The 256,893-nt window shown below is 42.3% G+C and overlaps 3 protein-coding genes across 12 annotated transcripts; all 3 read right to left on the minus strand.

Moving 5' to 3' along the window:
• Nucleotides 1-9,225: 9,225 nt before the first annotated feature.
• On the minus strand, nucleotides 9,226-147,541 carry RAPGEF6 (Rap guanine nucleotide exchange factor 6). Of its 6 annotated transcripts, none has more exons than XM_082324318.1 (32): nucleotides 147,512-147,541; nucleotides 145,852-145,980; nucleotides 119,323-119,393; nucleotides 118,660-118,716; nucleotides 117,266-117,349; nucleotides 102,786-102,855; nucleotides 97,329-97,472; nucleotides 64,188-64,319; nucleotides 57,106-57,289; nucleotides 56,153-56,289; nucleotides 55,023-55,181; nucleotides 54,317-54,469; nucleotides 53,628-53,792; nucleotides 52,610-52,717; nucleotides 52,067-52,270; nucleotides 51,234-51,342; nucleotides 46,240-46,483; nucleotides 45,754-45,911; nucleotides 44,648-44,662; nucleotides 41,963-42,203; nucleotides 40,427-40,810; nucleotides 38,123-38,334; nucleotides 37,104-37,227; nucleotides 34,700-34,723; nucleotides 31,793-32,013; nucleotides 29,178-29,369; nucleotides 27,496-27,630; nucleotides 25,974-26,087; nucleotides 21,347-21,572; nucleotides 18,780-19,291; nucleotides 15,101-15,412; nucleotides 9,226-13,438 (listed from the first exon to the last, which is right to left on the minus strand). In XM_082324318.1, the coding sequence occupies exons 2-32, from the start codon at nucleotides 145,918-145,920 to the stop codon at nucleotides 13,413-13,415; spliced, it is 4,986 nt and encodes a 1,661-aa protein (XP_082180444.1). In that variant the 5' UTR covers nucleotides 145,921-145,980; nucleotides 147,512-147,541; the 3' UTR covers nucleotides 9,226-13,412. The 6 variants fall into 6 exon arrangements, with proteins under 6 accessions (XP_082180444.1, XP_082180443.1, XP_082180448.1 ...); XM_082324317.1 differs by lacking the exon at nucleotides 147,512-147,541 and adding an exon at nucleotides 146,379-146,781; XM_082324322.1 differs by lacking the exons at nucleotides 15,101-15,412; nucleotides 147,512-147,541 and adding an exon at nucleotides 146,379-146,781.
• Nucleotides 147,542-163,318: 15,777 nt separating this feature from the next.
• Nucleotides 163,319-235,333, minus strand: FNIP1 (folliculin interacting protein 1). Of its 5 annotated transcripts, none has more exons than XM_082324507.1 (18): nucleotides 235,148-235,333; nucleotides 204,181-204,307; nucleotides 195,151-195,294; nucleotides 190,741-190,841; nucleotides 190,413-190,487; nucleotides 189,778-189,869; nucleotides 187,048-187,131; nucleotides 186,009-186,080; nucleotides 185,129-185,264; nucleotides 184,376-184,577; nucleotides 183,483-183,568; nucleotides 176,856-177,002; nucleotides 174,706-174,875; nucleotides 170,722-172,147; nucleotides 170,195-170,363; nucleotides 168,111-168,308; nucleotides 167,607-167,722; nucleotides 163,319-166,608 (listed from the first exon to the last, which is right to left on the minus strand). In XM_082324507.1, exons 1-18 carry the CDS (start codon nucleotides 235,234-235,236, stop codon nucleotides 166,530-166,532), a joined length of 3,513 nt encoding a protein of 1,170 aa, XP_082180633.1. In that variant the 5' UTR covers nucleotides 235,237-235,333; the 3' UTR covers nucleotides 163,319-166,529. The 5 variants fall into 5 exon arrangements, 2 of the variants coding, with proteins under 2 accessions (XP_082180633.1, XP_082180634.1); XR_014229506.1 differs by having other exon boundaries at nucleotides 166,520-166,608; nucleotides 167,268-167,722; XM_082324508.1 differs by lacking the exon at nucleotides 187,048-187,131.
• Nucleotides 235,334-236,220: 887 nt separating this feature from the next.
• On the minus strand, nucleotides 236,221-251,454 carry MEIKIN (meiotic kinetochore factor; the record flags this gene model as incomplete). The annotated part of the gene is made up of 14 exons (XM_082324340.1): nucleotides 236,221-239,663; nucleotides 241,167-241,290; nucleotides 241,578-241,733; nucleotides 243,393-243,473; nucleotides 243,839-244,018; nucleotides 244,350-244,444; nucleotides 245,219-245,280; nucleotides 246,602-246,641; nucleotides 246,882-247,001; nucleotides 247,436-247,579; nucleotides 248,268-248,328; nucleotides 249,326-249,404; nucleotides 249,632-249,719; nucleotides 251,271-251,454. The coding sequence occupies 14 exons, from the start codon at nucleotides 251,452-251,454 to the stop codon at nucleotides 239,617-239,619; spliced, it is 1,461 nt and encodes a 486-aa protein (XP_082180466.1). The 3' UTR covers nucleotides 236,221-239,616.
• Nucleotides 251,455-256,893: the final 5,439 nt, after the last annotated feature.

Consider the following 256,893-nt stretch of genomic DNA (forward strand, 5'->3'; position numbering starts at 1 on the left):
TTTTATGCAGGCTTTTATTACGTTGTTTCTTGAGGCATCAGGGTCAGTTTGGTTTTTTGGTGGAGTGCTTTCTTTTTCCTTTTACACAGATAAGCTCTTACGGGGAGTTTCCTCTGACCTTGGAGACATTACAACTAGCTTAGCAATCATCTTGGATTTTATTCAAGCTTTAAAAGTGAGCAGGAGTGTTTGCACAGACATCACTGTGATATAGAGCCGGCTTCTGAAATGTTTGTCCTATAAAGACTCTAATGACATTGTGCCGGTTTTACTACCGCTACAACGCTAAACCCTATCACAACTGACATCAGACTTCTATATCTGTAATGACAGTCATCTGCCAGCTCTACCCAACGCCTGATTATCTTGCTTAACCTTCACTTCCCAGCAATTAGAAAAAGCAATATTAAAATTCCTCCCCAGGCATTTGCTTCCCAAAGACAATAATTTGAAGCTTCAAAACTGCTGGTAGCTTTTAAAAGAACAGCAAGAGGAAACCCAAGCTGCATCAATCATTTAACCATTTCAGGTATTGCACTGTTTATTTGTTCTTTGGCTAGAACATGTCCAAGATTTTTTTTTTTTTTAAATACCTTTTAGAAGAGGCAACATTTAAAAAACAGTGACACTGAATTAAATGCATGATCTGGAATAGAATTGTAAACAACTCCCCTGTAAGCTCTACACAAACTTTGTGCCACGGGATCTTTTTGCTCGACTCATTGCTCATTTGAATTTCATGAACATGAATGTAAGAGGTGTGTCTTCTGGGGGATGAAAAAACCCCAGATAGAGATCAAATATTGTTCTGATGCAAGGCAAATATCATCAGCCTAAGTGGAAAAGGAGCTTACTGTGGATTCTGTCCATAAGGTAAGCAAATTCCCTGCAGCTCACAGAAGATATTGCAATGTAAAAGGATTGCCTTCTCTATCCAGGGCTTATTTCTTGAGGAATAGAAAAGAAACTTAACAGCTGCTGAGGTCCTCCACCACTTTCAAATCTCACATTTACAGCTCTTGCCCGTATGACCACTGACAACTAGCAGCAGGGAAGGAACAGTAATGTCATTTTAGCCCAGCATCAGTTCATTATAGCTCTCTGCCTCTTCAGTTCAGGAAGCCTCTTCGCAGGCAGCAGATGATGCTGCACACAAACCTCATTGCTGAGCTGCCACAGCAATCAGGCTCTTGTGTTATGCTCTGGTTGCCTTTTAAAAAAATCCCACTTACAAATAGAAATTTTAAGAATAGGATAACATATCTAAGTGGCTTTAGGAACCTCAATTCCCATCTTCAGACGTGACTTAGTCTTTCAGACCAGAAGTGCTGAAGTGCCTTAGGATGCAGATGAACAACGATAGGGATGCAGAAACCACTGTCCTCCCGCCGAAATCTAACATAGGCAGCTACCAAGACCAAGTACATTTCGGAAATCCACTGCATGTCCCAAAAGACCTGACAGGCATTTACCTTGATTTAACTCTGTGGCCTTTGGGAGCCTACATTGACTCAAACACCATGGAGAAACTCAAGTTACTTGTTGCCTTGGGAAATTCCTCCAACACCTGAGCCTTAATCATCGGGCCTCCCAGGAGGCTGGCCAGTTTTGACACCAAAGCAATGTCAATTTAGTATTACTGCTCCCAACTCCAAAATCCCCATCAAACCATAGCACGGCACAAAAAACAGGAAGGGCTTTCTCCTTTTGCTGTGCTGTTTAATGTCTTATCACCCTCCCTGGCTAACGTCTGAAATTGAGACAACAAAATCAAATGGGGCGGGGGGGAGGAACACAACCCAAAACCCCAAAGTGTGTCAAGACAGATTTTACTTTGTCATCGAAACACTTGATTTTTGTGAGATGCAGAAACAGGATTTAAGGATAGTGCTCCATGATGTCAAACTGCGCTGATTCTCCTTGACAACTTAGCTAAGCACATTATGGTCTCACCAGAAACTGGTGCAATTCAGCTGCCCCTCCCTGCCCCTTCCAAAGCAGAGCTAAATGAGGAAAACGTTGACATATTTGCATCTTACTTGCTGTTGCTTAACCTGAAATGTATCTATCTGGAGCAAAGCTACTCACAAAGCATCCAGGAGAGGTTGCTTTTCTTCAAGAAGATGCAAATTGATGGGGGAAAAAAAAAAAAAAAAGAAGAAGAAGAATAATCCTAATTTTGTTAGAAATAGCTTTGCAACCTTCCTCCTGCTGTTTGAGGAAGGACTGCAGATGGGCATGGTGACCGGGTATGGCATCGTGGTGGAAATTGGTCCCATCTCCCATGTGCATTCCCGAGTGGCTGTAAGCCCAAGAGTTCAGCATTTCCTCTTCACTTGTCAAAGAGGCCACGTACACATATGGCCTCATTCTCCCACAGTACTTAATATTCACACTTACAGTACTGACACGGTGATAGAGCTCAGCAATTCAGGCTCCGGTGTTTCTTCGATCCTTTGCAATAAGCAGAACAACTATGTCAGGCTTAATGCTGTTTCCAAATGCTCGAGCTGCCTGTCATGGAATTATTGATCTGAAGAATTCAAGCTGGCCACACATCATTTGCCCATTGAAAAATCTGACATGCTACTGATACTCGCCGCATGCAGTCCTGGCTGCCAGAGGCATCAGTGGTGACGGAGCAGACGCTCCTGCCCGGTACCCGGCTGCCTTGCAACACGGAGCCAACCCAAAACCAGAGTCAGCAGCAGCACCATGGGTAGACCTGGGTTAACGTGCACCGCGGGGCTTCATCCCACAGTCACTCTTCTTGCTTGACAAGACCTGATGAAACATTTAACAATGCCTGCAAGTCATTCACTTTTGCATTACTCGTCCACACACCCCATGTAAATACCTGGTATCAAACACCGGCACACAGACCACAGCGCTGAACAACTTGAACTGCCACGTTACCCATCTGTGGAAAAATAATTCAGGCTAAAAAACTAAACCAGAGCATTTCTCAGTCCTCCCAGCCTTTGCTGCGGCTGGTCAGCAGCGAACCTTCTGCACCAGCACTGCTGTCCGTCATGGAACTGCGCCGTGCCAGGCCGCGGGTTGGGCTCCTTTATTCCCATGCAATAATAAATATTGCAGATAAAACATGCCTCACAGCTCCCAGTTTTGAAGGCCAAGGCTGTGCTGCATGTTTAATTCCCCATGAGGGCCTGGCTGACACCTTCCAGGGTGACATTCATGAGTTCAAACAACTGAGGGCACCTGACAGCAAGTGCCAGCACCGCCGTCCCCGTCCCCGCTGCCGCGGCTCCCGCCGGCACAGGTCGTCTCCCTCTGCCGCAGGTGACATTTCCATGTGGCAGGAAAGGGCACGGGTAATGGAAGCAGCAGTTACTGAATTTTTTGGTGCATGCTTTCCCTAGGCTTGAGGAGGAGAGCTTTATTTATGCCATATTTAGTCTTTTAATTGGCTAATTTCTAATTGACCAGGTTTCTGTACTTTTGAAAAATGTACCGTCACCAAAGGCCAGCTTTTTAGTTTTAAACCGTATAATTGGCTGACAATTATGTTATTTTTAATATGTGCTTCAGTCACTAAGGGCTCTTCAAAGTAGCAAAGGTTTCACAGCAAAGCCAGTCGATGAAGCGACTCCCCCTCGGTCCCTCTGCAGGGAGACCTGCGCTGGAGCAGCCTCCTCCAGAGAAAGGGCAGCAGAAATCCAAGAACTTTCTTAGCTTCTGCTGCTGCTATTATTTTTAAACATATTGCTTTGCTGATGATAGGTACTATAACACCAGTGGATTTCTCCCACCCATTACTGGCCAGTAGCATCATTTAATTAAGCTGGGGCAGAGGCACACTTCCCCTGCGATGGACACCACCGACGGAGACGGGGTAAAATAACGTCTTCTCTCCACACACTGCTCCTGCCTGTCCTTGGTTATGTGTTTGTTCTTCCTGATGTCAAATGTACTGTTGGAAAAAACATACGGCCTTGTTTGGAAGTCACTTCTCCAATTACATTTAATTACTACTGCTGTAAAATCAAGGGTGACTTCTATTAAATTTAACTACTTCCTTCTGCAGATGGAAAGGCGGATGGCCGAGGTGTGTCTCCCAGGCACCATGGCAACTTGGTGAGAGACACTGAGTCACGGCACCGGCACGGTGCCTCTTGTCGAGCCGAGCTCAGAGGCAGGGCGCAATGCCGCAGCCCCGCAGGGCGAGGGAAAGGACCACGCTCCAGGTGAAAAGCCCTTGCAGAGAGCATGAAAGCGTGCCCGGGTGCTGCTGCCAGCACAAAGCTGCAGAAGCAAGAAGAGTTTTCAGTGTCCCACCATGCAACAGCTGAGAAATAGCACAGACAACCTGCACAGCACCCACAGGGGGCCAGGGGCATCTAGTCACGGGGTGCTGCTGCTCCCCAAAACCTCCCTTGCTTGCAGGAGCAGCCCAGAGAGCCAGCGCTGGGATGGGTGCCCGCATGGCACCTCCTGGGCTTGGCTCGGGGTGAAGGCACCAGGTCCTGCTGAGACCTCCCCGCACCACCCCTCTGGTCCTCCAAGCAGGGAGCCCAGCACAAGACCTTCCTCTCCATCAGCTTTACTACTAATACAGAAAATAAAATGAGAAAAAGCAAAAGAGGCATCACATTGCAGCCACGAGCCAGCGCTGTGTGTTCCCAAACATATGACACACCAAGGCAGAGATAAGGTATGCTCGTAATCCTGAGCAAGCAGGTCATGAAGGTCTCCATCAACCTCTGATATCCCAGAAGAGCTCTTCCCAGGTTTGCAGCAGGCTTCCCCGATGCTCGTCAGCCATAATTCCCAGAGGACGGGTAAAACACCGGCACCTTCTCAGGAGGGTCAGCGCTGCCGGCCGCCCTCTCCCTCGGGGAGCCAGGAGTTTTGTCGTGTATCAGCATCCTGCTAAACAACGCAGAGGACTTCTGCTGCTCCAAATGCACTTACCCTCCCCAAGACTATTGCACTGTGGCATTGTTCAACACAAGTCGTGTTTACTAATAAATGAGTTTGAATTTATAATAAACTTGATGGTGCCTAACTGATAGGTCTAAAAAAAAGCCAATTATCTGACACTCTGCTATGATCCTAAAACAGATGTTTGAGTATATAAAATTATGTTGTGAGGTTTGAAATTGCAGATACACTTACAACCTCCATCTTTATTGCTGCTCATAAGTGTTAAATGCAACTACATCTACATTTGCAATTCAGTTATTACCATTTTTCTTCATCTCTCCCAAGCCAAGATTGACTTGCAGCATTGTCACACTGGTAATTACTCTCCTCCTCTGATGAATACAGGGGAATGAACAGAAATGTTTGTGGAGCCCATTTAACATTCATCTCATACAAACAACTTGGTTCTTCCTGCATTTCCAGGAGCGTTGGCTCACCCAGAAAAACAAAAGTCTTTGGGGCAATACCCCAGGGAAAGACATTATGCTTTTAGGCTGCCAGAGAAACAGAAAGCCAGCACCAGGAGCCAGCAGCCCAGCAACAATGAGAACAGGGGGAAGGCTGGATAAATGTGGGTCTTCATTTCCCTCCCACTTTTTTTTTTTTAAGAATACTTTTTATAGTTTGCATTTTCAAGGTTTTCTTCATAGCAACAAGAGCTGCTTTACATACCCCAAAAAAATTGCATCGGTTCATGTCATCACATGCCTCCAGGACCTGGATCTTTAAGAAAGCTAAAAATACTGCAAATTCTGGGACAAACCACAAGAGCTCATACCTCAGCCTTAAAGCACACAGTGAAAATATGTCAGGCTCTAAGTGCTCCTCCTGAATCGAGATCAGACAAGCAGAAACGCTTTTTCTCCAGCTCCGAAAGTACAGGAATTTGACACAGAAGAGTGGTGCAGAGGAGGGTTTTAGCACTCCTTGTACTCAAACATGGTCTCTCTGGCACATTTTACCCTCTTAATAAGTGACGAATAGCTGAAAGTGCCTGCCCGACCCTGCCTGCAGAGCCCCGCTGGCGTGCCACGACCCTCCCGGGCAGCGGGGACAGCTCGGGCTGCTGGCCCCGCCGCCGCCAGCGGGTCTCCTCGCTTCTCCTTGCTTCTCCCTTTAAGCAAAAAGAAAGCCGTTTTCTAGCAGGCAACATCTGCTAAATGAGCAGTCTTTTGTGCTACAAGAGGGGATTAATCTCTCTTTTCATATTTACTTTGGAGGGACAATTCTCAACTCTTCTTCGAGCACGTAATACATGGCATTACTGCAGTCTAACAAGCAGTTACTAATTCTTTCCAATAAAATCTGATTGATACTTGCTTTCCAGCAGAAAATTAGAAAATATGTTGGTTGAATGCTCCCAGTGAATGAAACTCAAGCTTAGGTCGGCAGCTATTTGACGCCCTGCCTGCTATTTCAGGTGACCTGGAGACCTCGAGCACACGGACTATGAAGCTCTGTTAATGCAAGCAGCTACTCGCCACTCCGACAACTGCAGCTCTAATCCAAAGGCTTGGAAATGGAAAGGTGAGGATGGGGAGAGCTGCAGTATGCTGGGCGTTGGCTTCCCACCCTGCGGCAGGGGAGGGAGACTTGCCCAGAGGCTCGGAGCGAAGGTCGGGGCTGAAGACCCTGGACTGCGGGTCCCGTGAGCCACTCCGGGCGGCCGGGGTCCGATGCCCGTTTCGGACGAGCAGTCGCTCACAACTGCCTCTGCGGCTGGGCCCGGGCTTCCACCGTGCCGAGCCCAGCACACACCCCAGTGATTTTTGGACTGAAGCCTGTTGCAGCAAGGGGTTCGCCACACTCTGCCCACAGCCCAGGTTTTGTAAATCCTCGCTCCCGAGGCTCAGGGATGAAAGCAGGACAGCGTCAGATCTGGGCAAGGCTGAAACTGCATCAGGGGCGAGGGTGCCTGCTTCCACCTGTTTAAAGTAATTTTAGATAAACAGCAACAAATTGGGCTGTGCCAAATAGCTTTTAAAGCCATTAAAAGGTAAAAAAAAAAAAAAAAGAAAAAAGAAAAGCCCGGAATCAAAATAACTCCTTAAGCGGGAATGCTCGCTAATGAAACTGCTTCTTCTCAATTTGATTGTACACAACAAATTAAATTGCTCACTGCAGTCTGGCCATAACGATACTACGCTTTCCAATAAAACCTGAGTGCTACCCGCTGCCTTCACAGATTGTCCTACCAGTTTGCTGATGTTTCTGCTGCACAGACCTGCAGGAGGAAAAGCTTTACAGCCTCCCACCCTGCCCGGCATGCCCAGCACCGGAGACGGATGGAGATGAGGGGAGAAAAGGCCATGGCTCCTACAAGGTGGATAAATACTGTGGATGAAAGTGGGTCGTCCAGACAAGCGAGGAGGAAATCTGGAACACGCATGGGACAGCCTTGGAAAGTTCTAAGTGCGAAGGGACCTCCCTCGCCGCCTGCTTCACCAGCCACGGCGTCGGGAGCCACGTTGTCCCCGCAGCCACCCCCGGGGCCCCGGGCAGCCCACGGCCGGAGAGCCGGGGCAAAGCCGAAGTGTCCCCGCTGTCACCCCCGAGGGCGACGGGCGCTGGCCGAGCATCGCAGGGACCAACCTGCACCTGCACCGGCCCGGCCTCTGCCAAGGGGATTTCGCAAAGGCGCTGGTAAAAGCACAGGCAATGCTGTCCTCTTGTGGCAGCTCTTCTTTCTTTTCCTTTTTTTAAGAATGGTAACTTTCAGAAGTTTTTAAAAAAAAATTTGAAAACCTAACAACCTCCCAGAACCTGCCTGAAATCAGAGATCCCCGAGACCAAAACTGCAAAGCCCCACCGGGGGAAATAAGACCGTGAACGAGGTGGAGCTCAAATCTCACCGGGTCTGGCAGCGCGCGTGCAGCCGCGTTCCCAGGTGCGAGGCAGGGAAAGCGGCTGCACAGGGGGAGAAGAAAATGGCATTTGGACTGGGGAAGCAACCAAGAAGCTTCAGGCTTTGCTTGCCAGCCTGTACCCCTTAACAGAAGTGCCCCGCTCCGAAAAAAAAAAAAATGTATTTATCCATAAGGTTCCCATGTAGCTTACCTTTTCGATGATCAGTAAATAAATACAGGGAAAATGAAGTTACACGCTGGCCCTGCCGGCGGGGGCAGGGGGGTCCCAGTGCAGCTCCTGCTCCCCTCGCCCGTCCCACCCCAGCACCACGCCGGGGGCTGCCAGGGGCCACGGGCCAGTCTGCAAAAATGGGGGGGGGGAAGAGTATTTTCAGCTCTGTGGTTCCACCCTCGCTCCCTGCATATCTTTATTGGTATTTTACAGGGTGCAGTACGCAGCCCCACGGCATTTCTGCATCAGGCTTCATCTCACTCCGATTTTTCCGGGTTCCAGGCAGAGGCAGCCGCGCCAGGCCAGGGCCGCAGGACCCGGGAGAAAGGGGGGGGAAGATGCGAGTCCCCGTTCCTGCGAGCAGAGCCTCCCTGCAGGTCCACGTGGCCCTTGGTGTCCCCAAGATGACTCCCCATGTCACATCCCAGTGAGGGCTCCAGCCCAGCACTGGGAAGGATGGAGCCACAGACAGGCAGGAGGGGACGGCAGCTGGGAACGGGGGACTTGGCGGGGAGGGACGGTAAGGGGCTGCCTGCAGAGCACCGACACAGGCGGGGAGACTGCGGGAGGAAGATGGACAGGCTGCGCTGGGAGTGTGGGACGGGCAGGGAGGATGGTGAGGGACCACAGAGGAGAGGCATGAAGCACTGAGCAACGGGTGAGAGCAGCGGGTGCACAGGCTCCGAACGCTGCAGTGGTGGCTCCTTCCTTGCTCCCCTTCTGGTGCCCAGAAGCCATTTCCCTGACCTGGGCAGGCTGCCGTGACCAGCGGGCGCTCTGTCCCCTGCTCCCCCGCTGGGCCAGGCTGCAGTCCCGGTGTCCCCAGCATCCCAGCTGCTACACAGCGAAGGGGACCAACACCAAACTCGCTGGACCCCAGGCAGCACCTGCTCCAAACCCAGCTTTGGACATGGCTGGGGGCTCTGATGCTACCGGGGGCTCACTCATCCCCACACATGTGCATGAGATGCTCTTCCAGCTGCTCCCCCCACTGTGCAAGCTGAGATGGGGGGAGACAAAGCCAAAACCTGAGGGGCCATTGCTCACTGCGAGGACAAACATCACTCGGCGGCTGCTCCTCGCCAAGCCTGGGGTGACCAAGGGTCCCGCCAGGCTCTCCCCGGCTCCACACCAACTCGGCTCCCGTCCTCTGCCGGCTGCCAGAAAAGATCTGCTGAAAACAATTAATGTATGTAGATAGTTTATTGATTCCGACATATTAATAGACTGCATATTAAACAGTACTTTTAAACATTCTCTTAACCAAAAATATAACAAATATTTACAATCAATCACTCAGTAAAAATACAAAAAGCATACAGAGGCACTGTCTTTCTAAAAGACATAAGTGTAAGAGGTATCAAAAAATAGGAGACGAACATTGCTTATTACAGAATACTTTATAATCACTGACTTGTGCAGTTACAATTGCTATTGGAATACCATTACATCTGTGCAGTTTTGCCAATATGCTCACATATTTAGAATTTAATTAATACCAAGCTAAACTGCATTCCAGGTATATCAAAAATAAAGATAAAACAATAAAAAGCACAACATAAGCAAAAGCTGGGTTGGGAATTCAAGGTAGATTACCCTCTATACAAGCGTTCTAAAATATAATGTGTAAAGCTTTTCTAAAGAGAGCGTATCCCTTTTTTCTCCTGTTTTTGCGAAGGCAGTGGTAAGTCCATCCTTTAAAAAAAATTCTAATTCTAATGTTTTATAAAAACTTAAATGACAGGTTTGTATTTCCACTGTTGCCTGCGATGAAATGACTTGGGAGATGATGAAAAAGAGGTTTTGCAACACCACTGATGCCACGCAGGCTCCTTCTGCAAGTTGCATCGCTGACAGGTTCAGCCCTTGGGGAATGGGGACACCCTCTGCCTCCGGCGGGTGCAGGCAGGGTGCAGGCAGGGTGCAGGCAGCCCTCGGTGCACTGTGCACCCCATCCCAAGCAATGGGTTCTGACCATCTCCCAGTGAAGGAGTTTGACAGAGGTGAGTGAGGCTTATGCGAGTAAATGCAAAGCAAACGAGCCAGGAAAGCGACACGTTGCCTATCGTTAGCAAACATCCAGCCATTCCTGCGCGTGCACGTTGCAGAAATGTGTGCTGCAAATACCTGCAGACATTGCCTTTCCATTACTTTGTATATCTGGGAGATGAAACCAGTACTCACATGCTCAGTGATCTCACTTTCCCCTTTCTGCAGCTGGAGAGGCCAATTAAAGTTTACAAAACCGCACTGCTTTTTCAGGAATTACTTGGAAGTTTAAGATTTATAAAGCATAATGAAATACTGTATGGTTAAATCACAAATAGCTGAAACAGATCTTTCACCCGCAAGTCAAGAGCAAACAAACAGCAGAAAGCGAGCAACCTGGGGTACGGCAGTGGAAGAACGTGACATGAGGCATTTTTGACTGTTCACTGAAATCAGGCCACGAGTCAGAGGAACCCAGTGGAGGCACCAAGTCAGGAATCTGTGATCCAGAAGACATCACTTCAATAAAGCAGTGTACAACAGGTACTAACCACCATCTTACTTCGGTCTGAATTACTGAAAAAAGGGATAATGTCTCTTCAAATCCATACCCGACACACTACATTTGGCTATCGGCCCCGATCAATGTGATCGGTTGATTTAAAAACAAATAAACAAACAAAAATCCCAGCAAGGACCAGCAGAGGCAAGCCACACTGTGCGAGGCAGGAGAAGCAGAAGTAGTAGCTCATTTGTCCGTAGTTTATGCATGATTTATTTACACCAGCTGTATTGGATATTAGGAAAATATGATTGGCAGACTTTCACTCACTTTAAAAGCTTTTCAGTGTCCTGAAAAGCCCTGCAGAACAGACGGATGCTGTTGATGTGCAAACACCACGTTTCAATGGGCGATTTATTCAACTGCTCTTTCTGGCTGCCAGAGGAGCCCCCAACCCTGCTCCCCGGAGGAGCTTCACTGTATCCCCAAAGACAGCACTCAGGTTCTCAGGGCAAAAGGAAGTCACTTCAGTAACAACCCCTCGTCCCTTATGCTTTTGTTCATCAGGCCAAAATAAACTACAGCTCAACACCCGAGGCCACGGGAACTGTATGATTTAATTTACCTGGCACAACACAGATGATTTTCTGATGAAACACAACGCCTGTTGCACACTTCACGTAGAAGTTAACAAGCAGCTACTGTTGATGGTGGGATTGCTAGGACTTGGATTTACATCCCACAAAAATATCAATTTAACACTTATCAACATTACATGTGCTGAAAATAATCGCTCTGCCCTGCATTGCTTTGACACTTAACATTAATCTGTATTCATTAAGGCCTGTGCAGGTTCATTATATTCATTAAGGCCTCAAAAAAGCAAAATGCATTTATGATGATACACCTCGACTGATTTTTTAGTATTTTTTTTTTTTCAACCATTTGCTCCTCAGATACTTGTGCCAAAAATTCATACAGCCAACCAATTAGTTATGAATTAGGCATCCCTTCCTCAGCACCGTTGTTCATATGTCTTCCGAATTCCAGTCAATATGGGTAAGTTCCAGCCACGCGGTAATATTGAACCTGGCACCGCTACGAACGCAGACACAGGCTGGGTCATACACATTCACCCGGTAGCATCAGTCCCAAGCTGCTATGGGAAAAGCACATCAAAGGCTTTGGGTTGTTTTTGGTACTTGTGTCACTTTCAGAAAATGTTGCATTCACCTTGCACCCCCTGCACACATACAGAAAAAAAAAACAACAACCTTAAAGCTCTTCACAACTATGGATATAGAAATGATTTTTGAGGCACTGTAAAAATGACAAACATCATCTTTCTAGCTCAGGCTGTAAACATCACAACAAAGATTTACAATTAAATGTTTAAATACATATTCACACATTCATGTCCAATTTTAACACTAGAATGGGGCGTCATGTGCTAGAAGAAAGAAAGAAAGAAACTGCAGGTATTTCCAGTTTTACCCCTCTGCGCTCTGGCTGGCTAAGCAAAATCAAACAAGCAATTTATTTGACCATAGTCAAACTAGAGGATCATGTGTTAATACTCACTGGCTGTAAGTCAAAACTGTCATTGACATGAACACTACCAGGATTTTTATCTAGGATTTAAAACAAAATGTTTTGAGATCATCTGTATTTTCCAGATGAACACAACAGGGTTTTTTTTATCCCATCATAAAACGCATTACACCGTCACATAAGCATTATGTCTAATATTCAGTTTCACATTTTACTGTGAAATGGAGGTGATTTATAATTTTTTTTTTCTTTTTAAAGATAACCTTTGCACCTAAATCCTGTGCAACTCTGGTAAAAGGCCAGAACGCGTGGGATGATCTTAAAACCCACAACACACGGTTTAGTTTTGGTTTCTAGCAACGCGCTTTGCATGCTGAACTCTGCAGCACAAAACCTGGTTAAAGCTCTTTTGGGAAAGCTTCAAACTCCCCTAACAGCTCCCTGTGAGCGACGGCTTCCACATTTCAGACGATTACTTAATAGGGGAGGAGAGCACCAACTACTGCCTTAGTTGGCTGGCAGCTAAAAAATTTCCAAAAACACTTCAAGGGTGGAGGGTTTTTACTGTGTCCGTGTAGGAGGGGAGCAGCAGACGGCAGGGCTGCCTGCCCGACGCACACCACTCTGCAGGGCTTTGTGCTCCATTTATATTTAATCTAAAACCACTAAAATCTATGTATTTCTGCACCTGATAATGTCCCGTTTCTAGTTTTCTGTGTTTATTTTGAAAGCACAACAGTTTAGGTGTAGCTAATTTACTATCACATTGACTAAACGTTTATATTAGCCAACCAGAGCACTCCCAACACAAATAAAAGAAATTCCCATTAAAAAAACCATTTAATTTAATAAATTATTTTCAGATACTTCAGCAGCGTCCTTTGCTTTTGCTGACATTTTGATATAATTTTTTTTGAAGTTCATAAAATAACACTCTTAGACTTATAATGGTCATGTAGAAAATAACACCGATGGAAAACTACCAAAGGATTATATGGTGTCATACAGAAGAATGCTTCCAAGTTTCAAGTGGTGGTGACAACTGGTCCTCCCAAATGCATGAAGCCTGGTCCATCTCCGGATACCAATGTCGGTATCCAGGTAGTCAGTACACTCCTTGAAAACGGTTTTCTATTTCACAGGCAGAAATAGCTTTCTTAGGCGTTGGTAGACTGAAGGAAGGTAGAGAGACGTGATCCAACCCGTTCCGTCTCGTTCATGACAGAGGCAAACACAACGTTTGAGGTTAGTAGCAGCAAGTTGTTAGCGTTCGCTAACAGAATCATGTGGTCCTTTTCCCCACATCCCTTGTGTTGTGAAGTCGTTTACATAAATAGCCCGATGGTTAGACTGCTGATACTTGTTCATCTTCTGCAAAACAAAACAAAACAAAAAAAAGAGGAAATTATTCCATCAGTCCCCTGCCTTGGACACAGAGGGTACAGAACAGTACCCAGCTATTCGATTACAGTGGTTCTGTGAAGACTTCACTACTTCATCGTGATGTTTTCACTGTCTTAATGATTGACCACGACACATTCAGTATCACCATTTAACAAATCCTCAAGTAGTCTGAGGTATTATATCATACAATAAAGATGTATTGCAAAACAGATAATCCCAGATCCTCCAAAAATTATTAGCATGCAGCTCCCAGCATCCCAAAAGCTACTGATTTGGGAAAAAAGCCAGTAAATTACTTTCCAACATGCAGTGAGCATTGTATCCCAAATAAAATTAACCAGGCACTTTAAAAATAGTAAAACAGGTGTATCTAAAAGTGTATGGTTAAATTTAGTTTAGGCAAAATTCAGATTAAAATGTTTGAAGCAATTACTTCCTTATTTTTACATCAAAAACATTTAATATCATGACTGAATTAATGCTGGGCAACTTCACGTTTTACCATAAGTTTGAATTGCAGTACTAATATATATGTTAAATACTGTTTATATATTTTAAAAGGCCAAGATAGGATCATTTTGCATCAGAAATTGTTTTAATCTAAATCCACGCTCATTTTAAGCCAGACTGATTTGAAGGAAATGACCACAACATTCCAATAAAAAAAAAAAAAAATATGAGTTCACTAGCAAAGGGTACAGAGAGATCACATCAGTGCATAGGTATTGAAAGCAAATCAGCAGATAAACAATTAAGTAGAAATTCCCCTAACTGGAAGTTAGTTTTGACACAATATAAGAGCAGTCTTTTTCAGAAAAATCTCTTGCATTTTGGTCACCTGAAACATGCCATGCTCGGCAGCATTGGCTGTTGCTTCAAACAAGATCATGAAGAATTTAACTGGAAGAGACACTGTCAGGCCAAGTTGGGCTGAGAAGTCAAGTTTTATTAAATGCACTTTTCAGAAGAACAGAAATTCACTATTACTTTGTTCAACATTTTTAAACCCAATCTCCAGAAATCTCTGTTGAGGAATAAGGCAGCTTAAGGCTAGCACATGAGAAGACAAATGTGAAACAAGTTAAGAGTTGTACAACACCCCACCAAATCCAAATTCAAAATACTCGGTTTAGGTCATCATCCTGATGCCGTCCTAAAACAGCGGGACATCAGTTAATCAACCCAGAGAGGCTGGAGTTTCTCTGCATGTAATTTATAGCCTGACAGTGCCCCTGAAAGTCATCATCAGCACTCAGAAGGGACAGATTTTAAAGAAAAAAAAATAGTATCTACATGCTCTTCAGTGTCTCAGTTGTGCTTTGGGAGACTTCATAGATATATTTATATATATATTTATTTATATATAAATTTAGAGTCTGTTTGGTGTCAACATGCTTTTTCTAAAGGGAAAGCATTCTTTTTTTTTTTTTTAAAGTGTATATACATGCATACATATATGCATGTGTATACAGCCATACAAACATATTTGTATATTTAGAGATTAATCAAGTTTTAATCTCCAAGAATGACCAAGAGAAAGCCCAGAACATCGTTGTGAAGTAAACACTGCACAGACCAGATTCACACAGCAGTTCACTTAACATCTACCGAGTCAGGTGTTGCACATACCATCCTCTTCACTATCTGCGTCAGTCATATCTGCTAGTTTGGGGTTGGACGGCTGCCGACTATGCCACTGTGGCATCTTCGATGAAATACAGGCCACCGGTTCACTACCGAGAGAAGCTGATGAAAGTCTAGAGAGGTCACTGTGCAGCATCTTTGACCTCTGCACTGCCACACTATAGTCTGGAGGTTTTAGGTGTGGGTGGTGGGGCGATCCTTCCTTTATGTCCGCTAAAGAAATCCCCATATATCCCGGAGGGGTGGGCGGTGGCTCCCTATACCTATCGTCCTTCTTAGGTGAGGTGACACAGTACACTGGCACAAGAAATAAGCAATGGAAATGTTAAAGAAGAAAACAAAGGAAACAAAACGTTAAAAAATCATGAAATGTTACAATGGCAAAACAGAAACTGATAACAAAATGCAAACGCAGAAACACTGGTTATAACGACAGCAGCAGATATTTATGCTTTCATTTATGTTTTCTACTTATTTTAAGAAGTCAGAGTAGCAACAGAACCTGTGAACTCATTAGGCAAGATGCCAATCGAGCGGAAACAGGGCTATAACCTTCTCTACATTCAGCTTGGAATTGCATCCCTCATACTCCCCACTCCTGCGGCACCGCTCCACCGCAGGATGCTAAGGAGCTCTAGGGTACGGACGGAGAGCCAGCATGGCAATGCTGCCGGCCGAGTCTGCTCCCACTCTCTGTTACAGGCTAGGAAATTGAAACAAAAGAAATTAAGGCAACTAGCCTGAAGTTACTTTGCACAGCGTCCTAGAGACTGATAGCAAGAACTGTTGGTTGACTGCAACATCATCCACTTCATCACCCATCAGTGGCTTAACAGAAATTCATTATAATAAAATATCACTGTATTAATTCATGTGTAATAAGACATTAAACCATCCAATACGCTATGCTATAGGAAGAAAAAAACCCCTAGTATCACATGAAACTGCTCCTATGAGGCAAACTGTATATAAAGCCTGCATTCATTATTTTGCACTTTCTAATAGCGAACAATGGCTTATCATGTCCATAGTTTCCTTCCCCGTTCATCAGCAGTCCAGGTCACACAGGCTCTCAAACCAAAGCTTAACTTTTTTAAGTTCCCTCCCCTCCCACCCACCCCCAGGTCTGGGGCTCATGTGCATGTTAAATTGGGCTTTTTCCATGTACATGTTGCAACAGGAGAGTTTCAAAGCTAGGGTAATATTTAAAATCAATTAGTTAAGTGAATTTGCATTTTACTTGTGGATAGATTTTAAACAGTGCATGTTCATTACAGTTTCATTTATTTCAGCAACTGTAATATTTTCTTATCTTACAAGAGTGTGAAAGGGTGAAAATAAAGGAGTATTTCTTATTGTGTTGGGGACTTGAGAGAATCTGGGTGTTGGTGACTTCTGAGAATCTGGGTGTTGGTATCAGGAACGAGAGCTGGTTCATACCTGATGGCCTTGGTTCATGCTCGATCTTATAGGAAAAAAAAGAAAACTAAATTCACATAGTCTGGGTTTTATCAGATACACGTGGGTACAGGCAAAGATTTATACTGCTGATTTATAGGAATAATTTTAATTTAACTAGCATTTAACTGGGCCCCTATGAGAAAGCAGGGGAAACGAAGGAGGCTTTCTTCTCCCTGAAGGGATAGGGAAGGGCTGGGTCCTCCAAGCAAACCTCCCACCTTCGGTCGTCTTTGGTTTTGCAGAAGGACTGATGAGGGTGAGTATATTCTCCTTTAAAGGAGAAAGCTTCAGGCTTCCTAGAGCTCATATCTAGCCTACTGTAATAATGGAAGTAGGAACAATGTGCCCTTTTGTAAAGTTCCAATTCATAATATTTTACAAATTCTATCAAAATAAAGCATTCTAAGAGTCCACAGCATTAAGTGTCCATAATTTCTGTCACCCACCCAGTCTCAGGAGGTTACAAAACCCTTTCACAAGGAACCCTCCTTCCTAAGCGGCTGATTACTCAAATATTCACTTTGTAAAGAAAATAGGGTGAAATTCCACACACTGGTTAAGGCAAACATAACTAAAAGGCAGCAATATAAATTTTGATGTCTACTATAGGCAGAAGTAATGGAAAAGCTTTTCCCTTTGGAAGTACGGCAATGGCACATCACCATCCCACATCATCTCTGCTGGTAAAGCAAAGGTTGCAGCTGATAGAGATGTGCGTGAAGTTATGAAGCCATCGCATTTATGGATTCTGCCAAGACCACATTCTGCCATTAGTATGTGGGCAGTGCCTTTCCGGCTCCATTTTAAAGGTATTGGGCAAGAAAGCTTGTGCCAATCCTTTTGGAGAACTATTCAACACCAGCAATCATTAAGCAAACGAACTGAAGATTCTTGTTTTGTTTACAATGTCCTGAATTCACAGAGTCATTACAGACTCTGGCAACAAGCTGTTTGTAGAGAATAAGCAAATGGTGAAATAAAGTGAAAATATCTTTGGCATATTGTATGATGGTGAAGAGCTAACAGATTAGCATTTGCAAAACAGAAGTTATATCCACCTATATCAGATCTTTGCTTAAGTAGACATATGCATGCTTTACTGAAGCACGTTGCTGAATGTTTCCTACCAGCGTGCTATGACTGCACAAAGGAGGCAAGCTATATGGTGCAGTATGTAAAAAGAATGATAAAGAAAGGGAAGAGCTGCGAGCAAAGACAGCGTGCACTGAATAGCTAACAAGCCATCTCCTAAAACAGCTCAGAGGCTCATGAGCATTTTGAAAGGCTACAAAGGCAGAGCACATGCACAGGAGCGAGCTGTGAGCAAGTTTTCTGCAAGGCTCCACCATGCTGCCTTTCTTCTACAAAGCCAAGGAGGAGGAACGCAATCCAAGACCTCCATCCTAGATGTGATGTTTATTCAGGCAATTACCTTTGATAACATAAACGCCTCTAGCAATCTAGTCAGTAATTAAATTGCATTTCAGCTGCACCTTTGACTTACAGTCTAGAAAGCTTTGCACTCCATGTTTTATCTTGTTCCTAACCCAGTTCCTTCAGTTTTGGCTGCTAAACCCACTAGGACAGGGAAAGAACATCTTGCTTGGTAGAACTATGCATCTTTGAAAAGACATTTTATAAGCTTTTCTCCTTTCATTCATAGCCAAACTGCAGTTGTATAACCAAATAAATGGCAGTTTAGCACAGCAAAGTTAGGAAAGGAATCTGCTTTGCCCTTGAGCTTCCAGAGACCAAAGCCCTGTGGATGAAAGGCACCCCAGCTCCAGAGAGGAGCTCTTCCCTCTTGGGTTCATGGAAAGTCTGTATTATATGGACTTCAAGAAGCCATGCTCACTGCTCCTTGCCAGAGGAACGTCTACAGTGATGAGTGTTTCCAAAATAGTCCATAAAAATAAAAGGTCATACTACTGAGAGGAACTGCTTGACATTTTCATGAAGACAGTTCTCCTGCAGACCCACACAGGGATTGGGAAGCATGCTGGTTTATTATTTCAATTTTCCTAATGCAAAAGAAGGTGGCCTGAAAACACACTGTCTGTGTAGTGTTCTGATTAAAACCAAATGTACAGCTGAATTTAACATGCCATCCAGCCCCCAGACCTGCTGATGTCACTTCTTAACAACTTGGTATCAAAATGAAAAACAGATGTAGAACCTTCCATAAGCTGTTGGCTTGGCTTACCTATCAGGCCTTTTTCTGTACTCGAAGTAACAGTTTTGTAAGTTGTATCAGCGCCTGGTTTAGAGTCCAAAACCTCAGTCTGCTCTGCTGTAGAGTTCTCCAGCCCCCTCCGCTTAATTGTCCCATAGTTTGTTTCATAGGTGTCCGACAGTGAGCTGGAGGAGGCCCAGCTTTGCCGAGACTGATCAAGCTCCACACTGGCTTTTGACTGCCTGTTGGTTTTGGAAAAGGCTTCAGAATACAAATAAGCCTCCTCAGAGTAACAGTTTGTGGGATCGACTTCAGCTATAGGTCCGTCCAGCTGGGTGTGACGGTAAGAATTGAGGAGATCCCAGCTCTTCTGGTTTGGGATATTCTGGAAATTGTCATGAGAACTACTTGAGCATGAAGTCCAGCTTCCCCGGCCGCTATCTGCTGCCTCTACCGTGATATGTTCATGGGAGATCTCCTCGTTGCTCATGGAGGACGTGAAAGCCATCCCTCTGATGAGAGCAGGCCTAGTGATTGACCAGCTACATTCAAAAACAACAGAAAGCAAGGAAAAAAAAAAAAAACACACACACTCATAAGCTTTTAAAATAAGAGTGACATACTCTGAGACAATTATCTGGTTTTAAAGGCAACTAAATCTCTGGGTTTAAAACAGGTACACAGCAAGGTCAAGGCACACGGAAGCACCAACAAGAGACACCGTTATTCCCAACTCATTACTGCACACAGCAGCTGGGCAGTTATTCCCAAGGGAATAACAAGTCTGCAACAGGCATTTACAGGCTTGACCCCAGATCCTTAAAAATTTGGTCCACAGAAGCTTTCCTCTGTCAACCACAGCAAGACAGTGCCTGACAGAAAGCAGAGGAGTAATTGCCTCTTAGTTTCAGGCTACTACCACCTTTTTCTTTGCATTTATAAACTAAAACCAAAATAAATATTTAGAATAAAAACCAACCCCTTCAGTGGCAGCAACATAAAGCTGTTTAGACAGAGCAGAGTTAGTTGTCTTTCAAGAACATTTGGAAATATTGGGCATAAGCAACATTTGTGAAAACGATCTGGAGTGACAGATTCTGAAACCCAAGCACAAAATTTCTTGTTTAAAGAAACGGCTGCTGAAAGCTCTAATCGCTGTCAATACATAAGTAAGGGCAAATTAATACATAATTAAGGGCAAAAAAATAAAGCCAGGTTTGCATGAATTTAGAATACATGAAGTTAAAATTGCTAGACATTATTCAAGTCTCTTAACTATTCCTGGTTATGTTAACAAATGCATGGACAGCACAACATTAAAATTTAACACTATCCCTCGGCAGTTTACTGACACATTGTGAAATTCAGGAACATTTCTTAGATATGTGCAAACAACTTTTTTCTTACTTGCTTTTTCTAAGTTCTAGCATAAAACCTCCTTTCTTCCCTCCAAAACCCACTGAAACTAAGGCATAAAGGAACAACCATAAATCATGAACAATCTTTGAATTTGCAAAGAGAATAGTGAGTTTAGACAGCAGCAGTGTCGTCGTTGCAATTCACTGTACGTCAGCCACCACGGAAGGTGGCTTTTCATAGCCAGTACCAAAGGTAACCCACAGTAACCTGGTCCGACGGGGCATTTCGCTCAGTACACTGAGACTGTTCTGACTAAACATGTTCTCAGCATGCATTATGCTGTTTCGAAAAGGGAATTACTTTGGTTTATGAAGCACACCTTTAAATTCCCATTTTAGTACAATGAAATAAACCAAATCACTAATTTCTTAAGAGCTGCACCACTTTAGCAAAGCATACACTAAAAAGCTTTTTTTTTTACAGGGGAGAGAACACCACAGAATTAAAATCAATTATACAGAAACAACACATATCTCTTTACAGAGTTCAATCATTAAAAAAATTGTATTGCTTTAGAGATGAGCTGTAAAGATTACAAATGCAAGGAGCATCTCTCATTGACTTGAATCCACAACATCTGAGGACAGGAGATGCTACCCCAAGAAGATTCCCACATACTAAATCTTATGGATCAAGGCTTAACATCTAGTAAGACAAAACCAAAAACTTCCAGTTCAAAGCGCCATCTCAGGACAAGTTCTCATTGTGCTAAAATAACAAGACCTTTTGTGTGGAAACTCTCAGGAAGACAGTGGCAGAAAGCTTCCAGTCTGCCTAAGCAACAAATGATAATAATAAAATAAAATCCTTAAAAATCACATTAGAGTATGTTAAGTGACTGGCACTTCTGACTCGGAGAGAACTGGTAATATCCTGTCTTGTTCTGCTGTCTCTCACTACTGCACTGCATTTGTTAAGTATCATCCTAGCTTTTAACATATTTGTAGTCTGCTGCAAGAGATGTCCATCTGAACCCCACTGATGGGAACAAGCTGTTGTCTACTCAAGTAGTATTTCCCTTGGGAAAACAGGCTCTTCCCATACAGAGCAGCCCATGCTCCAGCTTCTAGCAACAGCTTAATAACCACAGTAGAGTTCATAACAGTGTCCCGACCAAAGCTTCGTTACCCCTTCTGACACCAGGACACCAAGCCCAACCAAAACCAGTTGCATCTTACCCTGGGCATGGCTGGCCATAATCAGCCAGCGGCTGAGGATGCTCTTTTCTCTCTGCCCCCCCCGAATCCACCACAATGAGAGACTGGGACAAACTCCTCTCGTCCTGCAGCGCTGCCGACATCGAGTCCACTGAGCAGTTGCTCACGATGCTGGACCGGGATGAAATCTCACTGTGACTGGAGTCCGAGAAGTTATCAGACTTAGTGGAAGGTATGAGGGCATAGCCTAAAGGAGAGGAGAAGAGAATATCTTGGTCAAAGAGCAATTCGAGTTTATTAGTATGACAATGAAGTATTGACACACACATTTCAGCAAGGATATTTAGAAGAAAAAACAATCAAAGCCTGTTTGCATACAATCAGTCCACTGGCATATTTAGGGTACTAAAGCTTTTAGCATCTATCAGCATCTAGCACTGTAATTTATTAATGCAAGTCTGGTACCAATAACCTACCTGCAACTCCACTACTCTCCAGACCAGAAGGTTAAACTTACATAAACAGGATCCACAGTTGCAGCATGAATAGTAGGTGGATAGATCAGGTCTTTCTGATTCTGCAAGCGCTGAGTCCTCTAGTATAAATGCAGTGCATTTCCCACTATCCCTCTGCCCTACTATCATGTGAGACTCAAAAAAGATTTTGGCAGTGGATGAGGAGATGCTGACTAAGGTAAAAGCCAGCTATTAGCACTCAGGGATTAGCCATATGGTCCAATTCAGTTGTATTATCTGTTCCAAAAGTAACAGAGAAGGAAGCAAAAGCAGGAAATACAACTTTGGCAGGAGCTGGACCAGACATCAGCGTTGCTCCTGCAGAAGGGAAACAGCTGAAAACTTCACCAGATTCAGAGCAAAATATATAATGCATTTTCTCTGCTTGGCTTACCCCTACCCTCAAATAACTCCTTTTGAACACAAATAATGTATATAGCCCCATATATCCACCACCTCCTCTTCCTAGTACCTGGAGTGCACATAAGAGAGACTACTATGGACTTCCATGTGCTCTGGCTACATATATCCTGTAGACACTTCTGCTGGCATAGCTGAAGTCATTCCAGATGGGACCCTTGTCCCCAGACTGCATCAGAAAAAGCCCTTAGTATGGACAACTTGCCTAAATCATTTATTTTGATGACCTTAGAGAATCAGGGAAAGAATTGAAGTGAACTGAACTCAGCAAAGTGCATCTGGTCTGGTCTGAGGGAAACCACACTCTGAGGTCCTTCAGGTTTAGTGACTGGTCTCCCTCCACCCAGGGCAACCTAAAAGTTGAACCATGTATCTAAGAGCATTGTCTGAACGCTTCTTGAACACCGACAGGCTTGGGGCCATGACCACTTCCCGGGGGAGCTTGTTCCAGTGCTTGCCCCTCAGTGAAGAACTTTTTCCCTAATATCCAATCTAATAATAATATCTACCACCGCACACCAGAGAAGAGATCAGCACCTCCTGAGGAAGCTGTAGACAGTAATGTCTACATCCTTCAGTCTCCTCTGCTCTAAGCTGAACAGACCAAGTGACCTCAGCCGCTCCTCACAAGTCATGCCCTCTAGTCCTTTCATTTTTGTTGCCCTCCTTTGGACAAATTCCAATAGTTTTATATCCTTCTATTGTGGAGCCTAAAACTGCATACAGCACTCGAGGTGAGGCCACACCAGTGCTGAATATAGCGTGACAATCTCTTCTTTCAACCACTTTGCTACACTGTGCTTAATGCACCCCAGGATACGGGTGGCCCTTCTAACTGTCAGTCAGGGCACGTCGTTGACCCATACTGAGCTTCCCATCCACCAAAACCCCCAGATCCCTTTCCACAGGGCTGCACTCCAGCCTCTTGCCCCTCGGGTCTATACGTATGTCCAGAATTACACTGTCCCAGGTGCAGAATCTGGCATTTGTTCTTGTTATATTTCATAGAGTTGGTGACTGCTCAGCACTCTCATCTATCAAGATCTCTCTGTAAGGCTTCTCTCTACCCTGGAAGGAATCAACGACTCCTCCTAACTTAGCATTGTCGGTGAGCTTATGTGCACTCAACTCCCTGTGTCCAGGTTATCAGTAAAAACAGTGAAGAGCACTGGCCCTAAAACTGAGTCCTGAGGTGCACCAACAGTGACTGGCCATCAGCCAGATGGTACCCCATTTACTACAGCTCCTTGGGACAGACCCTTCAAGCCAATTGTTCACCCGTAGTATTTTGTACGTGCTGGTCATTTTGTCCAGAAGGATACCGTGAGAGACAGTATCAAAAGCTTTGCTAAAATCCCAAATACCCACATCTGCTGCCTGCCCTTTGCCTTTGAGGTGGGTAATTAAAAGGATATTAAGCTAGTAAAAGGCATGACCCAGGCTGGCCTTGACTCATGACCGCATTGTCTTTCAAGCATTTTTCAGTAACCCCCAGAATAATCATCTTCATCATTTTACCTGGCACTGAAGTGAGACCAACAGGCTCATAATTACCAGGGTCTTCTTTCTTGCCTTCCTTGAAAACTGGAATAACATTTGCTAGCTTCCAGTTGACTGGGACCTTCTCCAGAGTCCCAAGATGATTGATAAATAACTGAGGGAGGTCTCACAATAACATCAACTGACTCCTTCAGTACCCTGGGATGAATCCCATCAGGCCCCATAGACTTCTGTGCCTTCAGTTGCAGCAGCAAATTTAGGATGTTCAGATTTCAAGCTCTCTGGAGCATTCATCTCTTTAAATAAGTCCATGCACCATCTTACGGGCAGACCAAAGTTCATTGTGTTGTGCTGTCAGGCAACAAAATCAGGAGGTGTCTGTTAAATTGGTTTGTTTTGGTTTGGTTTTTAAATAAAAAAAAACCCAAAACATTTTGCCTGGAATAACACTCTGGCCCACAGCTGTGGCTTGCTCCCCTGTATCTGAGGGCAAAAAGTCTTGGATTAATGACTGTGGTGTTGGGGTTTTTTTGTTTGTTTGTTTTGTTTTGTTTAATGTAAATATTTTTTCCCTTTCAGTTCCCAGTGGGTTTCTCTATAGAAAATCCACTGCATGTCAGGAAATACACCCCTGCCTTCACTAGGAGAAAACAGTCTATGATATGCCTTACATGATGTGCATAAAACTACACAATTAGAAGCTTTATTTGAAAATACTGGATCATCAACTGCTTCATGTATAGGTAAACAAGCATCTGTAAATTAACCAGAACATGGTCTTTCTTTACAGGAGACCCTATTAATACACTGCTGACACGGTCCTCAGATAAGCATTTTTTTCCAAATTCCTGCCCATCACTCGATTTCTCACTTCATTTATACCTACATGTACCTTTGAGCTGGGCTGCCATATATTTACATCAATTAAGTGAAAATGTGAAATGACCAGGCAGTGTAAAAGCCATGTGAGACACACAACTTAATACAGAAGAATGATTAAGTCCGTAAAAAATACAGAGGTCATATAATATGGCATCTGGAGCCACTGGTATACATGTCACTGAGCATACAGCTCATCATTTGAGAGATTTCCCAGCTTAAGCTTGATTGTTGCTGTAAGATTTTTAGAGCAAATATGAGCATTAAATATCAAGACTATCAAACTAAAGACCTGAACCTTATGAATATATAAAAAAAAGTATTTAAGACCAGCATTTTTAAGTTTAAATTTCGGTTTCGTTTCCTTTGACAGTAATTAATACCTCATATTCTTTACTTTGTCTAATGGACTCCTTAAAATTAGCACAACTGTACTGCAGTAAGAAATGTTCTCACAGTGTGCCTTAATTTTAAGACAGTCTTCTTCAAGAACTTCAAAGACCTGGAGAACAGAAGGACTCCTCTTCATTAAAGAGATTAACACTATCTGAAAGCTGAGTCATTAAATAACAGCACATGTATATAAACAGACTAAATGCAAGTCTTCACTGGGCTGAAAAGGTTAGCAGAAGATGTGACCAATGCAAATATACACCAACGCTGGAAGTAAGCAGCCGATTTACATCATATGAGAGACTATCTGGCGTCTAATTAAGACAATGTTGCAGAACTTACTGTTTCATTGGCATCTGCGAAACACTAAGTAACAGAACTGCCACTGTACCTGTTCCTTGATTTTTCTAAACTTCACATTATTGTCTTCACTGCACCGTAAAGGTGATTAGCTATAAATAACTGACACAAATATCTGGAAGGGAAGCACATTAAACAGCTTAAACAATGAATGCTGCTAAAGTAACTTAGATAAAATCAGTATATCTGACACAAAGTGGACATCATAGTCTTTCTTCTAAAAGTACATCATATAGTCTTCCTTCTCCTTCTAGACTTCATGCATAGGCAGTAAGATGTCCACAGATCACTGTTGCTATAGATACTTGCTGTACTCAGAGAATCACTGTCTTTCTCCTTTTGGTTTTCGCTCCCTTCTGAGGCTTCAACGTGCTCTGCTTCCCTTTTTGCAGTAAAAGCTGTTCTTTCCCTGGAGAAGCTTCTTTCCCTAAGTCTTCTAAACCGGGGTCCCTTCGTTTTCCTGTGCTCATGCTCAGCTTCTGCCTTTTCACTCTCATCCTCTCTTTCTGCCTTTTCACTTATGTCAGAACTGTCTCTTGCTTTGCAAATCATCCAAATTTTCTTTTGTAAATAAGCCCCACCTATTCCGTAGCTGCGCTGTCCACTGTTCTTGTTGCTGGTTTCACTGGCGAGTGATGAAGAAGAGCCAGAGAGATTCAGCTGACTGCAGTTATCCGACCTTTGGATGTTACCAACTACAATAAAGTACACACAGGCAGATCTTGATAAATAACAGCAAAAATAATGTCCCGATTTTAAAACATTTTTTTCTTCAATCCTATTTGCATACCACTTTGGTATAGCTCAAAAGAAAATGAAATCTACCATAAAGTGGAATGTGTTCATGCCTCAAATTATGTCTTTCAGCTGTCTGTGAAGCACCTAATTTTAGTTCAACGAGCTGTTAGCACGACACATACAACAGGGGTATGGATCACCTCAATCAAATTAGATCAGTGCTAAATATATGCTGAAAGCAAGTTGAATTAATGAAATAACCCCAAAGAAACAAAAGACTACTTTCAAAGAACCAGATGGAAGTTAACAAAAATAACATGTTTATAAGTGATGCTCAAAAATCTCAGTGGAGCTAGGTTTGGCAACCTAAGTAATTAAGTTTCTTAAACATATGCTGTGTTTAAGTAAAGTAAGTGGCATTCTCCTAAAGAAAACAGTATCTTGTGAAGGCAGAAGTGGACGGACCAGCATGATCTCCCACTGAAAAGGGTGAGAAGATGCAGTAAGTCACCATGCCATGCCATGCTACTCCACTGGCTTTGGGCTGTCAGTGAGTCAAAAGCAGCACAGAAGGGAGGGAGAAATGCCTTACACTGTTTGACACTGACCACACTGGCTGACTACAAAGTGGTGTTAAGAGATTTCAAACGAATTCCCATCCAAGGCTGACTAATGATGAAGTGATGCAGGTCTTTTAAGACGAAGACATCAAAAATAAAGGGGTTCTCGGGGCATCATGATAGACAGGGACGTATACAAAGCCCTGTGCACAAGAACAAAAAATATGAATAGTGACTCAAGGATTCAGATGGATGCAATACTTTTGCAGCTATCAAAACCATCTGTTTGATGGTTTTGATAGCTGCAAACTATGACAGCATTTTATCTCCAGCTTTATCTAATCACCTGATATTCCAGCTACCTTAGGCAAAAACATAGGATGTCTCAACAGCCACGGTTTCTGTGCAACACTGCTGTCTTCAAGAAATCCCCAGGTTTGCGAATCCCATTTGTATAACCGGCCACCCTAAATCTGAACTGATACACTGGCGGGTGTCAGTACTTAAGATCTATTGGGAATTCTGTCAGAAGCACTTAAGCAGTTTTTAAGAAAACAGTCGTTCCCCTTTTTAAACAGTAGATGACTTTGAAAGCGAAAACATATAAATACATTGAAAAACTATGTCTCTTCATAGAAAGACATGATTCTATTCTTGACGTGAATATTCTAAACTACTACTTCTCTTACATGTCATTACCAACAAATATTCCTGCCACTGCCCACCCTCGTTTTAGTACAAGACAGGCACAAGTTCCCGAGACGGACGCTGACGTGCGCTGTGAACATTCATGCAGCACACATACCTTTGCGTGGAGAGCCCTGAGGAGAAGCAGGTGGGCTGGAGTGCAAAGAAGATGCCATGGACATAGTGTCATCTGTTTGTTTCTTACTACTTACTTCCTCAGACAAGCTTAATGACTTCTGTGGGGAGCCTGTACCTATGAAAACAACAGAATCATTTACTGCATATTATTCTTCCTTCAAGTTAGTGATATCTCTTTAAACTACAAATAAGCACCGTGTTGAACAACCACTGGAGTATTCAGGAAAGAGAGGAGCAGATGCTCAGATGAATTCTGCATGCGGAGGCAGTTTCCATTTCAAATTCCGATCACATCAGCAGTGGCCACTGCTACTGCTGGCTGCTCATCTGAAGTATGTTGAAACACGCAGGTCATAACCGGAACCATTGCAACAGATATACTAGTCATGGGTTTGGCAAAGGACTAAAAACTGTAAACATATAAAGCTTGGAGGAAATCCTTGCCCACCCTGTTGGGACAGTGTTAAAACCAATCTGTGTCATAGCCAACAAGTCAGTTCAAGATCTTCTGAATCAAGGAGTTCTCAAATCAGCACTCATGGGCACTATACACAACTTAGCAAGTGTAGCAAAACCAGTGGACCACTGTACTTTGCAAACTGATAATTTGGTATTTCTTGTTCACTGTTAGACCACCTTGTAGAGGACATATTTAGTGTCCTGAGGAGTTCATTTAAGTTCTCAGTAGTTTGTTAGGTCAACACTGAACACTTAACACACGGGAATGAAGAAATACCTCTCAGCAAAGCTTCTGGAACATATCAAGTTGCACAGGCTTTTAAGAGGAGACTTGAAATAAGTACTAACTGCAAACACTGTTTTATATGCTCCAAGATACTGTTTTCTGAAACTATTTTAATGGATATTGATGCTCAACGTATCATAGAATCATTTCATATCATTTACTAACTGCAACTAACTTTATTTAATAACCCACAATTGTAGCTTTCAAATTATACAAGTTATGCAAATAGGTCATAAGTATTTTAATACATAATACTACTTTGCAACTAGCAAATTTAGAAACAAAATTCATGCTCGCTAGGAGCAACTAATAACATATGTTGCTCCATTTGACAATAATCTTATTCTAATGGTATTTGAGAGGTTAAAATATTAAATGTCTGATCTGTTTCAATGATTTCACCTAAATATAGTATACTTCATTTTGCCATGAAAAGAAACAAGCAATGTTGTTCTACTCTGTTTGTGCGAGATCCCTTTAGAATGCAGAAATACGCAGTAAAAGACTTAACACTGTTTATCTGACCTGTTTAAGAGAGAGAGAGAGATTAAGATCACTTTAGTTCAAAGGTGTTCTTTAGTTCAAGGAAAAAAAAGATGTCTATATACTTTTCAGGTATATAGAAAATAAGCACTGTCACAGAAAGCACTAAGTTACAAGTAATGAAACTAAAGCAAGAGTGTATTTGGAGCCAGCACCTTATGATTAGCTGTTTTAAGAAAAGTTATTAAAAATTGTGCAAATGACTAAGTAAAGGGCATGTGCTCTTAAAACACAGTAATACGCTTCAGCTATTTTCAAGTGAATGAAGTAAATGAAGCATAACAGTATCTCAAATAATCCACCCAGCTACAAACAGCTCCTCCCTCTTACTTAATTTATAAAACTCTCCAGACAGGTGAACTGAAGATACTCACTGAATGTGACATGATCCTTTGTCAGTCCCTTTTTCCTGCTGGGATATAAATTCACAGTTGGAACCTGAAGAACTTGACTCATCCTGTTTTGTTGATGCTGATGGGCTTTAGTGGTTTGGCCAATTGATCTCATGGGTACTGGAGACATTTCTGAGGATTTCGCTCCTCTTCTCTCACTTAAATTCTTTGTCACTGTTATGGAAAAATTGCATATAAATATCCTCCACTTTGAATTGCAGGATTATTACACTCATTCTGAGTACAACCATCCAGACAAAGCAACCACGGTATGAAGCAGATAAAACATATTTGAAACCATTTCTATTCCAAACACACCTATGTCGTTACACTGAAGAAGCTGTTACGTGAAATGGCATTAAAAAATCTAAACTCTTTCAAGTGTCATAGAGGTACTTTATCAAAAGACAAAAAACGTGATTTATTTCCACCACAATTAAAGTCCGTATTTTAGATGTTTGTACAGAAGGTGCAAAAGCATAACGGCACCTCCTTCAAAATTATGTAATGCCAAAGGGAGAAGGAACGGTTATTTTGCAATTGGCATCAAACCTTTCACTAGGTGGCACAATTGATTTGCAACACAGGACGCCGAGTCAGTTTCTGCTTTAATCACACAGCAATTAATCAGCGTTGAGGTTAAGGCCATCTGACTTTTCCTTAAATTCCCTCGGAAAAGCCTGGATTGCAGCATTACTGCTGCTCATTCCTTCTGCAAGCAAGGCCAGGAGAATCTTACTACCGAGATAAGAGACTGGGGAGCTGTACCCCCTGCTTTTCTGGATATGTGCAAAAAAACCTATCTGCACAAAAACAATCTGCAAAACCATGTACCAGGCTCCCTGATTCAAAGCTACTTGGTCAAAATTTAAACGTGGGTAAATGCACCAAGTGCGGAGGGTCTCCCTCGGGAGCGGTTCAGTGCTCCCACTCTGCGTGGGGGCTGGCGGTTCCCTCGTGCTCCGCATCGTTCCCCCATCCTTTCTGCTAGCTCTGCAAACTATAATATCAACCAGATCAATTACCTGTGCTTTTTTGTTTTGTTTTTCCCCAGTTTTTAAAAATAGGTACTTTAATAATACGCCACTCTACTATATATTTATTTGTATATCCACTTAACCTTCATTTTCCCTTTTTGAAGTTTAATAACAAAAGGACTTGATTTGCCTAACTACATGGAGTACAACAGTCAGTATATATTCCCTATTTTTATTTCCAAATATCTATGGCTAGCACTGTGCAAACAAGATTTTAAATGATTTATTTAAAACAACTGAAAAACAACCTCCTAACATTTATGTTTGTCTCCTGGGCATAGTATGGCCACCTGTTATGTTTGCACATAGATCATCTATCAAGAGTTCATACTGACATGCTTTAATTTATTGTTTCAGTGGGGGCAGAGGAGTAAAGCATAAAACCCACAATGGTGTCACCTCTAAGTAGAAACATTCTGTGCTATTACACATCTGGCTGAACACAGCACAAGCAGAACACCTCTACTGCCAATGTACGATGACGTGCATATTTCTATTCAGAGCTACCTGTGATTTCTGGCCACCTCAGGCACAAGGCCAGTGTGAATACACAGAATTTAACATTTTTAAAAAGGGAGTCAAGTATGGCCATTTCCAGGATTCCTACATCAGTGCTACTTAAAAGGAAATGTTAAAAAAATTTGCATAGGAAGACACCTTACAAAGTAACAAAGATTTGCACTCTTAATACTGGATAACAGAAAGGGCTTAAAATTTTATCTTCAAGATGCCATCTCCTAGTCATGCTTTTAACTTAGCTCATCAGAGACAAAACTGTATTTGAGGACAAAAAAAAAAAAAAGTCTTAAAATGCTGCATTTGGGAAACAGACAAGCATGAAACATTATTTTGATTAGCAAGGTTGCTACTCTTCCATTTTGAGACAAACTTACCTTTCAAGCAAGTGAAAATTTCTAAGGATCAAAATAAAATGCAATTACCATTTCTCATTTTTAAATAAGAATTTACTGAACTGTGCAAGACAGCAGGTCAGATAACAGTTTAGCAGCAGCAGTTTAGTTAGGCACTTGCACAGGAGTTCAAATTATGAAAACTGTCCTGCTGTAGCCCTCAATTTTTGACTGTCAAGCCACGTCAATCCCATCAGTCAATATTGACCTAACTTCTCCTTCTCAACAATCTTCGTTTAGTCTAAGCTGTAATCCATTGCAGTTTCTATATTGATTTTGTCTCTTTTCATTTTCTTGCTGTTCATATGGTAAACGTTACTTTTATCCTTCCTAATTCTGTACAAGGACAGCAGGGCAAGAATAGAGCTAATGTGCTATTGAATTTCCTTCCAGGCTGATGAAAAGACACACAGTTTAAGAACTATAGGTCAAAACAGAAAACATCACTGAAGTTGTCTGAGCTCAACCAAGATCAGAAGATAAATGCTGGCTTGCTGAAACTGTTAGTACATAAATTGACAAACAAGCACTTAAGAGTATTTTTTCTTGAAGGGAGAAGAGAAAGATCTTAAATGAGTATTTCTAGGGAAGGAACAAGATCTTTATAAATTTTATAGATCATGCCACTGTTCTAGATCACTGTACTTACGAGTGCTATACGCAGGCTCACACTGAAGTGACAATATTTGGATCTTTTCTTCATCTGTCTCCACATTCAGGTTGGACAAGTACTGCTTCACCTTCCTCGCCATCTGCGCATCCTCATACAGCTTCTTGGCATTCAGAAGCGAGCTGCGTCGGGCACGTTTTTTGTGAGCGCCTCCCTGTACATCCAGCATGTTCGAGTTTGTGCTGCCCTGGCTCAGAGATCTATAAAAGAAAAGAGTAAAGCAGTAAATTTTTAGTTCTCATCAGCAACGAGGAGCTACAGTAGCACACGCCAAAGCAGATTAATACCAATAATCTTCAGTTAGGGCTATTGCATGCTGATGCAAATGAGTTAAAAAGATGAACAGCATTAAAACAACACTTGTCTTAAAATATTCTGGTAAATTGATAGCAGCAATTTGAGTCTAGAAAAGGATTGCACATGAAAGTGTAGAACTAGCAAGAATGAGGCGCAATGCTGCGTAAAGTACCCCTTTAGCTCTGCTAATGAATTGCAGTCTTGTTCTGCAAAACCCACGCTATTTCAGCTGCGGATTGTAAGAGCGGACAAACTCGATAACTTTGTTCGTTTAAGGCATCTGGTACCCGCTGTTTGCATCAGGCTTACAACAGAAACCTCTTGCAATTCAGCTGAGTACAGAAGTGAGTGACTAGTGTAATCCTCTTAGAAAACTGAGCTTCTGACTATGTTTAAATAAGGGGAAAAATTACATTAAATATGCAAAGTACATTATAGTACGCATTTAACTTCTTTCTCCAATAAAGTAAAAACATTCACTGAAGAGCAGCTCATTAAAACAAAGGTTGGGAAGGGAATGATAACATACATATGCCCAGACTTGGACAGACTTGCACCTATGAAAGACAACGTTCTTCAATGCTCCTAATTTTGAGCCGCCAATTCTATGAGCAACTGAAGCAAAAAGAAATAATCCCCAAACGGTTCATGTATATCAGTTACTCTCCCTGACAGTCACTCCTATTCACACTGAATCAGTGACCAAACAACTGACCTTGGTATAGTTCAAATATCCACATCACCTCTGTTTCAACTGTCAAAAGTCCTATGGCCACACCAGTCCCAATCCATTTTTTAATAAATGGAGATCACAGTACATGTTACACATAAATTCTAATGGAAAGTGGCAATAAAGTTGTTGAAAGTCAGTTGTTGGGTATTTTTTTAAACATTCGGAGGAATACCTTTATTTTAAAAAGCTAAATTATTTGTAAAGATGTTTATCAAGATCTTGGGTGCGTTTACAGAATCACAAGTGGCAGAATAAACAATCTCCAGCACAGAAGAGCCCTAACAGCTAAAAGAGTCAGCATGAAACATATTGTTTGAGGAAGTCTAAGGAATTGAGCACACTGAGCTTAAAAAATAAGAAACAGTAGGGAACAGCTGACCACAATATTTTCAAACATATTAAATAAATCAATTTAAGAGAAAATATAAGCTTAAAAACTGGCTGAAATTTATAGCTTAATTAAATAAAATAGTAATGCTATTATAGGCAAAGAGCAGCAAAAGGCACGACGGACTGTTCACACCTATTCAAACCAAGGGGGCACTCCTATCTCCTACGAATAAGAACAAAGCTAATATCTACTATATAATGATACAGGAAACTACTCCATGTGTATTTTTAATGATATAAGTATTTTATTTCTTATGTACACACTGTTTTTCTTTTAAGTCTGGACTTGACTTTTTAAGGCAATTTAATTCAATTTCCTTTAAAAATTATTTTTCCTAATTCACTTGTGTTCACAGTAATCCCAAGGGTTAGAAATTATGGTGGCTCCAGTTGGCTCCTAGGTATTTTTCCCCGTGAGCTGCAGTGTGAGCGGTTGATTGCTGGCCACCTAACGCTGCCAGCCGAGCTCTCCTGCACCAAGGGCATCCACATGTTGCTGATTTCGCATCATGGCCTGGTACCCAAACCTGCTCTCCCCAGTTTGTCTAGCACAAGTCCTGGCACTGTCCCCATCACTGCTGGTGGGGGTAAATCCATTCTCTGCACAGAAATTCCTGGATACTCTTAGCTGACAAATCGCGTTGCCACACCAGGCTTCCTCTGCGACTTGCAAAGCGATTGTAGGGAGGGCAAAGCACCGTGAGCATTTCTGGCCCCATCCTCTATGCAAAATGTCGACATACTAACGTATCGCTGGCTTTAAACCAGATGCCCGCAGTATGAAAAGAAGTAGGTTTTCAAAGTGCAAAGGCACATAGGCTCAGGTACACAGATAACAGTTTATGGGCAAAAATACACATAAGAACACAAAATACGGCTACAATGTCATCTTAAAATCACTGCCATGTGTCAGTCGGGAATTTCATTAGCCAATCTTAGTAGTCTCATTTCATTATCCAGTCCTTGCATAATCAAGACTCCCAGTGAAACCAATGAAGATTTTGGTATATGAAATTTGAGATACATTTTAAACATATACTAAAAATAAATACTTTGAAGCTTGAATTCAAACTTCAGGGGGAAAACGAGTATATCATTATCACAATTCAAAGTGTCCTTATAGTTTAAAATGCAGAATGGCTTAAACTTTTCTGTTACATGTTAAAAAGCAAGTTATTTGTTTCCCAAAATAGTTTGCCTTCCAATATAACTGCACAGCAGGGGTTTTTTTATGCATAAAGCCAAAATTCAAACAACTTATCTAGTACACAAAAGCAACTCAGAATTTTTATAGCTGCAGTATAATGTTGACTGTAACCCCTTATTCCTGTTTTCCAAAAAATACGTATTGCAGGGTTAATAAAATGCATGCTGTATTTGAGATGCATGCACTAACGAGGAGGATGCAGTATGTTAAGAGTTGCATAATCCTTATTTATCTTAGTTGCATTCATCTCTACACTTACCCCAAACTTCTCCACCTCTTCTTCCTGTAAGCAAGAGCCATATACATTGAAGCATGTATTTGAACAGAAAAGCACAGGAAAAAAATAAAACAGTTGAGAGTCAGGAAGAAAGATGTAGACAGGAAAGAACAGAAAAGAAAAAATTTCTATACAGCAAAATTCTTCTCAAACAATAACACGATGTTTTAATGGAATGCAAGGGCAGGACTCAAATACTTTAATATGGAAGAACATCTATCAGTTTTTTGTTTATTTTTAAGTTTAACCTATGAATTTAAAAACCAAACTCACATTAAATTTTCTTGTTAAGTATTTCCCATATGTCAAATTCAATTTTGATGGAGGGAGTGAAAACTGTTTAACTTGTTCATATTACAGAAAGTGTGGTTAAATTAATTTATTCTTTGCATTAGGACTGCCGTAAGCTTATGAGAAATCATCATCAGTATTCAAGTTTATGATGTTATTTTCTCTTGATTGCTTGCTGGAAAACAAGCTAGTTGCCAAATACATGCTGCAAAACTAGGTGCTAGTAATGAACTTGCTAGCAAGTCTCATGTTACTGCTAACAAACATCTTTTCTTGTTCATTTTTAATCTTCAAAAGCATTTATTGGTGCTTCATAACACAAACTGATAGATCAAACACCAGAGGCAATGAAAATGAATATAAATGATATGAAAACATGGAATTATTTTCTTTTAATCTTTGGCACTATTTCTAATATTAGATGCCTCAGCATTTTATGTCAGTGTGCATAATTTAAATTATGGTCATTAAAATGTGTTCTGTAATTCTGAATAGTGTACTAAAGGTAACTATTTACTATTAAATTCATTTAATGATTAGACTTCATTAGGTCTTAGAAAGCGCACAGGACATCAGGGAAATTTATTTATAGACTGACTTCATCTGTGAATGCCAACATTTCTGAAAAGCAATCATAGCTTATCGGTAAGTAGCTCTCTAACTTTATGTTAAAAAGGAAATTTTGCTAATACAAATCCGATAGTATGAAGGTGAATCTTCACTTTGAAACGAATCCATCTTTCAACAACATTAACAAGGGATCTGTTATTTTTGTCTCAAACCTCAACTGGACCAATTTTAAACAAAATACTTATGTTTCCTGATAGTCAGCCATGAAAACAAAAACCAGACAAGATTCATGATCGTCTGTGAATCTTGACCACTGGAAGACCCCAGGGAACCAAATCTCTATGCTCTTATATACACTACGTATCCTTGCATACGCTATTTCCTTCCAGTGCACAGATGTAACTGAATTCATAAATCGAAGACAATTACAACTGCACAGGTGACCTCTCAACTGGAATTTAGTTAGGGCTTGTACAAAGCACACTTCACCCAAGGAACTGTCCATTAAGCTTCCTCTGTGCTCTGCTCACTCCGCGGTGTTCAGAGAGCTCTCCGCTGCTGGCCAGACACTGCTTGGGGATACACACGTAATAGATGACTCAAAAGACTACCCTGTCATTTTTTGAAGTAGAAACCATGCAGTGATTCAGCACAGGTCATCATCTTGTCACCAACTCCCCACCTGAACTGCATCCTGAGGGGTTTTTGTCTGGCCCATTAGTTCGAGAGGCAAACTAACAGCGCAAGGAAAGGACAACAAAACCTTTCTCAGCAGGGATCTACAGGCATCAGGACCCTTCACGGACACAATGGAGTCGCTGATGCTTTTACTTCAGGCCAGTGGGAAGCAAACAGATGCAGGAAATTATTTAGTTCCACTAAATATAATCTGGAGCTAATCAGCACCAGATTAGAAGTCGTGGTGCTTTTATTCTGCAGTTTGTTAACACAGAGCCTGATGGTATTATGCAACAGGGAAAAAACAAACAAACAAAAAAACCACACAAAGAAAAAATAAAACAAGAAAACACCCTCCACCTGTTTACAGCCTGAACATGTCAAATATTATGTAGGTGGAGCAAGCTGTGTTTAGAACAAATAAAAAAAATATTTTGTTTTTAATAAGCTATCAGTGGAGTTTTATTTTGAAGCAACATTTCAGATTTATACATGGGTGATTTAGGTGCTTTTTATATATATATATATATATGATTTCCTCCCTAATATTGTACCTCTCCCAAAACTCTACTGATACTAACATGTTATTTAGCAAAAATATGAATCATTAAAATTAGAACCTATTCTTCCTTGCTTTTTGAAGACAACAAATTGGTTTAGTAGTCATTAAAAGCAGGTCTTGGAAGCACCAATTGCATTGCCATAACTTGATAAAGATTACGGTTCTGATGGTAAATGTCAATGGTAAGTCACACAATGAAATATTAACACACTGATGCACACACAAATCCAGATCCCTACCCACGCTGAGACACCTTCAATCCTACTGTCTTTCTAAATTGCACACCTTTGTCTGAACATTACAGCCGGATCCATGTTTGCTGAGGTCATTCTGACAACTTGGCGAATTTCTTTGGCAATCATTCTGAGTTTCTCAAAATTTACCAGGCCATCCACTTTAGAATCATTTCCTGTATAATTGAAACACACACACAGATATGAAAAAAAAAGAGAGTAAGAAACACTGTTTTAGTGGGCAATGTGTTTCTAAGTCCCCCACGTTACCCTTCCTCCCTCCCTCCCTGCCCCTCCATGAACAAAACTGCTTTAATCAAAATAGCAAGAAAACAGGAAACTGGTAAAACACAAATGACAATCAGGCCCACTCAGACTACCTAGCATTGCTCTTGTTAATCTGTTTCTGAAGTAACAAGTATTAGTAGGAGGAAAAAGGAGTAAGCGAACTATGCCCAAATTCATTGGCATAGACGTTAAAATAATATAAATATAGAAAGGACATCAACAGTGTTCACATTCTGAAATTAGTTCAAATAGTTCTGAAACATCACAACCAAGAATTGGGCGTATTTGGAAATGCTTAACACCTTAACCAATTGTGAACAGAACTTTGTGTAAAAGGAACAAAATGGAAACGTTTAAACAAAAACCCTTGAAAATGCTGAAAGCAAGAGTAGGAGGTGTTATATCATCGTAGCTGTCTGAAAGCCACAACATGGAACAAAAACCTAGAAATATCGCAGCAACACGTTTTTGTAAGAGAAATGTATTTGAAGTAGTGTAACTACCAGTTAGCACGCTCACCTACTCTTCCATCATCAGGTTTAACCTGATGAAGATTAAGCATTGCTTTTAAAATATTAAAAATAAGCATTTAATTTTTGGCTAGGATCAGTCTCTTCCATTATGCATTCAGAGTTCCATTTTATTTTACTCCTACAAAGGACACATCAAAAGCATCCTACTGGCAGCAGCTTCTTTTAAACATTTGTTGAATCACGGAGCACTGAAGAAAGGGCTAAAGAATATTCAATGCTTAGTTTATTATTTCTTTATGTTTGACATTACCTTCATGCAGAAATGTGATATCCTTCTTGACAACAGGAAAAAGTGGAATAATTGGAGGCTGCATGCTCTGGCTGCTAAGGATGTTGCGGTATTTTGCCATGTTTCGAGATGGATCAAAAAGATCTTGAAGGTCTCTGAGGTGCTTTTCATACTTGCTCGGTAACTTTTCCCAAGTGCCTCTGAGACGTGCTACTGGTGCTAGATTTAACCCGCTGTAAGGCAGACACATTTTGTTATTAGCTGTTAGAGGAATCATTACCTTTCATAAGGAAGTGAAGGGTTGTTTTTTTGTTTTAAGAATTAAAAATAGCTTTCACAAGGTTAACTATAAAGCTGGGTGAACGCCAGGCTGCAAGTTCACCACAATAAACCTCTGCTGTTCACTCTTGTGACCATGTGAAAAAGAGAACTGTAAAAAGCCTGACTGCTTCCTATTCACAAGGTACAAATTTCAAGTTAGCCTGCCAAAACAAGCTCTCTGTAACACAGTACTGATGCCCATTTAATTTAAGAACCGCTTCTCTCCTGTAAAAATGTATACCACAATAAGGACAGAAAGGGTGAAAAATTAATGAGGTGAATACACGGCTACAGTAGCAAGTGAAAACAGTGCACAGCTTATCCCAAGCAAAAGTAGCAAGACTTAAGAGGAGTACGTTTGGAGCATTTGTAAATGAGCACCGACAGACTGAGAATTAGAAGCAGCAGACATGCTAAAACTTGCTATTGTGTCCTCATTCTCATTAAGTAAAAATATATCCAGAATTATCTGGATGCAATTAAAAAAAAAAATAAAAAATAAAATATATCCATCCTCCCTATCATAATTTGTCACCAACTTTGCTCAAGAAATTTTGCAATGACTGCAAAGTCCTTGTAGCTGCAGAACTGGAAAGTGATATTCTCCAGCATTCATTAATAAATCCAGAACCATACAATTACTGAATTTGCTATTCTAAGAAGATTTTCTCTCATTTTGAAAGCTTCAAAAATTTATTTTGTAAAATAAATAAAAATTTATTTTGTATTTGTTTTCATACAGATTTCTCTCCATGCTATTGTCAAACCACAAAGCCTTCTCTCATGTGAAAAATCAAACATATGCCACCACACATTCTTCTTTTACATGCTGCATTAGGATGGTTATCTTCCTATTTCATGAAACATATGGCATCGTATTGATATGCAAGGCAAGGCAAGGCAAGAAAAAGAACCTCTGTGGCATATGCTAACAAAAACATATTTCTCTGGAAATAAGGATAAAACAAAAGCTAATTTATTTGCTTTTTTTTTTTTTTTGACCAAAGACCACTTCAGTCATGGCCTGATTAGACTTAACTGACAAGCAGAAGAGTAATTTCTCCACCTACAATAAACCATGAGAAATTAGGGAGCAGAATACAGAAATTAGATTCAATACCCACTCGCGCATTCACCATGTAATGAGTAGCCACAGCCTCAATGGTTGCCCAGTACCCTTTAAGGAAATTCATGAATTCTTTAATGTATGACTAAACAGCAGCCAATACCATTTGATAAACTGTCTAGACATGGAACAAAATATTTAAAAATGGTATTTTCAAAGAGAGTGCTGGTGCTGGGACACAGCATGAATCCAGATCTTTGCCTGATGAATCACAGTGCCTTTTTTTTTCCCCCCTTTTTTTAAAAAAAAAAAAAAAAAAAAAGTAAAACCTGGGCATAAGACAATTGCAAATTAAGAAAATGCTGAACTCATGCTGTTAAAGTAGCATCAGAAGAGAAAGTCTACATGTGCAAATGAAGAGGAAAAAAAAGAGAAGCAAGCAGATGACAGGAAAGAATGAAAAGGAAAATTAAACTAAAACAAGACTGATTTGAGGAAGTCCTTACAATGAAAGGAAGAAATAAAGTAATCTCATCATCGCAGACATGACTCAGTGCACACTGAGAAAGTAACAATGACTGAAAAAAGAAGGGAAATTGGGTGCCAGAATCACAGAAAATGACAGCAATGTTCAGGCAGGTTTCTCAAGTTCATCAATCAAACAGTGCTTTTGTCCAAACCTTCTCTTTCCCTGCTAGGTAACAGTCACATCAACCACTGCAATAAGACTGAACTTCGAAGCTGAGGAAGGAAAAGACTGCAGCGACAATACATCTCTTTGTACAGCCTGGCTTTTGAAAAGCTTGGTAATTCCCTTAAAACCACCCGGCACCATCAGCAATCTGTTCAGGATATACCTATTTCTTTTTGTTCCGTTTAGATTAACAGAATTGCCTTTGACAGCACAAATCAGATCTGACAAATAGGAAGTGTTTTACCTTATAACTGCGAACATGGAATTGAAGTTCTTGCATTCTCGACAGTGAAGGGCAATTTTAATGAAATGCTTAATAATCTTCATTCTTTTGAGTTGGTTGGACTCTGCTAAAATTTCCATGGCAACCCAGAACGTCTCTTGATTTATGACATCCTCAAACTGCTTCAGGTGAGCATTTCCTGTTTTGGAGTCCAGCTTATAAAGGTCATCGATATATTCTGTAGGCTCAATATTGCGAAATAGCTCAAAGTCTCTCATGGAAAGCTGAGTGGCGACCTCAATGGTGCTCAGCTGTAGAAGGGAAATTTGGCTTTCTCTCAGTAGCTCTTGAGCATCCTCATCTGAGCATAAGGTCTCTGTCTCCATATTGTTTTTTAGATAATACCTGAAGAATAATTGAGTTACAATAAAACATTAGAGATGCTCTTCAGAGGGTTTGTGAACACAAAGACATTGAACTACACCAATCAACGTGGACATTACTGACACCGCAGAGGTGTTTACGTGACAGTATTTCTGCGTTACTGTTGACAAGTGTAAGAGGCACTAACTGCCAGTGTAAGAGGCAAAGACAGAGGCAAGAATGGACAGCATAACCTTGTACTTTAGTGAGTATAAAATACCATCATTACTGAAGTAAAAAAACATTTCAAAAGCTGTTTTAATCTACCTCTTTGCTAATATTTTCTATACTGTGCTCCGTAATATGCTGTAGCTTTCACCTTCAGAAAAAGGTCAGTTACTTTTCCATTTGTAAACTCAGCAGTGAAGTAACGTTTTAAATACACATTAGTCCTGAGAAATCTCTTGTTAATGTATTTCTCCATTTCTTACCCAAATTTAGTGTTGTTTCTTACATAAATTTAGTGTGGCATATTAATATTTACATGAAGCACATAGTATTCAGGAAATGAAAATGTATCTGGAAAATTCATTTCCATGGTCCCAAGCAGATCACTTTCAGATACACAAAAGTTAACTCCTCATACATTCCCTCTGTTGCCTAGCAAAGAAGACTGAAGAATTTTTTACTTAATAAACTTTCTCCTGGTATGGATCAGGTCATCAGACAAAACTGAAGCACTTAACATTTCAGAAACATTCGTAACAGTTTACATAAAAAAAAATGGAAGAATTTATCTCAGGTTAGTATCAGTTCATTGCAACATGACATCACTGAGAAAGAAATTAATCGTATGTTTTAATCCTGAAGTACATGTGGAAAAGCGTCAGACAAATATAACTTTTTTCTTTTTAAGTGTAAGCCACTATATACGTTATCCTGATCTGCTAAATTTAGTTGTCATCAAGCAAGCTTGCTGCAGATTTGTGCAGGGGTTTTTTGGGTGCAGAAGAGGAAGGCGAAACAAGGAAGAAAAGAGGAGAGAAGTGTAAGTTACTGACATTTACTTGCTTGTTCTTCTAATAGAAACCTGTCTATTTTAATTAAAACATCCTTCCCCAATGTTTCTTTCAGATGTTTCAATCCTAAAAGGCAAATAAATCCAAACCAAAATCGCAATAAGGGCCCATTTACCGTCCATTGAGTTGAATCCTGTCAGCCAATTTTGAGAACTGATCTGGGAGTCTCCGTTGTTTGATGACTCCCTCGGGGCTGACAGACACTTCGCAGAGGGAGTATGTCTCCGGGGCTCCCGTCAAGTTGAATTCGTGGACGGCGTGACTCACAACCTCTTTTGCTGTAGTGTCTTTGCTGATGATGATGTAACAACTCTGCTGATCTGCTTTGAAAACCCTTATTACTTGATCCGGAATATCTAAAATAACAGAATAGCACCTTTAATGTATGAAGTTACTTATCCCTTGAAAAGACACAAGGTCAATTTACTGTCTCATTTGATAGCCAGAAAACAAAAAGCAGCTAGCAAGAAAAAAAGCCATGCTGGACTTGATAAATATTCATTAAAATATTCAGTTGTTTCCTTCAACTTTGAGAGGAAAAAAGAGGACTCTTCTCCTTTCTGCATTTCCACAACTCAATTACTTTATCATCGCATGACCACAATCAAAGTACAAGACATCTAGATATATTACTAAGCAGTACACTGGCCTTCTCAGCATGTCTCGAAAACTTCAGCAGCATCATTCCTCCTTTGGCTCTTTTATACAAACGTTGCAAGAGCCAGAATCAACATGCGTGCAAGGGTACCCTGCCTGGGGACAGGAAGGCATCGAGCACGCATGGATGGGCTGCAGGCAGGAGGACGTGAAGTGGAAAGGAGATTTGGTTGCTCCCATAACTAGCTGCAAACTTTTACGCTCCCTCTCACCCTGAAGGAACTAAGCTGCTGCCAGCAGTTAATTCTTTGGCTAGCGTACTTATTCATAGCACATTTTATGTATTATAAATGCATTAGAGAACAGCTTTATCTGAAGCAGCCTACAGCAGGAAATAAATATCTAAAGAAACATACGTTTAATCTACAGCTTGATGACTGGAAATAATGCGCTCCATTACTTATTACAGAAGGCTTGGTTTTCAAAATAAAACTGATTGGGGAAAAAAAAAAAAATGTCGAGAGTCAGAGCGCACACTAATTTAAAATTCAGGGAAGCACGGTTTTTCCCCTCCCTAAACCATGAAGACTAAGACTTCCCAAGTTTTCTGCAGACCTGGGAAGGTGGGAGGCTCTTGCTTAGCCCTCAGCCACATCTTCAGAGCCTGCAGCTATTCAAAAACCACGTTGGAGGCAGATGTGCCATTAACTCCGGCATCAGAGATTCACAGTGAGAGAAGTGAAGGGGTGTTATTACAGCAACAGCCCCCAAAACAGCCCTTCACTTCTCACCCTGTTATTTGACCAGCCTTTAATAACTTCAGCAATAAGTGCCAAATCTGTGGATTGAGGTATGCGACCTGCCACCGAGGAGAGCCCCCAGCTTGCCGGGCAGGGCAGCCAGTGCCACGGGGAGGTAATGACCAGGTGTCCCTCTGCCCGAGGGGAATCGGCACTTCTGCCAGGTGAATCATCCTGCCCGGCTGTCCATCGAGGTCCTCCCAGCAGCAGCTCTCTGAGCACTGAGTTTTACCCCATCACCTATACGTTAATTTTTCTCTGTCAAAATCCACTGCTTAAGGAAGAAATGAAGATCTCTCTTAATGGGGCAGTGACCTTGGGGTTATTTTTTCTTACATCAGGACTTAATGGTGTTATGGGGGCAAGTAGCAGGAATTTCAGGGAAAAAAGTAAGCAGGTAATTCATGATCCAGCATCAAAAGTTTCTGCCCATTGGAAAAAAAGAAAGCCTCAACATCAGCTGTAAATAAACTGGAAGATGGGAAGAAATAGGGTGTTAAAAAAAAAATTCTACTAACAATTTCATTGTTATGACTATCACATTACCAGAATACCACCATTAATAGTTGGGGACTAGTTGAATTTGAAAAGCTCCATGCATACATGAATGGGGGCAATAGAAGCAAAAAAATAAATATTATATAGTTATTTCAGAGTGGAAGTGGTGAAAATAACACATTGAATAATTTGGGAAATGCCTACACTCATAAAAATCATAATAAATGAACAGAAGAGGCTAACATCTACATCTTAGTATCAACATACCTAAAACCCAGAATACACTCAAGGTATAAAACCAAAAATTGAGAAGTAATTCAGGGTGGAGGGGGAAAGAAAAACTTAGTGTAACTTGTGACAGGTGAGGGAAACTTATATTACAAGCATATGTCTGTCTTCATGGTCTTTGCTTTTAAGCAAGTAAATATTAATAAAAATTATTTTCTTATGCATTATTCAGCTTGTGTTGACAATACAAAACACATTTCAAGTTTGCATGCACATAGTTTTTGCATGCACGTAATTTGAGTTATACAGAGTCCAACAGGAGAACAAACTAAATCTCAAACTACGTTATCATCTAAAACTTCAGTTTCTATAAAAGGGATGTAAGCAACTTCATTCCTTTAAAGCAAGGTCACAGAGAAGCAAAGCAACCTGCCAAGGATCATTCAGCGTGTTGGTGGCAGAAATGGGAACACAACGCAGGTCTCAGCTTCAGTACAACACTGTGCCTGAAGGAGAACCTATGGATTTGTTTTATTTTAGGGAAGTTTACAGGACACAGGACTATCTAATGCCCTAACAGTAATAACTATGTCAATGCAACATATGAAAGTGTTAAGTTTAACAGGCAAGCCATGCAATATTAAGGTCTACAGGATGCTATACATCAGGATACTTACAGTAAAACCCAACAGCTGCGGGCAGGAAAAAAAGAAAAAAACTGTGTCAAGACCAAATCAAGATTTAGATGTTTACAAAACTTATCAAGTGTATGTAGTACACTGTCAGAAATATTTTGGTTTTCTCTGCCATTAAAAAATGACAGCATATTTGTTATAGTAAACTTAAAGTAAAGGTAAGAAGGCCTAGTTATCAACATTTTGTATTACACAATAACTTGTATAGTATTAAGTGAAGATTCTTAGAGAACATGTGTGTAGCTCTCATGCAGACAGCAAGAACCTGGATTTGCAGCAAAAAGGGAACTTATTTGCTATGGATATTTATGCACTTGATAGGATATATCTGTGTACGTCCCTTTTAAAGGGGAAATCTGCAAGTTTACATAAACATAAGTAAGTCATAGCCACAAGGCACTTTACAGAATATGTAATTATGCACAGAACCTACACTTGAAATAGTAAAACAAGATTCTGACTTGACGTGTTTACAGGCAGCTGCATATAACAACAAATGCCTCCCGCAGCCACCCCATAAACTGTATTCCTACAGTAATAGCAATGAAAGCATAGACTACACATCTCAAAACATTTTTCAGTTTTTCAGACATACAGTTGAATACACGTAATGTTTGTAAAACATTAAACATTAATATCGCTATGTTGGTACCACAGCAGTCCTATTCTATCCACAATACTGCTTGAAATATATATTCAAAGATGGTGGATGGACAAGTCAAATCACCAGGAGTACAGGTATTGGCACATGAGGTGACAAAAAAAAAAAGATGACAAAAGAGAAATATGCAGACAAGGACAATCTGCTTCCGCCAGAGCTCTGGGAAACTCCTGTAAATCAAAGACTCTCAGAGGTGGCAAAATACATTTCTTTGTCAAAACAAGCCAAGTGTCACATTACAAAAAAAGCAGGCGAAAGGCACAGGCAGTTTGGATTTTCAGCAAATCTCCAGTTTGGACCTGTTAGGGCCACAAGATAAACAGGTAACTGCACTCGGGATGTTTGATGCTGGTAAAAGACATAATTTTCCCCCTGAACCAGCTGCCTTGTAATCATCCTGTAAATCAAGCTAATGCTGCTCTTTTACCTGAAGGATTAGAGAAATCCAGAATGCTAGTTGTAGGCTGCAACAGGTCAGGGCTACTGGATGAGAGCGTTCCTGGAATAGGCATGATGGCCAAGCTGTGTCTGCACTGCCGAGTCCCAACAATGCTGTCGTCCTGCGACTGGCTCACACTACCATCACTGCAAAACAATTTTGTTTCAGTTATGTGCATTAAGCTCCTCACATTCATCTTGGGATGAATGAAACTACGAAAAATAATGGCACTCAGATGTTTTAATTACACAGCGTAGACAGGCTTTCAAAACAAGGACAGAGGAAAAGCATACTTAAAAGTGTTCGCTGGGAGAGAAAAGATATTTTGGTCTTGTTCTGCATTTATGGATCAGATTTGCTGCATTTTTTTAAAAGCATAAGCAACATAGACGTAATGACTGAAGATATTAAGCAACTAAAACATCACAACTTAGTAAGAAACAATTACTTTTTGACCAGAAGAGTCTGACAAACCTGAACAGCTTTGGAGGCAAGATGCTGAATCGGGTCTTGTCCAAAATTTTCCTGATTCTATTTCTCCCACCAGATACAGTGTTTGCTTTCATTTTCTTGTTTCCTTTTTCACGGGGAAACATCTGTTCCACATCTCCAGGCATATCTGGGATAGAATAACGGTTGTTTTTCTTTTCTGCAATTTTTGGAATATGTGGAATTCCATTCTTCTCTTGTCCTATCCTGCAGAGCAGCTCCTTAAACACTGTAAGAGAAGACACAATCATTGTCATTTACCTTTGCACACTAAAAGTTCACAGTGAATTCTTCTTCCCCTCAAACCTTTTGCTTTCCACATCCCTGCAGAAAAAGTGAACCAAAGAGTTACAAAACAGGCAATACATTGTGTTTTAATTTTGATTTTAAGAGTGTGTGTCTTTTCCCATTAAAGTTTTGCTTTTCATTACCTTGGCAGAAACAGTAACCCCTAAATGTTCAATAAAAACGATCAAACATTCTGCATAGCAGAGTTCTCCTAACTACTTTTGAAATTAGCACATATCACAGCAAATTTAATAGACCTCGTCTACTGTTACCGGATAGATAAGAGGAAAACATTGCGTTCATGGCAATCAGCTATATGTATTTATTGACTTTTTTGTCTGCATCTTTTAGGTAATGGAGTGCAGATGCTTCCTCAAGAATAACTGCAAGACAGACTGCCTTTGTTTGCTTTTAGTAATACTACTGAACAGAAGCTGCATCAAATTTCCTATTGCTTTTATCAAACAAATCCAGTCTATTACCAACACTGACATTCCTGAAGATATAATTCCATGGAAAAGATAGTGCTTATGTTCTTTGTGTTTCTTCCCACATATAAAAGGTGAAAACAAATTGTTTGAATTGGTTTATCAATACAAACTATTTTTTAAAGATCTTTTAAAAATCTTTTTAAATATTTTTAAATCACTCAAGTCAGAAATTCAGTATTTTTTGTCAAAAACATGGTGATAGTAGGAGAATGCAGAACTGTACACAGTGAATTTCTCAGATTGTCCCTATGAGCAAGACAACCAGGACTTTCTGTGTAAGAAGTCCCAAACAAATTGCATATTTCTATTAGGTAACAAAATTTAAGGCTACAAGCCTTCACAGTATAGATTCAAATGCAAGAATTGCTCATTGTCAGCACCAGACGCTTAGCACTCAATTAAAAAGACGGGATAATAAGTATCACTGTTGAAAAAATGCTTCAAGATATGAATTCATTAAAATGTATCAGGGACATCACCCTGAAATTATATCGGCTAGGAGGAAGGGAAGGGGTTAGAATCCACTGGTAAATGTACGTTGCTTACATTTATAACACAAATGAACAATCTATCACTGCCTCAGTTATGCTTTACTTTATGTCATTTCACATTAGTCTGAACCACCAGTTACCATAGTTGTTTTATGCTTTTTTGGAATTAGAGAACCATAGAATCTTTTAGGTTGGAAAAGACCTTTAAGATCATCAAGTCCAACCATTAACCTATCACTGCCAAGTCCACCACTAAACCATGTCCCGAAGCACCACATCTACACGTCTTTTAAATACCTCCAGGGATGGAGACTCAACCACTGCCCTGGGCAGCCTGTGCCAGTGCCTGACTGCCCTTTCGGTGAAGAAGTTTTTCCTAATATCCAACTTAAACCTCCCCTGGCACAGCTTGAGGCTGTTTCCTCTTGTCCTATTGCTTGTTACTTGGGAGAAGAGACCGACCCCCACCTCGCTACAGCCTCCTTTCAGGCAGTTGTACAGAGTGATGAGGGCTCTCCTCTTCTCCAGACTAAACAACCCCAGCTCCCCCAGCTGCTCCTCATAAGACTTGTGCTCCAGACCCTTCACCAGCCTCACTGCCCTTCTCTGGCCACGCTCCAGCACCTCCATGTCCTTCTTGTAGTGAGGGGCCCAAAACCGAACACAGCACTCGAGGTGCGGCCTCACCAGTGCCAAATACAGGGGGATGATCACTGCTCTAATCCTGCTGGCCACACTATTCCTGATAGAAGCCAGGATGTCATTGCCCCTCTTGGCCACCTGAGCACTCTGCTGGCTCATGTTCAGGCAGCTGCCAACCAACACCCCCAGGTCCTTTTCCACCAGGCAGCTCTCCAGCCACTCCTCCCCCAGCCTGTAGCGTTGCATGGGGTTGTTGTGACCCAAGTGCAGGACCCGGCACTGAGCCTTGTTGAACCTCGTACAGTTGGCCTTGGCCCAATGATCCAGCCTGTCCGGATCCCTCTGCAGAGCCTTCCTATCCTCCAGCAGATCAACACTCCCACCCAGTTTTGTGTCATCTGCAAACTTACTGAGGGTGCACTCAATCCCCTCATCCAGGTCACTGATAAAGATATTAAACAGAACTGGCCCCAGTACTGAGCCCTGGGGAACACCACTTGCGACCAGCCGCCAACTGGATTTAACTCCATTCACCACAACTCTTTGGGCCTGGCCATCCAGCCAATTTTTTACCCAGTGAAGAATACGCCCGTCCAAGCCATGAGCAACCAGTTTCTCCAGGAGAACGCTGTGGGAAATGGTGTCAAAGGCTTTACTGAAGTCCAGGTAGACAAGATCCACAGCCTTTCCCTCATCCACTAAGTGGGTCACCTTGTCATAGAAGGAGATCAGGTTAGTCAAGCAGGACCTGCCTTTCATAAACCCATACTGACTGGGCCTGATCACCTGGTTGTCCCATACATGCCGAATGATGGCACTCAAGATGATCTGCTCTATGACCTTCCCCGGCACCGATGTCAGCCTGACAGGACTGTAGTTCCCCAGATCCTCCTTCTGGCCCTTCTTGTTGATGGACATCACATTTGCTAACCTTCAGTCAACCGGGACCTCCCCGGTGAGCCAGGACTGCTGATAAATGATGGAAAGTGGCTTGGTGAGCACTTCTGCCAGCTCCCTCAGTCCCCTCGGATGGATCCCATCCAGCCCCATAGACCTGAGTGTGCCTAAGTGGTGTAGCAGGTTGCTGACCATTTCCCCTTAGATTATGAGTGCTTCATTCTGCTCCCCATCCCTGTCTTCCAGCTCAGGGGGCTGGGTACCCTGAGAACAACTGGTCTGACTGTTAAAGACTGAGGCAAAGAAGGTATTAAGTACCTCAGCCTTTTCCTCATCCTTTGTCACTATGTTTCCCCTGCATCCAATAAAGGAGGGAGATTCTCCTTAGCCCTCCTTTTGTTGCTAATGTATTTACAGAAACATTTTTTGTTGTCTTTTACAGCAGTAGACAGATAAGTTCTAGTTGAGCTTCATCCCTTCTAATTTTCTCCCTGCATAACCTCACAACATCCTTGTAGCCCTCCTGAGTGGCCTGCCCCTTCTTCCAACGCTCATAAACTCTCCTTTTTTTTTCCTGAGTTCCAGCCAAAGCTCTCTGTTCAGCCAGGCCAGTCCTCTTCCCTGCTGGCTTGTCTTTTGGCACATGGGGATGGCCTGCTCCTGCGCCTTTAAGATCTCCTTCTTGAAGAACATCCACCCTTTCTGGGCTCCTTTGCCCTTCAGGACTGCCTCCCAAGGGACTCTGTCAACCAGGCTCCTAAACAGGCCAAAGTCTGCCTTCCAGAAGTCCAAGGTAGCAGTTCGGCTGACCCCCCTCCTTACTTCTCCAAGAATCAAAAACTCTATCATGTTGTGATTGCTGTGCCCAAGACAGCTTCCAGCCGTCACATCACCCACCAGTCCTTCTCTGTTTGCAAACAGCATGACCAGTGGGCGCCTTCCCTAGTCAGCTCGCTCACCAGCTGTGTCAGCAAGTTCTCTTCCACACACTCCAGGAACCTCCTAGACTGTTTCCTCTCTGCTGTGTTGTATTTCCAGCAGGCATCTGGTAAGTTGTAGTCCCCCAGGAGAACAAGGGCTAACGATTGTGAGACTTCTCCCAGCTGCTTACAGAATACTTCATCTGCCTCTTCATCCTGGTTGGGTGGGCTGTAACAGACTCCCACCAGGATATCTGCCTTGTTGGCCTTCCCCCTGATTGTCACACATAAACACTCAACCCTGTTGTCACCATCATTAAGCTCTGGACAGTGAAAACACTCCCTAACGTAGAGGGCTACCCCACTGCCTCTCCTTCCTTGCCTGTCCCTTCTGAAGAGTTTACCGCCATCCATTGCGGCACTCCAGTTGTGCGAGTCATCCCACCATGTTTCCACGAGAGCAACTATATCATAGTTTTCCTATTATGCTAATAGGAAACTGCTAGGATCTTGAAATTTTTTATCTACACAGTGATAAACAGAAAATAATAATTGAAAAGAAAATCAATAGTGAACAGGGGCAGCTAACTGGAGGAGGAAAATAAAAAAAGGAAACCATCAGGTCTCAGATACAACTACAGAGGAAGGAGCTATCTTGTGCACAGTCTCGTTCTTTCTGTAGCTATGATTATTCTGTTGCCTGAACGGGATTATGGAAAAAGAACAGATGGTTTGACTGAGATTTTAAAGAGGTATTTATGTGTTTATATTCACATTGACAATTAAAAGCCAACATTTATATGTCATACTGCTTTTTATATCCCCTTTTCAATTTTGGATATAAAGGCAATTTATCCTATCATTCTTATAGCCATTATAAAAAGTTTTACGAAAGCCCAGTTTTACATTTTTGCTGTTTCTTGGCAAAAATATTTTGGCCCAGATCCCTTGGCGCTGTTTCAGCCATATCGCATGAAGGGACACTAAAGCCGCTTAAACAGTCATTTGAGGATTTCTCAGGAGTAAAGAGCTGGCTATGCTGGCTTTGTGCCACTCAACGTGCAGCCCTTGGCAGGCAAGAACTTATCTGAGCAAACGGAGGCACAATGAGGGGACTTCTGCACAACTTTTCACTCCTAGAGCAAGTCAGAAAAAAAGAAAGGTGGAAATCTCATTGCATTTCTAACACCAGAAAGACTGGAGTTTTTCTTCACATACACAAAAATACATCATATATAAAGTCTACTCACCAAAAATGTTTGTTTTTACAGTTATGGAGAGATGAGTGTTGTTCCTTAAGATTTCCAGAGCTTTTACAAAGGTTATGTTCTCAAAATTCTGTCCATTTACTTCCATTATCTTTAAGAAGAAATAAAAAATGAACTATTAGGAGAACAACTGTTTACAACAGAGTTACAAATACAAAGGTGATAATACAGGCATGCGAACTTTCCAGAAATTATCATATCATCTTTACAGCAGTTGTAGAATGAAAACATTCCTCGTAAAATAACTATTTTCATCGTGTCAGTGAAGTTATATCCTGCAAACAAGCCAGGACCTCCATTTCCCCCTGACATATGCTTTAACCAAATTTATTTTCTGTGATAACATGACATTCTTGCAATTAGGAACTGCACCCGAATCAAAAATGGTGGATCATGAACCTCAGAACTGCTATTACAACAGAGGCCAGATCTTCACCTGGTGTGAACTGTCATTGTTCCACCAGCCTCAGTAAACTGGGATGATTTACACCAGGTGGGAATCAATCCAACAAAACAATCTGATAGCTTCAACTTAACCACATCTCCGATCAGAAAGTTTCCTAAATAACCACAATTCTGTTTCTTTTCCCATTCTGGAAATATTTACATATTTTAAATATTTTGAAAACTATTTAATAGAAACCCATTTAACACATGGAAACTGAACCTAAACTGTGGCATTTACAAGAGAATACTAACCAGTTGTCTGCTTTTAGTAAACAGCATATTCTTTTTGTTGGGAACACTACAGTTGGTTGAACCAGAATTTTTTTTAATAAGAGATGGATATTTTAAATTAACTTTATGCTTTTTACCTGATCACCACGCTTGAGTCCAGCTTCTGCTGCTTTACTGCCCATTTCCACAGTCTCTACAAAAATACCAAAACCCTTGTCGCTTCCTCCAAGGAGGCTGAAAAACAGTGGCGAATCTCTAGAAGGTTTTTGCAGGGTAATTTGTCTCCATTTTGCTTTGGCAGCACAGGCAATATTCAGCAATCTGAGATGTCCTTTCATTTTCTGTAACACAGAAGACACAAAATGAAGAAATGGAAAAACAGTTGTGAAAAAAACCCCAAGTGCCAGAAAAAGGACTTACGATGCCATGTATCCAAGTCTTACTAAATAAAGCTTGTCCTCTTTTGCAGTAATGCAAAAACATATAAATGAGTGCCATATGTACTATTTTATATGGGCTTTATGTCTAAATGTATATTTAAGAACAAATATGTCCATGTTAAAAGCCATTTATTGACTGTTAAGACATGTAGACTACAATGTGTTAGTCACTGGTAACACACTGGAAAATGACAGCATATAACATTAGAAAGTATGACAGTTATTCTTTTTTGTTCCTACCGTATCTTCCAAGTTCTTTTCAAATTCTTCCAGAAATCGAGTCATAGCAGGATCTCCTTCAAAGTCATTAAAATGATTGTTCACCCACAGTAAGACCACTCTGGTAACCTGTGAAAAAAATAAAATCAGTCTGAAATCTATTTTATCCATCCATGTTATAAAAAAAGGTTAATCTATAGCAGTTTCTCTTCTAAAAATAAACAATTTCCTTTTTTATTTGCTGAGACATTTTCTTTTACTTTCCTTTTCTTAAAAAAACAGAAGTTGCCAGAATGAACAGCATGGAAAAAGGTAAGAAGAGAAGCAGTAACCACAGCAAAAGACCCCAGACAATTTCCTACGCAAAAAAAATTCAGCATTTTGATAGTCTGTTGGGTTTCCTTCAGCTCAAAGCTAGAACACATAAAACCGCTGGCTAAGAATTTTACTGCCATAATTTTCAACAAATTGGACATGGATACAAGTTCCAGACTATGAACATTTTTCATGTGTATGTGCATACAGTTACATAGAGCTGAACTTCGTTCTATTTATGGAAGCATTTTTATCAACTGCACCTGTTTTGAGCAGAGCTTATTTTAAGTACAGAGTTTGTAATAAGCTGCTCATACAAAATGTGCTCAATACACTGAAAAGCCCTACAGTAGAAAATTGTGGAAGACAAGCACAATGCTGTTGTGAAAAGAAAGATGGTATGTCCAAGAGATCACGAACACAATTTCCCTACATCTCCGGTGAAAAGGGATTTCAGAGACTGGCATTTACATCTTCAAATTAAACAGAAAACAGTATTTATCATTCTGCAGAAGAGAAGCAGCGCCATACCTAATTTAGGACAGTATGCTATACACATACAACACACTGGAGAATCCTTTCTTGATACCAGTGAAAAATACTTAGCTTTAAAATAGTTCATAAAAAATATCTGGAACATAATCCTAGTTTATCAGCAATACAAAAAGGAATCAATTTGGAGACATTTTCACCATCAATACTAGCCTCTTAGACTCAAACCAACCTTATCCCTGAGGCTGTCCACTGTGAACCATTCCAAGAGTTTATTTCCAACTTCCAGGGGGCTTGTTAGAAACGTTCTGTACGTTAAAAGGAAATCTTCGATGTAGGTTGGATCCACAATAGAATGCTCTTCTATTAAGTGCATGATGAGTCGCTCGGGTGTTGCCTTAAAAATTAAATGCAAAAAATAACTGATATCTCTCGTCACTACCTCTCTCTAGAGAGTATCTTAACATAAAACCATGTGAACAGTACACTCCCTTTTCAAGTTTCAGTTATGGCAAACTCAGGGTAAAACACACTAACGTGTTTAAATCAAATCTTCATGCTTCTCTCAGCCCAAATGCTTTGCATAGGTAATACTTGGCTAACACAATTAGTAACTTCCTTGAATTTTATTTTTAGTAAACAGTTTAAGTTCCTCTTCCAGATTACAAAAAACAGGTCAATACATAAAGGTGCACAAAGGATGCTCCCAATACAAAACTCAGTATATGTGCTGAAGAGGCCTAACTTTATTAAAAGGTAGATGGAAGTAAATTTGTAAAATAATATAAATTCCTTCCAATCATTTTTTTGAGCCGAGACAGACAAAACTGAGTATGTGTTCTAGAATCAAACCAAAATTGTATTTATTTACTAATAAATAAAGATTTGATAGATTAATGGAAAGCATAGAAAGAAATTCACCTTGATAACTATGTGTCCTTTTCTGGTTCCACTGCGATCTAGCTCCCTGTGCTCCTTTACCATAACAATTTCTCCTTCTTCCTCCACTTTATGAGTGTTTTTTTCCACATGGTTCAGAATCCTCCAGTAGTCTTGCTGGGCTATACACACAAACTGCCCCCAAACAACACAGGTTTGTTAATAAATATCCAAAACATGACTGTATTCCCATATCTCTGCACTGCTTCAACACAATCACGATAGCATAGCATTTGATACCAACCCCACTCTGTTCTGCCCAGCTACATGAGAGAGAAAGTTAGAAATAGAAGACAAATGGAACTGGTCACCTTCTTACATCTCCAAAAGGTTGTCTGAATGCGCTAAACATAGAGGACAAAGCCTATAAGAAGTGGAAATGGGTATTTCCTATTTATCTGTTCTTGCTGCACGTCAATCACATACACAGCATGACTGGGGGGGACTAAGCTTACATTGCAGCACAAAGCAGACGTTCCTGTTTCTCACACAACAGCAGCATGAAATAAATCCCAGCTACTAAAGAGTGTACAACTAACTCAACATCAGCAGAGCCCTTCACTCAGAAAATACCAACCTCCTTTTTTCTGCTCCTGCAATAAAGATCATGCCTTAAGATGAAAGCAGTCTGTTTTCTTTTATTAGATAATTAAAAATACAAATTAGTTGTACCGGATTGTAATCTTACCTGACAATCATCTACTTTGGTTCTGACCACCCCATTCATGTACTGTTTGTCCAGAGAGGGAGTAATCCCAAAACTATTTCCCATACAGAGACTCTCACTCTTCCCATCGGGGTAGCTGATTTCCACCGTGCCATTTAAAATAACATACCAAGAATCAAGCTAGAGGAAGTAAAAAACAAATTTAAAAAGTGAAGCTAATTCAACAACTTCTTTAAGCTGTTCCAATGCTCTTATCTCAAAGGCTTAGTCTTGCGTCTCCAGTTTGTTGTCACAACAGTTTTGCAACATTTAATTCACCAAAAATGTGCACTGTAAGGCAAGCAATAAAGATGACTGAAACAAGAATGCTTTTCAGCATTCTTCATTCATTTCAGAACTAGTTCAGTAGGGATGAATGCTGATGAATAGATTGCTTTTTTAATCGGTGGGCTAATTGCTACGATATATTTATACTGTTTAGTGAGAATGAACACTCTTCCCCTGGGTACTCATTTGGTTACTACCAGAGATGAGAATCTACCTAGTCTTCCTGGAAGGGTGACCTCCTATGGCCATTCCAGATGTCTTCATCCAAGGACAGAGAGAGATTTCAAAATAGTGATGCAGAGCACCTATGTTGGGAGCCTGACCACTAATTTGAACATCTGTCTCCTCCCACTGAATATGTATGGGAACTGCTCTTAATTTAGACATTTATGTTATAATGCCTACATTGTTGGGCAAGGATACCTCTCCATGTTAGTATTTAAAAAAAAAAAAGAAATTATAAGACGAGAATTATTTTACCAATGGAAATGATGCATTCTTCTATGCCACAAAATCTTTGAAATAAACTCCTCCAGATGTTAGCACTTACCTGATAACAACATACTGGATGTTGGTTTATGTCTATACTTGGCCACACTGAAGTCTTGAACAAGATAGTAACACCCAGGCAGAGTCTCCCACCAAAGGGATGGGCTAAGGTTTGGGGATTTTGGACATGGGTCACGGTGAAAGAAGAATTCTCTAACTTTCAGGTGCGGGAGAGGTGCGGAGATGGGAAACGGATTTTCCAGCCCTTCGCCTCCAGATGCCCTTGCTAACTTACTGCCTATAGCACTCAAATTGTGTTGCAAGCAGTAACTTACTTCTTGGCCGTCTTCAAGTATGATGGCTCCTGCTTGCTCTACTACTTCAAATATCATCACTGAGCAAAGTTCTCTTCTCACAGACATAGTCATGTTTGCAAAGGCAGGGAGTTGATGCATAAATTCCAATAATTGCTCTGTTAGACAAAGGAAACATAGGTATGATGACTGCAAGGCCCAGGGGTTCCTTAGATACCTTATCCTCCACAATTCATGGAAAAATTGCTCAGTGGTGTTACAATCCCCATTAGTGCCTGTGGCTAAATGAGCCCAGTATGCATTTTGTCATCAACAAACAGAACTCGGCTCTACAGTCTGATCATGTTCTGATTGACTCTTACGGCAGCAATCTGGCTAGAGTGTAAAAGCACTTCAGCTTCAAACATTTAGAAAAATTAAAAATACCCTTACAGTACAGTAATTATAAGCTTGATAGGAGCATGAAATGACTTTCCAGTGTTTAGAGAAGTAATCTGAAGTATATAGCATAACACAAATTTTACTATTAAACTAATGACAATTTCTAGTTAAACACTGCAGTAAATTATTTTACTCTTTAAATGTTTTCCAGTTACAATTACGTAAGTCTACACCGCAGTAATAGTATATTCTCATTGACATTTAATAACTAATTCAACAGTTTCAGGCAGCCAAAATTACCTTGCTTCCTATCCCTCCCTTATGTCAACATATACAGTGACTGTAATACTTAACACTTTAAGCATCTCAAAGACTGTTTTTTAAAATACTTAGTTTCTCAGAACAAATACTCTCTCAGATAGTAAGAGGAGAAATCATTCAATTAACTAGAGCAAAGTGATCTCTGGAAGGCACCATTTCATAATTATGAGGATATACATTTAACATTAACTCATTAAACAGTTTTCAGATATGCGTCTCTTACAGATGTTACATGATATAGTTTTACATAGACATTTTTTTTTTCTCCTCACCAATATCATCATCAGTTTTATCTGCAGGCTCTTTCTCAAGGCACTCTCGTACAACGTCTCGCCCTAGAAGTGGATCTGAAGTTCTGTCAATATCTTCATCCTCCTCCTCTTCTTCATCTTCAGAGTCTACAGGTGCTTCTGGAAGACCTGTTAAATCAACGTCTCCCATCTCACTCTCTGTAGCCTACAAAGAAAACATCCATCAGACAAAGAGTTCAATGTCTTCAGTTTAATGATTTATGGTCTTATCTTAGGTAGCTAATACAACAAAAGAAATTCCATGGCCAACAAGTCAAACTAGAAATTGTAATAGCTCCCTTTCTGAACACTGAAAAAAACACATTATGCTGAAATCTACAGTTACAGGATGGTACAAATATATACCACTGGCATAAAGCAACACCATGCTACAGGAATTATGATCACAAGTTCTGAAAACAAAATTAACATACCGGGACATTTGTTCTCTGTCTTTACTTATAGCCCTCTCCACCCCCAATGAACTACAGGCAGTATAAACCCATCAATACCAACCACATGACACAGGAAAAAACAAAGCAGATTGAGTGGCTAAAATGAAAGAGATTTGATCTAATTTTTAATTTTAGTATTACAACAAGGATTTTAATCCTGGCACAGAGCAAGTATGTCGGGGGGGGGGGGGGGGGGGAGGGCGGGGAGGATAAGGATGACTATTCTTTCTTCTACTGGCTGATTCTCTTTTTATAGCATTTACTCCTTCTTGTGAACTCAGGTAAACAACATGTTTTTTCACAAGTCGAGAGTCTGTATTATTAATGAAATAATATAATTCAATAACACCATTGGTTACCCAATGCCTGTAGACACATTTCTACTGGCATCAATAGATGGCAATATAGACATCACACTGAGCAGACACATGAAGCAACGGTGAAAGAGAATGCAATGCTAGCAACAGAAAGCAGAATCACATAGGAATCATTTGCAATAATTTCTTATGTAAAGTTTAAATGATGTAATTGCATGAAAATAAATTTCCAAACAGATGGAAGGCAAAAAAAAAATGTCATTTCAAATTTTCAATTTCCACAGAGTAGTTGCTCAATTACTTTTTTTTTTTTAGCTTAAGCCAGCATGCAAATCATTTTTCTGTTCAAATTCAAAAATTTGAACAAGATGTATCACTGAAAGGTATAAGGCAACTATATACAGACTTGCAGAAAACTGAGTTTATTTTTTTAAAATGAACACATTTACAATATTCACTTTCACTTTAAAAGAAATCCTTGGTATTTTACAAAAACACTGGTCACAAAGTAATGCATCAAATACTCTGCACGTTCACAAAACATCCAAAATAAAGGATGGGGTCCTGTCCAACCTGGCTTTGAACACTTCCAGTGATGCGGCAGTCACAACTTCTCTGGGCAACCTGTTCCAGTGCCTCAGCACCCTCATCATAAAAAATTTCCTCCTTATATCCAAGCTAAATCTACCCTTTTTCAGTTTAAAACCATTGCCCCTTGTCCTGTTACTACAGGCCCTTGTAAAAAAGTCTTTCTTATAAGCCCCCTTAAAGTACTGAAAGGCTGCAGTAAAGTCTCCCCAGAGTCTTATTCCCTTTCCTCCAGTCACTGGGGACTTCACCTGACTGCCATGACTTTTCAAGAAAGATGGAGAGTGCCTTAGTAACTACATCAGCCAACTCCCTCAGGAGCCTGGGATACATCTCCTTGGGTTCCATGGCCTTGTGTATGTTCAGGTTCCTCAGGCGGTCTCAAACCTGATCTTCTCTTACCATGGGAAGGACTTCGTTCCCCCAGTCCCCACATCGAGGTTCAGGGACTTGAGAGATGCAGGAAGAGTGACTACCAGTGAAAACTGAGGAAAAAAAAAAAATTGTTGAATCTCTCAGCCTTCTCCATCTCACTAGTTCTCCTGTCTTATTTATGGGCGGGCAGGAAGTACCTTTTCTTTAATCTTCTTCTTCTGACCAATGTACCTTTAGAAGCCCTTCTTGTTATTCTTCACATCCTTTGCCAAATCCAGCTCCAATTGTGCCTTACATTGCCTGATCCCAACCCCACACGTCCAGGCAGTGTCCCTATATTCCTCGCAGGGTACGTGTCCCTGGTTCCACTGTGTGCATTTCCTTCTTGCACTTTTGTTTGATCCTTACTCAGCCATGCCGGTCTCCTGCCTTCCTTGCTTCATAAAAAACAACACCCATTTTAAGTGATTTAATCACAGCAGACTGCACTGCCTCCATCTTCCTACACGCTCCATGTTGATCGGCTAATGCAAGCCCCAGCACTTTGACAGAGGAGCAGCATTTCCTTCCTTCACTAGACAGAAAAATACTGGGTTTTAGATATAACCTTGGACCTTTGAGCTTGTCCTCATTTTAATAATTAGCCAGCAAACCTAATAAATAAGGCTTAAATGATTTAACATAAATATTTCTTTCAGAGGAGGGTAACAATATATATAGGGTTAAATCTGTTTTACATTACATCACTTTACTGGCTTATGTAGCTCACATTAACAGTTTTGGAATTAAGCCCAAGTGCAAATTGTGCTTGGAGAGTCTCAGCAGCACATGAGCAGTACAGCGTTTTATTCAAGGACTTTTCTAGCATTTCTTCATCTTAATAGCCACAATGTATATCAACTTTCCCAGGCAGAGTGTAAAACAGACTACAGTACTAATTCCCACTTTGATAACCTCAAGCTAAGATAACAAAACTGAGGCTATAGGCTCTACAGAAAAGTGATTTTTTAAAATTTGCATTGTATATCCTACACAGGACAATAAACAAAACTTCTCTTTTCTTGATAAGTAAGTTATAATTTGATCAATCTACGAAATAAGATATGGTCCTCAAGCTGTGTTTCAAAGATTATGTGCAGATGGCTGACAAAACGTTGGCAGGTCAGGCAGTGCTGGAAGGAACAGGAAGGATTTTGCTCATAAAGCTGTCTGCACAAGTAGCTGCTCTTCCCAAACATGATGCCCCAGCTGTTTCCATTATCAAATATCAAAAACATTTATGAACTACTAATTTACAAAATGAAACCAGAAGCTGCAATACTCAAATCTTACACAAATATGGATTTTTCAGGATTGGGTCTATAGGGCAAGAATATCTATTGAGAAGGCAGCAGGAACAGACTCAAATGGTGTGTGTCACGTAGATCATCCAGAAAGTTAACACCAGTTTACTGTCAAGATATTTGCTTGCTATTTTAAAATCATACTATTATTACTCTATATATAGCACTGCAAATTTTGCGAATTAACACATCTCAGCTACGTTTGCCAAACGTTGATTATGGAGACGTCCTGTACACTGGCCTACGCTTTGGAAGCCAAAGACCTAAGAACCAGCCCTTGCAAAGTTTTGGTGGTAATGATATGTAGTTCACTACAATGTGTATCAGAAGCATACACTGACAGAAAAAAAGTATTAAATATGCCTCATGTAAACGATTTCCTGTGTGGGAATAACTCCATATGATAATGTATTTTAGTACTCATGACTCCTGATGTAACCTGCTATTAAGAGCGAGGGGGTTTTTTCCCCCTCCTCTCAGGTCAATTCTGTCAGGGGAAAAATGTCCAAGTCTTTTTTTCAGAATTGGTAGAAAACCCCTCAGTAAGGCCCACTCCCTGATGCATATTTTATAGATAATCCATTTTAATATTAAAACCTTAAACACAAGTGGGATTATTGCTGGGCAATAACGTTGCTGCCCACAAATAATAAATACTGCCAGAGTGATAACTGAAAGATTTTTAAAATGGAAAAAGAGAGAAAGAAAACTTTAAGCATACCACTGATAGAACTAAAGAGATAAGAGAAAATAGACACAAATTTTCTGGTCGTTAAGAGAACAGCATTGCAAGCTATTGATACAGGCAACTAATTCCTTATAGCACAGGTGAGGCCCTACCCACCTACATCCAGAGGTATGATCTGGATTACCTATGTTACCACGGCTGGCCGCCTTAAAGCCTGTCCTGTGAAAGGGCAAAGAAAGATGTTTTCACTCTGTAATACCTGTTGAATTAATTTTCCCTGAGGATACCTATTACAGGTCAAAGCAGCTGTTTGCAGAAGTTATAATCCCTCATTTCAACTTCTGTATGCATAACCACACAGCTTCCCCTACATCTGTCTAAACACCATAACTCTGAAACTAAGCATGCTGTCAGAAATGGGTTGAATGAAAAAATAAAAAATAATAATAATAAAAACCCCCCCACACTTCAAGCAAATTAAAGAAGTTGCTTTAAAAATGGCAGGGAATAACTTCTTTTTTTTCTCCATTTTAGAAACAAAGTCTACAGTCCAACAGAACAACAGCTGCTTTGCAGTATTCCAAGCAAGTTGGACTTTGCAACACATAAAGACTGAAAGCTCCAACAGGGAGCAGTAACAGTACAGGAGAAAAGTATCTTCGTACATTTATTTTCATAAGCTTCTGCAATTAACTGAGGGTTTAATACAATATGCTCAGGGCAGTGCTTACAGGCAGGACTCCTTTTCTGCTGATCTCACCTTAAGCTTTGTGTTCATCGTTTCCTGTGTAACATCCTGGCCTGAGAAGCAGCTGGAACAAGTGAAACCTCATTTCAACACCATCCATGAATATAGTGTACACAGATGAACGGAAACCCTTTCCAAACCTTAATAAAAACTGTTTCATTCTTTGGTTCTACTATTCTAATCGTATCTTCCTATTCTGGAATTACATTTGCACTACTTACTGTAAAAATTAATGTTAAGATACCATTAATTCAAAAGGTCATTTCAAGCCTACATTAATCAAAATTATTCAAAAATGCTCTTCCTCTGCTGACATTAATGATACTCCTAGAGAGTTTGGCATGTAATAGCTATGAAGCTGACTGCAAACGCAAAGCATCAAATACTTTATGAAAAGCTGTATTTTAATGTACCAAAAATGCTTTCAGCTCCTGAGCCAATACATTATACTCAAAATGTAGGTTTATTGCGTATCAAAATGATTCTCTGCCTTCATAATATCATGGGGGAATACTGGAGGAAACACTTTTTCTCTCTGATTTCAAAATCTCTCTATATTGATGCATCACCGCAATATAATGCTATGTTAAATACTGTGCCATGACATTATTACACAGTATCTATCCATGCACTTATAGCTGGGTGACAAACAGTAAGAGACTTCTCCAAAACTGTTATAGCTGCTGTGATAAAGACCATAACATACCCACCATCTTTTGACAGGTTACTATTCGCACATTATGCATACAAGAACAAGACACGAAAAGTTCACTAAAAAAATTAGAAGGGAAAAAGAACCAGTGGGTTGTTGGGGGGTTTTTTCCCCCCTCATGACATCCCTGTTGCACATCTTCTCTTCACCCACAGTTTATCAAATGCTTAATTCTCCAATGCTATCTTTCAGGATTAATGACACCGTAGCTATGATCGTATATTGCTGTATTATTATCTTTGAAGATCTCACGTAAGTCTAACAGTGGTAACCTGCCTCAGACATCACCCTGGCTGGCCAGAAATTCTCAGCAAAATTTACAGATGTCCATGTTCTCTGCAGGATGCAAAAACAGATGGGCTAATGTCACTGAACAGAAGATTCCTACCTGAAAGGTCCTCACTCCTCAAAATTAATAGAAAATCTGCAGTGATTTTCACATTAATAAATTCATAATTCCTTAGGGTACAAAAATATATTTCACCTCTGTTTGTTTGATGCAGTGCACATAAATATGCCTCTCCATTATTTCTTTTATTTATACAATTCCTACTTGTTTAGCAGTTATGCTCTTTTGGCATTTTCTGAAGAGTGGACAAAAGACATTTCAAATGCAATTAACCACACATGACAGAGTATTCACTCATTACTAGAATGATATTTTCATAATCAATAATATATTTTAAGTGCTTTTCACTCAGAGCAACCTCTCCAAACTACTCAGGTAGACAGGCAGGCAGACGATGGTCAGGAAAACTGTCCATCAGCATCCTAATATATGAGACGTTAAGGTACAATACATAGACTAGTTCTGGTGACTCTGACTACTTCAATCAATTCTGGTGACTCAGAAAACATAATTGAAAAAAAAAAAATAACCAACAAAAACAAACCACCAAGATAAATAACAACAACTTCCAGCGCACTCTCTCAGAAATCAGAGAATCCATAGAGCATTTTGAAAAGACTCTCAGGGATGCAAGCTACTCCTGACCTAGCTGGCAGCAAGCACATCTAAAGAAGTAGTAAGGTAATAGATTAAATAAGACAAAAATGCATAGAGACACTTAACGCTCTAAAAGGATTTTTGTTTTTAATGCCTTAGAGTTACCTAGCCATACTTTGCTGTAAATAGATATATCGCTAATCTGTTTCCAGTATAGAAACAGTAACCGGACAGTACCCAAGGAAAGGGAGCAGGTGTCTAAAACCACGTTACACCTACATTGTGCTCAACGGTTGCTATATACTCAGTACTGTAGTCAGATTTCAACCTGAAAGTGGAAAAGCTGTGAAATTACTGATCAAGACAAATGCAAGATGCGCACCCTCATCAACCAGAACAAAAAATCCCATGAAACTAGCTCTGCAATTTGACACAAGACAGGTAACTTAGTAAGTATATTATCTGTAAACAACTGAAAGCTATCTCTGGATTTCAGACAACTCTTTTTCTCAGCAAGCAACACTAGAATTTTCACACTTGATTAGTGCAGAGTGCATTTATTACCATGCTTTTGTTTGCAGAACAGAACATCTGTTATTAACAATAAATACAAATAATCAAGGAAGGTATTTGAAACACAAGAATGATTTCATTAAATTTGTTCCATTGCAGAAAGAAGGAAAATGATCCTATAAATCATCAAATGTGACTTGCCACAACACACTTGTAGGTATATAAAGATGTGAAAAGCAACAAAAAGAGCTTTACAAGAAGTTTGTTTCACTTCTGTGTGGCTGTGGAGGTGGTGAGTCTTGGATAAAGGGCCACTCGTTTTGTTTATGGAACATTTAACATCAAGGAAGGAAAAAAGAAGAAACAAACACAATTTTACCTGATAAATATCAGATAGGCTGCTGCTCCCAGAATCACTGGCAATGCTACATCCCGACTGGCTTGAAGGGACGTGAGTCACCTGAGGATGAGGATTGTCGGTAAGATGCATCTTGGTAAGATCAGCTGGAAGCTGTAAATAAAATGGATTTGGGGAAAGACAGAAAAAAGAAAGGAAAACAAGATGTATAAGTCTGATTTAAGAACACAAGTTATTCATGAAACTTTTGTTACACATTTGAATATCCACCTGCAACTGACGTACATTTTGAGAAAAAGCTAATTTGGACTAAGCTTGCCCAATCACATTCAGATTTTATACGGCTGATAGAAAACGATGCACCTTTCTATAAAAGAAAGGTCTAGCCTCTTTATAGCTAACTGATACACACCAAGAGGATTAAGAGCACATAAGATGACAAATAGATGATGCTGGCCAAAGAGCCCAGTGTCTTAAACATTAGCTTACGCTGCAATCCAATATGAAGCAGGAGTCCTGTTCATAAATTCAATTCATGTCTTAGTTCAAGAATAACCTTTAGAAAACATCAATACAGACCAACAAGTAATGTAATCTAAACAACGGGTTTGGTCCATAAAATGCTTTGAATTTTCTTTAAGAAAATGAGTACACAGAAAGAATATTACACGTTCTTGGTACCTGTATGTACAATAGTACTTTATACATCGATCTGGAAACAAACACAGGTATATAGATATATAAATTTTAGTGCATGACTGAAAGACCACAAACATGTTCTTTCTATTGAAAAAAGTAAGTCAGTAGTAGGCTTTTGAAGAATCAAAGCCACATAGAATACTATAAAATAACCAGTCCTTTAATTCAGCTGCGCATTTATTTTCCATCACATATATTTCTAATATTTTTTAAATTTACACTCAACTATATGGAAAGAGCATTGTATTACAGAATCAGGTTCTATGATAAAATGATAAAGTGTATATACTTTTACCATTTATAAATGATAAAATTATATACTATTCCTTTAAAAAAATGTTCTGATACAGAAAAAAAAAACCGAAACTACTCTGACAGCATCAAATATCATGATCAAAATGAAACAGTTTCTTCTGTAAAAAAACCCAAAATTCCAGAGTTCTATCAGCCACTAGATATTCAGTCCTACGAATTAAAAGACAGTATTGTACAAATGTTATTGATCCAATATCAACTTTACAAATACTGACTAAACTTATGGGAAATGGAAACCAGATCTTCATTTGGAATCACATTTTTATGTCCATTTTTGAAGGACACACAAGAGAAGCACTTTACCAAATACTTGTTCACATATTTTCTGAAACAGTAAGCGGCACTGTAGGTCTCTCCAAACCTTCCCCACCCCCAGAAAACAGAAAGTTGAGAGCCTCTCTGAAACACGTAACATAATTTTGATTATCAAAATTGTTATGAGGAATATGGGGGATGTTGTGTCATCTGTAATTCCCAATCACATTCTCACTGGCAATCACTCCTCAAACCCGACCATCCTATGGGCTCTAAAAACCAGCACAGATCCTTACTTGCAAAATAACTCTGGGAAATGAAAGACTACAAAACTATTTTTCAGTATCCTAATATTTGCATTATTCTACTTTTGTTTATATTTTACTTACAAAAAGAAAGTATAAAATATCCAACCTGTAAATTAATATCTATGTTCACATGTATTTGGAAAAGGAGAAAGTTTGCTAAACTCTCACTAATTCCCATAAAAAAAACCTCCAAGCATTAGGTATAAAATAGTGAACTGGATCCAAATACAAAGGAAACACAACACTTTGAAGCCTATGTTTAGCCACCAAAAAGTTTTACAGGCTGAAAAATCTATTTTCAGGATTTGAGAATGGCAAAAAGGTCAAACCACTCAGCTGACAAAATTCAATCCAGCGGCCAAAAGGTACGCTCGCTATCTGTCAGCACATGCGGTAAGAGCTGACGTACACCGAGATGTGACCTCTTAAGCATCGACAACAACAAAGTATGAAAGTGAAGCAGGGAAGTTGAGATTTAATTCTGGTCTGGAGCACTAGCTGGTTACTTTTAAAATCCAAATGAATACTTCTACACTACGCTTTTTTGTGCCATGTACAGAAAAGCACTATCTATCCTCTAACGGACACGAGGCAGAAAGTGTTACATTAGCTTCCTTAAAGCCTGCGGCAATTTGGACATTAGTTAAGCCACCGATACTTCAACGATGTTGACCACGGTGCTGATGGAGGTTGTTTTCTGGCTTTCCCCATCTGCTGCCTCCGCTACAGCGTTCAGCGGCAGCGAGCAGCAGCCGGGGTGGCCGGAGCAGCGTGTGCCGCAGGGTGACACTGCTCCTCTGCTCCCTGGAGTTTCACACGTCAGCCGGCTCCTCTGCAAACACACCGCAGTGCTATCGTCCACGGAAAAAGATAAAGGCACATACGAGCAAGGTCAGTGCATCGTTTGCCAGGGAGGATGACATCCAGCAGCAACCTAGTACTTGCAGGCAAATTACTAGGCAGGGCTGCGGGCAGTCACTGATACCCTGGAGGTCAGTGTAACTGAAAAATCCAGGAGTTTTAGTTAATTACGGAACAAATCAACTCACACAGATTCATTACCCCTAGCTTAACAAGACCACAGATTTGCTGCAAACTCCTCAGCCTGTCCCCATCTTTATAACCTCCCTATTCCAACAACCAGCTCCGAGTTCAGCTTCAATCAGATTTCTTTCCATCCATGAGCAAGTCCCACGCTGACTGTGATAATACAGACACAAGGAAATCTAATTTAAGCTCCCTGCTATCCAGATTCATAATGATTTTCAAACTTTCAAAATGGCTCCAGGAAAAAAATGAGCAGGACCAAGCGGCAGAACCGATTCTGCAGGATTGCCCAGGAGAACAAGGCAGATGCCTGCTCTCAACCAAAACAGGTGCTATTGAAGCCCATTCTGGCTCAAAGACAGCGACACACACACAGATACACACTGCCACATACAGTTTTTCTTCCCTAATTTAGTCTAAATTTTGAGATTCTTGTGATGAAGGCCGTTCTGTATACCCAGGTTGAGAAGTACTGCTGGAACAAGACACGGTTCTCAAAATAAAGAAGTTGTGTATGTACTCTGCATCCCACTTTCACAAATACTCATTGAAGACCAACTTAAAACACCACTAGCCTTCCCGAAGGAGTATTTCTCATCAACTCATTAATCACTTACAACTTACAACTGATCTTCATTCCCCCTGCCAAGCACTCCCATTCACTTCCATCACCTATACAGCACATGGGCATGTACGATGCTCCTCCTGGACTCCGCAATATGTTCTTGTAAAAGACATTTAATGTAGGTTAGATGCAAGGAAACACTACAATATCTCTTTAAATTTGAGAGAGAGATAAGGTTTATTTGAGACAAGTGACCTTTAAAGTGCTGCTTGCCACTCTACTCCATCTCCCAAAATAAATCACAGCTTCTGTCTTTGGTATGTCATTTTTATTACCCAAACTGATTGTTCTTTCTTTCAGAGCTCACTAAGCAGCAATACACGGATAGGGTGTTTCTGTAACAACATGACAGCGGACACGGGAAGGACTTGCTGGATGTCGTCGTGAAGTTGCTGAAAGTGCTATAACATTGCCTTAACTATCGGTGAATAACGTTCCTTTATTATTTGACTATGATTTTTTTGTGAGAGAAACTTTGAAACTTGTTACAAACACATCAATATCTTGAAAAATTATGTGTTAGGGAAAGAAATTCAAAATATCAACGTTCACCTATGTCCACGTTAGAGGCTTTCAGGCACAAACATATATACCTGCATTACCTTCTGAGTAGTTGCGTGCCCCAGCAGCCACATATAGGAAAACCCTGAAGATCTGTGAAATTCCAAGAAACACTCAGTACAGAAATAGACCACTTACTTGCCACTTTAAACCATAACAATTACATTTTTTCACAAGAAGGGATAATCTGGAATTCAAATACAAGTGCGTCCGACACGCTGGCACAGCCAGTCCCTACATCGGTGCCAGCACATCCTTGTGACTGACCTTTCCCAACAAAGAGATATTTAGCACAACCCCCCCCCCGCTGAAACGCCATACTGCGGCTCAGAGCTGTATGTGAAAGGAAGTTAAGAAAATAGAAGTTATGGTCTGCACAGCCACCTACAGCTCTGCCCTCCCACAGAGTCAGGAAAATACAGTCGGTGATTACACCAAAAAAACCTGAACCAACAAGGGAATTTTTAAAGAGATATTGCAAATTGCAATAGGAAAAAAGGGGAAAAAAAAAAAAAAATTAAGTCCTTCAGATGATTGTCCTAATGGTAGTCTGCCTTGCCACACAAACCCAGAAGCGACAGCAGCCTGGACTGCTTTTTGTTAAACATATGTGAGACTTCTGAAGGTGGTACACAGGGTCCACCCCGTCCCGCTTGCTGGGACGCAGCGAAGGCCAGCTCACGAGGTGGCAACGCTGGGGAGAAGGCAGGGGAGGGCAGAGGACGAGAGCGTAAAAGCCAGTTCTGACTAACAGTTAATAAAAATGACATACACAAAATACTAAACTCTACCCACAGCAACCTTGACAACACCCACGAGGTGAAGACTCCACAAGGCCCACCAGGAGCTTGGCTTTTGCTACTGAATTCACGGGTGCAGCCATGCAGCACTGAAGCAAGGGGCAGCACCACTCCTGCTGCTAAACCAGAGAAACCCCCAGAACACAACTAAACCAGAGAAACCCCCAAAACCTCTACAAGCCCTAAACATGTTCTTTCTCCCATTACACAATACAATGCAGAAACTCCCACATTAGAAAAAAAACGAAACAAAACACAAAGAGCAGTATACATAAGTGCTTTTTGTCCTATCCAGACAGAAAGAACGCTCAAGTCTTGCACATGTTGTAGAAGACACATTTCATCGAGAGACTGATTTATAGGTTTGAACGGAGAGGCAGAGCCAGAGCGGCAGAGCTGGGAGCAGCACTGCTGCTCTGAGCGGCTGGACGAAGCAGAGGCACATAAAAATGCAGTAACGGGATGCTGTAAAAGCAACGAAGCGTGGGAGAGAAGAGTCTCTGCTCTTATTTGTCCTTGGGCATCCTTGGAAAAAAGGATGGTCCTTGGGCAGGGTGTGGACAAACCAGTGGATGTCAGGGGTAATGGATGAAACCCAGAGAAGTTGTGTGGGGGAGACAAAGAATCAGAATGGGGAAGGAGGAACCAGAAGGGGACACAGACCCTACAGCATCCACCACTGCCCAAAGGCGTCCTCGGGGAAACTGTTCAATGGTGCTCCGCATCACACCAGGGGACACGTATGGGGCCATGCAGACCCTTGATCTGAACCAGTGTAGGCTTTCTTTGGTTAGCTAAAATTATCAGCTAACAATGGCCAAAGATCACAGAACCACTGAAGACTTGGTGAGAAGCAAGTAATACAGCAAAAAAAGCTGTAAATGTCAGTCATAAGCAATTCATACCCTAACAGCCAGTGAATTTTTCAAATAAAGAAAAACAATACAGCTAGTATTCCAAAAATTATTGATTTCCTAATTAACCATTCCAAACACGCAATGCATCTCAATAAATTATTTTATTTATTGCAAACAGTTTGAATGAGAAAAGAATGAAGGAACAGCATGCAGTAAGCTGACAGCAGTAACTCAGGATTACACCTGAAAGCTGAAGGTTTGGTGGGCTGGACCACTACCCGGAGCCCAACTCTATCTTTCCATTTTTCAACAAGGTATACTTGCAAAGAGCATTTGATGTGATTATTTTTTTTAAAAACAGGCAATCAGGACAACTTGGTCTAATACAGAATTACCAACTTTCTAAAACTAGTTTGATAACAAGGGCAGAGATATTCGGAGCAATGACATGATGATTTCTCCTAGAGACTGCTGAGGTTTCTGGCAGTTCCCTAGCAAGAACTATATGAAATTTAAGAAAGACAACGCAAGGTCCTGCACCTGGGATGGCATAACCAAACCAGGCTGGGGTCCGTGTGACTGAGGAGCAGCCTTGCCAAAAGGGACCTGGGCGTCCTGGTGGACAATAAACTGACTCTGAGTCAGTGTGCTGCTGCAGCAATGAAGGCAAATCACATCTTGGGCTGCAGCCACAGGGGCATTACTTGTGGAGAGAGAGAGACAGAGAGGATCATCCCATTCTACTCAGCGCTTACCAGGCTACACCTGGAGTACTGTGTCCAGTTCTGGTCCCTACAAATCAAAAACGAGGTAGACAGAGTGAAGAGGGTCCAAAGGAGGGCCACGAAGATGGTCAAAAGGCTGCAGAACCTCCCCCTTGAAGAAAGACTGAAGGAGTTAGGTCTCTTCTCCCTGGAGATGAAAAGGTTCAGGAGGACCTCATCACAGTATTCCAGTACTTAAAGGGCAGCTACAAAGAAGATGGAGGCTCTTTCTTCACAAGGAGCCACATGGAGAAGACAAAGGGCAATGGGTACAAGCTTCACCAGGAGAGGTTTCATCTCGATATAAGAATTTTTGTTACTGTGAGAACAATCAATCACTGGAACAACCTCCCCAGGGACAAATAGAGTCCCCATTACTGGAAGTTTCAAGATGTGATTGGACAGGGTGCTAGATAATCTCATCTAAGCTCCCCTTCCAAAAAGGATCACGTTGGTGCCAACGCTGACAACGAACACTGCTGCACAGTTACCAAAACCTCATGGGTTATTCAGCATTTTCTGCATCTGATGAGCATCGGAAGTGAACCAACCAGCTGACCTCCAGCTCATTTCCTCTTGGATAACAGGAGGGTGACATTCTTCAGTTATATTACTTCACTACACTTTCATCACCAAAACCACTCGAAATTTACAATGGGGCAGTACTTTCCCTCCATAGCCACAAAACACTTTGCAACAATTATGACTACACTGAACTTTTACACATAATTTTAAAGCTATCCAGTGCAGTGGACTGAACTGCATTTCATTCCATCTCATTTGAAAGTATCTAATTTTCAAGACATCCAGTTTGAGATGTCCGATAACCAAAGACGCAGGCAAGACAATAAAAACTGCCATGCTACTGGGACACGTCTGAAATGAGATTTCCCGATTAACACTCAATTTTCTAAATTAATTTAGCTTTGCAGTGGTATTTCTATCTATACCTATGGCAACACATGCTATACAAGAAGTGATTTGCCAACTTTCTCCAAGTCTTATGTCTGTAATTGAAATTAATTGGAGTAAAAATGCTGATACATGGTATATTTCACACACTAACAGACCATTTCTACAGTCTCAAGTAGAGTACGTCTGCAATGACATTTACTTCCTACGTAAACACCATTTACTGTCAGCAGTGAAGTCACACAGAATACTTGCCAATTAAATTAAAAGCTAATTTTGGTATAACAGATTTTTAGGATTGCACATGCCCTGTAAAACAGAGCAAATTACGTGATCTTTGACGAGATGACCACCAATCAACTCTTTTGAGAAGCACATTAAAAAATGATTGTTAGCCTGAGGACAACTTTCCTTTATGTGCTCCCCAGGAAGGTTTTGCTAAAAATTAAGGCTATAGAAAAGTCATTGCAGAGTTTAGATAGAGAGAAAGGCAAGCACTGAAGTCGTAAGTGAAGTTATGTCGTAGGAGGACTAAACTGAGTCTTTCATCTTTCTATTCCCCATTCTCTCCAGGGAAAGGAATCGGAAGAACCTCTTTCAGCACAGGGACCATGCTCTTCATGCTGTATTTCCTATGTGACTTACGTTTGGATTTGCTGGCATCTTTCCCCTATGGAAAAGCAACATCTGTGCCTCTGTGCCACAAGTTTTGAAAATAAATATCAGTGCTTCCTGGTACGGTTTGGATATCCAAAAAACACACCCTGAAAAGGCGCAGGCAACACGAATTTGCAAAATAGTCTTGACAGGTGGACACAAGACCTATGAATTATCTTTTTCTACCTGTCAAAGAAGCTTCACCACCGTGTTTCAACCTGCGGTAAATGGCATGTTTATTAAATACATTCAGAAACATCCTGCAATGAGGGCGCAGACCAAAGGACTCATCATCGGAAACCAAATTACTAAAGGAAGCACAGTCTGTATAATTCTCCCGGTGTACAGTGTCCATTACAAATTCAAATTAATGGAAAGAAAATGGGCAATAAGGAAGCAAAAGTTTTGCCTCATTCTTTATTTGATACTCCTTGATAGCAAAGTTTTTCCATCAGTTTTCCTAGGTCCCCGTATGAATGTTTACAACCAATCGATCTAGTCTGGACACAGTAGAAGCATCAGCCTCCAAGGGAACAGTCTGTCCTTTTATAGGCTGTGTAAGCAAACTTTCTGTCCTTGGTTTTACAGATTGTCAGTAACCTTATACCTTATTTGCTTTTCTGAAGTTCCCTGAAATGTTGCCAGCAAGAGTAATATTCCGAAACAACACGGGGTTTATTTCCATGAAACACCTGAGGACAGGCACGGCACAGCCCCGCAGTGTCGGTGCACACATACGTCTGCTGTGTCACCGTAAAAACCACCATGCACTGATAACACCAACCCAACCATCTCACCGCTAAAACCAGCTCTCAAACTCCAAGCCTAACAATCCCAATTTTAAGGCACATATATTTATTATTTTGTTTATGCCTTGAGGTTTTCCATTAAGAGGTTTTCACTGTTTTAAGCTGGCACCCATTAACACACCCTTGGAGCGTTAAGTGTGACTACACTTGGTAACCTCTGAGCTTTAGGGAACACTCCCACACAGCCTCCATCACACCCCAGTGGTTTAAGGGTAGCAATTTTCCTTTCTCAGCTGATACAGAAAGCTTAGACTGTTACGAACAGCCAATTAAAAAAATAAAAAAAAAAACAAACCACCAAACCAAAACCAAACATGTTTGCCTTCAGTTTTAAGAAATGAAATAAAAAAAAAAAAATACCAATCTAAAAAGACTGGTTGATCAAACAGCTGAATGGGACCACAGTCCGGTGAACCCTCTGCCAGCTGCCACCTCTCCTTTTCGGTCACTACATCCTTCCATTCCCTTCATATGCCTTTTTCTCTTTGATGCTCTTGATTCAAAATCCTTCATACAGTTAATATTAGAATGAAATAGTTCTGCCCAAATTTCTTCCTTTTAATTCCCATTTGCACTTCCAGTCTTTGGATCTCCCCATTTTTTGGCATCCCTGCTGGGAGCTTTCTTCTTTACTTTGCAATCCTGCATATGCCTTTGATACCTTCATGATTGCCTATAAACCAAACCCCTACCACAGCAGAGGAAAGCTTTGTCTGAGGAGCCAGAGGGCGGGATGGGTTTCCTACATGGCTCATTCAAGAACACCTTAACTCCAGAGGCTGGCAAGCGCTCCAATGCATTACACCATTAGCAGTCCCGGCCTTCTGGTGCACGTCCCAGGCAGCACGCCCGACCTGCGCGGGAAAGCGTCTGCTCCACTTCCAGGCACCTTTCCTTCCTCTGGCATTACAGTTGTTGCAATCCATATCCGATTATTTTAAATACCCTACTCAAAAACTCTACAATGTTAAAAAGGCTCTATGTAGAAAAAAAAATCCCTCCAAATTGCCATTTAACTTTCCTTGATCTGTATGAACTGTCAAGAAGCAGCTGACCAAGTCTGCTCGGCACAACAGCACTGCTTTGGATTTCTGTTTAGCACCAATACTTCAGTAGTTTCTCTGCCAGAGCCCTTGCTAGCTTAATAGTCAGTGCTCCTTCACTTTGCCTCCAACGCGAGCAAACTCTGCATTCTAGCATCTTATTTGCCAGTTGTTTTGATGGTCTCACTATGCACCCGCGGTTCCATCATCATTTTGTTCATTTTCACAAGACAACTAATTTCTTTAATTAGTTCTCTTTTTTCTTTCTACAACCTACTGAAACAAGAGCAGCAATGCCTACTCCCGCTGACATGCAGTCAGGCTCTCACCAAGCAAACCTTTCTGTATCCCACTTTTTGCTCTCATCCATCCCATTCATTCCACCTTGGGGGGGGCGGGGAAAAACCTCTGACTTTTTTCCTTGGCATCAGTAAATTATTTTAATCACCTCATATATCCTGACAGTAAAATAATGAGAAACCACCAAAACCAACTGGAGTTCTCTGAAGTTATTTTGCAGAATTTTCATTAGCCTTTTTCCCAAGGATTTATATAAATTAACTCTGGTTTATGTTCACCTTTTACATATGAGCTACAATTCTGCTCCAGTTTGAAAATGCTTAAAATACACTTAGAGCTGTGTTAATGGGAGAGGAGAAAGTTGCTCCTCTGAGATACACAAAGAGGCCACTTAGGTATCCACAGAGAGGGTAAGATGAGCCCAGCCGAATTACCTATGCTGACATCAGTCCTCAACCAACTTAATGCAAACAAAAACATTTCTTCCTTAAAAGACCACCAGTGGCACAAAAGAAGATTTCTTCAGATTTTTAAAAGCAGCAATGATGTCTTTTTGTTGTTGTTGTTTTTAAAGCCAACTGATGGATCTAATATTTTCCCAAGGGATTTAGATAAAATCCTGTAACATCCAATAACATCATGCAAAGAAAAATGGTGCCTATCCAACCATATAAACTTCAGACCATTTTCCTTTTTAAAAACACACAAAAGATGGGCTTGCTGACAATATTTATTTCAAAACTTGTTTCAATTCATCAGCTACAGTACATACTTATTCCAGTTATTATTAGTACTAGACATGAGTCTCAAAGAAATAAGGTCTAAGTTGATACCATTCACAACAGCCCTGCAGTGCCCTGAAAACTATCCTTGTAGCATTCCTAAAATAACCCCAGGCTTACCAAAAAAAAAAAAAAAAAAAAAAAAAACCCAACAAAACCAAACCCCAACCAACCAACAAAAAAACATCTAAAAGAATTAAAAATCCCTAGAGGCTGTTCTGTGCCTCTGGCAGCCAAGAGCTTCTTGGTCTTCATGGCTCCTACAGTGTGTAGAAAATAAAATCCTCTGAAGTATTACGTTTCCTTAGTTACAACAAGGTGACACGAGGACAGAATTTCAAACTAAATTCTGGTGTTGCCTTAAACCACACATGTAATACAATTTTAATTTGGTTTTCATATGTCTAAATTATAGATTACTGCTATGCCTTAACTCATGATAATGCTAAGCATCTGACACGCAAATATCTCTGCTTTGGAAAAGAAGTGCGGACTTCAGCTGTGAAAATTCACCTGTGAAAAAATGTACTGGTATTGATCAGAGCTCCATAATACTGGGAATATCCAACACAAACATAAGTTGCCTTTTTTGTTTGTTTGTTTTTTGGTTTTTGTTTGTTTGTTTGTTTTGTTTTTTACCGCCATCAATTAATACAGATCAACTCTTCTCTGGTCTATTCACAGTGTAACATTCTTAAAATGTCAAGAATTGTGTTTTGTTATTATGAAAATGTAACAGGAATGTTCAAAAAGACTTATTTTCAGTGCCAGAGTTCAAATTTTACTGTTTGTTCTCGCCTCTGAAAACCAATACATTACAAGACTAAAAAGAGCCTTGTCTAAATAATTACAGTAGAAAACAAACTGTGACAGCAGCTAGTGATGCTATGAGTTCTGTAAGGAGCTGAAGTTTCACAAGTCATTAAAACTCCAGCAGCCACGCAGGCGATAGCAGCCTGACGTTTCGGGAGCTCTCATCCTGAGACAATACTGCAGGGCACATGGAATTCCAAATCTACATCAGGTTTCATCTCAGCTGAATAATTTATAAACTCTTATACACACTGATTGGTAAAATACCATGGTGATGATGGTCCCTCTTCACACATCCTCAGGCTGCTACAACCTCACTTCACCGTAATGACATGCAAGTGACAGTCGGCTCCGGGGACGCACCTCGCAGGCCTACGAGGGCACACGGAGCGCAGCGTGAGCACGCCGATGCTGCGAGCAACGCTCAGCAACACATTACCTCTCAGCTAAGAGCTGTGTAATGAGGCCCTGAGATCCTGTATATGGAAAAAAAAAAATACAAAGGAGCACCAATCTTCCATCTATGTTTTCTTTCTGTATTCATAAAGAAATGCATTCGTGGAAGTGAGAGGAGCAAAACAGGGTGGTCCTGAACGAGGCTGTAGCTGTAAGCAGAATTGTAACAAAGGAGGTTTAAAACAAACAAAGTCTAGGAGGAAATAAATGAGCAGATAGGTGTTTATTTGCATATTACGAGCCAATTTCCGATAAAAACAATACTCCAGGAAAAGGCTTTTTCTGTTGAAAAGTAGTACGATGTGTACTTCCATTTAATCTCAACGTACTACATACTGGTGTATCCAAGCTTTCTAGAGTAAATGGCCACACAGCTCACACTAAACCATCTTTATCTTAATAAACTATCAAACAAAAAGTACATTTTAAAGTTTTACAGAAAGTATCCTGCAAGTTGTAATAACAAAACACAGCTAAACTTTTAACTAAGTGTAAGGAAAATTGTCATTCATCAGTCCAAGCACTCACTCTCCAAGCTCTCAGGGATCAGAGCATTCAGTAACCAAGAGGCTGTCCTCCTACAAATTAAGACTGAGAAACAAGGCAATCCTTCTGTTGCAGGGGATGGAGAGGAAAAAGATCAGAAAATATGGAATAGGAGAGACCAGAAATACTCTTGAGGAGCTGGCTGAAACTCCAGAAACTCAAAAGAGAGCTAAACCATACAAACCAAAGTTCGTAGGAGGGAAGAGAACCATCAGGAACCAGAAGAGAGGAGCTCGCAGGGCAATCACCCGCTGCCTGTGCCTGCACGCAAACTCGCACCCTCAGGTGAGGAGCACCCGCAGGTCCCGCTCTGAGTGACGACGGGGTGCTCCGCACCGCAGAAAGTTGGGCTGGAAGTTACAGGCATGGACAGAGGAAGATTGGAGGGAGAGGCAAGGCCAAGAGGGAGAGAAAGACGCTGTCAAAATTGACTGAAAAAAGAAAGCAAAGGATCGGTTACTCTATTTGCACTGAAAGCGTTTAAAATTCATACTACCAGGGCTATGTTCCGTATAAGTGCATTAACAAAGACAAGGATGACATCGAATCAAATCAAGGACACACTATCCAAGGTCTGTTTTTCTTCTGAGGAGCTGAAAATAATCTTTAATTGCATGAAGGTTTCAACTCAAGATCCTGGAGATCAAACTGATGCCCCTTGGAATCAGAAGATGGTGTTACACTGATTTTAGTTACAGATAACCAAAACTTGCATCATGTCCCTGTGAGACAACAGCAGAAATAGGAATGGGACTGAAAAATGACTCCAAGTCTTCTGTTCTAACACAAACACAAACTTTTACACAGCAAATGTATCTTGTTACTATGCTTAGCATTATTACATTTTACCTAAATGGCAGAAAGAGAAGAACACAGAAGCCTAGAGAAAATAAATTACTGTCTACTGTTGTAAGACAAGTTTAACATCCACCTGGGATCTTAAATGAAACTGTTTTCCTTCAGGAACAAACATTTTAGAAGCTTAGATGTTAATTCAAAACCCCTTATTTTCTATAAAAAGCACATTATCTCAAAAAGCATCCCTTTTTAAATATCCTCTATAGATACATTATCCAATCACTCCATATTTTCCCCATCAGACCCTCCTGCTACACAAATGGGGTAACTGCATATGCATTCTAGGCTTGGGAAATTGTTAGGATGCGAATAAAATTTCTATTACAGGAGAACCATATACATCTAAATCATTAAGTTTAGAGCTCTCTTTCTTAGTGACTTCATAATGCATCTATGTTTAAGAGTCTAATACCACAAAGTGCATTACAGACAATTTAACAGACACTGAGAAAGTTATGATCAAAATTACAAAGACGATGAGAATCTTGCTGAGATAAGTTTCAAATATTTAATTTTTTGCTTTAAAATATTGCATTAGTATCAGAGGAATTTAGATTAGCTTAAGTTGAATGCCTCTTGTCCTCACAAATACAATGTCAGCAGAAGCAGATCTCCACAAGACCGGTACAAAGTCCTCTACCCTCCTTCATCTTCCTCCAGAGTGGCAGTGGTTTGACAGCTGGGACTGCTTTGATCACTGTTTTCCACACTCCTCGCTGCTTATCATATTCACCATGTTTGCTTAAGGATGCCTGCATCTATTTATCTCGTCTTCTGCAGCGTATCATTCCAGAAAGCGTACGGTCCCCAGAGCAGACACCATTGCTTACGATGTGCTTCCGATGCAGGATTCTGCCCCTGTACTGGTACCTCCAGACACAACTGATAGAGGAACAACCATCATCTCCCTGCAAAGGAGATGGTGACCTCTTGGGCACATTTCCAAATATCAGCATAGTCTTGAGACATACTGTTGACCTCTACAAGAGCCTGCATGGAAAGGCTGAAAGGCTCCTACAGCTCATCTTAATGGGCACTGCAGAAAGTCACAACACTCGGAGTTCTCTCTCCCAGTTTACCCTCCTCTTAAGCAGCTCTTTATGCAGGAAAATAGACTGCATTGATTACTTTACAGATGTCTACTCCATCCCTTTTACTTTCAGAAGCCAAAAGCAAGAGAGTTTCTGGGAGATGAGGGGTGCGTGCGACGCTAACCAGTGTGTGCAATGCAAACCGGCGCGACACCCCTTATACTCGGAGAACCATCTTCCAGGAGGTGACGGACCTCCTAAAGCTGGCTTCTCCTGCGGGTCACTCCCCGGCCACACAAATTAACCTCCTTAGGTTAAGGCTAACCTTCAGAAGTATTCTCCTTTACATACCTTCACAAAAGCTTACCTTTCTCATTAGTCATATGAAATATGACTTCATTTTTCTCTGATTAAATAGATGTATCATTACACTGTCACATTCAGAACAGCTATAATTACAACTGAGTCAACAGCCCGTTTTCAGACTATTGTCCTATACCAGTTTAAAAGCAACTAACTTAAAAAATTCTGGGACAGATATCTACATAAGTCTAACAAATTTTGAATTTAATCACCAAGAAAGCAAATGAAAAATCAGGTGTTCACTGCTCTATGGCAAGAAATGGTTCTAGTTTCAAAACAGTATCATAAAATATTTGATGTTTTCAAGTTAAAAGTTACAAACTTGCATATTTAAAATTCTGACATCAGTTATTTTGCTATAATATGTATTATTATAAAACACCTGTCATAGAAACAGATTTGTGGTACAAAGCTCAGATAAAAACAAAATGGAAAGAACTCAGATATAATTCAGATAATCAGTGTGTGTCATCAGTTTAGAAGCTCATGGGGGTTTGCAGGAGCTTTGGGGGGTTTTGCAGAGAGGGGCTACAGGTGCTTTTTGTTTTTGTAGTTTTAAAGATAAAAACTTTTAGCTATAGATTAGAATGCAAACCCAGCTAATAGGTTTGCATCAGCCATTTAAAAAAAAAAAAAAAAAGGGAAAGAAAAAACAAACCTCCCCCTCCCCAACATTTTACACTATTTCATTTATGAATAGTAAATGAGTGAATAAATGGCTTGACTGGTATGGCAGCAATCCGCTGGGGATCATCAACAGAGTTGACATAGGGGGCCAAAAGCCTTTACAATTTTTTTTTTTTTTTTTTTTTTTTAAACACACCTCTCCCCCCCTCCTTATTTGAGCACAGGGTTTCTTTTTTGTGGTTTCTCACTTTGGCCCAAACTCTACAGAAAGAGCAATCTCAGCTGAAGTACCAACGTGACTAAGCATTCCCATTTTTTAAGCAATATTACACTTTCAGACCTCCTTAATGAGGGTGGTACAGGTAAGCCAAGCTTAAGTAAACTGATCCTTTCATATTTAATGTCTACAGAGTACAAAGGGAAGAAAGCAAAAGAGTCGACATGTATACTCGAGACACGGATGACGATACAAACAGGCCAACATTTGCCAGCAGGAACTCTACGGTGAGGAGCCGCAATTACCTGGTTGAGCACACGGAGCCCATCACCTTTCAAGTACCTGCAGCTCCGCTTCACCTGATGACAGGGTGGACTCAGCGCACACGAAACAGCCAAAATTCGGCCACGCGTACGCCCACGTATTCACACATTGATTTTGGCAACTGCATATGGAAACCCTGAAGCCCAGCATTTTCACCCCCATACACTTTTACATTGTATCAGACACAAAAACCAAACGGGAAAAACCATCCTGCACAGGGACTCCGCACACCCAGCTGTGTTTCTCCCTTGTGCCTCTCCATGCCGTCATGTCACTCAGACTCTAAACTTCTTGGAACCAAAGTCAAGAGCAAATTTCTTGCTCCAAAGTCAGTGCCCTATCTCATGATGTCAAGAGCACACGGGTTTTGCCCACTGCCTTCAAACCCTGCCGGCTTTCACATGCAAGAAAGTTGCACAATCTTTATTCTAGCCTGTATGAGCTGCAATATAAATACAAAATTGTAATAAATATTAATGAATATCTGCCTGGCCTCAGGTTTACAAGGCAATTCCCATATCTTGGGTGACTACTTCTTGGCAATAGCGTTAATAAAATAACAGCAACTCAGCTAATTTTCTGACCAAGCATACCACATAGTAAGAGTCTGACAAATAAGTGTATTTTTTAATTTCTTTAAAGGCTTTTATCTCAATAGGTGGGTTTGCTCGAATGTTCTAGATTTCATTACCTCCTTTAAAAGAAACACCCTTCCCTCCCCAGTTTCACAAAATACTGCATCTTCAGACACACAAAATAATTTGTGTCCTTTAAAGCCGATTATATTTACATAGTTCAGCTAAATAATTAACCAATTCCACAATGCTGCACAAAGGAAACCAGCAGCACAGCTTCATACAGCTTGAAAATTAGAACATCAGTGGGCTTGTATACCAATATTTTCAAGTTAGGAATATATGCAAGCAGTCATAAAAATGCTACACTTCAATAATACTTGCTTCATATATTAGTAGGCTAAAAAGCAAGCTTTACACGTTTCATAAGCAAATGGCATTTTTATACTTCCTGTTAATTTGTAAGCTATTCGTATATAAAACAAATCCCAAGATTTCAAGGTCCCCCCTTCCCATTTATAAATGATTCCGCAAGAACAGTCCAGGCACAGCCAGGAGTCCAGCATCTCATCCAAGCAGCACTCAGGCTCTGAGAAGTGAACATTCACACAGCACCACGGCTGTCAATACATGTCAGAGAAACGCAGCACAGACAAAATCTTACTTACTTTGGAGGCCCATGGTTGCAGGCAGTTGGCATAACATCGAACAAGAAAAGCCATTTCTTAGGCTGGGGAAAAAAGTTTCCTTTCTCAAATAAAAGCCACAGAACTAAAATACGGAGTAAAATTCCTTCTGGATTCTCTTTAAAAATCATAAACCAAAGCAGCAAATGTACATGTATGCAACTTCTCAGGCTTGAATTTCACACTGAATTCGATTACAGCTTCCACTGTATCTGAGTAGTTTTCAGTATTGCAGTGAGTTAGCAGCAGCAGCAGCAATTCCTATAAAAACGTTCCAGTTTTAACAAGCACATAAATTCAAATCAAAATGTTTCCTAGCTTTTCAAATACAAATATCCATACGTTCCCCCAGGCAAGAGGTATGTACCCAAAAAGTGCTGCTAAAATTGAATTAATTCTGAAATGGATTAGAACTGCAGGTTAAAGCAACAATACATCAAAAGGCGAGATACGAATTGTTCAAATTCCTTTTTTTCTCTTCACTAAAATGCATTTACAAGTGGCTTATCTTCGGGTCCACTTTTCGGAAACTTCACATTCATATTGTAGATGAAATTTTGCAAAGGTTCTTCAGCATCTTAGGCGATTCAGGAATCCCACACCCTGGATATTAAAGTTTCTTCTTTATACTCTTGTCCATCATAACTGCAAAAATTGAATTAGTGTCCGGATTGTAGCTCCAGGATATATGCTCAAACAGGTTTGCACTGTGGAATGCATTAAAAGCCTCTGCAATACAAACCCTTTTCTCTTTTGCCCCCCCTCCTTCTTTTTTAATGCAGTTTACAACTCTGCAGTGTTGCTCAGTATTCTAATGCATCAGTCAGATACCACGGTTAATCCACGCCTAGCTTTTCCAATTAAAACATTTCTGTAATGCACAACAAAACAGTACGTCCATGGCTACAGCAAGACTGACTGCTGGAGTCCTAATTCCTACTATCTTTGCTTGCTTCTCAGCAGCTCCCTCAGGAGAAGCTCCCATCGATTGGATGCTCCGCAGCAAGATGAAATATCTAATAAGGAGGAAAGAGAGTGGGAGGGGAACTGAGCTAAAAGGATGACATCACCTGTATAGAAAGCCTTTAGAAACTGCATTAGATCAATTGGCTACTGTATCTGCAGATGCAGCCAACAGAGCATCTTTATTGACCTAATATAAACACACGTATCGCTACAACAACTGCTCAGCAAAACACCCCTGCTCCATATTATATCTTATATCATTTTATGATCTATTAATGCATATACTGTAACTCTAAACATTTTTCTTTTTCTAAATAATTTTTTAAAAAATGAATCTCATGTGTCTATTAACACTTTCAACAGCATTTAGGTGCATTATTTCTCATCTTTGCATCCAAATTTAGAAATAAGCAAAATAAATATCTGCAGATATTCACATGCATGCACACACAGATACACCCATAATCAGTTCACAATAAAATAATTTCTGCTTTTATGTATGTATGTCACACAAGAGCCTCATCATTTTTATCTCATCCTATACACTCATTAGGAGATTTCTGTCTAGAATGAGAAGTAAATTTCTTATTGAAAGGTGATGTTTGTAATTCTCATAATTTTAATGGTTGTGAAATCATGTTAAAAGTTTTAGTGGGTGGGGTTTTTTCCCCTCAATCAAGACCAATTCTGTTTATAACCAAAATTGCCTTAATTCTGCAGTAGTTAATTTAGTTTTTATAATTTCTTTTTGCAACTAAAAACTGAAATATTTGCAAGCAGCTTAGTATCTTGGATGGCAGCCCAGCTTGCTGGAGAGCTGCTCTGAGGAAGCACCTACGAGATCCCACACCTTTGAGCTGGGACTGCCGCGATGCTTTCAATTCCTAGAAGGCAAATGACTTCTGCTACCGTGGAAGAAGGGAGGAAAGCACAGAAGAGAAAGGAAGGGGGACAGAGGGTGCTGGCTCTGCTAAAGCCATTATTTAGCACTCCGGATCACTTACTTCATCTGCAAGAAGGGGCACTCACTGTTTCCGTTTTCCTCGCTTTGGAAAGAATTTTCTTCGCCATGTATCTCATCATTCCCAGTTTGCATCAGACTCGAGGTTCATTCTCCAAAACAAAACTAGCCCGTGATAGCCATACCTCCCGTAGAGAAGAGGAGCTGCCAAGAGTGGCCTGGTGGCAGTGAGGGCCAAAAATCCCCCCTTGTTTTTGTTTGTTTGCTTGTTCTTCAATACCACATCGGGCAGTTTGAGGCAATCCACAGAAAGCTCTTTTTCATCTACTGTGCCAAGGAGCACATGGAGGAAGATTCTTACATTTTGGAAGCCAAGTCACACGGATGGGACACCCCACCCCATCTCAAACCAATAGCTCCTTTCAGCAGTCATCCAGAAGTCAAATTCTTCCCGGCATATAACCCAAGTTACGACAGCAGCTGCACCTTAACTAAGAAAAACCCTATGCCTAGCACCTTCCAAAACTGTCTCAAAAAAACGAAAATTGCCATTGATACCTGAATTTACTTAACCTCTATCAAACAATGAAAATAAGAATAGATGCAGCCAGGCTTCATAAATATTACTGGGTTTAATACGCATTTAAACATAAAGGAAAAACTGAACTTCATTCCTGCACTTGCAAAATTTGCAAACCCAAAGTCTATTTGATTTTGAAAAGCTGAAAGAATTTTAGATAATTACTTCAGATTTTTCAAATGCATTACACCAGCTATATAAATAGCTGTTTCTTTTATTGTTCTTTCAATACTGAACAATAGGCTAGATATGTCAGCTTCACCTTACATATAACTGTATTGAGTCTTTTCTAACAATTCACAAAATTGTATTCAGAAGGATCTTAAATATCAAATATAATGCCACATGATAAGTCTTCAGCAGCAATGAACATCCAAATACTTTTACGCGGTGTTACCTGTATTATAGTTATCACCATCACAATTGATACCAAGGAGAACAGAAAACCCACCCAGCTAAAGGAAACCTCTCCCTGCCTGCACGCACACCGATAGCGCACAAACTCCATCCCTCGGCTAACGGGGCAGATAGTCATCTCCCAGCCGCATTTTAAACCCGCTGCATTGTGCATGAAATCCAATCCACTAAAGATTTTGGCGCGGATGCCATATTTTACAACTACTGTAAACACGAGCTCAATAATGGGAACAAAATTCTATTTCCTTCTAGTTTTGCCTTTAAGTGAAGATGACATCATCCCTCTGCCCGTCCCGCCAATGAGCGCGGCGGCGGTGGTCCCGGGGGGCTGCAGCCAGCTCTGCGCAGCCCTGCCCGCCCGCGCAGCCCCGAGCGGGGGGAAAACCTGACCTAGTTCCACACCCCAGCTTTTGGGGCATCCCCCCACTCATTTCTGTTTGGTTTTTTTGGTTTAGGTTTTTTCCCGGTTTTGTTTTTTTTTTTTTTTTCCCCAGTCTTTTTTTATTTTTAACACATACATTTCTGCAGCCCCAGCTCCCTGCAGCACAACGCTGTAAGTTTTTCTAAATTGTCTGTTTAGCCACAAATCTCAAAACTAAAGCAACTCAGAGGTGAAAAAAACATCTGATACAAAGGCTGCTCCGTAGTGATCACAATCAAAATACTTGTGAAGAACTGCAGCATTGGGCAGAATCACAAACAGTAAATCGCCGGTCTCCTTTTAAGCCAGATTCCAAGTTTTCGGAGAATCTTAAGGAAAAAACCCTCCAGTCTACAATCTCTGAATTAAAGGTGGTCTTTGTTTCTTAACACTGATTTCTTTCCATGCTTGAAATATCACTCTATGTTTCTATGCATCATATTCCCTTTATCCTCCCACAATACTATCTGAATCCTCTCGACTATTAAATAAATCTGCATGTTCTAATTGTCTAAGACGACAAAGTCACTGAAAAATGGGATGTTTTTAAAAGGATAGTAAGGCCTTTCATAATTTAAATGCACATTTGGTTAAGCAGGATTAGAGTCTTCTCTTATTTAAGGACACCACAAATGGAAGTTCTGCAAAAGCAGAGAGCACTTGCAGCTGACAGCAGAAGGTCCCCGTCAAGCAGCACTACTTTTTCCTGATCAATCAGAGGAAGAAAAGCCCATTGTGCAGCGCCAGCGGGGAGGACGAGGGCTGATCAAAAAGCCATCATGGCACTGGCTGAAAAGGCAGAAGCTGCTGGCATGCCAGCGAGACGAGGGGCCTGGGTCTGAGGGCCGGGCTTGTGGACTTCTGTCCTTTTGTCCTCAGAGCCAGGCGACCGCTGGCAGGCTGTCTGTCCCCTGCCACGTCCCCCCGCAGCAGTGCTCAGCTATGAGCAGGTACCTTAACTTGCTCCCCCCCTTTTGAGTACAGTACCTAAGGTAGCATCCTGACTCCGAGCCCATGCTGGGGGCTGGGGAAGGAGACCAGCTGCTTGGAAAGCAATCTGTCATTTCACACACTTGGGCAAAGATGTTTCAGGCTAAAATAATTCATCTTAATACAGTTTTGCAAGTGGGAATTGCCAAACACAGCAGCATTATGCAGAAATATTTTAGCATTAAGGGCACCTGCACCAAGGGGTTATTTCAATATATTTGAGTACTTTAAATCTTTTTGGAAAGGCAGGGGATGGGGAGCGTGGGGTGCAGTATGCAGAGCCAGCTGCAGCGCGAGCTGGATGCAGCCCTGCTACGCTGGCACAGCTTGCTCGATTCAGTGTCACTGGCATGCTTCTCCAATTTCTCCCCGCCATTTAACTTAAGCATCTTAAATGAATCATTGTACTTTCGTGGCAAGGTTAGACCCTCATTAGGGCTTCTCAGGAATTCCTGTTTAAAGAAAAAAAAAAAAACAAACCAACACACACACACACAAAAAAAACCCCAAAACACAACTCTCCACCCTGTTCCAGACCCTTTTAGGAAGCAGAGGCAGGGAAAGCAGCAGCCAGTGTGAGCCCTGTTCCCCTTCAGGGTGACATTACATGGTGCAACCGCATCCTTACGTCCATCGCTTTCCACAGTAGCACTTACTAACAGGCTGTAGAAAAATCCTACCAAAAGATCTGTAGGACTCATAAGTAGTATGAAAACATGATCCATCCTAAGGGAAGGAGGGAGGGAGAGCGGGAGGGAGCGGGAGAGGGAGGGCAGAGACTGTCATCATCCCTGAAGTGATGTAAGCTTCTAAATATAGCACCAGCAATACAGAAGGAACAATAAAAAGGCACCATGGATTCAATTTCTCCATTGCTTTCGCACTACCCCAACCATCTTTTTTCAGCTGTTGTGTTAAGCACGGAAAGGTCATCTCCTATTTGCAGTGATTCAGATTTACAGGGTTTATAATACTTTCTTAAATATGTTTATAAATTACAGCTCTCTCCTGCAGATCTCTGTCTGTTGGTGCACACGCTCTCTGCAGAGTCGGGCAGCAGCATGATCAGCATCGCAAACAGGGACAACGCCAGCACGGGGGGAAGGGGGAAGCCCCCTCTGATACAGACTCAAACAAAAAGTTCATTTCTACGGTTTGAACTGAGATGATTCATATCGTCCTCCTCCCTTCCTTCCTGACATCTCATTTCGGCAAGGGGTGGGGAAGTTTGGGAAGGTACGCAACCCAAAAATCCCTTGTGATGAGGAGGAGTGGATACCAGCCCCAGAAGGGTCAGTTTGTGGGACTGAATGCACCCAGAGATACTAAGAGGATGAAATCTCTAATATCCCACAGCGAAATTTCCCAAACACATTTAGAATTTTACTCATTAAAATGTTACCTTGATCTAGTCACAAAACTGAAATCCCAGCCCAAACCTAACATGGACCTGGCTGTGATTTCCTCAGGTGCCACCTACCTGGGAAGCCAGTCAGAGTTTCACATTTGGAAATTGCGAAGCCCACCAAGGTATATATTCATTTTCATCCCCAAAAAGTTGATATGAAAGCCAACACATAATACCACTTTTTCTTCCCTCATTTATAAAAACTGTATCTCAAGTTAAAATGAGCAGATTAAAACTATTTAGAACGTAAGGTACCAGTACACCTCTCTCAAGAAAAAGGCCTCTGATTAAATGACCTTGAGAAGAATAAATTAACTCCATAGATGAGGTCAAAAATCATTAAAATGCCACTTCCAATATTTCTTCTGTCATTTTTCTTGAGGATTAACACCAACCTGGAAGCCTGAAAGCAGGAAGAGGGGAGGGATCTGACTCCTTCTACCCAATTTCAGAATTTCTCTCTAAGCAAGGGTGATTTTGAACAGTCAACTTTCAATTACTAGTGGCCGGGGCACCCAGCTTGGACAGTATATGTGACACGAGTACCATCTCAGGCATAACATCTCACGAACATTTTTTTCCCCAGAACAGATCCGTGTCTGGAGGCACCACGCTGCTTTTCTATGTGCAGAGTCTACACCGACAGACTTGCCTGGGCTCAGGCGTAACTCCATGCACAGGCATCCCGGCTGTCCCTGGGCCCAGGCTGGGACCAGCCAGGCGTAGCGTCGCCTGAGCTCGGTAACAGCGTGAACAGGGGAGAAAGGGGTGGGTAAGGCACTGGCAGAAGTGCTCCCGAGGGGTTCACTAGGAGTGACCACAGCACAACGCACAGATCCCCAATCTGCCATACTGGGGAAGTGCAGCACAGACCCTAGAGCTGCTCTGCAGGGCTTCCCTCATCAGATGAAGCATTGCAGCGTAGTGATTTCCAAACTTTCTCATTTTCTGGTATGATCCAGCCCTTATTGCTTTTAAAAATGGAAAGCCAAGTATGCTCTTGGAAATTTCTCCCCAGCATCATTTGGGGTCCTTCCCTCCACTGAAAGCAAAACAGCAGCAAAAGCCCAGTTATTGTCACCCAATCTGAGAAACTGATCTTAACAGATAAAGCAACGGATGGGCCAGATGCCATACCTACACTCCAAGTTTACAAACCACAACTGTTAACCAAACTTTAAAGGTAACAAAATCAAAATCATGAAGACAATACAAGCATCTAGTTTATTGCGGCTACATTACCTCAAACTAAAACTTAATCATGTAAGAACAAAAAACTTTAATACCCAGCAACAGAAAGCAACTCTGACTTGCAAGAGCAAAGTATCAACAAGGAATTAAGCTACAATGATGGTCCCATTTAGCCAGAGACTTCATTTAATCAACTATTTCAAGTATTTCATCTGTCGAATACGTCCCCATTAAGAAAGTTTCCACATATCAAATGTAAAATTACAAATGCTGTTAAATGTCATTAGATAGCAATCAGTTCTATGCCAAAACCAAAGATATTCTTCCAGCTATTCTCTCATACAGACAGTGGTTTTCATGCCAAGTTTTTCAAGGAAAACAGGGCATCCAAATGCTTCCATTATGCGCTGACATTTTCTGATGGTGATTTTAACTGAAAATTGCTCAGGATATTCTCAGTCCCTAACGCGGTCCATAAGGCTTCCAACAAACATGACTGAGTTGATGCGAATTTCCACATTCTAAATTAGAAAACCATTTTAACTTGAATACAAAGTTGAAGACAACGCCACCACAGTCCTTTAAAGAAGTCCTTCAGTGTTACATGACATTCAACCCAACGACTCAAACTTACGACTCTTTACACTAAAATACAAAGCGACCTTTCACAGGACCACTTCTCTCTAAGGCACGATAGACCTAAACCTAAGCGAAAGGTTGAGTTGGCTACAAATGAGAATACAACCAGGCTGCCACACTTCAGTACAGCATATTGAACAGAAAGAGCCCAGATGGAAGACAGGAAATAAAAAACAGATCCACGCACGCTACCATCTCCCTGCATGCAGGCGCCCAGCTTGCTGGCTACCTCCCCTGTCGGTTTTCTACGAGAAGCCAGCCAATATGTTATTTCAAAAGACTGAAACAATAATGTTAAAAAGAAGGATCTGACAAAGAACTGCAACTCACACACAAAAGGTTTTTAAGTCCCCACAAAGACTGAAATGCCTTTCTCAGGTGCAGAGCACTGCTTTTTACCATTCACCACCTGAGTGACATGATACAATTACGAGCAGTGGGCACAACCCTTACACATCATTCTCAATCTAGTTTGCATAAGAGGCTGCTTATAAAGAATTAATGACTTTGGAACTGCCACCCAACCCCTTAGGGTCCATCAAAACAGAGATTAAATCTCTGAACATGCTACATAAAACATCTTCTCAGGCATTTTCCAAGGAACTGAGTTAATTTCTACCATGGTGTAAATTTGTCTACACTTTGAAAGGAAGAGGAAGAAACAGATAACTGATTATTGCATGGAGAGCACATTAATAATGACCCGAGTTTTTACTTCTTGTGCATGTTAATTTGCAAAAACTCTAGAGTTTTCAAAAGGTTCTTGTGCCACAAGCTGCCACGGAGCAAGAACAGGCACAACAGTATATCCCTCCCATGGCACTGCCACCACCAGCTGAGGTCAAGGTTTGAGCAACTCTGGTTCAATCCCAGTTAATGGAGTGGGGAAGCTTCCCTGTAAAGGACAGACTGTGCTCAGGATCCATTTCCATACAGTTCCAGGCTTCCTGGTGAAAGTGCTCCGTTGTAAAAACACTGATGTGTTTGGACTGCAAATAGGAAATAAGTGTAAAAATATCCACAAGTTTTTCTTGAATTATCACACAGACAAGTGCAGTTCTGCTGTCTGCTGCGCTGCTGAGCAAGGGGAGGGCAACACAGAAACCTGCTGCAGGGATGATATGGGGTCATGGGGCTGATCATCACCCCAGCTTTCACCAGCACCTGGGGAGGAAGCAGCTGTACAATTAAGTGCTCATCTTACTCGAGACAGAGAAAGGTTTAAAAAAAGTCTTTGAGGCAAGAGAAGAATAGAAGAGCAGAAAACTATGGTGTAAGCACTAAGGGGGGGGCAGAAAGGAGAGAAAACTTTTTTAAAGCAGTTGGCAGAATATGTATCTTTCCATGTGGCAAAAATTAGCTGCTTCTTCAGGTGTATAAAAGGTGAAGCCCTGAAGAAAGATGAGTAAGTCGGCCCTGTTAGCAGCCTCACAGTGTAGCTCCCCCAACAGCAACTCGGTATCTTGTTCCAGGACAGAAGCTGGCAGAGCGGGAAGATGTCTGTCTGTCCTGCAGGAGAATTATGCTGCATCCCAACACAGGGCCACCGCTCACCACCACAGGCTCCCCCACAGGCAACGAGAAGGGCTGTATGCTACTGTCAGCAGCCAGATTTGAGTAAATACAGGTGCTCGCTTAAAATAAATCCTCCCTAGTTTCAGTCTGATGTAGTTTCATTTGTGCATCACTCTTAAATGCTGTTAAACAGCTGCATGTCACCTCCGAACTGAGGCGATTTCTGTAATTCACGGTTTATCTGTAAGCTGCTTGTCCAACCTGTAAAATCTTCAGGGAAACTCCTGAATATAAGTTTTGAATAACTACGATCACTTTCATTATGGATAAACTGGGGTTTATATGTTGCATATGTTATTTTTAAAAATAAAGTTTTAATCTGAATAACATAGATTTTAACCAAAGGGCAGTATTTTCAGTAAGAATTTTCTTATTTTGTGCACAGCCAATCCAAGTTATTACTCTTTGGAAAATGCAGATGGTTATTAATTGGTCTGGGAAGCACCAGTAGTCTATGGAAATTCCTAGGAAGATTTTTAATGCACAGCACTCTTCGAGGATTGGTGTTTTGTTAATGACCATCAGAATCAGCGACAGACTTTCAAGGAGTCCTTGACAGCAATACTGCTGACAAAACAAGCAGACAAAAATCAATACAGAAAATAAAATACGAGCAAACACGCATTTGGCAATTTTCCCCTTGCTTACAAAAGCAAAGGGACGTGCCCCAGGGCAGCTGTCTCGGCAGACCAGGGCGAGCTCTGGGTGCCGAGCACGGGTTCCCATGCCGGACGCCAGCGGGACCCTGCCGGAGGTTGCTCCCAGCTCTGCCGGTGAAGCGGCGTTTAGCCAGGGAAGCCAACATCTGACATGTTTAGTTAATAGAGCTGCTTAACTGCTACGTCATTCACAGCCTCTTCCCCAACTCTCAAAGACCAGTCTGACAGTAATTTTTGTTTCCAGAAAGCCAGGGGCTTCAGCCACATGTATTCCGGTCTCTCCTCCGCCTGTCGGTGCCGGGTGCTGCGGTCGCACCTACGCACCACAGCCAGCTCCATTTAGGTGCAGGCCACAACAAACCTGAAGGCGTCTGCTCAGGAAGTGAATGCACTGCAGGCACAGCTTCTTTCTGATCACAGAAGCAAGAAAAACTTAAAATGGCAGGAGTTCAACAGAGCTGCAAACAAGTGACTGCACACGTGTGCTTTTACAGAGGTCCTGTCCTGCTCAGGTAGCCGGGCTAACGCAGGTTCCTGCGTGCGCTGCTGCTCTTGAGCACGTACGACCTGCGAGTTGGGATCCAGCCTAGGCTATGCAAAATTTAAGATGGAGATTAGAAAAGAGAAAATCCTCATGTTGTACAAACAGCATCAGGAAGAAGGAACTCGCATTATCTTTTTGCATCGCACGACACCTCCAAAGAGCTATCAAGAACATGAATTGCTGTACCCACTGAGTACACAGCAAGACTCATGAATTTCAGCAAGACCCACATTTTCTTCTGATTTGTTAGTTAATAAAGCTAAAATTCTGTCAAGCATTTTTTAAAAGTGTCAAAAAGAGGAAGCGTGGACATAAACACATTAAAAAGCAACGAGCTGCAAAGAGAATCATCCTCCAGCTCAAGAACAAGTGATTTTAGCCACTTGCAGATCAGCCACAGCCTCGTTAAAATTAACTGATATTCCAAATAAACAGATGCCAGCCAATGCTGCATCCAAGTTTAACAAAAGGCAGCTGGAGGCATGCTGTAAATTGGTCTTAGTTCTTTTAGATCAATAGAAGGTACCATTTCAGCAAATTTACCTGGCAGTTAAAAATAGATTATAAAAGACCTATAGTGTTTTATAGCATTTAAAAGCAAAAGGATTAGTGAAGGTAAAGAACGTAATGGGTTTGATCCAGTATATTGAAATGTGACTTAACTTCCTAAATTGTGAGATACCCTATGCTAACTCCAGCCTCTGACAGGATTACATTAAGTAATGATCAAAGAACAAGAAACTTGCCACTCAAGCAGTCTTCAGTGACAGACTTCTCTGAAGATAAATGCTTCTACAAGGCTCCAGGAAAATTTTTACATGATGCAAGTATTAAGATACTGTCCATAAAACTTAATATTATAATAAATCTTTTAAACCTCATCATCCTCTTAGAAGAGTTTAAAAAAAAAAAAAGCAAATTTGCATCTCTGAGAAAGGGGATTACTACTAAAAGTTTGGTACTGATTTCTTTATTCTGTTCTAGAATGAACAAACAACTGAAAAAATTCAAAATGTTGTCACAACTCCATGGAAATATGCATTACATCATACATGCACTACTTTTAGAAATGCAAATATTCTTCATTTCAAAAAAATCAGAGAGAACTGTCAAAAACGTACATAGGTAATTAAATTAGTAAAAAATCTTATTCAAAGGAAAAAAGATTTGAGCTTACAGGTTTGATGGTCATGTAGAAATTTGTATCAAATTGTTAAGCCCTGTTTGGTTTTGATCACTGCACGAAATATAAGTGCAAAGCTCACTATCTAAGGTTTTATTTTTTAATTGTGAAGATAAATACTTGAATGATTTATTTTCCAATTGCTTGATCCAAGATCAAAACAGCAATTTAACTTTTAGAAAGCACCAGACCTCCCATTAAACATTTTTACCTACATCTGTTTAGTGTAGTTTTGTAAGCACCTGCTGTATGGTCACAAAAGTTTGGGACATAGTTGAACAAAGATCACAACAATTACTTTTTTCTTTTGTAATTAAAAAAAAATAGTTGCATTACTTATTGGGCCAAGAACTAGACTAAGAGCTAGAAATGACTAAGTGTTTATCTCAGCTGTGATAATGCCCTGCTGCACGACCCTGGTTCCTGTCTGGATTCTTATCTACACTAGAAACAGCAATACGCACAGAGTGCGTATCTCCAAAAAGATATGCAATCATACTAACAAATAAGATTTGAAGCAAGAGCAGGCATAATTAATACCAATGGCACATTTCTTTCTAATCCACTGAGTTTGAGCAAGAGCTTTCTCCACGCGACTCCAGCCTCCCTTTCCCCCCCAGTCAGGATGCCACTCCAGGGCTGCCATGCCTGGTGCAGAGACTTAAGTGACAAAAATGAAAAAGGCAACAGGGGCCAGAAATTCCCAGGGATACAGAGATCCCATGTAATTATGGGGATGCTCAGACCTGCCCCAGGTAGACAGCCAGCCAAACGTGCTCGGGCTGCCACCGTGGCCTTTGCCCATGGCAGAGCCACCTCCTCCATCACTTCGTGGGCAGCAGTGCTATTTTGCGTCCGGGGAAAAAAAAAAAAATAAAACAAAACAAACGATATTTGAGAAATGTTTTGCCAACTACACACTTATCCTCAGGATCTCGCTGGCTAACTATGCTGTAGAAGGGAAAAGCCCAGTGCCAGCAGAACCTTGACGTGGCTGCTGGGCACCCCTGCAAGTGGAAGCCAGACCTCAGTCTGTTCACCTACCTAATGAGAGCAAGTCCAACATACTTTCTTGCATATATATCACGAGAACAAATTCACATCATTATGCATTTTGAAGGTATAAACAGAAACATAAACCTGTTCAGTTTGAGTGAGAAGAAAGAACACTGTCAGCATATGTTCACTGTATTTTACTGGAAGAAGGGAAAAAAAACAAAACACCCCAACTTTAAATACTTATTGTGCAAGAGACCAGTGCTTTTGTGAAACAATATTGCTCTGTGAACTACAAAAACGTAGTAAAGGAGTCTAAATGGTAACTCCTTCACTAAAGAAACCAACCAGACAATCCACTTTTAACATTAGTTCATTCAAAGGGCAATGGATGGGAGGGAGGGGGAGATATCCACAATAATTTGAATGTCAACTATCCTGAAGATATACAGTTAAATTAAGTACTAGGGCTCTTTTACATAAGAGGCATAAGAGAAAGGAAGAGCTTCAAAGATGGTAACAATCATTTAAAATATTACTTAAAGTATCTGCACACAAATCTTTATTTCATGGCCAATCGCAGGGATTTCTACTGAATGAGTTCTAGCAATAACAAGCAGGGAGCTCCATGTGAGAAGTTCATGCAAGCTCATGTCACAACCTAATGGGTAATGTTTTCTAAAAACAAAGATTAACCTTAATCATAAATAGTAATCATAGTATATTTAATGTGCAGAGATTTACATTTTAAGGAGTTAATGGAGATTGCATAGATAATTCCCCTTAAAAGCAAACACAAGAAATCTTCTATTTAATCATGAAAGGAAAAATTCTGAGCTGGGATAAAGCAACACCCAATTTCAATACCTATAGGATCTAAGTTTTCTTTAGAAAGCAGAAAACTACCTGTGTCCGAGAGATGAGGCTTTTAAAAAACTTAATGTCATGCTGAGTACTCTAACATCATTCCACTGGAGCCTGACTGAAGTCCTTGCAGACCGGCTGGAAAGCACCCAGCCCTCCCTGGGCAAGCAGGGCTCACAAAAGGTCCATCAGGCTACATTCAGCATCTGTCAAAGAGCATTTAGCAACAGGCTGGAGAGTGAAATACAACACTGCGTTTATTCATTAGCATTATGCCAGAGAGGAAATCTGCCGGCAAGTTTGTAAACACTTTTCCCACTTTGGCAGAAAACATTATTGCAAGTTCTTGTCAAATAAAAGTTTCATTCAAAAACCCGCCTCCTTATCCTGCCCATTCTCAGATGGGCTGACATGAAGGGTTACATTATAAAGCCTGTTTTTCAAGACCATTGGGAACCAACGCCATGTATGAGCAGATTCACATAGGTAAGAGTTAAACCTAGTCACAGAACAAGTCATACCTCAGAAAAATTCATTATTTTACCAGACTATAATGGAACATGGAAAAATATAGGCACCCAATATTCATTTACTTGTCAAACAGGCAGCTGGTTATCATGTTTTGATTTCTTAGTCATCTGTTGAGTTACTAATTACTTTTTGCTACACCAAGTACTGTGAGTATGACACTTCCCAATTAGGAGCTTACAGTCTACAAAGCAAGGATTGGTATTTCAATTCAGACTGCTGAAAACCAGGACTCTCTTTATATATTCCTAATTAACTGACATAAAAGCAGACTTAGGAATGTGCTGTTGATTTATGAAGTTTATACCATTTCCCATCCAATGCTGATCAAAATATACATTCATAAATCTGAGGTTTGTGTAACCAGGTTTGCAACAAGAAACTACATGTGCAGAGACACGCATGCGCTCCATGTGGTTGGGAACACAAAGAAATACATCAACATGAAGAAAAATCCTAATGAGGACATCATTTGTTGACTAATCACAATCCTGCAAATGTACCGCACTGACTCCTTGAATCAATAACTAACAATCTCTGAAATTGTTCAAGAAGCCACATAACTTGGTCCTTCTTAGACCAAAGGTGCTGAGTCCCTTATCATGTGCCCCTCCAGGCAAGCTGCACAGGTGGCATCAGCGTCAGTTGTTCCTGGGATTCTCTTCCTCTTATCACTGAAGTCTGAAAATTATTTTCCATGTGCTTATTCATTGTCATAAGCACCAGAGACAGATTTTGTCATACACAGACTGGTATTTAATTCCTAATAAAGCCTTATGCACAACTGCCCAGAGCATGAGGATCCAACATCTCATTTCGTCAATAACTAATTCAGATAACTTACTAATCGTAAAATCCAACACGTGACAGTTCTTGAAATGAGGTGGCAGAGGACGTTAAACTTCAAGAAGCATATTCTCTTCCTGTCACAGCAACGAGAGCTTCTCTGCTTACCAGACAAATGCCAAAGTAACCTCTACTCACAGACATGCTAATGCTGTCGAGAGTCTAAAATCACCACCTGCGATCCAACAGCTACCAACATGCAAAAAAACCAGCAGTTTATTCTGGAACAGAGGAAATCTTTTAAGTTTTTATCTAACTGCACACATCAGATAGTGTGAAGTGTATCAACTAAGAGAGACTTTGTACCTTTTGGGGAGATGAAAAAGGAAGATGAGAAAAAAGGGGGAGAAATTGTATTTTTTTTTTTTTTTCCTCTTCTGTGCACGAAGACTACTCAAAGTTCATGTACTTCAACGTTAGTACTGTTTCTTAATATTTGGTTTTCAAAGCAAATCAAAGTATCCAGAACAATTATTTTCAATGAAATAATTTGTCTAGATCACATATACATTCTGCTACCAAGCAGGAAGTTCATATGTGAAAAATAATGGTAAAGAGAAACCTTCATAAAAGCATTGTGGCCTTGAAACCACAGCTGTACGTGCCTTCACAAAGTGCAGATTATATAGTCTGTGATGTTATTTAAGACTAGCAAATGAGTTGCCATTACTCTTTTTGATGCTTGAATTACCACTACGCTATTTTTAAGCAAGTAAACACGACCAAGCACAACGATAGTGTTAATACTGCATTGAACTGCATTCATGATTGACTCAATTCCAAACCATAGTTCAAATTCATTAAGGAAAAACAAAAACCACCAATTCCTACATCTTGCCAAAAGAACTCCAGGTAAAACCAACAAAACCCAAGAATGACCATTCCTCCATCCAGCAAACATGTTCAGATTTATTTATAGTGCTCAACTGAAAAACGCCTAAACCAAAAAACATCTTTTCTTTCTAAATAGTGCTTGAATTTTCACTTCCACCTATCGTGTTCAAATCCAAAGCACTCTACTGCTCCCCACCAAGAAAAAAGTGTTCTCAAAAATGACAAACACAGACTATTTCATCTCACCAGCTTTTCTCAATAAAACAAAACGCCAGCCGCTGCACAGACAGCGTGATGCCAAGGAGACCCGATGACAGAGAACAGACTCACCGACAGGTAACTGCTAGAATCCACGTTGTCAGTGATGGTCTGACGCTCGCCCCTCTGGTTGATCTTCCTAAACCTCCGACGGGACTGCCTGAGCGGGATTTCTCTTTGCAAGATGTTTTCCTCATTGTCTTTGGAGTTCTCCACCTGAAACACATGTTCAGGCTCCTGGTTAAACATCCAGTTCTTCCATAGCACCGAGAGCCGGTGGAGCCGTATGAAGCTCATGAGGAAGGAACAAACATAAGTTCAGAGCAGTTAAACTTGTCTCGAGAAAACGACTGCAGACGTTTCGGAGAACCACTGCTGCATGTCTCAGAACTACGTTATTACAATGAGCCGGAGGCCACGGTTTCCTTCCGGGAAGCAGGGTTTTTTTAAATAAAAAAAAAAAAAGTAAAAAAGGCACACATATCCTCTAAACAATGTCACTCACCAGCAGAAACCCTTTGGCACCCACACGTATCATACAATAAGAGTTACAGACACTGCTCCTTTCAAGTGTATCTTCAACACAGAAGTTACCATTTCTTTGAGTATTTACAGTCTGGTAAAGTCACTGAACTATATCCTATTTTTATTACTGTAATTTTTAAAAACATAATTCATTTCTAGTACCAGTCACAGCTAAACAACTTTAAATATTCCAGCTTTTTTATAAATTGCTACTTCACCTATGTCATACTGACTTCTAATCGCTTCCAGCAGATTATGAAGAAATAACTGGAACTTGATTCATGTCTTGATATTAAATATTATTTGCAACTAAACATTAAAATTAGGTAAATTTATCTTGTTAGTAAAAGCCAACATGAAACCTTTTTATCTCAGCAACGATTACTTTTTTTCTATAAAAAGCAGTCCCATCCTTTCCCATTTCCTTTTGATGTTTTGGAAAAATATCTCCTAGCAGGAAGCAGAACAGACATGCATGCAAATAGGCTGCAGCCAGCAAGAAGCTCCTCTACAATACATTTACTGTATAGGAGGTTCTACTGTCCTCAATTCCCACCCCACCACCCCCCCCAAATTTCACTTGAAAATCCTAAACATAAGACTTCAGTACTGGAATAGGAGAACCACCTCTGTGTGGTCTTATGCAGCTCTCACTTCACATACTTGGGTAAATTATCTCAAAATTAAAATTCAAATTATAAAGGAATGAAAACCAGAAACACTTAACAGACATGAACAAGAAAGTAACCAAAACATCTGAACCATCACAAAAGCAAGATCACATCTACTTTCCACATCACTTTTTCCAAACAGCTACGTCTATCTGAGGTCAGAGGAAGGTGCAAGCAGCTGGGCATGCCTTGTGGGTTATTTTTAATTCCATAGAGAAAAAGATACATTGACAAGATAGGGTAAAGATACAATAGTCAAAAAGGAAGAGAGAACCTCACACCACAGTGTTATCAAAAAAGAAAGCAGAAGAGCAGAGTTCCCCTAGCAAGGGACAACCACACTTTTCACTAGAATTTTACTACCTGTCTGCAAAGGCACAGGACAACGAGCAAAGATATCTAGTAGCAGCATTGCTGTACGCACGATGTTATAAGGATGTAAAAAAAATACAAGGCATGCAGGCAGACAACAAGATAAAGCAACAACAACAAAAAAAAAATCCTTTTAAACAGGGCATTTAGTATCATCAAAAAAAGTACTAAGACACTGGATACAGAAGCCCTTCCTCACCTAGCATAAACTATGGAGTTTTAGTTAGCAATAATGTTGCTCCCAAATTATACAGAAGCCTTCTGAGGTAAAGAAGTTTAGTTTCGACAGAGTTACCCTAGTAAATAACCAAAGTTGTGTTGATTTCATTTTTAATTTTTGTACGTGTGCTACAGTACACGAGCTCCTTCGATAAATGCATTATTTCCTTTTTTCTCTGCGTTCAATCTTATAGGATCATAGAGACGAAAACAAGTGCTGAGCTTCTCCCATATAACAGACTAACCTGAGTGCCGAGGGCGGCTGGACAATGACTCTTCCAATACTGATGACCCTTATTATTAAGAAGCCCTAAACTGAATGGGTATTTTTAAGACTAAAGTAAAACAAACACTCACTGTAAGATGAAGTTATTTTTCTTCCACAATTCTAACTGAAAACTCAGAAGTGAGCATAAATATACTATTTGTTAGCACAAAGGCAAAACAACCAACTGCTAGTGGAAACTCAGAAACTGAGACCACCTGCTTCCTTCGGTTAATGCCACTGCTGCCGACAAAAACAAAACAAAAATCAGAAACCCAGGGAAGACCCCCACACCACATAGCTTCCAGTTTAGTACCACCAGCACCATCGGTATTTTGAGTCCAGCTGACCATCAGACTCTTTATGCTTATGATTTACAAGAATACACGCAAATGGTTTTTGATATGCTGTACACTGACAGGACAGGCTCCCTCACACTGCTCATCACTCAGCCGTGCTTTCACCTGGTTAAAACTAAAAATTTCTGTTGGCAGAGAGCATATCCAGCCTCCTAACAACCCCCAGCGCAGGATGAACACTCCTACGGAGGAATTCAGCATCTCTGCGGATGCTGCGAGCCGGGCCCCGGCGCGGGAGCGGAGGGAGGACCGCTTCCCTGTGCCATCGCGGCAGCGGGGGGGTCAGGCTGATCAGCGTGCCCCCAGGCCAGATGGAGACGGCTGCCCCACAGACTTCTTCGTATTCTTTCCTTTTCAATATGTTACAGGAAGTCCAGAATAGCGTGTTAACTGGCTAGTTTCTAATCAAGGGTGGTGTTTTTAATAACCTTGAATACTGGCAGCAGCAGAATGCTTCCATGGGGTCTGCTTCACCCACAGCACTTGCTGCCACGTAAAAATCGAGGAGGATCATAGGACTCTCCTCAACGTCACTCTGCAGCCCGTGCCAGCAATGACATAGTTTCCACCTCCAAATGTCATGCTGCTCTTCTGAAGTTACATTACACTTAGATGTGAAGAAGAAAATGAAAGCACCAAGGAACAACAGAAAGGAGACTTCAGTACATTCAGATATGGTGCAATTCTGGGCCATTTTCTTAAGTGATAAATGGACCTATTATTAATTCAATAGATTGCTCGGCCTCCAAAAATATGAGCTACAATGCCCATTCACACACTATCTGTTATCCTCATTAACTTAAGTTGACCACATTTTATGGCCTTTAAAATGGGTCAGTTCCCAGAGGATTTCCACTACAAAACTGATTTACATTCTAAAAAGAAAGAGGAAGGGGGGGGGAAATCTGTCAGCAGCAGGAACGATGGTGTTCTTTAACTACATTATTGCTCTCTACAACTGCCTGAAAGGAGGCTGTAGCGAGGTGGGGGTCGGTCTCTTCTCCCAAGTAACAAGGGATAGAACGAGAGGAAATGGCCTCAAGCTGCACCAGGGGAGGTTTAGGTTGGGTATTAGGAAAAACTTCTTAACTGAGAGGGTGGTCAAGCACTGGCACAGGCTGCCCAGGGCAGGGGTTGAGTCTCCATCCCTGGAGGTATTTAAAGAACGGATAGATACAGTGCTCGAAGACATGGTATAGATGGACTCGGCAGTGATAGGTTAACGGTTAGACTCGATCTTAAGGGTCTTTTCCAACCTTAACGATTCTATGATTCTATGATTCTTGTATTTTTTTTTTTTTACAACAAAGTTGATAAGGCCAAACAAGGATGTTGGTATTGCCTAACAATGTCATATTATCACCTCTTTGGCCCATGGAATATATTTCATGTGAATTTGCGATGCACTTGCAGTGAATGAGTCACCAGCCAGCCCTGCAAGGAAAGTCACGTGCTTCCCACGCACGCTTCAGACCGCTCCCGCTGCAAACAGCGGCTGCATCACCGTCTATTAGGTTTTTGTAGGAAGCAACACAATGGGTCTGGTAATGTCTGCAGCACCAGTTACAGAAGCTGAGTCATGTAACTGGCTTGTTACTGACATTGGTCCAAACAGACCAAGTTCTTCTCTCTGTTACATCAACTTGAAGGATTAGAGAGATACAAAAGGTCTATATATGATCGGGTAAGTGAATGTTGGTCATTCTGTGCTACAAGATGCCAGGAGCATTGGACTCAGCTCACCCCAGGCAGTGGACACAGGTGTAGTCAGCACACCAAATCCTGGGTGGCAGCAGTTAACAGGCAAAAACGCAAAGCAGCAGTGACAAACCAGAGTGCCTGGGGCATTCACATGACATGGCTGCACATATCGTCACCCAAGCAGTCCTGTGGCATCCCTCAAGGCATAAATCTCTCCCCCAAACCTCCAGCTTTGAGAAGAGACTGCATAATTGGGAACACACAAATGAACTATTTCACTCCAGAAGACTGAGGCAGGGTTCTTGCGCTCTTACCTGCGCTTACTTCATGACATGGCAGACCGTAGCTTAAAACATCTGCTGCGGCAAAGAGCGTATTACTGATGCTATCAAAGCCCATGAGCAGAATCAGGACTGACACAGTACAAAAAGAACGGCACAAAGGACAGCAAGCACACTCAGTACGGGACATCTCTGACATCCACAGCTGTTAGCGTACTGTGAGAACCAAATTTCTCATAGAAGCTGAATATTCACGTACTCAATAAGTAAGAGACATCATCAAATATTAGTTTCAATGTTACTGTATCTAGATATAAGGAAGCTAAATCAATCGCAGTTTGGAGATCTAAGCCTGCTTAACAGACATGTGGCTTCTCAGAACAACAAATGTTTTTGTTCCAGCTCCATTAGCAGCATCTCAAGATCAAAGTTGAAAGAGATCTTCCTGAGTCCCCAGCCACACTACTAGGGTACAATGTCGGTCTGCACTATGGAAAAGCAATCCTAATATTCTAGCTGCTGACAGTATCTGTGCATCAACCTGCGAAGGACTGAGTTACAATCTGTAAGTACACATGAATTTGGCAATATTATTAAGTATTCTGAAGAAGCAGAAGAAAAGCTGGACATGGAAAAGGTCGATGACAACGGAGCTCAAAACCTTATCCTTCAAGCCTGGCTAAGCACTCTTATGTTCCTTCTCCTCTTACCTAAAAGCCTTCACACTGTGTGGCACTGCAAAGGCTAGGAGCAGGAGGGCCTTTCCTCCCAGACCCAGCATGGCTGGCATGGCTGCTAAGAAGCAATGAAATGGGGGGGATGCAACTAAAACATTCAAGATGGCAGTCTAGCATTGCCTGACTCAGGAATGCTCAACTCAGCCGTAACTGGTAGGCTTTTCAAACTCAAGTAAGCATAATTTTAGAAAGAATGACCTAATCATCATCATCATTTACCCATCTAGATTAAATTTACATAGCTATTGCCGTTATGATAGCAGCCATAGGTATAATTGAAATCAAGGCAATTTTGCTGCAATTTTATAGAATACTTTACAATAAGCTTTCTGCTATAAACCAGAAAGAATTTGCTGAAACCAGCAATACATTTAAATACATTTGAAAAATCTGTCTTACCACAATCATTTCTGAAGGCTCCAATATGATACATTCGCATCCTCGTTTTCCTCCAGACTGCTTGCCAAAACTAGAGTGGGATGGGAAAAAAGCAAACAAAAAAGAATGAGATGAACAGCCTATTTCACCTTTTCAGTAATAGAAATAATTGGCAATAGTGCATGTTACAATATCCTTAAAAACAAAAAAGGACAAAGAAAAACCGATGAAAAGTATTGTGTGACAAATTCTAACCAGATAGTACCATTATCCTAATTTTTTTAATTTACTCAGTACCTCTCATCATAGCCTGGTATGTAAACCCTAAATACACAGAATGTTCTCTTGTAAAATCATTATTGCTTGCAGATATTCAAAACCACTCACAATGCATTTCAGTGTTGACAAGAAAACATTAGTAAATGTTAATTAAGCATTAAACAGGCTTTGTAAAAACAAATATACATAAATTCCCAAAACTCCAAAGTACTTCTTTGCACATAGCAATTTTAACGAAAGTGCCCTCAACTCCATGTTGCCCCTTCATCCTCCCAGCAAAGAGGAGCGCAGAGAAGCTCTTCTCTAAAACTGAGCCTTAACTTGTGACCTCTGTCTTTATGTTGCTTCTTGTGCCATCACAAGGAGCATAGCACCATGACAGGTTCTGTTTAAAGAAATACGAAAACACACAAACGCAACGAAATACAATGGGCAGTGTAATACAGGAACTAAGGAAAGAGGCTTAAAGCAATCGGATGCACTTCAGCTGATCGACTCTAAAAGGCAACTACCTTCAGGACACTTAAGAACAGAGGTGACTTCAGGGGAATCAGCTCTGGAGAAGGTACCATGCAAGCAGATCTGAGCGTGCTGGAACTACCAGCAATAAAGAGCTGAGCTAGATACTGCTGGGGGGGTGTGGGGTGTGTTACAGACCAATAACTTCTTAAATCACTTAATTTGTGATTGTAGTAACACATGGTATTAAAAATATCTGGCTTCACATATTAACTAAGTTTGTCTTCACTACAGACCTGTTAGCTTGAGTTAGGCACGCTTGACCTACCCCACTCAACTGAGCTCAAGTGAAAGCAATCCCATACAGACATCAAAATAGAAAAAAAAAACCAAACTACTTGATTAACAGCATCGTGGCTGGATTAGGAGTTAGTAGTTGTAGCTGGTGTGTTACAAACTCAGACTGTCAATAGCAATCACATTTTAACACATATCAGCAGGTGAAATAACTGAAGAATCAGCTAACTCAAAGCTAAGATTAATGTGTGAATTTAAAGGAGGCTAAGACAAGTGTGGAGACAAATCCTAAAAAAGTGGGTCAGCTCCATCTGTTTTCACTAAGGTTACATTTAGAAAGTACATCTGAAACTTCAGCCACACAAAACATTTGAGTTACATACACAGTCATCTCCACAGCAAACACCCACTGGAACATGACCACTTTGTAGAAAATGTTTAAAAGGCTCATGCTTATAAAATACCTGTTAGAGGAGCATACAAAATCCTTTTGTAGGACATATGCGTTTTCAGGAAAGGAACTTAAGCAACTAAACTGTGAAGTTATTCAAGTGAAGCTTCAGATTATTCCAACAAAGAAGTTGTCGGTGTAATCCAGTTAGGATAAAGTATTACAATTAACAAGAGCACGGCAGTTTAAACTGTAAAGTTTTGATTTTGCTAATGGTCTACTGAAAAAAAAAGTATTTAAATTACATGATTGCCACGGAGTCATAAACTACAACTGAGATTTTCTCACCCCATGCTATAGCAGGCCAGAGAAGCACAAGTTTCACACAGAAAACTGGCATTTTCACACATCTACAGTAAGGAACTGATAACTAAAATTTTCATGCCTTCTTTCATGTTTTTCCCACGCAGCATGTGATCCAGGCATGACAGTCTTGTGTATTTGCAACACATCAAAAAGAATGGCCAAACTACTCCCACTATTACACTATTAAAACAAAGTCTATGTAGTTCAGCAAATACAGAAATGTCCTTTTTCATGTACGCTCTAACTTCGAGGCGAACTGGAATTCCATGTTATGATTTCTCCACAAACCAAAAACCAAAGTGAAGCCAACTTTGCTAAGGTATCATTTGCAATTGCAAAGAAAGAAAAAAAAAAAAAAAAAAAGTTAAACAGTTCTAATTCTATTCCATACAATAGAAGACTAAAGACAATACTCCCCTTCCCCCCCCCCCCCCCCAAAAAAAATTCTAAAGGAATTACATACAACTGGAAGTTTCAGTTTTTGCAGCTTTTTAAAACAGAAATAATCATTACCGGTTTTATCACAAAATAGATTACTACTATTGCTATATCCCCAGTAGTTAGGAAAAAGCTACAGTTTTCTGCTGCAGGTTGTTCAAGCACAATATTTTTATTGTATAACAACAATTTATCAAACTACTGGAGGTTGAGGGAGAGTTGTTTTCTTCTTGTTTTGTTTTACATAAACACATCCATGAAATTCATCTACTGTCAAGCTCCCCTCTGCTTATGTTGCAGCATTTGCTAATTAATGGCAGTAAACAATAACGCTAGGAAAAAGAATGCTGCTTGTAACAAAGCTCAAGCTCTTGGCACTATCATTTCTGGCCCATCAAACACTTTACAACAACCAAACACTCAGAAAAGGATTATGTTCCAAAGACAGAACCTACCCTTCTAATCCTAAAGAATAAACTACTCATATTTACAAGTCAATAGGTCAAGTTTAATTATTTCCTGGTGCGCATCATGGGATGTTTTATCGACTAAATCACAACAGAGCTCCTTCAAAAAGAGGTGGCGTCATATGGTTTTTCCCCAGCCATGAGCACCACCATGCTAAAAACTGGTATTTTTAAAATATTCTTCTTAATCAACATACCCGTGTTTTAGAAACATGGATTTTAACTTTCTTAATGACTTATTCCATATTTTTCTCTAGAATACAAATGTGTAGCTTCTTTAACATTTAAGAGGTTTGCTGACATCAGTGTATTTCACTAACCTGCCAATTTTAATCAAGGCTTCAGAACGATGTTCGTTCCTAATTGCCTTGTAAAATTACACAGTGAAATGTTTAGAATAAGCAGAAACTCAGCCCTGAAACCATTCACCAGGGAAGACTTTCTTCAGTAGTAACGTCCACTAACATTAATAACAGGCAACAAGAAAATATCATTAGCAAATACATAAGCAAAGAGGCACACGTGTTCATCCGATAGAAGATGGTAATGTATGACATCTGTCACTTTTTTTTTTTTTTTTTTTTTAACTAAAGACCATTCATCAACATTAAAGTTCAACTATTTGCTTTATTGGTTTATTGTCACAGAATTAGAGTCTTAACTAGTTCAGGTGAATACATTAGGAAAAATTAAAAATAGCCAGAAGCAGGGTGTGTGCACATCCAAGGGAACGAGAGAGAGAGAGGAGACACGGGGAGGAGCAAGCAGCAGTACAGCAGTCCCAGAGTCCTCTAAATTTGCTTTGAAGTGACGGTTAAAGTCTTTGTGGGAATTTTAGGCAATCGGCAGTTACTCACTTTTTTTTTTTTAAAGAAATAATTTCAAGCATTAATTAATAACGAGCATTGTGACAGTAAAAGAACAGAATTATTAGGTTTTGGAGTCACCTAGTCATGTCTAGTATTAAACCTGCCATGTTCTAGTTAATAAATATTTACATTAGAAAAATTAATAGTACAGTACTTATAAAGGTATGAAAATGCTTATAAGATTAATTGATTTCAGTATCGAAACATAAGAGGATGGAAAAGGTTAAGTTGAACAAAGCTTTGGAACTGGAGGAGACCAAATTCTGTTTGGAAAGACACGAGCAAGCTTTCATGCAGAGCATCCTTCCAAAGGAGAAGGAGCATTACTGCAACAACAAATTACTTTGAGAAGCCTTTAGTTGGCCATTGAACACCCACCCAAACCTAACACATGCTGCTTCTCAAAGAAGAGAGCTCTGAGAAGTTGTACATCTAATTCTGGAAGAGACAGAGCAATCTTTTCTCTTGGGACTAATTCATCCTTTGCTGTGAAGCCAAGAACACGTGGCGTTGCTTGCAGGAGCTGTCATTCCTTCGTCTTTCAGCACTGGTCACCCAGCTCAGCACTTCAACGGACCACCACATTCCCACGAGACCATGACCATGAAGTCACTTCATGGGACCAGGTTTGCTCCCTGGGGAGATGCGATCCAACAAGCCCATTTCAGCTGGCCATCAGCACCTCTGCTTACAAACCATCGCAGCAGCTTCTCCAACCATAAACACATCCCTAAATGCTAAGTCCTCCTGATGTCGTATGTGACGAGATACAGAAGAAAAGCAGAAAAGCCTCATTAAGGTACAGCAAGTTACATACGCTTTAGTACTTTCAAGAAGAGTGGGAAAAATAATCTAATTAAGAATCTAAACTAATACAAATACTTGAAGTGTGAGAAAACATGAAACTAACATAAATAAGCTCTCCTTACAATACAGTAAAAACTATGTCAAAGGACATACTACCAAAGGTATAACCATTAAAGTTTTAAATGATTCAACAACTAAAATTCTTCTTGATCTGCATATTTAATCACATATTTTAACAGGGTCTTAAATTTAATATCATTATTCTATAGCTTCCCACTGTTGGAAGCCTAGAAAAGTCAGTACTATAAACTACATTATGCTTTTTTTATTTATAATTTTATTGTATACTCCTGTCACTTAATATTCATCTATTACATCTGCATCATTAATTTTCAGACACTCACTCACTGGCTTGCAACACTGTCATGGGAAAAAAATGTCTTCCACATACCAAACGCAGCTTTGTTTATCCTTGATTTATGGATGCCTCATTTGCGAGAAATCTTGTTTTCCTCATGATTCACTGCTATTCATAATTAAAAATGCTTAAGCAATTGCATCATATGAGAAAGGAATGTAAGTTAAACTGGTATATCATATACCAACCACTAATGGGTGCTCAGGCCATGGATCAGACTAGAGCTACCAAACAAAAAAAAAACAAAACAAAACAAAAACACCAAAAAAACCCAAACAAAAAAACCCAAAAAAAACCCAAAAAAACCCACAACAAACCAGAACTGCGAATAACACAGGTCTCAGTACCAGCCGTTTCACTCGGTTCATCCATCCCTTTTCCACTGCATGATTTGCTAATATAGAGGAAACCCTCCGTGACTGTAGAGCCAAACTCCAAAATCTTAAACGTGCAAGCACCTGAGTATAAGCCTGACTTTACTGACATGGGATAGATCAAAATGGTTCACTGAAGAGAGCCTTTGATATTTGAGAATACTCCAGTGTTCATACTCATGCCCACTCCCCAAAATCCTGGCATTTTAACACAACCTAACAATGTACAAGGAGGCTTGGCTTTAAAACTTTTTTAAGGCTCTGGAGCTGTTATAACAAACCTTGCTTTTACAAAGCAAACTTCCTACAAAAGAGTCCAATATATTTTGAACATAATAAAGTAGTTCTTTAAATAGGATGTATACAAACACTTCAAGCTTTCTAAACACAAATGTTTAGAAATGCTTAATATCCAGCTGTTAAGCGACCTGAGTATTTGGTGCTGAAATACATCTGGAATTTCATGACTGACAAATTTAAGGAATGGCAATCACATTTAACTTGAGAATTTCTTGATATCAATATGATGAAGTTATTCCTTACTGATGGTTTCTCATTATGCAACACTCAAAACACAGTACATACTTTAAAGGTAAAAACACAGCCTGTCCTGAAGAGCTTTCAGCCTACAAACAGATGGAGACTGAGACTGAATGCCTTATTATTTGTTTGAACACTAATTAGCAGGCATCTTCGAATTTGCAATATTCTACTACATCCTGAAACAATATTTTCAGATATTTCATGCATCAAAGCCTTCAATGACGAGATGACAGGCCCTTTAAGATTTATTTTTCCAGGAACTACAAAATCATAAAGTTATCCTGGCTGTGTAAGTTGGTATCAATAATGCACATAGCTTTATCGACAGTCACAGATAACTATCTGCAGCAATACTCGGTACTGTATTACATGTAGGACCAGGCTAGGACACTGATATACCAGTTTATCAGTGTAACAAACAAAGGGTTTGCAATGTTTTGCAGATATTTTGTTCTTATGAATATACTTGTCTCTCAAATGGCCTGTCTGCCTGTCAGGCTGCTTTTAGGAACAGAAAGATGAAGACAAATTGTACTTTTTGCCACTGCAAAGAGAACCCCGTGACCCCACGCATCCAGTAACCTGGCTGGATTTCTCTGACTCAAAAACATTTTGCATGCAAGTGCACCACTTGGCCTGGAAGAGACAAGTTGCCTAAGAAATGGACATATTGGTTGGGTGTGTGGTTTTTTAACAGATGAAAATGTTTGGGTTCCCTCCCTCCCCCCAAGTCAGGGCTTACCCTTCATTTGAAAAGCATTTCATTTTTCCTCTCCTCAAAGAGTGCCTCTTGTGCAAAACAGCTGTTCCAGCAAACAGCCGGGACATCTACTGCAATGTAGCTGCTGTTCAGATCCAAGATAAAACCCATTCAGTTACCACTGAATGTGCTACGCAAGTATATTATGAATGGCTTGGAACAGCCATTAGTATTATTAAACCCCAATCTGAATACTCAAAAAAAAATGTAATTTTACAGTTAAATTCCTTGTCATTGGCTGGGAAGTAACAAAGAGGGGAAAACCTGCATAGTCGCATAATCAGCAGTAAGACAGCCGCGCTGGCTGCAGATAGAGAGGGCAGAATCTGCCCTTCTTACATTGCAGTCGTGGCAGATGAGTGTAATCGACACCGAAATCCTCATGGGAATAACTTGTTTTTCTGGGCATTTGCACTGAGGTCTTAATTTCTCCAGATCTTTCTCAGATGGCCCATCATCTGAAAAACTGGGCTGCTGGGGAGTCTCTCTGCTCCCTTTCTGGAGCGCACAGTGACAGTCAGCACGGTACCGTCACGAGCCCTTGCAGCAGTTTGCAGCATTTCCCATTGCACTGCACACTGCTGAGCAGCCCCAAATGCACTCTATTTGCAAAACACAGTAAGGAGATGGGGAAAAACGTTACATGAGTGCAGATCAAAAGTTTCAGCAGATGCAGGTGGTGGGTTTTCAAGATACTATAGCTGTGCAAGTCCCAAGCATTTCAAAGTAACTTAATTATAAAAATACTAGAACACTTAACTCCATCAGAAAATGGTTTAAAGGAAACCTGAAACCACAAGATACATGGCTGAATGCAAAATACCGATTTCAATTAATGCTCAGTCATCAAAAACCATTTCTGCATTAGCTCTCAATAACAACAACATTTAGCAGGTCTCTCTCTTAAGCTTGCTGAAAGTTTTAATTGGGAAAAGATTCTGGAGGCTGCATAGCATGCTACACGATTTGCAGGCTGCAAGCTCAAGACGTCTGTACTAATTACTTTATACTCTGAACACAACGATGCTTTGAGGTAGCCTATATCTTACCTACCACGTTCTGTGAAGCTGTGCAGCTATTCCAGGCCATGTGACTAGACGACAGTTAATTTAATAAAATTATATTTTAGATCTAAACAAACCGCACATTACCCTTTGCTTCCAATTTCACATCTCTTGGACTTTTTTAGTTTAGCCAATAAAAATCTACTTCTGTGGTACGATCAGCATCCCTTGCACTCTTACAAAACCTCTGTAGGGCAGCTGTTGTAAGAAACTACGAACAGAGCAAAAGGAAAGTACTGGGGGGTGGGGAACTGGACAAGGTTATTTGGTCATTCAGTTGTGACAGGTCTGAATACAGTCTTCCTTCATTATGTACTCTTTTGGCTTCCTTAGAAGAATGCTCCATGTCAAAAAAGATGCACCACGTGCTCTTGGTTTGCAACACCTTCCAGCCCTTACTCAACAGCAGCACCTCCAGTATGAGGAACTGCACTTTGGGAGACCAGGACACACGGCCTCTCACCAGCGCATTGCCTCTTCTCCCACACGTTCCCTTTTTCCTCAGAGTATTTTCATCACAGCACTAGCACTGCCAGAAGAATTTCAATACGAACAACCATATCTGAATTAATTAGCTTTACAAAATACATTTATTGGTAGCATTCCCAAGTTGTATTACAGTGTTAGTTTACTTACTGGCTGTCAGGCAATGCTACAAGTTACAGCCGCCACTTACAGAAATACCCAGGGAAAACAGCACCTCATCTAGAGCCACAGATGCACTGAATAACCACTGCTGCTTAGCCAGTGGTGAGTATAAAATCTATCTGGTCTTGATAAGCACAGGGATGTAAGCCTAAAGCTATCTTCTTGAAAGCAGAAAAATAGTCTACAGCAGTTAGTTGCTAAGAGCTTTGAAGTCTGAAGGAGACACGCATTGGCGGAGTATCATCCTAAAACCTCTGGGATCTTTACAGTCACACAAACAGTAAGAGATTTAAATTATAATTGTTTCAACCGGCATCACAATTCAGAACCTTATTGGCAACTGCAAGTTTGTCAAAAATTATATTTACTGTATGCCAGCAGTGGACTGGCACACATACATTATCTAGACCTTGGCAGCTGATGGAGGAAAAGCAATGTTCCAGACTACAGCCATCGGGACTCAAACGGCAGAGACTGGGATGGAGACGAGAAAGAAGAAGAGCAGAAGCTCAGGAGCACTGGGACAGAGCTTGGATACAGCAGGTACACTCTAAGCAGAAAGCAGTATTTAAGAAAGTTAAATCTGGAAGGGAAGATCAGTAGGAAAAAAAATGCCAGTGTACCTTTTACTGGCAGAAGCTGGGAATGCAGGAGCTGAGCAGCTCATTTACTTTTTCAGTGAATGGCACAAATCCACAAGAGTTTGCAGAAAACAGCACTACAGGTTTTAGAAGTAAAATTGATCTGGTTTTAGATGATACATTTGAGGTATAAATATATTTGAAAACAAAGTTACACACAGCAAAATTTAAAGATTTCTAAAATACAAGAAATTTAAGTTGTGCAAATTGCAAGTCTTTAATCCTGCATTCTTGTTTACGAACATGGACAGTCCTGTAAAAGCACAGAATTTTCTGTCCTTCTGGTACTTCACACAGAATAAACTGTAGCACTATTAACAGTCACAGTAAGTTTCAAAATATATTAAAATATTGTTATTCACAAATATTAACTTAATACAAAACAAGCTAAAATAATGTCAACCCAAGCCACTGTTCATAATGTGAAACTGGAGTTCCTCTTTTATTATGACAATTTTCTTTATCCAAGCATTTGTCTTTTCTCCTTGTACCCAATAAGAGAGAGAAATGGCTTATTGCGTCACGGACACATCCACAACTCTTGTGAAAAGATACCACAATACAACCAGGAGTCCATTTTGGATAAAGTAAGTGGTTTTAGCCAAGAAATGCACTACCTGAATAGGATAATAATTCTAATTTTCTCCACTTTTGAGATTTTGGAAGGGCTGTTCATTTATTTCTTAGAAGGGCTCAGAAAACAAAAAAGTGTTTGTTTTTAATAAGACTACATCTGGAATGTTTCAAGACTTTGTATTTTTCCCTTCGAGGTTCAATTCTCACAGCTGTAGGAGGCTGTCATCCACATAATTGGCTTCAAAAGTTCCTCCAGACCCCTCGATATATTTCCTATGGCTAATCTTGCTGTGAGTAATCTCCTTCAAATATCCTGTTCACATGAATTATCTTGATTAACAAGCAAGATTAACACAAAAACTCTTTAACTTGCTGACATGATTTTCCTTCCACAAAATCTGTCAATCCTGTTCTTTTGTTCCAGCTATCGCTTTCATGTTAGATGCAAATTCTTTTCCTACTATGCCAAATCTATTGACAAATCCATTCTCCAGGCAATACGGTAATCAAGGTTATACCATCTTTGTACCCAATATTACTGATTGATCTGCTTCTTCCCTTAAAAATCTTGCAGGGCTTTTCTCATCATGATCATCAGTGTCAGAATATTGACCAGATTTATCATACGTGGATGCAGGTTTTGCTCCTCCAATTTTTAAGCCAATTTCTGAATTACAGCCTGCATACAAATTCATCCAAGTTGAACAAAAAGCCCTCCTCGAGCACAGTGAGCCACAGCTTACACCATTACTCATTTGAATATTTACAGAAAGTCAATAAAGCAGTGACTGCCCACCTTCTTATGCTTCCATGGGGCTATACCTCTTTCAGGTTTTAAATCTACAGAAAACTTTATTTCAAAAAGATCTGCAGAAGAAAAGTAAGGTTTCCTTGAAGCTCTGTTGACTCTGAAACTACCAAATGGCAGATAGTGGATGAAACAAGGCGCACAAAAGAAGGAGAGCTTAACCAACATCTTAACCAGGCTAAGCTTACAGTTGTCTACTAAAGGCTCCTCCTATCTGTCAAGGTAATCATGAGGCACATGACAGAAAAAGGACAATATTGTTTGGAGGTACCAGGAAACAGTCAGTAAATCATCATCACCTTCCAGTCTTATTTATGGAGACTGCAAGTATCTCACTAACAATCAATTGTAACAGCAGTTTCTTCATACAATTATTAAACAAAGGTTACTAGGCAGTTTATAATACAATCCTGAATTTTGAAAAGCGATTGCCAAATAAAACAGATTAAAAACCAACAACTTCATAAGAAAAGGGGGCCTTAAAACCCCCTATTGCCCAGGAAACCAGCTTCCTCTAACTGAAAAACACTGATATCCTGCCTCTCACATTTTACAAAGTAACTGTTCAGTATTACCGGCCAAAGAACCCTAAAATGTATAGAAGTGCTTTAAATATGAAGTGTTTGTCAAATGCTCAGAGGACAAATATAAAATTGATATTACTATGTCAACAGTACAAAGGGATAACTGGGGAGCGGGGGGTGTTACCAAGCATACACAAGGACTGAGTTTCAAACTAGAATCCACTTGCTAACTATTGCCTGTTTTACAAAATGCCTTTGTCTACCCAGTTCTTCCAGAACAACAATTATTCAAACCTGGCTCTTGACCCATTCAAAGCACTAGGAGGTCTCCAGATTAAAGCTTAAATTCTTGACCTTCGTAGTTATCACCTTCGTCATATTAAGGATTCTATTTTGGTCCTCATCCATTTTACCCCAGGACATCTCAAAGCCGTCATCAGTCTCCGGCATCACTTTTGTGCAGATGACACCTGTCTCTAACCTCGCTCACCTCTGCTTACGTGTTGACACATTTATACCATATTCAGCAAACCAACCAGCCAGTCTTCATCTGCTGCTGGTGTCTGAGCAGCAGTAAGCCTACCAAAAACCTAACTGGCTGGAACGATGTCTCCATTTCCTTCAGCAATCTCAGAACACTTCAAGCATGGTTGTCTTTTAATTCCCTACACTTGCCCACAACCTTCCTGTTGTGGAAATAAAAAAAAAAAAAAAAGCACAGATAAATCAGTATCCCAAACAACGTACTCTTCCACAATGTTTATTCCACTAATATCATACAGATATAGGATCATATGCTCATCAGGCATAGAGAGCATGGCATCAAGCTCTTCATCAGACAAAGATGAATTCTTTGTATGGACAAATGTCTTTCAAATCCTCTTTTCAACTCATACAATTTTTTTCCCATTACAGTAAATAATATTGCCAAAGGCAGTCAAGCATTATTTTCTAAAAATCAAAGCACAGGACCAACATCAAAACTGCAGCAAGAGATTTTGCTAAAAAAAAAAAAAAAAAAACACCAAAAAACACAACACACCAAAACACACACCCAAGCACACAAACACCAATCAATTCAGGTAATTATCTTTACTATGTTATCAACATTGGATAGAAAGTTTTCAAAAATAAAAAACCTGTACTTCAAAGGTGATTTATACCTAATGGTAACTGTGGGTCATTACCACCATTATAGATTAAGCAAAATTAAAAAAAAAAAAAAAAAAACCACACCAGAAACAAACAACTTATTTTTGTTTCCTATCAAAAAGAATAGCTCTGTAATACCTGAGGCAAGAAGAATGAAGGCAATGTTGTGTCTCCTTACAGACATGTATTTAAGCCTCCTTTCATAATGACTCACATAATCAGGAACTTGGTTAGGGACAAGAAATAATGCATAACATTAAATATTACTTTAAATGCAATTAAAATGGTGCTAATTACTATTATAAAAGAATAGTACTAAATTATCCAAGGCACTGTTTCAAATGAAAGTAATCTGTAGATGATTGGTGACTGTGCAGCTCCCTCAACTAAAAATGTTATATGAGGTATTCAGACCAGGGAAAATAACTGAAGTTTATCCCACCGTTATAGGGCACTTAAAAAAAAAAGTAAATTAAAAAAAAAAATCAAGAAAGCATTATATTTTAAATTATAAATTGAGGTTGAACAATGCAGTTGTTGAATTTGAACGAAACGGAAAGCAAACTATGCTCTTCCTTCCCCTGTTCTCGTGTCCAAGCAGCGATTCTCCTTCCTCACCCGTGTGCGTGGCCCCAGGGTCCCAGGGAGGAAGCAAGGGGGAGAAGGAGTTCACAGGTGGCCCCAGAGTCAAAAGCATTGGGGGGAACAAAAAGGTTCAAAGATTCTCAGCATCCTTTTGCACTCCTTAACTAATTAACAATAATTGTAGTTTATCTAATTGTACATGTGGGCATTTCTCCTTCAAGCCTTTAGCACATCAAAGCTCCTCTGACATTAGAATTTTGCACGTCTTCCCCCCCACTGCAATGAAGATACGGACAGGGAACAACCTGGCTATCCAGCAGAGGAGTGCATTCTCTTTCTTTTCACATGATCTCACTACGTAAGGGGACACTACACCCGAGGAACCACACCGTGTATACTGTAACCTGCCAGCAGTTTCATCTAACAGAACTCTGTGACCCAATCACCATCTAGCAGCTATTTTTCCTCATTACCCATAATAAAACTAGCTGTAGTCTTGTGAACTAGCAACAACAGATCTGTTTTGCCCTTTTTTTTTTTTTAAACTCAGATTAATCAGTGGTGCTTTACTCAGTGTGAGTTGACCGTGAGTTGATAAGTCACTTAAGAGCATCATTAAGGTTTAAAAAAAAAAAAAAAAAAAAAAAAGGCACAAAAAACCTTAATGATGCTCTTAAGTGACTTATTCCTCAAGTTTAGCAAAACAATTTTATCTAGGTTTTATACAAATATCAACTTGCCATGTCCTCTCTTCTGGCCCTGCTGAACTTCAATCACTCAAGGAGCATTAAGAGTTTAACACCCAGCCTATAGTTAACCAAGAACAGAGTTGAAAAATTCAGTCCTATATGTTCTTATTAGCACTGACCATGAAATTCAAGTATACAGAAACGTATCTGAGCTAGAGTTGACATTTTTAAGTCTATCAACTCACGGTCAACTCACACTGAGTAAAGCACCACTGATTAATCTGAGTTTCATGAACAGCTCAGCATACGTGCATTTGTGAAGAAAGGAAAGACATTTACGTTAAGTTGGTATCCACTCTTTATTCATCTCATTGCGCTGTGTTAGGGCTAGAAGGGAAGCAGGCCTACTCCAGCCGAGCAGCGACAGCACACCGCAGCAGCGGGAGAGGAGACCACGCTGGTGAGCACAAAGGCAGCTCTCGCTCCAGGAGCGAGCCAGCGCCCCGCTGCCCACAGGAGACGGAGTCCATCGCAGAACCACCACGCAGGGCAAAAGCCTTTATTTCATTTGATAAGAGGCAGCAGCACTTCTGTTAATCTCATCAAAAACTAACCAAACTGGGTACCAAGGCAAGTCTACGTTGTTTTTGTTTTTTAAATCACTCCTGCCTAGCCTAGAAGTGCAGCTTGAACACAAATAAGTAACATGCAGCTTCAAGATATAGTGAAGTAAAATTTCCAAGTGATGTACAAGGTCAAGCAGAGTATTACAGCGCAGCAAGGTCCAGCTCAAGTCAAACAGCATGCTTCAGTAAAAGCATGTCACAACGTTCACTGTGCTTCAACTATGAGATGCAGTCAGACTCCTGTCATACGCTCTCTGTAACCGATGCTGCTGGCCGCTATTCTCTTCCTTTGCATAAAAATCATATATGCTATTAAATACAGCCTCCAACCAAATGGCAGAAGCTGCGTGATCTACCGTCATATTTTTTGAGACAGGGAACTCTATACAAAACAGTTACACAACAGGAATTATTCAAAGGGCTCTCAATTGAGCAAGCCAACTACAAATTCTCTTACAAACTTAAAAATCCAGCTGAATGAGATTTAAAAACACTCAAGTGCAGTATTTCACACAGAAATTTCACCATGTAGAAAAAGTGAAAGGGAATTTAAATTAAATTAGCAGAACATTTCTTCCACTATCCAACTTTAGAAAAACAAAATGAAGAAATTATTTTGAAATTGTGAAAAATTTACAGTAACATCAACATATAAGAAAGCATTTAATTAAAAAAAAAAAATCTTGCCTTACCTTAAATAACAACAACAACTTCACATACCTGCAAGGTGGTAAAAACATGGAATCCTTCATGAGCACAGATCCAGAAAGTAGTATATACCAGCATCTTGCAATAGTTTCTGAGCTGTAAGAAAAGAAAACATTGATATCTGCTTTCTTCTTACAGCAACTCACAAACAGATTATTCAAAATGTTACTGTAGTAAAATAATGACCTGCCACCCCACCAATTTGGTATGTGGACAGGAAACCTGAGAACGCTACCAAGAATTAACTTTTTTTAAAATGTCTACATCCAGAATGTATCTTACACCTTACAATTTGACTTTTAATTCGATTTAAAAATTTCTTTTATTAAAATGAAACTATTTGTTTTCAGTAAAAACATTTCATTCCAATGAAAGTGTACATAAAATTACAAATACAGGAAAGTTTTTATCCTGTGCTAAAGTCTATTAGCATTTCAACATAGACAATAATATTACATGGACCTGTCAAGCCTTATGGATAAAATATGGGACTCCTACATTTGAGTCCTGCTTTGCATTCCTCCACCTCTGCGCTTGCATCGCACGCACATGTGGTTTTGTCTCCCATTGTGCCACTCGACCCCAGAGGGACGGACAGGGGAGCTGCCAACCATTTCAACTTACAGCCTGCAGGTCTGCACAGAAGTTACCGTCTTTTACCGCAGTAGATTTTGCCTCTTCCTACAGCGCTGCATTGACACTTCCCAGCTACAGCCTAACATCACCTTCCTCTTCCAGCGCTGAACCCCACACACACATCAGCCTGGTCCTGGAACAGGCCTGTGTCACACACACCCACCACAGGAACTCATAGGTGGCATCTCATTGATTTAGACTCCTGTACTGGAAGGTGTGCCTTCACAGAAAGCTAATATTGGTGTGTTTATCCTCTCACAGCTACAACCAATGCTAAAATATGAGAAAAAAGTATATCTGCCTCCCAGCAGGAACCTAAAAAGAACTCTAAGCTAAAATACTAATTCTAGTAATTTAAAAGAACAGATAGTGTTTGAGCTCCATCCCTCCTCGGCATACTCCTACAAAGCAACTGGGTTCCTGACAGTGCAGTCAGTGCCAGCTCCAGGGGAAGAGTGCCACCTACTGAGTCGTCACCACCGCTCCCACGAACCGAAGAGGTGACACTGCCTGCTTTTTGATTGATCTTGCGTGTGCACAGACACACCTCTGTTGCCCGTGGGAGCCGTGCTGATAATTCATGGGCACCTCTCAAATGTCAACACCGTACTACTGTTACAACCGCCTCCTGTCAAAGCCTTTAACCAGTCTGGCCCAGCTCAAATGTTGTAAAGCCTTCTATTTACAATTACTGAAAAAGCAAGCGATATATTACAACATGCAAAACAGTGGTTTCGTTTACACAAGTCCAACAAGCGATATGTACTTACCAAAAGAGAACCTGGTTGCCCTTGTACCTCTCATAGCGGGCACTTGATGACATTATTCTGAGGGAGGAGGAGAAGTTTAATTTCAATTTTAATCCCTAAAGATCATAAGCCATTAATCACCACATTTCAGCAGAATCACTTTAAGGCTCAAATTCAACTATTTTTTTGTTCTAAACAAAGAATGTGCTTAACCATAAAATTCAAATTATTACGGTGTTCTTCGTTATCCAAATAGATAATACACAGCATGTTCTCTAAGTGTTTAAATCACTCCCACACATTGGAATTACCCATAGCAACAGAACTGAAGGAACTAAAATACTTCCAACGCACTTTTTGTGCTTTGTTGGCCTTCCATTTTATGTATTCTGAGATCATCCGAATGTCTGAAGCATTAAAAAGCTTTTGTAATCTAGAGTTAACATAGGGCACTGTCTACACAGTCCTTTGTAGACAAGTGGGAGTAAGCTCTGCCTTCGTTCTTAGCAAAGCTAATTAGCTTAGATTCCATGCCACGTTATTGCAGTGACTTAACTCAGCAATGGACTTGGCCAATGCTCTGCCACCTCCAAGTGCGGGCAGACAAAAGCTTTGCTCATCTCCACAAAAATACATAGATACCAGTTGTGCCAAGCAACACTAACTAGCTCCATAGTACTTTACCTTAGCTGATGCTCCCTGAAATGTGAGAGTATGTCCAGTCCATGAAGGAAAGAATAGATAGTATTTAAGTCCTGAAAAGAAGAAAGAAAAAAAAAAAAAAAAAAAAGAGGCATGAGCAACTTAATTCACAGCATCTAATCACTTCAGCATTACATTCTCAGATTCTGCAATAAGGTACACAGACTTATGAGACATAATTCTAGAGACAAAGCCCAAATTAGTAGACAGGTTAGGACATATGCAGGCTTTAAGAACCCTGTCCACACTTAAGCCGTGGAAGTGAGAAGAGTGAAGATCAACTGATGCCTAAGCACTTACCTGAAAAAGATTTATTAAAAATATCTCTGAAAATATTATTTACATAAATGGATACAGCAGCAAGCAACATGTGGAATAAGCCAAATAGGACAGTCCTATTCATCCAAGGTCAAAAATTATCGAAACCTTGTAACACCTCTTTAAAGACGGAATTTTGCAAAAGTAGTTTGCTAATAGCAAAGAACCGTAGTGAAAACCTAAACCACATAGTCTAGCCACTATATATGGTGCAGAGAACCACAGTACTTTTTCATAGTGAAAGTGTTATGTTTAGAGAGACAAAGCTATTTCATGCCAACCTCAGATCTAGCTGGTAGCCCTGCTACAAACTCCAACCTACTGCCTCTCTAACTCAGTCCAGTCCCTGACCAGAGGGCAACATTAGAAGTTACCCCAAAATACTCTTCAGCAAAGATGAAGACAATGGAGTTTTAGGTTTGTCTCCCACCTCCTCCTACCAAGACTCAGCATCACATCAGTGCCATCCATGAGCAACCACAGAAGCAAACATCTTTTTTGAAGCAACGATATTAAAATATGATGATCATTTCACTTTAAAAATTGGACTTTACATAGAAGCTGTAATTAGGAGATACAGCTGTTCAAACTTCTCACTACACAGAACCCTCTTCAGTCACAAAAATATCTGTGCTGATGGTGCAGACCACATGCTAGGGAAAAGCTCACTAGCGCTATTCATCATTTAATTTACTATCCTGAACAGGTGGGCTGTTAGCATTAAATACATGCACAACAAAATCATTATATACCACATAGCAGTTTCTCCAGCTTGGCCTTGGAAAATATGTTCTGAATTTTCAAGTGCTGCATTTATACAGTGTTTACAAAAGATAAATCAATATGTACGCTAGCCTCAGAATTTACAATGGATTTACTTTAGAAAAGTTCTTTGGCTTAATAGTTAATGTTTAGAAATACAACAGATATAGACTGTTATATCAAATGAAAGGTCATACGTAATTGCAGGCCATGTAAAACCAATAAAACTCTTGATTTTTTTTTTTTTTAAATATCATTACCAAAGCCCATGAAAATTAAACAGAAGGCCTGAATGCTTAACACATATATTTATAAAGTACCCTTTTCACACAGTCCAATCTCATTTTAATCCTCTGGCTGTGAACTGCCACAAACTCGATTTTCTTAGTGAAACGCCCAAGAGCACTAGCTATGACTCAGACTCCAAACACACCACTTGCTTGTGGTGATCAAGCCTGAACACCAAAGGCGGGAAGAGATGGCTACCCGGCAGCCAGAGGGTCACTCGAGGTATCGGACCAGTTCAGTTATTGAGCTCTCCCCCTTTCTGAGCAGGGAACTGCCTTGACTTCACCACCAGAAAACGTTAGGCACAGGAATGCGGCAACAATATCCTCCAACCATATAGTAGTTAGTAGTATCCTGGTAGTTAAAGAATTTATGGAAAAATTGAAATAAACCCCCTGTGCTCCACATTCTTCCTCCTCCGCCTGGCAGTCCCCCTCTCCCCATCCAGAAGAGCACTCAGGCAGGCAGGTAAAGGAAGGATGAGCAGCAGATGCTCTCAGCTCCTGTTGAAGCTGGGCCACCAGGCAGCCGGGGGGAGTTAGTATTTGGTGTCACAATTAAAGCTAAATTTTTCAGTCTTCATAACTCATTGCATCTATATATGCTTTCCTACATTTTCCAATGTTTTTCTACATAATTGAGACTAAGATATAACAACTTCAAAATAGGTTTTAGATAAGCAGTTCTATCATCATGAGTTACAGAACATTGTAAGCAGAACAAAAGCGTATGTTCATGTTTAATCACAAAGTTTTTAAGTTGTACATATAAAAAATGACCACATCCTTACTTGAGAATTATTCTCTACAACTCCACAGAGCACAGCCCCTTAGCAGGTTAATTCAGCATGGGCTGCCTCCTGCACTCCACCTGCAGCCAAACAGGACAACTGTACCGAGCCACCATGCTTATTTAGGAGCTGGATGAATAAACAGTTTGTAAATTAAAGAGAAAAACATTTGCTTAAAGGGATTCATGCCTGGGAAGCATCCCTCAGCTCAGACTTCGGCTCTTGAGATGTGCAGCAGCAGAGACAACAGCTGAGCCAGAGCACAGCACAGAAAAGGGAAGGCAAAGCTTCCTATTCCCTCAGCACAGCAGAAGGCATTTAACTTACGCTGGACAGTATTACTGCTTTCATGTTGATAAATGAAATAAGAAACATATTGTTCCCTACCCAGCCAGGTGCCATTTCAACAAGCTACACATTAGCTACTCATGCATCAGCTTCTACAGGTGGTTTTAAATCAGGGTCTATAACACACTCTATAAAAACAACTGACTTTTAAAGCAATCACCTCTCCTAATTAAGGAGAGCAGGTGATTTTGTCGGGTGCCACTGAGCACAAGAGCTAACTCAGAGATCACATCTCCCAGGAAGGTCTGCGGGCTGCCTCTTCCCTCCGCTGCGCCAAATGTACTGATCCAATGCGTTCTACACGTCTTGTTGAAATAATGTGCTTTTTTGTCTGTCTAAATAGATTCTTTACAGACAGCCAGGTGAAATTCCTCCTCTCCCTTACATGCCACTTCAAATTCTAGCAAGGGAGGTTATGTGCACCTAATCTAGCCCCATTTTTCCTGATAACATGAAAATTTTTTATCAGTCATACTTTGCAAAGCTTTCGCTGTTACTCCTATCTCATGTAAGGATAAGTGCTTATAATAGCACTGAAATAACGTTTGAGAGACTACATTTAGAGGCTTGTTTTATATTTCGGCAAGCGAGGAACATGAATTTAACCCCAGCGCAGCGGAGGCGGCGAGCGGCCGGTGACGGGCCGGTGCTGTGGCCACCTCGTGGACAGACGCTGCCAGCCCGGCTGCACCGCGCACCCAAAAAATCCTCCATCGGAGACAAAAGTGTTCATTTCTCTAATTCAAGGGTTATAAAACTGAAAATAGGATTAGAAGCTGTTATTTTTAGAAACAGATTTACGTTGCTACACCAGTTATAAACAGCAGCCAAACACATAACCACAGTACAAAGGGTAAAGATTATTTTCACAGATACCCACCATGAAGAGAAAGGGCTATAAAAGGACGATGCCGAAGGGCAACAATCAGCGCTACAACAGCGGAACACAAAGTATTTGCTGAAAAGTTACAGACCCTTTCCATACCCTTCCCTATAATCTCTTTACATACTTCTTTCTGCCAAAATCCAACCGAAAGGCAATTACTGCTTGAAAAACAACTTCTCCGCATGCTCTAAACTAGGGACCAAGGTCAAAATTATTTTATTTTATAATCTTTATCTTCAGAGCTTTTCATCAGCTATTAATAGCTGAAACTAAAGCACAGTATCTACCTTCAAATGGTATGCCCACACATATTCTTCAATCTTTGACAGAAAACTACCTTGCCTAGGTTATTTAAGGAGAAATTAACTCACGTTTTCTGTCCAACCAGCCAAAAATGCAGCTCTGGTGAGCCAAGGGAAGGAGGGGAACTGGGCAAAGAGCGGAGGGAAGCAGACAGGAGTTGTTAAACTTGCTAGGAAGGAGGCTTTCTAGACTACAGAGAGCCAAAACACGAACACTGTGACTACAGTGATCCTGCACAAAGCTGCCCGGGATGGCTTATTTTCTTTGCCTCCAGTTCTCACAGCACTGAGCTCATGAGCAGAGGTGTGCTCAGCTGCTACCTCTGTTTAAAAAGCAGAAGACATCTGCTTCTTCGTATTCTTCATGTGAAAGAATACACTGTATAAAAAGGCGTGCATTTAAGCACGAGTGCAGAAATCAAGGGATCGCTCTGCGGACGGCACCGTTATCACCAAACCTGGCCACAAGGAAAGCGCGGCCCAGCAGCGATACGCCAGCAGCCCCCAGCTCCGTTCAGCAGCAGCTTTTATCACCCCTGACACCACATCCTTCCAACAAAAACCTTAACCAGCTGCTAAACCAAGGGCGGTGTAAAAACACAGAGATTTTAGTAACAATGTAATGTTATATAAATCAGCTTTCTTTTATCATAACATCCTCATCCCGATGCACTATGAAGTGAGCCACTTGAATAACTAGACCACTTCTCGTTTTCCCTGCCAGACGTTAACTCACATAATTACCACAAGATGCCGTAACTGTAGAATAAGGGAAAATAAAAGCAGCACCAGTAGCATCAACTAAAAACTCATCACATGAAAGCAAACCAGATAAATACTACCATCACTCATTTACCCCAAAACACTTATTTGGAAGTAATTTCCTACTTCCAATTTTTACAAGGATGGTGAAATATTAATTTCTTAGTTGCTAAGATGTAACTTTCAAAAATAAAGAAATAAATAAAAGTCAGCCAAAAAAGTCATCATGAGAATATAATCAAACCTCAAAATTGGTGGGGAAGTGGTAATCATCCTTAGTTTCGTTATCAGCATCTTTTTTAAAATACGACCGAGATCTGGATGCTTCTGAAGAAGCACGATAGCACAGAAGCACCAAGCGCTGCTGGGAGCGATCCTCTCCCCCTACGGCCACCTCTATTTCAGCAGCACGCCAAGCAATACAACGGCCTGCGTACCCTTTTAGTGATCTAGGAAACTTGTTGAAGCATAGGTTACTAGTCTCCTAAGGCTAAAGTGATTTACGCAGCCACCTCTGAAGTTTATCTAAGCTAACTTTTAACAATTTAATGTCCCCCCTCAATAAAAAGTTTGTCCCTGCCTCTCTGTCGCCTGAGCTGATGAGCAAAGTTTGAGAGTTTGTATCGTTTCCTTCTGCTTCACTCTCTTCTCTCCCAATCTTTTGCCTTTAATCGAGAAAGCAGTTTTACAAAGCTTGGAATCAAGGATCCAATGGAACAACGGTGGTCTCAAGTATGGAGTTCTGAACACAAAGTTTTCCAATCAACCAACAACAACAAATCCAGCCAGTGCAACTGTAATTCACGTGAACCATATTGATATGCTGTAAGTCCGCAATAAGGCCCTAGACAAATTCCCCTGCAGTGTTAGAAGTGGGCAAAAGCAGCGTGATGCTCTGGAATGAGGATGAAATGATTGCATCAAGAGCAACTTTGCTCTTGATAAACATAAAATGAAAATCTGATGCTTTACTTGACATGACCCCAGCCAGGTGTTCCAGTAACACATGATTATTTTAAAACACTGAGCAGGAAATCTGTCCTATTTCTAAGGAAAACAGAGTAAACTGTTCCAAAATGACCTCATAGTTGCAAATTCTGATAAATCTCACAAAGAGCCATCCTCAGTAACTGCACTGAGGTATCGGGGAAGCTGAGGAAACCATAAATCCCCGCAGACTCCCTTTAGCACTGGCTGGTACGCTACGTGCTTCGTGTCGTATGAAAAGCTGTATCCAGCCATGGCTGCACCGCACTGACCGTGGGAGAGCTGCTCGCTGCAGTGGGGCTGGGACTCAATGACCCAGTAGACTCCTTCCAGCTCCTGGATCCCGATGGGCTTGGACTTCATAGATGCCCTAGATCCGCACTGAACAATAAATTAGGGGTCTCAAAGAACGCAGACTAGCAGTTATTACTGTGTCAGTCCAGAGTTTTGCACAGGGAATGAGAAAAGAGCAGAAACTTGCACAGCAGTACCAGCACTTCAAAGCCGCGCATAAGAAACAGCTGTGTCAGCAAGTTCCAGACAGATTGCTCTCACATGCAAACCTGTCCCAAAGAGCTACGCAAAACCTGTCTCTCAATTCCACCCCAAACACATTAAATTCCTGTTGCAAGAACATATGCTTGGCTCACTCGAGGCTCCCCACACCCAACCCACGCGGGCTGCCAAGCCACCCAGGATTCCCTGGTTCACCCACAAGAACCTGCTTCTTACGGAAGCGCAAAGGATGGCTGATGGGATTTTGCATTCGTGCTTTTTCCAAGGTAAGACAAGACAGCTGCCAGGAGGCATATTTTATATGCTTCTGAGCAAATGAAAACGTTAGTATCTTCTAAAGATCTGTTACAGATTCAGCTGTATTATAGATAATATACATTAAAAGAAACAGACACACATTTCTGCCTTTGAAACAACAGTTAAGCCATCTGGTAACAGCTTCCCAAATTCCACTGACATTCAAGACAACCATCGGGTACGAAATCTTCCAGGGAAGGAAGCTGCATGGTTGAAAGCTGTCACAACCTCCCTATTTGTTTGTTAGAGAGAGCTGCTTCTTTCTCTTCAGTGCTCTGACCAGACAGCGCCAAGCGGGAAGCAAGGCTGGAAACAAACTTCAGCAGAATCAAGCACCCACCTGGTATCAGGACAAGGATTTTAACACACTCTTAGACAGTGGCTGAATTTCTCTGTATAAATTTGTTATTTAAAGTGCCTAGATTTCAGTAAAGCAAACAGAAGTAATTCTTGGAGCATGGAGACCAGGTTGTGTAAGCTGTAAACAGGAGGCTTTCCTCCAGCCTGCTGCCATCACTTGCTTCACAGTGATTCAGCAGGCTCCTTATACAGACTGAATGCATCTTTTATTAGGAATCCTGTCAGGCTTGATAAAGACTTTGTCACCCTTCGGGGGGTGTATCTGAAGAGAGGAAATGTTACTCAGCACGGTTTATGGTTTTCATTGCTTCCCTTCCTGTTACTTCATCGAAGGCTGGAATCCGCACTGTTTCCTTTATTCCCTGTTTAAGGCCAATTGTAAAAATAGTACTCCCAAATTCTTTCCTGATAATGTAATACCAGAAATAAAAATACAGAAACATGCTTAAGTTCTCTGATCCACGTTTTACATATTCAGATATCTATACAGCAAATTCACCAGCCTTAGTGATGCTGGTTCAAGGAGCCCAACCTACACACCCAAAGCCAGATGATACACACCATCAGCTACCCCTGAAATTTGCAGGAGGAGCGGTCAACTACATTTAAACGTGAGTAGCAGAGCGTACAGTCCCTTAACTAAAAGGAAGATGATGCGATGAACCAGAAAGCAACTCCTCCACCTTAATTATTTACTCGCCCTGTTAAGTGGCATAACATTTGACTTCAATGAAAGTGCAAGCAGTGCAAAAGAGCATCATCTCAGGACTCTTAGAGGAACAATTCCCTTAAAAGTTTCCTCCTATTTAGCTGGAGGCCATTTAAAAAAAAAAAAGAAAAAAAGAAGATTTAAATACAAGCATTGAGGCACTATTCGGGAGGAGAATGGATGGATTAGTCAGTCAGATGAATGAAAATATTCTCCAAAGACTTTAACAAAATATCTTGCAGAGAATGACATAGTTTAAGTAGCACTCATGAGGAATAAAGCGTCATCATGCCACGTAAGAAATACCACCAATGCAAAAAGCCTAATTAAAGTAGTGCTGCTAGCGTGTTTTATGAGAAAACTCCTGCATGATCTTAAATCACTGCCTGAGACTGCACCCAGTAACATTTGTATAAAATAAACTGGTTCAGCCACTTCAGAGCCATATTCTGTTATTCAGAAAAAAATAGCATGTATTCCATAAAGAAGTTTTCCATCTCTGGTAACAGGTGACTGTTTTCTGGCCTCAATTGCCAGCCTACTCGCTATAGGCATTTTCAGCAATGCTGAGTTTTCCTAGGAACTTGCTAAAAACCGTAATTCATTTATTATGATTTTGTAACACAGGATCACTACATCTGATCCGTTGAACAGCTTCAAATGACCAAGAACTTGATTTCTTAGAATTACAGTCTTTCATATGTCCACAACCTCCTGGTGCACATGACCATCAGACAGCTATGAACCATATTATGACCATGATACAGGACTCCTGCCTAAACTCTAAACTTTACATTTACCCATATAGATGACAGATACTGTTTTTTCCAAATGAGGAAGTGTCAGTCTAGTTATTATAGTATCTTTACACAGGAGAAGAGAGATAAAAATGGACTTCATTTCACTCTTCTGTAAATCCAGGAAGCAATTACAATTGACAGCATCAGTTACTAACAGTATAGCCACAAATAGGAAACTAAAATGTGGCTTTTGTTTTTGCAGGCTGTCAGAAGTAACATTTGCACGCTTGGATTTTTATCTTTGCTTTTTCCTGCAAAAGTAGCAAGTCTCTCAATGGGGCTAATACAGTTTCCTTATATATTATTTCCTTATAACATGCACACAGGACTATAGGCACAGACTTAAAAATTACATTCCACTCCTAGGAATAAAGGTATCCTCAATAAAATTTGAAAAAGCCAGATCTTTAAGAACAGAGACCCTAGAACCACTATTACAGTTTATTTATAGACTGAAAGTACCTCCATTCAGCAGAATACTTCTCAAAGGAAAAGCAAAGTATTCCTACATGAAAATAAAACAAAAAGTTTCTCTACTCGCCAGTAGCTCCCCACACCCAATACAGATAAACACCTTGCACCTAAAACCCCTAGACTATGTTGATATAAGACTTTGGTAGAAAGAAAAAACATCTAAAGGAATGAGGGAGGGGAAGTTTTATATTATTTTTACTGCTGTTTCATCACACTGATTCAGCACTTTTGGAACCCTGACTTCTCCAGAGAAAAAACTTCCTTTGGAAAAGCTGATTTTGCAGAGTGAAATACCAAGGGCCCTGAACTGGAGAGATGGGAACATCAAATGTCACTGCTTCAAAGCAAGCAGCTTACGGAGAGTTTTGAATATCTGAAGCACAGTTCAGCCCTTATCAGGGTTCAGAACAAAAGTACAGCTATGAAAAGGTATCTTCAAGTAAAACATTACCATAAAGTTCCCAGACACTCCTTACTTAGTTTTAAATTATCTTTCAGACTTATATGCTGACAACAGAAAACCGAAAGCAAGCTGCCTTAAAAACATCGAGCTCCTAGAGTTCAACAGGATGGGAAGCTCCAAATATCTAAAATTAATCTCAATGCTTACATCTATTGAAGATCAGGATTTTATACCAAACATTTTTCAGTAAGAGATCAAAGACCGTAAAAGTAGCCTCCTTACCCAGGCTCTTGAAAAGTCACCCAAAAAATCAACATGCAAAACGGGCAATTTCAGGCTTCTAGTTCAATCAACGCTTTGCTAGTCAAGCAGCTGACTACTTGTCAAGATTAACAATCTCCTTTACAGACGACAAGCATCCATCAAACAGCAATATTTCGGTTAAATCTTTTTGTCGTAACTCCAAAAAACATCAGCTTGCCTGACTCACAAAGAAACTCCCTGCTCTTTTAAAAGAGCCAGGCAAGAAAGTACCAACATCTGAAATTTCCTTTTAAGAAAAAAAGGAATTGTGGTAGGAAAGGTCAGAACACTGAAACACTAAGAAAAAAAGGTAGATTGTTATTTAATAAGAAATTTGGTACAGGAACCTGGGGGTGAGGAGAGAGGAGGTGGAGGATGAAATCCAAAAGGTCAATTCTATGCTTATCAGTAATGACAACGTGGGAGTATGTCTGTATGCAACTTAGTAGTGTTGAATGTCTGAGTGCATTACCTATTTATGACTTTCCTCTTATTGCAGAGAATGCTCTAGTTTTTCTTCTCTTTCCTCCCTCTTGGACTAGAGCTCCATGCTACTAATGGAGATTCAGAGTACTTTTTTACCGAAACATAATCCTGTTAACTCTAACCGAGCTCCTATTCTAAAAGACTAGCTCCAGGAGAGGTGCTGCAGGAAGGGACAGAGGCAATGCTGTCTACCCAAACACAAACTGGTCCCACGGACACGGCAAGGAAGAATGAGCTACACACAACAAGATAGGTAGATAGATAAACAGGCAGACAAGATAAGACAGCAAATAATAATACATACAAAGAGAGAGGAAGATGTGCTATTCTGAAAACCATTACTGCCTGCTTCCCCCCCACCAAATAAAGCACTAAGGAACCACTGTTTCACGTTTAACACGCAAACACACTACATGGGAAGGATTTTCCTCACTCATTTTCATCATGCTTTGCCCAACGTACCTTTGGAGCCAGCAAACATTACTATCAAGATCCCATAACTACAGCTCCTGTTCAACAGGTATCTCAAGCAGAGAAAGGCTAACAGAATAACACTTTACTGCAGTTTCTTTCCACCATATTAATCGTCAGATTTTTACACAAATGGATAACAATATTGTTATTTTTATAATGGCACATTTATGATTTTGCAGTATATAATTTCATATTTCTTTGTGAATTCAAGCAAGCAAAGATCATGTCTGTCAGGAAATTAAGTCCTGCTTAATAAATAATAGCGAAGGCAAAATGAGATGTCTTATCAATATTGTAACTTAAGTCAGCCACTCAGTATTTAGGTAACGGAGAAGAATACAGCTCTACAAACTGTCTCAGAGAGTTTTGGTGCATAAGTAAAACGTTACAGTCACCACACTGCTTCCAACTAAAATATTCTGTGTTTTCATTCAGTGTTGATGACAATGCACCAGCACATTAGAAAAAACATGAGCATGAGAAGATTATAATTGGAGAATAAAATGTCACACAAAAGTAAAGCTCTCCTACAACCTTTTTCAATAAAACCACTGGAGGAAAAAAGAAAAATCAAGCTCCCGCTATTTTATTCCCATAATAATGTCATTATGAACTACGAAGGAATTACTGTAGAGGACAACAGCAGTATGTTTATCGGTAATTCCTCCTGCATCCTGGTATTAGGGTACAGAAGCACTACCAAACAGCAATCCAGGAAAGTTACTATAATTTACAGTAGGCTATATCCCTTAGAGAAGTTGTAAGTTATCTCAATGCAGATTCCCACAATTAAATTCTACTGCTGTCACAACTACTACAATATCCTCTCACATACAGAGAAATGCCAACATGCCTGTGTACATGTGTATCCATATATTGGCAAACATACACATATCCCTCACCAAACAGAAAAGTGTAATCAGTAGCTGTTCACATCTTTGCTTATAAGAAAAAAAAAAAACAAGTCAGATTTACCCTACTGCTACATTTGAATGCAAACCACCACAGCAAAATTCTGAAAACTGACACTCTGCCACTGTTTTAAGATCTACTTTTGTATTTCTCAACAATACCTGTGCCATAAACCACAAAGAAGCTTACGGATCCAAACTGAGGAGTTATATTCTATGTATACATATTCATATATCCAGGTCAACAGGTTTCAAGTTTGAAATCAAATCAACATAAATATCAGAGGTACAGATACCTGCGCACTTCCCTAGTAATTACAATTGATCATTGATGCATAATGTTACAAAAGGGAGTAATTCTCATTAAGAAAACTAACAGCTTCAACAGTAGGAGAAGCAACAAACAAGTATACTGTCAGGGACAGAATCAACCCCGAGATAATATTGTTACTCGGGAATTTCTAGCTCCAAATCCTGCAGCCTACCCACCAGGCACCCAGCTTCCCAAAGTCCAACAAACTTCATACTGACGTGCACAGAATTACAGACAAGATGCAGAGCAACTGCCTTCTTCACCTCCGTACTAAATCAAACAGGTACTAACTGATTACACGTGAGACATGGGCTACTTCGGTTGGGTTGTAGTATATGGGATGATATGGAAACCTCTTCTCCAACCAGCCATTCCACCCTTAGAGACCAAAACCTTCAGAAGCTATAACTACCTTTGAATACAAACCCAAACCAAGCCAATCTCAACTTTCTCATTCCTATGAAACCATGATCAATGCTAATTTGTAATGCAACGTGCCAGAGATTCCTCCAACACCTGACTCTTCCAGTGTTATTCAACAACAGCTTCTGTGGAGGTATAACAAACCCTCTTTTAAACAAATCAGCATTTCATCTAAAAAGACTACTTCTGCTTTCAGACAGCCAGACTACAATTATTCACTAAAGATGGAAAAAAAAAAAAACCCAAATACTAAACTTAATCTCAGTATCAAACTTAGGTTTATAAGCAGCAACACAATGCATTAGTTTAAGACTCAAGGCTTTTGACTCACCGGCTCACATTAAAGGACACGATTTGTACAGGGTGATGAAAGGCAAAGGCCGGACCCAGCAGCAGAATGCTGCAATCAAAGATTACAACACCACAATCTCTGGACAGACATGCTTATGTCCTGGAGAACATACATTCTAGACCACAGCCCACCCCCCCCAGGAGAAATGGAAGGATACGGTATTGCAGTTCAGACATTTTACACAATAATACTGAAAATTAAGACAACTCTGCTGTGTGTTTTCTTGAAAAGCAGTGCATTTAGAGTGTATTAGCCTCTCATTCAAGTAGCTAGTCCACTGCAGTACTTACTAGGTGCACGCTGTGCCCAAGTGTCAGAAGGAGGGGAAGACCTGTTATGTAATAAAGTGAGAAGCTTTAGATAAGCATTCATGACTGCAAGAGCTACCCAATTACTTCAGATAAAAATACATAAAAGAAATGTTTGACTAGAGCTTGGGAAAAATCAAAGCAACATTACTGTTCGCAATACTAAACTCTGAGCTCCATGGCCTCTGAATTCTATGTAGCCAGATTTGCTGGATTTGAGATACCTAAACTACTTAGAATAACTACAAGGGAGATTCTCAGCTTTTCTTAAAAACATGGTTGTGATCAACTCTGGTTATGCAGCATCTGTTAATATAGGTCTGCTACACTCCATAATCCCCTTCTTTTAGTTAATGTGTACGGGGGGGGGGAACAAAACAAAGCACAGTTCCTCTCGTGAGCTGTGAACTCCGCCCAAACATGCAAGCCAATGGCACAGGAATCAGGCTGACATGGCAGGCTAGCACAGACATGCAAGCTAAGAGATCTTTCCTAATGATCACACCAGCTGGATTGTGCCCCTTTACTTCTGCGCTTTGACTGCCCATCAGTTAGGGGGTTCCAGCACATGCTGAAGACTCCGCCGAGCATCTCATAAGTCACATATAACAGCATCTATGGAAGAGTTTGCTGAAGGAAGCATTACCATCCAACACAAACAGAAGCAACAAATGTATTTGACAGGAGGTCAGTAGTCTAACGTTGGACTGCCAGTTTCCTTCCTACTTCAAATGGGAAACAGGAACAGAAACTCCTTCTGCAACAGTTGGAAAGACCACTTCTACTTAGCCAAACCAACACAGCCTACTGTAGGCTGGATAATGTTACACAGAACCCCAAGAACATAGGGCAAAGTAAATCAGCTTTAAGTAGAATATCCTCCCCAGATAACCCACAACATCTAGTGGCCACTGGCAAGCACAACCCTTTTCGACAAGAACATAAAAAAACCTCCCAGAATCAACATTCAACAGCAGAAGTGATCCCATCAGCTTTTAATGCTAAATACACAATACAGTTTACAAAGGCAGATCTCACTCTCCAGCTCTTTCAAATGCAAATTGTCAAGGAAAAAAACATTACAACAGCTCTGGAACTACTTCTTTGTAGGAATTCATATTTGGCCAAAAGGCCAAATTGTACCTGCCTGCAACACAACACCACACCCCACCCCACGAATTCTTTCCCTCCAGACCAAAAGGACCAACATTTGAGGCTCATTTTTAATCAGTCTATGAAGGACAGACGGCTTAAATGTCAATACTTTAATCAGGCACAAAAAGATCACAAAGAGAGAATCCCTTAAGGCAGTTATTTTTGTTCTATTTGACAAGAATTTGCTAGACTCCCTTAACATGCTAAAAGATAACCAATAATTAGCAGAGCTAAGGAACCTAGAGAAACCAGATGCAGAATGCTAAATAATTTGTGTGTGCTTCCCTGAACTAAGGGTATTTCCAAAATACTGTATTGAAATCATCAAAAGAGGAAGAAGGGTGTATCACAGTTTCATCAAACAAAGGAAAACCCTCTATATTTTAAGCCTGAGGTCATTGGAACAAGAAGACCTCCTAGTTTTAGAAATAGCTTGCCTGGCAATACTAGCATGAGCAAAACTATTTTATGACACCAGCAGGCCTCTTCTAAGAAAGAGCATCAGAGCCCCGGACATCCTTTACAGATCTCTTCTCCAATACACTTCTCAAAGAAAAGCAATTTTTGCATATGTTTGGGGAGGGGGGAGAAGCCCTGCAAACTGGAAGTTTATCCAGAATGCATGGCCTCAAAAGTGGGCAGCTTCTTTGCCATTGACAAGATCACCACAAGCCACCTTTTAATGCCGAGAGGACTCGTTTCCACTGAAGATTGCCAGCTCTTTACACTCTTGTGATGGGAGTATAAGCACAGTCATGGGCAAACACCAGCAGCATGTCATCTATGCTTCAAACAGCAGCATCTCAGGGATGCTTCGACAACTGGTTGAAGATATTTGGCTTCCTTCCTTCCCCCCCCCCAGCAGCAGTGCCTGGGCACAAGCAAGCAACACCCGGGCACTTTCACCCCAATTTCTCCTCCAACAGCATACGTGCAAGTTTGTTAAGACTGGGTATTATTTTGTCATTCTTATCTGCATCATAAACTGATACTCAGTTCTCATTACACAACGTGATGCAAGAATCTGTTTTGTCAAAATAAACGTCACAGGAAAACTCCTCTGTAACGCTTATACAAAGTAAGTTTTGGTATACTACTTGAAGATATTGTCTTTTAAAAATTACTGAATTTCATACGGCTACTTTTATTCAGTACAGTATTTTGGTGCTTTAATACTGGTTCTATAAGGAATTTAACACCTACATGGCTTGACTGCTTGCCCTCCACCCTTTGCAGTTTTGGACAACAAAAGCAGAAAAGAAATGTATTTTTCTTCCATTTGGCAACTTTTCTGAATGCCAAATGTACTCGCAGTTCTCTCCCACCTCCTTCCACACCCTCTTCTCGCCCTTCTTCAGTACTCTAGTATCTCCAAGGAGTTCTTATTGCAAGGTCAGTAATAAGGCACTGGGCTTGCCTTTTAGCTCAGATCAACAGTTTCATAAAACACACCCTTACTACCTAAGAAGTCCCTGAAATTCACTGTTTAAATTCTGATAATACAATAGAAAATAGGTTTTTAAAAAAATTTTACATTACCTACTTAAATTTTAATTCATCAGTGAAAACTTTTACTTAAATTATCACTCCACGGATAAAACTAAGTGCATGACCTCACTGCATGGGGAAAGGTAATAAGGAAATAAGGAAAAAAGGAAATACAGGAAATAAGTTCCGATAAAGAATTCCAGGACTCCATCATAATTTCTGGTTTCACTCTCAGAGCTGTCACAGCTGCCATTAAAATGAAAAACCAGTTTTTCAGGAATAGTAATTGGAAGCAAGGATAGGAAAAGTAATCTTAGAACAACAACACTTCACACACTCCCTGGAAGATCACTGGGAAACAGCCACCCTGGTTCACTCTAACTTCATTTGCTCCTTTAACAAGGTTTAAGGTTCATGCGAAGCAGAAGTCTGTTCAGTTCTTTTCAGAAGGCAGTAAGAGCTTGATACTGGAAAGTTACAGGTACTAGGCGCCCGGTCACCAGCTCGACCTTAGCAGACTGGAGTACAAACAAGGAGACACCGCAGCCACTATCTGCTTGCTGACGACTACCGCGGCATGCTCGCCGGCGTGCAAGATCCCCACAGCTGTTCTGTAGCATTAAAAGTCTTCCGTGACAGCAATGTTCAGAAAATGGGAGCCATTTTTCAACCTCCTACAAGCTAAATTTACCACCACCCTATCATCACAGTTTAGTGGACTAGGCCTTGAAATATTTGATCAATAATAATGTATGACCTAGTCTGCAAAATCGCATCTGTGGAGCCCTAAATCCCGCATTTACTGTGAAGATTATCACGAAGCAAGCTGCTGTGATCTCTGCTCTTTAGTTACAGCTACTTTGGCCAACAGCTTGAAACAGATCCATAAATACTATCTATGTAAGCTTCTAGCATGCTCTGACAACCACGCAGTGAAAACAGCGAGTTTCTGGTTTACAATCACCTCCCAGATAACAAAAGCCTTGTTGACAACTATATCATCAGGCCAGAAAACCCTAGAACCACTGAGCGCATCTTCTAAAGCCAGCTTCTTGGAACAAAAGATAAATAAAAAGAACGGGAAGGATGTGCATCCCTTTCGGGACATCCCGATAGCTCCCTGAAAGCTTGCTGCTACAGAGAAAGGGTCTGCACACCGGGGCATCTGAAGGCAGATACACAACAGTGTTGCCACAGCTCGCGTCAAAGCAGAGGCCACCAGAAAGACCAGCTCAAGAGACCAAGTCTCCCACAGACCACCAGAACCCCCTGCCGAGGCGAGCCATGGCGTGGGAGCTCTTCCTGGGGGCCGCCGTTGAGACAGACCGAAAGTACGAGGCGGTGAGAGCTGTTTGCGTGCCGCGCCTCGCGGGCGGCAGCACCAGCAACCAAATCCTTCTCCAAATACAACCAGCCCTTGGCAGAGATCAGGCTGCAACACCGCATCTCCCGGTTGCGCTTTCTGAACAGAGGTGAAGGAAAGAGGAGTGAAGGGTGAGAGACTTGGGGAACAATTTGTGCTCTGAGAATAATTTCACAGGAAAACTAAGAACTTGATGTATTCTGGAGATGTTTGATTAAATATTCTTACCTACACCCAGGTTCTCAAACTCCTTTAACCAACAACCAGCACTGAATTAACAGGCACAATGCTAACAAAATCAGAGCTAGAGTATCTCTCTGTATTGGGTATATAACAGAATGAGAAGCTTTAAAAAAAACAAACAAAAAACGCAATAAAAAAAGATCAAACCACACCTGTTAAGAGGTGTTTCAGACAAAGCTGTTCCTACACATACCAGACTCTGGACACATTAAAGCACAAAATACTCAAGAGCATTTCTTTTAGGCCAAGGACAGCTCTTCCAGAGGGAAGGTGAGTGAAGATGTCGCCATCTGCCATTGTGAACCGGGGGAAGTTCCTCCCCTGGATCTGGGAGCTGAGGTCTCACAAGCACCCTCTAATCTAGCGAGCTCCGCAGCAGAACTAGCAACACAGGCCGACCACGATCATCTTTTTTCCTCCCAGATGAGATTCATACATATAAGAGCATCTTAGAATACAATTTCCTTTAAAATCCTTATTTTATATATATCTTCCAGAAAAAGATACCTAAAAATCATACATAAGGTGTGCAGTAGACACTCATACATACGCACGCGCAGGCACAGAACAGTCATAGAAAGCAAGTGACACTGACACACAAATTACAAAGCCAGAATGTTTTGTTACTGCCTTTGTTGTGGCCCTACTTCCTTCAAACAAATCCCAACAAGCAGAGGCAAGTAAGATTAGGCAATAGCCTCCAACTTTTTTGTGTAACTACACACAAGAGAGATACCGTACGTACATTACACTTGATTAGGATGTCCAGATTCAACAACTCCAGGTTTTAGACACAAGAAGCACTTGAAGCCGCAAGACCAGGCAGCACGCAACTGTGCTCACCAGCTTCATTAATATCATTCCTCAAGTCCCCCAAGGCTCAGACTTGTAGCTCTGTCTCAGCTAGACCTAACTGCACACTCTTTTCTTCAGGTAAGCTGGACTAGCAGTTTCAGATAGGAACACTACACGTTTCAAAAGGCCAAGACAATGCTTGAAGATATCCATTCACCTGTATCCAGTAACAGAACCACATTCCTACTCACCGCTTCATTTTAATGAATCAGAATTAGAAATTACATCCAGTAGCCAAACAAGGACAGTGGAACAGCTTTTCACCTTGTCATGTGTAACTTAGTGACTCACTAAGCACAAACCCTAGACTTTCTGCAAACAATGCCAATACACATCAGCCATTGTCCACGGAGTTATTAGCACACTGTAATTTGATCTTCTCTTTAATACATCCACGTTCTGTACAGCAGACTTTACATGAAGGTATTTGCATTAGTCATGACCCAAGAGCAGCAGCTGGGAATCGAAAACGAAGCATCAAACTCAGCTGGCTCTGGATGGCTACTGAGCAGAGCAAGCAGGTAGGAGGAGATGGCCAGAGCAGCTCCTTTATAATAACCCTTCCAATTCCATACACAAAACCAAAAAGCATCACTTGTCACAGAAGCAACATCTGTACACTTCTGCTCTTACAAGGCCAAAGAGGTAAAGATACTTCAGAGCACAGTATCAGCACAGGCAAAGGTCAAAGTCGAGATGCGTACCAGTGGGGACTAAGACACTTAGTTCAGAGAAGCAGGTCCGAGCAGCCACTGCAGGCAAAAACCCAAAGCTCTGCCCAGGCTGGGGAAAGCAGCAGCAATACAGTCCCAACACCCCTTCACAGACTCGTATTTAAAGGAAATGCTTTAGAAACCAGGGTGAGCATAATCAGTTTTAACACATCACACCAAGCCAATCATCGGGACACTTCCAGGAGTAATGCTGATTACTTTACATCGTAATGACATAAGCACCAGGTATCTGTTTAATCAATGAAAAAGCCTTGATTGGACCTCAGCTGCCAGGGAGATCAGAAACCATAAAGTCACAGCCATTAAATGGAAGAACTGTAAGTGTGTTCCCAGGTTATTAGCACTGACTTAGGTGACGAATAACGAATGTTTAGTCTAACTTACTTTTCTGATTTTTTTATTACAAGTTTACTTTCTTTGGCATTTCACCCAACCTGAAATGCGAAAAAGAAAATGGTTTTGGGGAGGTTATTATAATGCTCTTGCAAAATTAACCCATCAGGAGAATTCATACACCTACTTCAGGGCACCTTAAGAGTCACAATATTTCTCTGTTTCCATCTGAGGTTTTTTTACTCCCTTCACTCCTGAGCAAATTTTCCTTTCCAGGACAGTCTTCAACATCCTTACCCACAATACGGGTTAACACAGACACAGACTCTAAAAACAAAAACTCACCTGCCCAGCAACATTCATGCTATTTTCTCTACTTGTTTAATATTAGATTTTTTGAACAAGCAAACTTCATTAGCCTCTAAATTTAAGAAAAATCTATTTGTCAATGACACTTCAATAAAGCCAGTATATGTACTCGGAGCTAAAACAGTGCCCTGAAACCTGATTTATTTGGTTGGAACCATGAATCTATATTTGACTGAACTCAACAGGCCTTAACTGTTAAGAAAGCTGGAAAAAAATATTTATTCCTGCGAACCACCAGCAAAGTTTCCTTACAGGCACTCCAGACAGACAACAGCTGCAGAACAGCCAAACCAGAAGCCCTTCTCTTGAACACCGTACCTTGTCCAAGGCTCAACATAAAGTTATTTGTGTCTCCCAGACATAAATAATCAAAAGACTAATATGAGCAAGGCATTCAGTCTTGCTGCTGAAAGCACAACAAAAACAAGCTCAAAAAAATGGTCAAAAACAAACAAAAAGTCCCTCCTAAGACAGACATTGAAGCTCTTACAGCTGAATATTTACATATATTAACATTTGGTTAAAAACTGGTAAATGCTCCAATATTGTACTTTGGTTCATTTGAAACAACAGATGGATTTTATTTTTTAAGTGCAACTAATTTAGGACTGATTTAAGCTTCAGAAAGTGTGTTGTACTTAAGGTTCCCACTAGTGATAATCTGAATTATCTGGGTACTGAAACATATGCCAGGTTGTTGAGTACTTCTGGCCAAGAAACAGGCAAATTGACTGCACGTCACAAGCACGGAGCCATGTCCACGTGGCAATGAAAACAACTGTAGTAAAATAACCAAATTATCACTGATTTTAAGTCAGATTTTGTGAATTCAAAGTCAATCCTACAATCAGCCACAGATTAATAATGCAAAAGGAAGTTAATTTTAATTACCCAAAAGAGAGATTTGACCCTGTCCATTCCTGGGGAGGGGGACACCACATTTTACTTCCACCGGTTCCCCGAGGATGCTTGTGAGACTGATCTTTTATTAAAAGATTGAGACGCATCTATCAAAGAACATCATTCGTGATCATCTCAGAAAACAAGGTGCAAATACGAAGTTCATGAAAATGAATTATCAAGAAGCATTTTAGTGAGGTAGTACAAGACTTTGCATGCTTGGCTTTTTTTATTACAGGAAAACCACAGGTCTAATTGAGATGAAGACTCACGATACTACGCTCTATTAAGAAACAGAATAATAAGAGAAAACTACCCACCCAAAGCACTCTTACAGGACAAAATAGGGGAAAATGTAAGCACTAAAAATTTCCTAACTCATCAAGCTGGCAGCTGAAGAGACACAGCTCTCCCAAAGCTCTGAGGCTTGCGGACAATCCTCCAGGATTGTCAACGCTGTATTTATCATGAGCTTAAATACATTAATTTAATGAGCAGCTTGGGAAGAAAATGTGTTTTTGTTTTACCTTCAACTGAAAGCTATGTGGCAGGGAAGCACAGGAGGAAGAGAGAAGGTTTATTACTGTTTCATTAAAAGTAATAAAGAATTTCAGGACCTGCTTCATTAACAAAGAAACTATATTCTGCTTGTGAATAAGAGTCAAACAATCTTAAGAGCTGTCAGGCACCAATACGATACCCACCATGTCACTCCTCAGGTACTAATGTCCTGAACTTTAATATTACTAGACGGCTATAAAAAGAAAGCTTTACAACACATTTTATTTAAAGAAACTAATCTAATATTTAAGAAAACCTCACAATTCTACATCTTTTCTAGTCTTAGAAAGATGCTGGTAGAATATGGTGTCAACAAGGAAGCCCACAGGACCGGAGTGCACGCACTCTCAAGTCCTTCTCTAAAATTGTAGTTAGTCAACGTTTTTGCTAATAAAACAACCGATTTTTCTGCATTTGATTTTTTGGTCATACAGAATGAAAATAAAACTCTGTCACCTTCACAGGACTCCTTATAAAGTATTCATAATTATATTACAAGGTTTTATGTCTTTGTAACTGTAAATAATAATTGTTGTCATATGAGTACAGAAAGGCAATCTGCATAAGGTACACAATGGCCCAGCCAGGAATTTATTAGTAGTAAATTGCAGGCATGTCAGTACGTGTTCACAGCCACTTTGGTTATCACCCAGTGATAGCCAATACATCAACTTTAAAGGTCTCTTCCAACTTCCAAGCACAATCACATGCAAAGGTGGAACCAAGCCTCTGCAGCGTAAGGGATAAAAGTTACATAGCACTGGTCAGTTCTTCTTTGATACACAGTTTGGGGAGGCCCTCTGGCAAAGACACCGAAGCACAGAGCTACAGAACAATCTCGAGTATTTTACACTAGGTAACTGCTGGTCATCTTCAGTTTGAGCTCCAGAACTGCTACTGACATGACAAAGTCTTAGAAAGCATCAGCTATAAAAGAATATATCACTAACAAAAAAATGGCAATGAAAAATATAAGACAGAGGTTAGGTAGTAGAAAATTATGGTAGGAGTCAAGTTTCCATCACTCCTCTTTCCCCGTTTTGGAGGCCCACATACTAACAGTAAGGAATTTTTATTAAACACAAACCAGCATCTGCAACTTCATTTAATACAAATTTCTTTTCAGCTTTAAGATAACTGCAAGCATCTAGATTTTTGTAGTGATTCTACAATTCTGATTATGTTAAATGGCTATCCAAAACCAACACCATTGTTATATTAACACTGCTAAAAGTGCACCGCGAACTACAGAAACAATGGATTTTAACAAAGGCTAATCCCCTGTTTCACCTACTGAGTTTACAGAAAATTATTAAAAGGATGAAAAAACCCACTTCAAAATACCAGTTATTTCTGGAAACAAGAAGCAGATGTTCTCCTCTGTTTGGCTCAGCTGTGCTACAGTACAAGAGTGCCTTTGTTATGCTGTCAGCAATAATTTATTTTATTTATTACAGCTATTTTATAATGCCCATCAATGTACTATTTGTGCATGATTTAGATTCATGCAGATCTATTTCTCAATATATTAAGCCGTCAAGAAGCATCACATACACACTCCAAATAGCAGACCCTGTTATGACACAATAGTGCAAATTAGGTTTTTTCTCTTCCCACTGTATTAATAAAAAGGGAACGGGAAGAGAAGGAGGAGTTAGTATCACCAAATAAAGTTGAATTAATATGAATTGAGAATTACTGAAACAAGACAAAGTTAGGAAAATACAAGAGCTTAGAGTATAAAAATAAACTCTAACTCTTTGAAGTCCAATAAAGGCAAAGCTTACTGAATCATGGAAAGGAAATACTGTCTAGAACAAAGTCATGAAGAACTAAAAGGAGACTATGTTGGGAAAAGGATCCATTAAAAAGGGAAGAGAGCATGCTCATGGGGGGGAAGGAGCATAATCATTTGCTGTTTTGCCCTATCAGCCACCGAGACCTTATCTGTGGTAGGCACTAAACCACTGCCAAAAAACTAACATCACAGCCTTTGTATGGATCTGATAAGGAATTCTGGGCCTCAAAAAATTAAACCTTTAATGCGAGAGCATACACACTGGCATAAACATTCGGCCTTCCCTCCTACTGCTTTGAACAAACAATTTCCTTCTATTAAAATATTCCCAAATTACTAATTTAATATCCCCACCTGTGACACAAGGAACGGGCAGGATGATGTGCAAGACAAAGCTAAAACACTGCACGGAAGTACGTAAATCCCATATTCCCAACCTGCAAGAACTGGAGGATCTGCGTGTATAAATACGCACACATTTAACACCACACAGACAACAGCATAACCCTGGAAGACAAATGCAGATATTAAAATATTAAACAAGGGTATGAAATCCTGTAGTTAAAAAAAAAAATCATACCTACATTTAAAGTGATTAAGTGTCCAATTTCTGCAAAGGTTTCCTCTATCTGACAAGACAGTGAGCACAGAAGAGAAGATGGGATAATCTGTTATCAAAACTAACATCTGACAGAACCCTCACAAATTCTGCACTTTCAGGCTGAACCTGAGAGACAGACAGACTAATATACAGTGTCAGTAGACAGTCACAGTCAATCTACGTAACGAACAAGTCTTAAGTTTTACAGAAGTGGGACTCTCATCCTAGAGTGGCAATCTGCCACATACACGGGTATCAGTCCACAAGCAAACACTGAAAGACTTTCCACAAGAAAGGCCAGCTTGCATCATGTATCTGTACAATTTTATGACGCACCAAGGCAGAGGGGAAAAAGAAAATAAAAGAAAGAACAAAATTCAAAAGATTTCCCAGACTTGGGTAGTACCAAAGAAAGTTTCTAAATGGAGTAACAGAACAGCAATTAACACAAAAATGTATACATCATTAAACGTTAGCTACAATCTCTAGGAGTTCATCAAAATAATTCCCCCCACCAAATAAATTAAAGATTATAACACATGAAATACCTGAGCAACCACCACCAAAAAAAAAAAAAAAATCAAGTGTGTACATGTCTAATATGCATAACTTATACACTTTAACAATTAGCAAACATTGGAATGTTACCACAACACTGAAAACTTGCCCTAACAAAAATATTTGTAACATCAAGAATTGGAATTTTTACTTGAGCAAGCCATCAAGATAATTCCCCAAAATAAGTAAATTATAAAAATATTTTAATATCTCCCTGCTTAGTTCCTTAGATCCTACAAATTAAAACATTTTGTCAAGAAAAAGTCCTAAAAATCAAAATCATATCAGTAATCATACCACTCACAAGCAAAATTTGATGTGTGGATTATTTATCCGTATTTTTCCAGAGACTGCCGTACAGATGATAGTTATGAAGCACCAGACCATGCTACTAATCAGTGCAGCCCCAACCCTGTAATTTGTAGATGCCCAGGTAAACTGCTCGTATAAGCTGCAGCATCAGAAATAGAGAGGGGCACAGAAAGGGACTGAAAGCGAGCGAAACCCATGCGGTCAAGCAGCTTTGGCTCATCATCAAATACCAATCATGGTTTAGGGAATTTTGGGGGTTTTCCTATACAAAAATGCAGTCAAAGTGCACGAGCAGCCCCATGCAGCTGATTTCATGTGGGAGGAGCTGATGACACCTTTTTACAAGAGTAGGAGGGGAGAAACGAAGCCACACTTTTTGTCCATGAACAACTGGATACTTTAAGACAGGAGTCACCAGCTTGTACACCCTGCGCAGGGACACCCAAAACTGGGGTCTGACCCTAATGGCTGCACTAAGCAGGTTTCGACTTCCCTGACCTAAGTCTTGCTCCCTACAGATGAAAGCTGACAAGTCAGAATGCTCAGAAAGATTTAAGAAAAAAAAAAGAAGAATTACATGGCAATTCGTCCTCTGGTTTCCTTATCACCCTATATCCATCTGTCATCACATCTCAGAGCATATGCTTGGGAAATCTGGCAGAGTACGGCCACACTGCGGAGGTTCAATTTTTTGCTTTGTGTCTGAACAGGTAGTATGGATCCAGAAAGGGGACCCCCAAATACACCGTGCTATTGAAATAGGGATGTGCTTTTCTTGATATCAGGTTAGTTTCTAAATGTATATAAACAAAAGTACCCCAAGAAAACAAAAGTATTTGACTGTAATTATCCACTCGGCAACAGGCAACAAGAACAGAGGCCCCAATCCTGCCAAGTTTTAAGTACATGTTTAACTTTAATCATGAGTAGTCTCACTGTGCAGTGTCTCTAAATGCCTGCCAAAAAAGGGCCAGATGAACAAGGGAATTAAGATTTTTTTTTTTTTTTTAAATCATTTTAGAGGTGCTATTAGTTAGATTAACAAAGATGAGGGGTTGGTTTTTTTCCACAACTGAGATACCTTGGCAAATTCAAACCTGCACACAACACTGATGTCAGTCTCAATGGGTATCTACACAGATCCACATGAACACACAATCATGGTCCAGTGCAGTTGGACATCATGATATCTAACAATTTAACATTACAAGGTTAAGCAAAATATTTATTCTAAAGCAGTTTTAGTCAAAATAAGGTGACAATCCTAAAAAATTCCAGGACAATTGCTGGGGGGGAAATTGGGGATGCTTTTTCAAAAAAAAAAAAAAAAAAAAAGAACAAAAAGCCCTACACAGCTGTGAGACGTCGGTATGGCAAGAAGCGGCAGTGGGCAGATGTTTCGGGCCAGGCCAGATTACCTGTTCCCCAAAGTCAAACCCATGATGAGCCAGCACGGCATGCTAGCTCATGAATGACACTTCTGTGATGAACCCAGTTGCCCAACGCTGCAAACCACACTAGCAAAGGAATTTTCCTAACTGAAGACTACAGCTGAAGAGAAAGAAAGAAAGGTCTGAAGCAGGAGTGGAGCGATAAAAATAAGAAAACAGAAAGAACAGAGAGACTGCCTCATCATTAATTTAGGGAGTAGAGACACAAGGAAGAATGTATACGATATCCCAAGGCAAGTGAACATTGGGACCGAACATGTGTATTTCGCTCGCAAGACTGACTCGAAGGGGAATTGGGGTCTCTGTCCTGCTAGGAGGTACTCCGAAGCAGGCTCTGCAGCGGTTCTCCCTGAGAAGCCTTTTGATTATTAACTTATAAGGAAGACCAGGCAGGACATTCTGCTCTCCCATCAAGTATCAAGGGAGAACAGATGTTTCCCGGTCTCAAAGGGACAAACTCAAGAGCGTATCATTTCATACCACTAATTCTTGAGCAAATAAAAAAAGAAAAAAAAAAAATCACAGTAAGGGAAACAAGTAAAAAAACGCTAGGGTAAGCAAGCAAACTCCAATCAGCCTTTCAGTGAAATGCAAATGCTATCAAACATACTTCGTTATTAAATTAATGCTCCACAACATTACCGTTCCCAAAAATACATGGCTGATTACAGACTAGCTTGTGGGGAAGGGACAGGGAAGGCAGTTAATTGGAAAATACGTTTTATTGTAGCTAACCAGCCTTGCACATTTCTACACTCCCACTCACTGGAGAAACATCTCTTTATGAAGTCTGTGAAGCATAATTAGTTTGATTTTGTTTAAATCTGCATCACTGTACAAGGTAAGCAAAGTCTTTCAGCTCACTAACTTTTCCCAGAAGTTTTGCAGCACTGAAATATGCATAACTTTAGTTTTCAGTGATCTACCTCTTCTTCTTCCTACAGCTTACTTGAAGTAGTTCATGAAGTGCCTTGTATCTATATCCAGCGTGTTACTGGATGTTTAAAACACTGTTGGTCTCGAGAGGTCCAACTTCGGAAAGCAAAAATAAATAAATAACCAAACTCTACACAGAAGTTTGCGAGCGCCAGCCTGCTCATGTGCAGCACGCAAACACCATGAACCACGCACCGAGCAGAAAGCCTGTCGGAATACAGATTTACGCAAAGAAAAAAGAAATAAAAAGACCCAAGGGGGAAGGAGCTGCAGTTCCCTTACCTCCGGAGTCCTTTCTGCTGGTTTCTTTCGCAAAGCCTGTTTAATCTTGGGGTCCACAGGAGAGGTCATTCTATTACCCTGCTCCTCCAGGTCCGTAACTCCTCAGAAATAGCTGGCGGGGGGCGATGCCTCCAGGCGAGCAGGGAACACGAAACAACACAACGCGATCAGCCGAGGCTCCCGCCCGGGCTCCGCTGCCGCCGCCCTCCCGCTCGGCAGCGCCGGCGCGGCCCCGGCGCGGAGCCCAGCGCGGCCCGGCCCGGCCCCGCCGCCACGGGCGGCCCCTCTCGCCGCTGCCCCGTGGCGGGGCGGGGACGCGCCCCGAAACTTTCCCCTTACCGGGGGCCCGGGGAGGCCGCGCCGCCTCGCACGCCGCCGCGGGGCAGGCGGCGGGCCCGGGCGGGGAGGGGAGGGGAGGGGAGAGGAGAGGAGAAGGCCGAGGCGGGAGAGGGGACCGGGGCCGGCGCGGGCAGGGCAGGCCCCGGGCCGGGGCGGGCGCGGTGCCCGCTGCCGGGCTGGCTGCTCACCAGGCGGGCGGCTCCTCCGCGGCGCCTCCGGCTGCCGGCTCAGCAGCGGCGAGCGGGGCAGGTGGCGCCGGCTCCCGCCGCCGCGTTCCCCCGGCGGCCGGCGCCGCTCCCCATCGCGCGGGCCCAGGCGGCGGCGCGGCCCCGCCGTGAGGAGAAGTGGGCGCGGGCTGCGGGAAGTTACCGGCCGGAGCGGGACTCCCTGCGCCCGCCCGCTCCCCGCGCGCTCGGCCCCTACGCCGAGCGGCTCCGCCCGCCGCAGCCGCACAAAGCGACGCGGGCGGGCGAGGAGTTTCGCGACTCGGCGCCACAGGCTCCTTCGCCTCGCCCGGCGCCCGCAGCCTGGCCCGCTCCTCCCCTCAGGCCGCCAGCAGCCACCACCGCCGTCCCAGCCCCCGGCCCACCTCACCCGCCACACATTTCCCCCCCCCAGACAGAAAAGTGCGAGAGCGGGCTCTTTAACCCAGAGAATCAGCAGGAAGGGCGAGGGGCGGGGCGGGGGGAAGGGCCAGGCTGGGGCGAGCACCGCCCCCGCCCGCGGTGGGGCGGGGGCCAAAAGGCCGCGCGGAGGGAAGGCTCGCGAGGGTTGGGAGGGGCGCGGCGCATGCGCGCTGGCGGGGGGCGGGGCCTGGCGGGAGGTGCCCCGGGGGCGGGCGCGGCGCGGCGGGAGGGGCCGTCGGCCCCGTCGGTGGGCACCGCTGCCCGGCCCCGCCGCCCGGCCCCGCGGGGCGGAGCGGAGCGGGGCGGAGCGGAGCGCACCCCGCCGGAGCGCGGGGCGCAGGCTGCTGCGTAGCGCGGGCCGCGGTCAGGGGCAGCCGGTGGCCGTTCCAGCGCGGCCCGGCCGGCGCCCGGTGTCGCCGCGCCCTCCTTCCCCTCACACGCTGCCGCCCCCGGGCAGCCGCCGAGTTTCTCCTAAAAACACCTTTTGTTCCGCCTTTGCACCCGAAATAACTCATTTTCTGCATTGCCTGCATTTCGACATCCAACGGGACATACTTCTCCAGCTAGAGTTTCCACGGGCAGGGATCGCTTTCTTGCCATGACGCCAAAGGCTGGGATGTCGTTTCTTCACCGCCACCCCTGCACTGCGTGCGTTCCCACCTTCTCCTCACACTTCCAGTTCATAGAATATTTACCTTCTTGGTTCTTGGGCTTCTGAAAGTCCGGGCCCGCAGCTGTGGGGCCCAGGGTCCCCGGTGGCGTGACCCCGTCCCTGCTTTGCCACCGAGGCCCCACGGGCACGGGTTTGCCGGCAAGGAGGGCGAAGAGACCGACCACCGAATTGGGATCTCGGCCTTAAATAAAAGCAGTTGCACGGCTCAGAAGCATCGTGGGGTTTTTACAAAGTGGACCTGGGCTGGTTCCCGCGTCCTCCCCAGACCTGCGTTCCCAGCGAGGACAGCCCCTCGGGGACGCCAGGGAACATGCCTCGGAGGATTTCCTTCCTTACACCGAGTCCAACTTCGTAAATTTATGAGATCAAAGCTATGCAGGCACACAACTTGTGTTTGTCCTTTCCTTCCTAACAAACAAGAGTGTTTTTGTTTCTTCCCTTTCTCCAGCTATTCCTTCCCGTTCTCTTTACCACTTGCCCTTTACGGCACAATTGTCTTTCTTGTACTGAAGGACTTTATTGGCCATTCCAAGTTGCTTTATAATATTTCTAGTGTTTCCTTCAAAGAAAAATCTGAGGAAATTTGACATTTCCTCAACTGTAGACTTTTTTTGGTGCTGTGCCTAGTATCATTGCAGGCACAACAGCAGTGGAATGGACAGCCCGGATCTTAAAAGCAACTACTCGTAGTATCACAAAGTCATTGCGCTGCTGCCGCTAGAGAGACCATATAAGATGCTCTCAAAAATGACAATCATCAGCTATGGACACCGTTTCAGTCCCATAAAGTCTATCAAGACAATTTTTTTTTTTTCTTTACTTCATTTTGAACTTCCGTGATAAAATTAACATTTCCAAATATCATGTCTATTATTGTTCCAAAGGTCAGAAGTTTGTACTAGTTATTTGGCAGAACATGTTATCCTTTTTCAACTTTAGTACACAAAATATTATTTCCACTAGTGTGGGAATCTTCTGAGATTCCCTGCCAGGAACCCAAATCAAAAAGCTGGAGATCAAAAGTTCTCCTGAGCAACTGAGGAGAATCAAGTAGGAAAGAACTGAAGCATGAATCCCTCTTTATTAAGAGATTCTTTTTGTCTTATTTTTTTCCTTCATGTTTTGTTTTCTTTTTCTTTTTTTTCCCAGAGATGTAATAGCAAATCCAGTGATTTTTCTTTATCAGCTCAGTTTATAGTTAAAGATCATGTAAAAGATTAGCCGATACTCCTCAAGTGCAGGTGGCTGGAAAAAACTTAATGGAAGACTAGGATAAAAAGCGTAACTGAAATCTGTGCTATGACAGTCCTCATGGATCTGTAATGATTTAAATCCTAATCTCATTTTTTTTAGAAGGTAACTTATTCTACCACCTATTCTAGCTGTTCAGCATTCCTGCAATCAAAATAATACCAAAGCGGGCACTCAACATGGGAATAAAATTAGTAGCCTAAGAATTCTTTTTTCTTTTGCACACAAATTATCTTGCTTATTGTACATCAGCCAACAGACACGCATCGAGCAGTAAGGCAGACAGAGGTAGTCAATAGGAACCAAAGCTGCTATTCCAGTTTAATTGCTTGGCTCAACTGATCTGTGAAACAAGACTTTCCTCACTCCAAAAATACCTGAATTTGGGTAGGTAATGGCTTTAATAGCTGCAATTATTCCAGGGGCTATTTTAGCTGTCAAGTTTATTTTCCCAAATATCTGGAGAACAATGGAAACGAGTGTCATGATCCTAACTGCTTACTGGTGTTACAACCCGTGTCTCCACACGGTAAAGGCCATGTAGTTAAACACAATTAAGAAGCTTTCACAAGTGAGTAATTTCAGGGCTGGGATTAAAGGATGTGGCCAAGCAGGATGCCTATTGTCTGTGGGGAGGGAAAATTTGCTTCCCTTTTGTCTGGATTGTATCACTCTGCCTGCATACAGCAACATTATTTTTCGGGTAGTTTTTTATTTATTGAAAAATAACAATATCTGTAGTCTTACATATAAGAATCGAAGGTGTCTTGCTATTTATACAGATGAGTTGCAGTCTCAGGAGGTTAAACGTTTCTGCTTCAAACATCCGTGAACTGGAGAAGATCAGCTGAATTACGAGTCCATCTATCTCCTCCTCCGGGTATGTTCCTTCAATTGTTCAGGTTCACTGACACTCCCAAAGACGGCTTTTAATCTCACGCCTTTCACCACCATGTGCACATCCCAGATTCTTCAGGGTAAAACTCAACTTCCTCACCTCTCCCAGTGGGAAAGATACACAATCATCATACACCGAAATATTCTTTACTTGTATTTTTATGTATTCTCTATATTTCTTGTTCCCTTGAGTTTTATTACAGCCTGGCAATTTCCTTCCTCTCGTTCTCCAATATGACTGTTAGGCTATTGTTTTTGATTTCTTAGCGTTGGAAAAAAAAATCCCCTTCAGAGGTTCATTCACATCATTGGCAATGACTACTAGCTAAGTATGGGGTTACCATGCCACAAGGAAGACGTACAAACTAATTCTCTGCCTGACTAGAAGAAAACAAAATGTTCTGGGATCCCCCAACAGGAAGAATATCTTCAGACTGTTTTACCATATATGCTTATTCCAATGATTAACTTCCCGAGTAGAACATGTTTGTGACGGTTCAGTAAAAGTGTGTGAAATCAGGGAGGCAAAGGGATAATTAGTAATTCTGTGCAAGTACACCTTTTGCAGGAGAGTTATATTTTTGCAAATGGCACAACACTGATCAGGTACTCGGATAAGAACATTGATCTCCTGCCCAAAACAGCATTTTGCAGCTCAAAATTTCAATTTCTGAATTTATGTCACAGAAAATGTGAAATATCAAATTATTTTTGCAAAATCAAAACGAGAATGAAATGGTCATTTTGTATTGTACCGCTAATTTTGCTCCTGCTGAGGCAAAGTTCCCCACTGTGCATATAGAGTTTCTGTGTAACAGTAAAATGTAGAAATGAAGCGTGACAATTGTGAGATCGTTATCTTTCTGCTGTATCATAATAAAATTTTTAAAACTAAAAACCCATCTTTGCTCTCTTTAACTCAAGACTAGCATGGCTTTCCTTCCACGTACAGATTTTTCCCGAAGGGTAAAACCAGAAAGCCATGCACACATAAGCAATTACGGAGGTCATCGTGACAGTCAAACCCTTATTTTTCAGCCTTAATCAACAAGACTGAAACAAATGGGAAGCCTAACAACTTTTAAATGCAGGGATACAATGCTTTCTCTACTTATGCTTTACCTTCATTCAGCAGCAATTTTCCTTGCCCTGTCACACATCTTTGATGGTCTCTAATGTGCTGAGTGCTGGTGTGAATGTACTGTGAATACAGTGAGCCTTAAGATTGAAAGGTCTTAAGACTATATTAACATGCAAAGAGGGGGGATGACAAGCCCCAGCTGCTCCCTGGAGCAGACTGAACCATAGCTGGAGAGATTAACCATTTCCTACACCTCAGCTCCCGACTGAAGGGAACCTCTCCTCTCAGCTGAGGCCGCTTTATGGGATGTCCACGGGAAAGGCTTCACGGAGGGCAGGGGGAAATTCTGAAATAACAAATATTCCATGCCTGAGGATGCACAGCAGGTTAGGAACATCGCACCCTGGCCACCGTGTCAGGTAATGCCGGGCCAGTCACGCACCGGACCGCTTCTGAAGTCCTCGTTCCCAAGTTAGGAGCAATCTGCTAAAGCAAACAGTGAATTAGGTTATTTGCTATTCATTTACAAAGGTTTCTATGAAAACAAAGACGTGCATTGATACGGACTCTCTGAAAGTTGCCACTGAGGACAGTGAGAGCTATTTATATTGCAAACAGCACTGGCTGTCCCGTGATGCTTGCACGTCTCTTTTCATCTACCTCATTTCCCCTCCATGTCCAAATGTGAAAAGACACGTATCCAGAAGGGCATTCCTCTCCCTCGCCGGCTGCTGACTGACTCGAAAGGTGCAGCGGCAGTGAGGAATGGCTCTCTGCCCGTCCCGCGCCTGCCGCCGCCCTGCCACCGAATCACCAGGCTCTGCTGAAAGTGAGTGAGTGGGATCAGGAGTGCAAGGACTCCTGCCAAGTCACCAGAGCATCCAGTCTGCCCCAGGCACGGTATAGTGTACAACATTATCAAAAGTGTCTGATAAAACAGAATAAGAACTGACAAAACCACTCAAAATTGTTATAAAATACCATTGAAAATAAAACCAGCTGGTTTGCGTAAAGCCAGTTCTTGCCCCAAACAGACACACGCTCCACAACAGAACAGCTCTGTCTTTCTGTCTGAAACAGGATCTTTTATCAAATGGTTTCTCTGTCTTCTGCCATTTTACTCTTACTACACACAATCTACAGATACTTGATTCCAGCCCCAGCACTTTGTTGGCAAAAGCTAAAAGAGCATATGGACCTGTCTAGATATTGGAGGTATCCAGCAACAGTATACAGATGTCCAAGCTCTAGCCTGAAAAAAATGAAGATGGGGGCGGTGGGGGAAAACCTGCCCTGACAGGAGGCAATCTGGAGTCTAGTGACTACCCCATTTGCATTTTCTTTGGTGTTATAATCAGGTTAAAACTTTAGCTGAAGGATTTTCTTCATTTGTTTGTAGAAAACCTCAGGCCAAAAACATTAGAAAGGGGAGGGTGGGTAAGAGAATGGGCTGGGCACAGATAAAGATGAAGACTTAAAAAAAAAAGGAAAAAAAAAAAAAAAGAACACTCTTGCCATGGTAAACTCCCCACCAGTAATCTGGCATTGGTAGCCAGTTCAGCATATCTTATTCCAAAAAATCTAATGTCTCATTAATTTTGGGGGGCCGCTTAACGCTGTACAACTATAAGTTGCAAGAAGATTTCACAAACGGTGGGGATTTTGTGACGATGACCTGTTATAACCCAGAGAGAACATGCAATGGTATTTGTATTTTTCTACTGAGTAGTTATTTTCAGAGGCAAAAAGCCAAACACTTGCATAACTCAATATTACCATTCTGTGTATCCATGACATTTGTAAGTGGACAACGCTTTGGCTGACAGCATTGAGCTAGTAAAAGAACAGGGCATGTCTACGGAGAGGAGCCAGTTTAAATATGATAAAGATTAGAGTAAATAGGATTCAGTCCTCCCCCCTTTTTAAGTAAATGGAGTAATTCTCTGAGCATGTAGAAAAATAATAAACAACCTCTCTGCTGCCAAATAACAGGCCAACAGTCTAGACTTTTTCTTAACTGGCAATCAACTAGATTAAGAAATTGTGAATAAAAGCCTGACATGCTATTTCTCTGCTTTATGCAATCGAATACATGCTACTTATTTGTGAACTCCTACGTGTGCTATTACAGCATTTGAATCAAGACCAAGGCTTGGGAAGACTTGCAGTTCTTACCATTTTCTTGCTGCTGGTGTCAGTGTCAGGTACTTTGCAACCATGGGCATTGCTGTCGTAGCTGAGACCAGCGCAGCAATTCAGCCAGCATCACATCAGCTTTCCACTGTGTGGAAATACATATATTTTGTATGTGTGTAGGAAGACGTGTGCCTGTGTGTTTGTGTTTCTCTGTGTGTGTATAAACTATAATTTGATTATGAAGAAATGTTGCACAGTTCAGTAGACTGAGTTCAGGCCCGGGAGCCAGGAATGCTCGGTGAAGTCATTGCAAAGTTATGTAGGCCAAAATTCCCTGTATCATCCTCTGGTTTTAGTCACATTTCGATGCTGTCGGTCTGACTTTTCTGATGAAGACAGTATAAACAGCTCCCGCTGACATTAGTGAGTTAGCAAGCGCTCAGCTCCTCCACGCTGGTAAATTGGGTCCCCTCTCATCGAAGCAATCAGTGTCAGAGGCGGTTGCTTTTATCAGCTGTCTTTGCACGATGACATACGTCCTTATTATTCCTTATGATCTGTTCTCCGGCTTTTAATGACCCTACAGAGCTAATGAGATGTTTAGTTCCCCCACCCAAACACAAGCGTATAGATGAAATGATATCAGGCGGCTCGCTGAAACCATTAAATCTTAGGCATGCAGAATATCCAGAAAGTTCCTGTTTTCAGCATGTCAGTTTTAGTCTTCAAATGCAGAAGCGTACGGCATGCTCACATGATGTCAGCAGCATAACAGAACAAACTGTCTTCTGCAGACAAAATCCTGTCTATTTTTAACTTTAAAAAGATTGCAGAAAGCCAACCGTATCCTGGGCTGCATCAAAAGAAGCGGGACCAGCAGGTCGAGGGAGGGGATTCTCCCCCTCTACTCCGCTCTCGTGAGACCCCACCTGGAGCACTGCGTTCAGCTCTGGGGTCCCCAACATAAGAAGGACATGGACCTGTAGGAGTGAGGCCAGAGGAGGCCATGAAGATGATCGGGGGCTGGAGCACCTCTCCTATGGAGAAAGGCTGAGAGAGTTGGGGTTGTTCAGCCTGGAGAAGAGAAGGCTCTGGGGAGAAGACCTTATAGCAGCCTTCCAGTACCTGAAGGGGGCCTACAAGAAAGCTGGAGAGGGACTTTTTGCAAGGGCATGGAGTGACAGGGCAAGGGGTCATGGCTTTAAACTGAAAGAGGGTAGATTTAAATTGGATAATAAGGAAGAAGTTCTTCACTGTGAGGGTGGTGAAGCACTGGCACAGGTTGCCCAGAGAAGCTGTGGATGCCCCATCCCTGGAAGTGTTCAAGGCCAGGCTGGATGGGGCTTTGAGCAAGTTGATCTGGTGGAAGATGTCCCTGCCCATGGCAGGGGGGTTGGAACTGGATGATCTTTAAAGTTCCTTCCAACCCAAACTATTCCATGATTCTATGATTCTGTGATCTGCAGATGACTCTTCTTCAACTCGATGTGGTTTTCCTCCCTTCCTTCCCTCCTTCCAGAGGCCCTGGCCATGGTAATGTCACACAGTAATCCTGTATCACAGTAGATGTGATGGCAGGCAATGTGGCTTCACAGCAGTGTCCCAGAGCCTGTGGTGGCCTCTTCCCACAGCCCAGAAGCTCTCCTGCAGTGGACAGCGGAGATGCTCCTGCTGAGAGACCACCAGACTCTCTTTTACCTACATGCATCAAAAAGCCAAGGCATCCAGGGATGCTGGCCGTCCTTCCTCAGTTGCAGGGGAGGGACAGGAGTGCGGACCCAGGAGGAACAGCCTCGCGAGGCGCAGAGCAGGAGCTGAAGGTACAGCACCAGCAAGAGCCAGCGCATAGAGTTAGATTCCTCCTGGAAGACCTGCTCACTTCTTCTTTTGGCATGCAAAATGGGGAGGGACCATCCTTGCAAACCCCGTCATCCCACCCCAAGGGTCTGCAGCGTCTCCTAGCAGGGATTTCACCCATGAGGGGAGGCTGGGACTAATGTACAGCAGCTCCTGGAGTGTGTATGGTGTGTGGGGGTTGAATGTGAGGGGAGAGGAAAGTGTTCCTCCATCCTGTGCTTTTCAAGCGGATGATTGTACTGGTTGGGTTTTTAAATGCTAAAAGTGCAACCATTTGTGGTCTTCCTTGAATGAAAGGAAGCATTGTGTATGAAACACAGGAAGAATTTCCTTTACTGTAACTTGTAGGGAGCAAAGGAAATAAAAGCAGAACAGCAGCTAGACGAAGGTCAGATGATCACATGAATCATACAGTGATGCAAGTTATCGAGTGCGTGGCTCAGCGCACCGCCCAATAAAACCACATGCCACCTAAGTACACAAGTATCACTTACCTACGATCACTTACCCCACCTGGAAGTATTTCTCTTGCGCAGAGCAGAAAGGCTTTCATTCTTTCTATGATACTGTGAATTCAAAAATCAGGAAAAGATCTATCAGGTAGGACAACAGTGATGATATTGAAGCAGAAGCAATTTCTTTAGATTTTTAGGCATTTCATTCCAGGTAGGTGAAAGTTGAGATGCAAGCATTCCCCAGTCTGAAATACTGAAGAGGGGATGGAGGCTGCTCTCGGGGTATCAGCGGAGCCGTGTCTGGAGATGTGTTTGCTGTTGCCATTAGAAGGGGGAACACAATGAAATCCATGCAGAGAGCTGCCTGGCCTGTAGGAAGCACACCGACTTCCAGAAACACCATGACACCAAGAACAATCTTGTCAAGGAAATAGTATTTTTAATAACTGTGTATGAAATGACTGCGCAACTTGAACCAGCAAACTTTGACTTTTCTGGAAAGCTGAATTTTGGCACGTCGCAGATAAGCTGCCCTCCACGTGCCCTAGCTCCCCTCGATGCCATCATTAGGAATACTCTCAGTGCCGCACCAGCATGCTAAAAGCCACAGATGGTACCAGCAGATAGCTCAACATCTGAATTTTTCAACCTGTTTTAGTGACTAGTATTTTTCTCAGAGCTTTGGCCAGTGGGCAGATTCTTTCCATAGAAGTCTGCATCGCATTTAAACAGTTGGGTTTCATTGCTGTCTTTATCCAAGGCAAAATTGCCTTTGCAGTAGAAGTGTTTTCTTTTATATAAACAATTGCTGTAGCAGTTGCTATTTTGTGAACTACTAATTGAGCCTGTCTCCAGGAGGGTATTACAAATGTGCTGCACTGTTTTGAAGAAGGTACCAAGAGAAATGGAAACCGTGTGTGGGCTTGCAGTTAAGGAGACCTTGAGGCAGCAGGAACCACCCCAGAGTTTTTTCCAGTTGTGGTCTAAAAGAAGGATGCGCACACAAATGGTGAAGAATCTGCAACCAAACATGGCAATAAGACTATTGCAGTAAGAAACGAAGAGAGCAGAGCTCAGCAGAAGCCTGTGTCCGGGATGGGAGTCGCCAGCCGTTGCAGGCATCTCCAGGGATCTGGCCGGTAGCTGGCACTGATTGATTGTGAGCGGAGAGGGGTGCCAGAGGCACCCCAAACGTGAAGGTGTGGTGACTGTGGCACAGCCCACCAGCGACGGTGGGCCAGCAGACGGAACCGTCGGTAACACCATGGGGAAGGAGGGGGTTACAGTTCTGTTGGCAAACGTATTTTCCTCGCTGAGATAGCAAGACCACCACATGCTCCAGTAATGATGCTCAGCTGCCTCTTTAGTTGACAGTCTGAACAGGAAATAGCCGACTCACAAATTAATTAGAAACGCTTAATGAGCTCTCATGCTTGACTGTAAGTGATGAAGGCAGAGGACAGACACTGCTGATGGAAGATGTTTCCTCCAAAACTGCCTCTGTTGTACCCGTTCTGAAAAAGAGGGAATTCACCCCCTGTTTCTGAGACTGATGACTTGTCCTGGACAAATCCCGCGTGGGCTCCTGCCGAGCGCTGCCCGAGCCGGTGATTCCTTCGCAGACCAAAGGGTGACCTGCCGCAGGAACCCGCGATCCAACGGGGTCAGCAGCTTCCCAGCGAGCAAGCCTGGGAAAAACCAGATGAGGATGCGACAGTGAACTACAACATATTTGAAAAGTTGGATTTAGGCTAAGGATTATTTTCCCCCTAAAAATGGGAGTCTGAATTCCTAGCTGTGAAGGGCTGCAATCGCCAGGAGCCGCGGGGCTTCTCACTAGCCCAGGACAGGGCCCTTGATCTTAATACTAAATCGGTTCAAGCCTACGCTTCTTAAAAAACTGTATCTGTTTCCATGGGAAGGGCCTGCTTTTCACTAACCTATAATTTAAGAAATGGTTCGCAGATCTAAACTGCGTTTTGAAAAATAAATTTGCCTCCAGGCTGATGGCTTTTACAGCATAACCAGCTTCAGAACAATGTCATGTGAAATGACAGAGATCAAGACCTTTATTTAAACTGTTGGAGCTGTACAAGAAAAACAAGCCTGGAGAATAAAGCACACGATCATTAATTATTGCGGCACAAGCAGCACAGCTGTAATTATCTTGTTCGCCGAGAATGTCTCCCACAAATTTTATCAGTCATATTGTTAATACATGGAAACAGGAGCCCTTATTCTTTCTGTTCTTTCGGTAGTGATCAAAATTAGACAAGATTTCTAGTTACAGTTGCTATTAATAAATCTACTCCTTGAAAATTTGGTAGTTAATTTCTTAGGATTCAGTGCGCTCAATAAGCTATTGAAAAATATAATTGCTCGTGGCTGTAATTTTGAAGTAATTACAGAAGAATTGCTGAATGTAGTCTTTTCAAATGCACTGAAGTTCTCCAAAGCGAAAAGCATCTCTGGCAGGAAAAAATCAAGCACACAAACCCATTTGTGCCCTCTTCCCAAAAGTCACTGTTTATAAACGCCTTTGTAGCATAATGACCTCCAGCAGTCCCCAGGCCAGAGCCTTTAAACGAGGGGGTTTGCTCAGGAGAGGTCCCGCACGTTCGAAGCACCGGTTCCAGTGGTCCAGTTTCAGCGCTGGGAGCCGACCAAGCGACTTGCCGGGATCACCCCGTACGGACTCGGGCTCTGCCTCCCTGCGCTCTCACCGCTGCTTTCTGTGCTGGCTCTGGGCCATTTATAAACCGCTTCTCTTTCGGTGACATCAGTGGAAACATTCTAGAAATTTATTCTGTTAGCCAAGAAAACTAAAATAATTTGCCTTTAGGAACAAAGATGCTCATTTCTCAAGGAAATGCTCTCACCCATCTTTTTCAGCCCGACTACATGCACTTCCATGAGAAACACCGGTTTCATTTTCTATGCCACTCAAGGATAACATTTGTTTTCTGTTAACGGGCTGGGACAAACTCCACCTTCAGCTCTCCCGCCCAGCCCAGCGGTGCCACGAGCGACACACACGTGTGTCTCAGAGCTGCGACTTCAGCCCATCCTACTCGAGAAGGAATCAAGGACGAGAGCAGCCCTGCATCTCGCTTACCGCAGTTGCTCCAATGCAGCAGAGCCACGCGGGACGTCACTGCAGCATCCCGCACCTCCTTAGTGGTTTTCCTCAAGAAAAAAGCTGAGTCTGTCCCACCAGCAGCACAGAAACTCGCACTAAGGAGTTAACGAAGAAGAAAAAGCAAGCTCCAGATTAAACAGACACTGTGGTTAGAAACTGAGCAACGGGAGCAGCTAGAGGCACGGCGGTCAGAGAAAGTTCCCCTCTCTCAGCAGTTTAGAAAGCACAGGATAAATGAAATCTTGAAACAATAAAATACCAGCATTGAACAACGTCTTTACAGGCTAAAACCCGGTGGGCCCAGGGCTGGCCCCGACCTCCGGCATCTGTGGCACCGCAGGGGCTCCCCCGGCCCCGGCTGAGCCGGGCAGCGCTCCCGGGGCGTGAGCTGCGACCTGTGTCCGAGGAAGCGGCTCCCTCTTGTTCATGCAAGGTTCTGATTTTGTAGTGGGAAGAAGATGAGCCAGGGCAGGACGGTTCCCTCCTGCCCCCCCCCCCCAAGATAATAAAAGTTGAAGACTTTTCGTGGTGTATAACTTCATCTCTGAGAAGACATATCTACAGAAAAACTGTTACCAAAGGAGCCAGGTTGCAGTCCTTAAGGAAAACAACAGCAACAGAAAGCACGAAGGCGTTCGGGGAGCAAGGGGTGGATCACCCCAGCACCCCCCACCAGCACCCAGACTGGGGCTCCTGTGCCTGCCCAGGGCCTGGCCAGGGCTGGGGCAGAGGCAGAGCAGTTGTGTCACAAGAAACAGGCATCTGCTTATCTCCTGTGCTGCTTTTGAAATCCGGAACCAACCCACAGCCCAAATACTTCCTTTGGGATGTTGCGATAAGGGCCTGCAGGCTGGTCCGGGATGCCTCATCAGTGCCGACCGGCAGCGGAGCTCTACTGTGCCTCCCAGCTCTGCCCAGGGGTCACGGCTCCTCGCCCGCGGTGGCGTTTGAGCACCCAAAGAGCTGGCTAGATGATTGTACTGCAAGGCTCCAGTATGGAGCTTTGGTGGAAATGTGGCCTTGAAACCACAGCGAGTGTCTGCAGCAGGACGGGAGCGCCCGAGCCCCAGCGGGAAGAAGCCGCGCGGCCGCGCTCACCCCGCAAACCACCGGGGCCGGTTACTCAGCCCCGCGCCCGCCGCAGCCCAGCCTGCGGGGCTCCCTGGGGGCTGACGGGCCGGATCCACGTGCACGAGCTGCCCTGCCCACGGACCGGCCACCACGGGCATTGCTCAAACCCACAGGGGCTTTGAGCAACAGGTACCGGGCAGAGGAAACGGCCACACGCTGGTGTTCAGCTGACGGGCATTAACGTCACAGCTTGGGGAAGGAGCCCGTGTCGCCATGCTGAGCTCGCTCAGGAGATGCAATCTTGCGGCGGAGGCGGCCGTGCAGCGCAGGAGGTGCTGCCGGGTGCCTCGCCACAAAACGCTTGTGATGTTCTTCAGGTAGCCTCTCCTTCAGCAGTAACGTCTCAAACCACAGGACCAGCTACTTACTGTCATCTGTCTCACTTCTACACCTTTTTCTTCTCTGCAGTAGTTCCTGGTGACTGGCACGAGAGCTCGCCGTGCCCTGTTGAGGCTGGCTCCTCAGTGCAGCTGAAGGCAGGAGCTCAGGCGGTGACTCCCCACCCTCCGAGCAGATGTCTTCAGCTCCAGCTGGGAACAAACAGCTGGAACAGGCAGACGCTTAGAAATCAAATTCTGCCGCTGTACAAATATTTTCAGTAATGAAAATAAACAAAGAACTGGGAGTAACATGCTTCCTCCTGTTACCATGCTTCCTAGGAGGAGAAGGGCTGTAAGAGAGCAGAGGACCCGCGTGAGACCCAAGCGGGTGACACAAGGGTGCTCTGCTCACACGGCGCTGTTCGGTTCCAGAGGCCACACGACGCGCCCGGCCTTGCAGGACGGCCGGCAGACATTGCCCCAGCAGAAAACGCTGCCCAGCAGCGGTCCCTCGGGGGAAAGGAGAGCCACAGCACCTCTCCGACTCGCGGCCCGCCGTGCCGGCTCCTCAGCCGATTGCCGTGGGGACCCACAGCTCCCCGCGTTGGCACTTTCTGCGCCGGTCGGGGCAGGACCTCACACCGCCGTACTTCGGTGCCGAGTGAGCTGCATGTCCCGCGATGACGCTGACAAAGCTGGCGCAGCACAGCTGAAACCTGGAGGAAATATATTTAAAATAATGTTTTTCTGTTAGGGACAGTATAACAGCGCTCTGGGTCAGCAGTTAACCCCTGCTCTGCTGGTCGAAAACTCTGCTGTGCCCCCGGCGTTACCACGTCCCGCTCGTGTTTCTCCTCCTTTTCCCCGCACAAGGCAGCAGGACTCGGCCCTGCTCCTTCCCTCTGAACCTCATGGAGTGGGAGAATTAACCCCCCCTTCGGGGGAGACACGGGCACGTCAGACACAGCAGATTTACCTTCTAGCTCCTCTGCCAGGAGAGGTCTTGAAGCAAAGCCCACGTTGCCAGGGAAGCAGGTTCTGCTCTAAAAGCCTGGATAGATCCCACCAGGATTTGAACTTGTGGTTCTTCGACTGCCAAAGTTCTGAAAAGCACCGATTTCAGTAAAGCAGCGTCTCCAGTGAGCACCAGCAACACTTTTCAAAAACCCAAGAACCGGTGTATCTGGATTTGCCTGTAGCAATAGCAAAGATGGTGGTGGTGTACACAGGCAAGGCGGGGAGGCCGTACAGTCGGCGTGCGAAGCCTGTAATGCTCCTGTAGCCCATGAAAAAAAGGAGGGGACGGCTGGAACAGCATGTGAACGCGGCAGCACATAAACAGAGGCGTTACTTTCAGCACAGACACAGGCTCGGAAGATGTGCGTATCGCCAGGGTGTACGCTCATTTTTAACTCCAGCTACAGGGCCGCTCTATTGTAATGATAAACGCTTAAGTCACATTTGCAAAGAGAGAAGAAAGCAACAGCGGTTTGGCAGCGAGCTGTTTGGGAGCTCTGTGCATTTGTGCAGCCAACAGCGACACGGCGAGCTGCTTCCCGCCCCGCGGGCCCAGAAGTCGTCCGGTGGTTACGCCGCGCGAAGCCGCGCCGAAAACCATCGTCTCCTCTTCTGCAGCCCCCCGGTAATCGCGCAAGGGATGAAAGACGCTGTGGCGCTCGGATGCCTGTGGCTTGCTTCCCTGCCTTTGCCTAGGCACAAGTGAATTAGCTTTCCCCTTTGTTTCAGGAAAATTAAGGGAACTACAGAACAGGAGTAACAATACATTAAAAATGTTGGCTAGCAAGTCCTATATCCCAGCCTAGCTGGAGAGTTAAAAAGGAAATCAGTTCTGGGCATTACCATCAGCGTTTTCTGGATGCTGCAGTGATTATACTGCCGAATTTACTGCGAACGTAATCGCTTGCCAAAGACCCACACAGACCCATGATCACCAGCTCACCTCGTGCATCCCCGTCAGGAGGACACCTCATGACCATCTGCTCCGGTAACACAAAAGTCTCTGTCCTGCGTTGGGCGCGCTCAGCCAGCGAGGCCCAGCCCGAGGCACGCTGCTGGAGGGCTGACGGTCCGCCGACAGCGGCGGCGCACAAGCGCGCATCGCCGGCACCCCGCAGCGCAGCCTCCGGCCTCTCCTCCGGCGCCGGCTAAGGCTGAGCATCTCCTGCTGCGGGTACTGCTGGAGCCAGGCTGGGTGCTGCCCGCCGTACCCCTCCAGCGCTGCCTTCTGAATCCATCATGGCACAGGAACACCAGGCCAAGCAATAAACCCCTATGTTATAATTATTAAAAGGCAATTGAATCTCTATCGATTGTTTTCACATCGCCCCACCCGCACGGAGCGTTAAGCCATTTGATATCACGCTACTCGGGACGGGAACTGAGAACGCAGAGTCCGAGCAATTCGTCCGTTCCCTGCTCCTAGGGAGAGCTCACGGTGGTGTTACGGGACCAGCTTAAACACCCGCGAGGCTGCTGTTACAGCCTTCATTCCTCCTGGAGATGAAAAAAAAAAAAAAAAAAGCAGCAGCCTGGTAACAGGTATCTTTTTACAAGACAGGACTTGGCAGGTGCCAGTGGAAATCCTAGAAAGCTCCGGTCTGGTAAGCCTGGCTGTGCCGCACGTGGGATCCGCGGAGCCTCCTGCCTGCAGCTGCTCTCTGCAGGACGGGGCCCGGGGCCCCTTCCCGCTGCTCGTGCCCCGTCCCGGTCCCGCGCCTCGCGTGCGGCGAGGGCACCGGGGAAGGTACGTACCAGGAAAGCAAACCACGAGAAAGCTGATCAAAAATAGTGGGTGCAGCTACTTCAGGTGAAGCAAGGTCTCCATCTTTTGCCGATTATTTATTCCCCTTCAAGAACAGAGGACCTGTATTAATCTGCATGCTCTAAAAGCCGTCGTGCACACTCTGCTACATCTTCCCAAGTTAATTCTTTTTCCCGTTGCATGATTATTCACTTTTCTTGACAGCACTGTATCATAATTTGAACTTACCGTTAATAAAGCCTTACAAAGACTTTCAATAAGCTTTATTCCTGTGCAGCAGAGCCCAGAGAGACGGAAAAGGGATTGTAACTGGGCAGGTGGGCACAAACATGGTAACTGGTAGGAGAGGAATTACAAACACTCGACGAGTGTGACAAGCTGCTTTGCGGGTAACGTTGGGAACGAACGTCCGGACCAGTGCGAAGACCAGGGCTTTACGCTTACGTCTCTTCTCCTCCTGCGAAGTCAAGCATCAGTACGGACGGGCAGGGCCACCTTCCCCTCTTACCGTCGCTTTTTGGGCCAACGACATTCGCAACTGAAGGGACGGCAAATTCAAATACGAATCCCTATTTGAAATAATTAATTCCTTACGAGACCCCGAGTGAAATGGCTGCAGCACCTCTGAGCACTAGGAAGCATGCCCAAAAGGGATGGACAGATGTCAAGCTTGAGATGGCCATAGTTTATACACTCACCAACACTCTCGTACTACAAGTATAAAAAATAGACAGAAAAACGTACCAGAAGTAAATTGACATACTGTATTTATTGCACAAATTTCCCCTAAAACTGGGAATGGTTATTATAATACAAGTGCACATCTTGGGAAATATATACAAAAACAGAAGAGATAACAAGTATGTACATTTTACCCAGCATTTTACAAGTACCACCATCTAAATAATTTAGAGAAAGCAAAAAATTGTCATAAAACATCTATAATAACTAATAGGGAAAACATACGCAAGGTGTAAAATCCTTTCTTTTAAATATTTTTTGTTCTTAGCAGCCCAGTGTTTGCCAATTGCAACAACAACAAATTTGCTAATTTGTGTGCCTAGTACACTTAGTTTTCAGCCCGAAAATTAAGACATGTTAATGGAGATCGGTAATAGTGGAAAAAAGAAATCAAACATTAGTTTTCTATTCACATAAAACAAATCGCGATATACTTTGTAAAAGTCGACGCTATCGTCCTACAAAAGATCCCTTTTTGTATTATTTAACAAATAGACTTACGTACCACTTTGTTCGTGTACCCTAAAAGTTAACTTACAGAGTAACTTCCCGTCACGCAAGGGTTTTGGCTGCGCTTTGACTACAATACTGCTACTGCTGGAGGGCCGCCGCCGCGCCGAGAGTCCCGGGGGCTCTGCGGGGACCCGCGCCGGCGGGCGGAGAGGAGGAAGCCGCACCTGCGGCCGCTTCGTCTGGGACCGACTGAACGCATCGTTACGACGACGTTAACGGGTTGTGTTAGGCAGAAGACGGCAGAGAAGGGTGCCACCGAACAACCGCCTTTTTCTCCTTCTCAAGTTAACACTCATTTCAAGCTGCGCGAGGGCCTTTCTTGAGAGTCAAATCCATTTGAAAGCAATACCCACAGCTCACCTAATAGCGGTGAAATGGAGGAGACCGTAGTATTTTCCTGTAAGGATGCGTTCTAAGCACGGTCCTGGGAGGTGCCGGGCTTTCGGTGCGGCGCGCCCCAGCTACTGGGGCATGTCCTAGGGATGAGCCCACGGCAGGATCCTCCCCAGCGGCGAGGGCAGGAGCGCATCCTCGGGGCTCCTCCACCGGGACCACAGCGCCAGCACCCGGCAGCGCTAACGTCGTCAGGTTACAACTGCAAATCTATGTACAATGTTCAGAATCGTAACTATTGGCTGGATAACGTATTATAGCAAAGAGTTAAAAATTCATATTCTGAGCTCGATCCTATATTTCATTAAAAATGTGTTTACGCAACTGGGCCCCTACATTTTGTGCTCATTCCAAAAGCCAGATGTAATAGAATTGTGTGGTGAAGAAAGGACATTTGAAGAATAGGGGAGAAACATATCCTTAGATCACATATTAAACACAAGTTTCTTCCCTGCAGCAGTCAGCGTTAGATTTTTATATACAAAAGAGTGTCAAACGACACTGCCTATATTAACGTTTGGTTTACTTACTAACGTAGACTCAGTCCTACATGGAAAGGGGTGTGGGTTTGCCGTGTAGATCTTCCCTGGAACAGAGTCTTAAGTTACAGATTTTAAATATTACTGAAAAAACACTCTGGGTGAAATCCTGGCCCCAGCGAAGGAAGGGAGGAGAGTTTTGTCATTGACAGCGGTGGGGCAGGGATCACTCCTATTGTTTTCAAGTTTATCAAATGGTTAAAATAGATTTGTATTTAAAATAACTCTGCAAACAATAGCAGGCGTGCTATACTATTGAAAAGATGATTACAGAATGACATATTTATAGAACTGTTTATAGAGTTTAGCGACCAAGTGAACATGTATCTCCTACTTCTGCGGGTAATCCATGAATTTCGATATACTGAACGCAATCGATGAAAACAGAACCTAAAAATCAGCAACATTAATTGGCTGCTAGGACAAATACGCCAAGAAAAGCCTATAATGAAGTGTCCAGTTAAACTGAGGTAGTAGAGCCTTTGAAAACATAATCCAGCTACCACTGTGTATTTACATTACTTACACCAGATTGGGTCCATCAGCTATTCGTACAGCTATTGTATATACAATGACAAAACAGTGATGGCTGAGTAGAGGAGAAATGCTGAGAATAAAATAAACAAGAGGTCCTGCTGGTAATTACACAAGTGAGTAGAAAAGGGATTAGAGTCATCTGCATCGAGGGTATATTTGTCAAAAAATAATTTTGATATTACTATACTATGGTGTAATCAATATTCATTTTTTGTAGAATGCTTTTAAAAAATATATCAATTAGTTACCTGAGCAATTAAGGGTAATAGTCTATTCATTTTTTCCCCAATGCTTTGGTACAATTACTTCTTGTTCATTATTTCAATAGCTGACTGACTGCTGTAAAAAGAATATGATGTTGCAAGAACATTAGAGACCATAAAAAAGTTAGAGGTAATAGTCAAGTCATTCTGGGGACCCCACGGGGAAATTTCAGCCAACGTTCTCTTTAGATTTTTTTTTTTTTTTTTTTAACGTTTTGATTACGTTGTGGAAGAAAAGCATCACTTAGTATAAAGCAACATTTAAACATTATAAACATTTAATACTGGTTATGACATCCGGCCAAGAAAGAGAATCTCCGTCGCTAGTTTGTCTGTTGGCCTCTTCCTCCCTCCTCCCTGTCCCCCCCACGCCCCCCACTGTTCCCTCTCCCCAGGAGAAAGATCATAAATAAATTTTGGAGCTGAGTGTCATTAATAAGCTTTTTACAAAACAAACCAGCCCCCCAACCCCTGTTCTTCCTCTGGGAAGCATCCAGAATTTGACTACGACATGAAAAAGTAGAAGTTGTTTACAAATCATTGCAGCTTGAGAATTACAGATCTTAACGAGATCCTAATCAGGAGAAGCCAGTCTGAAGACAGCTGCTGCATTCTCTTGTTAAGTTTATAATTGGCGATAGCATCATGTAGTTCTCAAAGCAGTTTTTCCTCGCATTCCCCGGTATAAATTACAGTTAGCCACTGTGGCAGAAACTGATAAAAAATGCAGGATCTTCAGCTTTTGCTAAAATCTTTGCTTCTCTGTGTTTGAAATCTCGGGCTTACTCATTTTTCTTTTTTTCCTTTCTTTATCCTTTTTTATAAATGACGGAGTGGGAGAGGAAAAGTCTCCAACTGTTTGTGTAATGTGCAGTCACATATGGAGGTGCTGCAGCTCAACGAGCAGTTTGTTTCAGTTACTTCAAAGAGAAAGGAGCCAGAACAAGTTGTTTTCCACTTTGTTTCCAGAGGGGAAAAAAGTCAACGTCTGTGGCCTCTGGCATTTTAAAGTAGTATCTGGGCAACATACGGAGAGTGAGTGCTTGCTACAGCTGCCAGTAAAGGGAGGTCGCTGGATTCAATCCTAAAAGGAAGCAGAAGAGTCACATTAAATCTAACCCGAAACGTAGCTGGGCTGAACACGTGCGTTAGTAACCACATTGCCTGCTCAAGCCCAAGTGTTTGTGCTTGGGCCGCGAGTGTGTACAGCTCCGAGCGGCAGGACATTCTTCAAGTAAAATGGAAGCCAGTTACGCCCTCTCCTAACGCGGCGCTGCCAGCTGGGTTACACACTCCAGCCACCAGACTGTTTGTAACATCCCCTCCAGACGTGCCTGCTCCCACTGTCAACGCAGCCTTAGCTCCTACCTGCCTCCTTTGCGTTTTATTTTTTTTTTATTTCCACCGAGCTAACAAACTGGTGAGAAAGCAGATGGAGGGAGGAAAAACAGCAGATTCCTTCCTACCGTCAAAGTAAAGGGAGCGATAGCTGGGGGACAAAGCACAGGAGCAGAGGACTAAGCTAAACTACTTCTGCAGCTAGCGAGGAAGCCCTGGCACCGTGCTGCAGCTCACCCCGCTGCAGCTGCTCCCCCAGCTCCAGCTCCACACATGCTCCGTGTGCCTTCCTGCTCACCCGGTACTCCTCTGCATCAAAAGATATTCAGAGCCTTCCTATAAACACCCCTTAAATAGCTGCTCTGCCTGTGCCCCACACCCACAGAGAGGTATTATGTGCCTTACATGACCCAGAGGGTGTTTTCTGCCATGTAGGGAAAGTCAACCTGGAGGAATCAGGTGCCCCACGTTGTTCAGTGATGACTGACCAACTAAGGAAGGAGTCTGATAAGCTCTGGAGTGCTGAGCCCATCTTCCTGCCCGGAGGGAAGAGAGAAAGGCTGGGGGATCCTCGGGATCAAGCAATGGCTAAGGAGGAGCCTGCGGCCATGGGTGATTTATGCCACACTACGGTTCCAGTCCCATTTAGGAATCCATTTCACTGTGCTTAGAACAAGCCCAGGCGGAGGATTTGGCACCAGGAAACCCAGGGCAGCACTGCTCGGAGGAAGTTTGTGATCGTACCCCAGCACCATGCCCAGCTCCTTGACGTGAACTCTCATCTGGCCCTTGAGATACTCGGACAGCATCTTGCTTTTGAAATAGAGCTCCTGCAGCCGATCTTCCAGGTGCATAACACACTAGAAAGCAAAGGAGTCGTGTTAGGGAGAAGAGAGTGCTACATCTAAACTGCACCCAGCCTCGGAGCAAACAGCACAGACCCCATAAGTCTATTGCCTTTCCTGTGGCCGTGTCTAGGTGAATAATTAGTAAGATGTACACTGGCAAGGCTCTAACTTTTAAGCAGAAGCCTTTGATTGCATGTTAAATCAGAATTAATGCGACAGTTGTCTTGATTACAGAGTAACATTTAAACGGACAGCTCAAACAGCTACATCAGGGGATGCCCTGGCTACTAACATTGTGACTACGGATAAATAAACTAGGCAGAACCTTGCAACCTCTTTAACCTATGAAGTGAAAGGATGCTTTAAAAACGTCACCCTCTCGATTGTCATTCATACTTACAAAGTTTGGAGATAAATTATGCTTGTAAAGCTGAAGAGTGGAATGAAGCAGGTTGGAGATGAGACTCGAGACTAACACTTCTTTTCCCAGCTTATTATCAATCATTCGTCTCTGGCTACTGGCCACTTGCACCGTCCATTTGTCTGTGTCTGCAATAATGCAGACGGCTTCTGCAATCGGTTCATCCAGAACAGGATGCTAGAAACAAAAAATGAATAGCAGGACCCTGAGAATGACAAATGACAACGGTCTTTTCACAAAACGTCGCCACCCTGGATAGCAGGGATGGCATCCCAGACACTGCTTCATCTAAAATACAGTAACATGCGCTAACATTGCGTTCCATCTATTAAAAACAGAGCTTTATTGTAAGCAAGGCACAGTCTTAGAAGGACAGTCGCTATTTTACATTCTCTTCCAGGCTTGAAACCATGTCACTGGCTGACAATTAAATCGTTTGATATTTGATATAAAGAGTTCTGACGTATCTAAAATACATTTTAAACCCCTAAAACTGAAAGTACCAAAACCCCAACATGCTGTTCAACATGGCAGTGTTAACGAGGTTGGGTTTATTCCCAGTTGTCACCGGTTTCCCTTTATGGGAGGGCCAGCAGAGGGAGTCAGGGACCAAGCCTGCACCCAGCTCCTCCATTCCTTCCAAGTAGCATTTCACCTCTCTAAAGCCATGGAGGTTTTAAAAAGGGAGTATTTGCAACTCCACTGTCCTTCCCCAATACCTTTGTTGGGCTGCACCTCTTTCCAAAGAGTCCCACGGGGACTTGACACAGGGCTAGGATGCAGTTATTATTTTACTTGAAGATAAGCATATAAAATCTTGCTCGGTCCTTTTGTATCCTCTCAATCTTTGACTTTTGCAACTGAAGTTTAAGTCTGCTGATGACATGCACCGCTATTAGGTTATATTTCAGATAAATCTGTTTCGTAGCAGCAGCTACCTCACACTGCTGCCTCTGTTGCCTGAAGTTCAATTACACTTCACAAATGGCTTAAATATTCAGCCTAAAACACGATGGCTTAAAACAGCGCCTAGAACAGCCAGGCAGGGAGCGAAACTGCCCCCCGCAGGGCTGGGCACGAGGAAAGGGGCAGTAACGCGGGGAACGGCCGCAGGAAGGGCGGCTGTGCCGTCTGCGCGAGGTGCGACGCACGGCAGTACCTCGAGGGGCGTGGAAGAAGGGGACATTTTGGAGGCTCCCGGGGAGCGCTCAGAGAAGCAGACTGCCCGCTCCCCAGCCTGCGCGCGGGTCTTTCCCCATTCCCTTAGAATTAACTAGAGGGGAGCAGAATCGCGCTTTTCAGTGACAGCCTGCTTTCCACCTCTCCTGGTGACTATAAAAGGGGTGGGAAATACCACGCTTCCCATTCATGGCCCAGTTCATCTAGGGAAAAGCTTCTGTGGAGGAGATGATTTCCAGCACACATGAGAAGTGTGAGTAACCTACGGACAATTATCTTTATATTGGTTTCTCCTTTTTCAATGAAGCCTGCACTATCGGATGCTTTGACTACAATCCTAAAAAAGGAGTAATGTCCCCAAAATACTGAGCATTCCTGATGGCTTCTCCGCAGAGAACACGTTCTGCCCCACAAGTAGCAGCACGTTGGTTAGACGTGCACGGAAAGAGGAGGGAGCAAAGGGAGCTTCTGCACAACCACTGCAGCAAGACCGTGCCCGGGAAGAGATGCACAGCAACCTCAGCGTTTGGTCTTGTTTAACATCATTCCATCCTGTGGGCTTGCAACCATCAGCAGGCTGACATGCCTACAGGAGATGATGATTTCCCTACAGCTTAGCACAGAGATCCGTCTTCCCAAGGGCACAAGCCTCTCAGCTGGCTTCAGTGGGGGTCTGAGTTTTTGCGCTCCAGATTTGCAGTGAAATACCCATGTTTTTCAGATACGTTAATTGAGAGAGAAGAAAAAAATTGGTGACCTGGGACTGGAGAAAACTGAAGAGAGCTGTGACAGTAAATATTTCCACTTCCAGCAGGTTTGTAAATTCAAAAACATTTGCCTTTCCCTACTGTGACAAATACATTTACCAAATATAGCTTAATTACCTGCACAGCATGAGACAAATCTGACACCAAACAGTGCCTCAGCTTTTCATCGCTTCCTATTCCTTGCAAAACAAAGTCAGGGACATAAGACGAACAGTAGCCACCTAGTAAGGATCTTCCAAAATTGGCAATACTGGGCTGGACAGAGTTCACTTCAACTAATTTTGACCTGCAAGAAAGGCATATCAAAGAGATGTACAATAGTAAACAACAAATTCAGCTCACAGCTGCATTTTCACATTTATCATCTCTCTTCTAACTTCCATTCAAGCACTTTTTAAAAAGAAAGAGTTTAAAGTCAGCTTTTGCAGTCAGCCCATTGTGGAAGAAAAGGATGCAAGCCAAGATCGCAATGCACAATTAATATTTTTTTCCAGACCACTGATCTCTATATTCTTTTACAACCAGCAAGCTCAAGAGACACTTTTCCAACCACTGATGCCAAGTTAGGCTACATTCCTCCAAACATGTGACATGAGAAGAGGCTCTATCTTTTTTAGGCTCTATTACTGCTGAATAGTACTTACCCAGGGAAGGGAATCTCATATTCTTCTGCCCAATCTTCTTGCTCTCCTCCATAATAGTTACCGCTTGGTCTAGTTAGATCATGACCTGTATCCTCACTTTCACTGTCACCCAGAGCACTATCTGAACTCTCATTTCTTGGAATGTCCCAATCAATTCCTGGGGCGACTTTTTTCTCTACATTTTCTCTGTCCCCATGGGGGACACGAATAGAGATTTTCTCTCTTTGGTCCTGCTCATTAAAGCAGTTTTTGTAGGTCTCTTGTCGAACAGAGTCCATAAATTTACAAAACTCACTAGGTGGTTTGCTAGTTTTTGTACACAGCTTTTTAGAAAACTCTATACTACTGTTGTGAGCAAGAAGGTCTGTAGCTGCTTGCCCTGGAATATCATCAATAGTCCGGGTTTCAATTGAACTGTCATCAGTAAAATATTCGTCAAACAGACTCATGCTCTCAGCGTTGTATGGGTTTGGATTCCAGCTCTGATGCTCACTAGCAACTTGAGGGAAGGGTTCAGCTGTCCCACAGTCTCTATTTTGGTCCTCAACAGTTTGTTTAGCTTCACAGTTCTGATCAGCAGACACTCCTTCCTCCGTTGCTGGCGGGCTGTGATGCCTAGCAATTTGTTCCGCTACTGCCTGACTTCTGAGTTCGATGTCTGAATCAGGTGACATAGAATCTCCGATGAGGAAAGTCACCTTTGTCTGAGCTTCGGCAGCACTGCAAGGAAACTCAGCGCAGAAGAGCTTATCCGGCGGCTTCTTTTCCACAGCAATACCGGGTGACCTTGTTACACTGACCGCCTGGTTGCCCGATTCCAGCGAGTCTTTGTTCCTCCACACGTCTGCTGTTGGCTCCAAACCAGATTCCGTCACTACACGTTTTTCTGGTGAAGCTGACCCTGTGCACACCACGGTCTCTGGTTTTGTGTCCAGGCAGGGTCTCGGTTGCTTAACATCAACAGCATCTTCCTGGCAATCGTCAGGAACAATAGTTCTGTTCTCATCTGAAGAAGTTTCCAGCTCTACTTTAGGAGTGTTTTGCGCATCTTCTCTCTCTTGCTGTGAAACACCTTCGATGTTTTGTGCAAGGGAAATTGGACATTTGCAGTATTTACAGTTACAGTTAGGAGTTCTCATTTCTTCAGACTCCGTCGGTAGCAAGTTGCCCCTGTTCTTGTGCATTGTGACAAGCACATACTCAGATTCTTCTACTTCTCCTTTCTCCAGTGTGGTAGTTATAACAGTTCCAGGCATGACAATGGCTTCATCTTCCCCATTCTCTAGAAGATGCGTCTCTTGAAGTTCAGAGCATCTGATGAAGTAAGTAAGGAAATAAAGCAATCTCTGTACCAGGTCATGCCTTTTGCCAACCACAACTGTTTTCGCTAATCTCACAGGTGATCCAATAGCCCCATACAGGTCACCTAGAACAGGAAAGAAAACAGATGATTATTTTTCATCCTTAAAATAAATTATTCTTCTAACAGACAATTGTTGTGGCCAGTTTTCAAAGGCCAGGTCTACAACAGAAAAATACTAAAGCAGAAGAGTGAGGACAGCTATGCTAGTATTTTGTTTTCAATACAGAGAATCCCAAAGATGCTGTTGGTATCGTATGTAAGGTGACACGCTGGTCAGGGAGACATCTGATCTCACATATTAGGGAGCATTCGCACCACCTAACTTCAGTGCCTAGCTTTGGAGGCTCGTCTCCTGGGTTCCTTATATAGTCATGGGAGAGAGAAGGCATCTGCTCTGAATTACCCTGCATAGTCTGGAAACAGGGCTCAACTTTTACACGCCAAGAGAAAGCTGTAAGGAGAAACAAACCTATGCCAAGAACGAGGGCAAAAAGTGACAGTGGTGGGTGCATAGCTGAAGCCGACCTTCTTCTCTTCCCTCTCCTTGAGTTCTACCATGGGTTGTTTTGACTGCACTCCATGTTCACCTGGGGAAGTGCCTGTGCATGTGTTGTTCTGGAGGTATTAGGGCACTGCATGAATGCAGGGATGGGGGGACAAGGGATCCAAGAGGCCTCGAAGGCCAACCTAACCACAGTGGATCCTTTGAGTCCCATGAACTCTGAAATCAAGTCTTCTTGCCAAGTCCCTAGCCATTCCTGCCTATACCAGAATAGGGCAACCTCGCAAAACTTTCCTTTCCTTTCCCTTCCCTTCCCAAATTCCATGAGAGTTTGTGTGCAGAGCAGGACAATCTGACCAGAGAGCAGGAAGCTCATCTCCTCTTCTCTAGTGAGCAATGAGAAGACAGTATGACTAGCTACTCAATCAACTAGGCTTTGAGACCTTACCCAGGGGGTTGCCTAGCCATGATTTCCTGGACTATGTCACTCCTTTGCCTGTTGTACTGAGAGTATGTTCATTTCTTATCAAAAGATGGATTTCCTTGATTTGCTCATTCCAGAACCAGACTTATTGATAGCAGCATCCCAAAAAATAAAAACTGATTTTCCTTATAAAGGGAGGACCAGAGGAATCACAGAATGGTTTGGGTTGGAAGGAACTTTAAAGATCATCCAGTTCCAACCCCCCTGCCATGGGCAGGGACATCTTCCACCAGATCAACTTGCTCAAAGCCCCATCCAGCCTGGCCTGAACACTTCCAGGGATGGGGCATCCACAGCTTCTCTGGGCAACCTGTGCCAGTGCTTCACCACCCTCACAGTGAAGAACTTCTTCCTTATTATCCAATCTAAATCTACCCTCTTTCAGTTTAAAGCCATGACCCCTTGCCCTGTCACTCCATGCCCTTGCAAAAAGTCCCTCTCCAGCTTTCTTGTAGGCCCCCTTCAGGTACTGGAAGGCTGCTATAAGGTCTTCTCCCCAGAGCCTTCTCTTCTCCAGGCTGAACAACCCCAACTCTCTCAGCCTTTCTCCATAGGAGAGGTGCTCCAGCCCCCTGATCATCTTCGTGGCCTCCTCTGGCCTCACTCCTACAGGTCCATGTCCTTCTTATGTTGGGGACCCCAGAGCTGAACGCAGTGCTCCAGGTGGGGTCTCATGAGAGTGGAGTAGAGGGGGAGAATCCCCTCCCTCGACCTGCTGGTCCCGCTTCTTTTGATGCAGCCCAGGATACGGTTGGCTTTCTGGGCTGCAAGTGCACATTACCAGGTCGTGTTGAGCTTCTCATCAACCAACACCCCCAAGTCCTTCTCCTCAGGGCTGCTCTCAATCCATTCTCTGCCCAGCCTGTATTTGTGTTTGGGATTGCTCCGACCCCCGTGCAGGACCTTGCAGTTGGCCTTGCTGAACTTCATGAGGTTCACACAGGCCCACCTCTCAAGCCTGTCAGGGTCCCTCTGGATGGCATCCCTTCCCTCCAGCGTGTCAACCGCACCACACAACACCACTTGGTGTTGTCAGCAAACTTGCTGAGGGTGCATTCAATCCTGCTGTCCATGTTGCCAACAAAGATGTTGAACAGCGCCAACAAAGATGTTGAACTGACCCCTGAGGAACGCCACTTGTCACTGGTTTCCACTTGGACATCGAGCTATTGACCGCAACTCTTTGAGTGCAACCATCCAGCTAATTCCTTATCCACTGAGTGATCCATCCGTCAAATCCATGTCTCTTCAATTTAGAGACAAGGATGTTGTGCAGGACAGTGTCAAATGCTCTGCACAAGTCCAGGTAGATGATGTCAGTTGCTCTTCCCTTATCCTCCATCATCACCAGGGCAGGTGACCTTAGGAGACGTGCCACAGATGACTAAAGAGGACTTTACTTTTTGGCTGCCACTTTATAATTGATAATGCCTTAAGAAATTACAGCACAGATAAAAAAAATACAGCAACCACCTCAAAGCTTGAAATACACACTTTTGTCTCTTTTTGAATAAAAACAAAAAAATTTAACCTGGGGGGGGAGGGTGGGGGAAGTAACAAGCATCCATAAAAACCACCGCACGCATACCCATTGATGTAAAGCAGTTGGATGGTTTAGAGATGTTTGCCACCTACCGAGCTGTGCCCACAGTGGGTTGTACGGATGAGTTTTGGCCAGCATGTCCACGCTCTGGGAAGAATGCTTTTCCAGGAAGATTCTTATAGGCGGCTGGCCGTTCGGCATGACGGTAGGGACCCAGGCCAAGTGGTTAGTCAGGACTGCAGTCAGTAAAGCTGGTAAAAACCTGAAAGCAAAATGTTCAACACTCAGGATGTTAAACTGACAGCAGTTCTACAGTCTATATGGATCAACAATTGCAGAAACAACCTAACAAAGCTGGCAGATATCGTCCCTTCGGTCTTGGTTCTTTGGGGAGAAAAGAGAGGGCTGTACCCTCCCTCCCACCCCTGCAAAGCTCTTTTTTAGAACACACATTTAAAGTAAAATGAAATATTTTAAACTTGTGGCATCTCAGTTCCTCTGTTTGGCAATAATTATGAGACTTCCTATTTTGCAAGCTTTATGTTGTAAAACATCTCAAACCCAACTTACTTTGTTCGCTGTAAGAAAACAGTGGCACTGTGGCCTCTATACTCCAAGAAGGTCCCAGACCCTTAAGATCTCTGACTATTGATGAGAAGGAAGGCTATTGCTACCAAGTCTGTAAAATAACTAGGTGCTGTAGTCTTTCATCTAACTGTTATGCAATTTCAGCACATATGGCTGCTCCTTTAAAAAAATAAAAACCCCCAAAGTTCTGTAGCTCAGCCAGAAAGGCTGTGTCCTTACACTGGCAAAACAGTTTTCACAAGCTAAGCAAGTAAGGCAAAAAACCTTTCTGAAAAATGTTAACTATGTGATTTACTGTAACAATAGAGCCTGGTTTCTGCTCCGTGGAGGGAAGACCTTCCCTCCCAGTCCCTTTCCTGGCAGGAGGAGTGTGCAGAAGCACGGCCCAAGAGCCTCCCGCACGCCGACAGATGGTGCTGGCGGCCGCTGCAGTGCATCAGGTGCCCAGGGAGCAAAACAGTCCAACGCCGCTGAGCCTCAAAATAATGCTATCTGAATAGTCTACAAGCATCAGGAACCCTACAGCTTAGATTTAGCCCCATTTCCTCACTGGAGACAGCCAAAGGAGGAAAGGAGATTTAAAACCGGATTGAAAAGGATATTGGGCTTGATTTTGCTCTTGCTTCCATCAATGTAAGTCTTAGTATATTTAAAATAAAGCAAGCAAACAAACCCCAACAAATGACCGTTTAAATGTAACCAAGATGAACAGGGCTCAGAATGGCAGGGACCAAAGGGGCTAATCCCAGGGAAAAGCTTCCACTGCAGCACAAACTGATTTTAAGAAAATATATTTGAACCCCTCATGACTCCCTACGGTTTCTCCCATTGCACTGCAGCAGAAGGTGGATCACCCTGACTGCCAATTGTCACCCTCCCACCTGGGGGAGAGAAAAGATGACAAGCCTGGTGGCAAAGCTGGAAGACGGTGAGCAGCAGCCCCTTCCCCTGCAAGCAACCACCCCTTCCCCACCCTGCAGAGTGCAGCTTCCCAGGAGCTAACAGCTGGTCTTTCAGTGCCATTCCCACTCAAACTTCACATGTTTCTGCTCGTTTTAGGACTTAAATGGAGCCAAGCGCTTTAAAAACTTCCCCTATTCATGCCCTGGGGAAAGAGGATGAAGTGTTGACAAAAGAGTAAATTTATCAGATTCTCCCGAGTTTATCAAGAACATTCTCTTTCTCAATTTTTAACAACCGCTCACGGCTTTGTCCCGAGGGCAGAAAGGTGAGTACTAATGAAGCACACAATTTCTTTAGTGGCATTTTACAGAAGTCAGGTTTAAGAGCAATTTGCGGTCAGACAGTATTACAGACATGGCTGTTACTGAACGTCTAACCTTGCTCATCATATGATAACTGATTTTGAAAGGCAGATTAATGCATTTCATAAGGTATGTTCACCCCCTTCCAGACATACACACCCATCACGCGCTTCCTATGGACATGTTTCAAATGTTTAGCCTCTACCAAGATTTAGAGGATTGTGGGGAAGCAGGCATTTAATGAGATACTTTTTTGTTGTAGAAAGAAGATATTCATGGATGGTCTTTTGATTCTTTGATTACCCAGATTTTAAAACCAGATTCAAAAATTGGTTTGAAATACAAAGGCATAAACACACATGTAATTTAACAACTGAAATCCACCATACTGGTTTTTAGAAGCATTTTCCATCAAGAAAGTGAATTCCTTCATGAAGCGATGGCAAAGCTGGTTCTTTTCTGGTGTCCCCGACATCATAGTAAGCCAGACAGGCTCCCCAATCCGTGGCATTGTGTAGAGATTGCAAATAGTCGTTCTAGAAAACAAAAAATCCAGAAGACTATACAAAACAACGAAAGGCAGAGATCCCTGTTCAGAGTTTACTGCAACATTTAGTTCCAGCTGTCATTTCTATCAGAAACAAAATTTCTCTCATCAACGATTCTCCAAACCATGTTGTTCAATAAATAGTATGAATTCACCCTTCCACCTCAGAGAGTTAAGGTTCTTCATGCATGTACCTGAACTGATCCCAAGCACAGTAACATTCACTGTCAAAAGTCAAGAGCTGCCCTGTTCCGAATGGAGAAGAAATGAATTATTTTTTCTTGTTGTTATCTCCCTGCCTTTTCTCCATTTCATTCAACATGTAAATCCTCCATAGTTCTGCTTAATTTATGACTAGGGCAAGTTTATGTGTATCTGGCTTATACCTTAACGTCCTCCTTGCTTTCAAAAATTGGTGTATCTCCAGGCCAAACCCACCAAAGTGTGGATTTGTAGAGAAGGTGACCAGGTTACCTTTTTAGCTTTAAATAAAGCGTATGAGAGTCAAAGTTACCCCACAGTTTCAAGGATTACACACCTACCCACATCCTTTTTGACTCTATGGAGGACAGTAAATATATGATTAAAACTTGGGCTCTGCACTAAAACAGCAGATTAAAACCCCTCAGATTACTGTTAAGCTCTTCTAAAATCTAAACCAAATTCTAGTTTTGTTTTAAGTACAAGGCCTACATTATGACACTATGGGAACCTGTATTTTCATCACAGTAAAAATGGAAGCCTAAAAAAACCCAAAACAACAAAGGAAATGACTGATCAATTCAGGTTTCTCCCCACCTAATGCACTATTTTTTTTAGAAGAGATCTTTTTGTTTCACAAGAAAGAGATTTACATTATCCCATTATCCCTAGTACCACCCCTGATTTATGAAGATCTTCTTTGGATACGTTGGTCTAAAAATTTATAGACACTTCCAGAAGTAAAGCAATGGCTGTGCACGGCAGGCAGGCAAACACACTCAGGCAGCAGCTGCCAAATCTTCCGTGGTTTAGTGTTTAAAGTGAAACTCCCTAGGAAGCGAGTGCCCGGCACGTCAGCAGTGGAGCAGCACGCAGCGGCGCTGGTACGAGGGGCGCTCGGGGGAGGAAGGAGTTACGCCCCGGTTATTAAGCAGAGAAGAAAGCAGTGGTGACAAGACCGCCAGAGCAGCTCCCCAAAGGGCGGCAGAGGGGACCGTGCACTGTGCCGAAGTCACCGGGACTGCTCAGGAAGAAAGGGGGCGAGGGGGCAGTGGCGGTTTTTTGCCTTATTTTTTCTACCAGTTTTCATTAAATACAAAGTCCATCCTGTGTGTTCACAATAGTCAAAAGCAACCCCGTCTTCCTCAAAGGTTAGATTTTCAGACGCTCCACTGCCACAGGCACGATGGGAAAGCCAGAAAGCCGTCAGTGGGCTGGAGAGGGGAACAGTGAAGTTACCAGACCCACCGGCCCTCAGAGGGCTGGCTGTTCGCTGGCTCAGTTTAGAGCAGCCTCGGAGCTGCTCTACGTTAACCCTCTGCTGCTGGTCACCTCTTGGGAGGAAAGCACAGACTGATTACAGGCCTGGGCACAACAGTCCTGCCGGGGTAGACAGGAGTGGGGCACACAGCCAGGGGACACCGGCACGGCCGCACCGCGGGGGGAACCGGAGGGTCTCCAGCAGCGCAGCGCTCTTGGGGCACCAGGATTTCATGCCTCGGCAGTAGCAAGTTGGGACTAGAGGTGGGATTATTAAGGGAAAGCTTTCTGTTCACAGCCCATTAACTGGAGCGGATGTTAAAGAGGCCCAAAGAAAGGGAGAAACCCCAAGTCCCGGGACTTCAAAGCTCGATGAATTTCAAAGTTCAAAACAAGTACTGAAACTTACACCCCCCAAACACAGCTGACCTTAGAAGCTGATGATAAATTGCACAACTTAATGTAAAATACAGCTAATTTCTCCTTCATATGCAAACTAACTCAAGCCAAGCCTCTAGCAGCTTGGCTGTTTTGAAAAAAGAAACTACTTCTATACTAAACCCAACATATTAAAATATTTGTTTTCGTTGAAAAGATAGACCGAGTCTTGTGATTCGTTATTTACTATTCTGGTAACCCTGGCTGCATCTGCAACTGATAGTGTTTCCTCAGAGAGAGATCAGATTGCCCTGGCCGGCGGCCAGCAGGCATGTGACTGCAGTGCAGGGAACCCTCCATGCCAGCGCAGGCAGCAATGGCACAGAAACCAAGGGCAAGGATTAACTGCTTTCCAGTTCTGCAAACACAGAGGGAAAGGCTCTCCTTCCATTTATTAAAGAACAAAAACGAAAAACAAAATCCACAACAAAAAAAACACCAAAACCCTATAGGGAAGTTAACTGGATTTAAAAAATAACAAGCATTAAAAATCAAATTCACCCCTCTTGGCCATCTGCAGCAAGCAGCCCCCTCCCCTCTGCTCGCCGTCCCCCACGCACGCCAGCATCGCACAGCGGCATGCAAGGGAAAGTTCAGTTAATGAGAGACTCTGTTCTTTTGAGGGCTTGAGTACATTTAAAATGGTTTATTATTTGGAAATTCTTCTGGGATACTGAACTCCAGCCTGGAGCTTATGGGCACCTCAGCACCAGCAATGGGTGCAGCAGGCGCAGGGGCTGGGGCAGCTCCTCAGGAAACACCTTCGCATCTAACAGCGGCTTGAAACCAAACAAAGCACAGCCCAGCCAAATGAAAACGAAGATCTGAGCAAAACCCCTCCTGCAAACCCTCTGGGGTTTGTCTGCTCTGCAGGCGCAGATGGCACCGAGGCGAGCAGCCCTGCTGCTTGCAGACACGGCGGTACTTGTGGGGCCGCGGCAGCCGCCCTCCGCACGGCACGGCCCGGCACGGCCGCCGGTCAGGTGTTGTGCTGCTCTCCGCTTCCTGCTTCACCCTCACCCAAACGCACCCGCAGACCTCCCCGGCCTTTGTCCTGCGTTTTAGTACCAGTCCGAGACATCTTCCCCCTGGTGCTGTACAAACCAAACGAGCCAGATGGCTCCTCGTGGATGAGAGCATCCCTCTGCAGCCCCCTTCCTCCCAAAGGGAAACACTTCTGACCCTCAGCGCTGTGCTGAGAGCTGCTCTGCTATTTAAGAGTTGCAATATAATGGCAAAGCTTAGCATCTCTTTAGGGATTGTTTCAAAAAAGAAAACACATTAGTGGTTTAGAAAACTCAGTTCACATGCATTTGCTCCCTATCCTCATTCCTTCCTTCCAAAGATGATTTTTCCTTAAAAAGGAAAAAGAAAACAAAGGCAATAATAGCTGCAATGAGTGCAGGAGCGTGGCTCCCCCGTGCAGGGAGCCCATGCGACTCCTGTGCCCATGCACGGGGCCAGCCTGCACTGCTGAGCAAAATGCACCACTCAGTTCACAGCAGCATAAGCTGCTTAAAAATTACTGGCATTAAATAGGATCAAATTTGGCAGCCAGAAAGTAGAGAGAGGTGTTTCCCTAGGCCTTGTGTTCAGTGTTTCCTTGCCAGTCTGCGTATTTGCCACACAGGTATTAGTCAGATGCATAATCTGTATTATCAATGTGCTGCACTGACCTCAGGGACCAGGGGAGTTGAAATGTTTATGCAAGTACAGTAGCTTATTTCATAAGTCATGTGTCTGCATAGCTGACATCTGAAGAGAGTTTTAAGCCTCTAAGTCAAGTGTTAATAGCTAAATCCATCAGTGCTTTAGAAAATTAAAAATTGCTGTAAAGTGAATAATGATGCAAGGGTAGGCCTGGAGCTGGGCACCAAACTGATGGCAAATTTATCATTAGCATCAATTTGCAGAAGCAACCTAGGCCTTTCCGAGAAAGCAGCTCTGTTTTTCCCTGGATGAAACAACAAGAGCAAAGGAAGGGGTCTGTTTTGCTATCTTTTTTCCTCTCCTTCTGTCCTCCAGTACTAGCAGGTAAATGCCTGTAAATGCCTGGCTGGCCCTGCAGCCAGCTCCTTATAACAACCCCACTTGCAGGCTAGCGGGCTGACCTACAACCACGGCACCCTCCCTGCAGAGGGGGACTTCTGGGTGGAAGGAGGCTGGGGTAACAACCATCGCACTCCCTCCTCCCTTCTCTGATCAGCACAGCAGCGTGTAGCCGGTCCCCCGTGCCCCAGTGATTTGAGGTTATTCTAATCACCAGAGGAGTGCACATCAGCTACACTTGAGAACCTCTGAAAGTCTGGGTTTTTTAAAAAATATTCTCCTAAAAAAAAAAAAAAAAAAAAAAAAAAGACTGCAATGAGTTAAACCAGCACGGGATTACGTTTTAGAAACACCAACCCACTGAAGTCAGCACCCTTCTTCCCTCCAGCACAATTTGCTAAGAGGGCAGGAATCAACACAAGTCTCAGGTTCACCAAAGGACTTGGGCTTCTGACTTCCCCGTGACTTCAGTGGGAAAGCAGACGCCTAAAGAGATAATAGCGGCCTAAATGGGTTTGCTGAACCTGTGCCAAAGCATCTTTGCATCCAGCCTTCAGTATTTAAATATGCCTTGTTTTTTCCTTACCAGACACATATTGCATTGCTTTGAAAAGCAAGTGGCTCTTGCATGTTACAGAAACGCTTTTCCCCGTGGCAGCACACACTGCCACCCCGAGATACCGCGGAGGCACGAGGACCTTGCCCGCCTGCAGGACCAGCCTGGGCTGGGGGCACCGCCTGGTGCGTACCTCTGAATGCACTCACTTAAAAAAAAAGAAAAAACAAAACCAAAAAAACCCGAGAATTGCCGAAGTCTGCTGCCCCAGGAAATTCATTTATATGAAATTAAACTGGATTTAATTTACCTCGTTACACTATTAAAGAGTAATATTTATATCACCATGGAAACCTTTGCATAAAACTGGTAGTTAGACACATGCTGCCAGTGCTGGTTACGCAAGGGCTGTGTCATGTGAACGATCGCGTCTTGCAGCGGCTCAGGAGAGTGCCAATCCTCTGCTGTCCGGTGGGACATTATTTTCCTCCTCAGCCCGACAAGAGCAGCCTTCCTCGTCCCATCCCAGCTCAGCACCGCCGAGCCTCCCTCCAAGGAGGAAAAAAGCTAGCAAGGAGGATTTGGCCTTGTGTTTTCAGGGTTATTTTTCCTACATTTGACTCGGGATACGTGCCCCTCCCCACCTCTCTGGAACTGTTTAACTTGGAAGGACAAAGGAGAATGGGCAAAGTCCACCGAATGTATCTTGAGGGGGAATGTTTTGGGGGAAGTTTTGGGAAAACAGCTGGGGGGGGGTGCTATCGGGGGGGGGGGGGCGGGAATGCAGAGCCACGGCTCTGGGTGAGAGCGGGGAGGAGAGGCAGAGCAGAGCTGGGGGGAGTGGAGGAACCACTGTGGCTGCTCGGAGTTGCTGAACTTGTCTTGGGCCCCTGGGCAGGATCGGCGGCTCCCAGCAGTCACGAGCTCCATCTGCTCCTTCTCTTGGCACTGCTTATCCCATCCACCTCTCACCGCAGGCCCACGTGCTCACTCTTCCCTGTCCCTACTGAACATATCCTCTGCCCTCCCTTGCAACCGCGCAGAGGTGAGGTTCTAAAAAATAAAAAAAAATAAAAAAAAAAAAAAAGAAGAATATCTGTGCCTTCATCCTGCAACTTGACCTAATCCATGGCATTCATGTAGTAAGTCGAATTGTAGAAAAATGAGTGAGCCCTCCCAATCCTTCGCTGTTCGGTGAAATACATCCTGATGTCAGGATTTTCTTTTTACAACATCAGAGCACTGTCTTCTATAATGTCTTTGAAAAGTAGCTCTACACTGGTTGTAAAAGGAGGCACCCTGCCACTCCCATCTGAGAGGAGATGAATCACTTGAAACAGACGGATTTCATCTTAATTCCCTCCCCATGACTTAAACTATGGAAAGAAAATACACTTAAATGCCAGGGATGTGCTTATCTGCATTACTTTGTATATTAACTGTTAAATAGAGATGCTCTGCAGGTACTGCTAGCAAGAGATTACAGTAGTGCATTTTACTGTGTGAAAAAGATAGTCCTCCTTCTTAGTAGCTGGCTATCTGCAATGCCTTTAGAGCAGAATTTGGAGCAGGGTAAAGGTATTGGTTTGCTCACACATCAGGAAAATATACACTAGAGGAAGATTTCCCTAACATGGCTTTGCAATTCTTTTCCCCCTCTCAGCGGGCCATAAAAGATAATTTAAGAGGTTGCCAGGAGCTTCATTACTACTTAAAGCACAGAAAACCTTAATCATCTATGTCCTGTTCACACTGAGCCCTGATGGATATACGCACTTGGCAAAATCTAAAAACACAAACAGATCATAATAGCTTGCTATCACCAATACCTTTATTGTACTTACTTCTGCAGAAGACTTTAGACGTTATAAGTTACTTATCCTGCGCTAAGGAGAAGATCCTTCTACAACAGACTTGAGTGCTTTTGAAGAAACAGACACAACAGATAGGAGACAAACTGCTCACCTGAATTCATTCAGGGCATCAACAATTCTGTTATATGCCAAACTCCGCTGACTGGCATCAGCTGATCTACGACTCATTTTCATAGCCTTGAAAACAATCATTAAACAGATAAGTAACACATAGCCACAGAAGCACAGAAAATGGAAAACAAAGTCATGTGTTTGACTTTATCTTTCATGCAACTAGTCATGCAAATAAATTTTTTTTAAGTGATAAAATGATGGTACAAGTGCCAACTTTCATATCTGAGGAAAGATAGGTGAGGCACATGCATTTGCAGCCTCTGCTTCTTCTGTGCTTTTCATCATTCAACGCATAAAAGGGGTCAAAGTTTTCATTGCAGTGGCAAAGTAACCACTAAGTATTTCCTAGAAGAGAGGTTTGAAGCAAATCTAACCGCACATTTGAAACTTAGATCTTTGAAAATTTCCTACACATCAGAGCCAGGGGGTTAAAAAAAAAGAGAAAGAAAAAAGCTTGATATTTATTTACAGCCTGGGATAACCTAGAGATAGGTTCTGACCCTGCAACCCACTAGACTCAGACAGAGCTGAAGTGGGGAGGTAGAGGTGGCTGTAAGAGCACCTTTCCCCCTTGGCTGATGCAGGGCTTACTGGGAGCTTACACAGCCTAGTAACTGTTGTAGCTTTCAGCCATCCCTGTAGCGTAATGCAGCATGCTCTGTCCTCACCCTGTGTTGTGCTTTTGCTAGCAATAAGAAACATCATCAAAGATGTTGTGGAGCAAAGCTCTTCTCTGGTGCAATTCCAATACCCAACAGCAAGTTGATCCCACTTTTGTAAACTAGTAACAAGAGTTAGGAATTAAATCTGACAGGGCTGGGGGGAATATACAGCAATACAAGTGCAACAATCAAAAGAGACTGTGTTTACCTGCTCTATTGCACTCTTCAGTTTGTTCATGTGACTCTCAAAAAGAGGAAAGTGTGAGAAGAAGAACTCATTAAATTTGTTGTTTTCATCTTCATCTCTTGAGAGTGAAAAAATAACTCCAATTGCTATCTTTTTCTTCCTAACAATTCCTGGGCTAGGACCCGAGCTGTCATCTGACAAGTTAAAGCTTTCATCCATGGACCTTGAAGCATGGAAAAAATAGAAAGTTAATGTAATCCACTGCTTAAAGTTGTACCTTGGCTTCCTGTGTAATTCAATTCTTGAACATTTAACTTCAGTAAAGACCTTCTGTTTACATGTGTTGTCAAATCATCACCTTTGGTAACATCCACTTTGCAATTTTTTACAAGCAACCATTAATTGATCCTGCAATCACAAAAGCTGGAACCAGATTCAAAGTGTTTGTGCGATCAGAATATGGTATTCTAGTTCTCTCCCATCTCTGCCAAGAATTTGTGTTTTGAGTAGGATTTTAGGGCTTCTTATCCTCAAAAGTACAGCCTACAGGTTTACGTTTTGCTGAAGGCTTTCTAGTTAGTGCAAAACAATGAATGCCACGAAGAAAACAGATACTAAAAAAGATCAGGCGTTGAAGTGCAGCCTGACTTACACCTCTGTAAATACCCCACAGAAAGCAACAGCAAGAGCAGATGTACATATGCAAGAGCAGAATCAAGCTGACAATGGTGGAAAATGTATGGGCAGCAACCAGCATTTTCATTCCCAGCTCACCATCGAGGGAAGACCCCATTCTCCAAGCTGGTAGTCTGACTGCGACGCCAACGCCGCTGGTAACTGCTAGCACAGCTTTTGTTAAACGAAGAGCCCGGAGATGGAAACGGAGTGATGAGCAGACTGCTAAGAGATGCTGCAATAATAAGAGGAATAAATAAAAATCTCTCCAGAAGAAAGAGCATATGGAAAATAATACCAGCAACTAAATGAAGCCCCTCAAGATAAATTGCTGTTGCTTCTTCAGTGCCTTCTCTTTTGCTTATCTATGTTTCTTATCTAAAAATAACCAATTTATAACAACAGTAACAAGATACACAAGCACTACAAGGGTGGGACAGTCCTGCAGCTTTACTTAGTAGGCAACATACAGGGTGGACCTTGCTCACCAACCCCGAGTATCGGGAAATAAATTCTTTGTGGAAAGCAGTAACGTTAATCACATCCTTTAACAGCCTTTCCAGTCCTAACCTGAAGTGCCCAACATCCTGAATTTGCGGGGGGAGGAGAAGGGTGTTGTGGAGGCGAGTTCATGTTTTAACATTACCGTCCTCCTCTATTTGGAAATGAGAAGACAAATATCATTTAGAAATGCTGAAAACTCATTTCAATATTTAATTTGGCTTGCTTATTTGCAGCATGCTTTAATAAAGTGTGCTGCTGTTCAGATTACCTCTGTGAGGTTCCTAATGCAATATCCTTGACGCCTACAACATTTGTACGTATACATATAGGTATGCATTAATGCTTATATATAACAAAACAGAACAATCACGTTTCAGCACAGCAAAAACTATTTGATGATGTCTAGACATCTCAGTGAGGAACATTACTGAATATTTTTGGAGTCTACAGGGTTAACGCATGGAACTGACATTACCAGATCTTGCTATACCGCTGTCTCTGTCCTCATTCTGCTCCCTCCCAGGCATATCCATAGGGTTGCTATGAACTGTAAAACAAGGAATACCAATTAGCAGGGGAATATACAGTTCCTTTCTTGTTTGCAGATCTCCATGTAATTAATGAAACAAAAACATGCTCATTAATTCAGATCAAGAGCACTGCACAAGGCCATCACCCAGAAAGGCTGCTTAGCTGAACAAGCCAAAACACTTATCTGAAAAGCTTGTATGTATTTTTCTGAAGTCCATACACCTATTTTAGTACAAACTAAAACTAGTACATTTTGTTTCTTTATACAGATATTTTTCAATGAAATTTTAATGTACAAAAAGGATGTTGGTACACTGGTAGTACTCAGTGTATAGACAAAAAGAACGCCAATATAAACATGGACTTCATTCATATATCAGCTTTCTCAGGTATTGTATATAATTTTAAAAGGATTTCACAATGCTCCCTTGAAGAAAATAAATACTTTTAAATTGTGAGCAGTGCATTGATTGTTCAACTAAGCCGTAAGCTGTCCAGATTCACAGTCTGCATATACACAAGATCAAAAGTGTCTCAGCCTCAATAGTCTTTAAATGTGATATATTTTACAAATATGTGTGTGAAATAAAAGCTACTTAGCCATGGAAATAAGACCCAGCCACTAAAAGCAAGAAATGTCCATTTTAAATGAACCTAGGTTAGCTTTAGTTTTTACAGTTTGGTTGAAACAAGTCCAGATCAAAATAGCTTGACACTATTGTGAAATATTATTTCCAGAAATATGAAATCCACCACTAAATATATAAGTTTCCAAAACAAAAGAACACAACCAGCCCCAGTGCTGTGCTCTGGGGGTCTAAAGTGTGTATCCAAAAAGGTAAGAGAGCAGACATCACTGTCCATTTTGTATTTAAAAAAAAAAATAAAATAAAAAAAAAAATCTTATTTCCAGGGCTAAACTACAGCGTTTTGTCACACCAGCTAGACTAGCCACACAGCACAGCACACAGCACACTGCAAACCTGCAAAGAAAGAGGCGCTCCGGATCAGGCGGAGCGGACCTTGCTCTGAGAATGCCCGCCTAGGGCTGCAAAGCTGTGAAAGACCTACATGGCAAAACGTAAAATACACATGAAAGAATGAGGTTAGTAAAGCAGAACAGTATGTAGGGAGGGGTCCAGGGCAGGGAGAAGATATAAGCCAACATAAATGCAGACTAACAGTGTGCAGGAGAACAGCTCTTAGGCTTAACAAGAACATTGATTCAAGGATACGGCTTACAGTTGAATTATGTAGTATTTATAGAATTAAAATAATAGACCCAGCTTTACACTGTCTCCCATACAAGGATGGGGTTTCTCTCTGAGGGCTTTTTTTTTTTTTTTTGTTAAGTTGAAAAATGATTAATTTATGCAGGCTCAAAGCCTAACTTGATCACAAACAGGAGATTCATCATGGAGTACAATGTTTGTTTTAACATCCACACTGGTGGGGTGGCCGAGGAACACTGTTGCTGCAGATGATGGGAGGAAGGGGGAGAAGGCAGGCCAAAATTCATCTTAGTAGAACCAACGAAAAATTATAGGCTGAAATAGTTGTTCTGAGAACAGTCAGTACATCAGTTTAGTGAAATGATCATACAGAAAATGAATGTTAGCAGTCTCAGTAGTCCATTTTAAAAGTAATACTGGATTGCAGATATACCAGGGAAATAGTGTATTTACTGTACACGGAGCCAGGAAAAATGCATGGGTATTTTTAATGAGTTAATTGCCAGTTGTTCTCCTAAATTTAAAGCTACCGCTCACTCAAAGTTTTCTGATTATACAAAACATTAAGGCTGCACCTCAGCAAAGGTCCCTTCCATTTGCTGAGGTCTTTACTCATTAAAGGAAAGGACATGACCAGTGTTGATTCTTTTTTTTTTTTTTAACCAGTGTATCTAAAAAAAGCAGCTTGTAAATAGTTCCCAACCAAAACACATAGACCCTTCTCCTATCACAGGCTGGCGAGAGCCAGTGAGTCAGGAGCAGTCTTTGCTATTGAACACAGTTGTTAGAAATGCTACAGTTACCGATTAACTTTTCTTTACCTACTTGACCCATGGTTCCCTCTGCGCTGAAACGGGAACTGTAAGCAAACACTGTCAAACGCACTGAAAACTTGTGCAGCTCAGTTACAAAGAAAGTTTCAGCATCCTCTTCGCGAAGGCAACCTCGTCACTTCTTGTCGCACGCCCTTGCACCGAGGGGCCTGCACCCCCCGGCCAGCTCTCGGGCCGGTTATCCTTTCTGCTCGGTGGGGAAGAGTCACCCTCGCTACGGAGCTGGACCCAGGTGAACGCGTGGCACTGGCTACACCTAAATCATGCTGAGTCCATGCCTAATAGTTGCATTATCTGAATTTGAACTTGCAGTTTAGATCACACTGATGATACAGCAAACTTTTGCCAAGCACAAACCACAACAAAACCCTAAAAGCAGATGAAGTGAGTTCCTCTCACAACAAAAACCCTAAAAGCAGATGAAGCGAGTTCCTCTCTCTTAGATCAGGCACCTCATTCACGCATGCACTGTGAAAAGTCACAACTGAATTCTGAAAGGTATACTGAATATTAAGAAAAATGCATCTTTTTAATTTTCCTGACTTAGGAAATTCAAGAAGCATTTAATAGATAATAGGTTCTTACAGCTTTAGTTGGCTTCCCTTATAAATGGACTATTGGGAATTATTTTAATAAGGTATACAGCTTTTGAGCCTGAAAAGCATTTAAGCCCATGCTTAGGTGTAGTCTTATCAAAGTCAGTGTGAAGGAGAGAAGTAAACACCCAACAAGAATTAGGACCATGTCAAAGCCAGAAACCCAGTTACAGTAACAAAGTCATCAAATTCACTCCTTACTCTCAACCCCAGAAAAGTGTATTTTACATACAGCAATATTCTGGAAAGCAAACATAAAAAGAAGCCCCTTATTCCACCTACTACAACGGACATTTGCTTGGAATGTCAACAATCTAAACCAAGGGAAAGGGAGGATGTGCTGAAGAGCCAGCAGGCTGCTATACTGGATAACCAAGCCCTAAAGTACAGTAACTTCACTATCAGCTCTAGCGGTCCCACAGGGAAAAGCCAAGGCCTTCCCCTCTTTCTGTAATCTCATGTCCACGGAACCTTCACCCACAGCACTTCATGAAGGCTGAGAACCAAAGATGCCAGATGGTTTTTCAACACCGCTTAGCTTCCATGGTCAGAGAGAGAGAGAAAGAGGAGAACAAAAAGATATGCTGTCTAATCTGATCAAAAACTCCAGCACAACTGTGCAAAGTTAACTTGGACTAGTATGAAACGTGGCCACATGCGTTCAGGTGGCCCCAGTACAGAACAGAATGAAAATTATTAATTAAAATAAAACTGGGGAACTAAGGCAATCAATCCTGCCTGATCTGAGATATGCTGCTTAGAAAGTTCTACAGACTGTTATTTTCCAACATTTTCTGTATTTGAACTTAAGTATATCTAAATATTTCTATTATGTATTTTATATACACATATACAGCTGTATATATTGAACCACTGCTAATTCCTTGAACTGTCTGATTTATTCTCCTCCAAGCCCCACGAACATTAATTTTCTGTTACGTCTTAAGCTTTTTTTTTTTTTTTAATTTGATTCTATTTAGAAGACTTTCATATTCTAGAATCTATGATTACTCAGTTAAAGATACCAGGAAATAAAATCTGTTTGTAATTACCTATATTCCCAAGAAGTCCATTCATAATTGTACTGTGGTCAGGCTTTAATGTATTGCTATCTTGATTAATGAACTCAAGACTGTCCTGCAACCTATAATGAACATAAAACATACAACAGAAACAGTGATTTGCATTGAGTAGAATATAGCGTTACTTCCTTATAGCTCAAACGGAACGGACAAGATAAGAACGCAGGCTTCCACTAGAAAAAGCTTTCATGGCCTAAGCCACGTCCTCAGGTGGGTCAATTAATACACAGAAAACTAAACATTGAACCCTGTGAAGCCAGATGTTTTTGTAACACCTTTTTTTTCATCTTGGGCTGAATTCCCCAACTCCAGTGTTCTGTCCTCATCCCTTCTCCTTTGGTGGTTGCAGGTACTTTTGTACCTTACGATATCAAGCTTCACCATATCAGCATTAAAGGAATGGTTCATTCATTCGCTTAAAGCAAACTGAGGTGAAGATAACCACAAGGGAAAGGTGAGGACACTAGTGACAGCATGTAACAGATCAGGGAACAAGACGTTATTTTTCTAGAGAAAGAATCTGGAGGGTATAAAAAAAAAGAAGCCTTCTGTGTTCTTACATTCATCTGCTTATGTGCAATAGATACAATTTGTAATGGACTCACGTATTCAGACTTCCGTAGATGCTGCTTCCAGTGCGAGCTGTGAAAACCTTGCTGAGCATGAGCTGAGGAGGTGAGCTAGAGGACAAAAAGGAAGATGTCAGTCAGAAACACAGTGCCAAGACAGGCTTTGCTTTCCATTTCACAACCCTCCAGATTTTATAGACCTAAAGATGACATAACAGCCTTTTCCGTCAAAAGTGACATCAGAATAACTTCAAAGCAAAACCAGAAATCCATTTTACTCTGCACTTGTGGCATTCAATTCATTATGTATTAGCACTAAGGAGTAAGTCTCCTGAAAAGACCAGCAGTAAAAAATTAATCTTACCGGATCTGGTGAATTTTCAGTGTGGAGCCCTTGTAGCTCATGGCCACAGAGCCAAACATCATCTCTCCAAGCATGTTAGCATCTGAGGAGCACCGAGAACCCTGAAAAAAACAACCACCAACATTTGTTTTTAAGCATTTTAGAAGCATACTTCTATGAAGGCAACATACAACTAAGGAAAATATTCTTTATTTAAAAGACAAACATGCAAAATATCTTGCTGTAACACTGTTGAATATACTAAGTTGAACAGTTCAATAAAGATCATACTAGCATGGAAAGTGATCTTCACATCGGCTGTGAGCTAAACCAATAAATCATCCGACAAACCCAACCCACCTACAGGGGGTAAGGGGAAGCAGATTCAAACCGCACTGAGTTAGGGGACTAAAAAGTTTTAAGAGAGTGATAACACACTTTACTGAATAAGACCCATTAAGCCTAAACCTTGTGTCTGCTTGACAAGAAGAATCACAAGTTCACTGGAGATCTTATACAGGCTGTGCGTTGGAGCCAAGTTGGACCAGTGCTTTCTTGACAAAGACTGATTCATAACTTCCATGGAGGGTATTTTATATTTGATCCATCTTTCCCTGGCGCTCCTGTGATGGTACCAGCAAAGAGCTGTAGCATCATGATGCCAGGCTTAAGTCATGCAATTCCTGCTTCTCAGCTGGTGAGAGCTTGCTGTAGGCATACTGGCTAAATACAAAGAAGGACCGTCACTATGCCGCATCACAGGCTAGATCAAATACTGCAAACAAAACCCTAAAATTAAAAAGTTACTCAGGGCAATCAACTGGAGACAACTGCTCAGCTGACAGTCATCTTATTTGTATACTTTCAATGACTGAGATTACTGTCCCTTTGTCCAGGGCTGTTTCATCTCTAGGCTAGCAGAATATTAGTGCTGCCTCTCCATTTGTGCCTTGCCTTGAATGATTTAAAATATCGTGATCACTCACTCACAGAGCTCAGGCAGTTCATAAGTGAGGTACTTTGGTGCTGTGCAAGAGAGCAATACATTTCCTTTGAGGTGCGTCATAACTAATAACACTTCCTTGGAGTAATCCTATCAGAAGGTCCCTAAAACCAGTCACAGAAATAACCTTGTGTTTGGAAAATGCTAAGTGCTGTATCTCTATATCCCTTATCCAAGCTCTGAGCAACCAGGAACCTCACCCAGATTCCTACACAGGCTTGGAATATATCTAAATATTTTGCCCAGCGTCAGACAGTGAGCTCAGAGCACAACCGAGGACAGGGTGTCCACACCACGGATTCCTACCAGCAGTAAGGAGTGATAGGAAAACGACCACTCAATGTTTCTGCTCACGCTGGCCCGCAGAACAAGGGCAGGACAAGGAAATGCTAATCAGCCAAAAGGCAACACACTTATAACACTTTTCAATTTTTAGCTCTTCTCAAGCACTCTCAATTAAGATGATGGTACTTTAACAGACATACTATTAACCTCTGAAATCTGCTATCAGTGCAAGAAAGATAGGGGATGACTAAAGGTAGCAACCACAGTTACAAAAATGAGGATACAATTGCAAGGTTTGTTAGTGTTCATATGACGGGGCAAAATCTGATCATTAGCTGGGTCTCAGAGAAATTTCTGTCTTTACCTCCCAGGATATCATACTGCCGAGGTGCACTGTGGGCATGGGCAGTACTGGAAAAACTAGACTTTAAAATCAGTCAGCCAGTATGACCCAGCAGCTCTAAGGAAATATAAGCATACATGTTAATGGCTCTAGGAAATGATAGGTCTTGCCAGCATCATGAAATCTTGTAGTAAGAACACTGCAAATTACTACAGCCAAATGTTATGATTGTTATTTTTAAATCTGTTGCAGATCTCCAGTTGAAGGACTCGTTCTGAATAAATGTCAAGCCCTTGATGGTTGGTTTTGGTTTCAACTTTCTGCTGTTGTGAAAATCTAATTCTAAAGCTGAGGAAAAATACTTTAAGATAAAGTATTGATTTTCTTTGTCAAGCAACCGAATTAAAAAAAGCAAGTGAAAATCAGCTGCTTTCAAATTTAATTATAGGGGTTTCCCTTTCCTCTGAAAGACAGAGACAAGCAATGCTAAGGGCAAAGAGTGTGATAAGATGCACCCATGGCTGTTTCAGTCTGGCATTTCATCTACACCTAATAACAATAATTTTACCATGCATAACAGAAGATGCACATATTTAATGCATTTAGTATGGAAGCACTGCTACAGCTCAACAATTTGGGCCTTTAATGCTGCAAAATAAAGGTCACTCAAGACCAAAGTAGAGTGCAATCAACTGAGGAAAGGGGTTAAATATTAAAAACTCAAACAAAAAATAGCCAAGGAGCATCTGGCAAAAGAGGCATAACCTCCGGCACTGACAGCTTGGACACAAACCAATTTCCTAGGTCATATTTATGAGCTCACATACAAATTGATCGTAAAATACCCACAAGTGTTTGTTATTGCACATTAGCATATTAGAGGTAGTAAAATTTGCATGATTGGGAAATTACATTTCTGAATATATTTACAGCACTTAATATTCCACTTACTGTACATATTGTCATATCAATAACTAAGTACATATGTAAATTAAAAATGCAGTACAGAAATAAATGTCAAATGTCGTGATCAACAAATCAGAAAGACTTTCAGTCCTGACTACCCTGACAAGCAGGTACAGAGGTAACACTAGTGCCATAATGTGCAAATAATTGTGGACAAGCTTAGAACCATATTCAGCTTCATCTTAATGGATTCTAGTCACATTTGTGATGGATCTGGATAGGACATAATTAAAAATATGGAAGCCTGGAACAAACCCCTGTATTTCACCTTGCGATTGAAGCTGCTCATATATAGTCAAAGTGTATTTAAACAAGGAAACATAAAGAACTATTTTAAAAGTCCTATAGCATTGTATTATTTGGACTTCCATTTTATAGCTTTAAAAAAAACCAAAACAAAACAAGAGAACTTAAAAATACTGCAAATACATTAAGTAACTTCTGAGGTTACCAGGCACAACAGTTAGAAGATAGGAAATGCCAGGGTGACTGATGTCTGGACAAACTTTCTCTGGCCCTTCTCCATATATGATACAAAATTTTACTGTGCAGTAAAGAACTCTAGTACTTATGGCTCTCTGCTCACTTGCTGGGGAAGCCTGGAAGGAGTACAGGGACTGCAGTAGATAGTTTACAACAAATACGCTGTAGAAGACTTAAGCTGGAAGTTTCTCATATGCTTTCTGAGCTGGTTACATAGCCACACATCATTTCAGTTCAACTCAGTAAGATTTTGACTAAGTGATACGCGTGAGGAAATGGGGACTTCAAAGGGAAAACTTTCCACAGCTTTAAAATACACTGTCATGCCTACCACTAAAATTAATTTCCTTTAATAACGTTGACCATTGTTTGCACAGAGCCTGCCCAGTAGGAGAGACAATTTCTGGATAGTGGGGGCCATCATTTTTCTTGGTCACACAATGCACGAAGGAGGTTATTTTGTGCTGGAAGGAAGCTGCTGACAGAAATGCCTCTTCCTTTCATAACCGCAGCTAAATGCCCTTCCAGGAAGGGAGGAATGGAAAACAGATCTTCAGCCACCTTACTAAAGCTGTGGAAAAGAGTGTGATGAGAAAGAGAAAACAAGACTACGCAGCTCGCCAAATATAGCAAGAGCTAACACGACAGCAGGAAAGTCAGCACCGAAAGGTTCTTCATTTATATCTACAGTAGATTAAGACATCAGTAGTACTGTACTTCAGAATAGGTTGTGGAGATAGCAGCTTCCCTCAAACACACAATTACTTCATTACAAAGAGTGGAAGGGCTTAGTTCTATTTTAGGGTGGCTTAATATAAAACACTTGTGATCCATGGAAGGAGAGATGACAGAAATATATCCATGTCAGATGACTCTAGCTACTCTCATGGCCAAAATCTCTTATGTAAAATGTAACTCAAGTGCACTGAATCCCTTGTTATAAAGCTGTTACACAGGCTATCCCTATAGATAGCACATTTCTGTTATTTCCCTGGCATTTGGCAATAAAGTAAAATAAACTACCTCATCTATACCAAGATAAGATATTTGTGCCAAGTCTGATTGTACCAAACAAGTGTTATAACCCAGGTCATAAAACAGAACAAATGCCCTAGAGAAATCGCTGCCATTCAAGACACATCCTGAGAGAACCAGCTGGTCCGTTTTAGACTTGTTCAAACCCAAAGCTACAGAATTAAGCATTACTGAGTCAGAACCAAAGTCTGATTTTGACTGAAAACTGCTCTCCACCGCCAGCCTCTGATTTCAAGCATTTCAAAACATTCAGTACCTCACCTGCCGTTGGTATTTGACACAGGTTATGCAAAAAAAAAAAGGAAGAGTGACTCACCTGGTATTTTGGGCATTGTTCTTTTGGATCAGAGAACGAGGAGGATGAATTGATTGAACTATCCAAGGAAGAAGAGCTGTCTCCTCCAGGCTTCAGTTGGCAACATTTCCCAAAAACTCTCACCTGAGCATCGCTGCAGAGTTTCTGGAATACAGACAACATATGTGACACACTAAGACCCATGACCTGAAATCACTGTTTAGCAGCATTGTACTTACCTGTTTAGGTAAGATATCTAACAGCTGAAAGGCTTATGCCCCAGAAAAACAGTTAACAGAATATTTATTAGTGTCTCTTGCAACCTGGCTGTACGAAAGCAAGCTGAGTTGTTTTACTTCCAATTAGCCAGGAGCTAACAGGTCACTCCAACTCCATTTTCCTAAGTAGCCATCCATCTCTGAAGCTTTACAAATGACTGTTTTAGACCCAGGATTAGGAGAAAGGATGTACGAAAGCATTTAAAGGAAGGATGGCAACAATAGGCTCCGGCCGTCTTCATCTTGCTCCCTGTGCCCACTGGGGCGGAGGTGACAGAGCAGCGTGACGGGCACAGCCCTACAGAGCGACAATGACGGCCAGATCACTACAAGGAGCAGTTCACGACGTACAGGAAAACACACTGATTAGGAATAATCGAGCCAAAGCAACACAGAATTTGAGAGAGATTCATGTTACAAGGATAAGTGGAGAGAAAAGATACTATTTTTATAGATCTCTCCCTAGCTGTGTCTAAGTCCCCCAGTCTTTTTAAAGAGTGGCACAGAGGTGACACGTTCCTCTCATTTTCAGTACGAGGGAATTGCGGGGCTGGAAATGGACAAAGCTGAAAAACACAGTTAGTGTTACAGAGAAGCCAGAAAAGTTTCACAAAATGATGGAGAAATGGTCCAAGGGGTGATTTCTGACAGAGATTCAGACAGAAAGCATAGCAAAAAAGGGAGTTAGGAGGGCTCAGATGGAGCTGGAACCGACATACAGGATGGGTAGGATCTGTATCCACTCTACACACGCCCTGTTATCAATCACTGGCACGGGAGATGCTCCACTACTGTTTCCTTCACTGTTTAAAAACATTTGCAGTTTCCCCTGTGAATCTCAGCATCCCAAGCAGAATCAGCATCCACGTTAGTTAACGCCCTTTACACTAGCATCAGGCAATCCTCTTCACCTAAAGATCTCAATGTAGTTTTCATATACTCATTACACTTCAACACACCCACGTAAGGGTGGCATTATTTACATTTGCTAGTGGGCAGCACTAGGAGACAGAAATAGTCTACACTGCTAAAAATTACATACTAACTCTGCCCTAAGACTTTCTTAATTAACATTTCCTGTACAATCACCAAACCAGTAAGAGCAAGCTGGAAGCAAACCCTACTGGAAGCAAGGTTCAAGGGACAGATGAAAATACAGAAGTGCTGTTATATGTCACAGCTTCATCTCTGGACTCACAGGTCCACATCACAAGCTCCCCCTTCATTCAACAACGTAAATATGTCTCAATCTTTAATAGCTATGAAAAAAAGGAAAAGACATAAAGAAAAGTGAGAAATACCCAAGGCAGAGGGTGGTAACTTCATGAGTCTGCTCAATAATCAGCAACAACTGTACAAAAAGACAACTGCCCTTACTGCTGCGGAGGGATTTTGATGAGGGGCAAGATGGGAATCCCATGCCTCTCTCCTAGGCTGTGCAGGTTACTTTTTTTTTTTTTTTTTTGGCTAAATCTCACCCACACTTAGGGAGAGGTGACTTTTCTTTGGCCCTAACTGTGGGTGAGATTTAGCAAAACAGCAGAAAATGTCAGGAATTATCGAGCTCCACGCGGCAGTCTGCACTGCTGCTCCCATTAGAGAGCTGCTGCCGCAGAAAGCCTTAAGGAAAAATGTGCAGACAAATCAGTAATTCTGTGGCAGAGGGGAAGGAAGCATGCACCAGCCGCCGAGTCCTGTGCTTTACTGCCATTATACAGCCTCCCATAGTAGTATCCTCTCATTACGACATCGTAGTGAGTACGTTGAATTCATGCAATATGTAGATTTGCTAATGGCTAGTATCTGTGGCTTGAGCACAGTACACAATGGCTGGAACATGTGAATGATCATCATATGACTTCAGCAGGAACTCGTGAACTAGAATTGCATTTTATCTCTGACACAAACAACAATGTCCTAGGCTAGGCAAGCATCATGTGATAAAACCACATAAAATCCACAGGGTTACAGAAGCTTTTGCAGGCAAACCACATTTCAGCTTGCATTTTCCATCAGATGTTGAAAGTTCCTTCTAAAAAATTACAATTATAACTAAGCTTCCTTGAGACTGTAAAGCCAGTAAATGCATTTCTACAGGTGAAAAAAATTTCTGTGCATTAAAAAAAATAGGCTAAGTTTGCAAATTACTTACTTTTAAATCATTTCTTCTCATTATCACTGCATTTTTCTGCAGAACAGCTTTCCCCAGATCCATTGGGGAGTCTGGTATCTTGAAGTAATAGTGGCCTAATTTAAATAGCAAACCAGGAAAATGGCTGTTTGGTCTTTGCAGTGGAGTTTAATGAACCAAGACTCCTGCAAGGAGTCTGTGAAAGAGGTCAGGATCTTTCAGATACCACTTTTCAGAACCTTGTGAACAGTAAATCCCTCCTAAAATGCAGATCACTGACAAATTTTGGTGTTTGCTCTTTTACAAACTTAGTGTGTGCTTAAGAATAACCTGTTGGACAATGAGATCAAGTACCTGCAATGCCCCTCTCCTCTGCAGTTTCTGAATCCAAACGTCAATGAAATCTTAGATGCTAAAAATCTCAAGATATTATGCATCAAAGGAGTGGGATTACTTGCATTCCAATACTATATTCCAAAGATATGCAAGCCAGGTTTCCAAAAATAAAAAGGTAACCTAATTATTTAAGAACTGTACAAGGGAAAGTTTCAAAGTTGTGGGTTTTCTTTCCAAACAGACATAGTTGCAACAAATCAGATCCCTAGGCAAAGTGCTGCTGGAGTCCTCCGAAACGCTCACTTTTGCTGGAGAGCAGAACATCTGCTGGAAGGATGCCGCGGGCAGCTGCCGCTCCTGGCTGCCACGCCGCTCTCCCCGCTGTGGTCACACTCTTTGTTCCTTCTCTGCCAGCTCTCTGCAAATACCGCCCAGCTCCAAAGACTGCCTGGCAGTCACAGCTCTCACATTAGAGGTCATCATTTGCTGAAAGTCTTAGAGACCTATCAGGTAGTACTGAAGATAACTTAGAGTAAAAAGTCTTTATAGTACAACAGAGTACAAAGTAGTTTTCTTCTACAGTTCCGCTTCTGGAATCTCTTTTCTCCACCTCTATCAGCAAAGACCTTTAACTCTTTGCCATAAGGTCTATAAATTCCTCCGTAAGTGGAAAGAACATGCCCAGGGCTGTGCACAGGAAGAGGAATTTCTGCTGGGCAAGTTTTGGTTTGGGGATAATAAGAAAGTTGAAAGGAGCCTGGCGTGTTGAACTAAATCCAGACTGTGTGCATGTGTGTTAGGGCTGTGAGGGACAGAAGGAAAAAGGAATGTCATCATATGGTTTACTCTTTTCTACCTCTCTGCAACAGCAGGTGCTCAAATACCACTGTGGTGGTAGTGATAGAAAAATCTTTATTTCCAAGTAAAGTTGCCACTCTTCAAGAGCTCTGTACGTCATTTCTAGAACAGGTTTTTCAGCAAAGCTGAAAAATTATTCCAAAATAGATAAATTAACTCTTTTGCTTTATTAATATGCATTGGTCTGAATGTGTAATTAAATGTATGCATCCATCTAGGACATGAGAGTAACGTGAATAGGCGCCCATTCCTTCCCTTCAAGTGCTGCTGTAAAAATCCAGGTACCTTTCTTAAAATGCAGCTGTCAAGTGCTACATTCTCACTTTATTTGCAGAGTTGTCAAGTTCCTCTATTACTCAGAGGTCAGTGAAAGAAGTAAAGCCAACCCTATGCTCCCCCACTCCACTAGTATTCTTCCATTTCTGCTTAGAGAGAATAAGCAGAGCTAAGAAGGTGGGACTTGGTCTCTGTGCTTACTCCTTTATCTGTCTGCTCAGCCTGGCTCACTGGAAACCTGTCCACCGAGAGCCAGATACACACCAGAGTCTCCATTTCACACAACTCACCTAAAAGCAAAAGGCTCACTATCCAATTACTAATCCCTCAAAGCAATTTGCTGCTCAGCATTTATCCAGTGCTGAAGTATATTAGAACACGTGGCTAATCCTGGCTTGTTTAAAACAGCATGCCATTTTTTCTGCTTTGGGATAAATATGACATTCGGAGTGAAAGAAATTGCTGCAGTAGGAGATCAAATATCATACGACTTTTCAGTTAAATTATCCCAAAGATAAAGACAACTAGGTTACATGGCAAAAGTGAACTTTTCGCTCCGCAAGTCCAAGTCCACTGTTACACCTCAAGATCTCAAATTCTGCACCCCGGGCCACTCTTTCATTTCTTCAAAACACCAAAACAAGCCTTGCTTCTGAAAATCCTCTTCTGACTCTGGGCCCTGGGAACAAGCCACTGCCCTCGTCTGATTCCTTGTCTTTCTCCCTTCCCAGCCAAACCGCCCAAACTCTGGATCCCTGCTCAGCCCAGTGCACAGCTTGGCTCTTGCTTTCTTTCCCCCCTCCTCTTCCTCATGGTCCCTTGACACCCCTTCTTCCTCCCTGGACTCCACGCCATCCTCTAGGCTGATCTTTAGACTTCGGAAATATTTTAGCTTCTTACATGTCCGTCAGCACCTCTCTTCCGTCAAATCCCAAACGGTAACTGCCAGCTTGAGGTAAGTCACCACTGGACAACACAAAAAGGAAAAGGAGCAGTTAAACAAGACAGCTAAACCTCGTCCCTGAACTCATTCAGCTGCTCCGAGGAAAGCCCTGACACAAGGGTCCCCTTCCCAGCTTCTTTGCCTTACTCCCCGCTTCTCCCTCGTGGCGCTATTTCTGTGTCATCCTTATCCCAGTCAATTGCCAGCCCTTGGAGGAAAACTCCTCATACTTCAACTGGCCCCTGCACACCGACGTTTATGGCGACATAACTCATGAGCCGCACAACAGCGGCAGCGCGGTAAAATCCAACACAGCCTTCGCGTAAGGTTAGCATGAATGCAGTGTCAAGGTTGAGAAGCCAAGCACACAGAGGGTCAGGAAAGGCAGAGCCAAGGCTGAAAGCTCAGCACTGGCAGGGCCACCTGGCCTCTGCACCTTAAAAAGGAAAAGGAGCGGCTCGTCATGCTTGATTTGAAATTCAAACCAGGCCCGTTATCACAGCTCTTGGAAGAGTATACGTGTGTTCACACACGGCTCCTGGCTTGGAAACTCGGTACGACCCAACAGGGTGGATGTATGCGGGACCTCGCACAGCCCCGAGGCACCCCATGGGGAGGTGAGTGGGGCTGGTGGTACGCGTGAGCGGAGAGCAGGCGGGGAGGCGTTAGAGGAAAAGGAGCAGACAAGCGCAGAAACGAGCCTACTAGTAGAAATCAGTCGTAGGTCGTAGCACTATCACCTGCAAATCAAGCCATACAGTCTCATTAGAAATGACACTTCTTAGTATGAGGAACAAACTCTGAAGTAGATCTCTAGAGGAGACAGCAGATCAAACCCACAAGCTTGCCCGTAAAAGTACTTTGATACCCAAAAATCCAAGAGATGTGGATGTTTGGGTGTGGACTGAGGCTGTTTAGTAAAGGCGTCAATAATGTCTGCTTCCCGTATCACAGGCTGCCCTGGCATACTTAATATGCAAATGCCTGTTCTGATACATTTGCTCATGACCTTGTGTCATAGGGCTGGAAAGGGCAGCCACTCTCTTCTGGGATACCCTGGCAGAACTCAGACAGGGGAGTCACCCAATTTTCTGATGCTCCTCAGGCAGCAGTCTTTCAGCTCTGCTTACAGAGCCTGGCTGATCAATAGCCCATCCCCTGGAAAGCTGGGGAAGAACCTCTCCTGCTTAGCACCAAAAAAGGTATAGGACTCACAAAGGGGATCTCTCTGCCTCCCCGCCATGCCAAGCGCCCACAGCTGCCTAAGGCGGATCTCTGCCTGGCCTCAGTGGAAATGCCTGGCACAGCCTTCGGCCAACATTCCCGGTGCAGCGGCCGCCAGCCCTCCGAGTCACCAGACTGCTTCTCGGCTTTGCTCGCCAAGTTTAACTCCAGCGAGACCCGAGGAAAACATCACTTCTCCTGCGCAATTAAAATATCTTAATGGCCATACTGCAAACTCTCTGCTGCTTTCTGTCTGTCTCTGTGCAATACCCTCCCAAAATTCTTGTGTACCTGGTGTTTAGCTTTATTGAAGACATGAAGAGGCTGATTTAATATCCAATGAAAACACGAAATCCTTATTTGTGTTATAGTCACATTTCCCTCATGGATAATATGAACCTAGTAATGCTTTAGTAATTAAAGCCCAGCTTGGTGTGAGCACAAACTCTGCAGTTTTCACTCATCAAAAAGTCAGAGCCTACTGTTTTATTTCTTGAAACATCTGTGTCTGGAAAAGTTTGCTCTGATGCTCCTTAAATTTTATAACCATACCTTCCCTTATAGAATTCAAACCACTGAGCCATGTTCAACCTTGGTCCACCGCACACAACTCTTGACATATGTTGAGACTAGATGTATAAAACAGAGCAAAGTATATCTCACCTTGCTGCAGGCATACAACTCTTAAATTATAATTGCTTTCACGTCTCATAAGCAACAGAGAATGGGAACTGAAGATCACACCAACGTAAAGCAAACTGAAACCCTCTCGGTTCTCCACGTTAGACTGATTAGACTTCAACCAGAACAGTCTGGCCACTGCTAGGCACTCTTGCAAATCTCCCCCCTAGTGTTATTTGTGAATCCAGAGGTATAAACCACGTTAGGAAAGGGGGGGGCGGGGAGAGATGCAGAAAGCTTTGGGTTTTGTGGGGTGCTGAACAGATTCCCTTTCAGAAGGGAGAGTGCCCAGCCCACACACATGTCTTGCTGCAAAAGGGCAAGAGTGCCTTGGAATGTGCTTAGAGCCAAGATCTGGCTTTGTATAGGCAGGGTGTGTCTTTGTTAATGAAAATCATGATAAAGAGTGAGAAAAATAAACAACGCAATTCCTTGAAAATGGCCAGCACTTACTGCTAACTGTACAAGCCTGTACTAAGCTCGCAGCAAGCTGAGCCGAGGACTCTTCGGCACGTTTTTACCTGCATAATGCTTCTGCTATTGCAAAGTTTTGTTTTACGAGGAAAGTTTTGCCTGACGTGACATTATCTGAGTGCTGCAGAAGGCAGATATCACCGCAAGCAAATGTTTCAATATATTCTCTTTCAAAGTCTCCTAATACCACAAAAAAGAAGAAATATATCAAGTTACTAGAGATTAGCACTGGGCATTTCAAACACCTGGGAACAGTCGTCTTCCACCAGTCTCACATACTCATTTCACAGAGATGGTGAATACAGCTATTTCCCTCCCCCTTCCCCCTTAGCAAAGAAAAATAAAGGAGAGATTAATATGGAACCGTGTTAGCTTCATTATCAACCATTTATTCTGTTGCTGTTGAGCTGCCACAGTCAACGATCTTTCTGAAATAAACCAAAACAGTGAAGTTTGCAAATTCACTGTGCAAGTACAGATCTATCTTAAAGAGGTTTTAGGCTTTCAAGAAATCAATTGAAATATGGCAAGAGAATTTATACTGTACAACATCTTTTTTATTGATGAAGTAATGCTTTATAATTAATGAAGTAATAGTAATAAGCATAGCCAGCAATTTGTACCAATAAACCACTTCTAAAGATCTCTTGTCTTTAAAAAATCTGTTTTCTTGGCAAGAACACCTAGAACAGAAACATATAAATTCTAAAGCCATTCTAACAAGTTAAAATTAAAAAGAAAGATGCATTTTGTTCAACATTTGTGGAACTTGCTTTACTTCACAAATTCTCGAGAAGAACTAGGAAATTGGGATCTTGATTCATGGCCATAAAAGCGCTAGAGTAAGAGGTGGAGAAGCCTGGAAGTTAGTGCCTGACGAGACACAAACTGGCTCCCAGAGGTTAGGATACGTGGCCATAGGAAGCACTCGGGACCAGGATGAGAAGCATCAGGCTGGCAGCATTCAGCAACAGGCCAGAAGAGTTTACAAAGCTGGATGAAGAATCCTCTGGCTGTACTCCAATACCCAACATGAAAACCAGGGCTTAGGGGTAACATGTCATGTTGTGTACTCCTGCTTACAGAACTTAGTAAGTCCTACAGGTAAAAGCAACTGGGATCATAAATTTCAGTTCACACAGTGCTTTCTGCTTGCAGAGCTTAAAATGGTTTGCAAATATTTTCAGAGATGGTGGAAAGGAAGTTCAAAGCAGCGAAATAAGTTGTCCAACCTCACACAACCACTTACAATAGCACTGTGGCTAGAAATTAATCTTCTGGCCAGAGCCCTTAGAAGAAAGTATCCTCATCTGACTGCATCCATTACAGTTTCCAATTAATAGATTACCATGCAGACCATGCCAAAAGGAAAAACAGAGGAAAAGTTTTCAAGTAACTTCATGTGAAAAAACTGTCAGCAAAGCGTAGAAACAACGACTGGCAAAAGCTAACCAAACAGGACACAAGAGGACACAGGACGGGGAGGACCTTCCGATTAAGAATGCAGACCCCACCATGGCATAAAAGCACATCCATAAATAGCAGTTTATGCCCTGCCTCAGCCCGCCAGCATTGCCTGCTGCAGCCCAGGCTTGCCTGCTGCTCCTTCTCTCTGAAAGAGCAGAAAGTAGACAAGCCCAGGAATAAAGAGATCACTATAGTATTTAAAGCTGCTAAGAGTAAAATCACTGAAGCCTGAATAATTTGCAACTTAACAGGCATTTAAATATAGCCCTGCATATAACTGACGTTTAAATGTTAATGTGTATAAAACAGAACATTTGTGATTTATCAGTCTTGCCATTTTAAAAAATATAGACTATAACCATGTAAATTAGTAAAATACTCACCGACACCGAAACATCCTCTATTTTTCTTTTAGCGCTGGAGTCAAATAAGACATTCCGTCCTCTTCTTTCGCAGTCCTGATACACAATCAGTCGAATCTGACTTGGGTCAAACTCCGGCAAAGGCCAGCTTTAATTGAAAAATAAAAGAGCAGCAGGATCAATTACCACAGCTCTTTATTACACTGTTCTTTCTACGTTATCTGTATATACAACTTTATTAAAACATAAAGTCAAGCAAATGCAATGCCATTTCATCAAACCCTTTGATCCTGTAGCCAGGACTATCCCTTTTGTTTTTTCTTTCCCCTACACTTGCCAAATTACACTGGCATAAACGGCATCAATCCACTACAATCATATACAATGATGCGCACAGCATCACTAGCTCTTGTGCTCTGTCTTATGATATTTAATGTTTTCTTCAAGTTCCAGCTTTTTGAAATCAGTCACAGAAGAACTCAGCTTTTGTGTTGAAAGACCAAAAAGAAAAAAAAAAAAAAAAAAAAAAAGAGTCCCTCCTCATGGCAAGCACTAGCTTGAAAGCATTCACAATTCAAAAGCAAAAAGAAAAAAGGTATATATTCACACTGGCCTCTCCCTTAAGTAATGAATTTCTGCATTTGCAGTCATGGGTTTTCAGCCTCACGGGTTGGCAAAGCACTGAACTCCACAGCTGAAAAAATGCGCAGTACCTTTCCTACCCTTCATCAGGTTAACACTGTAGTAACACACGTGTATAGAACTAACTGCAGTATGATAAACTACAACATTCATACTAATATCTGCTTTGACGCTGAGGAACAGAGAGCCACGTGTGGCTATATACTCAGGTCCTCGCTACATTCAGACTTAGAATAATCTCCACTTAAGCCACTGTGATTCAAGGCCATGCTGCTGCATGGGTCAGCAAAACACACACAGCAGTCGTCTTCCAACACGCCTATTCCCAAACGGGTTTGCAGCCAATAACAAGGAAAGGAGCTTTCCCGAGCCTCTGCCTTCCCTAGTGCCACCGACTTCAGAGGAGCTCTGCAGAGGGAGAACTTGCAGGGCTCAGGCTTGAATACCATCACATAATCTTGCCTTTAAGGGTGCTTTGTAGCCATCATCTTCAATTTCCATTTTAAAAAAAACAGCCATCACTTTAAAGCCCAGCAAACATTTTCACCGATACCTTCTGGGAAGATAGGAAACAAGACGCCTGCTCTATCCATGAAACAACAGGAATCATCTTTCAGCTAGTTACGAGCCATTTCCTAGATCAAGTGAAATTCTATCTCCTTTATCCTTGGCTTTTAGGCAAGCAGTATTAGCATGAAACCCCAAGAAGTGAGAAATGAGGCCCTGGAACTTTCCAGCCATTAATGAAGGATACAGGCTCCCAGTTTACAAGAAGGAGCTGTACATTTATTTCAGCAAAAAGACACCATGATAATGTGGATTAAAGTAAACCTGGCATGCTAGACTCCAAGACTATGGTAAGTTTTCCTTTCCTCCGTCCCTCTAATTCACCACCCAAAAGGTCTCCTTCTCTGCACCCATGCTTTATGTGATCATAAATGACAATTTGTAACCCAACAACTTCTATAGTAGGTCACAGTAGAGAATCAATTTGATCACCAAAGCCATGGTTGCCTATCAGAAGTTTTTAAGACTGTCCAATATAGATTCACAGGCTTTACAACTAGTGTAGTCCCAGCGAGGTGAAACTAAGCCCCAGACACACAGTTACTCGGTCTCTTGAGAGAGGAAATCCATTTCCTAATCTGCTCAGCCCCACCATTTAGCAACAGGAGAGAAAAACAGAAGCTGCAGAGAAGATAGTGTGCAACAAATGTCAAAAGCAACTTATTACAAGAAAAAAAGGTTGAGCAACTTGAAACTGAAATAACTTCATGTCTAGATTTGGGGGCAAAGAGCCATGCACCCTCTCTGTTAGGGCACCTAAAGCCAAGCATCATCCTCAGAGGGACACGCGCACACGAAGAGCAGACTGCAAACTGAGCAAATGCTGTATCAAAACCCCAGCACAGTGACAAACTCAGAGCAGAGCTTCCATTTACCAGAGCCCCATCTTGCATTTCAGAAAATGTAAGAAAACAAAATCCATATTGTTTGATGTCTATTTGGAGTGTTATCAACTGAGAGGCTCCAAGGCACTAGAGCTGGGGACCTCCAAGAGCCTGACTTTGGCTAGTGGTGAGGATGCAAATGAGACTGCTGGATAAACTGGTTTCCTGGAGGAACCATCTCCTTATATTTAAGTGACATCAATGGAAGTCTGGAAACCCATTTTGTTTCCAGATAGGCTATTGTGGTTCCTATAAAGAAACAGTATGACAATAACAACTAATTGCGTGCCAAAAAGGTGCTATTGCTTGCTCCACCCTTGCAACGCATTCGAATTTCCTTCACGCTCACACAAAAGCGTGTCTTCCATTACCTAGTACTTTTGATATTTGACTTTGAAATTACTGGCAAAGAAGGGCAGTAGCTGTTCCAGATCTTAGGAAAGTCTACTTATAAAAAGCTCCAAGAGCAGATTACACACTAAGAGGAGAGAAAGCTAAATATAAAACTCTTGCTGTATTCGGAAACATATTTGATCAAGGTAACAAGAGCTTGTTTACTTCTCAGCTTCTTCACATGACATTTTAACTTTCTCTAGACAAGCATTTAGTAGATATTATCCATCATAATTTGTGATCATTCCCAATAAGCGTTATCTCTGTTACATAATAGAGTCCTTAAGCACATTTCAGCCTTGCAAAAACATTCCCTGGCAATAGCGGGCCACTTCCCAAACCAGAAGAAACTTTAAGAGAGCTGGGGGAAAGTTCATTTAGACAGACAGTAAACAGAGGCAGACTGGCACCTCCAACTCATCCCCACCGCCTCCCAGCGAGGCACATTTTTCTGGAGGAAGCGGGACATGGAGTAGCTTTGCTGTTGTTGTTAGCAGCTTTAAAATACCGTTAAGTTTGATATCTGGATAGATTATCCCCAGGAACATACAAATTCTTGCGTGCAATACGCAGGGCATGTTCTCAAAACAAATATAACAGGGCAATACTCCAGCATTGCTCTTCAGGCAGATGAAAACTGACCTAGATCTTCTGAATATAATGAGTTCTGTTTATAAATGGAAACTAACTTTGACATTTAACTGATGTTTTCTTGAGATTCTTATAGAAAAACCAGGAGACATAGAATCAGATGTTCAAGTAATGTTGACGAAAGGTGAGTCTCCATCTCCCATGCTGTTCTGGAAATGACCGTCCTCTTAATGAGGACTTTTTCCTGGGTGACTTATCTACCACTCTTTGATCTTTCCTTGAAACTGATTATATTTAAAGAAAAAAAAAAAAACAAACCCAAAAACAAACCCAGAACAAACAAACATAAAAACCACCACCAAGAAAACCCCAACAATCTTTTTACCAGTGGAAGTGTGTGTGACTTTGCCACACAGTTAGTGCTGCGAGTTCACACATCAAGCAAGAGAAGAAATAGTGATAAACAAATTATTTCTGAGCAGGACACCCGTCCTGTGGAGAGCTCCACTACACAAATAGTGATTCTTCTTGAATGAGATGTTCAGAAATACCTATCTGAATAGAATGGGGTAGAAATCCATTGACGTATAGATACTCTGAGGGATATTTCAGAAACAAGTCATGTAAAACCAGACCTCTCACAATCACAGACTGGTTGAGGTTGGAAGGGACCTCCGGAGGTCACCTGCTCCAGCCCCCCTGCAGAGATGCTAATACAAGTAGAAAGCACAAAGCAAAGGAATTATTTGGGACAGAAAGACAAACTTCCACATGAATAATAATGAAATTATTAGAAACTAATAATAAGGAAATCAAGGCCTGAAAAATGATATTTTAATGGATGTTCACATTTAAGCCCTACTATTGTTCAGCTTTTCTTGCTTTTTCACCTGTTTTGTTTTCCTGCCTTTTTTACATTCAACAGCAGGAGTATTATTTGTAGTGTACATTTACAGATCCATTACATGCTTCCTGACGTCTCTGCTGCGAGTTGCATGGCAATCCAGAACTCCAAATTCTCTCCAAGGATGGATTTTCTCATGTATCTAATTCCTGGAGTTTATTACTGCCATAGACACTTCTCAGCAAGAGGCAACTGAATGGCTTTAAATTGGTATTATTACACTGCGTGCAAGTTTTAATAGATGAAACAACAGACACAGAAATCCTTCGTTACCACTCCACCAATTAAAATACAAGATTTTTCCCTTGTAATTGAAAGCGAGAACATTCCTTCCTCCTTGTTTCCACTACAACACGAACAGCATTTCTTCATTACATTAAGGGTCTAGTTCAATACTATTTTTCCTCCTGCCTGAGACTTTACTTTTAAAACAATTTCATACTAACACAGCTTAGGTAGTATCCAATTACTTTTTAATAATTAACACAGATATTTTAGAAGTCTTAAAGAAAAGCAACTGAAGCAAACTGGTCGAGATATTAAGCAGGTAGGAATTGTAAAAGAGTTTGCAAAAAAGTGAAGTTACTCAAAACCGTAATATGACTAATCATTGAAAAAGTAAGTTGAAACTATCAGTCAAACTATTGTTTTCCTACCTCATGTTACCCATAGTTATAAAAACTGCCTGGTGATGAATCACTTCCAACTATTTTTAAATGCATCTACGCAAATGATATTTATAGTTTATGCTAGCTTATTTGTTCTGCGTGTTTTTCATGTTAGCACCTTTTAAAAGGCTGACAGGAACAGCCAGGGCAGAGCAGACGGCAGGTCCACCTTGCCCCACGCCTTCCTCGCGGGGCTCCGCAGGGAAGGAAACATCTTGCTTTACTCCCATTAAGATGAGCATCAGAACAGAGGCATAGGGATCCCCAGGGCTTATCTCCAACTCCTGCAGATGATCCTCTTCATGTCCTATTGTTGTTACGGTGGTGCTTAGACCCAGCCAACTTCTACACAAGCATTGGACAGAGACTGTCCCTGTCTTGAAGAGCTTACGTTGTAAGTATGAGACCGTGCCACTAGGTGCATTGGGATATTTCAGATGCAGATCATCTCCACGTTCCACGGAGATGTACATTCACATCGAAGCGTGCTCACCAGTACATATACCGCCCAGTAGTATTTAGGATCCCGCAGTTGCTTTGTTATAGGGAAGGATGATCAGAAGCAGAAGGCAAATGGTCCTTGCCTAGTCCAACCATCATATCATACACCTCTCACCCCTGACTGAGATGCTTTTTCCAACAAGTGATTCCCTTCTGCCCAAATTCCTCTGCACATTGCTATTATCTGTTACTGGATTTTTTTCTTTTGGCTTTGAGAAGATACAACAGAAGTTGAGTATATAAGACACAAGGGGAGGGTATGCTATGTATTTTAATACCTTCTTACTGCAATTCAATAATTTGCTTATTATTTGACCATTATTGTACAAAGACGGCTGTGTAGACCTTTCTGAAAGAGCACAACTAATTTGGAAGCAATGAAAACAGCCATGTGTGGCACGTTAACAATGCTTCCAGCTTTGGAAGACCATCCATTAGCTATTTCTAAAGAGACATGGGCAGGTTATTTATTTTTTTAATAATAATACCTGAAATGCAAAAGAAGTTTATCAGGATTCACATGAGAAGGATGATTCAGGCTGCATTGCCAATTTGCAAAGTTGGCATTTTCAGCGAGAGATTCCATTTAAATGCTGGTGATATAACACGTCCATAAGGCTGTGAGGAGGAAGAAGATCCCTAAACTAGAAACCATGGGGCCTATACTTAGAAAAAAATTTTGCAAGATAATTATCTTTGCGAGAGTTGAGGTCACTTCAGGGTTGTGTGACTTGTGGTGAACGCTTGCTGATTCTGCAGAGAAAAGCAGCGTTTGTGACTTGACCAAGGCCATGGAGGGAGCCTGGGACGATCAATCGCGAAGGAGTTTACCCATCACTTTGGGTGACGCTGCCCTCCATCACTGTGACCTCAGTTGGGGTTTTGCAAAAGTCAACGGACCTGTACTCTGGGTAGCTTGGAAGAACTGACAGACGGTGGATCATCTCAGGGACAACCACTCACGACTGGTGACTGCTTGCAGCAGTTACGTTTTTAAGGTTTATCACAAGGAAAGAATGTTTCCTTTAAAAAAAGATAAATCCAAGCCACCCCCTTTTCATTTTTTGAAGGAGGGTGACACATCCACAGGCACTGCAGCACCGCAGAGGTCAGCTCCATGCTACATCTATAAATCTGTCTCGTTCATTTACCAGCTTAGCAATCCTCACCTTGAATAGCTGCACTACTTGAGCTCCAGGAAACTTCTGCTGCTTATACTAAGCACATATTGTACACTAGGCGCATATTCAGTCAGCCAGATATTTCACACTCAGTATAATAAACCTGGACCTAAACTTCAATTGGCTTCCAAGGTCCTTGGCTCTGTCCAATTCTTTAACTGTACATGAAGCTGACTTTAGTTTGTTTTCATTTTTTTTCTCCCTTCTACCAAGTCACTTGGCTCTCATTAAGGTACCTAATTTATACTCTAAAGTCCAATACACGAGCCAGATGCCTTTCCACAAGCAAAAAGACATAATATATACAGGTTAGGTGCAGTCTAGCCAACACATTAATCATAATCTGGAGTGTGATATTGAAAATAAGTAGGTTGGAAGGTTTTGTTAAAGACATATAGCATGTTGAGTAACTTTGCAATTTACACGGCTTCAGCATTTACAATTAGTATTAGTAATTTCATAAAATATTTTTGGGACTATTTCCCATATGTCCTTTCAAAAAGTAACGGTTCAGCTTTTAGCTGATTTAAGCACATATATGCATGCAAACATATGCACATGCACGCACACATACACAAACTCTGTGCTCTTTTGAAATACCTGTTTTAATAAAAAACACACACAAACAAGACACAGTTCCTTTCAGTTAAATTCACTAGCATTGAACACGATGTTTTACATTATTCAAGCAAACTGCACTTCCCTTTGCAGAATTACAGCAGATAGAACCAATTCAGGGAAAAAAATACATTTGTGCTATTTAGCATATAATTATAAGAAGAATCATAAAATTAAATCTCTAAAAGCTTCACATCTCTGGAAAAGAAATACTTTCATCACGGTGAAAATATTAAGCTTTCAAATAATTAAAATAATCTCAAGAACTGTGCAGTGACCGTACCTGGGAAGCATCTTTGTCCCCCGAGCAGTTCCACTTTTCAAAATCCCTATAAACTCCTGTTGTGCCCGGCTGCCAACTCAGGTTAATAATAGCAATGAGCCATATTCATCCAAAACCACAAGACTGTCAGGTGACATATCAAGAGGTCTGAATTTAACTCAAACAAAAGACTCCCCATGCTGCAATGCAAAAGGCTTCATCCTAGCAACAGGATCACAAAAACCACCTTAAAGAAAGCAGTTTGCTGAAGCGCAATATAGGCATTTGCACCAGGCTGCGTTTGCACTGCCCTGGAGTTTCATAACCCCAATCCTGCCCCTCCATTCTGTTGCACAGCCCGGGATTTCTGCTTGAGTAAATATCGCCCGTCTTCCCCGCTCCTTTGTCTCTTCCAGTGTATTGCTGCAGAGAAGATCAATCTAATTCATCGGAAAGCTAAGTGCTGCTTTGGCAGCTGCCGGAGCGTACATGTCAGTCCCATCTATCCTCCTCCTCTAGCGAAGGCAATCGGAGTTGAGTCTCATGACCCAAGTCCCTGGCAACTGTGGCCGCCGTCCTGCACCTCCACGAGCCGCAGCCGTCGGGAATTCAGCCTGCTCGGACAAGGAAGGGGGGGGGCAAAGCAACGCGGCCTCCTTCCAGACTGCACCCCCAGCTTTTACATTCCTGGAAGCGACGGGATGCTTGCGCTGGAGCCCTGGAGAGCGGAGGCAGAGGGGTGGAAAAGCGAGCGCTGACAGCCATCATGTGACCCAGCTGTCAGCGTGTGCCACCTGGAGCCGCCATCCGCCGCCACCAATCCCCGCGCCGCCGCCGACCCCTGCGCACCATTTCACCGTTAAAATAAAGGCCTTTAAATGTTGAACTAGACGGGGTCTTGTTTGCGTGCGTGCTGGGAAGGGGGGAGAGGTGCCTACAGCTACCGACGCTTGCTGCCTGCCTTTGCGTCGCCGGTTCTCAGCTCTCCAGCGTGGCTGCAGGCTGAGTAAAACCAGCTCTGTTCCGTGTGTCACAGCAGCACCCACTCCCCCTCCCCGTCGGCTCCTATAAGAACAAAGAAAGCACTGTATGCCCTGTGAGGGCTCATTAATATTACAAGTGAAGCATCAGGAACATGCAAGACAACTGGATGGCAATATATAGGGGTTTTTAGGGGAAAAAAAGAAGACGTGAAATAATGCCCACAAAGAAATCCTGACCAACCTGATAGCTGTAAACAAGGTTTCATGACTGCTCTTGTGGTAACCCCGCCATGCTAGGAAGGCTGCCCGGTACATCACAAAAGCAAAGAGCTTGCTATTTAAAGAACTTTTTTCTCTAAATTGTGGGGGAGGAGCAAGAGAGATGGACGGGGAAGTGAAGAAGAAACCAGGCATCCAAAAAAGCAATGCACATTAAAAGCCATCAAGTACTGTCACAGGCATATGTGGGGCTAATCATTCATACTATTAATTTTGTATTATCTTTGGACAAAGCTCAAGAAATATATAAAGGCAGGAGACTGTAGCATCATAGCTCCTACTCCAGTTTTTCCTCAGCATCTGAAAACCTACAGGTTTTGCCAATATTTCAAATAAAAAGGCAGCAAAAATCTGTTTATCATCAGGATCTCCTGTTCCACTGCATCCCACAACACAAAGTTTAGGGCTACTGATGATTCCCCTGCATCACAGAGTGGGGGAGCTGATGCACTTGTTCGTGGGCTCTGATCCCAAGACCACCAATCCCAACAGCCCAGGTGATGTTTTGCCACCCAGGATGGATTCTGCCAGAGAACACTGAGCTCCCTCTTCTGCTACACATCTGCTGGATTAAGTTCAGAGAGAAATCCTTAATCTATTGACACAACAGCAGTTTTGCTGCTGACTTATAGGAAGGTAGTATTTTTATGTTTGGTGCTGGGCAAGTATTTTGACATAAACACAGTAAAACTAAGAGACAGATACTTACTTGGTTCCAAATCCAAACCCACTATCTTTTGTGACCACGAATTTTATAGGAAATTTCTCATTTAGGAATGAAGAGTTGAGGTCCTGACCCCACACAGACATACGTTATAGACTTAGCTTTTCATATGTGACTAGTGCCAAGGAATTCAATGGAATTACTCACATGAGCAAAATTAGGCATGTGCTGTTTACAGGACCCATGCCTTAAAACCAAATCTCGCCTTTAAAGCTTAAAATGCCAAGCCTTGGGAGTTGTAAGCAATAACATCTGACCTCTCCTACCTTCTTGATCTAATGAAAGGAACGTGCTGTGCGCAGTAACTTTCTTTACCTGTGTGGCAAACGCATCACTCTCTAAAGGTTACTGATGTCAAAAGTGACCTTTTTTTTCTTTGGCATGCAATGGTGAGAAGTTCAGTGCAATGTATTATGTAAACATTTATTTACAGGAGTAACATCTAAGGTTTCCATTTTACCTCGGGGTAACCTGATGCATATTAAAGACAAGTGCTTTGAAAGCAGAGCCAGCCTCCATCCAACAACTGACCAGGAAAAATACTGGAAGGAATTTCTCTTCAAATAGAGACAGATTCAAAATGTACAGAGAGTAAATAGTGTTTTAGCCAGATCAGTGAATATTTGTTGCTCGAGGAAGGATTTCAGATACTCAGTGTTGGTTCAAACACACTGTCACCATTCCCACATCCAAGAAAATACTCAAACCTCTCTAAGATTAAACATGCATGATCCTCTTCTCTAGGTGTATATCCAGGCACAGTGAACATCCTATTTACTGATCTGGAACAGAGGAGGTAAGTTTTCAAAAACAACGTCTGATTCTAAATTTCTGAGATGTTCTGGTCACACCAGTACGTACCTATGGTGTTTTAAACCTGGGTCCAAGCCAGTACTCAAATCCAAACCTACGGGCTGGCAACTGCAGATGCAAAGCCATGCTCAGAGAAGGCTCAGGCTGTGCAGGGATGGGGGAACACAAGGCAGGTGTGCAGAACCATAACCCACCCTGCCATAACCCACCCTGCCCGACTGAGGGGCTTGCAGGGCAGAGGGGCACGGCACAGCCCCTCAGCCACTCCTCCTTGCTACTTATCTGCACTGTTACTAGCAGGGGAAACAAAAATAAAACCCAAAATGGGCCATTGGTTAGTAAAAAAGCTAAAATTACAATATTGGTTGTATTCCAGCTACAGTAACTTGTTTTACCCTGTGCTTTATGGGGTTTGCAAAAGGCCTATGGCATCTGTCATTGAAAGGTGCCTCCAGAAAGGCAGCTTCCCCCTCCCCCCAATTCCCCCCTATCCCCCAAAATGTCCCTCATTTACCACCTAAGCAGTATTTGGCTTTGGCAGGGAATATGATACTCTCCATCTCTTTGAAAGGGTGCAGGCTTTTCTTTGTGTGTGTGTAAATTTGAACTTGGAAAACAAAGCTGATAATATTATCTAGTTTCAGAAAAAAAATTAAGTTCAAAAAATAAGACAATCAAAATTTCCTGCCTTAGCCCATCACCTTCCAGAGAGATCCAGGGAGGGCACTTCAGTATCCACACACATCCACCCGAGGGCAGGTGGGAAGGGTGCAGTGATGGTGTCCAGCCGCATGGGACAGCTGAGAGGATGAAGCACATCCCGCCCATGGGGTTCTGTGCAGCCCCCGATGCCAGCCTGGGGCTGGGGCTCCTTCTTAAACATACATAAGCCAAAACAAAACAAAAAAAATCCTCAAAACAAAAGAGCAGTGAAAAGAGTTCCTTCCTTCATTTTATCCAAAGGCATTTCTGAAAACATTTAGAAGTACTTGAAAGGCTCATATGCACCTTTTGGCTATAAATCATCTGATTTTAAACTGAGGAGACAACAGTTTGCTCCAACCACAAGCTAAAACAGTGATGAAATGATTCATTTTTGTTCTCTACTGCCTTAACGAGCTTTTTTAGTCTTTCTCCTGAAAGAAGGCTTCCCTCACACATGTTGTAAACGCACACAACAAAGAGCCAGTAAGCAAGCCAAGAAATGTTTATTGCTTAGTAATGCACGAAGGTAGGAGCTGGAAGCCACACTAGACAAAAAGAGAGAAAACCAATTAGGATTTTATTTGAAATCCAACTAGAAATACTTGGATACCATGTCTCTACAAAATACTCGCCTTAGTAGGATTACCACTGAGCTGGACTTCTAAAAAAATGTGCTTTCTGTGCATTTTTGTATCCCTGCAAAAAAAATTCCACTGAATTCCTCACTGCTGGAGAGGAAAAGTGGACAGTATTAAAGCACAAACCCTCCGTATACAACTGGAGCACATACACATACCTGCACGCACCATAGATATGCACGCACAAACATAAGCCCAGCCAAAGGTCAGCAAGAGCCAAAACGATGAGAAAGATCACTGCAAGCAGCCCGCAGGTTTTTCAAAACCTAGGCCCCATTTTCTTTAAAGGAAACCAGATTTTTAAATACTGAAAAAAAGTGCTTTTCATATGCAAGACACACACACAAAAAATCAACAGAGAACCAAAGTTTATAAACTCTCCATACACAGGATCCACACTAGCAGCGAGAGGTCTCATGACTGGAATAAACTGTCTCTACGGGCAGTGTAAAGGAGCATCAGCACAAATACAAATCTGCCTGGAAGCATTCCTGGAGGGTGCGACATGGAACATTATCTTTCTTTTAAGAACGTGGATGCTAAGACCTCAGCAGATTGACTGTCCCTTCACTGTTGTAATTTTTCAAGTCATGATAAAAGATGCTTAAAATAAAAATAACTACCAAAGTAAAAATCTGATGCATGGTTAAGCTACTGGAACATTGGTGTTTGTTTTGTATCACATTTCCAACTGCAATCTACTATAAATAAGACACCAAACAAACCTCCATAATACCAACTGGTACTGCAAGACAACAGGGCATTTTCCCCCTGCCAAACAGTTATTTTATTGTGCACTCTCGGGTGTGCGGAGCAGAATAATCTTTTGCTGTAGCTATTAAAAATAAAGCATAAATAGTTCAGTATTGTGTGTGTGTGTTTAATGAAAAGTTGGGAAGAAAAAAGTTCCAATACAAATTGCTTTTGCTGCACATAAACAGCTGGTGGAAATAAAGAATTTTCTAAAGTCACACGGAATTATCTAGTGTAGCACAGGAGGGTTATGGGGGGGGGGGAAGTCTTTTTTTCTCCCCCTTTATGTTGTGTAATTCTGGAGATGTCTAGATAGATTCTTCAATCCTTAAATCCACACATAAAGCTAACTTCTGTTTTCCATCCCCTCTTCAAAATGGGAATGACAATATGACACTCAGTGACATGCAGCATCTATCTTTGCCTGACACATGAGAGTTTCCAGCAGACAATAAAGCAAACTTGGCCTGTAAAAACCAGCATCTATATTGCATCTGCGCCACCACTGTTGAGAATTACTAATATGATAAAAAAGTAACTGTTTCACAGTACTAGAGAGAGCAAAAACAAGCTCACAGGCTTAGATGTATCAACTGCAAAGTTTATTGCTTAGGTGTCTTAATGGTGAATTGCTGCTTTTTATTTTGGAGATCATGGGTATTAATAGATGATACAATGAAGAGAAAAGAAGATATATTAGAGTCAAGGCTGACTGCAAGAACTCTGCTGCCATGAAAATGAAGACATCTTAGAGGGATGGCTATAGCTCCACCAGTGCTATCAGTTCTAATATTAATAATAAACCCTTCCATGACTCCTGATGTAACAAGAGTACATCGGTTGAGGAATACTGACATTTTCATTTTTTAATGGACAAACATTGAATTCCCTGTATTTATCTTCAGCTTAAAGAGTCTTTAAGGCTTTTCTTTTCATGCTCTTCCCAGCAACTGTAAGGACTATGCCAGTTTTCTTTTCTTCTTCTTACACAAGTGAACACTGAAATTCTCAATACATTACTTCAGGAGATACAAGAAAAAAAAAACTGCAAGGTGCATAAACAAATTGCTAGTGTACTCTAGCTATGCCTGACATGCCATGTGATTTCTGCACCAACACTGAGCAAACACATCTAAATAAGCATATTTTTTTTTTATCAGATCGATACATCAAGAAATAAATAACTTTTTAAAGGCTAAAAGACTAGAATGTAAACAGCTGCATTTTTTTCTGTCATGCTTTTTAACCCATGAGTGTGCAGCCGTGCCGGGGTGGGCGATGCTGTGCCCAGGGTCCCCGGGGGCAGCGGGTCCCTTGGGGGGGCAGCTGCCCAGACCTGCTCTCCCTGGGGCTGAGCCCCCCGGCCCTGCAGCAGGCAGGCCAGGATGACCCCTGGTGGATATCTTCAGCCTGGAAATACTGCACCATGGGGCACCCAAACCACCACCACTACCTCCAGTACCAGGGTACGACAGCAATAAAACCGCTCGCTATAGACCCAGGCATCTGCTGCGCAGCCCAGCGTGTCCCACAGGCTACCTGGGAGCCCACCGCTGTGTCAGGGTGGAGGTAGCCATCTGCTCACGCTGATTAAAACATCCTGTAATACTTGTTTCGTGAGTTTTAAGGGGAAAAAAATATTGCCTTGGTGGTGAAAGTCATACAGCGCGAGCAGGCAGCGTGGGGATTGAGGCATTCCTTGGCTGTAGGCCACGTCCGTGTAATTGATTAAGGTGGCTGCGCTTGTGACTGAGTGATAATTGAGAGCCCAATAAATCTCCACACAAGTATTTGCCACTCAGAGGTGAAAAGCAGTTGTTACAGACCCTTCATAACGTGCTGTGAGCGACAGAATTACAACTAATACTAAAAATACGAAGAATCCCCCCAGACCACTCCGAAGAGCTTACTGTACTTCCTCGCCCAACATTCACACTTTCAGTTAAATTACCAGGAGCGTCAAATGCACAAGGACTACAACTTCCAGCTTTCAGCTCAGTCATCCCCAGCACAAGCTCAAATCACTCCAATTTCTCAACATTTTGTCCAGTGCTTCCAAGTCTTCTCTTCCCCCTACCCCAGGTCTCATTTATCTGCCCAGACGGCATTGCTTTAGCCGAGGTTTACGTGATCTTTTTTCCCTTGGAAGAAGAAGAAAAAAAAAAAGAAAGCAAAGCTGCAGCTGTTCAGGGTTCCTTGGAGAAGGAGGAAGACAGATGTAAGTAGTTATTCTCCAAAGATTCACAATGATCAGTGCCTGAGCAGCATTTTACTCTGTCCCTCATGTGACTGTTTAATTAGGTGTTGATTCACTCAGTCATGAGACACAAGGAAACAGGGCTGCAAGCCCTAACGTCAAAGAAAAAGTAATGCCTGTTCTGCCAGTTTCTGTATTAGCAAAGCACAAAGGGGACATCCAGTTCTGAGAAGCAAAACGCATGTTTCCTTGCCCATAAGCCAAACCATCAAATCACTTCAACCTTTCCATATGGGGGGGGGGAAAAAAAAAAAAAAAAGACTTCTCAATGATTTCAGAGCAAAATGCTTGTGAACTCCCTGATTATTTTCCACCGTAAAAGCTGAGACCAGCTTGAGCATCTGCAGTGGGAGCTCCCCAGCTGAGCTCTGCAAGCCCTGCGAGCAGGGTGTGCCCTTCCATCTGGTAATCCAGGTCCAAGCTGCTTTGGGATATCATGCTTTCTTCTGGGGTTGGTTTGTTTGTTTGCTTTTGAAAAAAGAATACAAGCTATTTTGTTGTGGCTTTATTCCTGAATGTTAACAGAATTTCTTAGCCTTCTTATTACCAAAAAGCTTTTCTGTTATGGGGTCCAGTTGCCATAGCAACAGGCTTTTAAAAATATCAAAGACATTTTCAGCACATGGTAAACCAATTTCACAAACTGTGTATATTTGTAATAGGAAAAGCTGGCAGACAATTATTTATATGTACTCAGTTCAACCGAGGTTTGATGTAGGGATAATCCCAAAATGCTGCTTTCAGTCTAAAGCCTGATGTTGTAGAAGACTACAGTGAACTTTAGCTTGCTATGCTACCAGGTCATTTATAAAGACAGTCACATAAAATTAACAGATGATGGTCATTTTTTCCAACAAAAGTGGCATTTAAGATTAGTGTGTCACTAAAATGCATTAAATGCCAAAAGCTTTTTTCCTGAATACTACTACCTTACATCTTTGATTTCTAACATTTTAAACATTGTGTGTTTGTAGTCTTACCCTCCTCATTTGTGTAGATTTTACTCCAAAAGAAAAAAAAAAAAATCACTCTGGATCAGCAACTTATTTAAAACACATGCCTAATGCTAAGCACATGAGGTTTCGTTGGGAGCAATGAAACTACTTACATACTTGAAGTACATGGCTTAAGTAGAGTGCTGACTCAGTCTTATTCCCCCCTCAGATTTCACCAAAAACCATCTCAGTTACACAGGAACAACTGCAAACTAAAGACAGAGGATGACTGTATAAACAAGTATAACAAATTAATATCTATGGAATGAAATCCCAGTCTGGCCTATCTGTATGTGATGCTCATTTATACTGATATTCCACAAGTGCTAATGATAGATACTCGTGTGAATCAACAACTGTCTGACACCACTGTGTTTGTCACTTGCCATCTAAGCATCCTCCAACACCTCCAGAAGTCTGATGCGATGCTCGGCCCAATTCTGCAGCCTGCCTGCACGCAGAGCGGTTACTGGCTTCCGTGAGAGCTCTGCGCCTGGGAGCCTTTCACCACCCCCCTTAGTTAACCCTCAGAACTACTAGCCAGGAAGTTCACTGCATTTCAAGACAACTGCCAGGCTCTGAACCAGAAACAACGAGGAACACTTTCATAGATCTGCCAAATAACATTAACAAATATCTAGGTGGGCTGGAGCTATCCTACAGCTGCTTTTCAGGAGGGAAGAGCTTTCTAACTTGGCTCCAACCCGGGGACTGAACATCCCTCCCTTACTGGCTCTACGAGTTGAACGGGCCCCTACTTAATTTGCGGAAGGGATGAGATCTTGATTTGCATAGATATTGCAAGAGCCCCAAGACTACTGTGAGGAGCCCAGGCTGCTCAATTCTCCAAGGCAAGAGTCATGCTGCTCAATTGTTTTCCAAATTAAGCATGCAAAGGTGACCTGAAACTATTTCAGGTAGATCTATATAGAGCAGACACTAAAGGCATTGCTTGACTTCACTTTTATGTAACTCATAAGGACATGAGGACAAAGAAAAATCAGATGCTTGAACAAGCCACATGGCCATACAACTTCATTTAATATCTGCAAAAAAAATACAGACTGCCAGAATAATGGAACATCCTGACAGCTAACAAACAAACGCACTAAAACTGTGAGGTCCTGAATACTTTGGTTCCCCAAAGCAGCAGAGCACTTAAGCGTGCTTTTAGCTGTCAGCCAGCTAGTGGTCCCTCTGATTGTAAAGGAGCTGCTCAATCTTTAAACCAAGCTTAACAAAGTGCTCTGCTGAGTTTGCAATAGAGTGCTTTACCCACTGTCATACTGAACTCCGTACTCTCACATTTTCTGCTGTCCCCTTTGGTTTTCAAGGTCTCACTACATGCTCACTGTCTTGGGTTTCTAAGAATGGTAAGAATGGGAAATACAGTGTAGCACTGGCCATCGCCCTGTGATGATTAAACAAAATAAGCTTTTCAACACAACTATCCACCTAGAGGGATTTTCCACTGCAGAACAGCTGAACTGGTCAAGTCTTACTGAAAACTCCACAAGACAGATGCAAGTGCAAGCTCTGAGCATCTGTTGAAAACAGCCCCCGTGTGTCCCCATAGCTTTTCTTACTGTTAAAATCTTGGTCTGTGATAAAGAAATTGCAGGTTCAGCTCAGTGTGCCCTCCCTGGATATCAGCACTAAAACTCACTCCAAATACACACCTTCCTTATCGCAGGATTGAGCTGGAACACACACTCCAAACCAGCTCTGCCTCACAGCTCACAGAATCAACAGAAACACTTGATAAAACCTACATTGTTCCACTGGGAGAGGTTGTACTTAATCAAGATTATATATATATTTAGTGTCTGTTCAATAAACCCCTTTTTGCCGGTGGTAATGGATGTGATGAGAATGTAGTTCCAGACATTCCCAGCCAACACAGCTTGCCAACAGATGTGGCTGGGACAACTCCTGCCTGTCTCCTAGAGGGACTCTCCTGGGGTTGCAGCAGAACGAGCCATTTCCCGACTAGCTCCGATCAGCTCAGCATCAGCTCTTGCATCTTCTGTAGTTCACGTACCGCAGTCTAACGAGAACAAAAAAACATTTATTGTTTCCTCTCATTCCTGTGGAGTGGCAGACTCAGCTTTGCTTTCTCATTCAAAAGTATTTTCTTGCCTCAGCTTTTTTCCTCCCTATTCAGTCCGTCCACACAAGCATCCATAACATGGGGGAACTTGAAGAAGCCCAGTGCTGCAGGTATCCTACTGTGAACCAGTAACAGCACCACATGAAGCTATTTATTCTGCTGCATCAACAGGAAAGAAAGGCTCACGTGCTGGACAGCAATAGCTGTCAATGCCACCAGGACATTTTGGACGGGGTTGTTTTGTTGGACTTTTTTTTTTTTTTTTTTGGAAAGGAACTGTTGGCAAAGTAATCGCTCACTTGGCTCTCCTTTCCCTTTCCCCTTCTCCTGCTAGCACGTGTCATTTCAAGTGACACAGCAGTAACCCCAAACAGGATGCACCCTACTGCTTGTGGCAGGAGGAGGAGGGGATGGTACAGCACCCAGGGGGGACCTTCAGAAAGGAGAGGCAGCACTGCAGGTCTCAGACAGGACAAAACTAAGAAGAGAACAGAAACATGGAAGGGAAAGTGAGCTGGCTTTAACTCTTTTCTTCCTCTGTGTGTGCGTGCACATGTGTGTAAATACTAGTTTCCAAAGCAGAGCACCAAACAACCGGGACAGTGATGATGAGGGAGAACATTACAAGGCTCAGGGAATACCAAGGAGAAAGAATCCTGTAAAACATATGCATTACATCACGGCAGCACCATCCAACTGCTCCCAACTACACTTGCACACGTTATCTTTGTAGCTTTATGAACACAGAGCAACTCCAAAACGCCACCACTTTATACTCGTTACACTCACTTCACACCCAGCATTTCCAGTCTGACTTTTGTTTTTTGTACTTAGCAGCTGTCATTGTTCATATTATACCTTCCAAATAAAAACCCACTGCACCCCTCTCCCCTCTGCTTTACTGCTGCTATGCAGAAGGTGGAGCTAGACCACCTACCAGCCCTGACCCCTTCTCGCCATTAAGATACATGCGGTGGTCTCCAGCTGCTCCTAGGGCTGCAAGCACTCCACTCAAACGCAGGGAACAATCTTCTCTTGTCTTGTGGACAAGAAAAAGTGAAAGAAAATAAAGATTATAGTTTTCAAAAGTCTCTCCATCTCTTCTGTTGCTAATATCTTAGCTTGTATTTATACAGCACCTATGATCCCCTAAATCCTAACACAAAAATCTTAGAACTATGGTTCTAAGAAGCAAACGAGTCTGTCCAGCATTACATTAAAACAATTTAGGCCTGTCTACACAGTGTACGCATATACTGGATTTATCTGTCTCACTGCTGGGGGAAACACAAAAGACCTTACTACAAAGACAACAGTCAAGTACTCCGCTGAACAAAGGTGGGCAGGGTTTTGCTTTATGGTCTTCTGATTACTGTAAGTTTATACAGGTGCACATATACTCAGAGCCATGACAGCAAATGAAGGCACCTGGGTATATTTTGAAATATACATGTATATATAGGCACATACACACACGTATATAGGAGACAGAGATCTGAGAGTAGGGTCTTTCTTGCTCTTAGGATCCCTTTTCTTCCAGCATAAATATCCTTTAGCAAAGCTCAAGGCTGTGACACCGAAAGCCTTCAAACCCCTCTGAGTTATGCTGAGGATGCTCAGCACTTTATGGGACTGCGCCATTTTGTATTTGCCTTAATTTCTAAGTTTCTCTTATCTTTTTTAAATCTTATGTGGAAATAATCTCTTGTCAAACTCCCTGTTCCCTGTACATTTTCCTCTGTTTTCTCCATCCATACAGATGAGAAAAATTGCCATTAGTGAATTTTACTTTATCTTGCATGGATTTTTCTCCAGTGTGGGTGTGGACTAATGTCATCTCCTGAGTGTAATTTAGCTGATTTGTCCTGCTAGCTACTAATAGAAAAAACAGTCTTTAAATGAATATATACCAAATCCAGGTGGAGGAAGAAAAAAAAAAAAAAAACAAAACAAAACACCCAAAACCCCAAACAAACAAAAAACCTAATACCTGGTGTCTTTCTTACCTTCTGACCCCAGTATGAAAAATTCTTCCACAACACACAAACACAAGCTATCTAGCAGTTCTGTGAGCACACTCCAATTGAAAAAGAAAATCTGATGACACATTTTTAAAATAGATACATTTTTGGACTAACCAAAATAATTCATTTGAAGATAACTGCACATAAGATACTATGAAAAAACCACTAAAATATAAAGCAAGTACATTAAATCAGTCTTATATCAAAGTGGTATTTCTGCTTATCTGAAAAAGAAAGTTTGATAAACATTTCTGTTTATATAAAGATATAATTCTGTTACAATCTCATAAGAACGTATTTTAAGTTGCCCCTTTTTTTTTTTTTTTAAATTCTGTTTTTTTAATTATGTCTGTTTTGGAAAAAAAAGCGGTCATGAGTTCATGATTAGCATCTCTTGTATGACTAGAAAATACACGTAGTTAAGAAACCAACATGCTCATTTTCACAGCTTCTTAGCCCTCCATACTGTCAGTAGAACAATTTCCTTTTCTACTAAGAAAGTAGAGTAATTTCCAGTAACTCACAGCAGCTGAAATACATTTAAGTACTGAAAAAAACCAACCACCTTTTTCTGTCTATTTAAGTTACATGTCAGAGTTTGGGCTGCCTTTAAATAGAAACACAGTTAGCACTGTAAGCCAACTCACTGTCCTAACATTTGAGGCATTTCTTTAACTCTGTCTTTGGGGGTAATACTGTTATTTTTCCTGTAGGAACAAGAAAATTCTGGCAGACTTCTTCCTTAACAGCTTCTCAGATGTTCAGATAATGTCATTCAACTAGAACAAGCTTCTGAGAAGGAGAGCGCGCTCACCCCACTGTTTGCACCCTCTGTTCCTGCACACACCACCATGCAGCTTATCATCTGCACCTATTTTTCATTTAACACCTGAACTAACACCGTTTTTCTACCAATTTCTGACATCAAGTTTCATGAAAAGGAGTAAACAAACCATTCAGCCAACTCTCCAAATGGCAAGAACATTTTCTAGGTAGGTCTTGGGGGGGGTGAGGGGTGGCAAAAAAACCCGACAAGAATCTCATTCCTGTTTGATAGTTCATTCCTCAGCTAACTGCTCACATGTGCTTCCTTCTGACTTGCTGTCTTCTTTCATAATTACCCCCAAACATGGCAAACTAAGTGCTGAGTTCACAGTCTTTGGAGGCCTATTTTCTGCTTGGGACAAAACTGTGCAAGGAATGCACGTGAGGCAAGAGAAATGGGGGTGTGTAGTAGACGGCGTGTGTTTCGGTACTAGCTAGAAAGCAGAATAATTCAGCAGAGATGTTGATATTCTGGTATTCACGGTAGTCCAGGACTGGCCTTTCTTGTGGTCACACTATAGCTGTTTCCTGAGCAAACTATGAAGCCGCATGCCTACTGTCTTCTTCCAATGTGCCCATACTCTGGCTGTCCCCATGTCTCTTCTGACATGCCCACTGGGAAGAGCAACATGACGAGGTGCAGCCAACTCACGAGCTTCACGGGTACTAATGGGCAGGAGGCACCCAACAGCACATGCAGGATTTTCACTAAAGTTACAGAAACTCAGCTCACTCAGACTTCTGTTCTCGCACTCTCCACCACACACGACTGAAGTCGATCAAAAGGTTTAGAAATTACTAAGACGGGAGCGCAAGACCGAGCGCAGCACTGCGTGAGCCGCCATTTCCATAGGTACCGAGGCCAAAATAAAACACAAAGAAAGCGTATAGCAAAGCAACTGCTCCTATGGGCGATGCTCGAACAAACGATATACCTTCTTTCTCTTAAAGTGGAAAATGACACAGGAACTGGGGTGAAGATACTGCTCTGGCTTAAACAGGCACAATGCCAGGACCTTAAGTCAGGGCTGAACGGAGCTCAAAGTTTCTTCATTTATCAACTAAAACAGATGGCAGAGAACTGTAATTTGACTCCTGTTTCTTTCCAGTTATATATCACACAAACTGAAAGGGTAGAGGGTTTGTGGTACTATTAGAAGTTTTACATTTTGTTGACATTTTGGCTGGAGCAAGGAAAAGACATTTGAAGACGCTGCTAATGAGGCACATGCAGATCTGGAGGAGTATCAAATACCATGAATGCACAGGGCACAAACAGTACCTATATTAAAGGAAATACGATTGTTTCTGTGATGTATTTTACTCATTTTAGGCCAAAATCACTGCTGACGATGTTGTGGAAACATCCTGGAGAAACAGAGCAGGATCAGTGGCGCGTGATAGATCATTTCCACGCTTCAAGATCGCTGCTTTCAGCAAAGGCGGCTGCCTCCCAGGTCCGCGCTCATGCTACAAGCGATCACCGAGTACTGTTGGGTTGTTCACTTGTTGAGGCTGAAGTGGACAGGGGGTGTCTACCGCTGAGCTTGTTGTTACTAAGTGACACTGGCATCACTGCAAAGAGTCCTTCACCTGTACAAAATGGGGGGTTCTTTCAAGGCCATAGTTTCAAAGATAGATAATACATAAAAGCTGAAGGATACCCAGATTATCACCCCAAAAGCACCAGGCTAGACTGTTTAAAATAAAGAGCTTTTACATGTAGTCAAACTGTTTAAGTCCAAAAAGTTTAATCACTTGATAAGGGCTATGAAATTACTTTTTCAGAAAAGATAGAAAACTTTGTACAAACACATTGTACTCGTGCGTGCATGCTATACGCACGCACTGTTAATATTCTATATGTAGTTTGTGTAGTATTTTGTGCTGCAATTCACATGTTTGAACAGGTTTCTCTGTAGTGTATTGTATTCTGAATAATAGTTTCTACAGAAGCTATCGGTTTCAGAAAAGTAAAAGGTCATTCTTCTTACGCAAACATGCAGAATTACCTCAATTAAAAGCTTCAGTTGAGCACTAAGCAACAGCACAATGCATTGTTGTAAAAATAAATAAATCCTTTTTGATACAAAGACTACATAATAACTGTTCACACTTCTGTGGAGCAGACCACATTTGGGCATGTATTTTTAGAAATAAGTGATTTATCCTGCAGAGAGGACTGCCCCTTTTGAATGTAATCATTATGGTCGCATTCCTTAGGTGCAGCAGAATCATGTGTGTTTTGTGCAAATGAGTTTTTTCAAAGGAATATTTCCCTTATATGCATTCTGTTACTACTCAGTGTAAGGTGGAGTAGCTGGTGCATTAGCAAGTTATTTAGCGATGACTAAAATTACTTCCTGTTTTTAATGGGCATAACTTTTTTTCCCTCCAGCAGATATTTTATAGAATAAGGTTCTCTATCTATACTACAAACTCAAAATTTTTTCAAGTCCTCAGAGACAAATTTTGCTCCAAGCTGACTCTAGAAGCCCAGCACAACCATGCTGCGGATTTGCTGGTGCAACTGAGCTCTGCATTTTTCCTAACGTTACTCACAAACATGTGATCTTGCAGACATTCTGCTCCAGATGTAGCAATAGGAGGGAACACAGCCTCTGAGCATGAAACCACCGTGTGCGTTACTTTCCACTCGTAAAACACGCTTCTGAAGTGGCCACCTCCAGCATTCAGCCAAAATTACAACACAAGTTTCAGGCTCCAAGTCACACTGGACCAGTTTATTCCAGAACAGAAGCCTGAATTCATCCAAGCTGTCACCATGAGCATATGCTAACTCAGCATACACACAGCAAAGGATAAACCCCTTTGAAAACACAAAGACAATCCATCAGTCAACCAGAGAAGCTGATGATCCCAAGAAGGCAAGGTTTACAACCTGAGTCAGGTAAACACACCTTCAGTCACCAGAAAACTAATGGTGCAATTGTTTCAGAAAAGGAGAAGACCTCACAGTGGACAAACAGGTACATACACCCCATGTTCTTGGCACATCTTCATGCCCCTACGACCTCACCTGGAGAAGAAGGGAAAAAAACAGCACCCCTAAGTTTGCAGAAACACCTTCTTGCCAGCTGAAGCCAAACGTAAAGAAGCATTTTTTACTCTAGTATACCTACACATCCATTTTCAGACACACAGAAACCATGGCAAGAAGTCAACATACTCTTTCTCCCACAGTGGAGGTGACGGGCCCGCTCACCCTGTCTCCACAGAACAGGCACACTGTCTCAGCCCTGTTGGGTCAAACCCACAGGGAAGAGGACAGCAGACACGCACACCTTCCCGAGGGAAAACTGCCACACTCGCTTGTCTGGCACATACAGTTGGAAATCCAAGAAAAACTCAAAGTAAAATCAAAGGATTCACCTGATTAGCTGGCAAGATCCAAACTAGCACCGTGGCCCAAAGGCCTAACCAGCAGAGATCCCAGTGGTGAAAAGGCACCACGTGATTCACTCACTACAGCCTCTCCTCAAAAAGATTTCTAACTTAGAGGAAGAAGTTGAAAAGCTGGAAGGGGAACCAAGAAAGCCGCTGTTCCAAGGGCAGCTCAGTGAGGCAAGAGACCGCAGGCCATCCTCAGACAACCCATGCCATCCCAGGGGGAGGAAGCGATGTTGCAGGCTGGGAGGAAGCCGAGCGCACGGCACCGACCTCGTGATGGCCGCTAAGGGCAGCGCGACCTCGTGATGCCAAGTTCTCAAGTCACCGCAAGATCCCAACCACCACGGGAGATACCGGTACGAAAGGCAAGAAGGGTGACCCTTAGCCTGTGTGTTAGCTCATTTTGTATCTTTACCTCCTTCTAAAAAAACAGAGGAAAAGCCGAGCAGAGGGTTTTTCTGCCCCACTGTTGGCGTTCCCTGTTCCACGGGCGATGGGAAGACGCTGAAGCGAAGCCCTAACCCGAGGGCTAGGCAAGCTGTGTTCCCGCCAGGACACAGGTAAATTTTCCAAGGCACAAAGTCAGGCAGGCACAAGCACCCCAACAATTTTCAAAGTATTTAGTCATTCTCTGTGTTCGCATGCACCTAGCACAATGTCGGTACTGATCCAAGTTAATTCCCTTGGATCTGATGATAATACGAGTAAATAACAATCACTGGCTGACTCTGATTTGCAGCTCCTTCAGGCACTGTACAGACCTAGCTTGCAGCATTGCCTTATTCGGAGCTGGCATATAATTTTCAAGGACACGCTGGATCATTTAGCAGCAACACTCATGCCTACCTGGAGAAGCACCTGAAGACCTACAGAGTGGTGTCAAGGAGGGCTTGGAGAGTGGCCCCTTCAGCAGAAACTGTCAAAACTTTCTCCATGCTCCCGGGGTGCTTACTGGAACCTATTAATTTGTATGTCTCTGCTTCCAAGGTGAAAGTTGACTTAGAGCACTGGAAGGTACATAAAAGCTCAGATGACAGGAAATGCAAAACAGAATTTGGCAAAAAGAAGTACTTTAGAAAACAGCAATATATTTCAAAATAGAAGCCAAAGTTATCATAGCAATAGAGAAAACTGCACATAAATCAAAGTGAAATATTTATTAAAACTTGCTACACTCAAGCTAATGAATACAACCAAAAAGCCAAAAACTCTTCCAGAGATATTACAGAAGAGGTGGATTTTTTTATAAAAAACAACACTTAAGGGACATTAAAAGGCAGAAATTAGCTTAATAAAAAAAAACCCACACTAACATTTAGGATGTTTAAGAATTTGAATAGTCTTAAAAACTTATGGGACAAAAACTTTTTAAATCCATCAGATAACTGGAAATAATGAAAAGCTGGAGCTCTTATAAAATGAAGTCCAGCTAACACTCTTTTTGAAGACTTTGAGGTGGTGTAATTCCAGGAATTTTACAACTACTGGTGAAAGACTTGCAGAATGCTAGAAGTGAACAAATACCAAAATACACTATTTCATTAATAGCAGGTTTTGGTCAGACGGGCTTGACGCATTGACAGCACTGTTGAGGAACAGCTTTAAAAAGCCTTGCGCGGTGCTGTTAGGATAGCTGTATGGCTCACAAGGACTGACACAGCTTGGGAAAAGATTTGCTTCCCTGGGCTCAGGCAGGCTTTACACAAAGTTACCTGCTGTTGACAGAAAAGCCTTTGACTGTGTGGAATGGGATAGCTTGTTTGCTGTGGAAGGTAAATGCAGTAAGAATTTTGGCCGTGGTTTTATCTGTTCAATTGTTTGATGATACTACAGTGTCCAGACACCGCCGGCTCTGAACTCCTTCGGCATCTCATGAAGCCATACCTTAAAAATGGAAAGCAACACGGCAATCTGTGGTGGTTACCCCTGCTCTGAGCACAGGCGGAACAAACACAAAACAGTCCCTGTAACAATACCACATCATTTACGTCACCAGCGCTAGCCACCTTCAGAAATAATGCGAAAACTTACCAAGAAGTTTTGTGGGTAAAACTTTGACTGGAAAATCAATGTAAAGACAACTTTCATGTTCCTCCTTCACCTTACTCCAGCCTCCACTTTAAAAAGTCCCCAGCTACATGTCGTTAGATGTCTCCGAGTCTCTTCACGGTTTATTTCAAGAAATTAGCTCCTGGTTCAAGAAGCAATTATGCCTTTGTAAGAAAGCATATAGCATTTTTACTGTGCAAGAACAATAGCTCTGCAGAGGAACTGGCTCATGAAGCAGCTTTGGATCATGCCACCCATTTCCAACTCTAGGTTTATTGCAATTCCCTTGATGAATCCCGCTGCCAAAAATTATGTGAAAGGAAACAAATCTCAAGATACCATTTAAAGTCACTGCCACGGAGAACAGAAAGAGTCTGGGCTGATGGGGGATACTTGCCTAGACAGATTTCAGGAAATACTACTCTGCAGCCAGCCTTAGGCCTTTCAGATCTCAGGAACCTGGCAAACTATTCTCTCAATAAAGGAGCAGCACATATTACAGAAAGATCCCAAGAAAGCACGTTTCCAGGATGACTGAAAATGGCCTTCTCCACAAATAAAGAAAAGAACATTTCAAGTTATTTATTCCTGTACCTTCCCACTTGGAAAACTGCACTCGTCCTCAGAAATACCCAGATAAACAAGGCAAACCCCTAAAGGAAGAATGTGCCCAAAGATACTCCACACCGTTGGTAAGACTCGAAACTGGAAGGGGTTCTTTCAAGCTTGAACAATTACCACACAGCTGTACCTCTACAACAGGTGCTTTAACAAGAGCAAAACAGAGTTTGCAAACATCGGTGGAATGCCCCTCGGGGTGAGACGGTTCTTTAGAGCTCCTTAGATTTAAAAAAAAAAAAAAAAAAAAAAAAAAGACACACACACACTCTGAAACTTTTATTGAGCTGTTGTGTAAAAAGAAGTCCTAATTAATAATTCCTCTATTCCCCAGCTAGGTGGGAAGGGTGTCTAGAGATACAAGGGAACAAGTATTTGAACTTTATACATTAGATGGAAAGAAACACTGAGATTCCCTCCTGCATACAACCTCAAAATGTACCAGTCCCATAATTCAGTATTACAGGACCATCCCTCTCCCTCTGCAATAGGTTAAGAGTGCTCCAAGCCCAATTACTATCTCAACAGATGCACTCTCCTGCAAAAACTCTGCTGCAGTCCTTCACAGCTGTATTTACCATTGGAAATACTGCCCACATATCTTAACAACAAAGATGTAAAGCCTGAGACCTCTCAGTAATTTACTGAGCTTTGAGCTCATTCTACAGGCCCATTTTGAAGAACAAAAAGCTGGTTGAGTTATCAGTGGTTTAGGAGCTCCCTCTTCTCTTTAAGCACTGAAGCAGACCCCTAGAAAGCCAGAAAAGAAGCAGCAGCTCAAAATCAGTATCTGTGGCAGTCAGTAATGTAAATGTGCAGTGGAATACTTTGTGTGCCCATATAATATTCAGCAGAAATGTGTGGCTGCTTCTGCTTAGTTTAAGGAACTTTTTGTAAGATTGTTTCCATTTTACTGGGGAAATTGATCAGAAAATTACGGAAGAGGGTTCATTTAATTGCTATTTAAAAGTGTATATACATTTTAGACATGTACAGCACACAACTCGTGAACAGCTTTATGTATTTTTACAACAGGAATACTTTGATTCTAAAATTCTAGAAAACAACATACCTGACATCTCGTATTCCTAATAACTGTAACAGCCCAAGCCTGGGCTGAGCTCTCCTGTCACCAGCAGTCCTCAGTGCCAGATGCTACAATATGGCCAAGAGCTCCTATTTATAGTAAAAGTTACCCTCAGGGAAAATCCACTCACGTGAGTATTATTTGCAGTAGACAGCGGGTACTCTACTCCTTGGAACTTCAGGGTTTGTCTCTTCTCTAGAATACTTGCAGGTGTTTCTATGTTTCTTGTAAACAGATTTTACCACTAAAATTTTGAATATTCTTGCTCACCATGTGAATGTCGAGCTGCACCGAGAGATTTCGGTCTAAGGGCCAAGCCTGCCAATTGCCCTCAGTTAAACTGAAGAGCTAAAATACTAACATGTAGTGGATCTATTGTGATTTCCTAAGCCGCCTTCTGTAAAATAAACTGCTTCTATATAGATTAAATATAGTTAAAAAAAAAAAAAAAAAGCAAACTGGTACATCAGCAAATACTTTACAGTTAGTAACTTATTGGTCACATCACTAGAACTGTTAACCTCTCCAGCACCTGGTTCTGAAGGATTTTTACACAGTTTGGCTAGACCCAGACTCATAAAATTTCACACACCCACAGCACAGAAAGAAATTCTAGGCAGATTAAAAAAAACAAAACAAAACAAAAACCACCACCCCAACAACTAAACCAAATACATTTCCCTTGAAAAGTTTTATTTTATTTTTGAAACAGTGTAAGTTCAGATTAAGTAGAATTTATATCCTGGTAAATTTTCACAATAAGCCTGATGTAAATGCAAAATATATTCATAGTCAAAAAAAAGAATGAGCACCAAAATAATTCTTAAATATTCTCCTATACCGATGTCATTGCCAGAGTAGTTGGGCTTTTCTCTCTAAGTATGTATTATTCACAAAATATATTAGGAGAATTTATGTGGGTTTCATGGTTGTTCTACACAGTATCCTCAGTAGAAGGACCACGCTTTCAAAGTGAAGACAGTCAGAAATAATAGTGCTCAGAACATTTGGAAAATGTTCTGTTATTTAGAATATAAACAGATAATAATATACCAATCCATAAACATAACCTTGCCCCAATGAAACTGGTGAGGCTGTTGCGTTCAGGTTCACCGGAACCAGAAACAGTCTAAAAATGCAGAGCGCTTGTTTCCAGTCTCTAAGGACCCAGCTGTCGTAAATAACGGTCTTTATTTTGTGTATTATCCAAAAGTTTCACGAGTAACTGATAAGACCATGCATAGTGAGGATTAACTAAGGACTTATCCCCATTTGGAAAATGAAAGCAGCCATTAGGCAACATGCCTAGAGGGCATCTGTATTAGTCTTCACAAAATAATACTTGGCTCTCCTAAGTAAGAGACGGGTCTCCCACCCCCCCAGAGCCTTAGTGAGAAGAGCTGTCAGCCTTCTCCTGAGATTTTATACCCGTGGGTCCATCAAAAAAAAAAAAAAAAAAAAAAAAAAAAGCCTGCAAATTCACTAGTTACCTATTGACAGTTCACATCACACAGTGAAACAGCTCTACGTAAATGGAAGAGGGTAAGAGCAGACAGTGACATATCTTTTTCAAATTTCACATCCAGTTTGGCACAGAACGATGCAGGTGAAGAGGGAAGAAGAGACCTTGCTGAGCACTCACTCTCGCTCCTTTCAACACAGGCGTGATCCCCACATTTCTGCCCCAGGGTCTGCACTGCAGCTGTTGAATTAACCACCAGTCTCTATACAAATCCATCACTAACAAATGTCTTTACAGGGGGGAAAAGGCAAGGCAATTATACAGAGCAGTCCTAGTGCCCCTTCCCCACCAAGGGGTCTGATCCCAGCATTAAGCTGATTTAGAAAATAAGATGACACAGACATCATTAAAATGTTTTTTTCTCTTAAAAAAGATCATTAAAAAGAGGAACCACCTTCGCAGTAAGCAGCAGAGAGGTGTGCGAGCAGCTGCGATCAGTGTCTGTAAAAGGTGCGCGCTAGCAGTTAACGCACTGGACTTCAGGTAGCGTCCAGCAGTGTGTCCCGAGTCGATAAGGACACAAAAAAAGCCATCAATATTCTGCGAAAACCGTGATGCTTAAATTACTGCAGAGATACTATTAACCACCTAAATTGCTAAATTGTATCGCTGCAGTTAAAAGGACTATCCCACCACATAAAATTAAGCCCATCAGTCAGAGATCTCCCTTTCTGGAGCAACCCAAGGGCTGATCATTTGTAGGTAATAAATTTAAGACAGCGGGTGGGAGGAGAGCTTTACCACACTGTTATAAGTGTTTCAAGAAGTGCATAACTCTTACTAATGAAGCATATTGTATTTGCATCCAAGTCGCAAACGCTGCACTTTAAAACGATTTTGCAGGTTACCTCTTCGCTACGCCAGCCAGGACTAGGACCGCATCGCTGTCGAGCGTAATCATTCTGCACTCGTGGAACAGCACTTACTTTACAGCCACAAAAACAACCTGTTTCCCATCTAACCAACCCCGCGGAGGCCCTGGGTGATTCCTAGGCCCCGGCGCAGAAGCCCGAGTGAAGCCTCTCCACGTCCCCACGCAGGACAGCGAAGCCGAGCCGCCACCCAAACCCCGCCGAGGGCTTCTGTCACCCAGGGCCGCCCAGCTGCGGCGGCCCACCCGACTCGCAGGGGCAGGGAAAGGTCTCCCGGAGAAGGGCTGCCTCGCCTGCCTCCCCGTGTTGTGCTTGGCACCTCTCGGCGGATCCAGTTTTGTTGCGGTTAGAGCATGACAAATTTCACGAGAAACCCTACGCCTCTCTTGGCAGCGGCCAAAACTTCACGTTTTCTCCCCCCTCCCTCCACGTTTCTGAGGCTGCTCCCCCGGGATCGCCAGCCGCCTGCCCGCCTCAAGCGGAATGGCGCCTTTCCCCCCGCCCCGGCCTGCAGCATCCCCGGAGGGAGCCGCGGGGGGCCGGGGCCCCACGCCCGCCCCCGGGAAGGCGCGGGGGGGAGCTGCCGCTGATCGCGATCGGGCGAAACCGACAGGAAGGCGGCGACGGGCCGACCTGGGGCTGAGCCCCGCTCCGCTGCGGGCTGCGCCGTGAGGGGGCCGGCCTGAGGGGAGGGAGGCACGACCCAGCCCCGAGGAGAGGCGGCCACCGCGGGGGAGGCAGCCGTGAGGAGGCAGCGCGGCGTCCCCGACGTGGCGGCCCCGGGGGGCTCCCGCCCAGCGCCCGGCGGAGGGGCCCGGGCCGGGGCACCTCGGCGCCCCGGGGGCTCCCGCGGCAGGGCGGGGGACGGACCCCGCGGCCAGCGGTACGTGCGAGGCGGAGGAGAGCGGGGGAGCCGCGCCGAGCGGCCCCGCTACAGCACGGGCGGCTGCCGAGCGGGAAGGGGGCTGCGGCCGGGAAGGAAGGGGGCTGCGGCCGGGAAGGAAGGGGGCTGCCGCCCGCCCTCCTCCGGGGCAGGGCAGGCGGCGGAGGGCGGCAGGGAACTCGTCGCAGAAGTTTGGGGCAGGGGAGGAGGGCGGCCCCGTCCCGGTTACCTGAAGACGCAGTCGTCCCTGGCGTCCCTGGCCGGGGAGATCAGCCCGTGCTTCTTGTTGAAGAGCTTCTGGAACAGGGTGGGCGGCATCTTGGGGCGCCGCCGCTGGCCCCCGCCGCCGCCGAGGCGCTGGGCTCCGCGCAGCGCCGTCCCCTCGCCGCGGCTAGTTCCGCCCGCCCGACTCCATTCGGTGTCACAGTCATATGACAGACATTAGTCACTCGGCGCTGCCAGAAGGGGAGGGCCGGCGGGGCGGGCCCGCCCGGGCGCTCTGCGGGCCGCCGAGTGGCTGCGGCGGCGGCCCCACGTGGGGAGCGGGCCGGGCCGCAGGCGGAGGGGCTGCGGCGAGGGACGGGCGAGCGAGAGCCGGCGGGGCTTCCCCCGGCCCCGCTTCCCCCGGCCCCGCTCGCCCGGGCAGCCCCGGCGGCCGCAGCCCGCGGCGTCGGGGGGGACGCGGCCGCGGTGCCCGGAGCGCCGCGGGGCTCTGCCGGGAGCGAGGCGTTTCCCCGGGGGCTGGACGGCCGGGGCGGCGATAACACGCCGCTGTTTTGTTTTCCTTCTTCGGAGGGAAGTTAAAGGCAGAAGCACCAGAAAGGCGAGAAGAGGCCAAGATCTCGGCATCAAATCCCTCGTGTTGCTGCACCCAGCGCTTCAGGGACTTTCCCCTGCAGAGGTGCAGCAGAGACAGGTGACTTCTTTTACCCCCAAACCTAGAAAATCCAGCTCCTGCCCCCTTTCCTCCTCCCATGTACGTGAAGCGATTGTCCCACGGCAGTAACAGAGGTCGCACAGCCCAGGCGCACTCAATTCAAAACCTGCACGGAAGGTGGACCGTGTGTATTTGCGTGCAGAGGAAGCCATCATTACAAATAAAACATCCATCTACAACGTAGCATTTAGGACATAATACCCAGCAGGTGAATCCAGAACAAATATATGAGCAAACCAAACAACAACGGATAGATTTCATAAAACCAAAAGGACCTGCAGATTTTTCCAAAACTCTTTATTAGTGTTTAAACAAAATGGAAACACTGGTTACAGCTAACCGTCTCCTTCAACATCTCACTGTTCAGATACAACACTACTAGAAGTTTAATTAAGAACTGACAAAACTGACTCATCTGCTTTCCCTAGAAAATGGAATTAAACTAAAACAGTGTATGATGTAAGATTAAATTAAGCAGATTATTTTTAAAAGGCATAATTTAGTGCATGTGTAACATATCGATATAATGATTCCTTGCAATCAGCCATCTGTAGAAACTTTGTTTTTCATCTACTACAAGTTGAAGATAATTCTAATAGAAAATAGGAATTCATGTTTAGATGCATCTTTTTCCCCTTGTTCTGTATGGAAGATACACCTGCCTGCCATAGGTTTACAGATGACTGATCTTTACATCCTTTCACCATGTGAAAACCTCCGGGCTTCAAGATGGGCATGTAAATACAGTCTCAAATATAAAAAGTCCTCAGGGAACACTACAAAATAATAGAATTTTGGCCAGGATATGCGACTCGGCTTTCAGTAGTTTCGCAATTTACAGCAGTGCAGATTTAGCTAATCTCAAGTGCATTACAATTCAAGGTGATAGAGTCCCTTTAAAAGTAAAAATTAACGTGTTCCAAAACTCCTAAACTAGTAGCAAGTGATTCTGGTAGGCTTGATTGATATACCTTAATCGAGGGAGTGGAGGATGGATAGTAAGAGAAAAAGGGGTGAATACAGGTTTAATCATCCATTTTCCTGTAAAAGCCTCCCTGTAGGCAAATCTTCATACCTACACAAAGAATATGAGTTTCAACTTACTTATGTGTCCATACAGCATGCATTGTGTTGGGCCGCAAACCTGTCCCTTCTGTGTTTAGAGATTATGAACCAAAACAGAACCATTTGCAAGTAAGGTCTTTACCTTCCAACAGCTAGTACACGTACCCCTGTAGCACTCCAGTGCGAGACGCAAACGTCTTCCATCATCCCCGAACACTTTAAGCCAAAGTCTCCTCAAAGTACACTTCAGATAACAAAAATAACTGAACAGTGGTAATGAAAAACCTCTTCTAGATTTACGTATAATACATTTACTAAAGATGCATCTACAACGCGCAGTTCCTAGCGATAAAGTATTATTACAGTTCTTGCATGGACTGACTCACTGTACGCGATTCCATTCAAGCCATTAAGACTTCATCATGTCTAGGATATGACAGAGCAGCCCTATTGACACTGAACAGATTTCTCTCCTGAATGACTGCACAAATAAGCTCTTCTGTACTACCCATTAACTGGCTGTGACCCATAACCTTTATCCACTAATAAGGAAGAGCCAGTTTCCACTTTGAATGAAATTTTATGTAGTCATTCTTGAGTTTAAAACCAAAACATGGGAAAATGCCTTCCCTTTGAGAAAAGCAGAACAAGAGTAGATATTGTTGCGGCCTCAAAATGAATAAAATTTCCTTCCCTGGGGCAGAGAGCTAGCCTGGTAATTAATTATACTTTCTCCAAGAGTCAGACAAAAGACGAAAATAAGAAGCAGCACTTTCGTAACTGAAAGGAAGGACAAGAGAGATTGTGGTTCATGATATTTCTGTCCTCCTATATAGCTTCATCACATCCAGAAAAAACAAAGCTCAACAATTTTCAGGCTGCTATAGCCAACTCCACAGTTACATGCCGTATTTTCGTCTCTTCTACTCTCCAATTAGTTTGTCGGTATTAGTCTGTTTCTTGTATAGAAACTATGAAATGGTTTGGGGCAAAGCGAGTGCTTTTTCCTAGGACTCCTGGAATACCCTTATGATAAACACCTCTTTTATTCTGGACCATCCTTTACTTGAAGGATCATCATAATCACAACTTACTACATATATAACTTTCAGTTTTGCATATAGCTACATCAAGGAGCTCACCTCTGTCTCCTAGGGGCTCTAGATTCTTGCATAATTACCAGTGGCTTAGTATTTGCAAGAACAAGGATATTGATAATTAGAAGCATACCTGAGAGGACTCCAAGGAGTTATTGGCAGAACTCACTCTACTAATGCTTAAAGGAAAAAATAACTTAATGGCATCGTTTTTAACCTTGAGCCATATAGTATGTTTATACAATACTTGTTCATAACCTAATAGCATTTATTTGCACTTCCTTCTACCCCAGAGCAATGGGAAAAGGTTCAGGGTCTGAACTTTCACAGGTATTTTCAAATGTAGTCAAACTAATTAAAGTTGTGGATTGTATATGTCTTCTTGACACGCTCTTTTTGGAAACACAGAACTATCTTCCAGGGCATGAGTATTCTGGGTGGTAACACTGAGAAACAAACTCAGACTTCAAGAGGTTTGGAAAGCCATACTATCGTTTTAAAACACTGAAAAACTTCCTTTATGTCTACAAAAGAGTCTGAGTAAGGGGTGTTGTAGTGAGAACACTGTAGGGATCCAAATTACTTTAGACTGCAGTGAATGCAACTGGAGAAAAACTGTGCTCTTGTCAGTGTTTTCTGAGGCGTTCAGCACACTGCTGAAGAACGACATTTATGGATTAACAATCCACAAGCTGAACTGGAAGCACTGGGAATCTAACCTATGTGCCAGGTAGCGTGAGCAGTAACCTGAAAATCCAGAATGCCAATATCCAGCTCTTCAGACAGTTCAGCTATAAAAGGTTTTTCTCCACCCTTGTGTTCATGGAAGGCACCCACTTCCTCTGCACAAGTCTGAAGCCACTAGAAGCAGCAATGACTGAGATAGGTGACATTATAAAATAACTGAGATTAAATGGGAAGGACTCTGAGGTGACAGTGGTTGAGCAGTGGCTGTGCCTAGAATGGCGATAGTGCTGATCACAAAAAGCTAGCTGTACTGCAGCGATGGTAGGGTGAGGGCCACTTACATTCACGTTTAGGAATCAGTCTACAGCAGAACACACAGAGTCCTGTACCGCCAAAGTTCTGCAGACCCAAGCATTCAGGTAGTTTAATGGTAGCGTACTGTTGACTTCTGAGAGTACACGAACACTTTGCATATCCATTTTCAGGACATGCAGTTACCTTTATAAACAGTGTTAACACTTCTTAACTCAAGTAGAGGTCACATCTTTAGATGCTAATGCTACTAGAGAAATCTAGAAACCTTGGCACAGCAAGAGCCAAAATAATTCCATTAACACAATGCTGTTCTTGAGTCACACTTTTTAAAAACCTAAATGAACTGAAGAATCATCTTGTGAAGTCCTTACAGAAAATGCCCAGAATAAGATCTGGTTGCTTGTACAAAATAATTTAATATTAAGCACTTGAGCAAAGTATTTACAACCTTACTGCAAAGCATTATAATAAATTTCAAACAACGTATATGCCAAAATATACAGCCATTAATTACTAGTTAGTAGTTCTGTTTCACCTCCCTGCCACCGTAGCAAGACAGTTCGTTCTTCTGTTGATTCCTGCTGAAACCCAGAAATCTCATCTGTGTTTACAGTAGATCCAGTTTTTGGTACTCGTAATAGTATCTGGGGAAAAAGTGATACGTTAAATACTATCAGTAAAGTGGCACATTCTCAAGTGTAAGAGAAACCTCATTGATCTGACAAGCTGTTCCGATGCTCAATAGATCTCTATGCTATCATTTGTTTGGAGGAATCTGAATCCTGCAGGTCAATTGCCAGCGAGAAGGGAACAGTAGTCTTGAGTGTATGTACGTTCCTAACGAAAAAGGGCATCATCCGAAAGACTCCCTTGACCAGAGGTGAAAACACCCAGCATAAAAAACCCCACCACCACCTTTAGGCAGTCTAATTCCTGATTCCCAGGCTCCTCTAGAACAGCAGTAACAAATCCAAACCTTTGTTCTGACACCACCACTTGCTGATTTTTGAGATCTACTTGCCTACCAAGTACAACCTGTGTTCTGCATTAACACAGTTCTCTTGGGCACAACTTAACATCCTTGTCATCCTTGTTCTTTGATCTGTACAGAAGCATCAGATGATTGTCATTAATTAACACACACACACTTAAAAGCACTTCCCTGCATTCTAGATGCTGTATGTACTCAATCTGTAACAAAGTAGGAGAGTATGTGGACCTAGGAAACTGCAATCCCATTGGAAATTTGTGTATATTCAGTATTTTTGAAAGCTATTATGCTTATGCTGTTTTGATTTCATACAGAAATACTGCATAAATGACAAATATAAGTTGCAGAAAACTTGCAGACATTGTCTGTAAAGAACTACTTTAAACTTAGGAAGACATATGCCATCCAGTGGCGCACTGAGAAACTTCAAGAGAGATTGGAAAGGGAGGGGATTTTACCTCTATGATAGTGATGAGACAGTTTTGTACACATTTCTCATTTTTGTTTAACAAAAATCTAGGAAGTGAAGAAAGGAGCTTCCCCTACGTTAAGGGTCTCAGGAGAAAAGAACAGAAACCTTTAGAGAAAAGCTGACAATTTCTAAAGAAAAACAAACCCTATTACATGAACTACTTTGGTGGGGCGGGGGAATACTGGATGCTAAAGAGCTCAGTTCAACTGAGCGAGATAAAAAACACACCGATGGCTGAAAGCTGAAGTCAGACATATTCACCCTAGAAATAAGGCACAGGATAATCATTTACTAAACAAGCTGGTATCTCTTCTAGGGAGTCTCCATACCAGCAGTAAAGATCAAAGTTGTGTTTAGGAGCAACTTGAAGAGGTGCAGATATTTCCAGAGTTACCTAGCAGCACCTTCTGGCCTTAATGATCTAGCCTACAAAACGGCTAGATTGTATTAATTCCTGTGCAAAGATCCTTGAAGGAGAAAAACGTTAGTGTAGTTTGTTAGTGAAATACTGCTGCACAAGAACACTAAGTCAGAAATTTGAAGTTTTCAGTGTCTTTTACTCTTTAGCCTTGTGATTTTTCCAAATATTCAGACTTAAAAAAACAAAACAAAACAAACAAACCCCAAAACTTTAAACACCCAAATAGCCAGTTACCATCTGCAACCAATTCTATATTCTATTACCTTCAGGCACTCCTTCGGGAAGGCAGAATGCTTTTGTGTTAACTGGAATTTGGTGAAGCCTGGAAGGCCTCTGGCACGGTGAAGTTCTGACAATGGAGCAGATTTCTTGTCTGCCACACAGAGGCTGAAAAGATTAATGACATTTCATTCACACAATTGTTTCCATTGAAGAAATATTCTTCTAGCTTTCTTCTAGGGAAATTAGAGATGACATGCAGATTTCAAGGGATGTCATTAGAAAACATTTAAGACTACTTGCATACACTCAATATGCTATCGGAAAGGGCGATAGAAAACTTAAAAGCTTAAACATTTTCTTCAGCTGTTTGTAATACTGTAAGGATTTAATATATAGTATGTTACATACTAGCATGCCAAAAGTGGATTTAAAGAGTGCAATAAAATTAGAACCTGAAAAATATTCTTTTCTTCTGGACTTTGAGGAGTAATTTCTTTTTCTGAGCTCAGAGATGCAGGAACAATTTCTTCTGAATTTACATATGGGCCTGTGGTATTCAGGAATAGGTCTTCCCCAGGTGAGGCTTTGCGCACTGGTGACAAGCTAAGCTACAGCTCCGTCAAAATACAAAACATACAGCAATAACTGCCCAATTAAATAATCAACAACAACTGAAATTGGCCAACACTTGTTGGCTCATGCAAAAGGTGTTCTATTGCTTCAAAAATATGATTTAGGACTCCAGTGATTCCTGTCTACAGCCTCCAACAAGACCCTGATGTTATCTACTTGTTAATCTAGTATCCATAAACTCAAGTATGCTTGCAACAACACTAGGAAAGCCCAGTATGTTTTCCTGCCAAATAATCTGGTGCAAAATTAAGCAATCTTTCTATTGCAACTGTTTCCCTTTTTCTAAAAAAATTTAGTTTGCTGACTTGGTTGGGAGCTATGACATGCAAAGTGACAGAGACGTCACTTCTATTCCTGCAGAGAGAAGTGGTAGTACTACACTACCTTTACTGGCAAAGAATTCAAACTGGCATTTAAATATCAAGTTTGTTTGTATCAGAGGGGTAATGCAAGTAAGGCTACTAGGTGCTGGTTTTACATTAGAAGATGTTGCAAAAATACAAAACAGATGATACCTAAGGGTTTTGTTGTAGTTTTTTAACTGTCCAGCTGATTGAATTTAACACGTAGTTGGTTGCGCAATTTGTATTGTCACATAAGTATACCCAGAACTGGACTGTGCCATGAAGTTCTGGGGCCAGTGCTGTTCAACATCTTCATCAGTGACACAGACAGCGGGATCGAGTGCACCCTCAGCAAGTTTGCAGATGGCGCCAAGCTGAGTAGTGCAGTCGACACGCTTGAGGGACAGGATGGCATCCAGAGGGGCCTGGACAGGCTGGGGAGGTGGGCCTCTGTGAACCTCATGAGGTTCAACAAGGCCAAGTGCAGGGTCCTGCACTTGGGCCCGGGTAATCCCCGGTATCAGTACAGGCTGGGGGATGGAGGGATTGCGTGCAGCCCTGCCAGGAAGGACTTGGGGGTACTGATAGACGAAAAACTGGACATGAGCAGGCAATGTGCTCTCGCAGCCCAGAAGGCCAACCGTATCCTGGGCTGCATCAAAAGCAGCGTGTCCAGCAGGTCGAGGGAGGGGATTCCGCCCCTCTGCTCTGGTGAGACCCCACCTGAAGTCCTGCGTCCAGCTCTGGGGTCCTCAGTACAAGAAGGACGTAGACCTGTTGGGGAGGGTCCAGAGGAGGGCCACAAAAATTATCAGAGGGATGGAGCACCTCTCATGAGGAAAGGCTGAAAGAGCTGGGGTTGTTCAGCCTGGAGAAGAAAAGGCTGCGGGGAGACCTTATTGCAGCCTTTCAGTACTTAAAGGGGGCCTATGAGAAAGATGGGGACAGACTTTTTAGCAGGGCCTGTAGCGGTAGGACAAGGGGTAATGGTTTCAAACTAAAAGAGAGTAGATTCAGACTGGATATAAGGAAGAAATTTTTTACAATGAGGGTAGTGAAACACTGGAACGGGTTGCCCAGAGAGGTGGTAGATGCCCCATCCTTGAAAACATTCAAGGCCAGGCCAGATGGGGCTCTGAGCAACCTGATCTCGTTGCCAAGATGTCCCTGCCAATTGCAGGGGGGATGGACTAGATGACCTTTAAAGGTCCCTTCCATCATTCTATGATTCTATGAAGAATGATTTGTTTGCTTTTGATCGTTAAAAAAAGTATCAGGATAAACACTCACATCTAGCTCTGCAGGCCGAGCATAACCAAGATTTTTTAGGGCTTTATCTTCTTCCATGATCAGCATGGTGGAACTAATTCGCTAAACAAAAACAGAGAATTCAATATCAGTTTCCAATTCTTCGCTGTTTATTATTAGTCCTACAGTATTCCCCAAGTACACAATACTATTTATAACAACTCCATTTAGAATTACTAATAGTTCTTAGGGTTTAACTACTGAATTCCTGTCATACACTTTTTTTTTTTGGTCGAGTGCCCTCCAAAATTAAGACAAAATCAGTTTATTGAACCACAGAACACATATATTTCAAATCCTCTTCACAACAAGGGGATAAAGCACTTCCTACCACTTCTCATATTTAATTGTAACTTTTGTCATGATTCAAAACTCTCACTTCAATTTTATGCCTTTGCTAATCAGCGGGGCACAATGGGAATACTTACCACCACAGCATCTGTCTGTTCGGATGGCAGTACTTCTGCTGTCAGGCCCACTGATTTGGCTGAAGTGTTTCCTGGGGCATCGAGCTGACGACACGATGATGTACCTTCTGCTAATGTAGTAGAATTTTTTTCTTTTTTCTTACATTTCAGCCTTTTGGGTTTAGCAGTTTGATTGTCAGGCTAAAGGACAAAACAATTACATTTTGTGTTATGAAGTGAACCTCTGTAGAGTGGTAAGCACTAACAAAGAGTCCCACTGTCCTACTCAAGCTGTACACAACTGATTCAGTACCACTGACACAGTCAGTCTGCAAAACAGTGAGCTTAGGGGGCACCCATGACTATTACTGCTATCCAGAGGTAGAGGCAAGCTACATCTTCACTCTCTGCCATTGTCTGCAGGCACCCCGTTCAAGGAACTACTACACTTCTAGGTGGAGTCTTCCACCTATGCAGGGAAGGAGCAAGTCATCCATGTTACAACCTGGCTGATTTATTAAGGATCTTTCACCTTTCTTTCCGGTCCTAATGGTGAAGAACAGCGCATACCAGTTTTTAGGTCTGGAGTTCTCTCTCTTGCGGCTGTAATTTTACAGACTTTTTTTCCTGTGATAAATTTCCAACAAATTAATTAACTTTGAGACAAAGACCCCAGCTAATCTCCAACCCACATCTTACAGGACGGCTGGCAAAGAGGGATCATTCCAAAGCCACCCATGCAAACACACTTCCTCCCTTCAGTATAATCCTCATCTCCCTCTCCCCACCAACAGGGCTGTTTTACTCCTCACCCTTTCCTTGAGGAAACAAGGTTGCTTATTAATCTTATGTTCACCTGGCTATTTACTGCTCGACACACATACTGTGGGAGCAGAGGCATTGCATAATCACAGCAGTCTTTGCCACTGGCAACTTCTGCTGCTATTACAGTCCAAATTAAGCAGGGGAAAATTATGTGGTACCTGGGCCATAGCCAGAATTGCATCAGTCACAGTTCAGAACTGTAGTTACATGAGGGACTCCTAATAGCATCTGGGAAGCTGATATGAACTAAGTTCAAGTAAAGAGCATGACACAAGCAGTTCTGTTCCTGGATAAGTTAAATAAGAAATGCTAATTCTCAGTGCACAGGTGATTAAATGTGAAAATGCAGGGTTTGGGGTTTTTTTGTTCTCCTAGCACACTAATTATAACCAAGTCTTATTTACAGGGAAGACTTTCAATTTACACTTTCCCTTCTAGACACAACTGAACTTAGCCTGTGCCAGGGGGAAAAATGACCCAGTGGAAGCCTGGTTCTGATATTTTGCGATCACTTAAGTTTGGGTAGAATATTCTGTTGTCTCACAGCTAGTACAACTGCTTCAGGTCATATTTTACCTGCCAGAGTAGTTGAAACACTTAATACTGAAGAACTGTAATTGCAATTTGATGGTCTCTTTCTAGGAGAGGAGGAAAAAAAAAAGTTAACAACTATCCTGAATCCTGAATTAATGTTAGCGTTCCAAAAAAAAACCAAAAAAAACAAAACAAAACAAAAAAAAAACCAAAACCCAACCCACAATGTATAAGGAAATCATAGGAAAATACAGACTGAGTGAAAAGGGATAAAGCTTATTTTTAAAAATATTGTTACTGAGTTACTTCATCACGGTTTACAGTTATTTGACAGTTTATCATCAAGTCACACAGCTTATTCTGAAGATACTTGCAATTTAAGACCCACAGAAGACATTCACTAAAGCACTCAGCACTGAAGCATACTAGGAGAGAACACGTTTAAGGAGGATGCAGGGAAAAATGAGGTTCACAAGAAAATTCAGATTGAATTGTGCAGAGATCCATAACACTGCAAGATTGGTATAAATAAGTTACGAACGGAAAGGTCTGCATGTAAGCCTGGAAACAGCAGCACAAGGGTTAAAAGAAAGGATACTGTTCCTAGAAAAACACTCATGTTACTCCAATTTTTATTTTAGGACCTGACAGCAGCACTGTGACAAGGACAAGTACAGAAGATTCAGTGAAGACCCTGCATTGTGATAAAACCACAACACAGATGACTTGTCAACAGAAAACCCGGCATCCTAACAACAGGAGGGTGGCAAGAGGGTTCCAGCATATCACAGACACCATTCCGCTTCCTGGTAGACATGTATTCCAAATAAGAAAAAACTGACAATGGGCAGCAACCTGGCCCAAGGTTTATGAAGGCTGAAGTCAGCAAGATTCTGAAGCAAAGGAGTGCCCCACATAAGCTGACAATCCCTAAAGAACATAAAAGATCTGCCCAAAACCTAATTTTGTCCTGGGCAAGCACGGCACGCCAGAGACTTAATGAGGACTTGACAAGAGGTGCCCCTCATACTCTGTACTGCACAGATAATCCTGGCCAGACCACCTGGGCACACACATCTTGCTGCCTGTGACCAAACGAATCTGACAGAATAAGTGCAATTGGATAAAAGCAATTTATTTAGGGATTTTGTAAATAAACGTCACCTTCCCTTTCCATAAAATCCTTCACTGAGTTTTCTTACATTGATTTCCCTACAGCTGACAAGACCAAAACAAAAGTCTATAAGGCAAACTCTTACCTGACTTCATGCACCAGTTTCAAAGTTAGTGAGGACACAGGTAGCTGAAACTCAGAGGTGTTTGCAGGATCAGAGGCTTATTCATACTGGCCTTTCTTTTAAATATCATTCAAAAGAGAAAAACCTGAACATTTAGGCGCGTCAAAGAGTCTGCTTTGCGGATTACCTTCTAGTGTATTGGTCTTGAAAATCCTCCAGTGCAGGTTCTAAAAAACATAAAAGCTAAACTTTAAAAGAAAAAGCTGAGCAGACCAGACGATGCTTTAGTGCACACTAAATTATAAAGCAAAATATTAGAAGCAAACACAGACGACTAACGGGGAGCTGTTCCCAATTATGCAGACATGCCTTAAATGAAATGGTCATTAAATATTTTATACAGGTTCCTTGCACTACAGTGAAGTTTGTTTATGTATATATTCTTACATATTGTAGAAAATAATTACCTAATATTGCTGAAAGATTTGAGATCTGTGGTATCTTATCTATGGTCACTGCTTTGCTGGAGTCCAGGAGAGTAGAGTTCTTGTATTTGCCAGGGTCCTCAGAGTAAAAATTACTTCTTTCTGGACATAAAAGATTTAAGTGCAAGCATCTTATGCTGAAATTTACTGAGTAATTAAATTCATGACCAAACTGAAAGCAATCACATTTGCAAGACAGGAACTTTAAAGCAAAGTGAAAGCATTGTCTTGGCTCAAACAGCCACAGAAAAGTTTGGGAGGAATTTGACTCAAAGCAGATTTGTTGGTCATCCCCAATAAACAGCTTGTGTCAACAGTGAATACTTCAAGTTTACAGTATGATTCGAATTACACCAGGACCCGAGTCACTCGGGATTGGAGGACCAGGTATACAAATCCCATGTTAAGCGCGGGTTGGCTTACAGCAAAGACCTGACCTGGTGAGTCACACCAAGAGAGGCCACTGGTCTTTCTTTTGTAAATAGTCCCCCTGCATTTTCTACATCAAATAAAGCTCAAAACAACAGAAGTCTCACCTGAAACGTCATCTCTGAATGTTTCAGGGGATGGGCAACTGTTCAGGCTGTCACTAGCACCTGTGTTATAATCTGCAGTTGAATCTACATCTAAACACTCTAGGAGAAAGGTTGAAACACCTGTGGGAAGAGTCATTCCTGTACCTAGAGAAAGAAGCAAAAAAGGTGGCTACTAAAAAAAAAAAAAAAAAGTATAATTTTGTACAAACCATCAGGATTTCCTTATCTAAGTTTCACTCCTGTGATGAGCTAAATATTGTCAAGTCAGTATCTTATACTGATTCATAATACAGTTAAATAAACAAAGGGCAACCTGAAGCCCAACTTACACTACCATAACCTAACAGAAGACACCTTCCTTGCCCAAGGCTCACTAGAAATACTTGAAGAATTTACCCTGTGATAACGTAATTCTTAGCCAGGTTTGTTTTCAGAAGGACAAACTATTTAGGCACAAGTTTTTAGAAATGCAGCTTTGAGTAAACTGAAGAACTCATGTCAACAACTAGTTCTGTCAATGATAAAACCAAGATTATGTGGTTTTCAACAGGCTGGGCTCAAGAGTGTCTCAGGTCTTGTAGGGCTCCTGTCCTGCCTGTGCTGCCTACAATCAATTCATGTGAACCAAGCCACATGCTGGAGTAAGAGGCAGAAGTCCAGCTATTGGTCTCAAAACCTTTACTTTCTAATACCACACAGTCAGAACCAGTACAAGAACAGCACACCAGTACTTTTATAGTAATATAATTAAATTCTAAAATGGATTTTACATTTCATTTTATACAGATATAAAAACATATTTAATAATATAATGTATTGCAATTATACTCACTTGAAGTCATTTCAGCATTTTTCAAACTTTCTTTACTTTCAAAGCTGATTATCAGGGATTCCTAAAATAAAATGACGAATATAACCAACCTGAGAAAACGGGATGTAGACAAAGAAATGCAATTAAATGTATTCCTACATTAGTAGATGCTCAGAAACTTACCGTCTGGTCCTTCACCATTTAAACTTGCTATTCACAGTGTAATTTGTACCGGGGTTTTTCATGCATCACTAACAAGTCTGCAATCTGACTTACAGTTCTAAAATTCACAATGAATACCCAATAATTTGATCCTACAATCTTTGTGGGATGAGACTTCCAGTGAAGGCATACTGACATGAACTGAAGGTATGCATAAGACAGCAGTGGAGTAATGAATTTCCCTGTCTTCTTTTTTTTTTTTTTTCAGAGGTACAATTCATGCTGCTCACTTTCAGATTTCCAGATTGCTCCTATAAATACAAACAACTATGTTGTTTAATAGTATATTCTATGAAACTAAGCATTTGCAGGAAAAGTAAATAATTGGTGGACTCCATATAAGAGCTAACATTTTAAAGAAAAATAGTTTTACACTAGTATCACTCAAGCCCTTTGCTGTAACAGATTTCAGTTCAAACACACCTGATGAACTATTTTCTTGCCACTGCAGTAACTGTCCTATAACACTTCTGCTCAGCCATCTCAAAATACTTTGTTCCAGTTGTACTAACACGAGGAAGAGTGCAACAGTGACTTGCCAAAGGTCTGTGTCTGAACCAGAAGCAACAATTCTCTAGAATCACGCTCTAATGAGATATCTTCTACACAACACAATTGCTATGGCCTTTCCTCATTAAGGATAATTAGTATTGATGTTTTCCCATGCTACCAATAGCTCCAACAGCTTTTATTCTGGCCAAAGACATGGGAAAACACCTAAATAGAGGAAAAACGTGTGTCTCTGCACACTAACATAACTCGCAGGAAGTTCTACTTGATTAGAAAAATAATTTAACATTTCTTTGATTTAGCCTCCCTAAATTACTAGTAGATAAAGAGCAAGACAGCATTCTCACCTTCAGCGGTACAGTGCTTTCTTCTATTTTCTCTTCATTTTTGTCCAAGTCTGTTGTTTCTTTGACATTCACTTGATTGCTGCAGTTGAAGAACAGAGCTAAGCTCAACACACAGAGCTCCACTGTTCCAGACGAAGGCGACAAAAACTACAATATGTCTTTATGAGGTGCCAACAGATAGACTGACGAACATCAGTTTACCAAGAATTCAGACTGCCTATCTCCAAGAGACAGCTCATGCAGGCAAAACAATGTATATGATTAGCTAGTGTTAATAACGGTGTATTTGAATGAGTTCTAACAGACCTTTCGTTGGATGAACAGCTCACTTTGGTAACTTCAAGATTTTCTTTAATTTTTGGTAGGGTTTTCACACTGGACTTGCCCTTCAGGCCTAGAAAGAATAAGTATTTAGTTCAGTGATTTTAGTTTTACTATTAGAATTTAGATGATTATTTCTAATAGGGCACCTTTAGCTGTTCCCCCTCTTCCACGCCCATAACAATTTTTGTCACTGTTATCACAAACATTGTAAAGTCTGAATTTGCTTTATTATTTTTACCCAAGCTTTTTTTTATCAGTATATCAACAAGACCAAAAAATAAAAAGCAGACTTCAAGAAATACTTCAGGTGGTTTAGAAACCTCTTCATTAAAAAAGAAAAAGCCACTTTGGAAGTGACCTTTACCTAGGTTCAAAGTAATTTGAGTCTAAATCAGTTTTAAACGGAGTTTATTAGGAATATCATAAGAATTTCTGCATAAACTGGTCCTCACTGTATGTAATCCCAAAGACCACGATGACACAATTACTTAGGAACCAGCAAATTTCAGACATGTATTTTCTTCTCCTAAAACCAATTCTATAAGGTGTTTAGCTTTGCGTTTTATTTTCAGTAGCCAGGAGCTAGAAACAGCCGAACTTTCTAAAGTTACACTCTTACGAGAGCAAGTCAAAAGAGCATCCATCCCCACACTAAGAAATGGGTCTGAAGTACTGCATCCCAGCACTGCACAGAGCCCTTCAGCTGAAACTCCCCGGGAATTCAGGACAGGACAACGTATGAGCAGGACTCGACCCAGGACTCAGCCCTTTCCCTCTTTCTTCCGTGTGTATGGAAACACAAAAACAAACAGACCTCAAGGCTGCCAGCTGTACCCAGTCAGGTACACAAGAATACTAAACACCTACGAGAGCACGAGCCAGCAGAGCAGGATCCAGATAGAAACTAATGCTTGTTGTACCTCATAACAGTAATTTAAAGTCTCACCTTTAAATTATCGAGATCAGTGTGGGACCAAGACATCCCACACCGGTCTTCCACATTTACTGTAGCAAGTTATGCTACTGCTGTCAGCCTTTACTTGAATCCCGTACTTTCCCCTCAGAACGCACTTTTTTCTTTAAGGCCTCCAATTCCTAACACAAGATCGGCTAAGCTGTATTCAGCGAGGCTGTTCCTTTTGAGGAACAACTTTAAGCAATTTTTTAAAGTATCCTCTCAAAGGTGGGCAAGGCTTTTGTCTTGCCATTTCTGAAGGAAATGATCAGATGGGGGGGGAGATGTACCTTACAAAAGGAAAAAACATTTATTACCAACTAACAGCTAAAACTGAGGAAACGGCCCTGTTTCCAGATCAGCCGCCTGCTTTCTCCACGCCGTAAGGGCCACGGGTAACAACAAACCGCTTCCCGACCTGCGGCGGGGCCCGCTCGGCTGGACACGGGGGCCGCGGCCCCACAGCGCCGAGCAGGTCGCTGGCGATGAGAAGGGTGACTTGTCGCGACCGGCACCCTCACCCGCCACGAAAACACAGGTATGGACAAAGCACCGCACAGGACCCTCCCCACCCCCGGCGCCCCCCGGCCCAGCCGCCGCCCCGCCGGCGCCCCCCGGCCCCCGCGGGGCTACGCGAGCCCGGGCGGCGGGAGGAGAAGCGCTTACGGCCGGGCTCCGGCCCGCGGGGGCCCGCGCTCCCGAAGAGGCGCCGCCGGCAGGGCTGGGAGGCGCCGGCCCGGCCGCCGGCTCTGCCCGGGAGAGCGGCCGCCCCTGGCAGCGGCGAGGCGCGGCGCTTCTTCCGCGGTGCCTCTCCGCCGCGGGAAGCCCCCTGCCAGCGCTGCCGCTCCATCCCGGGCCGCCTCCCCTCGGCGGCCCCTGAGAGACGGGGGGAAGCCGCGGGGGGAAGCCGCGGGAGGCAGGCGGGGGCTGGGCCGGGGCTGCCCCCCGGGACGAGAGCCGCCCCCTCGGCCAGCGCCAACCGCCTCCCCAGGCCGCCAGCCCGCATGCGCGGCGCGGCGGCACCCGGGGCCGGCGGCAGGCGGCGCCCCCGCCCCGCGGCGCCCCTGAGGTGACGCGGCGCGGCCCGGCCCGGCCCCGCCGGGGGGAAGAGGCGCGGCCCCGCAGGCAGCCGCCGCTCGGCCGGGGAGGGGGCGGCCCTGCTGCGGGGGTGCCCCTGCTGCGGGGGTGCCCGCCGGCGGGCGGATCCGCGGGGGGAGGCAGCGCAGCTCTAGAGGCGGGGGACCGGGGAGGGTTGCTTATTCCTGGGCGCGTTATCAGCAGGCGTCTGGCTTGCGGGGTTTTGTGCCGAACGGGTGTCGGTGAACGCGGGGGGCGGTTGCGAGCCTGGTCGAGAGGGACGGAGGGTGAGGGGCAGCGGCCCCGCCGGCCGGGCAGCGCCGCCGGGGGAGCGGGGCCCCGCCGGGCCCGGGGCAAAGGCGCCGGGAAGGCGATGTCAGGCGGCGCCGGGGCCGGGGGTTTCCCCTGAACCAAAGGCCGGCCACCGGTTTCTGATGCAAAATTAAAGTGCATCGTTGCCCGCGAATAATCCTGCCTGGTGCTGCTCCTGTTCCCGGCGGCTGGCGTTTGCCGGGGCGGTGCTGGCTGCCGCTGCTCCGTTCGCTGGTTTGGCTCATAATGCTGATAGATTTGGTTTTATAATACTACATCTTGCAATCGAAATTGTGTACGTTATATTCCTTTTACTGATCAGCCCCCATGTTTCATTTTATAGAGCAGAGGAGTCCGATTGCTTCATTAGCATCAAAAATTGAGATAATTCATTGGCGCACTGGATTTCCAAGGGAAGGGAGAGATGCAAGTGCACGCAAAAACTGGAATAGAGACTGAACACTTTTAAACTTTATTGTTTTAGACACACGGTCTGAAAAAATACTATGCGTTCCCAATTGTCAATTCATATTAAACAAGCATATACATTCGGTTATATTATTACTGATTTAAAATAAAAAATGAAACCACTACAGAAAGACTGCTGCATCTTCAGAGAACTTTGCAACAATTTTTTCGTAGAAGATTGCTAAAATCAATCTCAGGTTCCAATATTCCTTTGGTCATTATGTTTGGGGTTTTTTTACAACACGTTTAGTATAGGCACGCATTCCGAACGACTTCATACCGATGGTGAGGACAGAGTGCTGGAGTAACAACAGATTTTATAAAAGAGCTTTTATTGTACGTCAGTCCATGAGAAAATCTTATGAGCAGTTTTGAGAAATGTGACAATTTAATTCTTTACAAAAGTTTCCATAGATGAATTTTTGATGTACATGCTAATACACCAAAACCGAAAAAATCTTTAATTACAGTTAAGATTTTTTTTTTTACACAAATGTATGTTATATTTTAACCCTTTCACTTTCAGTTGAAAATAGAACAGGCAAAGCTTGCAAAAACGCCTCATTTGTTCACTGCTTGTACTTTGCTAAAATACATAACAAAATGCTGAAATGAAGTGAAGGGCTTAAAGGGGCTCTAGATGCCTCAGGAAACATTTTATTTTGGAACAATTCCAGGGATCTAAAACTTTTTCCCTCCCCGACCACAAGCATCCAGATTTCTCCTCCAAACAGCATAGCCTCAGCTTCGTTAGTTAACAGGAGTAAAGGTGATGTAGAAACCATTGAATGTGCAAAGTACCGAAGAATGTTAATTCCAAGAAGAAACAAAGATCTAATTCTGATATCTTTTTTTTCCACAGACAAAACCAAAGTAAGCTAAAGATGCAAAAAGTACGCAGATAGAATTGCCTCTAAATAAAATGCTTTTCCAAATTTTCTGTAAGGCATCAAGAGGTCTTTAAGTAATCTGTTACCATGCAAAAATAGTATATTCTTTCCCAGTTTACATTCATCTTGTAGCAGTTTATTTACATATAGATCACCAGTTTGTGCTTTTATCACATGGAAAATAATAATAAAAAAAAATCTATAGTTAATTTGTTTCATTTCAGAAGATTAAGTCAGATTATTTTCTGTTATGTGCAAGAACTTTATATTCATGGCAAAAATGACACTGGACTTTACTGATGCTGATATATACTTACTAACAGTGACAACAGATTGCAAGATAGTACTTGTATCAATAAACAACTCACCATCTCTCTCTCACCTGATGTGTATCAACCATTTTAACCTGCAAATGTGCCTTTCAGGACAGAATAACGCTGTGTATTTCCTGCCAATATGGGATTAAGACTGCCTGGTATGGTTTCTGCTCACGCACGTGTGTGTCTGACCATTTCTGCGGCAGAACGGTATTTTCTCTTTGCAATACATTGAGCAAAGAACATACAAAATATATAACTAAGCAATATTCTCTTCCTGGAAAAATGTATTTTATTCTGGTTTTCAGGTATGAGCACTGGAGACAATCTTCCAGCGATTTCACAAGCATAGCACCAGGCCCAGGAAGAACCTCCCATATTTCAGATGTCGGAGAACACAGTACCCTGCCCACAGCACACCGACTGCAGCGTGAGCCTCCGGGGGAGAGGGTGCAAAACCGCTTTGTCTCATGTGGCTGCTCGAGGCAACGGTGCTTTTGCGACACCGAGTTAACAGCCCCATCGCAGGGGCCCGACTCTGACCAGCACTGATCCCACCGGCAACGGCAGACCAGAGCCGTGCTCGTCGCAGTGGGCTCGCTGTATTTTTTCATTAATTGATTGCGGAATGAACGCCCAGATGACAGTGATTAGTTAAAACCAGTCATCCTGAAGCCATCAAGAACAGGGCTCTTTACAGAGGTGGGTAACTTGCATTGCCACTTACGCAATGGCACTGGAGTCTCAACTCTTTCAATAAAATGAATATTCGAAATTAATTTTGTAATTAGTTGGGAAAAAAAAAAAACAACTGGTTATTGGACAGCCCTGGGGACTTTTTCTTGGTGGTCACAAGAACGATTTCAGTTTAAGAAAGCTCAATGCAAAACAAAATATTCCTGGAATTTGAACAGAAGCATGTTTGTGCCTAGCTCATGCGTTACACACGTATTCTTTTCAAGTTTTGATCTCTTACAACATGATTATGGCTAGAGAGCATGACCTGCAGAGGAAAATCTGATTACACAAGAAAGTATTAAAGAGAGCTTTTAGTTTATTTATACAGCTTTTCACAAGTTCTGAAAGTATTCACACTTTTGGTGTGACAACACAATTTCTCCCAAATTTTGCATCATCCTCGTGTGGCCAAGTCTGTATTTTTTCTTTCATACTCTTTTGGTATTCATATCTTTGGCTCTAGTGCATCTGACGTTTTGCATCAAATACCAAAAGAAGAATACAGATATATTATTTGGCATTATATACATAAAAATAACAGCCATCTAAGCCGTAAATAAACTCATATTGGGATCTTCTATACTTACACAAAGTCAGAGTTTAGTTGTCTAGAAAAGCCCAGTAAACTGAAATCATCTTCGGAGAAAAGTAAATTAAATTCATGTGGTAGAAAAAGGTCAGTGGAAAATAGCTTTTCTGCACTTATTTAGATGACTAATTTTGGGTTTTTTTTTTAATTTTAAGAGTATGTCACATTAAAACAGACAGGAAATTGTACTGAATCTTAATTCTTCATTGCTTTGAAGCATGCGTACATAAGGACTGTCTTTTGGCTGATACAAAAAGGAGACAAACTAGACTCCGCAGAGATGAAAATCCGTTATGACTTGACCTAAAGAGGCAGATTTTATACAATAATTCCTATCCTCTGTAGACATGGCAGACACGAATTCCCCAGGGATGTGGTTGCTGCATGCATTGGTGAAAAATGAATGCACAATACCATCAGATCCCAGCAGCAGTATTTCTTATTTGCTTTGGACTGATCTGAGTCATTGCACTGGGATCAAATGAGGAGTCGGGTGCAAAAAGGGATTGAGACAAATACTTGCACATTTGATAAATCAAATCGCCACGTTCTTTATATGAGTGATTATGTCAGCTGATAGAGTTTCCTTTGTATCATTTTGTTCTGAAATTACTGCAATAAATCAGTCTTTGTGTAACACTAACTCATTAATTCAATTTATTTCATTTTGAAGCATGCAATGGAATTTCAGAGGGAAAATAAGAGATCATTTAGATTAAAAATTTAAACTTTTAGCTTCAAAAATCTACGGTGGATTCCAGTTTAAGAGAGAAAATAAGTGTGCTTTCACTGTCCTAGCAAAGAAGATCTAGCAGGCACAGCTCCATGCTAGTATGCACTGGTGCAACAAACAGCAGCTATTAAAATACACGTATATATTTAGGACCCTGTTTAGCAGAAGGAAGCCACCGACAGTCCAAGTATTCAAACGACTTGATGTTACAGTTTTCTCATTGTTTTGTACCGTGCTTCAGATCAAGAGAGAGCTCTAGAGTCTGTTCCGCAGGGGACTTACCCCTTTCTAATGGCTGCAGCTGGCTGTGAAACCGAAGGTGTCAGCCAGACTACTTGCTGTTTATTCCAGAGAGGGCACTGGAAGCGGTGACAGTGGGAACTGAGGCTTCCAGCCATCTGAACGTAGAGATGTTTTCTTTGCAGGCCTCTCTGCAACCACGTCCAACGTTTTGCCGTACCACGACACTTCCCAACAGCAATGGCTAACACAGCCTTTCGCCCATCCCTGGGGGCCTTTTGGGGCAATAGTTCCGCTTCCATGGCCAGCCGAAGGATGCCCTCCACTGCTGCATCTCGGGCTGGCCTTTCTCCCAGACCAATTTGTTTTGCTAAGCCCCGTTCAGAAGTGCAGCTTATACCTTGTGCTCCATTTCTTTAGCACTGTTTCTGAAAGGGAGTTAGTCCAACTGGACTACGCAGTATTAGCAGCATGTAACGTAATAAATTAGGGACTGGGAGCATATGGGTTAACGTGAACTCCCACCGAAAGCCGCCACAGAGCCAGCGATGCTTTTGTAACCTTCTCAGTTTGAGTAGTTGAGATGTCCATGAGTGCACTGTGCTGAAGGAGGCCCTAACGTAAAACCAGCATGCCATGTATAAATGGAGTTGGGATGAAAAGGAAATAGAGGGGATTCTATCCTATTGCTTCCTAACCTGTTCTTGTAATTTCAAGGTTATATTAATCCCTTAGATGTAATACACTAATAGGTCTATTAAGTTCAAATAGCAGGAGATTAATTCTTATTTCTATTCTGGTTGTTAGGTCATTAATGATTAAATCAAATCAATGTAATTTATGTCCTGGAAAATATAAAAACTATCACTTAATATATAAACCAATATCCAGCTTGAAGTTCGAGATCAGGGAAAACAGACTTTCA

The sequence above is a fragment of the Platalea leucorodia genome, assembly GCF_965183815.1.
Source record: "Platalea leucorodia genome assembly, chromosome: 11".
NCBI classification, from domain to species: Eukaryota; Metazoa; Chordata; class Aves; order Pelecaniformes; family Threskiornithidae; genus Platalea; species Platalea leucorodia.

What these genes read in the sequence shown, in the direction of transcription:
- FNIP1 (XM_082324507.1), bottom strand. Translation starts at nt 235,236, where the DNA reads ATGCCGCCCACCCTGTTCCAGAAGCTCTTCAACAAGAAGCACGGGCTG. An exon ending in CTGAAAATTCACCAGATCCG is followed by an intron (nt 190,488 to 190,740) that starts GTAAGATTAATT and finishes TTTGTCCTCTAG; the next exon opens with CTCACCTCCTCAGCTCATGC. An exon ending in GAGCGCCTCTTTCTTTGCAG is followed by an intron (nt 186,081 to 187,047) that starts GTTTGCAGTGTG and finishes CTTGTTTTACAG; the next exon opens with TTCATAGCAACCCTATGGAT.
- RAPGEF6 (XM_082324318.1), bottom strand. Translation starts at nt 145,920, where the DNA reads ATGACCTCTCCTGTGGACCCCAAGATTAAACAGGCTTTGCGAAAGAAA. An exon ending in TCCATGTTCGCAGTTATAAG is followed by an intron (nt 38,335 to 40,426) that starts GTAAAACACTTC and finishes TCTGCCTTACAG; the next exon opens with CGGGTTAAATCTAGCACCAG. An exon ending in TATGGCCAGCCATGCCCAGG is followed by an intron (nt 19,292 to 21,346) that starts GTAAGATGCAAC and finishes TTTTGAATGTAG; the next exon opens with CTGGTCAATCACTAGGCCTG.